The sequence below is a fragment of the Mytilus edulis genome, chromosome 12 (genome assembly GCF_963676685.1).
Source record: "Mytilus edulis chromosome 12, xbMytEdul2.2, whole genome shotgun sequence".
NCBI classification, from domain to species: Eukaryota; Metazoa; Mollusca; class Bivalvia; order Mytilida; family Mytilidae; genus Mytilus; species Mytilus edulis.
In genome coordinates this window covers 70,015,981-70,304,338 of record NC_092355.1, presented here as the reverse complement: position 1 = coordinate 70,304,338, position 288,358 = coordinate 70,015,981, and the positions used below count along the sequence as shown (strand labels likewise).

The 288,358-nt window shown below is 32.4% G+C and overlaps 8 protein-coding genes across 25 annotated transcripts; 2 read left to right on the top strand and 6 right to left on the bottom strand.

Moving 5' to 3' along the window:
• Window positions 1–19,287: 19,287 nt before the first annotated feature.
• Window positions 19,288–19,722, bottom strand: LOC139497813 (sesquipedalian-1-like). Its single transcript, XM_071286047.1, has one exon. The coding sequence runs from the start codon at window positions 19,720–19,722 to the stop codon at window positions 19,288–19,290; it is 435 nt and encodes a 144-aa protein (XP_071142148.1).
• An 8,327-nt stretch (window positions 19,723–28,049) lies between these two features.
• Window positions 28,050–67,502, bottom strand: LOC139499021 (rho GTPase-activating protein 18-like). 2 transcript variants are annotated; one of them, XM_071287686.1, is made up of 18 exons: window positions 67,364–67,502; window positions 50,091–50,238; window positions 49,297–49,362; window positions 48,341–48,510; window positions 45,630–45,780; window positions 44,940–45,088; window positions 41,963–42,010; window positions 40,530–40,692; window positions 39,744–39,835; window positions 38,304–38,381; window positions 37,537–37,696; window positions 34,701–34,783; window positions 33,911–34,123; window positions 33,194–33,268; window positions 32,613–32,684; window positions 30,215–30,348; window positions 29,481–29,593; window positions 28,050–28,713 (listed from the first exon to the last, which is right to left on the bottom strand). In XM_071287686.1, exons 2-18 carry the CDS (start codon window positions 50,200–50,202, stop codon window positions 28,619–28,621), a joined length of 1,974 nt encoding a protein of 657 aa, XP_071143787.1. In that variant the 5' UTR covers window positions 50,203–50,238; window positions 67,364–67,502; the 3' UTR covers window positions 28,050–28,618. The 2 variants fall into 2 exon arrangements, with proteins under 2 accessions (XP_071143787.1, XP_071143788.1); XM_071287687.1 differs by lacking the exon at window positions 67,364–67,502 and adding an exon at window positions 57,462–57,481.
• Window positions 67,503–76,879: 9,377 nt separating this feature from the next.
• Window positions 76,880–104,302, bottom strand: LOC139499017 (aspartyl/asparaginyl beta-hydroxylase-like). Its single transcript, XM_071287675.1, has 11 exons — window positions 104,155–104,302; window positions 101,701–101,853; window positions 98,805–100,693; window positions 96,336–96,573; window positions 95,235–95,371; window positions 93,889–94,083; window positions 92,465–92,602; window positions 91,066–91,201; window positions 85,591–85,682; window positions 82,252–82,382; window positions 76,880–81,351 (listed from the first exon to the last, which is right to left on the bottom strand). The coding sequence occupies exons 1-11, from the start codon at window positions 104,219–104,221 to the stop codon at window positions 81,201–81,203; spliced, it is 3,327 nt and encodes a 1,108-aa protein (XP_071143776.1). The 5' UTR covers window positions 104,222–104,302; the 3' UTR covers window positions 76,880–81,200.
• On the bottom strand, window positions 92,918–233,325 carry LOC139499018 (phosphatidylinositol 4-kinase beta-like). 3 transcript variants are annotated; one of them, XR_011658077.1, is made up of 16 exons: window positions 233,139–233,325; window positions 230,329–231,090; window positions 229,621–229,738; window positions 228,933–229,067; window positions 228,300–228,418; window positions 226,408–226,610; window positions 224,980–225,070; window positions 224,507–224,646; window positions 223,624–223,860; window positions 222,379–222,525; window positions 221,424–221,606; window positions 218,420–218,703; window positions 217,079–217,214; window positions 215,969–216,089; window positions 214,371–215,394; window positions 92,918–93,070 (listed from the first exon to the last, which is right to left on the bottom strand). XR_011658077.1 is itself a non-coding variant. In XM_071287676.1 (15 exons), the coding sequence occupies exons 2-15, from the start codon at window positions 230,996–230,998 to the stop codon at window positions 215,210–215,212; spliced, it is 2,769 nt and encodes a 922-aa protein (XP_071143777.1). In that variant the 5' UTR covers window positions 230,999–231,090; window positions 233,139–233,325; the 3' UTR covers window positions 213,086–215,209. The 3 variants fall into 3 exon arrangements, 2 of the variants coding, with proteins under 2 accessions (XP_071143777.1, XP_071143778.1); XM_071287676.1 differs by lacking the exon at window positions 92,918–93,070 and having other exon boundaries at window positions 213,086–215,394; XM_071287677.1 differs by lacking the exon at window positions 92,918–93,070 and having other exon boundaries at window positions 213,740–215,394; window positions 226,441–226,610; window positions 233,139–233,312.
• LOC139499019 (sodium/potassium-transporting ATPase subunit beta-1-interacting protein 3-like) lies at window positions 104,512–123,944 on the top strand. 10 transcript variants are annotated; one of them, XR_011658078.1, is made up of 8 exons: window positions 104,526–104,702; window positions 108,279–108,416; window positions 109,777–109,857; window positions 111,909–112,121; window positions 112,602–112,662; window positions 117,701–117,733; window positions 119,484–120,230; window positions 120,275–120,420. XR_011658078.1 is itself a non-coding variant. In XM_071287678.1 (8 exons), the coding sequence occupies exons 1-8, from the start codon at window positions 104,601–104,603 to the stop codon at window positions 119,870–119,872; spliced, it is 1,056 nt and encodes a 351-aa protein (XP_071143779.1). In that variant the 5' UTR covers window positions 104,528–104,600; the 3' UTR covers window positions 119,873–123,944. The 10 variants fall into 10 exon arrangements, 6 of the variants coding, with proteins under 6 accessions (XP_071143784.1, XP_071143783.1, XP_071143779.1 ...); XR_011658081.1 differs by having other exon boundaries at window positions 112,602–112,936; XM_071287678.1 differs by adding an exon at window positions 116,538–116,576 and having other exon boundaries at window positions 104,528–104,702; window positions 119,484–123,944.
• LOC139499010 (uncharacterized) lies at window positions 160,970–170,366 on the bottom strand. The gene is made up of 2 exons (XM_071287666.1): window positions 170,288–170,366; window positions 160,970–162,135 (listed from the first exon to the last, which is right to left on the bottom strand). The coding sequence occupies exon 2, from the start codon at window positions 162,116–162,118 to the stop codon at window positions 161,063–161,065; it is 1,056 nt and encodes a 351-aa protein (XP_071143767.1). The 5' UTR covers window positions 162,119–162,135; window positions 170,288–170,366; the 3' UTR covers window positions 160,970–161,062.
• Window positions 176,770–205,221, bottom strand: LOC139499020 (MICOS complex subunit MIC27-like). The gene is made up of 8 exons (XM_071287685.1): window positions 205,199–205,221; window positions 200,295–200,373; window positions 199,418–199,543; window positions 194,968–195,022; window positions 189,291–189,386; window positions 188,426–188,569; window positions 177,975–178,003; window positions 176,770–176,875 (listed from the first exon to the last, which is right to left on the bottom strand). Exons 2-7 carry the CDS (start codon window positions 200,355–200,357, stop codon window positions 177,984–177,986), a joined length of 504 nt encoding a protein of 167 aa, XP_071143786.1. The 5' UTR covers window positions 200,358–200,373; window positions 205,199–205,221; the 3' UTR covers window positions 176,770–176,875; window positions 177,975–177,983.
• Window positions 233,326–240,590: 7,265 nt separating the features above from the next.
• LOC139499016 (diacylglycerol kinase theta-like) lies at window positions 240,591–287,432 on the top strand. Of its 6 annotated transcripts, none has more exons than XR_011658076.1 (25): window positions 240,591–240,972; window positions 243,916–243,995; window positions 245,043–245,145; window positions 245,760–245,842; window positions 247,631–247,762; window positions 250,787–250,931; window positions 254,337–254,444; window positions 261,069–261,194; window positions 261,754–261,851; window positions 263,599–263,671; window positions 264,339–264,492; window positions 265,194–265,284; window positions 266,241–266,363; window positions 267,367–267,517; window positions 268,091–268,248; window positions 269,243–269,394; window positions 271,589–271,737; window positions 272,005–272,113; window positions 272,424–272,627; window positions 275,890–276,048; window positions 277,377–277,542; window positions 278,008–278,106; window positions 279,105–279,231; window positions 281,470–283,096; window positions 283,282–287,432. XR_011658076.1 is itself a non-coding variant. In XM_071287670.1 (25 exons), the coding sequence occupies exons 1-24, from the start codon at window positions 240,807–240,809 to the stop codon at window positions 279,225–279,227; spliced, it is 3,093 nt and encodes a 1,030-aa protein (XP_071143771.1). In that variant the 5' UTR covers window positions 240,591–240,806; the 3' UTR covers window positions 279,228–279,231; window positions 281,470–287,432. The 6 variants fall into 6 exon arrangements, 5 of the variants coding, with proteins under 5 accessions (XP_071143771.1, XP_071143772.1, XP_071143770.1 ...); XM_071287670.1 differs by adding an exon at window positions 256,658–256,798 and having other exon boundaries at window positions 281,470–287,432; XM_071287671.1 differs by adding an exon at window positions 256,658–256,798 and having other exon boundaries at window positions 261,066–261,194; window positions 264,354–264,492; window positions 281,470–287,432.
• Window positions 287,433–288,358: the final 926 nt, after the last annotated feature.

Here is a 288,358-nt window from a genome sequence, read left to right as displayed (position 1 = left end):
CCTCATGCACATTTAGGCTGCACTAATTTAAATACTATATATTATACGTATGCACTAAGCTAAAAGCAACATAAAAACTAAAGCACATGATTCACAAATTATAAAAAGCTAAGCAAACAATCACAAAAAGCAGCACTGTTATGTTTCAAGCTGTAACATAAAATAAATACAACTAAGCACATGCATTGCAATGGCATGAGTTGCCATTCCATGAGTTTATTAGACTCTTGAATTAGGTAAAAGATGGTTCAGTTCTAAAGTGGTTTGGCAACTCATTCCATAGTTTGGCAGCAGAATATCTGAAAGATTTCAAGCCATACCTTGTTGTTCTTACGTCAAGTATTTCATCTAAATTTTGGTATCTGAAAGAATACTTTTTTTTTAATATTCATAAGATCATGGAGGTATACTGGATTTTTATGGTTGACTGTTCTAAAGATCTCTATTGCCATGGTTCTTAGGCGTCTTACTTCAAGTGATGGCATTTTTTATTTTAAAATTAAGTCTTCATATGTGCTATTGTGATCCTGGTAAATGAAGCGAAGTGCTCTTTCTTGTATTTTTTCAATTTTTGTAGTGTTGGCCTTGCTGCAGAAATGCCAGGACAATGAGCAGAAATTAAAGTTTGACATAATAAAGGAGTGATATATTATTAGTTTTACAAGTTTGTTTAAGTATTTGCCAAGTCGTTTTAAAACATTTAGTTGTCTGGATGCTTTTTTGCGGATGTTTGATATATGCGTTTTGAAATTTAGTTCAAAGTCAATGGTGATGTCTAATAGTTTGACCTCTTTTTCACATTTTATTTTTTTTTCGGCTAGATCAAATGTAATGTTTTTGCGCATTGTTTTTTTGCCAATTGCCAAAGCTTGAAAATTTTCAGGGTTTGCCTTCATTTCATTGGAAGAAAACCATTCTAACAGAGCCAAACTGTCTTTTTCAAGTGTGGAGATAACGGTGTCTATATCTCTATTTGCATAAGATAATGTGTTGTCATCAGCGTAATTATAAAGTGAACTGTGTGTGTTGAAGTGAAATATATCATTAATGAAGATGTTAAAAAGTATAGGACCAAGAATAGAACCTCTTTGTACTCCTTTGTATATATTTTGCCAGTTGCTCAGACTATAGCCAACTCGAACACATTGTTTCCTGTTAGATAAGAAATTTTTAATGAGTTTTAATGAGGAAGTTGAAAGACCATATACTTCAAGCTTAAGCAGTAGAAGATCGTGAGGATGACAGTCGAAAGCCTTAGATATTTCCATTAGTATTGAGCCAATAAACTTATTATGATCAAGTGCAATTTTCCAGTCCTCGATGATTCTGAGTAAGCGCATTTGATACTTCCAGTAAAACCTTTAATATAATAAACGTTCAACAAATATACTATCATAAGTAAAGCAGACGAAACATCACAGAATTTGCGCTCTAGTATTCTATAGTCTGTAGTATATAGTTGAATTAATCCACATCTGCGTTGTATATAAAGAACTTAAGAAAATACTCTTTCACAAAATGTTGGTTATCGTTCAATCTCAAATTATTCATGAAAGATGCTGTTTTTGCTGTAATTTTTTGTTTGATGGATAACATAGTGTTGGTCTGCCTAAATTGCACTGACCGATTCTCATAGCTAAATCTTTCATATTTATTTATACACGTTTTTAGCTGTTGTTTTTTTTTTAACTTTCGAGGTAAAGAGTTGAATTGAAAAAGAATAATAGTTTTAATGTTCATCCTTATTACAAAAAGTTACAGGCTTCAACCAGTTGCAGGTTTATCAAATGGTAAAAGAAATACTGATTTCAGGCTGATTACTAGTATTAAGTCTGGTCACGCATTATCTTTCACGATCAAAATGATGCGTTGCCTGATCTTTCACGATCAAGTTTGATGGAAATTCAACAAATTCAAGGTTTTCATAAACAAATTAACGCTTTTAAGGGAAGAATATACTTTAATTTTATAGTACTATCAGATACACCAAAGATTAAATTTCAAATATATCATAATATACTGAAATATGACCATTATAGGTACAAAAAGCGTGTTTTTTGTAATTAATTCCATAGACATGCATTGCGCCTTTTGTGTTTTTTCATAAAGTACTACATATTTTATTATCTTATTTCACAGTTGTGTTGAGGAAGTTAAACCATTTTGACAGACATATTTTTTTGTTCTGATTTGTTCCGCGTTTTGAAAATTGAGCGATTTTTTCAAAGATTCTGAACTAGAATTTACATTAAAATTCTTTCACTATCCGGTACCAGAGCTTTCACGCTCGTCTCGCAATACTTGACCGCCGTTAGATATTCTTTCACGATCATTTCTCTCGTTAAACCGAATGACACCCGTGTATATGCAATATCCGACAAATCTAATGAACTTACAGTGTAACAGAAGCTCCATTACTGATAGTTTATTCATTTTTGAAAAGAGCTTCGAATTTATGATAGCAACTTGTTCATAGTCTATCGATTTCAATTTAGACCCTCCATCTACGTAAAGACGACATAAAATGTTCAAATAATTTTTTAACACCACAACTTATCTCCTTAATTAATTTTTTTTACGAATTTACCTATATTACTTGGGTAATTGGTGGGGATTTTTAGGGGCAAGGGACATAAATTATATGTTCTGGTATTACTGCTGTTCTTGTAATTTGACTGAACGTAGTACAGTTTTAAGTTTAAATTTAATTATATTGTAGCTTGCACAACTAATGGTCCAGGTGGGGGTAGAGAATTTGATCCGGAAACAATAAACACAACAGAAATCACTTCACCAGTATTTGTCCCAACGACAATAAGCACAATAGAAACAAGAACAAGAAGAGTTCATCCGACATCAAATAACACAACTTCAACAACTATACCAGGCTTTAGACTGACATCAATGATCATTTCAGAAACAACTACGTCAGGATTTTCTCAGGAACCAAAAAGTACAAACGCACCAACAAAAACAACAAGACCGGGATATAATCCGACAACAACTAGCACAACCGAAACTTCACCAGCATTTAATCCGACAATAATAGGATCACCAGAAACAACTACACCAGGATTTGATCCGACATCAGTAGGCACCATATTCGCAAGAGCAACAACAACATCTGGAACAACAAAAAATATTGAAACAACATCAACCAAAATGCCATGCATTTGTTCATGTAACAACTTAACCTTGACCGAGGATGAACTCAATACAAAGATTGTACTGTTAAGATCAGAGCTATCTGTTGATCCGAAACTGACGAGCAAGTACAGACGATCACTGATATCTGCAGCAGACGACAGGCCATCTTCAAAGTACATCGGCACCTTTGGTATTGTTATTTCAGTGGTTATTTGCAGCTTGATAGTTTTGATGGACTTTCAACACTGTGCTCGCGTTATATTTCAAAAAAAGAAATAATAATTCAGCAGTAGTAAAAAGTTTTATTTATGCCATTAAAGATTCATTTTCAAAACTTATTTCACTGCTTTTGACATCAATGCTAGATGATTAAGCAACAGAAAGACAACATTATATTCGATATATTTGTATTTTTGTATTTGATATACCAATTAACATGAAAAGGATCTTTGATATTTAAGTAACTTTTTGCGATTGGTTTTTATTATTTTGGAGCTCATTTTTTAATATTTTTGTGTATATTTTTGTGTTATTGAAGAATTAAAATTAGGTTTAATTGGGGTTTTTTTTTGTTGTCTGTTTTTGTGATTTGCTAGCATAGATATAAACGACAAATTTGGAATTGTATAAATGGCAATCAGAGGATAAGTAACCTTTTGTAAATAGTTCGTACATTGTCTTAACAATAATAACTATACAGTTGGTGCCTTAAATTGTGTTAGGTTAAGGGCAATTTAGCACTACTATTGGTTAGAATATTGACAGAAAATTTGCCTTACAATAGCTAGAATATAAACCTACAGTTAACCATACAATAGGTTGAGTTATGGGCAGACGATTTGTCATTCAAAAGTTATAATATGGGCAGGAAATTTGCCTTACAAAGGTTAGAATATAAACCACCAATTAACCATACAATAGATTGAGATATGGGCAGACGATTTGTCATACAACAGTTATAATATGGGCAGGCAATTTGCCTTACAATAGGTTAAAATATTAACAGACAATTTGCCTTACAATAGGCTAGAATATAAGCCTACAATTAGCCCTACAATAGGTTGAGATAAGGGCAGATAATTTGCCTTACAACTGGTTATGATATTGACAGACAATTTTCCTTACAATAGGTTTTGATATTGGAAGAAATTTGTCTTACAAAATATTATGAAATGGGCAGATACTTTGCCCTACAATTGGTTATGATATTGTCAGACAATTTGTCTCACAAAAGGTTTTGATATGGACAGACAATTTACCTTAGAAAACGTTATGATATGGACAGACAATTTGCCTTACAACAAGACGATTAGCCTTACAATTGGCCATGATATTGTCAGACAATTTCTCTTACAAAAGGTTATGATATGGGCAGACAATTCACCTTACAAAATGTTATGATATGGGCAGACCATTTGCCTTACTAAAGGTTATGATATGGACAGACAATTTGCTTCACAAAAGGTCATGATATGGACAGACAATTTCTCTTTCAAAAGGTTATGATATTGGTTACCAATTTGCCTCGCATTAGGTTATGATCTGCCCTAACGAAAAATCCAGGTAATGGACAGACAATTTAGCCTACATTTTTTCATATCACCATCCTAAAACATAAACTGTATGGTGTTACAAAATATGAAATAATATATGACACATTCATATTTGGCACAGCAAAACTGAACGTGCGCCCAATAAAATTGATAAATTTGCATCTGCATTTCTCTAAGTTGTAGTTTCCAAATCCCTTAGCCGTGCGAAGAGTACTTAGTGGTCAATTTATGTTTCTTCAGCACTTGGATCCAGTCGAATCATTTTCTATGTTCACTTGTTGGTATAAAAACGCTATTAAAATTAAAGTATCAAAAATACCGAGCGCTAACGAAAATTCATAACGGCAATCCTGTTATCAAATGGCAAGCTTAAACACATCAAACGAATGGTAAACAAGTGTCATTAATATTTCTGACTTGGTACAGATATTTTCTTATGTAGTGGTTTAAACCTGGTTTGATAGCTAGATTAACCTCTTACTTGTTTAAAAGTGGTATAGTCTTCCATTTTATCAAAAGATAGGGAAATTCGTGGATCTGCACTTTTGAGGTTGTCACCTATAAAATGTGTTTAATTATCGTTTATAGATGTCAGAATAGGTGAGGTTGATGTATCTGAAGCTAAATTTTATATTTATGATTTTCAGAGAGTTGATAATCAAATCAATTTTCGTTATTAACATGTTTTAATATAGATTAAAGGTTTACATTACAATATAGTTTTCTTTTCTTCAAATATACGATATGTTTATGTTACAGTGCGTACTATTGCTAAAATCTCTCCGAAAACACAATGCAAATTTATCAATTAATAACACTAGCGGAAACTTTTAAAACTAACATGCATCAAAACCTCATGAAGAGAACTCTTGCAGAATAATTGTTGCTTACATATATAAAGTTTAGCATCAATATGTGAATTGAAAGGAATCGAGAAAAGCTACACGGAAAAGATTTTTCAGTGAACGAATTAATGCATAAATATGCAATAACCATTAAAGGTTTATTTTGTAAATGCACCTGCTTCCGGATTCAACGCGTTTAATGACATTTATATAAGTACAAATTATTCATTCGTTAACTTTTTAGCCATATGAAATAAAATGCATTTATGGTAGTCTCATGCCGTGTTCACACCTAATGCAATGTACAGTAAACATGTTTACAATTAGTTTAATGTAATGTGCACTGGTTTGACATTGAATTTGTTCACATCTATACACCTTGTTTAATTACCTGTACATAAGATTTTTTCACACTTTTAAACTATATGTCATTTAAATGTTCTTTACGTAGAACTGAATGCAAACTATTCTGGCAGTTAGGGAACGGCCATTTGACTTTAAAAAAAAGGGGGGATGGATTTCTCCTTGAAAAATATTCTGACTCCATATTTGATAAATTAAAAATACAAAAATTATTCCGAATCCAGAGTATTCCAATTCATTATAGTGCTAAATATTGAACAAAAAAAATGTGATTGCTAGCATCGAAAAAAATGAATAAAAACATTCGTGCGAAAAAAGTTCTGACTCAGAAAAAAAATATATAACCCCCCTCCCTTTTTTAAACTTAAGTGGTTGCTCCTGTATGAAAGCAATTTTGATGATTTGCAGTAGTTTCGAAACACTAATATAAAGATGTCTCGATTACGCATTAGAAAACTTAGCCTGCAGTAGCCTGCTTAATGACGAAGTAAAAGGACTGAGATGTTAAGGATCACTACATTTCTATCTTTTCTGTTTGGTTCGAATGGTATTTCTTCTCTATGGAGTATAAAGAAAGGTAGGGGGTATTTTTGTTTTTTAATTATTATTTCTAAGTGTATTTAAATGGATCCGAGATAAACAATACAATTTACCTCACACTTTTTTAGTAATCCATTAATGAGTGAATCGTTGTTTGAGTAAAAACCAGTGGCAAATATTTCCGTGTACGTCCACTCGATTCGGGACGACCTTTTCAAATGAATTCTGTGTTCGGCAATGATGATGCTTTGAGTCTTGATAAGGGGTGAATAAAGCTACCTAAAGTTTATAATTGTTATAAATACAATTTTATTCAAAAATCGTTTCATCTTAAATATACATGGTAAAATTAATGTTCTAAATGCCTATTTCTGTGTACACTTAACCTACACAAGGCTTATATCGACTATCGACTGCATGTAGAGAAAACATGATTTACACTGCAAGTATACATTGAGATTTATGAATGGGAACGTAATTGGGTTTAGTTTGCGTGTGAGTTCCACTAACACAACACCGAGTTTAGGTCAATGTGAACAGGGCCTCATACTGATAATGGGTAATTCTTAAACAGATTTAGTGCTAAAAACGATAAGCGCCGGTGAATTACATCTCTCGACATAAAAAAAATGCTGCTCCACAATATATTTATATTCTAGCGTAGAAGATGTTTAGTCTAACAATAAAGTTCATTGTTGAACAACAAATATCTTACGATGCTGCTGTAAAATATATCGCTTGCTGTTATCAAATAGTTTCAGAGCTTAACATGTAAAGTAAAGCACTGAAGATATCATTTACAGTTCTTTATGTGAAAACACTGGCACCTGAGATTTAATATCAAGCGCTGAGAATACAGGAGTCCAGTTCCGTACATGTAAAGTCAAGTACCTGGGACAAAGCCGAGAGCTGAAAATGTCAAAATGTAATGATTGATATAAAGTTTAAAAACCCTTGTGCTAAAGATTTTATTAAGCGCCTAATATTAAAAGGCCTTCGATATAGATATAAAATGAGCGCTAAAGATGTAAACTCTACACTATTTAGGGCACTTGCTTAATACTAGTATAGCCATAAGCTGAAGACGTTAATGTCCGCATTGAAGATTTGAAAATCCAATATTGTTGATGTAAATTATATTTTGTCAACTCAAGTGTCCAATTAGCATTATCAATTCAAATTTAAATGCTAGAGATAGAAATGCAGTGTCAGGATGTAGTCCAGCACAAGACCTGTAAATTGAGGCGCTGAAGATGCAAATCAGGCGTACAAAATGTAAACTACAGCTCTGGAGATGAGGGTCATGTACTTAAGATATAAAGTAATCTGAAATTAGTAACTCTAGAGATGCTTATATAAAGGCATGCGCTAAAATCTAAATACTGTATTGGAAAAGTAAAGTCCATCAAATGAGACATAAAGCCACGCCAGTGCTACAAATACAAAGGTCAGTGACAAAGATATAGATACAAGTGCTGATTAAGTCTTCCATTGGAGATATACACTTAAGTTAAGTACTTTTTATTTCAATCAATCAGAAAAAAAATGATTAGGATTTTTTCTGTCTTAATTTTCGACTACCTAAAAGAAGAACAATTTATGTGTGCAAGGCTAATGATCTCTGCAACGAGTTTTAACAAACCGAAGAAGATGAAGTTGTTGATTATTATTATATTTTAACCATTCCTGTGACGTCAATCTATTTACCGTAGGTTTTTTTTAAGGTGATAAAAGAGATAGGGTTCCATGATTTCTTTTTAATGAATTAACTCTTATCCATTACTCCTCCTTCATTGCAAACTCGTCACGATAGGACTGCGTTTTAATCAATATACTAAATCTATATCTGCACTGGTGTTAAACTGATCATCGTAACTGCAGTTACGGTGATCACAACATGGCGGAGTCAAAATGGTAAAATTGTCTATTTGTAATTTCTCGATGTACACGCGTTGTTTTAAAGAATTACTCAACTGCTAGGTTGATATGTAAGGTATTGTTATATGCACAGTGTGGGAACGGAACTGTACGGTTTTCTAATAATTTGGTCATTCGGGAGACTGTCAAGCGGTGCTCCGACATTTGCAAAATAACAAGTTGCTTGATGGAAACTTTGACGAACTCTTATGTTCCTATATAACGTTTCTGCTTCAAGTTTTGATAGCTAAAACATTCTTTATGTAAATATGAACCAATAAAATAATAAGAAAGATAGATGCATCCAAACGTTTTCCTTAGAATGGTGGAGCTCCGTGTAAAATGATCAAAATTGTCACACAACAGCGATCAAAAATGTCAAATAAAAATCGAAAAATCAATGTTTGATACCTGAATTTTTACATATACCTTTTCGAATATATAGTCTTACCAGTCTGAAAGTTCCAAAGCAATTGTCCCAGTAGAAATCAATATATATTCATTTTCTCCATGTCGGATATTTTTATTGACTGTACAAACGCTTGCAAATTTACTGTAATATCACTCGGAGCCTTCCTGTACAATCGCTTGGAGCTTTCCTGTAGAATTGCTTGGCCAAATTTATTAAATACATTGTATAGACATTGCATTGTTTGTTTCTTGCTGTCCTATTAAATTCATCTATGGTATTTGAAGTGAAAATAAGCATAAAACCGGTCATTTTGACAATTAAGATTCTATCAAGGAACCCTTTTAAGGTGACTATATCAGAGACAAAAACAAAATGTGTACAATAGATATAAAAATGAAGGTGTGGTATGATTGCCAAAGAGACAACTCTCCACAAGAGACCAAATAACACAGAAATTACCAACTGTAGGTCACTGTACGGTCGTCAACAATGAACTAAGCCCATACCCCATAGCAGTTATAAAATGCACCGAAACAACAATGTAAAACGAGAAAACTAACGGCTTGTTTATGAACAAAAAATTAACGAAAATCAAATATGTAACACATAAACCATAAAACAAAACCACTGGATAAATATACAAAACAAAAAGAAAAGGACAGTACAAAATATGTTAAGAATCTAATCTAAAATAAAACTGAAAATAATCCTGTTACAAAATAAATATATATATATACCGAAAAGGTGACTAGATTCTCTTGAAGGGTAATTAGCATATTTTGAATTTTACTTAATATATAATTTACCAGCAATTTAAAAAAAAAATAATATATACATATTTGAACAAAACAACAAAATATTTTTCATCACAGGATCGGGATATTGTAACTTGATATGTACCATAGTTTGTCTGATTTTCCTTTGAAAAAGTGTGAGGGTATCGACACATACACCACAGTTCCATATCGACCCTTTGATTGGTTTACCAGAAGATTGAAAATGGTTATAAGTGTATGTTAGATACCTCACACTTTTAGCCAGAAACTACAATGTAACACATTTTCTTTCCTGTGATATCAGTTGTTAACTTTGACACATGTAATTTACCAAATATAAAAGTGATTGGCTATGTGTAGCTACACCATAGGATGAACTAAATTTAACTCGAAACACTTTTTAATTTGGTAACTATAACAAGGAATTTCGAATGTGGAATGGTGGTAGCTAACCACTGATCCAAGAAAAGACGCGTATATGTCAATAAACATGATATTAAAATAAGAAGATGTGATATAATTTCAAATGAGATGTCTGTTTATTACAAGCTATAGCTACTGGTAGAAAAAGCTCCAGTACAATTAAATTTTATCAAGGATGGGAGAGGACTTGTTATCTGAAAGACAGAGAAAACACAAAATCCTTCAACATGATTTTTTTTTTATATCAATGTCACGATTCAGCATCTTTTCAATATTCCCCACTATAGCAGCCGACAAACGAACGAAACAGTTGTTTTTTGGGTTTTTTTTTTAGTAAGAACAACATTTTTATAAAACAACATTTATATCTTCAATATAAACATAAGGAGATGTGATATGATTGTCAAAGTTCAAAAAATGAATGGATTTAAGCAATTATTATAGTAGGCTATAAAAGGTCCCGACACGAAAAATAAGAATCAATACCTTTCGAATTTAACTGACGGCCTAATTCATAATAAAACAATTTACGAAAAATGTATATGACAGACATGAACCAACGAAAATCAATGAACTACGAGCTGTTGACTTGAAACAGGTACATAAAGAATTTGGCAGGGTTAAAAATGTCTGTGTGCGTTCATTTCTCCCCAAAACTAGCACAAGACCAAACTATAAAAAAACAGATGAATGATCGGATCATCATACTATTATTGACGATATCAGACCAGATGCGGACCCCGCCTTTCCGCAAAAGGGGGATCCAAACCACGGAACACACTAAAACGTCCACAAAATAAAAAAAATAATCGGAAAAAATGGGGTTTCAACCACCAAAACTCCCTCTCCCCGCATACCGGATCCGCTTATGCAGGCTGCATCCATTCAATTAAAGCTTCAAACATCATAAACACTCTTAAGTGTGTAATTACGGTTTTTTAAAAATGAAGAAAAAAAACAATACCAAATAAGTAACTGTTAAATCGTATTAAAAAAAGGAGAGAAAAATCATGTCAGACATATATTGTATTGGATTGCAGTAGTTTTAATAAATATTTATATGACAAAAGTATCATGGAAAACATAAACTGATCACGAATGTGTCAGAAGAGATAGTATTAAGCATTATCTACTTAAGAGTTATAATTAGTCATATGCAACTAGAAACTATTACAGCAAAATGCAATGAGTGTGTAGGGAAAAGTAATACCTTTGACTAGCTTGCTTGCTAGCTGGACCGTGAAGTCATAACAAGGTAAAGTAGGTTACCCTCCTTTCGGAGTAGTCCTGTTGGCCAAACGATGAAAAGAAAAGCTCCAAGCGATTATACAGGAAGGCTCCGAGTGATATTACAGAAAACTTGCAAGCGATTGTACAGTCAATAAAAATATCCGACATGGAGAAAATGAATATATTTAGATTTTTACTGGGACAATGGCTTTGAAACTTTCAGATAGGTAAGACTATATATCAGAAAAGGTACATGTGAAATAATTCAGGTAGCAAACATTGATTTTTCGATGTTTATTTGACATTTTTGATCGCTGTTGTGTGCAATTTTGATAATTTTACACGGAGCTCCACCATTCTAAGGAAAACGTTTGAATGCATATATCTTTCTTATTATTTTATTGGTTCATATTTACATAAAGAATGTTTTAGCTATCAAAACTTGAAGCAGAAACGTTATATAGCAACATAAGAGTTCATCAAAGTTTCTATCAAGCAACTGGTTATTTTGCAAATGTCGGAGCACCGCTTGACAGTCTCCCGAATGACCAAATTATCAGAAAACCGTACAGTTCCGTTCCCACACTGTGGTATGTGTGTGTTCTTTATATCATATGTGACCTTGTAGCGGAAATAATACCCATTGAAAATTTACAGAAGGTCATCGTAACTCCAAAAGAAAATAGCCGTAACTTGTAAACAAATAACTTGAAAGATAATAGAAGCCGGCAATGTAGGGATATCGATGACGCGCTGCCAATTTAGCTGTTGAAAACCGAAATCATCCACACAGCACCATTACGATCCTTAAACGCCAGTCGTATTTAAAAAAGACAAATGTATCTACTAGCTAATGAGCTTCAGTTAATGTACTTGTCTGCATTCAGTCAACTTGAAACTATTGTCTAATCGGTTGTCAGGTGTAATTTTTCGAAAATTCATAAACATCTAAAAGAGATAATAATTAAATATTTCGTGGAAGGCCAGACTAAAACAAATTTCAGAGGTTGAAGACTATAAACCCTTATCATGCTTATTATCACACACAAACTTTTTTCTTGAAGATTTGCATTTTTTAAGATCCAACCTTTTAAAGTCTGTCGTCAAGTACTTTTAGTAAAAATGTGCTTTTCGAACACACCTACTCTGTTTTTGTGATTCGTTAGAAAGGTATTTCGCTTGACCCATATATTTCATTTTTTAGTACTGTGACTTTTTGATGTTATAAAGTCAATCTGTAGCCTTGTTATATAAAAAGGATAGCATCTGAAGTGATATGATTTATCAAATACTCTTGCTTTAAACGTTTTTTAGACAAAATATTCAACTCAAACACGCCCTGACATAAAAAGGTGCACTCGATTTTCTCTTTTCGAGGCTATTGTTATCCATTTTGGGGAATTATTTCTCGAGTCACATAATAGAAGGGCAAAAACGAAAATTTAGGAACAAAAAGATTAATATATTCTACGTCAGTGGTTACGTTTTTTTTGGGTTTTTTTGAAAATCGGAAGTTAAACGTTTTTTAGAACTAACTTAATAGACACCCATGTCTTCGACTTGATATTTAAGAATTCTGCTTAATTATGGAATAGATCAATTGAAAACTTATGCAAATGGTGTTTTTATGATAAAATACTTCGTAATTTGGCCGAAAACTGTCATTTTATTTGCTTCTATTAACTTTTAAAACTTTTGTTACTACCGTGAATATTACAGTAATCATGCATATAGCGGCTTCTCTAACAAAGAGCTTCGATTCTGTGTTCTATTTCAACTATGTTTCCGTCTGTATCTAATTGCATTGTATAAAATGCATAGTCATGGCGATTCTTTGAAGTGAACCATGTACAAAAGGGAACGAGATTCACAGGAAAATAAGATACCGTGCCCTAAAGCATATCTTTACTTGAAAATTAATGTAATTTAAACATTATAGTTTCATTTAATAATGTGTATACATGGAAAATGTGTGCCTCTCCTTCTCATTGTGATGAACTTTTACCGTAAATTGTGACTTGTAAATTATAAAGACTATATCTACAAAGCAAAAAGTAAATTACTAAATTATTCACTAGTTCTAGCCACATTATCAAATATTCAAACACGATTTATATATAGTCGCCCATCAGCATATAGAAAAAGTTACGATCATCACTAACACGCTTCTATGATCATGTAACAAGGTCACATGTGATATTAAGAACACGCATATACAACAATACCGTACATATCAACCTAGCGGCTGAGTAATTTTTTAAAACAAAACGTGTACATGGAGAAATTACATAATGACGATTTTATCTGTTTTTGGATCCGTTATGTTGGAATCAGTTTAACACCAGTGATCAAAGGAACATAAATAACCCATGAACTATTTTAAGGGCGCAAATTTAACTTTGATCTTCATGTAGGGTATTTAATTAAGACCTTTAATCCTCAATGTTGTTGTTATTTGTTTTGGTATTTCTCTAAGGGTTGAAAATTCAAAAAAAAGTTGATGACTATTTGTGATCAGGGAATTTGGAAATGAATATTCTGTAAAAAAACTGACGAATGCAGGATTTAAATCCGTACAGAAAGGAAAAACCTTCATAGCAACAATTGAAAATGAATATTCTGTCAGACCAAAACTTACCCGTACAGAAACCCGATTAAAAAGCAAATAGTTTGGAAAGCATAAATCCTAAAACTTTTGAATGCATGACAACCGAAGAGCCACAAACGTCGAACCTTAATTGTAGTACAGTTAAATCTTCTCTGTGATAGTTTATGAACTAGAAATAACGGCAACAGTAGTATACCGCTGTTCGAAATTCATAAATGGATTGAGAGAAAAAACAAATCCGGGTTAAAAATTTACAGACAAAATGTTTCATATTAGTCATACATTTTAGGGTGGTAATTGATGTATTTTATGCAAAATGTTTTTTCTAGATTTTGATATAGTATTACTTACGATTCACCGATGAAATCCCTACATGAACAAGGAATGAAAATTCAAAATTCAACGTCATTATATTTTAAGGTGAAAACCAGTGATAGTGCGAGGATTTTTCTACATGAGAATATTCGTAATAAAAAAATGAAATGTACCAAGTGGATCTTGAACAAGAACAGATCACCAAAAAAAAATCATCGAAATCCGACATTAGCACTGTCACCTGGTCAGCAATGCATAGCAACTGATACGTATCTTTATGGGTTTCTTGGATTAGTGGAACCATCGAAGTGGGAAAAGGTTCTGAGATTGGAACTAACACATTCATCTGTTTACCTATAACTGATAGCATTGTTGTTACTGACATTTTAATAAGGTTCCATTATACAGCATACTGGCAATTTGATTTTCTTGAAAAAGCCACTTCAGGTAAATTTATATGATCAAACTCGGTAAAACTAACGCAGGTTTAAAATACTTTATAAAAATTAAAAGATGTGGTTTTATCACCAATGGGACAACTACCCACTAACGTTCAACTGATGTGGAAGAAGCCAATTAAAGGAAACCAATGAGAAATAAAATTGAGAATTGAGAGGGAGAATGAATAAAAGAGACAACAACCCGACCATACAGCAGACAACGGCAGAAGGCCATCAATATATCTTTAATGCAGCGAAAACTCCCGTACCAGAAGGAGGCCTTCAGCTGGCCCCTAAAAAAATATGTTACTAGTTCAGTGATGATGGACGTCATACTAAACTTCGAATTATACACAAGAAACAAAAATTAAAAATCATCATACTGACTAACAAAGGACAGAGGCTCCTGACGTGGGCCAGATGCAAACTGCATTTTTTTTTAAATTCAACCCTCCCCCTTTACCTCTAGCCAATGTAGAGAAAACATACGCACAACAATACCCATACCAATACGGCTACTAGTATATAAAGGTCCCGACATAAAAGTACGAACAAAATCAATTGAGTAAACCAATAGCATTATTTATGACAAAACAATTTACGAACAACAAATAAGACAGACACGAACAACGACAACCACTGAACTACAGGCTTCTTGCTTTGGATACGAACATAAGGAATGTGGAGGGTTTACGAATGTTTGCGAGCATAGACTATGACAGTGGTGTAAACATCACACGTGACCATAAGTACTATAATTTATAATAATAAGGCACAAGCGGAAATATTTCGCCTTCTTTTCTTATCATTGATATTATGTTGATAGTCCTAAATATAGAACTTTCACATAAACTTAACATGATCCAAGAAAATGTGGTTAAGGTCATATAAACCAAATAAGTAATCCATGTTACAATCATTCAATACATTAAATATAGTTGACCTATATCTTATAGCTTATAAGTAACAAGAAAACTACACATTGACCAATGAACCATGAAAATGAGGTCAAGTTCAGCTGAACCATGCCAGGCAGACAAGTACAGCTTGCAATCATTCCATACAACAAATGTAGTTGACCTCTTGCTTATAGCTGAAGAAAAACAGACCAAAACGCACAAAACATAACACAGAGCACTGAACCGTGAAAATGCGGTCAAGGTCAAATAAAATTGGCGAGACTGATATGTACATCATAAAATATTTCCATACACCTAATATAGTTGACCTATTGCATATAGTATTTGCCAAAAGACCAAAATTAAAAACTTAAATTTGACCACTGAACAATGAAAATGAGGTCAAGGTCAGTTGACCTCTGCAAGCCAGACATGTACATCTTACAACAATTCCATACACCAAATATGATAGATCTTTTGCATACAGTATAAGAAAAACAGACCAAAACACAAAAAAATAACTATAACCCTTAACCATGAAAATGAAGTCGAATTCAGAATATATACCTGCCAGTTGCATATGTACATTTTACAGACCTTCCATACACCAAATATACTAGACCTATTGTTAAGATACTAATACTTAATGTTTCCTTTTTCATATTTTTGATTTTTTTAATACTTTAAATATTAAGGAACAGATATAAATTAATAATTCCGATAGTCCTTTTATTTATTTGTTATTCATATAGCCCACAAATGAATAATTCCTTTGTATATATTCCATCACTAACGGATTTTTACAACTTGCAAGAATGTAATAAAGAAATTAAGTTTAGACTATTATTCTTTTATAGATGGTACAAATGATCAATATGCAATACAACAACAACACAAGAGTTATGCCTGACAACAAGTCGAAATACCACAACAACACAACTAGAATTATATCTGACAACAATTAAAAATACAATAACAACACCAGGATTTGATCCGACACCAATAATAAATACCACAACAACAACAACAAAATTCGATCCGACAACAATAAATGCAACCATAATAACGACACAAGGATTAAATCCGACAACAATTAGCAATGACACAACAACTGAAACAGGTTTTCATCTGACAACAGTAACCACTAACACAACAACAACAACTACAACCAGAACAGCACAAATGGTTGAAACAACAGAACGTTCAACAACCAAAACTCCATCTACTTGTTCAAGTAACAACTACACCTTAACCGAGAATGAACTCATCAGAAAGATTGCACTGTTAAAATCCGAATTGTCTATTGATCCAAAACAAACGAGCAAATACAAGCGGTCACGTTTATCAGCAGTAGACGATAGGCCATCCTCAAAGTACATGGGCACCTTCGATATTGCTGTTTTAGTGGTTATTTGTAGCATGGTGTTTTTGATTGACATTCAAAACTATGCTCGTTTTATATTTCACAAAAAAAATCACCACTAGAGACGCTAAATATTATTTGATGCCTGTTTATGCCTTGCATATTGTTAAAGGCCATACGGTATCCCACTTCTGTGTCATTTGATCTCTAGTGGATAGTGCTAAATATTCAAGCAAAAGAAAGACAACTTTACATACTAGGCGTATGTATTTTTGTATTAACAATTACGCTATTTGATTTCACAATTGTTTGTATGAAAAGATTTTTTCTATGGAAAGGAACATTGATGTTTTGTTATTTGTGTTATTTTGAGAGGATTTTTTCACGTTCAATTACTTTTTTCCCCTATGGCTTTTTAAAAAGTTCATTAATGTATGTTTTAGTGATTTTGTTATTGTTGTCCGTTCAGGTCATGGTATTATTATAGTATTAAAAAATGAGTGTTTTTGTAATGGCCCTGTTGAATGTCCAAAGTATGTCATAGCAGTCGAGGAAGTCTGTAATGGCCCGATGTAACGCCGAGGGCCAATACAGACATCCGAGGCCATTATTACTGACCGAGGAAATATAACAGGGCCATTATAAAAACACCCATGTCTTAATACATTATTCCCCAACTGAACAAAAGTGTATGTGTTAATGCCAACTTGATATACTCTCTCCTCTTTTAATGACAGTTTAGTTTGAAAAAAAATAATTTGTAATTCACCATCCGGTATAGTCTATTTCAGAAATATTGCATTACCGTATTTTACAGAATAAAATTATGATGACTTTTTTTTTCGAGGCGATCCGTTTTGAAAATCAGCGGCCATGTTAAATTTATTGTATTTGATATTAACACTGTTTTTCTGTATAAGCCCTGTTTTTCTGTGATAGCCCTGTTTTTTCTGTAATGGTCCTGTATTAATGCCCAGTTTGTCTGTATTAAGCCCAGTTAAGGTTTTTAATAAACAGTATTTATTTTTGGCAATAATGTACTTAGTTGGTTAACAAAACAATGTTAACATGCTTCTGACTTCTGGCACATACATGATGTGCACGTGGGACTGGTGGGATTGAACATGTTAGCGAGCCTTGAACTATCCCCTAAACATGGACAATAGTGTAATAGCACAATATACCACCAGTTGAAAAAGGTTTTAGTCACTGATATTTTTCATGTATAAAAAGGTATAATATATCAAATATTTTAATTCTTCAGTATACACTTTTTTATTGAAATGTTTAAAAAATGCAAGTACTCTCATATCTGTACTTGGTGTCTTTTTGTTGTTGGAATATATAATTACCCGGCCACGTCCACTCTGTGTTTTTGTAGATGTACTTATATTTGTATACATCATGATTTTATAATTCGTTCTTATGTTGTAATGTTATACAACTTTCCCAAGTTATCATGTTTTACCCCGACACATTCTGTATGTGTGTGCCTGTCGCAAGTCTGCAGTCAAGGCACTGCAATAACATGAATAAGTAAATTTTATTTGTATTGTAATTGTATTTGTAAGGTGTTATTCTATGTGCTTCGTGTTGATCAGGCGATTCAAGAAATATGTTCTGATTTTTGCATTTTGTCTCGGATTTTGTTTTTCAATTTGTTTCTGATTTTTGCAGTTTGTTTCTGATTTTTGCAGTTTGTTTCTGTTTTTTTGCAGTTTGTTCTCATGTTGTGCTGGTACACTTCTGTCCCAGGTCAGTGGGTGAGATGTACGCTTACAGACATATCATATTGGTGGTTGCTCTCTTTAACAGTTTTGTATTAAACCAGACCGTCGTTGTTTCCTTTGAATTGTTTAACATTTATTCATGGCGAGGCCTTAAGTTTTACAGTTGCTTTAATCTGTTTCATTTGTGCATTGGTCTTTGTAGCATTCACACTTTATGGACTCGTTAGGATTCACACTTAGTGGTCTCATTATCGTTCACACTATGTGGTCTCATTATTTCACACAACGTGGTCTCATAATCATTAACAACGTGTGGTCTCAATATCATTCATATCATGTGGTCATGACCATACGTGTATTGTCCAAATACCCATATGATCTGGAACATATTTGAATAACTTCTGTTTTGTTTGTTGTAGATTCATACGCACCCAGGCATATGGTCTTAATTTTGATCTAGATTATTTATCAAATTCAAGCTTTAGCCAGAAGAGTCATTTCGAGCCAGTTCAAAAGTAAAAATTCAAAACGTATTTATTCTATTTATTAAATATATAAGATTATTGAATAAACCTATTCCTTTCGGATCATTGTAATTAGCTATTCCGTTTGGATAATTATCTTCTCCGTTCGGATCATTGTAATAAGCTTTATTTCGTTCGGGTCATTGTACCTAACGTTTCTAGTCGGATTATTGCAGTTAGCTATTCCATTCAGTTATTTAAGTTAACTGCACGGTTCATCTTTTGCATTTTTCTTCCTCTTTAATCTTTTTTCATATTCCTTTTTTAGGAAATCATATTGCTTTTTAATGACTTCATAATTTGAATGAGAGAGTGACGTGATCCATGATTTCATCTCTGATTCCGAGCTTGCTTCCAACAAGTATCGTCTGCCTTCCGTACCAGTCGATGGCGAAATTTCGAAAACTAATCCTGAATAGTCCGCAGCTCTTTTTGCAATCACACCCTCAAGAATTATAACTCCGTGCGGTTTTTTGTCATTCATTTTCTCGAAATAAAATAACATATTTCTCTTCAGCACAAACCACCGTCTTAAAAAGTTTCCATTTTCACCCTTCTTCCATAAAAATCCTTGCCTTGTGATCGGTACTGTGATAGAAGCTGCAATATATGTCAAGATACCATCGTCAATTCTCATTTTTATAGCAAGAATTTACACTAAACTTTCATTGTTTACTAAATTAAATGCTCTATTTATCTTTTGTATGTTAATTGTAAAACATCCGTGTTTAAAAAATTGTCCTATTTTGTAAATTGAGAATATTACATCCGCATACTTCTTATAAGGCAAACGTTCATGATCGGATTAACTTAAGTTGTGTTATCTTATTTTCATCTTGTGGTTAATAGATATATGGATTAAAAAAGACTAAGCACTGACGTTCGAATCGACAAAGTAAAAAACACAAATTGAGAAAAATAAATTAGAGTCTGGATGGGGTTAATAAAATAAAAAAGAAAGCCAATATAAGAAAAAAGAAAAGAAATAGGAAAAACAAATCAAGAATAGAGAATAATGAATAGACAGGTACAGTACTTTGAATCGTATGGTACCTGAAATAGATATGAATGACATCAAAACATCGCGATCACTCGTAATTCCGATAAGAATAAGAAAAAGAAGCACTTATGAGGCTTACACAATTTACATTTCTGTATAGAACCATGTCCGTGCACCGCTCTAATATCAGTGGCTGTACTGTAGAGACGTCATCTCATGTAATATTGTCCTTTTAGTGTTCAATCCACCATTTTTTTCTTAAAATGTCCTGTACCAAGTCAGGAAATTGGCAGTTGTCATCTTATAGTTTGTTTCTGTGTGTGTTACATTGTCGTTTGGTTTTTTTTTTTTTGCACTTAAGTGTTTCTGTTGTTTCGTTGTTGTCCTCTTATAGTTGAGGTGTTTCCCTCAGTTTTAGTTTGTAACCAGGATTTGTTTTCTATAAATCGATTTATGACTTTCGAACAGCGGTATACTACTGGTGCCTTTATTGCGAGTGGTTTTTGAATCCAGCAAAATTTCAAGAGACGTGAGGACGTTCCCATCTAAGACATCCCCCGCCAAATTTTGACGTCACTGGCTGTCAATAAATTACAACTCTTTCACTTAGGGTTACAACTTAATTCCATGCTATACAAGTTTGCCCGCTGTGTACATTTTTCTAGTACAGAAGAATATTGGTATTATATTATGTTATTTTGTTTTGTTCACACATCGTTGTCAATATAATAGAATGTTATGCGACTGTCATACAAATGAGAGGTTTAGCTAGCTATAACACCAGTTTAAATCCCCAATTTTCTACATAATAAAATGTCCGCATCAAATCAGAAATATGACAGTTGTTATCCATTCGTTTGGTGTGTTTGAGCTTTCAATTTTTCCATTTGATTAGAAACTTTCTGTTTTGAATTTTCCTCACCGAGTTAATATTTTTGTGATTTTACGTTTTGGTATAGAATATTTATTTCCTAAATTACAGGGCCCATAAAGGGCATAATATGTATGTGCCGTCTACCAAACCATATTGCACCATCGTTTCGTATTTAGCTAGGTCGTACTGACCATGAATAAAATTATCCAACCAAGTTTGAACAATCAATCAATTTAGCACGAAAGCATCAAACACCAGCACTCAACCATGCTCATATAACAGTTGATCTCTATATCGCTGTGTAAAGACTGACTATAAGTCTTCACCAATTTATAACAAATCATACATATCCATGTGTTGTTAGCGTTCACTGATATGTGAGAATTATCTGCTAAATAGCCCAAGATTTTGTTTTACTTTCGGTACTATTGTGCTATTTTGTGGCGGTCAGTTTTTATTGGTGTAGGAAGTCGGATTGGCCGGAAAGAACCACCGACCGACGGTAGGAAAACTGACAATGCAAGCCAATTAGATGGAGTCACTCCTGCCACATACACGATTTTGAAATCAGTGTTTATAGGTTAGTCATACAGTCGCCAAAAAAAGTAAACCAAACTGATAATTGTGTACACTGAATACGAATGAGACAATCAACAGAGCACTAACATCAAGAAAAGACAAGTAAAATTACTATAATCATCATCAAGGTTTCCATTGGAAATAATACAAAAAAAAGTAGAATCTCATTGTGGTGCCTACAGGCGATATTAATATATTGATAGCAATTTTCCCGAAGATGTCAACATATACCACTGAAACTTCAGCATCGACTGAACGATTGCTTCGAGTTAGGATGAAAAAAATGTGGACTGCCGGGTGTTATTGTCAAAAGTTGGGAGACTGATCTTACTGTAACAAAGATATGGTATGCCCATTTCCATTTTCATTTCCGTTTTTATTAATAGTTAATAGTAAATTTCATCAAATGTGTTGCTTTGATTTCGTATTATAATTTATTTATGTCCTTCTTTGACAAAAATTATTCCTCTCGTATCCACTTGAAACATGTCAACAGTTGATTCTATAAGGTGGTACTGTTCAATGCCTGTTGTAGGTGTAAGCTTAGAAGCAATCGAGAAAAGGGGTTTGCTTTTATCCTCATTTTCAAAAATTTCCAAACTTCTCTCTAATCGATTGACTGATCGTTTTGAGAAATGATGATGAGGAATAAACTTTAAATTCCCGGGCAAAATATTTATTTGGATGTTTGCTGATGACTTAAGTCCACCTTGGTCAGTAGCCACTACTCTGAATTTATGATCACTTACGGAATATGCACTTGAAGACAGTATGATATCTCCAGAGATTGGGTTAATACTGAAATCTGTTGTTCCCTCTAAATGATATGAAATTGTTCCAATATCCTTGTTGATGGCATGAACCTTTAAAACAGAACTCCCAACTGACAAACCAGCGGGTATATTTGTGGTATATTTTGTTTGATTAAATTCAGGAATCTACAGTAAATGTAATACATTGCTATTTGCCCTCAAGGTTTTATCAGGTTAACATGAGAATAAATTTGAGTTTAAAAGACAACATAAATAATAATATTTTATTACATTTAAGTGATAACAAAATTATATATAATATATATATACATATATATTTAACTTAAAATACTGAAGACATACATATTAATGAAACATTGACCTTAAACAGCTTAACTTGAAAGTACTTTTTGTTCACTAGATAAATTTTTCCCTTAAAGTTTTATGAATATTTTGTGCTTGACCACTATATAACAGCTTAGCTAAAAGCTAAAAAATTCTTCTGTATTCTATTTATAATCATCCTGGTTACATCAATTAGGTGTCTGGTCTTAACAAGGGGCTATTCCATTCAAATAAATGTGTGTGGGGGAGAGATAAAAAGGACATTTTATAACAGGCAAAATTACTCAAAATTTTAATGGTGGTGGGGGCATTTTGGAAATATTTTCCCACACTCCAACATACATTTAAACAAAGTCACCCTAACTATATGGCATATTTGATACACAGCTTTGTTAAAATTTCTCAAATAGTTCATAAGTGATTGTGACATTTAAGAAGTACCGTCCCACACTCCAACATACATTAAAATGGAATAGCCCTAAAAAATATGGCATATTTGATACATAGATTACCATATGATTGATGGCAACAGTGGCAACAAAAGAATGTGTAGGATTGATTTGCCACTTCTATTCCAATATGCTGGACTAGTTTCTGCTTATTTTGCAAAGAAATTGAATGAAAGGAAATAAATGTCACAGTTTATATCTTGATTAATCATTATACGTGTGAATACAATTCTCCAATAGATTAAACAAAAAGTACTTTTATTATATATAAAAAAAAGGAGGTAAGAAAGAGTTTCAATGGATCAGGATTTCCTTTGACTAAAATGATATAAACAAAATTCAACTGAGCAAAATAATCCTTATAAAAAGCTTACATCTACAATACTCAAACTCAATATATTTGTTTATCTCCCAACACCCCTATGTCCCCATGAAGCTGCAACTGTACAAACAAAAACATGGGGATGAATCTGAATATTATAAACAGCCACCATGTTAGATATTCAGTGTAAAATATCTAGAAACTATGAATTTTCAAACCTAAAAATGATAACAAGAATTGTTTTGATTTTAAACATCATTAGGCAGGACTAGTTACCAAAATATACAGTGAACAACCAAGTACATAAATGATATCCTTTTTTCCAGATATACTGTAAATAGTGGCAGTTAAAAAGGGAAAATCTGGAGATATTCATTATTTTCATTATCAATATAATAAAATGATAACAAAAATCCAGATATTAGTGGTTTTTTTTTATAAAAAACTTTTCATTGTATGAAACACAATTGAATTTTAGTTTGCTGATTTACATCCCTCCCCTTTTATATAATCAAAGAATTTTGAAAAAAGTATATGATATAATTCTTTTTATATTCAAAATGAATATGACCATATTCAAAATGAATATGACCCTTTATTAACAATATGACTTAGTATAATCTTCCACAAAAGGTCAAAGATTAAACACTTAAAATTTGGAACTTGTGTCTGATTTTTATTCATCTTTAAAAATTTCAAGTTAATAACATATCAAACTCAGTTTCATCCTAATGAAGTACATTTCATAAAATGATCTTATAATGAAATTAACAAATTTCATATTTCGTTCATAACTTGATTAATTGCATCTATAGTTTTAAAATTTACATTTTAAAGTATACACCAAAACGAACACATAACATAAAACAACATCTGATATGCATGTATTTTGTACAGAACTCTTGGTTTTTAAATAAACAAACATTAAATAGTATGAAATATAATTTATATATCAAAGAAAAAAATCACCATTACATAGGATAGACCTGAGTTATCTATGAATTTTCAATTTTTGACAATAAGCAATGTACAACATGGAAAAAAAAACATCTAATTTTTAAATTTCATATTTAGGACCAGCCTATATTTCAAAATGTAATTAAGTCACAACATTAAATATAATCCCTATATCAGGGTACAATTTCAGTGAATTTTCACATATTATTGTGAAATTGTTTAATATCAGGACACATTATTCAAGAATCATTCAATTACACAGGTACCAGTTTGCCAGTAAATAACAATAATCTTTTTCTGTGATTGGTCAATACCATAAAAAAAAAATCAATGTCAAATATTTTTATGGTGTATTTTTATAATTTGAGGAAAAGTAGACTTTTTTATCATTTATCCCATACAATGTTTATTCTTTGTCTTCCAATATCACCTCAGTACAACGGATTCAGAAAATATTTGTTAGATAATACTTTGCAATAAGCTTTATCTTGAGCAAATTATTTTTTTTCTCAGCAATAAACAAAGCTTGAGCACATTTTAAAGATTATTTGATATAAGCAATAACAAATTGAATACAGAATGATTATGATATTTCAATGCAAGAAATTACTTATAGAATAACTAATTGAAGAACTCAAATAGAGAAAAATATTCAACGAGTGACCGAACAACACATTAATTCACGAATGCACGTAGAGCATGAGTTAATTATCAGTGTTTTTCGGTAACAAGTTGAATATTTTTCAATATTTGAATTCTTTTTATTACATTGGCAAATGGCTTTTTTTAAAGAAATTAAAGTAAAAACATGTAAGGAACTACATCTTTTTTCTACGCATTTACAATTTGTTTTGATTCGCCGTTGTCGACCTCTTGACAACGCCCATTGTTGTATGACGTCAGAGAGTGAAATAACTACGTTTATTTCACATGTGAAATTATCGGTTTTTATTTCACTGGGAAATCAATGTAATTCATTGCGACCAATGTAATAAATTAATTAAATCACAAGTGTAGCCTTTTTTCTATCATGTTAAAAGTAACTGTTAAAGTGAACAACGTAAATAGTTTAGTGTTGACTTTTGTCACCTAAGGGACATAACTGATAAAATTCATCAACCATTCATGTCAACTTTTACCCTAGATCTATTCTACATAACATATATTTTTTCATTCTGTGTCACACAGGTGCTTTTAAAACATTGATGAAACTGCCAATTGTAAACACATTAATAATTTCAAGAGTTATCTCCCATGTAAACAACAAGAAATTAAAATTGTGGCATTCATTTAAGTTTGAAAGCAATTGTAGGAATAAAAATCAACAAAGAATAAATACAATGGAAGAAAACTAAGCTTAAACAATGTAAAGGGTATGATGGTCAAGCAATTAAAGCTCTTTATGAGGGTCTTGATTTTGTTTACAATTTTATCTATTCTACATATTTTTTTCCATCTGAATCTTTATTATTTTGCATCCAAATTTTCTCTATCTCTATTCTTTTGTTCATCATTCAGTAATCTATATAATTAATATCCTAATTTATTACATTGGTTGCAATATATTACATTTATTTCCCAGTTAAATAAAAACCGATAATTTCACATGTGAAATAAACGTGGTCATTTCACTCTCTGACGTCATACAACAATAGGCGTTGTCAAGACGTCGATAACATCGGATCATAACAAATTGTCAATGCGTAGGAAATAGATATAGTTCCTTACATTTTCTACATTAATTTCATAAAAAAAAGCCAATGTAATAAAAAGAATAACTAATCACCGTATTTGAATATAAAAAATAAGACAACTTGTGACCGAACGCCGCTATGGATTAAACTCGTGCTGCGCACTCATTTAATCCATGCGTCGTTCGGTCACGCGTTGTCTTATTTTTGATATTCAAATACGGCGATTAGTTATACTATAAATATCCATGCTTTACCTTTTAGACCCTTTTCTCTTCTTTTGTTTCTTTGCCCATTAATCACTATTCTGTAACTCGATCAAGACCCTTATTTATGTTATATATATACTACTTCCATATTGTCTACTTTACTAACTAAATCTTCATATTATTGCACAATTACAAAACATGAATGGATTTGCAACAACTAAAGATGCACTAACCGTAATTGGCAGTCTAAAGCTTAAAACTAATAAAGCTATTATTTTGTGTCTTTTATGTCCACTATGAAAGCTTTCAACTTCAACAGAACAATAAATTTAGTTATTAATTCTATAATTTGTATTCTCTTATGTTTTAGAGGAGAACAACTGGCTATTCTTTTGTCAAAATAACCAATTTTTTTTAATTACTTGCAAGATATTTTAATGTCAGAAATTTTTTTCAGGCAAAAAATGTTTAGCAACACCCATCTCAATTCATAAAGGAGTAAGTTCGGTAAGGGCCATATTTGGCCCCAATTATAAAGTTCATATTTACAAGCCAATAAAGGTTTTAAGTTGCCTTAAATACGTGTGAGAAAGTTAAACAGAACTGTTTTTGTCAAAGTTTAAGTCTAAGACGTTGATTTTTACATCCAAAAAAGGTCAAGATAAGGGATTTTGGTGAAATTTGACAAAATGAGCTGGATTTCAACCAAATTAAGGACCAGGAAACATAGAGCGCAGGCATCGACAAACTTAATATTCAAATAAGACATGTGAAATGTCTTCACAAACATTATTTTAAAAGATCTTTGTTGTCGACGTATGCGCTCTATGTTTTCTGTCCAATAATCTATTGAAATTTACCTATTTTCATTGATTTTTTAGTGAAAAATCAATACGAGTGCAACTTGTGACGTCATAATGTAATGTAGAAACGTAAAGTTTTCAACAAAATAGCTTATTTCCTATCTAGTCACTATATTAGCTTTAATTTATTGTGATATTGGTCAATACATCCGAATTTGAAATTTACGCTAAAAAAGGGGGCCATTTTAGGACCTTACTGAACATACTCCTTTTGAATAAAAAAAATTAAAATATAATTTTTTTAATGAAGTTTTAGTTTGGTAGACATGGTAGAAATAGTATGTAACTTCTCTTTTTTTTCAATATAATTAATAATAATTGTTGCTGAACTTTTTTTACTCAGTATTTAAGTTCCTTCCCAGTGTTTTAAGCGAAATGAACAGAAGCATTAATAATACAAGCTACATTATTTGAAACATTGTTAATTTTACCAAAAATATTTTAAAAATAATATTATCCAATTTTTATTCAAAAAAAGTACGCTACCAAAAGTCGTGATTTAAATTAGTCAAATGGACATAGATACTTCATCAACATTAAACTATGAAAATTAAATGTTAATTTTAAAACATGTTGTATAGTTCATAATCAATTTTCTTCCTAAACCAGGGGTGAATGAGTAAAACAAAATAAGCATTGCAATTGCTTCTCTGAAAATGCCATTTTCTAATTATGCCCTAAAATACCAAAAAAAATGGATTTCTTTATGTTCCATCAATATAATGCTCCACTATATATGTTCTTGATCTGACATGTTAAAGCTGATCTTCACATTTTTGAGAAAAAAAATAATCTTTTACAACAATTTTTCCCATTTTAATGCATTATAAATTAGTAAGAGCATCACATGTGATTTGAAGATAGACAGTGTGAAACTAATTAAGTTTTGAATTGAATTATCTAAATACATTTTATATACCAGATTTTATTTTTTGTATAAGTATCTAATTTTTGATAAAAGTTTTCAGACTTACATAAATCTCTGCAAATTTTTTTATTTCATCAATAACCAGAACTTAAAAAAATAAGATTTTTGTCCTAAATTGAAAAATAACTTAAATAAAAAATTTTCAACAAGTATTTCAAACTTCAATTGACAGAGGAGAGGTATAACTTTGCGTAATATGTAATTTCGAATTGAAAGGTCTTTCCTTAATTACATGATTTACAGGTTCATTATGTCATTGTGGATTGATATGTCTTTCTTTGTGTGGATTGAAATGTCTTTCCTCCTGTGGATTCATATATCATGTGGATTTACAGGTTCATTGTGGATTGAAATGTCTTTCGTCATGTGGATTGATATATCATGTGGATTTACAGGTCCATTGTGGATTGAAATGTCTTTCGTCGTGTGGATTGATATGCTATGTGGATTTATTCCTCCATGGAATGTTGGCTGCCTTGTATACAGTTTTCCAGATTTTAATATAAAATTAGCACTTTGTTATGCATTTGAATTAAAATTTCTGAAAAAGAAATATTTATTCTGCTACGGTTGTCCTCTGCCTTTAATAATCCATTCTGCATTAGGATTAACTTTGTATACTGTCAACATGTGTGTATTGTGGTCTAAACATCGTTCACCTGGAAAAAATAAACAAGAACAGGTTATCTAAAAGATTACTCTAGAGCCTGATAAACTTCTAAATCAATACAGATCTTATGTAAATGCAAGTTATCAGCTCAGTATAAAAGTTCTTTCAGTTGAAACAAGATAAATTGGACCTTAAAATCAATGAAATCCTATGATAAAACTAGTATATATTTGTTTAGGGGCCAGCTGAAGGACGCCTCCAGGTGTGGGAATGTCTCGCTACATTGAAGACCTGTTGGTGACCTTCTGCTGTTGTTTTTTCTATGGTCGGGTTGTTGTCTCTTTGACACATTCCCCATTTCCATTCTCAATTTTAGTTTGTTATGGAAGCTCTTACAGCAACAACAAGATGAAGAGCAGCAACCAACTGCCATATCGTTGGATACTTTTTTAGGTATATCAACAAATTTGTATTTGTACATCCATCCCATAAACATATTCAACAATTGTTTTATACTGAGAAAATTAGTTCGTAATAATAACAGATTTTAAGATTTCTCCTTCCATTTTTCTTTAATCAAGTAGATATCATTTGATAAACTATTCTCACAATATATACCGTAGTCCAACAGAAATGATACTGTAGAAAAAAACATGTTTGTGGTGTTTAAACAAAGTTAGTATTGTCTCAATAATTTATTTTTGTTGTTTTTTTATGTGGATTCCTTTAAACTTTTGATAATTTGAGAAACCTTTTACCTTATCATAAACAGATAACTCACCTATAAATATATATTATTGGGAATAAATAACTCACCTATATTGCCACCCACTTCAAACAGGTGGGTATTGTCTTGAGCAAACTGTACATTACTTGGGTCCACAACAATTTTACCACGACCAGATTTTTTACCAGCTGACAAGTGTTCCCTAGAAAGTTATACATTTTATGTTATTCAATTCAGTGATTAAAAATAAAAAAGAGACAAACTGTCAAATTGTTTTTTACCTGCTTGGTTCTAAGCCTATCAGTGACAGAATATCAAACCATGCAGAAGCTGTGATTGAACAGGAAATTGTTGGACTTTGGTGGATAGTTGTCTCATTGGCAAACAATTATATTGATTGGTTGTTGATGTTTTAACGCCACTTTTAAATGTCACTTTTAGGCTATTTTGTGGCGGTCAGTTTTTATGGGTGGAAAAAGCCAGAGTGCTGGGAGAAAACCACTGACTTTTATTAAAAATAAACTGACAAACCTAGTCAAATAAGATTGGAGTTGAGTGCACCTGCACGAGCGGGATTTGAACTCACAGCCTCAGTGTTGACTGGCTAGTGATTACAGTAGTAGAACTACTTAGACCACTTGGCCACTGAGGCCCTGAAAACAATTATAACTACATCTTCTTATCTAACTTGATGGCCTTTGTACTGTTCCTATGGGATTTTTGTGTACAGCTGTCACATTGGCAATTATACCACATCCCCAAATTCTGAATTGATAGCTTTTCTAGTGTTTTATCCTATCCCAAGTAATCTTTAAGTATATACCTATTTAAGTTTGTAGTTTTACGGAATCTGTTGACGATATCTCCCGCCCGAACACCTGGATCAAGTCTAATAGCTACACAACTCTTGGTTAAATGTGGCGCCTGCACTCTTATAACTCCATCAACGAAGTCACCCTGTATATATAGCAATTATACTTTTAGTAACAAAGTTATTCATTAAACTTGAATCAAATATCACTCCACATTGAAATTCAATTTACTCTTATAGTTTAAGTTTAGTTTTGTATGTTTACTGTAGGTTAAAGGTAAAAAATTGCATCAAAATATTTCTTTTTTATGTATTTATCTGACATTCTTCTTTGCTTCATACATAACTTATTCATAAATTGTAATATATGTTTGTTCAAGATATTTGTTCTTTAATGTGTAAAAGATATATACATATTTCATTTGATAGATCGTAATTAAATATTGTTTTTTATTAATTGAACAATTGCAGAACTTATATAATCTGTGCCATTTCTAAGTAGAGCACCAGAGATCACCACTGTTCCTGTTTATGGTGGGGTTCGTGTTGCTCTGTCTGAGCACCAGAGATCACCACTGTTCCTGTTTATAGTGGGGTTCGTGTTGTTCTGTCTGAGTACCAGAGATCACCACTGTTCCTGTTTATAGTGGGGTTCGTGTTGTTCTGTCTGAGTACCAGAGATCACCACTGTTCCTGTTTATAGTGGGGTTCGTGTTGCTCTGTCTGAGTACCAGAGATCACCACTGTTCCTGTTTATAGTGGGGTTCGTGTTGCTCTGTCTGAGCACCAGAGATCACCACTGTTCCTGTTTATAGTGGGGTTCGTGTTGCTCTGTCTGAGCACCAGAGATCACCACTGTTCCTGTTTATAGTGGGGTTCGTGTTGCTCTGTCTGAGTACCAGAGATCACCACTGTTCCTGTTTATAGTGGGGTTCGTGTTGCTCTGTCTGAGCACCAGAGATCACCACTGTTCCTGTTTATAGTGCGGTTCGTGTTGCTCTGTCTGAGTACCAGAGATCACCACTGTTCCTGTTTATAGTGGGGTTCCTGTTGCTCTGTCTGAGTACCAGAGATCACCACTGTTCCTGTTTATAGTGGGGTTCCTGTTGCTCTGTCTGAGTACCAGAGATCACCACTGTTCCTGTTTATAGTGGGGTTCGTGTTGTTCTGTCTGAGTACCAGAGATCACCACTGTTCCTGTTTATAGTGGGGTTCGTGTTGCTCTGTCTGAGTACCAGAGATCACCACTGTTCCTGTTTATAGTGGGGTTCGTGTTGCTCTGTCTGAGTACCAGAGATCACCACTGTTCCTGTTTATAGTGGGGTTCCTGTTGCTCTGTCTGAGTACCAGAGATCACCACTGTTCCTGTTTATAGTGGGGTTCGTGTTGTTCTGTCTGAGTACCAGAGATCACCACTGTTCCTGTTTATAGTGGGGTTCGTGTTGCTCTGTCTGAGTACCAGAGATCACCACTGTTCCTGTTTATAGTGGGGTTCGTGTTGCTCTGTCTGAGCACCAGAGATCACTACTGTTCCTGTTTATAGTGGGGTTCGTGTTGCTCTGTCTGAGCACCAGAGATCACCACTGTTCCTGTTTATAGTGGGGTTCGTGTTGCTCTGTCTGAGTACCAGAGATCACCACTGTTCCTGTTTATAGTGGGGTTCGTGTTGCTCTGTCTGAGTACCAGAGATCACCACTGTTCCTGTTTATAGTGGGGTTCGTGTTGCTCTGTCTGAGTACCAGAGATCACCACTGTTCCTGTTTATAGTGGGGTTCCTGTTGCTCTGTCTGAGTACCAGAGATCACCACTGTTCCTGTTTATAGTGGGGTTCGTGTTGTTCTGTCTGAGTACCAGAGATCACCACTGTTCCTGTTTATAGTGGGGTTCGTGTTGCTCTGTCTGAGTACCAGAGATCACCACTGTTCCTGTTTATAGTGGGGTTCGTGTTGCTCTGTCTGAGTACCAGAGATCACCACTGTTCCTGTTTATAGTGGGGTTCCTGTTGCTCTGTCTGAGTACCAGAGATCACCACTGTTCCTGTTTATAGTGGGGTTCGTGTTGTTCTGTCTGAGTACCAGAGATCACCACTGTTCCTGTTTATAGTGGGGTTCGTGTTGCTCTGTCTGAGTACCAGAGATCACCACTGTTCCTGTTTATAGTGGGGTTCGTGTTGCTCTGTCTAAGTCTTATATGTTGTGTACTGTTGGTCTTTTTTTCTTTTTTGGCCATGATATCTTTTGCCTCTCTTTGAGAATAATTTAAAGAAAATGGTTGATACATAATACTGATTTTTTTAACAGTTGTGTCCCTTAATCTAAATTAATTATCTGCTTAACTATGGCATACGTTATGTGTTGACCTTAGATTTTTATATCCTTATATTTGACAGTACTACAAAAAGATTACTAACCTCATGAAGAATTGGCTTTTTGTACAATTCTGATCTATCATGCTTATCTTTTTTACCAAGAAACTTCATCTTCTGAAAGATAAAATAATCCAATTAAAATTTAGACTAATTTCAATCATGAATCTTTTCGATATTACTTAAGCTTGTCGGTCACGAACATTAAGAGACTTTGTGTTAAAAGAAAATATAATTAAAATCCTGTTTCTAGCACAAAAATTCATCTAATTTTTAATGTTGCACAAGAAATTCAATATTCATTTTAATAGATTTTCAAATATTCAATTAAGTCTGACCTGCCTGAATTGGCCATGCTCATAAAAATATATAATTGTCAACTAAAATGTATGTTCCATCAATATCCTACATCCATTTGTAACTTCAATTCAGGTCACTTTAAGTACATTACCCTTAATAAAGATAATTGAGGCCACTTGAAAAATCTTGCCATGTTTCTTTTGTATCTCCTCTTACTAAATGCATCTTAAGGGGGCACAAATCCTCACACCAAAAACAGATCACTATGACCTAATTCAAATATTTTGCTAATTTCTATTTCATTTGTAAATACTGTTACTTCTTACATGTTTTTCTCTGGCTTTTCTGTGTTGTTCTAATTCATTTTTATGTCTCATCTGTTGCAGTAAGAATGATGGCACCTAAAACAAAATCAACTGAATATTAATTTGTTTTCTTTCTAATTACCAGTCTTTTTTTTACTTCTTATTTTCATACTTTTGTCAAAACTACTATAAAATAGTAAAGTCAGTGGCTGATCCAGAATTTTCATAAGTGGGGGCCCACTCCAGTATGCTTCAGTGATTCCCCATATAATCAACCAAATTCTTCCCCCCTCTAAATCCGCCTCTGAAAGTAAAGTAAATTTCACAATGAACAAATAACCAGCTCTCAACAGAAAGATGTTTGCAGTTTAAAAGATCTTCATATTATAGTCAAAAGCTTTTTTTTAAGTTTGAAAGAACTTTTAATTTCTACACTATCTCAATATCTTAATTTCTTAAATCAACAATCAAATTTTACAACATTATCTAGAAAAGCTCAGCTTTGTAGAAATGTAAAGCATTGGCAACACAAAATATTTTATTTATATCATATCTAAAATAAAACTGCTTCATAAATAACTAAAAAAAAAATCAAGTTTTAATGGCCCTTCTGTCATTACAACAAAATCTTCTATAATGTTTTTAGCACAATGGCAGTCATTATGCTTTTTTTTTTGCAACTGGTAATTCAATTTTACTACTTGTGAAGCACTATTTGTATAGAATATTTATATTTACCATCCAAATTATTTTCTGGTACTTTATAAACATCCTGACAACATTTGAAGTCCCAGCTGCCATATTGATTTCAAGGTCATTCACTGTTTTTGTTTTTGACCTTGAAATAGGTGACAAGAACAGATTTGGTGCTATTATCATAGCTACATTATTCAATCCCATCAAGTTTTGATCTCTGTGCGACACAATTTTGTTCAGAAATTTCAGAAGTACCTGAAAAGAAACATGAAGATTCACAGAATCAGCAAAACTTAATTATAAATGTGACTAAAACTCTTTTTCTTTAACCACAGTTTTAAAATACTTCAAATAGTACTAGTTTTTAACATAAAATATTAGTCCCATTTCAAAGAGACAAAATAATGACTTGGTTTGATGTCTTTTTAAGGTAATTTAAAACATCATTTTATTCCTGATCTTTTGATACAGTAAATTTGGGAAATTATCTGTCATGTTTTTCTTGTACTTGTTTTCGGATTTTTGTATTTCATATTCAACCAAGGCCAGACATATAATTTTATTAAAGTCATACTTTATTTTAAATTGTCTAGTATCCCACCAAGAACTTTGACATCTAGATGTTGTTGGATTGCTGTCTCATTAAGTTAACCCCACATCTCCTTATATTCATATCACAAAACATTTATGCTAATATCAGGGATCAGCATAAATAACAGATTAGATGAATAGAGCTAACCAATAAAAATCACTTGTAAACACCAGGTACCAGCTATTCTTATTATGAAAATCAGGTACCAGCAAATTTATTTGATATAAGTATGGAGCTTACCCATAAAGTATTTCTGTTAACATCTGGTAACAGTATAATTAAAAGGTTTAAAGCCTGAAGCTGTAGCTGCCGGTCTGGTATATCTTAAAATAGACAAAAACAAATTAAAAAAATATACTAGCTGTAAACATTCAATCGTTTCAGGTAATGCTTACACATGTATTCTAATGAAAATAAATTTAAAAAAAAACAAATACTCAATTTTTACCCATGTTGACAGTAGGAATAGTGTGTGTATTATACAAACTAGAAACTCCTGAGGATAACTGTGACCAGATTTGAATTCAATTGGCCCAGTAATCTGGGTAGTTTCATAAGAGGAGATTATTAAAAGCTTAGACAATACGTCTTTGCTAGGTGACTCATCTAAGTATCTCTGTTGAGGACGATATCCCATTTACAAATGGTAATTGATCAGGAATATTTGAAATACTGTGGATTCAGTATCATTAAATGGATACATATTGTCCTGGCATTTGTACCTACAGGTGAATCATATATATAAAATGCTCAAAAAATTAAAAAAGTTTTATAAGCTTGTATGCAAACTTTTTCAAAACCTAGGAATTCTATAAAAAAAAACACATCATTGGCGTTAGAACTTTTAGCAAAACAAGTGAAACTGCGAGCTACTGCTCACTGATGATACCCCTGTCGTAAGTTGATAATTTTAAAAGTGTAAAAATATGTGCAATAATAAGTGTTCGGTAAACAGGAAGTTGTTGAGTGATTAATCTGAAAACGCATCACACAGTATAGCTGACTTATATAAACCCTGAAACCAAATTTCAGAAATCCTTGTATTGTAGTTCCTGAGAAAAATGTGATGAAAGATATTCATGGGACGGACGGACTGACCGACTGATTGACGGACTGATGGACAGACAGAGGTAAAACAGTATACCCCCCTTTTTCAAAGCGTGGGTATAAAAATTTGTGAGTAAAAAATACAAGTCATGAACATTTCAGTAAAACATACACACAATTTAAAGATATTAAATGAATTTAAGTCACAGAATTTTAAATTATGATATCACTATTCTATCTCTGGCTGTATCACCCTGTTTCACATTGATTTGTTAAACACTAGAGAGAGTGATTTGTTAAACACTAGAGAGAGTGATTGACAATTTGATCCAATTGTATAAAATGCATTACATAATTATGTTTTGAAGCTTATCTATGATTTATATTATATATCATGCAAATAATTATTATTAAAACCGCATTCTTTTTACTAATTTTATGAATATATGCATATGAAGGCTTTTTTAGATTTAGTGAGTCTCTGTAATTGTGCAACTCCACTTACTAAAACATCATGTACATTCATAATACTGTATATATAACTAGATATATACATTTGTAACACTGATAATGATTGGCTGATGTGTTTGACCTAATGGAACGTCATTTACACTTAAAACATAGTTACCTTAGTTATGAATAATATTTTAACAAAAAAAAATCCTAAAATGTTTAATCTAAAATGAATGGCTCGTACTCTAAAATAACTAACAACCTAAAACACTTAACATACAAAAGAAGCTAAATACCTGTTTTTCCAAACTATTTCACTAGAAAACAAAATTTGTAACCATAAAATCAGTGACTGACAGCAGATAATTTTTTTTTTTCTTAATTTAAGGATAGATGAAAAATGAAGAAAACATAGGTAAAATACTAAAACAGTGGGATCCCAGATTTATTTTCTCTTGGGATGTGTTTGACCTAATGGAACGTCATTTACACTTAAAACAATTACCTTATATTAATGACAAATATTTTTAACAAAAAAATCTAAAAAGGTTTAATTAAAAAACAATGAATGACTCTTATCCTCAAGATATTTTTTCTTCTTCTTCTGAATTAAAGAATCGACAAAAAAGAAGAAAACAAAGGAAAAAACTAAAAAATGACTGCCATTGTCTAGCAGTTTCTTGATGTCAGAGAGTTCTTTAATAGGTTAAAAACAAAACACAATGAGAAAAATCGTTTTAAGGAAATTTTCGGTAATAGTGTGAACCAGAAAATGCTTTAAATCACAAAGAACTAAGATAACAAAATTTATCAATACATGTATAAGTATTATGACTGCACATGATGTGATTTAACACTACTATTCTCTAACACAAGTGTGCAACCCAAACAACCTACTATTCTCATACAAATGTTAGTACACACTTTCTTACTATGTTGAAATCTGCTTAAAATATCTTTTCTGTAGAGGCTACAATATCAAAGATGATAAAGTAAAAAATGAAATTTTAGTAACAAGTATGTCATGTTTGTCTAAAGAAAAGTTTTAAAGATTGGGAAAAATAAATTAAATTTTCAGTTAACAGGCACACTATCAACAAGTACACTTATTTTCTATAACCTTAAAAAGTGAAAGTTAAGCATATGGAGGTAATATTGGGGCTTCAAAAAGGTAGGAATGAAAGGGATGGCAAATAATTCATACAAAAGACTACTTTCATATTACTGACCTTTGACTCTGGAATATATAATTTCCCACCAGGTTATATAACCTACTCTGTGGTAAGAGCAATTTAAAGAAGTAAGTCAGGTTAGCAATTGGTTTAATTTTTAGGGAAAATTAGCTGACAAAATCATTGGAAAACAGTTATTTTTTTCCAGTAATTCAACTGATTGTAAGCTTGATTTTCTTCTTTTGGTTGCTCTTACTTGACCGAATACCAGACTCCTGCACACAGAGTAGGTTATCTGTCATAAAATTATAAACTCCTGAGTTAAAAGTATGTGATATGAAAATAGTCTATTATACAATACGGTACAGATTTAAATCTGATACATGTTATCAAACCATACTTACTTTCAACTTGAGCAAATGCTTCAATGTACTGAGGTGTCAACAAAGGGGAAGGTAACTCTCGTAGAAACTGTTTCAGTAAAGCCGCAGCATCATTAGGCATAACATCAACCCACGAAAATGTACCTTGATAAAACTTTTCTTCTATTTCTTGTCTAAGCAACTGTAAAGAAAAGAATATTACATAACAACATTAAATTATATTAGGAGAAACATGCTGAATAAAAACTGTCTTTAAAGTTACAAGTTATCTTATCATTTTTTAATATATCATATTAAAAGTTTTACTACCATTTTCTTGTGCACAAAACATGTTTCTTAAATGCATACTCTGGCATCTTTCCATAGCATACAAATATAACCCATTTGTTTTTATTTTTATTTTGTTTCCTATATTTTGTCTTTGATGATTTTGTACAGTAATTTACCTAGTCATCCACAACTTCAAGTTCTATTTCTACTTTCATTTCTATGTATATAATTGTAAAACCAATTACACTTTAAGTAACTTCAGTAAGTCAACACACACCGTACTTCAGGTATATTTTGTCATATTATAACCGCCCAGATGATTCCCCTCATATATTCAAAAATGTAGACAAATAAATCTTTAATCATGGGCTGTAACACATGTAACATGGGTGTTGTTGTCTCAATATCTTACCTTGACCCTTGAGGTTGACCCAGGAACACGAGAAGAATCCCTTCGATATCTTACCTTGACCCTAGAGGTTGACCCAGGAACACGAAGAATCCCTTCAATATCTTACCTTGACCCTAGAGGTTGACCCTGGAACACGAAGAATCCCTTCAATATCTAGGCAATGTTTTTCTAAAAACAGTATAATCTGTAAAACAGTAGAAAAAAATCATTTAATAAAGACGATAAAATAAAAATTACAATTTTTGTTAGTAGTTTTAATACAAATCATACTATTATTGTGTTGAAATGATGATGATGACAAATTGTTGTTAAACATCTACTGATAAAATTATTCAGGATGAAAACATGTCAATATGAGTTCTGCAATGTAAAAGATTGTCAAGCTGACCTTGATTTTAATGTGCTAGTTCAGTGTTACAGTCCATAGGAAGACATTTGCCCCTTCTGGGACAGTTTATTTTGACTCTAGTCCAAGCAGTCTATACTTCTAATATAACTGCTTCATGCTAAATGCAGAAGAAAATAAAGGGCTGCGCTTTAGCGCATGATACGCCTGTTGCTCTTTTAACTTGTCTTTTATGCTTTAAATGAATTTATATGATCAACTAGAAATATATATACAAATCAAAAGGGATGTTACATTAATATATTCACCAAAGTTTCATAAAATCTCCCTTTTTAAGTATAAAAATTCATTACTTAAGAAAACGGAAAATCTAAAATTTATAAAAATGGAAAGGGAGCTTATGTCAATAGATATAAACAATTTATCAAAGTTGCATAAAATTTTGTGAAAGTGTTAGTTATTGTCCCAAAATTGGAAAATCCCCCCTTTTTTAAGCATAAAAATTCATAACACGGAAATGTAAAATCTGAAATTTATAAAAATTGAAAGGGAGCTTACATCAATAGATATAAACAATTCACCAAAGTTTCATGGACATTGGTGAAAGCCTTTTTGAGTTATTGTCCGAAGTGTTGAAAATCCCCCTTTTTTTTATGAATAAAGCCCCATAAATCCAAAACTTAAAATCTGAAATTTATAAAAATTGAAAGGGAGCGTACATCAATAGATATAAACAATTCACCAAAGTTTCATGGACATTGGTGAAAGCCTTTTTGAGTTATTGTCCGAAGTGTTGAAAATCCCCCTCTTTTTATGAATAAAGCCCCATAAATCCAAAACTTAAAATCTGAAATCTATAAAAATTGAAAGGGAGCTTACATCAATAGATATAAACAATTCACCAAAGTTTCATGGACATTGGTGAAAGTGTATTTGAGTTATTGTCCGAAGTGTGGACGACGGACGGACAGACGGACGGACGGACAACGGTATACCATAATACGTCCCGTCTAAAAGACGACGGGCGTATAAAAACAACAAATTTTTAATTCTTGACATGACCTGACTTAGAATTGAACCCACAACATCTTGTATTCCAGGCAAGCATGCTACCATGAAACTACAGAGCCATGCATATGGACATGGCATCAAATCACCTTATCGGTTTGTAGTGTATAACTTGTTTCTAATATTACTTACATCAAGAAAGACTAAAGGAATATTACACTTAGAATCTATCTGTTTATCATTCTCTAATAATGTCTCCAGAGGAACTCCAAATAAACCATGATCTGAAAGTATAGCAAAAAACACTCATTAATTTAAACGTTATCATAATACAGTGTAAATTTGACAACTGCATCTACAATGTCTTTTGGTTATGTGTTGTTAGTTGTTGTCTCATTTAAGGAATGACTAATATTTTTTCTGTTTATGAAGAAATAATTTAATTTTGGATGTAACGCATCTTTTGATTGGCTGACGTTATTTTGTTATCAGACCATAGACATAATTTAGTCATGTGACCGTGATGTCATCAACGTTTTTTCATGGTTTTCTACGGTTTAAAATGGAATTTAGAATTAAATTACAAGAAATGACTGTAATATTTTTTCTGTCTATTTGAAATAACATAAAAAATGTGGTGCACACTGTTAAATAACCCACTACGAGTGTTATTCAGTGTGCATCAAATTTTTTATGTTATTTCGAATAGACAGAAAAAATATTACAGTCATTCCTTAAATATCTTACCTTGATGAATTCCCCATTTCCATTCTCAATTTTATCTAAATATAAAAAGAAATTTGGCAAATGATCTGAAAAATCTCCCTTACGACGTGAATTTACTAAAATCATAGTCAAATTGTGTTATCAAGGCTTGACCAAATTACCAATGCTTACGTTTTCTGGAATGTTATCTTCTGATCCTTAAAATTAGATAAGTAGTCAAAGAATAGAAACAGTATTTCGTTTTATTTTTACCTTTCAATTTCTTCTTGGTTTTTCGCCGAGACCATAGTATGTTGTTATTATCAAATAAGGCAGTTAATTCTATTAATGTTAAAGACCTGAGGTGATCTAGATCAACCTGACTCAGATCTCTTATGTGCGTATTCCCCATTGGGTCTGGCTGAATATCAAAGTCCTGTAAAAATATGAAATTCAAATAGTAATGAAATTAAAATACAACAGTAAAATATAAGGCCAAAAAAAAATATATGTCTGTTTCCTGCTGCCATTGCAAAAAAAACAGGGTCGGTAGGTCGGGATTTTTTATTTTTTTTTTGAATTTTTTTGAATTTTTTTGGCACTCCCTGTCAGAATTGCAGATGGTTAAATGTCATGTTTGGTTAGGGTCCTGTACCCTAAAATCATTTAATCTCTTTAAAGAAGCTTTAATTGAATAATCCTCCCAGTGCCGACATTTTTCACATTTGTGCTGGGAGCAGCCATTTTGATTGTTTGGGTATAGTAAAATACGGATCTGGATCGGACCTGAAACGATTTTTTCCCGGAATTGAATAAAAAGATCTAGGGTCGGGGGCTTTGAGTCAGGGTCGGTCGGGAAACAGGAAACAGACATATATTTTTTTTTGGCCTAAACTGTAAATTCAGGAATTATTGCACGGTTTTTATCAATGCCAATAGGTGGTTACAGCAATAATAACAACTCACATTCTGTTATCGGATACACTTATTATTAGGCGGATTTCAACTTTGTCCATTCTTCAAAATTCAAATTAAAAAGGGAGTCAATAATTTTTGAATTTACAGTATAAATCAACATAATGACAAAATTTTCTATTAATAAGGAGATGTGGTATGATTACCAATAATTAAGACATCTATCAACCAAAGACTACATATTAGTTTGCTATACAAAAAGGTTTTCGACATATGATTTCGCTTTTTACAATTCTTTATTTAATAAGTTTTAAATAGATGAATTATATCTTTTTATTAAAAATAAAATTGTGTTTAGATTATTGTAAATTCCAATTAGATTTTCTTTATCTATCAAGGTTTTAAAGATATAAGACAATAAATGCATTTCACCTGTATGTTCTATTTTTAGCCATGGTGGCCATATACAGGAATCAGTTACAGCTAAACGTTAATTCAAGCTTTGTAATTAGCATTGACATTTTCAAACAATATTTATAGGCATATTTTAACCTGTATATAATATATTTTAATTTGTTTGGACATTATCCCTATTACAATTGTACAATATACAAACAAAGTAAGCAAGCTAACCAAAGTCTTGCTTTACATGCATTAGGAAATTAGCTGTAAAGTTTGGTTGAAATAAGTCCAATGGTTTCAGACAATTTTTTTGTAAAAGTTTACAATGAAAGCAACAGGTTTTACAATAACTTACTGGTAGATTAACAACAGGTTTTACAATAACTTACTGGTAGATTATCCCTGAGTTCCTTTCTCTCCATTATATGAACTGGTGCCTGAAATTATATCAGAAAAAAAATCTATAAACATGTGGCATTTGATCACAATGTGCAGAATATATTTCTACACTACAAAACCCTACTATTTCCAATGATCATTTGATCACTTTACAAAGTATGAATCAATTGAAATTTTTTGAGAAATGATTAAGTATTGTAGTAAAAAAAACATTCAAGAGACATTTCACTTCCTGTCACTGACCTTAGTTTCTCTGTGATCTTCTAAACTACATCATGTACATAACAGATAGGTTACTTTCTGATGTGCATTTAGATGTTATGAATTTAGACCCTTGGTAATGTTGTGACGTCACAATTAGACACAATGACGTCACAATAGCAACTATGACGTCATAATAATTTGACGTCATAATAGCCACAAAAATTCTGGTCTTCCATGCTCCATAATAGAATTTTGAATACATTTTGCGTAAAAAATTTATTTTATATAATTATTTTGTGCGCAGATATATTTATATATATTTTCTACCCAATAATCTACATATATATAGTATAATAGTGACGTCACACTTAGACAAAATGACGTCACAATAGCAACTATGACGTCATAATATTTTGACGTCACAATAGCCACACAAATTCCAGCTTTCAATGCTCAATAATACAATTTTGAATAAAATTTGCAATAAAAAAAAAATAATTTAATAATCATTATGCGCTCAGATATATTTATATATATTTTCTACCCAATTATCTACATATATATATGGTATAATAAAGAAAAAGCTTTTAGTGGACTTTGCTCATTGTTAAAGGTAGCTGTTAATTTCTGTGTCATTTGGTCTCTTGTGTAGAGTTGTCCCATTAGCAATCATACCACATCTTGTTTTTTTTATATTTCTTACTAATTATGTTAAGTTGTCTTGATTAATTAAAAGTGCCCTTTCAATCAGAAGAGTGAAGAATTGAAAAATAAATATTAAAAATATAAATTCCATTTCTACCCAATGCAATAATCTACATTTAGTATGATAAAAAACACATGGGAAATGTACTTTATTACTAATTACATTGAGTTCTCTTGATAATATTAAGTAAACTGACTTTTTCATTCAAAATTTAATTAAGATATAGAAATTGATCTTGAAGAAATTCATCCTTTCTCAGATTTATATATTTTCTACCCAATATTCTATATGTAGTATAAAAAGGTAAAAAAAAACTTTTTTCTACAAGAAGTAGAATTAATTTTGTAAATAAGTTATTAAGGTGGTACCCAACACTTTCACTAAAATTAATTTGGCTCGTTTAATTTTCATAAAATTTTGTCAAAATATTTACTTTGACCCTTTAACAAAACTATAAAAATTTAAAAAATTTTGAACCAACCATTTTGTCAGAAAAATTACACTGGTTATATAGCAGTTTGACACAAACCAATTTTGATCATCGAGAAGCTTAATATTCCCTTTACAACACAACGTAAATAAAATGTTAAGCTGACTTTACAGAGTTATCTCCCTGTAGTGTTAGGTACCACCTTAAATTATAAGTTTCAGCTCAAGAAAACTACCTAAATGCTGTTAGTATTTGCATTTGTATAAAGAACATAACTCTAAATTATTTCCCCTTAATATTATCAGTTTAATTGAAATATTTTAAAAACCTTATTTAAGATTGTAAAAGGGAAAATAAATAGAGATTTTGTTCAAAACTGGAAATAATCAATTAAAGTCATGGCTATTATTTATGTTAATTTTAACTTCAATACTAATATCTATAAAACTGCCTTTTTCATTCAAAAAAGGAAGAAATGAAAAAAAAATATTTAAAAAATCCATACTATATGACAACAGTGTTGCATTAAAGTATTCATCAGGTTTAAATCATAATGATTAGGGCTTGTGCTATGTTATTCTAATGCGACACTGTTTCATTGTTTGTAATTTTAATTTTGATTGGAAAAGGTCACCTATTTTCCTGGCATCAATTCACATTTGATATTATGAAAATGTACATGCAAGCTTACATGCAAGAGCAGACAATGTATAACAGATTTAAAATGTATGTTTTGAGGTTGTTTTCAGCAAGTTTAATCAGACAGGTGTCAATGACAGTGCATTATCCTATTTGTTAGTTTTATATCAAAATCATCAGGGCTTGCCCTACGCTATATTATAATAGCAGTGCACGATCGTATCTGTTTGGTTTAAATCAAAATGATAGTGGTCTGAAGTATGGTGTGATGGTATAAATGTTTTTATAAACATGATAAATATGCAGCCAAATAGAAAATGCATTATGTATAATCAGCATAAAAAGTATTTGTTCTGTAGCTGTGAATATGATTACCTGGTGCATATACCTTCCTCTTAGATAAAACAGCTGTCATAAAACAAACAATTTTACTAGAATACCATAACAGCTGAATTAATATTTGATTAGCATGGTTGCAACTTTTTACAATCTGATCAATTTCTTTATTCTAGTAGCATCTTGTCTTTTATTTTTTCAAAAATTGAGATTTTCTTTAAAAATGTGTATTTTTATTTCTTTTTCATATTTACTAAGCTGAATTTCACTTTTATTTTATTATTTTCTAATAACAGAACAGAATTTGACAATGTTTTTTATTTATGTGGAAAACCCACTTGTAATTTGAATTGAGCAAAATTTCCCACATGATGTTGTCCCACAAAAAGAGAGGCCAGTATATTATTTTGTCAAAACAAATAGCCTTTGTCTGCAGTGTCAGTCTTTTATCATGTTTATATAATGAAATTATTACCGGTTATACATTATTAACAAAATTTAGTCCTGGTATCTATGATGAGTTTATTTATTACCCGGGTGGGGGGAGGGGAAACAAACATATTTTTAATTTTGGCCTGATGTTTTAGGCTTCTACTTGTGGTAAGCCAGAGACACAGATGTAACCCTATCAGACAACAGAAGTAAGTTTTACCCTTTCTTTTGGTACTGTAGGTTCACTAATCTTGATATCCAATGATACATCCTCATCTGATATGCTGGGCATGGGATGGCTCAGGCTCGTCTTCGTAAAACTTGTCTGACGGAATGTACCTCTCGGTTGCATGCTTAATACTTCTACACCTATCAACAAAAGTCCATGATGATTCATTTTGACGTAATTACATTATCAATTTTGAGTGCGGGAGTGTCTCACTGCATTGAAGACCCATTTGTGGCCTTCAGTTTTTATCTACTCTGACCTATTCCCCATTTCCATTCTCAATTTCTTAACAGACTTTTGGAAGCATTAATACAAAATTGAAAGAAAGCTCTTTATTAAAACAAAATGAAGCAAAATGGATGAAAACCTGTCATGCCTATCTTGCATAGGACAAATAATACTCTAGAAATGAGTAAAAGAACCTTAAATTAATTAAGAAAAAAGAACCTTCTAAAATTGAGTAAAATAAACTAAACAGTTCGAATAAAAAAATAAAAAAATTTAGTAAAACAATTTGGGTATTATTGAAGAACCTATGTACTTATACACAGATATTTAATTGGTATCTTGAATTTGCAATCCTGAACTTCCTGGATTGAAACATATCCACTACTGTCTAATTTGTTGTAAAATTTTGTTTAATACCTGCATAGGTATAAAGCTTTTTAAAAGTAATCTAACCTGTGGCCATCTTGTCTGCAACATTCTCAGTTTTACGTCCGGACATAGAATAACCTCCCTTGTTTTTTGTAAAGCTGTATCTTTCAGCATTTTTACCCCGAATACCATCCACTTCATCAGTGCCATGTCTTGGTGATGCACCATAACCTTCCTGATATAAAATTCAGTGTCATAAATTAGAAATCTACAGCTTTTCTTTTATGACAAGACTTCAGGTTAAGGATGTTCGCTTGTCATGTTTTGGAAATGTTGTAAGATTTTCGGAATCCTCTGGTTTTATCCATTTGATTGGCTTAAAAAAATTTGCCCATTGACCCCCAAATGTTTTGCATGTATAATCATAAACTATTTGTTCAAGTCTTATAAAATCTTATTTATTTTTTAATAGTTTTTGAGAACTCTAACTTGTCAATGATAAAGCTATGAAAAGTCAAGGGAGAACATTTTCCTGCCAAAATTTCAAAGGCTAATAGCTTGAAAACAAGCAAATTGACCTCTATACATGTTTTGGCTTCCTTAATTAATCCCCCATCGATATATACAAGTTTTATGAAAAGCTATTTATTTTGAAACTGAGCAGCAAACTTCCTTAATGGAGTGCAACTGAATGAACTGTTGCTGGCTGCACTGCTTTTTTTTTTACATTTTTATGCCTTAATTTTCTTATTCAATTATAAGGAGGTGCACTTGTTATCATTTCCTAAAACAATTAATTCCAGCATTTAAAAACACATCAATCAAAAAATAAACTGACAATGCCATGGCTAATCAAAGTGATGGAAATCACTCATGGAAAGATTAGAAGAGTAGTTTGAATTATTTCATATTAAGGTATGGTGGGGAAAAATGAACATTTATAAAGCACTATTGCTGAAAATTGCATTTACAGCAGGTCTTTAGAAGGAAACTTGCTTTTTCAGTATGAGGATAAAATGAGCTCAAATTATATAATATGGGTCTCTTAATTTGCACAATTTTATTTAAACTGCAGTTTATATCTTATCGAAATTATGTTGCCGGTTCTGAACATGTTTCAAAAATACAAAAAAATGCAAAAATTCTTCTAGTAAACGTTACCAACTATCCTTGTAAGACATAAATCTGGACCAACAGCTTAAAACTATAAAGTGTCAACAAAAAAAATTGAAAAATCATGTTTTGGGGCATTTTGAAAGTTGAAACAGAGGTTATATGGCATTGAAGATTAAAAGTTTTAGAGCGCCTTTTGATCAATTTTTAAAGTATTTTTCAACACACCTGGGCATTGAAAATGTACTTTTTCAACGTAAACCAATTAAAAAACTTATCTTATTGAAATGTGGATTCTTTCTTGATTGCAAAAATATATATTAACTTTTAATAAAAATTCAAATGACTAAAATAGACATAATGATTGATGGGAAATAAACTAATAAACAATGGTTTTTTATAATTAAAAGTTTTAAAATTTTTAAACTGTTTCAAGCCAATTCCTGATAAAAAAAAAAGTGTACTAATTTAATTGTTGATTAATTACAGATGATTATTGGAAATTTATCAAGTAAATTATAGGCCTTACTTGAATACCTTTTATTTATTCATATTTCATTTTTTTAAGATCTTGTTAATCCATTAATCATTTATCTTTTAGATATAATTTACAGAATCACTTTATGTAATGTAGATCAAAAGTAGTTGGCAATAAATAAATCTATCATCCTTATAAATATCAAACATCTAATATCATGAATATACACATTTGTGTATTCAATTATGAGGTCAAATAGTTGTGTATTAAGAATTATATTGAGTGGTCTGTATAATTATGTAAGACTGAGGTTGATAGGTAATGTGGTCAATTTGATTGGCAGTTTAGGAGGTTGGGCATTGTAATCAAAGGTCCACCTTGTCTCTGATTGTTTAGTGATAATGACAGTAGTCAATCATACCAATTGAATCAATACCCAGTTACCTAATCAAAATGTTTTTTAAAAAGCCTGCACATCAACACACCTTAATGACATAAATTCTTGAATGAACTGCTCCAATAAAATACCCAGTTTTGTTCAGTTAATATGTGTATTATGTGCACATACATCAGAACCATAGGGAACTATATTTCAGTGTGAATACATTTAGTAACAGTAGCTAACCTGTTGTTAGGGAGGCCAGTGCCTAAGTAAAGATTTAGAACAAGTTCTAATCTTTCCAAAAATGAAAAAGACAAACAGACAAACAATAGTACACATGACACAACATAGAAAACTAAAGAATTAGCAACACAAAGCCCACCAAAACTAGAGATGATCTCAGATGCTCTGGAAGGGTAAGCAGATCCTGCTCCACATGTAGCACCCGTCGCGTTGCTTCTGTTATAACAAATCTGGTAAAGAGTATAATTCTGTTGGTCACATTCATGAAAGGGAAGGGGATTGTAGTTACGACGTAAGAAACATATCCGCTATCATCTGTGAAAAGGTAATTCAATAACGGTCAACCACTTGCCCCATCAGTATCTTCTTCTAAGCAGGATCTGCTTATTCTTCCAGAACACTTGAGATCACCACAGTTTTTTTGGAGGGTTTCATGTATCTCAGTATCAAGATTTCTATGTTGTGTTATGTGTACTATTGTTCAACTTTTTGTCTTTTTGGACTATTAAATCATTGGTAATCATATAAAATTTCTTATTCTCATTCAGGCACAGAACCTTTTTTTCACAATTTTCTTACCCAAGACTTAGTTTTAAAAATATCTCTGACATCAGTCTTATTACTCTGTTTCTGTTTCTTCCTAATCGTTGCATTTAAGGTATCTACCCTCCTTTTCACAACAGCAGCCTGATGGGAGGTCAAGGTCGCAGTGAGGGCCTCAATGTCATCTTCAGACAAATCCTTCCCATCTGTAAACAAAACATTGATATAGAATTACTTTATGTTTAGTACATGTAATCGAAATGATTAAATACGAATAAATAAGATCTGATATGATTGCCAATGAGACAAATCTTCACAGGAGACCAGATGACACAGAAATGAACAACTATTGCACACTGTCAAGATTTTTTTAATATGATATTTAATAAGTGTATTAAAGGATACCCATAAAAATGCGCTGCAGAGTCCCAAATGTAATAACTGAAGATACTAGGGATTGTGAGTGATTCACGGTGAAATATCTTTCTGTATAATCAACAGGTAATACAATGTAATTGACAGGGTAAATAACTAACACCAACAAGAGTAGTTTTTGTGCGATCAGGTTATGGGTTCTGTTCCAGACGTACATTTAATGTTCTAAGTAGATATAAGAAGATGTGGTATGAGTGCCAATGAGAAAACTCCCCATCCAAGTCACAAATCAATTTGTAAAAGTAAACCATTATAGGTCAAAGGTCTAATTGAAATTTATCTACAAGCTGTGGTTCTTTAACTCAATCAGCCAAAGCTGACCTTTATATTAAACTTTAGAATATTCTAAATAAGCTTAAGGTTCTTTCTGGCAGATGGTTTTTTATTTTAAATGTGTAAATACGATTATTCCCTTTTTTAACCTCAGGCAATCATTTTCATAAAAGCTTAATTTGAATTTTGTGGCTTTTATCAAATTTTCTCTACAAATACTGTAATTTTTTTGTCATATTCATCCATAAGTTAAATCATCAAAAGTATCCATTATAGGTACTGACCATGCAAGGCATTAACAACAAAACCATAACCAGCTTCATTCAGCCATGCTGCCTCCTGTTCACCTTCTGAAAAAATAACAAATACATTGTACATTTATTATACTAGAAAAGTTGTCTTCTTTAAATAAACAAATTATACAATGTGGACTTATTTAATTCAAAAGTTGCCTTCTGTAAAAAAAATAAAAAATGCAGACTTATTTACCTTAAAAGTTGCATTGCAATTGATATTTTGAAATAATATTAAAACAGCTGATATATTCGTTTAGCCAATACCTGATTAGTTGGAGTCTACAGAATGTCTAATATTGCAACCAGATACTTATTTAACAAGAATGTGTCCCCAGTACACGGATGCTGCATCCGCACTATCATTTTCTATGTTCAGTGGACCGTAAAATGGGGAAAATCTCTAATTTGGCATTCAAATAGAAAGATCATATCATATGGAACATGTGTATTAAGTTTCAAGTTGATTGGACTTCAACTTCATCAAAAACTACCTCAACCAAAAACTTGACCCTGAAGCAGGACGAACAAACGCACATACCAGAAACAAAATGCCCATAAATGGGGCATAACGTAAAAATCAAAGCCAACCAAACTTTCATCCTACCTGTTTAGCAGATAATGAGCAAATACTTAATTTAAAATCATTCAGCTGACCAAATAAGAGATGACCTTGACCTTCCCAATTTGAAGCCAACACATTTTTCTAGGAATTTTGGGACCTCATATATTGCTCCTTTTTACTAACTCCTCCATTTTAAACTCGGTAAACATGGTGAACTTACCGTCAGGTGTTTTTGAGTGGAGATCTTCTTCACCATCATCGTCCTGATTGTTCTCTATATCATGGAACTCCTTCCAATAATCATCGTAAAGATTACTACTCGGTCTTGCCATGGTAACACATCATGTCAACAGTTACTCCATGGTAACCTAAAAATAAATAGAAATTATACTACTTGGCTTAAATAATATGGCAATGGTAACACCTTAGATCAACAATTACTCTGTGGTTACCTGAAAAATAAACATAATTTAAAGATTAAAACTTGGCTAACTGCCATGGTGACACATCATGTCAACAGAAACCAGTTACTCCATAGCAACCTGAAAAATAAATGTGAACCAGGTGCTCCGCAGGGCGCAGCTTTATACGACTGCAGAGGTCGAACCCTGAACAGTTGGGGCAAGTATGGACAAAACATTCAAGCGTGATACAGCTCTGAATTTGGATTGTGATCAAATTTTTGACATTACATGGGTTTTTTTACACAAAACAAAGGTCAAGATTTTACAAATCAATTAAAGATTTCTTCTTCAAACTTTTTAAATCTAAAATTAAATAGTTGACACAGCATAGGTTTCTGACACAGAATGAATGTGGTCTAATGAACTTAAAATATTTTTTTTGCCTTTGAGCAATTCACTATGCTGTTGAATATTAATCCTCTCAAAAAAATGTTTGAAGAAATTTTCTTTTTATTTATGAAATCTGAAATGAGAAAAATTTAACCCCCCCCCCCCCCCTTTTTTTTTCACATCCCCGTTTCCCTTTTTCCAAAACTGATATCAATTCAAATTTCTAATGGAGTTTGCAACAATAACTACTCTTTTAAATACATCATAAAATATTAAAATAAAGTGCTTGTTATCACTGAATGGTAAAGATTGGTTGGTAGTAAAAGTGAATATACATTGTTTATTGTATAAAACAATAAAAAAAAACTTCATCAGCAACATTTTATATTGGCAAATTTCCAATGAAGTTATTTACATAAAGTTATTGGCAAATAAAAATAGAAAATGACATCATAGTCATGTCTGGCAAATGTCCAACATACATTATCTAAAAACATTTTAGATAAGATAAGGAAAAAAAGCTTCATCAGCAACATTTTATATTGGCAAATTTCCAATGAAGTTATTTACATAAAGTTATTGGCAAATAAAAATAGAAAATGACATCATAGTCATGTCTGGCAAATTTCCAACATATATTATCAACTTCTATTCTATACAAAGAAAGATAACTCCAATTGAAAATTAATTGCTATTGCACAATATTGTGCAATTAGATATTTCTTGCTATTGTGCAATACTGTGCAATTAAAAATTTCTTGCTATTGCACAATACTTGATATGGAATCCTGATTTGGACCAACTTGAAAACTGGGCCCATAATCAAAAATCAAAGTACATATTTAGATAAAGCATATCAAATAAGCCCAAGAATTTAATTTTTGTTAAAATCAAATTTAGTTTAATTTTGGACCCTTTGGACCTTAATGTAGACCATTTGAAAACTGGACCAAAAATTAAGAATCTACATACACAGTTAGATTTGGCATATCAAAGAACCCATTTATTCAATTTTTTATGAACAAAGTTTAATTTTGGACCCCAATTTGGACCAACTTGAAAACTAGGCCAATAATTAAAAATCTAAGTACATTTCTAAATTCAGCATATCAAACAACCCCCAGGATTCAATTTTTGTTAAAATCAAACTAAGTTTAATTTTGGACCCTTTGGACCTTAATGTAGACCAATTTGAAAACAGGACCAAAAATTAAGAATCTGCATACACAGTTAGATTCGGCATACCAAAGAACCCCAATTATTCAATTTTTGATGAAATCAAACAAAGTTTAATTTGGACCCTTTGGGCCCTTTATTCCTAAACTGTTGGGACCAAAACTCCCAAAATCAATACCAACCTTCCTTTTATGGTCATAAACCTTGTGTTTAAATTTCATAGATTTCTATTTACTTAAACTAAAGTTATTGTGCGAAAACCAAGAATAATGCTTATTTGGGCCCTTTTTTTGCCCCTAATTCCTAAACTGTTGGAACCAAAACTCCCAAAATCAATCCCAACCTTTCTTTTGTGGTCATAAACCTTGTGTCAAAATTTCATAGATTTCTATTAACTTAAACTAAAGTTATAGTGCGAAAACCAAGAAAATGCTTATTTGGGCCCTTTTTGGCCCCTTATTCCTAAAATGTTGGGACCAAAACTCCCAAAATCAATCCCAATCTTCCTTTTGTGGTCATAAACCTTATGTTAAAATTTCATAGATTTCTATTCACTTTTACTAAAGTTAGAGTGCGAAAACTAAAAGTATTCGGACGACGACGACGACGCCAACGTGGTAGCAATATACGACGAAAAATTTTTCAAATTTTGCGGTCGTATAAAAATACTACATGTACTTGGTTTTAATACTACATGTTCTTGGCTTTAATACTATTGGCAATGTAAAACATCCTGTCAACAGTAACTCCATGATTAAACCATCGTTATCTGAATACTACATGTACTTGTAGTTCCCCTTTACATTTGCTATAATCAGAATACATTTTGATACACTGTTCCAAAATATGGAATGGAAAAGAAAGAATATGGGTTATCCATCCGTGACACAAAATCAGTATATACACAGAAAAAAAAATACAAAAAGCAAAGGAACAGTGCATGTATTGTTGTTCTACATCTCAAAGTCACAGTGAGACCTACAATATTGAGCGAAATCTTTTATCTCTCTGCAATTTTTTAAAATAGACCCTTAGTCATATTATATGCACTGGTTGAATAATTTTTATAGTAAAACTGACACCACAACCTTTTCTACATGTATATATATATTTGATTCCCATAAAAGAATAATTTGTCACTATGTCTACAACTTAAAGAGCCCCACACTTCACATCAACAAAAGCTCCATTAACTATCCGAAAACAAAAGCAAATTTATGAGAATAATAACATTAATACATGTATTCTGTACAATGTACAAGACTACTGCTCTATTCTAGACTGTAATAATCATAATAGCAATATATATATAATTCTCATCTATAATTTCAAATATTCATAAAATGATGCTATAGGCTAATACTTGTTTGATACAATGTTTAAATTAACAATATAGAACTAATAACAAAAGCTATTTAATATAATAGACCATCTGCAAATTACATTTTCTGGTCTAATAATAGAATTATTCCTGTAATCATAACATGAGAGGTATAATATTGACTTAGTTCAGCTTAGGGTATCAACATGAAAATGAATCGCAGAGCATTGAACTAACTAAAACAAAATAGGGCTAGACGCCTAAAAAATATTCAAGAAAATAAGTTGCTTTAATGTTAACTCTACATCTCATGATCTGCTTTAATTTTCTGATGAAATCAATGAAATTATGTCATATTGAACATGTTGAAAATTCTCCATCAATCTCTGCAAATATAAATATGAATCCAGTTAATTCCATCCAAAGGGGGTGTAAAATCCCCTTTCTGCTCTTACTATATATATAGCTAGTGCCAATGAAAATGACTGTGTCAGACAGTGTGTCATACATTAATTGCAAAAGCAGATATTTTCAACTGTTGTAACAATGTCCTACATTTGTCTATACTAAAAGATGGGGATGGCATTGACACCCGATGCATAATTCCCAAATCCTACTTTTTGTAATTTTCCCCTTCTATTTTTTCAGATTCCACTTTTTTATCCCCAAAAACCCATATCCCCACTTTTCCCCAGAGGCATATCCTATGCTCTTCAACTTCGTACTTTATTTGGCCTTTCTAACTTTTTTGGATTTGAGCGTCACTGATGAGTCTTTTGTAGACGAAATGCACTTCTGGAGTATATACTAAATTTAGTCCTGGTATCTATGAAGAGTTTATCTACATACCTACATAAACATTAGCATATCGTCCAATTAATACATGATATATTTTATCTACTTTCCTTTACCACCCTAAATGTTTATTTTAATTACTCATTTGAGATAAAAGCTTCGGTGTTTAAAATGAATTAAAATTCCTAAAATATTGAAAATATAACATAATTGCCTGGCAACAGCAGAATCCCTAATATAATAAAAGTTTATATTTAACTATACTGTGGAACAACACTTCCTAATTTTTGGATGTCTTGGTTTAACAAATATTTTGGGATACCGGTAGTAAAGAGTTACATCTTTTTTTAGATGTCAGAAGAGAAAATAGTAGAAGCAATTTACATGACATTTATCTCTATAATACAATGTACATGCATGCATGCTCATGGCAGTACACGTGACCTTGAGTTTATAATTTCTGCATCATTTTGTTGGTCTCTTGTCATGCTTGTGGAGAGTGACTTATTGACAATCATACCATATCTTGTTTTTTATTGAAATTGTAGATGGAAGTTAAAGGCAATTTAGATATATTTCATTTAAGGATGTACTTAGGTGAGGTTTTGGAATTTGTGTCAAATGTTCGGACTCCTTGGTGTTTTTCCATACAATACAATGTAAAATATTTTGCCCCATAACACCCATTTATTTTTTCATATAAGACTTAATAGCTCATGAAAACTCATTTACCAAAATTTTAGAAGATTCTTAATTTTCTTTCTTTTGTTTTGAGACCCAATAATACCAATGCAAATATAAGGTAAAAGTCTGAGTCAGTCTTTTCCCGCCATATTTTAATTCTCAAATATCTCGAAAAGGAGGTCCATGACCTATCAATATTTTTAGCTTATGTTTATCCTTAATTGATGCTCTACCAGCTTATAGTACGTATCAATTTTAACTTCTTAATTTATTAATTTTTACCTAACCTCACCTAAGTACATCCTTAAGTAATAATAACAAACTTTATTACATTCCATGCTACACGATAAAAAGATGGCTCTTTGAAACTTAGAATTATAGTCATTTTGTACCATAATAAATTTCCAGTGTTCCCCCTTAGGGCCCTTTAAGCATAATGGTAACGTGATGCTCTGTTACTTGAATTTGATATGATATCAGAAATGATTTTCTCATAGATTATGTTACGGATGAAATACCATAAAATCTGAAGCAAGATGGTATTCTATATGAGATTTGTTGGTAACTACTGAAAAACCATTTTTTACCATGCGGACAACTGATGCTTGCATGTCATTTTCAATCATGTGTAAAATTAAATGTATTCCATATGTCATATTAATATAGAAGACTAACTACATTACAATGTTAATGTACAAATTGTTTGCTCTTTCATACCATTCTAATAACGGATAAATAGAATTTTGCAAACAAAACTGAAAATTCAATCTGTTCATTGCTTTTTTGTTCTCTGGTGAAAAATAGCTTAAGTCCCTGTTCCCTACATTTTTTGACAGAAAGATCTTTCAAGGCCTTCTATTGCTAACTGACTAATCTATGCATTATGGGATTTGTTTATCGTTGAAGGCTGTAAGTCATTTGCTCTCCGGCTGAGAGTTTTCTCAATCATACCATTTTTTTTTCATTTCTAATTACTGTGGATTCATTCATATTCGTTGGATACCAATTAACGTGGATTTCATGGGTACAGATGAACCATGTAATTCAAATGTTCAACAAATAGCATATTTGCAATAGGATTTGTATATATACAGAGATAGCTGCAAAACCACAAAATCAAATAATCCACCAATATGCAAGTTTTCAGCATTCCACAAAAATTGATACCCACGAAAATAAATGAATCCACATGGACTATATATATATCCAGATTTAAACAATGATCCTTTTTTTCAACCTTTCAGTAATTAAACTCTAGCTATTATTAGCAAAATCAACACATTAGGAGCTGAAAATGAAGAATAAACCTGTCAGCAATTGGCCGTTTTAGAAACTAAAGGACTATGGGTAATTTTATTGTTCGTACCCCAAAATGAAAATAACGTCACGTCATTGGTTGAATTTCCATTGTTTAGGACATTTTTAACCAATCACGATGCTTTGGTGTACACTTTTGGAAATATTACCCAGAATGCATTATATTCTGAAACGGCGAATTTAAGCTTTATCAAACTTATCAAATTGTCTTTGAACTGCTGATTTTATATGCAGATTTAGTATGGCTGTCCCTTTTATAGATTTGTAGGTTAATATCTTATTGCTTTCATGCTATTAAAAATATTTATACTATATTCTCATGAATGTTAGTCATCTTAAAATATTAAACAAAATTCTTTTCCTAAACATGTAAAAATAAATATAAACCATTTTAAAAATTTATCTGAGCAAAATGTTCTATCCTTATTTCAAAATTAAATCGGTTTTCAATCGGCAAAACTTATGTTGGTACATGTATACATTTTCAAATATTTATTCCCTTATACAAAGTATCTGTAAAAATCACACAAAAAAGAAACAGTCATACCAGACTATATTAGATTTACAAGACACTGACCCAGATTACATTTTAAACTTCATGGACATAAACGATAAAGTTAAGTTTTGCACATGTCATTTAAAATTCTGTACAAATGTATGCTGAATAATCTCCCACATATTTGTAAATCTTTTAGTGAACATTTATACACTACTAACAATGACTAATTCATATTAAGAAGCTAGATCCTTAAATTTGTAGTAATCCTATAATCATATACAAAAGTCAACTTTTCTTACCGTACCTTAAAATCAGCTTTTAATTTTTGTAATGAATCCACATTTGTAACTTAAATTAGCTGTCTAAAAATTAGTACAAAATATACCAGCTTGCCCTAAATTTATTATATTAGCTTTAATTAAACATGTTAAAGAATAAAACTTTTTAAAATGTACTTTGATCATGTAATTGTATCTCATGAGAAAATAAGTTTTACTGTGGATACGTTATAATTCTTTAGATACTAATTTTCGTGGATTTGGTGGTTACAGATGAACAACGAAATTAAGTATTCAACAAATTACATATTTTCTATAAGGTAATATGCAGGTTTTGTCAAAACCACAAATCAAATATCCAAGAAGTGTTCCTCATTCCAAGAAAATTGGTACCCACGAAAATAAATGGATCCACAGTATCACACGTTGAACTCTATATGACGGATTCAGAAAGAAGATAACGGAAGCCCAGTCTAAAGCTCTCATAAACATTTTTTAGCACTATACTCAGACTAAGAAATCAACCAATTAGAGAAAAGGTATTTTGAGCCCCAATTTTGTACTTCAGATTGAGTGATAAAGTTTTAAGACAGAGAGCTGTAATGTTAATGCTGTGCATTATTTATGATTTACTCTTAAATTACATTCTAAAAAAATCTATTTTCATAACAATATCATTAAAACTTGAATTTACCTAAAAAACTTATTAGTATATAAATTGCTTTACCATTTCAAAGAATACATAATTCTGAGTCCGACACTGTAAACTCCAAAATGATGTGAATATTTCTTAACGTGAATCAATATCTACATGTATGAACTATAAAATAAATGTTTACATTTTTTCGTTGATAAATAGTCTGACTTACATATATACTATTAATAGATCTAGATATATGATAATCTACTTTTAAATAATCAGATTGTAATCAAATGTAAATCAAATAAGGCCAAATAAAAAAGTATCTGTGGATCCAGTTACATCTGAAAAAAAGTTAGGGTAGATAGGTAGGGATTTTATTTTTATTATTTTATGGTTTTCTTTACATTGAGTCTATGGGAGCAACATTCTGACTTTAACAGTGCTAAATGAACTAGAGGCTCTAAAGAGCCTGTGTCGCTCACCTTGGTCTATGTGAATATTAAACAAAGGAAGCAGATTGAAAATTGACTACAAAGGTCAATAACTCCTACAGGGGTCAATTGACCATTTCGTTCATGTTGACTTATTTGTAGATCTTACTTTGCTGAACATTATTGCTGTTTACAGTTTACCTATATTTATAATAATATTCAATATAATAACCAAAAACAGCAAAATTTCCCTAAAATTACCAATTCAGGGGCCGCAACCCAAAAACAGGTTGTCCAATTCATCTGAAAATTTAAGGGCAGATAGATCTTCACCTGATTAACAATTTTACTTCATGTCAGATTTTCTCTAAATTATTTGGTTTTTGAGTTATAAGCCAAAAACTGCATTTTACCCCTATGTTCTATTTTTAGCCGTGGCAGCCATCTTGGTTTGATGGCCAGGTCACCGGACACATTTTTTAAAATAGAAACCCCAAAGATGATTGTGGCATAGTTTGAATCAATTTGGCACAGCAGTTTCAGAGAAGAAGATTTTAGTAAAAGATATATAAAATTTACGAAAAATGGTTAAAAATTGACTTTAAAGGGCAATAACTCCTAAAGAGGTCAACTGACCATTTTGGTCATGCTGACTTATTTGTAAATCTGACCTTGCTGAACATTATTGCTGTTTACAGTTTACCTATATCTATAATAATATTCAATATAATAACCAAAAACAGCAAAATTTCCTTAAAATTACCAATTCAGGGGCCGCAACCCAAAAACAGGTTGTCCAATTCATCTGAAAATTTCAGGGCAGATAGATCTTCACCTGATTAACAATTTTACCCATGTCAGATTTGCTCTAAATGCTTTGGTTTTTGAGTTATAAGCCAAAAACTGCATTTTACCCCTATGTTCTATTTATAGCCATGGCGGTCATCTCGGTTAGTTGGCGGGGTCACCGGACACAATTTTTAAACTAGATACCCCAATGATGATTGTGGCCAAGTTTCAAATAATTTGGCCCAGCAGTTTCAGAGGAGAAGATTTTTCTAAAAGATTACTAAGATTTACGAAAAATGGTTAAAAATTGACTATAAAGGGCAATAACTCCTAAAGTGGTCAACTGATCATTTTGGTCATGTTGACTTATTTGTAGATCTTACTTTGCTGAACATTATTGCCTTTTACAGTTTATCTCTATCTGAAATAATATTCAAGATAATAACCAAAAACAACAAAATTTCCTTAAAATTACCAATTCAGGGGCAGCAACCTAACAACGGAATGTCAGATTCATCTGAAAATTTCAGGGCAGATAGATCTTAACCTGATTAACAATATTACCCCATGTCAGATTTGCCCTAAATGCTTTGGTTTTTGAGTTATAAGCCAAAAACTGCATTTTACCCCTATGTTCTATTTATAGCCATGGCGGCCATCTTGGTTAGTTGGCGGGGTCACCGGACACAATTTTTAAACTAGATACCCCAATGATGATTGTGGCCAAGTTTGGTTAAATTTGGCCTAGTAGTTTCAGAGGAGAAGATTTTTGTAAAAGTTAACGCCGGACGCAGGACGACGACGACGACGACGGACGCCGGACGCCAAGTGATGAGAAAAGCTCACTTGGCCCTTTGGGCCAGGTGAGCTAAAAATTAGTAAGGGTTCCGCGGAACCCAGTGTCTCGCCTACTTTTGCTGTTAATCGCAGACTCAACAAAAATGAGGGAAAACATCAATAAAAATTTCCATCTCGATTCTGTCTTTTGATTGAAAGAAGCTTCCAAGTTTGGTAAAAATCCAGGATAGTTTATGAATCTAATAAATGTTTTATAAACTTTAACTGCAGACTGTATGTAATGTTAACTGGAAGAAAAACTAAGTCCATTTATAAGTAAAATACAGAAAAAGTGGATTTTTTTTTTACAAAATTTACTTCTGAATAATATCTTATGATCAGAAACAAGCTTTTGTCCAAGTTCGGTAGAAATCCAGGATAGTTTACAGGGTTTAAAAAATCCACTAACCCGACGCCCGGGACTAGAGCATTTACGCCTCAGGCAATCTAAACTTTTAACCCAATATGCCCGACGGACTAGTAACAAAAAATTCTTGGCTTTTCCAAAATAGATAGTGGAAAATCCCTTCATCCCTATTCTATCTTAGCAAATCAGATTCAATTACGTCATCCCGGATTTGGGTTTGTACAGGTCCAGGGTTGCGTTCAATATCGTAGTGGCTACTTAGGGATATGCAGATTTATGACTATTGAACGTGTAGCTAGCCTAGCTGCAACATAGATATTGATAGCAGCTAGGCTAGCTACTCGTTCAGTAGACAAAAATCTATGTAGCACTACGTAGCCGCTACAATATTGAATGCAACCCTGTTGTACAGTTACATGTTTTAAAAATAGAACAAATAACTCAGGGTGGCCAGGAATCATCTATTGATCGCAATATCTCATACTTCCAATATCATTTTCTCAGTACAGGGGGTATTGTACATAATTGCCTTTGTCGAGATTTCAATTAAAGGTACTGGTTATTATGTATTGGTCTTGTCGGACAACTGTTGAACACGAAACAATACAACAAAATATATATTTCAAAACATTTTAGAACGGGGGGCACCTGATTTACTTCGTCAGTTTCAAAGCAAAAATCAGTAGATGAAAGGGATACTTAATGAGGCTGAAAATTCATCCCAAAAAAATGTAAAAACGATAGGGAAAAGCGGAAAAGAACATATCTAGTGACATGGACAGAAAGATTCCTCTAGGTAAGGTCGGCTGTGGCGCTGGGATGAAAATCCGAGACCATGTTCTGCGAATATTGCCAGTGTTTCCCCGAGCACGTCAATAAAAGGTCTCCCTTGTATGTGTGGACAACAAATATAATAATTAAACCACTTATTTCACACGATAAAACCAATGAACATGTTTTCTCTGCCAGAAAATATTTAATGACCCATAGTACTACAACGGATAAAAATGAACTAGTTTAATACAGTGTATAATGTCCCCTTCAAAACATGACACCCACCCTGTATTATGCAGCAAACTCTGATTTGTAAGGCACACATGGGCTAGCAGGTCGGTTTTGATGGGCTAGCAGTTCTTCAAACAGGGCTAGTAAAATCCTGCTGCCAATAAGTCCTGTGCTAGTTAGCTGTAACAACATTTTTTAACCCCTGGTTTAGGAACGTTATAAAAAATTTTAAAACTTAAACCACAGAGTAAATGTTTTGTTTCTGGCAAAAAGTCCATTTATAGTAAAATACGGAAAAGTGGAAATTTATTTTTACAAAATTTTCTTCTTGATACTTTCTTGATCATAAACAAGCTTCTGTCCAAGTTTGGTACAAATCATGGATATTTTATGAAACTTATTAAAATTCTAAAAACTTTAACCACAGAGTGAATGTAATGTTTCCTTGCAGAAAAACTAAGTCCATTCATAAGTAAAATACGGAAAAAATAGAATTTTATTTTTACAAATTTACTTCTGGATACTTTCTTATGATCATAAACAAGCTTCTGTCCAAGTTTGGTAGAAATCCAGTATAGTTTAAGAAAGTTATTAAAATTTCAAAAACTTTAACCACAGAGTGAATATTTGTGGACGCCGCCGACGACGACGCCGACGGAATGTAGGATCGCTTAGTCTCGCTTTTTCGACTAAAGTCGAAGGCTCGACAAAAATGACAATAAAATGTTAAGGGTAGGCTATTTTTAAGACGAAAAAGTAGGGACGGTAGGGTTACTGTAACCACACATATATTTTCATTTGGCCTAATCAGATTGTTGACAAACGTATATCAAATAACAATTGTTATTCAAAACATCCTTGTAAAACCTGATACATTGGTCTATATACACATGATACAATATCATAATGAATTTAACACTCCATCATGATTCTTTAAGCTCACCCACCCACCCACAACTTTACCTACATTGACTCTCTTTTGACACAAGCTTTTTAATACGTCAATTAACAAATCAGCTTTTAAAGAATGTAAATATTATTTATAAATTTAACATGGACAAATTGTTGGACACCAAGACTTATGATTTTAAAAAACAATCATGTAAAATAATGATTCACTATTGAACACGGGCCTTCACAATTTGCACATCAATGTGGAATGTGTATTTTTACGAACTTATCTATCTCTTTTGACTTGAGGATGCTAAATCTTCTAATAAATACCTCAATGAATTCCAAAATCACAGCCCAGCAGATGCTATAAAAGAATGTGTTATTGTAAATCAAAATATTGTCTTATGAAATATTGTACCACAAGACAATTGCATGTATCATGAAATATTGTCCTCGTCTGTGGAAAAATGTCCAGAGAAGGACAAATTATCATAGCGAAATTTTGTCTGTATAAAGACAATACATGTATTTCACAGATGAATGCTATGGAATTTTGTCTTGTTAAAGGGAGGTTTTATTTTGTGTGAATTAAGACAATATTTCACAGATAAATACTATGAAATTATGACCTGTTAAAAGGAGGTTATATTTTCAAACATTTTTGTCTGATTGATTGATAAGTGTTAAATGCCACTTTCAGCAATATTTTGTTATTTTGTGAATGTCAGCTATTATATGTGGAAGAAGCCTGAATCTCTAGAGAGAGCCCCTAAACTTCGACAGAAAAATGTGAAAATATGATATATTACATGCATTAGCTGACACAATTTACGACTATAAATTTTAGCACTTTGTCACGATGATACTGGCATTTACATATATTCAAACTTACATGATATACATTGATAAACATTCAATACATATTTGACTTTAAACTTAAGCCGTCAATTAACAAATCTGTTGTTAACATCGTAAAAGAATCTTACTGATCTAGAAATTTGACGTGGACAATGTATGGACACAATAATATTGAAAAATCTTTTAAATGCCACTGTTTACAATACTATAAGATTTCTTTATTCATTATTTATTTTGTTTCTGCGTGTGTACACAGTTGTTGTATACAAACATTTGCCCTGTTGTAATTTAACCTCTAACTCTGAAGTGATATGAAATTTGCAGTCAAGATATTATATATTAAAACTTATTTAGTCATTTGGATTCAAACATGATTAATTTGAATGAAAATTATAATGAAATCATAATTATTAATAAAATGTTTAAAACATTAGCAGACCCAAATGTACATGTACAAAGTAGCAAGCCTAGTATTTGCTAACTATTCCATAATTCAGGTTTACATGGTCTAGTAAAAATCTGAGATTTTTTAATACATTGTACATTGTGTACATGGAGATTTTTTTGCTGTGTTGAATACCCATTGGTGGCCTGGCTGCCTGAGCTGTTTTCTACTCTTTGATCTAGTTGTTATCTCTTATTTTATTTACATTTCATCATTATAAAACATACATTTCAAGTTATAAACATGTATATATAAGGAAACCTTATATCTCAAACATCTTAAAATTGTATGCAAATTAGAGCTAATTTCCTAATGCATGAATAGTCCAACTTTCATAGGCTTGCTTGCTTTGTTTGTCATGTTTGTATGAAGGTTTGCTCAAGTTTTGCCATTAATATTGCCATTTCAAACAGTATATAAGGCATATTTGTATATGTTATATTTAAATTTGATTGTATGTTATCCCAATTACATTTGACAATGATTTGTACATTATATACAATCAAAGCAAGTAAGCTAACCAAAGTTGGACTATACAAGCATTAGAAAATTAGCTGTAATAGATTTTTATTCACCAGTTCTAGGATAAATAACATTTGACACTGTAAAAGTATACGTTTTAAGATGATTAAAAAAAAAAATGACGTGAAGTTTGTTTATAATCATCTTCTTAAATTTCATGATCACATGAATCACACGAACAAATTATAAATATGATAATTAAATGGTCATCATCTAAATCTTTGACAAACCACAAGACAATGAACTTGAAATCAATGACCAATGACTAGTTAACTGTTTAAATGAGCTGGTGTTGACAGACTAATTTAAGGTGTAAGCATGAAACATGATACATTTGTATAAATTATCGTACCATAAGTTGAGATTTCTGTGGTAAAGTACTAAACCCACTTTTGCAAATGTAAAGCATCTTCATACAGGTATTAAACATGGTAGAAGTCCCTAATTAGCATGATTAGTTTTATTATGAAATAACTTAAAATGTATATACATGTCCATGTACATATTACAATGTGTTACATACATGTCCATGTACATATTACAATGTGTTACATACATGTCTTGCAAATTGTCAATGAAAAAAACCCAACATTTTAACAAACTTGACGTTACGTTACAATCTTTTTATGTGACAATTCAATTGGATAACTGAGTGAGAGTCAAAATACAAAATATTCCACATCTTAATCTTTATCTACAATATCTAGACATAACTACAGACAAAAACAAGTACAATGTATGTGTCCTTAGTACACAGATGCCCCACTTTGCACTATCATTTCCTATGTTCAGTGGACTGTGAAATTGGGGTCAATATTAGAAAGATCATATCATAGGTGATATGTGTACTACGATTGGACTTCATTAAAAACTACCTTGACAAAAAACGTTAACCTGAAGCGTACACTGTCGATTATAAGTTTCCAGGGGAGATAACCTAAAACATTATTCTTTTGAGTAATGACTTTTTGAATAAAAAAATTATTATATCTCTCCATGGAAACTTCCTACAAACATATTGCAATTTCACACACATTTTACTGAATATGAAATGTTTTAATTCACATCATGTCTGATTCTTATGAATATAGCTACTTTTCGAAAGAAAAACTATATGAAAGCTTGCATGTACAAACTGATAGACTGATTCTGTCACAACATCATTAAAGTGGAGTTAAAGTCTTATAGGATTGTAAGTATGTTTTATTATATCACTTTGCACTTTCATGACTTGACTGTGGTTTTCTACAGCAGTAAGTTCAAATTTCTGACCAGTTGAACAGTTTGATTTTGTAAAACAAATTGCAATTTGGTCAGAATTTTGAATTAGTTGCAATTGGTGTAGAGCAACACTAACAGTCAAGTCACAGGAATTAAAAAGTTTACTTGATGTAATTAAAATAAGGAAAGGTCCAAGTTTTAACATGAATTACAGTACAGGTCAAATGCAAAGATGTTTAATTTTATCTTATCTAGTTGCACAATTATACATGCATAATGTATAAGTCATCTTGTCAAAAAATTATTTACCCCAAGAACCAGTTTGGCCACAACATAACAATTTCAAGTTTATTTACAATTTACACAGTGTGAATACGTGTATGTTGAGTATGTTTAAATGAAGATACATTATGTTACCATAATCTTGATAATTGAGGACTTTATTCAAAAAAAATACAGGCAAAGTTTATATTAGATGTTTATGAAATGTCAATCACGATAATGATATATTGATGAATCACAATAAAATTTTAACCAATTTGATGGTAACTGAAAATTACCGTTTGACACCTTACAGAAACTAACAGACTAGCATTGATATCCTAAGAACCACAGGAGCGTGTATTATAGATGTTTTGGGGCATAAATATTTGACAGTCAAGGCTTAAATTAAAATATTGTTTGTTTGCCCTTTACCGACCGACCCTATAAATTTGTTCCGCCTGAAAATCTTTTATTTGTATTTACCAGCAAGATTATATTTTATTTTAATTTTTCGTTCCTACTAAAAATCTTATATTTGTATTTCCCGCTCAAAACTTTTTTATCGGAATCCTCGGGTTTTATCTTTTTAACGTATAAGGTCCAGTCCATTTGGTATCACGTGAGCATTTGACATGAACACTTGCATTTGAACAGTTGAAGTTTCAAAGCATTTGTTTGAAATCAATGTTGAACGCTTTCTGAAATCATGAAATGACGTACGTTACTCTGTACCTTCATATGACATATCTAAAGAGCAGGGTTCATTTAAAAAAAGTTCGTTTGATACAAAATTATCAACATGTGTACTAACTATTTTGTAAACGGACGTTGTATTCTATGTAGAGATGGCCTTTTGTGATCAGCAGATCAGGATGATTATGTTAACGATGCCGCTATATTATTTTTATCCGACATGAACCAAAGGTGACAAAAGCCTGTAAAGTGGAGAATATTTGGCAGTAAAATTGCCAATTTTTCCATACAGATTATTTATAAATGCGATGTAAAATACGTGACAATTGAGTTTTAAGTCTTGTAGCATTTTTATTGGAAACAAAGGCACACACGAAATTTTAAACACTCTAGGGACTTTTTCTACTAGTAATGTATGTCTGCCCAGACATATCTTACCCTTTAGGTATATACTGTCAACGTATATTTTTTCCACCTAACAGAAGTTCCAATGGAAACTTTGTTATAAACAATGCCATATCATCTGTTCCTGTTGGAACAAATAGTCTATATCATTTATTCCGTTAGCAGGTTAGGAAAATTTTCTGTAATATTTATTCCAGTGGAAATAATATTCCAGAATATTGTTTCCATTTGGGACTTATATTATGAAGGATCTTCTATTCCGTGACAGTACAATGTACGTAGTACAGAATATAAGTGCAAGTTCAAACTCTTCAAAAGTTCCAGGCATATAAACGTTGAAAATATGCGACACGGCTCTATATTTTGATATTTGAAAACAAAATAGTAGTGCATATGAATTAGCTACACATTCTAGGCGAATTTTTTTTTCAAAACTAATAGTCCCAGAAAACTTATTTGCAAAAGCGAAACAGACAAAAATGACATTATGCAGATTTTGTATCTATTAAATAAAATATTATACCTACCTGCCTACCCATGACAAAAAATATACCGAGTCAAAATATTTTTTTTGGGAAAAAAATAAAATATTTTACCTACCTACCTACCCTGTTTCAAAATATAGGGTCGGAAAAGGGCAAACAAACAATATTTTAATTTAGGCCCAACTGGTATATGCGTTATACATTGTGCAAATCGTCTGTTATTAACTGCATACCAGTTGACTGACTTATATGTGGGTAGTAATGGCCTTTACCGTCAGGCGTCAAACTGCCATTTTCGGCTACCGTTAGCATCAAATTGATTAAAAATATACCGTGATTAGTCAAAATATCCTTATCGTGATTCTTCAGAGGTCTCAAATAATTATCGTTACGTTATTTTTTGAAAAGATTCGTCAAAATCCTTCAATTTTTTTTTATCGTCTAAAAGAATGTGCATATTTTATCGTCATGCACCAAAAATTACCGTTAACATCATTTGGCAAGAATTTTTAACCTTATTTGTCATGAAGGTACACCCATTACCACCCTCCTATATTTACAACCCAAAACATAGATCTATGAAATCTGCAGCTTTGTTTGCCATACACTAAATAAGTGTGTAGCAAAGCCTTTACTACATGTATGTTTAGTACAACCAGGATGAAAAAGAACTGTAATGACAGTATTGTAAATAGTACCTGTCAAACCTAGCTTGTCGTATGAACCTTGCATAATTTCCTTGATTATATTATTACTGAAGACGTGCTTACCGTTTGTGTTTTTATTTCTTTCTTTTTCTGTATGAAACGTTATTCCAATTCAATGTTAATTATTTATAAACATCTGATCTTTTCCATCACCTGTGAGTTTGAGATTGTAAAAAAAGCACCTGTTTATTTCCGGTTCTGTATTGCGCATGTGGAGGCAAAAAAGGGGGGTGCATTTAATATATAAAAATATTATTTGGCTTAACCGTCGGGCAGGTCCGATTAAAATATAGACGATAAGAATTAAAAAAATACAGTTGCTTTCGCTAGACGAGTGTCAATCATATTTACTCATTATTATATTATAATAATGTTTAAGAAAATATTCATTTATTTTATAAAGAATAGACAGCTACATGGTATTATAAAACAGCCGCTAACAAAAGGTTACTGTCTGAAATGCATCTACTTACTTTTTGTTGATATAAAAAATACATTTGTTTTTTGTTTGTTTGTATTCATTGAAATGAAGTGACTGCTAAAATTCCAAAACATCGGATTCAGAGTGAAAAATTACTCACTAATAGACTATTTGAGGTAAACGGAAAATAGTAATAAATTTTATTCGCTGGAAAAAGGTAACACGAAAAAAAAACTCATTTGATAAATAGAAGGAAAACGGTCATACATATGACAGGAGAAGATGTTTAATAGTATTTCCTTTCCTTTCTCTTTTTTAAATGAAACTTTCGATAGTATTAAAACATAATATGTTATTAGAAAAAATATTTTAACGTGATATATAAATCCGCCACGAGACTGGCCTGGGACACGTGACAGGAAATGTACCAAGTAAATTGGAGCCAAATAATTAATGACCATCTGTGAAATTGTTTTACACTGAACATTTCCATGTACTTTTGTTTGTTTATAATTTGGAAATATCTATTAAATCACAATCCAATCAACACAACCATTGAACGTCTCCCCCCCCCCCCCTCTATAGCTAGTTTAACCAGATATTTTTACAGTTTGTATCTGTCGTTGGATGTGATCAAATAGACAACAGTATTGTCTGCATGCAAAAAGTCTCACTACAGTCAAACCCATCCCACATATATTGTCATATAAAAAGTATTTTGACATTTTCATTTTGTGTAAAACAATAGTCAAGTGCAAAGTCGACGTTGGTCACGTTAAGTTCTATAGAAAAAAATATTCTGAGTCAAGTGCCTGTTTTTTATAATCGTTCTTGAAACCAAATTTGAAGTCATCCTTTTCAATCATAAAACAAAAGTTAACAGCATTTTCATATCGATCAGGACATTAGTAAATGAAAACCTGATGTTGGTCTGGTAAAGTTTTTAAATTAAAATTATTTTTTTCGTAGATTCCTTAACTCAATATATCAATCTTTCTGTACATCAAAATTGAAATCAATCTTCTAAAACGAAAATAAGAAAAAAAATTGAGCTAAGATATTGGTCAGGATTTAGCCTCTTTTACTCCTGAAGACATCTTTAAGCGTGATAAGGTATACAATGTAAATCACATCTGCTTTTTTTCTGGCGAATTTTTTTTTTTATTATCTTGCATTGATACATTTTAGAAATTTTGGCCTGTAGTTTGCAGTTGCATGTATGTATTTCTGAACAATATATATGCTGGTGTAAAAATTGCAATTCGCGTCGGACAATCGTCGAGCATCTTTCCTTTCAACATTGAAAAATTGTAAAATAATGTATAAGCAAAATACCGAAATGCTCGGTAAATTCAAAACGTGGAAGTCAATAATAACTGACTAAATCTAAAGTTTCTGAAGAAAATGATGGGTTAACTTGGTTTAATATCTAACTTAGCCTCCAACTTGTATGACAATTGTTTATAGTAATAGCTAAATGAGACGATATTTGTATCCAGGTGCCAAAATTTGGTACACGGACATCACAACTGACTAAAAACTCAAGCAAACAGAAATAAATAAATCTGAAAGGGGGGGGGGGGGGGGCAAAAAAAATGTTGGCATTAAAACGATCCAAAAATGTATGGAAATGTACAAAAAAAAATGCATTTTACAACTTTTACTGTAGTCGAACTTTACAATGTCAGACATTCCAAAATTAATCTTTAGATGATTGTTCACATCATGGTTGATCGTTATACACCAAAGAATCAGTACTTTGTGCGCAGCCCCCATTCAAACGGATAACCGCATCTTAACGTCTTCTGATTCCTGCCATAATCGACTACTCTGTTGCTAAGGTAGCAGCAACCATTCCTGGCGAAGGGTATTGTTTATTTCATGACGTGTTTGAACCGGGGTGTCCTTTCGTGCACTTAACGCCCAATAGTGTCCCATATATGCTCGATATGGTTCAAACTCGGGCTACGATCGGGCCAAGGAAGATAAACCGAATGCCATTGGAACAATGGATCTTCCTCCACGATGCTAACTTCCAACTTTGGCGAGCTCTGCACTATATTGGATACGGGCAACTGTGTGTCTGTTCGTAGGCAAAGGTCCCCGAAATGGTCTTAACCAGTGGTCGATAACCAGTAGCGATGAGCCGATCTCGAACAGTTCTTGTTTAAAAACTCCAGTATGGTCATTAATCTCTCTTTTAGGATTGTATTGCTTGCAATGGGTTTCCTTCTGAACATCCTTCATTATGCTTGATTTTCCCTAGCAGATGTTATAGGGGGTATTCTTGGTCTCGGAAGGTCTTTAACATCGTTTGTTGCCTGATTTTTACTCCCAAAACGACTTATAGTGGAATGGTGATGACCAACAATACGTGCAGCGACATACCTGCTTCTCTCATGCAGATTATCTGCCATCTTGCTGCAGTTATGAGTTGTGGATGACTAATTACAAAGTGTCAATCACATAACTGTATAAACTTGGTTATTTAAAGTGTTGAAAACAATGAGGATAAAAACATCTGTTTTATTGTTTACTAGTACAGTAGCTGCATGTGCAGAACTTATAGAGTCGATATTTATTGATTAAACTCAGGTGATATTTAAATAATGTTTAACCAGTTCTATTTCAACAAATTATATCACAAAAAATTAAGAGTTTTTTAAATTTGAATTTCAATTTGTTGTTGCAATATCTTTTTCCATGTGTATAGATCTATCATGTGTTATTTCTTGTCAAATTCCCATTTACTGAGTGATATGATCTGTAGTCGTCAAGATATCGATAATTTAGTATACACTAAATTTAGTATACATTTTATTTGCCTTATTAATTGAATCAGATTCTAATTTCCCATTTCTTCTAAGTGGTGCCACTCTATATTTTAACACTTTTCTTGTATTTGATTCAAGTCCAGAACTGTTTTGACGGTATTGGTAAGTGGAGTGATACATATGCATCCATGGCGCAAGTTTGTTTGCTGGTTAAATTTTGCTGACAGTGATTGTAAAAATGTCAGGGAAATAAAAGACGTAGAAATACATTGTGTGGACCATGTACACTGCAGCTGATGCATGGAAGCAATTTTTCTCCTCTAGAAAGGACTTACCTGGAAAAAGACCAAAAGGTGCGGAAGAAATTTTACTTCGAGCAATAGGGATCCTTTGAATCATTAAAACGTTTCGGGAAATAAAATTCAGCTAAACAATCGGAAAAAACATGTGAAAAGAACATTTGATGGAACTAACCAAGATGTTTGGTCTGACTTTGTGCGGTATAACGAGAATATTGCTAGACTAACCAGCTGTACAGACGAAAGAAAATGGATGGTTTTTCTTACAACATTAAGAGGTCAATCAGGAGCTTATGTGCATGGATTTCTTGATAGTGATATGACGAACTGGAACTATCTTTTGCAGAAAATAGAACTTCGCTTTGGGTACTCTGATATGAAGGAATCTTATCTAGTAGAAGAAAAAATAAACGTAAAACTGGAGTGACATTTAGGCACCAAGGACAATCCATTGAAGACCTGTACATACGAGCTTATCCTGCTCATCCAGACACAGTTTAGGAAAATAGTATAAAGACTTTCATTGACCATCTTGCTAAAAGAGAGACTACTTGTATCAGGTAGACGCTCTCTAACCAAAACTTTACAAGATGCCGCGACGAGTGGCATAGAGGAATAATGCATCAGTCTAAGTGAAAGGCACAATAATTCGGTGAAAGAGACTGTATATTCCGTTGAAACAAATATTAAGGATCAATATTCAAGGAGAAAAATCGAAAACTCAGCACAGTGGACGACGCGTTTGAAATACCGCAAATTACTACAAAGCAAAGGGTGAAGATGTAGCATGTTATAAATGTGGTGAAATTGGACAATACAGAAGCCAGTGAGGACGATTTAAGACGAGAACTATTCGGAGAAGAGACAGTATCACAATTAAACGGAGCATGGTCGGAGCAGTAGGCCATGCTCCGACCGCAGTTTATATGAGGCCTAGCACAAGTGTAAATATTGATGTTTCCAGTAAGGAAAGTTTGTCTAGAGGGGATATATGCAGGATATTCACTAGACGATTCTAAAAGGTATAAAGCCATTCAAGAATCCCATGACAGCCAGCCTGAATAGGAAAATATGAACATTTAAATACGAATGACAGGCAAGATAATGTAGCCGTAATAGCCATTGAGAAAGGATCCAGGAGAACATTTATCAAAGAACAGAGCTACACAGTAAAATGCCGGAGTGTAGACTAGTGTAGATACACAATTTGAAACTGCAGATGGAAGTACACTGAATATTTTAGGTACGGTTGTAATGAACATTAGTTTTTGTGAATTTTCTGCTGCATTTCCAATTCATGTAATTGGTGTGAAACTTAAGTTATTAGGTGAAGATTTTATTTCAAAATATCGATGTCAATGAAATTTCGACTCGGGATCACTAGATATTAACGGATTTACAGCTCCTCTTGAGCAAGAGAGTGTTAATGTGCGATCTAGTCGTGCTATAGCAATGTGTTTCCATAGACATTCATGATAGACATGAATCAATTGTAAAAGCTAAGCTCACTACAAAAGTTTATGCAGACGATAATTCAGAAGTGTATGTAATTTTGTGCCCTGATAGTAATTTCATGGGGAAGTACGGAGATTAGCAATTGGAAGAGATTGAAGAAGCGAGGTTTAAGTATAGAGCTACTCTCTATGATCCGAAAGGAGAACCATGAAAAACCACAATTGATATGCATAGTATCAAATTGAAAAAAGAAATTTCAGTACGGAAACCTCCAAGACGAATACCTCTTTATAACTTAAATGTCAGGTGATTGAAGATGAAATTAAGAAATTTGAGGATAAGAAACTTATTTAAAAGTCCAATAGCCCCTGGTCTTCAGGCTTAGTATTAGTGCAAACGAAAGATCTTTCGAGGCGGCTGTGTGTAGATTACAAGAAATTGAACGATAAGACGATCAAAGATTCCTATCCAATCCCTAGAATAGAGGATAACATAGACGCACTCAGTGGAGCCAAGTGGATGTCAGTCTTAGACTTAAGAATGGCTTATCATCAGGTGCCCATGAATCTAGCAGATAAAGAAAAGACTGCATTTTCTATACCCAGAGGTGGTTTATACCAATATGTTACGATGCCATTTGGATTGTGCAACGCCGGAGCAAATTTTCAAAGAATTATTGAGACAGCAATGCGAGGATTCCAGTGGTATGTTCTAGTTTTGAACCTAGATGATATAATAGTGCTTTCAGAGGTTATCAGATGCTGGATTACTGATCAAAGCTGCAAAGTGAAGTTTTTTTTTAAATACGAGGTAGAGTATCTCGGACATATTGTGTCAACAGAATGGCTGCGGACAGAATCTTGTAAGGTACTGACAAATAATCAAGATGGAGTCCCCGCTAAAAGTTTCCGAATTAAGATCTTTCATTTGACTAGTTTCTTATAACAGAAAATTTATTTAAGATTTTTCGAAAATTAATAAGTGTCATTTTAGTTTATTGCAGACAAAAAACTCCCTGGGAATGGACAAGTGGTGTGAACAAACTTTCCGGTTACTTAAAGAAAGAAAACACTTTCAAGCTCTCCTGTAGGTTCATATCAAGAAATCGACAGAGAAGAGTTTATATTCGATACAGATGTGAGTCATTTTGAAATCGGGACAGTGTGTACTTGGCGTTGAGGTTTTGACATATTCGGATGTGTCTATTTTTTGTGTTGCATTTTGTCGGGTTATGTAATGTATTTCGGTTGTTTCCTGTAATTAGTTAATACTTCAGTTTTATCATGTATATCTTTTGTATAGTTATTCTATAAAATTTACTGTTTGCAAAAGTATAAATTTTTTTAAATAATTCTCAGATCCGGACATCCTGGCATTTAATTTTTTCAAGGGGTGATGCAGATAGGATTCCTCTAGATTTTCCATGTATTTGAAGGGGATAACTGATTATTTATATTGCTGATTTTTTTTAACCAGAGGATATAGTATGATAAAAATAAAAATGGAGATTTTATATAGTGTCGTTAACAATATTAAGTGGGTAAAATTACTAGATTCAACTGGTGTCAATATATATCAATTAAATTGATTTGCATTGAAGTCTATGGAAAATCTAGAGGTTTCTTCTCCGCATCACCTCTCAACATTGTTTACATAACACAAATGCTAATCATTGATTGGTCAGTTACATGTTGTGATGTCACTGCAGATCTAAGAATAGGGATGTTCTGGTACCTAACAGAAAACCCTGGCCGTTTTTGGCACAACTTTTTTGAACTTTTGGTCCTCGATGCTGTTCAACTTTGTACTTGTTTCGGCTTTCAAACTTTTGTATCTGGGCGTCACTAGTAAGTCTTGTGTGGACAAAGTGCACTTCTGGTGTATTAAAATTTTAAACTTGTTGCCTTTTGTTAGCTATTATTCGTGTGTTTCTTTGTCAATTATGTTCTCCTATTTATTTATATTGTAGTCCTGTAATGTTGTGTTGTCATTTTAATGTTATATTTCACATGGCCATAAAAGAGGGAGGTTTGGCATGCCACAAAACCAGGTTCAATCCACCATTTTTTCCTTTAAAAATATCCTGTACCAAGTCAGGAATATGGCCATTGTTATATTATAGTTCGTTTCTGTGTGTGTTACATTTTAATGTTGTGTCGTTGTTCTCTTATATTTAATGCGTTTCCCTCAGTTTTAGTTTGTTACCCCGATTTTGTTTTTTGTCCATGGATTTTTAAGTTTTGAACAGCGGTATACTACTGTTGCCTTTATTTGTCTCAAGTTCAAGAAGGACACAAGAAAGAGTGATAAGAGACGCCAGTAGAACTTTGAAAACCTGAACAGAATTATTGTGCAACACAACTGTTAGCAGTAGTTAACTGTCATTGGATAGAACAACTGTGTATAATTTTAGTTTATTCGTTATGTTTTTATGGAATAGCAATTCCACAGTTCGGGAAAGGGGGAGTTGTAGCATATTTTCATTGTTGTACATTCAGTGAACCAGCTGTCTAGACCAGTTTGTTATCATGTCTACATTATTGTTTCGGTGACACTGATCATTTCAATATGTATGCCAGGAAACAAAAAACTGTGTTCATTAATAGATTCCCTTGATAAGGATGTAAATTATCTGATCACATGATACCAAGATTAAAGATGGTTAAAAAAGCCAAATAAATTACGATGTTGGAGAGCATTGGGTATCCACAATTCCAAAAACGTTTCGTCAAATACAACTTCAACAAATCAACAAAAGATATTGGTTAAATAAACAATTTTAATATCGTTAACATTAGCATGTGTAAAATCTAACAATAAGTGTCACATAATATAATAATTGCACTTACTCCATTCATTCATGTGAAAATATATCTAACAAACATACTCATGTAATTCAATACTCTTGTAATTCTGTTGCATAAGTGTCAATTTTGTATTGATTATCTGATGGAGGACGTTTTAGTTTTGTGAAATGTCAGTAAATTAGATTTGACAGACAATTAATTTAGGGGAAAAGTGTTTCTTAGATGTCCCCTTTAAAAAAAGATGTTCTAAGTGACTTGAGACTTCATCTAAGCAAAAAGTTATAATTTCTATTAACATCAAAATAAAAAGTTGGAGTCGCAGAATAGTCACCAAATAATATTTGTGTTGCTAATATCTTTTTAAGAATTGAATGAACATCAAAATAAGTAAAAGATCAATGAATGTGGCCTCCGATTGACATCAACATTAACCTATTCATTGTAATGAGGAGAAATTTGGTGCAAATAATTCTATTGCACTATACCCTAATGGTCAATACTAGCTTAGGTAATAAAATATGTAGTAATGAATGAAAGAATACTCTTTTTTATGTTTCCAGAATTGAAACTATTTGTTAACAATTCAGAAGAATTTTACTAACTATTTAAGCACCACACCATTTCAGAAAATCGCAGTTGACAAAATGTTGAATTAAGTATCAAATACATGTAGTTTGAATTTGGTCAGACCAACTACCAAACACTGAGCATAGAAGATTATCAATCATTCGGTGACATCATAAGCAAGATTTTCAACAAATAGACTGAATATTTTTTTGGTTAATCTCTATATTATTTTAAGCATGTAAAAGTCATATAGAAATAAAGCTTTTACAGAATATTGTTATTATTTTTTCATTCCTGTATACCCATGAAAAGGGTTTAATTTAACCTGAAACTTCAATGTTTTCTTAAAATACATAGATTCAAATTTGTTCTAAACATCAGAGATAAATTGTAAATAGCCAGTTTAGTACCTTCTACTTTAATTCTTTTACTAGATATATCAAAAGAGCTTTAATTTTGAACTCTAGGGGTTTTAGGAACAAAAAAAACATTCGAATTCTGACAAAATAGTCTTTTCATTTTAAATATGTTGCAATTGTCTATGATGCTTTTCAAAAATAAATGAAATTGTGTTTTTTTTGTACTTATTTTTTTTTAAATTTATTTGCCTTTTGTGTTCACAATATTGGGAACCTAGACTCATAAAACAAGATTACTGTGACCTGGTTATATATATTTATGCATATTCACACATACACTTATACCTTTCATTTGTTCATTATAAATTCTATTTCATCTAATGTTTGTGTTAACATGTTTACATCATTTCTTTTGCATATTCAAGGAATTTCTAAATATAATTTATTGGAAGCAAGTAATCATCTTAAAATGCTTTGACTAGACATTTTTCTTAATTTATTTTCTAACTCTATTCACTTTAAAAACTGTAATTAAAAAACGCTATATTCAATTACATTGTACTTTCTCTCTAAAGTTTTATTTTTTTCAAACTATACACTTCATATTCTGTATTTCACATTTCACTACTGTTTATATTCTAGTGGACTCTAGTGAATTTAAACATGTTAAATGCTTAAAACTAAGACTATGAACTATACATGTCACATTGTCATACAATGAAAACATTTAAACATGAGACAAACTGATTATTTTTCTCACTAACTAGTGTAATATGAATGCAATAATTTATAATCTGAGACAGAGTTGATTTTTTTAACATTAATTTAAGAGATTTAAGAAGCCTTAAAATGAGATTTGGCTGTGAAAAAAATCACAAAGTCATTTTTTTTTTTAAATTGTTTGATTTTGTTTTCCTTCTCCCCTAAAACAACAGTCTACCCTAAAATAAATTATGTGAGACACAACTGTTTCAAATTTTTGTTTTTAAGATTATTCCCTACTCTAAAAACTTTTTCTTGCCAAAAACATTTAACTTATGGTTTTGGCTACATCAAAAATCCTATCTACCTAAATCAACCATACATGGCAAAGGTAACATCAAACACAAAAAGATAGTCCTTGCAAAAAAGTTTCTCTTCCTGACTAGATTTTCCAATTCTTTCATAGTGTGCGCACTATCTTATTAAATACCTAGACTATAAATTGTTCTATACTACTAATAATAAATATGTATTTATCACAGTAAAATATGTTTGTCATGATTGGTTATATACTTAATATCAGTCACAATTAAATACCATATGAATCAAGTCAGGTTTTAGATACAAAAGAAATATATATACATATTATATCCACGAAATTAATATTGAAATTAAATTTTAAGACTTTTGTCAATCATTGGTTTTTTTTTTATCATACTGTAACAAACTGCTCAATTTTAAACAAAAAAGTAGTTTTTATCATTAAACAGAGTTTTATCCCTTGAAAGCTCTATTCCACCAAGTTTAGGAGCTACACATAAACATATTATATTAAAAAAATAACTGAATTCTTTTTATTACATTACTGTTTTACTGAATTTCAAGTTCAGGATATCACTCGGACTACCCTAAAAATAGTTTTGTGTATATTCTTCACATGAAATTGCAAATCAATCACTTTGGATGTGTTGTGAAATATTTTCCTTTGTGACACTAAAAAATTAAGGGAAACATTTCATATCCTTGGAAGATTGACAAACTTGACATTGCTGTATAAATTATAAATCATTACTAATCAGTATAAATACTACAGACTACTATTTCAAACTACATTTGGGCTATTTCATTTGAATGGACATGGGAGGGTTTAAAGGGATTTCCAAAATCTACTCGTCACAAAAATACGTTATTTCCCTTCCTACACTCCCAACATTCATAATAATAGAATAGTCCATAGCATCACATGTTTAGGGTGGGATAATCACATGCACTTGAATTTACAACCAATCAGAATTAACCTTTTAATTTTTCAACCTATAAAATATTCTACTCTTATATGCAGAGTTTTTTTGTTACATGTGATCTGTTTTTACAATTTACACATGCAACTGTGACACAGTCTTGGAATCATGGTGGAATGATAAAATGACATTATTATAATTCATAATCATTCAATCCACATATTCACTCAAGAAATACCTTTTAAGTTTTGTATATTAGTCCAAAAATTTTACACACTGTTATCATATTATCATATTTGTGACTACATTTATTAAGGATAAGTTTTACATTTGCCATAACTGTTATATTAAACATTCACTCATCTACTCTTCCCATATATCTTTCAACCAAGAAAATATCTTACAAATGAACAAATGATAAAAATCAAACGTTTCATGATGTCTAATTAATAATAATAAACCAGAAAATGTAATTAGCCCTCTTTGATGTAAAAAATCAGAAGTTCCAATATAAGATATATTCTAGTAGATTGGACGTGGACATGGGTGCACAACCATTTATGATGAAAGCAATTTTAACGTTTTTTCTAAACTTTTATACTTTATTAAAAATGACACAATATCTTTTAAACACATTAACAATGATTCGGTTATTAATGAAGATGATTTATTTAATTTTTTTTATTTCTTAACTTAAATATTTAAAACCCTAAAATCTGCACATGAAAACAATGCAAAAACAATGTTCAGAAAACTGACCAAGCAATAAGCTGACAAAAAAAGAAGCTCCAAAAAAGACCTTCACCTTAAGTATATGAAGTAAATGTTCCAGAAGTAAAACTTTGTGCCAACTATAATTTTGTAAAAACACAAAAAGCAGAGACCGCGAATATTTACAACAAATTGACTATTATGAATGTACAAATTTAGTTTCACCATAGCAATAGAATCTAAATAAATATGTTTTCTGACACACAAAAAAACCCTGAATTGCAGCAATCAATTCTTTGATTTATGTTTGCAATCAGTTATAAAAAAAAATTTTGGTTCATTTATCTCAGCAAGATGTATCTATAATTCATAATTGCATTCAACCATCAATTATAATAAACTCTCTCATTTTTTTTTATACATAACAGAAATAAAAATCTTAATTGGAAAAGAACAATATATTTTTTATATACTATAATATATTTTAAACACAAAATTAGTTTCACATCATGATAAGATTAGTATCTTACAACAAATATCACTCAACTTTATCAGATTTTCATCACCTAAAACACGAATGACAGCTTGTTCAGAATTTAAGTATAAATCGCTGGATTAGACAAAGATCAGAAATGGTCAGGTTTTTCATTTGAGTGGACACAAGTGGGCTGCCCTGAATGTTTATTAAGCAAACTATACTGTAAAATTGGCAGGGGGGAAGGATATTTTCCAATTTTTGGATGAAAAAAAATCGTGAAAATATAAACTTTTCATATTTTAGGACAAGAAGAATCAAGGTACCAAAATATCAAACTTTTAATTTCTGTAGTTTACAAAATAATCTCATATATCCTTATAAACAGAAAATGCAATCACCCTTTGTATAAAAATAAATGTTTTTTGAATGTGATCTAAATATATTTCAAAATATTACCCCATTTCTTTATAAAAAGTTTTCATTAAAAATATGATTTTCAAATTAAACTATGAAAAGTATCATGAAATATAAATGTTCAGTTATGTTAGTAAATGAAGGAATTTATTGAAAATTATATGATAAAAGGCACTATACTATGCAGGAAATTTATACATACTTTTTACTTATAGTGATGAACATGTGCTTTAGGATTTAAACATGTTGCTTTTGCTTCCAAATAAAACTATTTTTTGACTCGCCCTCAATAAACTATTACATTATGACATAAAGTTTCAACACGAAATAAATTTTCCAGCAACCATTCACCAAACAACTAATATTAGAACATCCAAAAGCCTTCTCCCTCTTATTTTTCTATTTTTTTATATAGATACATAAATCTACTAAAATAAAAAATCTAATGATTTATACTGTAATAATATATAAAATAAATATGTGGGATAAACAAATGATACATGTAGAAAAACAAATTGAAATCAAATTTCTAGGAAAAATCAACAAGAAAAACTCAGAAAAAAATATTAAGCACTTTACACTGCTTAGTTACACAGCACTATTTGTTCTTAAGAAATTATGCTATCTTATAAATGTAAAGGATTTAATATTTTCAGATGAAAAAATATTTTCTAATCTAAAAAATCATGACTGAATACTTTGGTTTGCAATTTTCTTAATAATTAAAAAATAAACAAATCTTATCAAAATCCGATGTTGTTGAACACTATGGTCGCTCTTAGTTATGATGGAGAGTACCAAAGCAAAAACTAACAGCGGATTTTAATGAGATTGAAAATAAACATAACATTAACTAGTACAAAATACTGCAAAAAATAAAATATAAATTTACAACCAAAAAATAACATTTTGTAGATATGAACAAAAAGCACCAAAGATGATATTCACAAAACTCACATGATTTTTCTTTCTGACAATAAATGATTAAATCATTTCATTGAAAAATGACTATGGTATCTTAAATATATGTTTATTTCATTTGCCAAATCTTTATTTTTCTGATAACATTTCAATATCGCCATTTTTTTGTATTTTTCGTTTCTTTTATTTTTGTGATAACTATTTCACGCCATGATACTTTCTCTCTTGAGATAGTAAATTATCATCAGAAAATAAAAACAAATGTGACATCAATGCCATCATAGGCTAAATAAGGATAAACATATTATCAATGATCTTTCAAATTTAAGGACGTTTCTCAGCCACATCTCAACACAGGGCTGTCGCCCTTTGATAAAATTGAGGGGAGAAACAACCTCTCATTTGAAAAATCATGGATAATCTATTGAAACTTTAAAAAAAAAAAATGAGTCTCACTTTAATAATACTTTGCCCATTAAATGATATCCAGATATATATATATTATTACAATTTTGGCCCCTCCAAACAATGCAAAAACTCTTAACTTTATCATTTTGGTAAAGTTATTGTGATGATTAAGTATAGGAAATATACAATAATTACAATTTTGGTCCCCGTTTATCAATGCAAAAAACTTATTTAGAAATTAATTCCAAACAATATTTTTCGACACAGATCTTTTCCTCCCTTACTGAAAGTTTTATTTTTAGATATGGCTGCCATTTTGAATATTATTCCTGATCTCCTTCAGTTAAATAGGTGACAATGTCTTTTTTTGTTCCTCTGTCAAGTCAGGATGCCAAAAGTCAACTATTAACACCAATCTTAACTCGTTTCCATTATGCCAAACTTCATGTTCAAATGAATCATCAAATATGATAAACTTTCCTTCTTTCCAGGTTCTGAAATGTAAAATAGAAAACTTTTAAGTTTATGAATTCCCAATTTGTTATTAAATACCAATTCTCTTCATTTAAAAATTGATCCTGCCACACAGTTGTTTCCATGCTTATTATTCTCTGTCCATTTTATTGTTATTGCAGAGATTAACATGACAATCATTTTTTTTTTCTTAATTTTAAGGTCTATATTTCTCTATACTCTATATTTTGTTGCTTCAATTACAAGAGAATAAGAGCTCAATTCACACAAATGTATTTGCTTCTTTGCCACTATGGTGATATCTTTCAATTATTTTCAAAATATGGGGTTTAAATTAACTTTAAATAATTCATTTTGACTTCAGCCATTGTTCTCGGTGAATATCAGTTTTTCCAAAGTCAATCAAACGAAATATGTACATCATCAAAAAGACAGTAATAGTATAATATTACTTTGTGATGAATTAATTTCAATAGATATTTTTCACACTTTTGTATATTCAGAAATTATTGTGATTTTGTCATTTAACACTAAAATGCGATTTTAATATTTGCAATATTGAGAAAAATCCTATTTAATTAATATAAATAATTTCAAAAGTTTAACTTATTGTGATTATAATCCTGTTGCATTTTTTGCAATAATAAAAACACAAACATGTCAATAATTTCTGAATTAACAGTAAGAAGTATTTCAGAGTACTGTAAATTCAGAAATTATTGCTTGCATTTATTATTGCAATTTGTCATTTTAGACTTAAATGTGATTTTAATTTTTACGATTTTGGGAAAAAATCCTGCTTAATACATATAAAATATTTTAAAATGTGTTTAAATTTTGCGTTTACAACTCAATTTTCACAATAATAAAAAACCTCGCAATAAGTTCTGAAATTACAGTATTTCAGAGTTACTACTGACCTTTTCTCCTGGCCAACCCTGATGTTAATTCCGGTAGGGACTTTCAGTCCTAGATGTGCCCTCAATCTACAATTTGTTGGACCACAATGAGGCCATATATGTGTTCCTGGATGGATAACAGAAAATTTTACCTGAAAAAAAATAACAAACTTTTGACACAGAGATATGTTTCGCCTAACAGTCGAAAACCCGGTTGAAATAGAACAAAAGAATCGAAGCTCTTTGTTAGAGAAGGCGATAAATGCTTACTGTAATGTTTACTTTAGTGACAAAAACTTTAAAAGTTAATAGAAACAAACAAAATTACAATTTTTTTCTCAATTATGAAGTGTTTTATTTTAGAAACACCATTTGCATAAGTTTTCAATTTATCTAGTACATAGTTAAGCAGAACAATTAGATATCCAGTCGATGACATGGATATCTTTCAAGTTGGATGTAGAAAATGCATGAAAAAATTCCAAAAATGGGTAACAATTGTATCGAAAAGAGAAAATCGAGTGCACCTTTTAATGTAAGGGCGTGTTTGAGTTGAATATTTTGTCTTGATATCGTACAAAGCAAGAATATTTTATACATCGTCTCGCTTCAGATTCTATCATTTTTATATATCAAAGCTACAGGTTGACTTTATAACATAAAAAAATCACAGTACTAAAAGATGAAATATATGGGTCAAGTGAAATACCTATCTAATGAATCACAAAAACAGAGAAGGTGTGTTCGAATAGTTTTTCTTTACTGAAAGTACTTGACGACAGTCTTTCAAGTTGGATGATGAAAATGCATATCTTCGAAAAATTATAATTTTTTGTGTGTGATAACTAGGGTTTATAGTCTTTAACCACTAAAAAAATCTAGTCCGCCCTTTCACGAAATATTTAATGTTTATGAATTTTCGAAAATTCCACCTGACAACCAATTAGACAATAGTTTTAAGTTGAATCAATACAAACAAGATCATTAACTGATGCTCATTAGCTAGTTGATACATGTGTCTTTAAAATACAACTGACAAAATTGGCAGCGCGTCATCCCTATAATGGCTTCCATTTCTACGATTGTGAAAATGAACTGGCGTAATGGGGAGATAATTTTGACGAAGTAGAATCCTGACTGTAACAGCACAAAATTCAGAAAAAAAATAACAAACTGTTGACACAGAGATATGTCTCGCCTAACAGCATAAAATTCAGAAAAAAAACAATAACACTTTTGACCCAGAGAATTGTCTCGCCTAACAGCATAAAATTCAGAAAAAAACAATAACACTGTTGACCCAGAGAATTGTCTCGCCTAACAGCATAAAATTCAGAAAAAAAAATAACACTGTTGACCCAGAGAATTGTCTCGCCTAACAGCATAAAATTCAGAAAAACACAATATGAAGGCCAGAGACATTGCTATTTAATGCAGTCTTTACACCATATCTAGTGAACAGGCATGAGTTTAGTATGACCTCCATTATCACTGAACTAGTACAAATATTTGTTTAGGGGCCAGCTGAAGGACGCCTCTTAGTGTGGGAGTTTCTAGCTGCATTGTAGACCCATTGGTGGCCTTCGGTTGTTGTCTACTCTTTGGTCAGGTTGTTGTCTCTTTGACATTCCCCATTTCCATTCTCAATTTTTTGAAAATGGTCAACAAACTTATATTGTGCAGACAGTCATTTAACTTTAACAAGAAACTATGGTTGTTTATTGTAAGTTCATTTAGTTCCTATCAATATAACTAAAGCAGACAAACTTTACATTAAATTGCTTATTAATTCAAAGACACTGGACCATGACTAATTAATCAAGGCCTTGAAATAGTCAACCAACTTCTATGAACTGATAGTAATAAATTTAAAACAAATTATCATTGATGATGATATATCACAGTAGATCCTTTACACTTACTTAAGCAGAAAACTTAACATTGGAAATTGCTTATTAATTTGACTGGAGCATGACCTATTAGGTCCAAGGACACAGTTATCATCCTGATATTCAATGCATGAAATATTAAGTAGAGGGATGAAATTACATGTTAAAAAAATTTGGGTGCTAAATCTTTATGTTTAGAAGTGATTTGGTCCAGTTGAAAAAGGTCAAAAATTAGTATGTTCTAAGCTGTCAAACTGAATTTTAGACTCCATTAACACAGAATTGTCAATATTTTGAGTTAGAGCTAGCAGAAATTTCTTAAATTATGATATAATTTGTCCCAATAGTAGTACACTACACTGTAAAGTCTTTTTGAGATAGAGTGTGATTTTTTCTAATTTGAATTTATTGTCTAAAAGAAATGCACTACCAAATAACTGTTTTCTCAGGCCATTGGACAGAGCCTTGAAATAGTCATCGAACTGATAGTAATAAACTTGTTATCAAAATATCATTGATTTATAACAAGTAGATCCTTTCAAACTAACGGAAGCATTGATTGAAACTAACTTTTCATGACAATTTAGGTTTTTTCAAAGATTTAATGAATAAAATCCTGTCTGAAGTTCATATTGGGTGTTCTTATATTTGATATACAGTGAAACCTGTTTAAACCGAAACCTCCTACGGACTTAAGATTTTTTGCTGTTTTGGTTTTCTCAGGTTCAAATAACATACAATTTGAAATGACGGTGCTTAAGAACATGTTTGGTTTATACAGGATTTGGTTTAGCCAGGTTTCACTGTACTAAAGATATGCTGGTATCAATGTAGTCAAACTAAAACCTTTGTACATGAAGATCTTTCTATGTCTTAACAGTTGGTTATATTTCATTCTCTAATTTTTGTGTTATTTTCACATTTCTTGATCAGTGTGAGAAAAATATTTCTCCTCACTAGTGGAAATCTGTTCTCGGGAAATGATTGGTCGAAATTTAATAGTGACGTTCAATTTTCTAGCTTTCTTCTGAATTTTTTCTATTGTGACGTCATGTAAAAAGGAGACCACACCTGATGACATCACATAAAAAGTACACAACTTTCATCAAATATTTGAAAAGGAAGAATAAAAATCATTAGAGAAACAGATTCCACTACTATAACTAGTGTATTACGATATTTCTCCATTCTCAATAGTTAAATTTTAATTATTTAAAAAGCTTGGCAAGCCTTGCGCTTTAAATATTAAAATTAAACTGTCATGAGTGGAGAAATATTGTAATACACTTGTTGCAGTTGTGGAATCCATATTTGAACATTTTATTTTGTGGATTAAACAATCCAGGAAAACCACAAAACAATTGGTACCCCACAAATAAAAGTACTTTCACAATACTGCTCTATATATGTCCCCCCTTTTGAAATAAACATATTCTCTGTACCTTGTCTCAATTATATCCCTAATTCCTACCTGCCCTCGCTTATTTGTCTTTACTGCTTCCATTCTATCTATCAACTCACAAGTCTTTGGTGCTTTTTCACAATTTTTCTTATTTTTCTGTCCTGGAGGAAAAAAACATTATTTTTTTTAATTACCGGTAAGCCACTTTTAATTGTTAAACCATCTTTAACCAGGTGCTCCGCAGGGTGCAGCTTTATACGACCGCAGAGGTCGAACCCTGAACAGTTGGGGCAAGTATGGACAAAACATTCAAGCGTGATACAGCTCTGAATTTGGATTGTGATCAAATTTTTGACATTATATGTTTTTTTTTTACACAAAACAAATGTCAAGATTTTACAAATCAATTAAAGATTTCTTCAAACTTTTTAAATCTAAAATTAAATAGTTGACACAGCATAGGTTTCTGACACAGAATGAATGTGGTCTAATGAACTTAAAAGTTTTTTTTTTGCCTTTGAGCAATTCACTATGCTGTTGAATATTAATCCTCTCAAAAAAATGTTTGAAGAAATTTTCTTTTTATTTATGAAATCTGAAATGAGAAAAATTTAAACCCCCCCCCTTTTTTTTCACATCCCTGTTTCCCTTTTTCCAAAACTGATATCAATTCAAATTTCTAATGGAGTTTGCAACAATAACTACTCTTTTAAATACATCATAAGATATTAAAATGTAAAATAAAGTGCTTGTTATCACTGAATGGTAAAGATTGGTTGGTAGTAAAAGTGAATATACATTGTTTATTGTATAAAACAATAAAAAAAACTTCATCAGCAACATTTTATATTGGCAAATTTCCAATGAAGTTATTCACATAAAGTTATTGGCAAATAAAAATAGAAAATGACATCATAGTCATGTCTGGCAAATGTCCAACATACATTATCTAAAAACATTTTAGATAAGATAAGGAAAAAAAGCTTCATCAGCAACATTTTATATTGGCAAATTTCCAATGAAGTTATTTACATAAAGTTATTGGCAAATAAAAATAGAAAATGACATCATAGTCATGTCTGGTAAATTTCCAACATATATTATCAACTACTATTCTATACAAAGAAAGATAACTCCAATTGAAAATTAATTGCTATTGCACAATATTGTGCAATTAGATATTTCTTGCTATTGTGCAATACTGTGCAATTGAAAATTTCTTGCTATTGCACAATACTTGATATGGAATCCTGATTTGGACCAACTTGAAAACTGGGCCCATAATAAAAAATCAAAGTACATATTTAGATAAAGCATATCAAATAAGCCCAAGAAATTAATTTTTGTTAAAATCAAACTTAGTTTAATTTTGGACCCTTTGGACGTTAATGTAAACCAATTTGAAAACGGGACCAAAAATTAAGAATCTACATACACAGTTAGATTTGGCATATCAAAGAACCCCAATTATTCAATTTTTGATGAAATCAAACAAAGTTTAATTTTGTACCCCGATTTGGACCAACTTGAAAACTGGGCCAATAATCAACCAGGTGCTCCGCAGGGCGCAGCTTTATACGACCGCAGAGGTCGAACCCTGAACAGTTGGGGCAAGTATGGACAAAACATTCAAGCATGATACAGCTCTGAATTTGGATTGTGATCAAATTTTTGACATTACATGGTTTTTTTTTACACAAAACAAATGCCAAGATTTTGCAAATCAATTAAAGATTTCTTCTTCAAACTTTTTAAATCTAAAATTAAATAGTTGACACAGCATAGGTTTCTGACACAGAATGAATGTGGTCTAATGAACTTAAAAGGTTTTTTTTGCCTTTGAGCAAATCACTATGCTGTTGAATATTAATCCTCTCAAAAAAATGTTTGAAGAAATTTTCTTTTTATTTATGAAATCTGAAATGAGAAAAATTTAACCCCCCCCCCCCTTTTTTTCACATCCCCGTTTCCCTTTTTCAAAACTGATATCAATTCAAATTTCTAATGGAGTTTGCAACAATAACTACTCATTTAAATACATCATAAAATATTAAGATGTAAAAAAACTGCTTGTTATCACTGAATGGTAAAGATTATTTAAATTTATCAGTTGGTAGTAAAAAGTGTATATACATTGTATATTGTATATAACAAAGATTTAAGTTGATTCTGGACAAAGAAAGATAACTCCAATTAAAAAAAAATCTTGCTATTGCACAAATAGGATATTTCTTGCTTACTATTCTGGACAAAGAAAGATAACTCTAATTAAAAAAAAAATTGCTATTTCACAATATTGTGCAATTAGATATTTCTTGCCATTGCACAATACTGTGCAATTGAAAAGACTTGCTATTGCACAATACTTAATATAATAATTTTAGATCCTGATTTGGACCAACTTGAAAACTGGGCCCATAATCAAAAATCTAAGTACATGTTTAGATTCAGCATATCAAAGAGGCCCAAGAATTCAATTTTTGTTAAAATCAAACTTAGTTTAATTTTGGACCCTTTGGACTTTAATGTAGAATTTGAAATTTGAAAACAGGACCAAAAATGAAGAATCTACATACACAGTTAGATTTGGCATATCAAAGAACCCCAAGGATTCAATTTTTGATGAAATAAAACAAAGTTTAATTTTGGACCCTTTGGACCTTAATGAAGACCAATTTGAAAACTGGACCAAAAAAACTTCAATAATCAAGAATCTAAGTACATTTTTAGATTCAACATATCAAAGAACCCAACCGATTCATTTTTTGTCAAAATCAAACTAAGTTTAATTTTGGACCCTTTGGACCTTAATGTAGACCAATTTGAAAACGGGACCAAAAGTTGAGAATCTACATATACAGTTAGATTCGGCATATCAAAGAACCCCAATTATTCAATTTTGATGAAATCAAACAAAGTTTAATTTTGGACCCTTTGGGCCCCTTTTTCCTAAACTGTTGGGACCAAAACTCCCAAAATCAATACCAACCTTCCTTTTATGGTCATAAGCCTTGTGTTTAAATTTCATAGATTTGTATTTACTTATACTAACATTATAGTGCGAAAACCAAGAAAAATGCTTATTTGGGTCCCTTTTTGGCCCCTAATTCCTAATCTGTTGGGTCCTAAACTCCCAAAATAAATACCAACCTTCCTTTTGTGGTCATAAACATTGTGTTTAAATTTCATAGATTTCCATTTACTTAACCTAAGGTTATTGTGCAAAAACCAAGAAAAATGCTTATTTGGGCCCTTTATTGGCCCCTTATTCCTAAACTATTGAAACCAAAACTCCCAAAATCAATCCCAATCTTTCTTTTGTGGTCATAAACCTTGTGTCAAAATTTCATAGATTTCTATTAACTTAAACTAAAGTTATGGTGCGAAAACCAAGAAAATGCTTATTTGGGCCCTTTTTGGCCCCTTATTCCTAAAATGTTGGGACCAAAACTCCCAAAATCAATACCAACCTTCCTTTTATGGTCATAAACCTTGTGTTAAAATTTCATAGATTTCTATTCACTTTTACTAAAGTTAGAGTGCGAAAACTAAAAGTATTCGGACGCCGGACGACGACGACGACGACGACGACGACGACGACGCAGACGCCAACGTGATAGCAATATACGACGAAAATTTTTTCAAAATTTGCGGTCGTATAAAAATCTAAGTACATTTTTAGATTCAGCATATCAAAGAACCCCAAGGATTCAATTTTTGTTAAAATCAAACTAAGTTTAATTTTGGACCCTTTGGACCTTAATGTAGACCAAATTGAAAACGGGACCAAAAATTAAGAATCTACATACACAGTTAGATTCGGCATATCAAAGAACCCCAATTATTCAATTTTTGATAAAATCAAACAAAGTTTAAATCTGGACCCTTTGGGCCCTTTATTCCTAAACTGATGGGACCAAAACTCCCAAAATCAATACCAACTTCCTTTTATGGTCATAAACCTTGTGTTTAAATTTCATAGATTTCTATTTACTTATACTAAAGTTATGGTGCGAAAACCAAAAAAAATGCTTATTTGGGTCGCTTTTTGGCCCCTAATTCCTAAACTGTTGGGACCTAAACTCCCAAAATCAATACCAACCTTCCTTTTGTGGTCATTAACATTGTGTTTAAATTTCATTGATTTCTATTTACTTAAACTAAAGTTATTGTGCGAAAACCAAGAATAATGCTTATTTGGGCCCTTTTTTGGCCCCTAATTCCTAAACTGTTGGAACCAAAACTCCCAAAATCAATCACAACCTTTCTTTTGTGGTCATAAACCTTATGTCAAAATTTCATAGATTTCTATTTACTTAAACTAAAGTTATAGTGCGAAAACCAAGAAAATGCTTATTTGGGCCCTTTTTGGCCCCTAATTCCTAAAATGTTGGGACCAAAACTCCCAAAATCAATCCCAACCTTCCTTTTGTGTTCATAAACCTTGTGTTAAAATTTCATAGATTTCCATTCACTTTTACTAAAGTTAGAGTGCGAAAACTAAAAGTATTCGGACGACGACGACGACGCCGACGACGCCAACGTGATAGCAATATACGACGAAAAATTTTTCAAATTTTGCGGTCGTATAAAAATGCCATCCCCCCTTACAACTCTTCATTGCACCATTATTTTCTTTGTAACTGACCGTCTTATCCCTGGATTCAAACCTACTGTTTGGTAACATTTCTGTTCTAATATGTTTAAGCTGTCTAATCAAATTCTCCATATTTCGTATGCAAAAAATTTACCGTGTGTTGTTATCATTCTTTAATCTGAGGGGGGTAGGAGGGTTCCTGATCCCAAAATCCGGGGCTTTAAAACATGAAATCCTGAGGTCCAGAATTTAAATAAATTTGATTCCCGACATCTCGAAATTGTAAATAAGAATTTCCGGATCCCAAAGGGTCAATTCCAAAATCCAGAGCTAAAAAACACCCAATCCCGATGTCCTGATAAAGGTCCTATCCCCCCTCTTAATCTGTATGAACAAGGATGCTCTTTTTATTCATATTGTTAAAGCTGTTTAAATCAGAAACATAAAAAATAAAGTGATAACATCATCATTAAAAAAATAAAAAGTGGGACATGTGTCCATAATAAGCATAATGCATAAGTTTCATAGTTTGGGCAAACTAAACTAAGAGAACAGAAACTAATTTTGGGACATACTTGCGTACAGACGGACACAAGTACAGATGGCCAAGGCTACAATTTAATACCCCCTCCCATACTGCAGGGAATAAATATCTTTATGGTATGCACTAACAGTTAAGGTAAGTTGGGTTAGTCAGAACACGTACAGTTTTTAAACCTTATGTCTAATCCCTTCTTGGATCATTCAATAATTAAAACTAACCTCTCTGATGAATAACGGGTTAGTCGGAACACATAATAGTTTTTAAGCCTTATGTCTAATCCCTTCTTGGATCATTCAATAATTAAAACTAACCTCTCTGATGAATAACGGGTTTGTCGGAACACATAATATTTTTAAGCCTTATGTCTAATCCCTTCTTGGATCATTCAATAACTAAAACTAACCTCTCTGATAAAGAACAAACTGTTTCCATTCTCCTTTTTCTCTAAGATTTTCGGATTCTGGTGTAAATCCTCCAGTTTTTGCATCAAGCTGGGCCATTCCTTCATCTCTTATGACTTTCCAACTTTCTTCAAAAAGCTAAAAAATAACTGGTTTGCTAAAACTGGTAATTTTTTAATAGTATCTTTAAAAAAAAATCTCTGTGGATTTTTTTTAATGACAGACTGTTCTTTAATAGCATGTTCAACAATATAAGTTTAAATGTAAACAAACTGCTAATAAAAAATAAATAGGGGATGTGTCCATAGGACCCAGATGATGCCCCTGCTTGTAAATCATATCAAGTTACAAAGGGACATAAATGAAGAATGGTGAAACCTATCTAAAGGAGTAGGTTCAGTAAGACCCCTTTTTGGCCCCAAATTATAGCAGTTTTACAAAATTGTGAAAATATAATCTTTAAGCAATATTTTGGAAAGTAAAATGCTTCTGCTACATAAATGTGGGCTGTTTTTGACAATACAATGCACAAATATCGCGTACCAGCATCATTAAGTCATGCTAAAGTACTGAAATAATCAAAATTTTAGCATTTTGGTTAATTTTTAGACGTTTTCCGTCTAAAATGAAAGTGTCTGCCTTCGTGTTCATTCATAATATTGAAATGTAAGTTGTATTGGATGATAATACAAAACATATATAAAGGTTGAGGATGAACACGGGTGCGGCCTCTTTCATTTTTGACAAAAACCATCTGAAAAGTGATGTTTTGGGGCATATTTGATAGATTTTTCATATTTAAGTTTGAATCAGAATGTTTTTAATAACTAAATCAGTTAAAATCTTTCACATAAACTAATAGAATCAATTGAAATAGACACTTAAAAGTGTTTAAAAAGTGTTCAAAACCTTTCGTTAGATGAACCTGAAATTTGAGGCCAAAATCTGCCCTTACCGGACCTACTCCTTTGTTCTTGATCTGAGTTTCATGGTAATAAGTATTGTGTCTCATAACATTTGGTTGAGGATAACTTAAATTGTAGAACATAAACACAAATTCAGCAATGTTTTCCATTTGTAAACAGGCATAATTCAAGAACAGTAAAAGTGACAACTCCAAAATCAAAATTAACCTGTGTTTAGTGTTAATAAGCATTGTGTATAAGTTTCATAATATTTAGTTCAGGCAAACTAAAGTTAGAGAACAGAAAAAAATCAGCATTTTTTCTCTTTATAAGCCTATTTATAGAAACATTCATTTAGGCTATTTTTTGGTCCCTCTAGTAAATGACATGTGCCAGTAGATTGAACCTGTATTAAAAGACCACCTGTCTAAAGAGACTGCTGTTTTGTATTTCATCAAGTAGTCTCCTAAAACAGGTTTCACATGTTTCACTGTACCTTTAAATCCTCTGTGTATCCTGTTTCTTCAGCAGTCCACCAGGGTCTACCAGTAAGTGTGTTTACATTATACAGTGACCTCTGTATAGAGGACAGGAACAACCCATTCTCAGCTCCTGTTTTGTATACTTTATAAGCCTACAAATTTACCGTCATAATTTAAAACAATGTCTCCCATAAAAAAATAATAAAAATTAATTTTAACAATTACATCATTGATATTTTTAGAACAGATATTAGATTCCTATTTTTCCAAAATTCAAACTTGATCTGCATTGTGTATAAGTGTAATATATTTGGTTGAGGCAAACTAAAGTTTGAGAACAGAAACAAAATATTCAGCATTTTTGTCATTTGTAAAGGGGCATAACTCAACAACGTTAAATGTGACCCTACCAAAATTCAAACTTGTTCTGTGTTTGTGGTACATGTAATACAGTGTAACCATTGACACCCCCCTTTTTTTGGCCGATCAATGCATTTGAATGGGGACGTATAGTTGGAACCCCCCCACCCTTTTGTCCTGGGTTGGGAACCCCCTTTTTTAAATGGCTGGATCTGCCCCTGGTAACCTATCTAATCCGACACCTGTCAAACAGGAAGTGACTGCTGAACATATTTCAAAATATTAACTTTGAACAGACAAATGGACAGAATAGGACATCAGTGTATATGACCCACTCCGTTAGTTGTGGCATAATTACTGTAAATTCATAAATAAATGTGTGCATTATTACAAATCCTTGACAATTTGCAAAATGTGAAATTTAAATAATGTGATCACTAAACTATTACTCCAGAAAATATAAATGTGAGTTTTTTTTTATATCCTAAGGTATTGCAATTTTGGCATTTAGCATATTTAATAAAACTTAGCACTAGTTCATGAATTTTTCAGCATTTTATTTAGAGCTAATTTCCTACTGCTTCTAAAGTAAGAATTTGGTTTGCTTGCATGCTTTGTTTGTATAAATGTTTACTCAAGCTTTGTAAATAAGATTGACATCTTCAACTGATATTTATACATTGTTATAGGGATAGTTAATTATATTCAAACTTGATTGGACATTATCCCAATCACAATTGCACAATATGTAAACAAAGAAAGCAACTAACCAAAGTCTTACTCTACATGCATCAGGAAGTTAGCTCTATACATCCTTAAATATTTCCTATTCTTAGTTACTGTGGATTCATTAATATTCATTGGATACCAGTTTTCATGGATTTCGTGGGAACAGGGAAACCACAAATAAAAATGTTCAACGATATAAAACTTTTCTAAAGAAATGTATGCAGACTTTGCCAAAACCACCAATTTAAATATCCACAAATATGCCAGTTTTCTTCTTTCCACGAAAATTGATACCCACGAAAAATAAATGAATCCACAGTATAATAAAATGTAATTTTGCTTAAATTACTTCTTTGAGTAGATTCAGTCTTTGGAATGCATCCCCTAGATGAAAATAGAATCTTCCATCTTTTGTGCCTTCAGCTTCACTTGCCACCCCTTCAATCAAAAATGGTAGAGCCTTCTCAGGATCATTGTCAATTGTTTTGATAATAAATCCAAGATGAACTTTGGCCAAACCATCTCCATGGTCCATCTCTAAAACCTGTAATAGATGATTTAATTTAGATGTGTCTGGTGGAGGTTTTCATTATCATATATATTACTAAACTGTTGGTTTAATGTCTCATTAACATAATCAAACCACTCTATTTATTCATTTCTGTACGCTCAAATAAAATTATCTTGGTGATTTTTCATTAATATTATATATAGAACATAACTCTATGTCAAATATCTATGTATCCTGAAGTCTGGAAAGTTGTCCATGGTTGTCTTATGAAGTTATAATATATTTGATTTGTTTCGTTGTAGGAGAATTTGGTGTTTATTGCAGTTCTGCGTTTAATCATTCAATACTTTTTCAAAAGGTTTATACCTTGATATATGCATATATATTGTATTATAGAGTTCTATCTATTGCTGAAAACTGTACAGTTTGTCGACCTCAAGAAGTCCTTTGATTTAATCTTTGTCATTGGGTTGCTGTCTAATCAAGGCATTGTTACATCACAATTTTATCAATCCTTATATTTTTCATTATAAATTGTTAAATTCTTCACAGAAAGTATAGGTATATTAACAAAGGGTGGTAAAGGGTTATTATCATGCAACAGGTTTTGACATTTTTATTTCATGTACAGTCATTAAAAAGGTTCCTATTCATCATGTTTCTTGAAATCAGTAAAAAGATCAACGTGCAAGAAATTTTTAATTCTTTGTTCATCAAGGAAATGGCAATTTTATATCACATTCTTCCAGGCAGATACTCTCCCTTTACACTTGTATGGAAATGTGTTCGTCATTACTTGAGTCCAAAAACTTACCTTTAAATTTTGCATCACAATTTATAACATTTGTCATTATAATTAAACATGATTGTTGCGTGATGCCAGAAGTTTATTCAGAGACAGATCTAGGATGAATCAGCAAAGATTCAGCTAAATACCCAAAAGTGTAAAAAAAAATTATTTACAGCTACAGTAAACATGTAAAGTTGAATGCAATTTGCAGTTTCAGAATCTAATGCATCCTGGGTAATATTTCCAAAATTGTAACCCAAAACGCTGTGATTGGTTTAAAACGTTCTAAACAATGGAAATTCAACCAATGACGTAACATTATTTTTATTTTGGTGTACGAACAATGAGATTACCCATAGTCCTTTAGATTCTGAAAGGACGAATTCCCACTTACCTTTTCAAAAGTTTTTCTAGCTTCTTCATTCTGATTAGCCATTAAATAGCTGACACCTAACTTATTCTTCAATTTAACATCATTTGGATATTTGTCTGATAAAAATCTCCAGGTCTTTGTTGCCTTTCCATTCCAACCTTAAAACATTAAATTGTAACAAGAATATCTATGAGCTATGCAGTAGCATATATATCCCAGTTCCCTCACCTTTTTTGTTTTGATATAAAAATTGCCCATTTTTGGCTTTTGGAAACCCTAAATCCATTTGGATCTAAAGATGAAAGTGTACAACACAGTGGCAGATCCAGGGGTTGGGGGGTTGGAACCCCCCCTTTTTTTGGTTATCAATTGTCAAAACAGATGGTGCTCCCTACTGTGCAAGACCATCATGGGTATTACAAGGTCATTAAAAACACCCATCATCATCATGGGTATTACAAGGTCATTAAAAACACCCATCATCATCATGGGTTTTACAAGGTCATTAGTAACACCCATCATCATACTTGTGCTTATTAGATTCAAAACTAAAGTTTGGAATGACAATTACTATTCATTCCTAAATTATTGAACTAGAGATATTTTTTTTCTGTATGTAATTTTGATAGTTTTATGCAAATGTGGCAATTAAAATGGCAGTTTTATGCAAATGTGGCAATTAAAATGGCAATGTTTCAATTTTTGCAAAACATTTAAAGTCAATGAACCATGACTGAAGGTGCTGGCCCAAACAATATCAATGAAATAAAATATGCCAGTGCTAACATAACTGCATTATTATCAAAAGGAAATCACTGACTAGCCCTTATATGTACTTTGGTGGTTCATTTTTAACTAACCAAAAACAAACTTTAACATGTAAATTTTGCAAAAAAATCAAAATACAAATACATATGTACCGATACTAAAAGGAACGGGTCATACTGTTTCAATGGTTATTAGATGTGCCAATGTTATAACACAACCGCATACCAAATATTTTTTACTAATAATTTGCCTTAATCTGACTTAATCACAAATTTAATCTTTTACAAATTGTCAGAACCTAATGCATCCTGGGTAATAAGTCTTCAAGGGAGATTACTCTATTTCAAATCTTACCTCTAAAAATTTGTTTTTCAGCAAGCTTTGTCCCAGCATCTACCAACAAAGCATAGGGAACATCTGGAAGGTCCAAGACTTTTTGGTATTGTGTTATACCTTGCTCTAAGATTGAATTACTCTGCTTCTCTTCTGCCATTTTAATAAGTATCTCAGCCTTCAAGAAGTTTGCTCGCGGACTCTTTGGATACTTTTTCAGAATCTCCTCACACATTTTTAGAACTTCTTCATCACTTAACTAGAATTAAATATTTTGTATCATTTTAACATTTTCCAATCTTATGATCATGTAATTTTGACTTATCCATACTCAAAAAATTAAAATACCATTGCAAATCAGTTTAATTTTTAGAACATTTTGATAGCCAATCATAAATTTTTGGTATATCATAGCTTTTGAAAATACTACCTAGAGTGAATTTATGTGGATTAATTATTATTTGTCACATATACCAATTCTCATCGATTTCTTTGGTACACGTTAACCACGAAATTTAAATGTTAAACAAAGTATAAATTTTCTATAAGCTGGTATACAGACTTCTGTTAAACAAAGAAATGAAATACCCAAGAGAGTACAATTTTTCATGAATCCACAGTAAATTCTAGAACAAGATGTCTATCTTGTTTTATATATAATGTCATGAGGCCTTTTTATGTATTCCAACCACTTATATCATAAGAATTTCATTTAACCAAAAGCCCTAGTTACATGTAGCCTAGACTTGCTACAATTCCCTTTCTTTTATTTCTTTCTTACTAATTTATATGTTTACTGATAACTGCCAGTCTACTGATTGCCATTAGAGAAAGGCCTTACTCCTGCAGATGTCAGTATAATGATATTCTCCTAGTTATAGCAGTAAAATTGTTAAAGGGTTAAAACTAAAGAAAACCAGATGTCAGTATCATGATATTCTCCTAGTTATAGCAGTAAAATTGTTAAAGGGGCAAAACTGAAGAAAACCAGATGTCAGTATAATGATATTCTCCTAGTTATAGCAGTAAAATTGTTAAAGGGTTAAAACTAAAGAAAACCAGATGTCAGTATAATGATATTCTCCTAGTTATAGCAGTAAAATTGTTAAAGGGTTAAAACTAAAGAAAACCAAATGTCAGTATCATGATATTCTCCTAGTTATAGCAGTAAAATTGTTAAAGGGGCAAAACTGAAGAAAAAAAAAACATAATTAGGATGGGACATGTAGCAAGTTTATCGTTAGCCGAGTTGTCCAAGTAGTTTAACTACTGTATCACAAGCCTATAAACACTGAAGTTGTGAATTTGAATCCAGGCTCATGCACCGGCAAGGTACATTTGAGTCCAGTCTAAATTGACTAGGATTGTGAGTTTTCCATCCAATGGTCTCTGGTGCATTCTGGGTACTATTGCATCATCAAACCAATAAAAACTAGAAGCCATAAAATATCACAATACTGGTAGACAGATAGTATTGAAAGTGGCATTTAACAAAAGTCAATGAATCATTTTACTTACAATTCTTAAATGAGGGGGGATAGGAGGGTCCTGATCCCGAAATCCCTGGGCCTAAAAACACGAAAATCGTGAGGTCCAGAATTAAAATAAAGTAAATCCTGACATCCCAAAATCCGTAAAAAAGAATTCCTGGATCCAGAAAGAGTCAATCCCGAAATCCTGAGCTTAAAAACACCCAATCCCGGAGTCCCAATAAAGGTTCTATCCCCCCTCTTAAATACTTCTAACAAAAATTTAACCACCCCAGAGTTTATTTTATTTCATAGTATCTTTATCATCCAAACCATTTAAATCTTAAACGTTAATTGATTGATTTATTGGTTATTAATGGCAATTTCAACACTCTTGTGCTTTATCATGGTGGTCAATTTTATTGGTGGAGGAAACCGGAGAGCCCAGAGAGAACCACAACTTTTGGTAGGAAAAAGAACAATCTGAGTCAATTAAGATTGGAGTTGAGTGCACCTGCCCGTGCCAGATTAAACTCACAGCCTCAGTGTTGACTGGCTAGTGATGCAGTAGTGTACTCAAATGGCCCCTCAATAAAATCTTGAACAGCCCTTCAACTAACTTGTTAGTTTAGAATTGAATACTTATTTTTGTGATCATTGGGGTGTAAAAGTGTTGACCGAACTACATTTTGTATGAAGCCCGGAAGCGCTTCATTCTAAAAATGTGTGCATGGTCATCGCTTTTACAACCCTTTGAAGTTACAAAAAGAAGCATTCAATACTTATAATTACATTTTTTAGCTAGGATCATGAAAACACGATTTTTATCAAGTTTTTATTTAATTTACCTGTGCACTTTACTGTGTGACCTCGTGTCATCATGAATGATAAATTTTATTGTGTAATGAAATTGCTTAAGGAATAACGTAAGATTGCAGAATAGCCAATCAGAATCATGAATGCATTATAATGAAACATACATCTAATTTTATTAGTTTTGTTTTAAATAAATACTACTTACTATGTATAAGGAGTTTTCTGCATTATCCAGAAGATTTCTAATGGCAAAATCAGCAGGGTTTGTTAAAGAGTTGAATTCATATGATGTATTTTCTTTTTCCTTTTTGAGTTTCTTTTCTTCTTCCTTCTGTTGCTGTTTTTGTACCTCTTGGTTGATTCTTTCATTTTCCTGTTCCTTCATTCTTAGTAATTCCTTTGATTTGTTCTCTTCTTCTTTCATCCTCTTTTCGTCCTCATTTTTTCTTTTTCTTTCCTCTGCTTGCTTTCTCTTTTCCTCTTCAATTCTTCCTCTTTCTTCTTCTAATTTCTTTTTGTTTGCTTCTTCTTTCTTATTCTTTTCATCCTCCAGTCTTCTTTTTTCTTCTTCCATTCTTCTTTTTTCCTCCTCCTTTCTTTTTCTTTCCTCTTCATTTTTCCTCTTTTCCTCCTCTAATCTTTTCTTTTCTTGTTCCTTTCTTATTTTATCCTCTTCTTGTTTTCTGATTTCATCTTCTTTCTTTTTCCTTTCTTCTTCCTTTCTCTTTTGTTCTTCCTCCTGTTTTCTCTTTTGTTCTTCTTGTTTTATCTTCTCTTCCTCTCTTTTCCTATCTGCCTCCAGTTTTCTATTTAACTCTTCAATTCTTTTCTTTTCCTCCTTATGTTTTTTCTTTTCCTCATCCTGTTTCCTCTTTCTTTCTTCTTCATTTTTCTGCTCTTCCTGTTGTCTTTTTTCTTCCTCCTCTCTTTTCCTATCTGCTTCTAGTTTTCTATTTAACTCTTCAATTCTTTTCTTTTCTATTTCATGTTTTTTCTTTTCCTCATCCTGTTTCCTTTTTCTTTCTTCTTCATTTTTCTGCTCTTCCTCCTTTCTTTTTTTCTCTGCTTCCTGTTGTCTTTTTTCTTCTTCCTCTCTTTTCCTATCTGCCTCCAGTTTGCTATTTAGTTCTTCAATTCTTTTCTTTTCCTCGTCCTGTTTCCTCTTTCTTTCTTCTTCCTTTTTCTGCTCTTCCTCCTTTCTTTTTTTCTCTGCTTCCTGTTGTCTTTTTTCTTCTTCCTCTCTTTTCCTATCTGCCTCCAGTTTTCTATTTAGTTCTTCAATTCTTTTCTTTTCCTCATCCTGTTTCCTCTTTCTTTCTTCTTCTTTTTTCTGCTCTTCCTCCTTTCTTTTTTTCTCCGCTTCCTGTTGTCTTTTTTCTTCTTCCTCTCTTTTCCTATCTGCCTCCAATTTTCTATTGAGTTCTTCAATTCTTTTCTTTTCCTTTTCATGTTTTTTCTTTTCCTCATCCTGTTTCTTTTTTGTTTCTTCTTCTCTTTTCCTATCTGCCTCCAGTTTTCTATTTAACTCTTCAATTCTTTTCTTTTCTGCTGCATGTTTTTTCTTTTCCTCTTCCTGTTTCCTCAGTTCTTCCTTCCTTTTCTTTTCTTCCTCCTTTTTCTGCTCTTCCTCCTTTCTTTTTTTCTCCGCTTGCTGTTGTCTTTTTTCTTCTTCCTCTCTTTTCCTATCTGCCTCCAGTTTTCTATTTAACTCTTCAATTCTTTTCTTTTCTGCTGCATGTTTTTTCTTTTCCTCTTCCTGTTTCCTCAGTTCTTCCTTCCTTTTCTTTTCTTCCTCCTGTTTCTTTTTTTCTTGTTCTTTCCTTTTACTTTCTTCCTCCTTTTTTTTCCTATCTGCCTCCAGTTTTCTATTTAATTCTTCAATTCTTTTTTTTTCCTCTACATGTTTTTTCTTTTCCTCATCCTTTTTCTTTTTCTCTAACTCCAACTCTTTTTCATTTTCGCCAAATGCCTCTTTCCCTCCGCCTCGTGAACCCTTTTCATTTTGTTTTTGTTGTTCAGGTGACATTTGGCTATCAATCAAAGGTTTAATGTGCTGTTCATACTGTTCTAACACACTTCTCTTTACAACCTCAACTGAAACAAAGATCAAACTCAAAAATATATAACAAGAATGTGTCCCCAGTACACAGATGCCCCATCCGCACTATCATTTTCTATGTTCAGCGGACTGTGAAAATGTGGTAAAATCTCTAATTTGGCATTCAAATTAGAAAGATCATGTCATGTGTACTAAGTTTTAAGTTCATTGGACTTCAACTTTATCAAAAACTACCTTGACCAAAAACTTTAACCTGAAGCGGGACATGGACGGACGTATGGATGGACGCACAAATCAGAAAACATAATACCCATAAATGGGGCATAATAAGGAGGTGTGGTATATATGATTGCCAATGAGATAACTATTCTTCATCTAAATGCTGGAATAAAGTCAAGGATAACAAAAGAGCTCCAAACCTTGGGTAAGGTTCATGTCATATTTTTTTTTAGTTCTGTATACATGTATTTACAGGACTACCATGACTATTGCTGGTCTTTATTTTTCTTTTGGCTACTGTGTAGACTTTTGTTCTACAACTTATAGCAATTACTATCTTCTTTTTTATTGGCTAAAGTGTCAGATAAACTTTGGCTGCCTAATTAGCTTGCTCACATATTCAGATAGCTGTTATTATTAGTGTCGGCTATACTTATTTTTGTTTAAACCATAAATCAATATATTCTTCTTAAAAGCTTAAGATGCAGAACGAGTGTTGCTCATGATACTTTCTCATGATTGACATGTTTGATATTAAATATTATAAATTCATTTATTTTTGTGGATGCCATATTAAGTGGAGGAAAAAACGTATTTTCATTATTTCATGAACTATAATATATGCCAGTCTGCATACAAGCCTATCATGCCTATAGAATATGTGTACTTTTGTTGAAAAATTAGATTGCCGCTCACATTTACTGACAAAATCCACAAAATTGGTATCGCACAATGAACAATAAATTCACACTTATTTATGAATCTCGTTGACAATCATACCACATCTAGTTATTTCTATGATGCCATTATCCTATATTCTTACCAAACTGTAAGCTTTTGTCTCTGTATTCATCATTGCTATACAAGACGGCAACACCAGCAACCATCACGGCAAAAAACAGGAATGTAAACATTTTACAGCATACCCCACTTTTTTTTGGTTTCTGTGCATTTTTTCCATCAGGCTTTGTGCTTCCTATAAACATGATAAAATATAGAAAAGAAATTTCCTGGTGTCAATTTATTATAGTGGACACACTCTGAATAATATATCTCATAGTATTTCCACAACAAGGTTGAAAATAAGACTTATCACTCTATAATACCAAGCGTGGATACATTTACATAATAGAAAAAGCGGGTGTTTTAACAAGATACTGGATTTGCCAATAATCACCAACAATCAGCAAATTGGTAGAGTTCAATGACTGAAAAAAAGAAGATTCAATCTTCTTTTTTCAGTCATTAAACGCTAGCAACTTGTCAACTGATCAAAAAGGAAGTAATTAAAAATGTTTATGTAAATTTTATGTAAGAAGTGAAATAAAATTATTACTTAACACCAGCAAGATTGATTTGTTGTACCACCATGTGTGTATTAAATTGTTGTATACATACATTAAATATGTTGATATTGCAAACATTAAACATGTTAATATTGCATATATGGTCATGATGAAATACAAGTAAAAGTTATTTTAAAAATTGATAATGCTATAACAATAAAATTTCACTAAAAACACCTTCATAGTCTACTTATAAAAAACTTAAACATTCATTGCTCATCTCCTTTTTTTCCTGACATCGCAATAATCAATCGTGCATTTTTGTCTATTTTTCAAAAATCACAATAATAAATTAACGCAATAATTTCTGAATTTACAGTAAATGCTGCAATCAAATACTAAAGATTTTTTATATAAGTTGTGGGATATCAATTTTAATTAATTTTACATGATAATTAGTTCACCTAGAACAATCTGCTAATGACCTTATTATAGAACTCTATGGGACGGGGCTCAGCAGGACTTTTCTTTTATACTTCATCTAACAATGCATTGTAGAAAGTCTGAGTTGACTTTAAAGACTGTTCATGTTGACTTAATTAGGGATTTAAATTGCCAGTGGAAATTGTAACATGATTAGGCAGACCATCAACAGACCTGAATTCTAGAAAAAAAAACAATCTTATGTGGAACCAAAAAAGAAAGAAGCAGGTACCTACAGTATCCCTAATAAAGATTTACAAATTCATTGTTTCTGAATACAATTTTGCATCTTTCCCTAACCATGCTAACTGATTTACAAGTAGATATTTCTGTATACATATATAATTTTGCACCTTTCCCTAACGATGCTAACTGATTTACAAGAGATCTAGACTAGAGACAGTATTGAATCACTGAATCACTTGAGAAATCAATACTCATCGCTTGTGTAACCGGAGAGCATGATTCTTTTTACAAAATCCTCTTGTCTCCACCTGGACTCAAACGCAGGACCTCTGTGTTAAAAGGCAGCATGTTTACAGACTGAGCTAAAGGAGAACCTCCCTGGCTCAACCACTTACGGTTGACTAATTATCTACAACATTTTTTAGGGAAGCAATCCTGTCACACTTCCTACACCTCAGAGACTCAGAGAGTCATCATAACGGGAGTGAAGTTTTCTCTTGATTCGTTGACTTCCAGTTGTCTACCCAAATTTTATATTTGAGATAACAAGTTTAACACTTGATGATTTATTTATTTTCAAGGCATGGATTGTTAAAGACAATAGAATTTTCCTCGGCTCTAGTGGTTGACCTTCTATAACTTTTACCAAGTCTGTGTAAAACATAAATTGTCAGATTCCGTCTCATGTCGTCATTTACTGACGTCAGTATCCAGTCTGCCTGGCAACCAGGCAACCACTGTAATTACACTTATAGCACAACAGGAGTACAACATAAAAGAGCTGAGTTATGGGGGTACCTTCATGACGTATAACGATAAAATTTCTTGCCAAATGATGTTAACGGTAATTTTTGGTGCATGACCATAAAATGTACACTTTCTTTTAGACTTTAAAAAAAATCAGCTGAATTTGACGAATCACGCTATTTTTTTCAAAAAATAACGGTAACGATAATTATTTGACGAATCACAATAAGGATACTTTGATGATCAATCTCTGTAAAATTTTAACCAGTTTGACATTAACCGTAGCCGAAAAAATAACTGTTTGACCCCTGACAGTAAAGGGCATTACCACCCTCATAAAACAACGGACTTCAACACAAATCAGTGAAAACATAGTATGTGGGGTCTGAACATCTGACACTACACTTGAAAGGGTAAAAAAAATATCCCATGAAAGTATTGAGACAATGCAATTCACTGCACAGGCACTTGTTTCTCAAAGTTCTGTCTCAAGACGTGTTTTTTAACTTGTCTTGCAGCTTTTATGTCACTGTCAGTGTGCAATTACAATCTATTTATAGTCTGAAGGGTATTACCGTTTTTAACTTGACTGTGTTTCTTTGAACTATTTGTATACACAGACTTCTTTCCAGTTTTTGACATTTTTATACGGGTCCACTTTCTGTTTACAACGTGGAATAGTGTGACCCCCGGAAGTGATATTTGTAATGCATTTCCAGGTCAACATCAAAAAGTTTGATTATGTTATATTGCTCCGCAATACTTTTCCCCCATTAAAAAAAAAGTTTATAAAATTCATCATTCAACAATTAATGAAATGATATCTTATATTGAAATTAGATGATTGTTTGTTGTTATATATTTACATAGACTTACATTGAAATCTGATGAAATATTGAACATATAAGAACGAATTATTTTTTAACGTAAACATATCCTCTGATTTGAGTAATCCTGTTATTGTTTAGCCAAAATAATGTGTCACCAACAGAAAATGTCTATAAAAAAGTGAAATATCTTGATGAAATACAAACAATTAAGCATAGTAGCCATGGCGTTTCAAGGGAAATGTGCCAATACGGCTATGTATACGGCCATGATGGTCGTAATTCTCTTGCAATTTGTAAGTTAATAATATTCTGTTAAGCAGAGCCAAGCCCATTTTTTTTTATGAAAGAACCGTTTTATTCCTCAAAATGTTGTTAAGTTTGCTTGCAATTTCATCCTTAATGACAAATGATCGCAGAAGATCAATATAAACGAATTTAAATACATTTGTGATTAAAAGGAACGACATGATCATTGATGGCGTTAAAAGAAAATTGTATCAAATGATATTTTTTTTATGTCGTATTTACATACACAGGCATTTGTTTTTATCCATTGGATAGAAACAAGTGCCTGTGTTTACATATTATTAATTATAATATCCTACCGTAGTCTAAAATCAGTCATCTTGTTGGTTAGTTAGGTATTTGTGTTTGAACTTAACACACAGGGAAACTATGTATTGACCTTACTACGCTACTTCCAGCGTAGAAAATTAGTGCAGAAAACGTTTTTTCTACTTTTTTGAATAAAAAAATATGTTTAAAGGTAGGTTTTTGTTGTTGTTCTCAAGTATTGCTAAAAAATGTCAATTTTGTAATGACCGTCTTAATCCCGACTTTCGAATTTCTAAAAACATTCCAGAACTTCTCAAAATCTCACTTCCAGCCGCCATTGCTTTGTGTACAATTACCAAAATGAAGGGAAAACTAATGAAAAAACGATGTCCATGCCATAATTTTGTACAGGAATATAGAGTAGGTTAATAAAAAACAATTATCATTTATTTTTCTTAGAATTTTTTTTTATTCATTATGAAAAGATTGATATTCTGACCATCATGACTGAAGGTAAATATTCATACAAAATTCCATTGATGTTGAAAGGGATGGCAAAAAATGAGGTTTCCTGTTGAATAAAACCCCAAATTAGTGCAAACTATTATAAAGCAACATCCAAAAACAAATATCGTAATTGCCGTAGACTGAAAAATCACCTAATTGACAATAGAGCAATTTGATTGGATAGAACGATTTTACATTACTTGATTTTGACGCCATTGGAATTTGAATGTAAACAAAACAAGGTCAGAAGGTTCAGCATGGGACAGTATTGTACATTAAGTTACTGAGAAACAATTATGAGTTACCAAGCTTGACAATGCATGGTAATAAAAAATCTAAGCTACATGTAAGTCTACAGAAAAAATAAGAAAAAAATGTCCTTACATGTAGGTGAACGACTTATCATCATAGCTGGATACCATTAAGAGGGTAGTAATGCCCATAACTGCAGTCGTCAAACGGTCATTTTCAGCTACTGTTGGCATCAAATATGTAAAAATTTTATCTTGAATCTTCAAAATATCCTCATCATGATTTGTTTGAGGTCTCAAATCATTATCGTTTCTGTCATTTTTGGGGAAAATTTTAACGTGATTTGTCAAAATCAGTTGATTTTTTTATTGTCTAAAAGAAAGTGTACATTTTATCTTCATGCACCAAAAATTACCATTAACGTTATTTGGCAAGGACATTTACCATTATTTGTCATGAAGTTGCCCCCATTACTACCCTCTATTAATACACCTTATCGCTATTTGGAAATCTGCGCCTCTTGAACTATTGAAATCATGAAACAATAATTTAATTTTGGATGTAACGCACCTTCTGATTGGCTGATGTTATTTTGTTATCGGGCCATAGACATAATTTAGTGATGTGACCGTGACGTCATCAACGTTTTTTCATGGTTTTCTACGGTTTAAAATGGAATTTAGAATTAAATTACAAGAAATGACTGTAATATTTTTTCTATCTATTCTAGATAACATAAAAAATGTGGTGCACACTGTTAAATAACCCGCTACAAGTTTTATTCACTGTGCACCAAATTTTTTATGTTATTTTTTCATAGACAGAAAAAATATAACAGTCATTCCTTAAATAACTTATTTACTCAATTTCACTGTAGATATTGTAGCTAGCCTAATATTCTTTATTGTGACGTCAAAATTTTATGGGAACCTTTATTTTTGTCAAATACCAATAAGGTTTTTAATTTTAGAATAAAGGAGTTTCCCTAATTCTGTTTCATGAATGAAATGTCCAGTATACATACATATGTAGAGTCATATGGTAGGAATTTGTGACTTAGCATTCAAATGTACTTTTTTTGACTTTTTCAAGAAAATGTACTACATTTTGTAACAATGTTTTTGAGAGATACATATGCATATGTACATGTACTGTTTGGTACAGGTCTTTTAAATACTAGTGATAAAACCTAACTTAAAGTATAATAAAAATTTGATTTCACAGCCTTTTTTATGCACCATTTATGGGGATTATGTTTTCTGGTCTGTGCGTCAGTTCGTCCCGCTTCAGGTTAAAGTTTTTGGTCAAGGTAGTTTTTGATGAAGTTGAAGTCCAATCAACTTGAAACTTAATACACATGTTCCCTATGATATGATCTTTCTAATTTTAATGCCAAATTAGAGATTTTCCCCCATTTTCAAGGTCCACTGAATATAGGAAATGAAAGTGTGGATGGGACATCCGTGCACTGGAGACACATTCTTGTTTAACCATATATACATGATGTATTCAGGGTGTTAAAGGCACAAATTGAGCTAGAGAAAATGTAGTAAAAAACTATTTCCGGAATGGTGTTTTTAATTTTAGTTTCTTTTATATATTTCCGAGTTTAGTATGACGTCCATTATTACTGAACTAGTATACATTTTGTTTAGGGGCCAGCTGAAGCAAGCCCCCTGGTGCTGGAGTTTCTTTTTGCATTGAAAATCTGTTAGTGGCCTTTGGCTATTGTCTGCTCTAAATAAAATATTTATACAGAAATTAAGAAATCTGATAACTTAAATTACACATCTACGCAGCAGAAAGAAGGGAGCGTGGCTGGCTCATCACCCTTGTAAAAATAATACTCACAGTACTATGTACATGTATAACACAAACACTTCACTTAAGGTAGATCATAAGTAAATGTTTTTTGAGACAGATTTTTTTTATAATTTGCCAAAATGAAGATCTTGCTACGCTTTTTTCAAAAATATAACAAAAAGTATGGGTCACCGTGCTATTTTTCGAGCTATGAGTCGTTGGAAAATGCCTAAATTTGGTTAGTTTGTTCATGAAAAAACACATAAGAGTGCATAAAAAAAATTCTATGAGATAGAATTTTGAAATAAATTGTGAGAGTATAGCTTTCATAATATATTTTAAGAAAATAAAAAGAAAACATGGTGTCACCGAACTTGTTTTCTTGCCACAAGTAAAAATAAAAAAATTCCCTATTAGTCTAGTATAAATTTTGTACTAAAAGAGTTATCTCCCCTTAAATAGCTCATTTGAAAAAAATGATTTTAAAAACCAAAAAGCTTGATATTTGTCAAAATATTTTGAATGATACAATACATTTACAAGTTTTCTTGATATAGATAAACAGTCTTACCATTAAATTCCAAATCTGTTTCCAAATTTGTTGATTTGGGCAAATTACTAGACCGATTTTGTACTGTAATTGTACAATCCAAGATGGCAGTATACCATGAATCTATCTTAAAAAATATGAAAGAGTTCTAGCTGAATATTTACTTTGATTTAATGATATATTTTCTTTCTCTTAATTTCAGTTAAGTACATTGGAAAGACAAGTATTTGATTTCTTGGGATACATGTGGGCACCCATCATTGCCAACTTCTTTCAACTTATCTGTGTTATCATTGGTGGATTTGGTACTTACCAGTTCAGGTCAAAGTTCATCACATTGGTAAGTTAACTAATTAAGCTGATGAAAATATGCATTTTAAAATAAAGATTTGCTTCCGCAACTGTAATTAAATCTCTACAGATCTTAACTCGATTCAAACATTAATATATTTCAATCATTTGGATAAAAAAAAATTAAAGAATAATAATTATATAAGAATAACCTCATCTTATTGTTGGGAACCTCATCAGTGGTGTGTAGTTATAGCTAATGGGAGTAAGAGGCCCATCCCAACTGATTTACAAGAGATCTAGAGACAGTATATTGAATCAGTGAATCACTTGAGAAATCAATACTAATCACTTATGTAACCAGAGAGCATGATTCTTCTTACAAAATCGTCTTTTCTCCACCTGGACTCGAACCCAGGACCTCTGTGGTAAAAGGCAGCATATCAACAGGCTGAGCTAAAGAAGAACCTCCTTAGCTCAACCACTTACGGTTGACTAATTATCAGATTATTATCTACAACATACATGTATTTTAGGGAAGCAATCCCGTCACACTTCCTACACCCCAAAGAGTCATCAGGAACCTCATCTCATCAGTGGTGTGTAGTTATACATGTAGCTAATGAGAGTTGGAGGCCCATCTATCATGTGCATCAGCTTGGGCAATGTGTAGCAAAAAACAGAATTGGAAATTTTTCTATCACAGATATATATATAAATTCTTTTAACATCCTAATGTCATAAATGAATTGACCTATTTTATACAATTCTATCATATTGAAAAAATGTACATGTGTGATCAAAACAAACAGATACATGTATAATCATGCTAATTTGTAAAAATGTCCAAAAAACAGTGGTACAGCTGTCAACTGAACAGCTTCAATGACTAAAAATATAAAACTTTATTTGTGTCAAGTTACATATGTGTATTTACAGTCGAGGCCTTGTGGCCGAGTTGTCTGAGTAGTTACTACATTTTACTGTATTCACTAGCCAGTCAACACTGAGGTTGCGAGTTCAAATGCTGCTCTTTCAGGTGCATTTGACTCTAATCTTAATTGACAAGGATTGTCAGTTTTCCTATCAAAGGTCAGTGGTTTTCTCTGGGCACTCTGGCTTCCATCACCAATAAAAACTGGCTGCCACGAAAAAGCCTAAAAGTGGTGTTAAAACCCCCCAAAAAATCAATAAATCAATGTATTTACAGTCAATGTATAACAAATTTAGAAGCACAGTATTGAGTAAAGAATCAGTTAATTGTGCCGGGTTAATAAAGGGATTGAACTATTGAAAGATGGCAAGCACTAATTAAGCATGTCAGAATGAAGTATTGACTTATGTGCATGCACTAGCCTCGGTACATTGTACATGTATGTAAACTTTTATTTATTTGTTTTATGTTTCAGTACTCCACATGGTCATTGATATGGCTGGGATGGAACGTTTTTGTCATATGTCTATATTTAGAAGTTGGGGTTCTTAGTCGAGTAAGTAAAAAAATTGTATATATACTTGCACATATACTGCATGTACTGTATACATACATACACATGATTATACATTGTACTTCATACGTACAAATATATATAAACTTAAATAAAGTCTTTAACTATAAAAAAAATACTAGATGTTTGTGTTCAAGTCAGACTGTTTAGAGACATATGAATGCCTATAATAAAAATTTGTGCTATTAGATGAGTTAGTGTACATGCATATATCATGCATATAGGAAATTTACGAGGTGATTTATATATATGCATGTATTTATTAACTTGTGTGTGCAAATTATTTAACAATATATTTTAGTTTCAATTAAAGTACAAATTTATCATATTCAGCTATTGGTATCATATTCTATAATTAATTTGCACAAAACCTATTATCGTGATAAAATATTACATGGATTATGAAGAGAGTTAATTATAATCAATAGATTATTTTATTCTGTATGCTCAATTTACTGTATAATTAATTTTTTAGTTCTAAAAAGAGTAACAGTGATTGATTTTATTTTGTTTACACTTTGTGTGTGTATATATTTTGTTTATCAGCTGAGTGTAGAATTAATTGAATATTTTCCGACCTGTCCTGATCATAATTAGATAGTAAGATGTGAAAAAATATAGAACTAAGTCGTTCACCCTTTATTTATAATCATGAGGCTGTGAATACATGTAGTTAAGATGAAAATATAATAATATATATACTCTATAAAATACAGATAAGGTCTAGACATGGTAGAAGTTTATCTCGGTAAATACATGTAATATGAGATACATGTACTTTTTATCTTAACGTGAAATTTAAAGATCATGTGGTTTATTTTATCAAATAAAAACCCTGCTTTCAGAATTATTAATTTCATAATATAAATGATGTACTATGTGTCTCACTTTCTTTAGAGATGATTTGATTTTGTTGTCTGGCTTATTATACCCCTGCTTTGAAAAAAAGGGGGGTATACTGTTTTACCTCTGTCAGTCCGTCCGCCCCATGAATATTTTTCGTCACATTTTTCTCAGGAACTACACAATACAAGGATTTCTGAAATTTGGTTTCAGGCTTGATATAAGACAGCTATACCGTGTGATGCGTTTTCAGATTCATCACTCAACACCTTCCTGTTTACCGAACACTTGTTTGATTTTACACATGATAGCCAAGTTGAAAATTTTTCGTCTCATTTTTCTCAGGAACTACAATACAAGGATTTCTGAAATTTGGTTTAAGGGTTAATATAAGTCAGCTATACCGTGTGATGCGTTTTCAGATTCATCACTCGACAACTTCCTGTTTACGAACACTTATTTTACACAATTAATATTATCCACTTGTGGCGGGGGTATCATCAGTGAGCAGTAGCTCGCAGTTTCACTTGTTCTAGATGGAAGGCATAATGTTAACTAGTCTGTCTGTATACATGTAGGTCCATCTATTTATTCTCCAGTCCTTTACATGTATCAGTTTATAGTTTATCATTAAGTTATATACATGATCAATGTGAACGTTACTACATATCATCGCTGTGCTTCTAAAATGTTGTAAATAACAAATTTTTCAAGAAAAAAATATCTCACAAACAGGCTTTGAAAATTTTGGCAAAATGCATGCTTCCAAAATGTTGTATGTGAACTTGAACATTTTTGTAAATAGCAGTGAAATAAAAACTTTGACATTTCTGGATTATCCAAAAACTTAAATTATTTTCACAGAAATAAAGAAATGTACAATTATTTTTTTCCCAAAGCCATTCTACAACGATTTTCAAGTTTTCATACAACATTTTGGAAGCAAACTTTATAAAGAACTGACATTGGCAATTTTGTAATATGTCTTATTTCACACATTTTGATTGGTCTAACTGTATGCTATTTTGTAATATCAAAGATTTCCTCCCGCCCAGACCATTGGTGTCAAAAAGTATTTTTAGCCAAAAAAGTCATATACGACATTTTAGAAGCCCAGCGACGATATGTTAATTATGATGTGAACATCTTAAAATTTACATTGTTTGTAATTGTCCGACTTTTATTTTCAGAACAAAGATCTGTACATACTAAACATTGGCACTAAGAACAAAAGCTGGTGGCTAGAACATGGTATTGGTTGTCGCATAACTAACACATCCTGGTTGGATAGTTCACCGACAGATTCCAGCCGACCAATTCCACCAGAAGATGTGGTTGAAGGGTGTCTGTTGGATTATTACTATGTAGAAGTCATACATGCAGGTGTACAGGTTTTGTTAGCTGTAAGTTCATTATCTAGAGCTATTATTAGGTTAAATAGGATTCATGATTGGTTAGTGAGTCTCAAACTTCCGCTTAAATTTTCTAATTGAAATAAATTTCACATTTGTCAATTCCAAAACTAGCAGTTACATTAATATTGATCTTTTTTGGAGGGTCATAATCCTTAAATTCATGATAAAATCATTAAAAACTACCCTTTGGGTAAATTAGATCTTTTTTAATAGGAGGTTCTGGTAAAACTTTTAAGAGGAGAGCAAGAATATTTGAATTTGAACTAATGAAGTACTAGTTCTAAGATCAAACAAAAAAATAAAATTATTAACAAGTCAGTTAAAGGATAAATCAGCTAAGATTTAGAAAAAATGTTTTGCATGTTCTTTTTTCCATTTAAATTATTTTGAAATTTATTTATGGGTTCATTATACTTCTTGTTTGTATTTTTTAACCATTAATTAATTATATATATTTTTGTTTTACAGTTAATTGGTTTTGTGATTTCGTGTGTGAATGCGTACATATTTGTAGAAGAGGAGGAAAGTTGTAAGTACTTGTCACGTAGCACTTATTATCGTCCAGCTATGACATATACACCTGTCCCAAACATAGACAGTCCAGATATACCTGTACAAGTCATAGACAACTTGGACACCCGTAAACTTGTAAATCATCCAGACACCTGGTGTCTCCCGACCTACGTCTCTTATGCTGAAAGTCAGGAGTGGTCAACTGTAACACGTACACGGTCACTACAAGGCTTTACTAACACGCAGGACGTCATTCTCTCACTTGTCTAACTCATTAACATAATCTACAGGTGTGTGATATATATGTTAGTTTCTGTGTAGTTTTCTCTCTCTATGATACACTGTTTGTTGTATATGGCTTCTTTTAGTGAAAACAGCGAAAAACTTACCCAAGTGAAATACTATCAAATTCAAACTGCAAAATTTGTAAATTCAGCTTTCATTCATAGAAAAAAACAACTTTACGTCTAATTCTGTATTTTTATTTTGTAAACTTTTACGTTTTCGGATATGATATTATATTGCTAAAGTGACATATAGGTCCAATGGGCCGGGTGTAAATATCAAATTGCTATGTATATAATTGTATAAATGTATGTTCTGAAACACATGTCACTATAATAAATAATTACTTATTTACTTACTTTTAAGTAGGATTGTGCATGTGTGTTCCATAAGTTTGCATTACCATTTTTATGTTGTTTAAAATTTTGCTTGTGATTTGTAATCTCTAGAATTAAAGCATAGCAAAATTTTCTTCAGTATTAAATAACTAAAGTCAAGTAAAAAAATTCTGCAGTCTTTTATAAGAATTAGCTCCCTATTGAAGGCTGTTCATCGTGTTCATGAAAATACTATGTTCTCCTAGGGATGGCACTTTTTTTAACCCCCACCTACAATGTACCACAGAATTAAAAACAAATTAGAACAACACTCCCTTTGCATTTTGGTATTTCAAAATCAACCTCCCACATAGTTTGTTTTTTTAAATTGCCTTCCATTGGGGGGAACATAGTATATTCTGGAATAGTCTTAAGTAGGATATTATGAAAAGAAGCCATAACATTAACTAAAGTGTATCAATTGTTTCTTTCTTGGCAGAAAGAAAAGGCTGTTTATGCATGCATTTGATAATGAAATCTGTTCTTACATTTTGTAGTACAATGTGTTTTTCATACATTCAAATTTTATAATTGGCAATATTTTTAGGTTTCATTTCTAAATCAGTCATAAAAAATGACTCTTTTACAAACAATAGTTACGTTGCAAGTCAGTGATATGCAATAATTGCATGAACAGTCTTCTTCATTATTCTATAATCTATTCTAATATTTTTCTTGTTATGCTTAAATTCATTCTCTTCATAAGTTCTGTAAACTTTATCTTTGTTATCTCCCTTTAACTAACACATGTATTATAATTAGTGGCAGTAGTTCAGGGCAATTTTGTAATTTCCACCCATCACAGAGTAGGCAAAAGTAAAAGATACATGTACTCAGGGCTTCCAAAAAATATTTGAGCCAGCCAAACATTTTATATCTGATCCCGATTTTAATCTCTTAAGACTAAGTTACAAAAGGCAATAATGGTAATCAGATGGCCACCCCAGTGATTGACATTAGATTAAAAAAAAACCGATATTAAACTTTACTTTGATATGAATTTGATGTTCTGACGTAACTGTTAATAAACTGATAAATTGGCAGTGCATCATTTGAAGTCACATCAGCGTGCTCATATCTGCCTTAGACTCTTTATTTGTGCAAATTGACATTGTCAAAAACTTTACTTTCGTTTTTAAAATCACATTTTTGCTAAACCCTATATGTTGACTTGACAATGGTAAACATGGACCAAAAACGGATATGTAAAATTTGTGTACGTTTACATAGCACAGCTAAGTAAAGAAGCTCTTTCCCTGTTATTTCTTCAACAAAATACTTGAAATGAACGTAATAGATACAGGTACATGTATCAATGATAATTTTAGCATTTTTGAAGAAATGTAGGTTGCATAATTAAATATCCCACCTGTGCACATGGGCACACGTGTTCTTGTTCATACAACATAGTTCTGACGATTTTTCATTTAAAACCTTTTAAAAAATTTCATCAAATCGTTTATAAACGTATTTCTTATAATTTTAATCTGTTGGACTAAATCAATTAGATAGAAACCGCTGAAATGTAAGAAAATAACTTTTAATAGACCAATCAATTTATACGATGTCTGGTACATGTGGTACTGAAAATAGATTACCTGTCACCTGAACAGGTAGATTTCAGCTGTCCAACAACTAATTAGCCTTGATTAAAATTAGAAAGTATTGAAGTAGGGGTTATTTTGATAGTAATTAATGATCATGTCACTTTTATGAATGGAAATGTGTGGCTGTTAAAGGCAAAATGTTGGGTTAAAAGATCGCCAATTATGTCTTTTTAGAAAGCCTTGATAACGAAAAAGTAGATGACAGTTTCATGCTTTGCCCAGCCGGACTTTTAATGGACATTATACAAATGTCTGGAATATATGACCGTTTTGGAAGCCTTGCATGTACTCCCATATAATGAAACAAGAACACTTACTAACAAACCCTCAAACCTACTTACACATGTTACAACAGCTTACGTAGCAAAAAACACTAACACATACTAACAGACATTTATAAACAAATACTCACAAACAATAACACCATATAAAAATCAAACCAATAAATCTTCTACACTCAAAGTACAAGGGTATTTTGAATCAAACAGATGTTAAGATACATGTATTTTGTTTTCAGTTAGTTACATAGGAGATTATGAGTCATGGTCTTTATCGTCTTACGATGACGATTCAGTCCGACACTCTCGTTATCGAATGCAGCCTGTATTTATGTATGTAAAACTGTTTGTTCAAGTTACTGTTCTTATTATTCTTTTACCAATATTTGTTTGTGTTTCTGTTATTCAAATTTCAAGTTTCTTTGGGCATATATTTAAATTTGAGACTCTTTTCTAATTAAAACCAATGGCTTTATGCAGTTTGCAATTAGACTTAGATATTCGTTTGTTAATGTTTTATATATTGATATTTCATAATTCATTAAAAGCTTATTGGATCTGGTTCATTATTTTATATTTGAAAATAATTTATGATATGCTTGATTATCAGGGTTCTCACTCATGAAAAACCAAAAATTTATCAAGATTGTAAAATGTTGTATCGACTAAGTACATATATCATTATTTTATAGCAAAATTTGAAAAATCCTTTGCGAGAACTTTAATTTTAGCAAATAGTATGTCATGTTAATAACCTTTTAATACTGTTATATGAAATATTTCATCTAGGTGAAACTTCACACAGGAAAAAATGTAAATATTTTGTGATAAGGTTGATTGACTAATCTCACTCTAGAGAAGGGGTGACTAGTTGGGGGTGGGAGGGGAGTATTGACATCATAAAAGAGAAACATGGGAAATAGATACAGGACCTGCGAAAAATTGTTTGAAGTTGTGTTGGATATTGGAAAATAGTAATTTATACCCTTGTGTCACCCTGTTATTGTGTTTGAAGTGATATTAGCACACTACCACGTTTACTACCACTGAGATTTGTTGTGACATTTTATTTGGTTTGTTTGGTACAATGTAAACGCTTGATTCAAAACACTGCTAACGGATCACTACATCATTAATAGATAGAATTTTATCTACATTTTGTACAAAAGAGAATTTTCTCCCGAGGTTATAATAGACCATAGATTATCTGTATATTGTTATTTTCCTATGCAACATCCATGAAGTTAGCTTATGACTTGGCTTGGAAAGTTTTGAAAAATAGCACAAATACAGTTATTGTTTCAAAAAATGAAGTAAAGATTTCTATAAAAATTGTTTTATTAGATAAAATGATGAAGATGGTTAGCCTGCCTGTTTATAGAAGTAAGAGGTTCTCTGTTTTCAGTTAATTGTTACGTTACAGTTCACAGTTGGCTTATTTTATTACTCTGTTATTGGCATTGTTAACCCATTTTAGCTGAATACCCAAGGATTGATAAAATCATACATGTTATGAACAAATGTTATAAGAAAAAAACAAAGATTAAATGTAAGGGATATAACAGATAATATTTTCTGGTTCACTTATCTTTTATTAGCATTGTTAAAATTTATGTTAACAGGTATTAAGACATACATGTACATACATGTTTATGTACATCATTTACATGGTGACTCTTAAATATATTTTAATGTGGATGTAATGTATTTAACAATATTTCAGACATATAATTTATATTAATTGAAATACTAAAATGGAACAACTAAGGAAATATTTCTTTTTTACAAATAAAACTTCAAAAAGAAAATAAGAAACTTTTACCAAAGCTTATCATCTACTGGTTAATAAATAAGTATCAACTTTTGAATTTTACACAATTTCTGAATTCTCATTTTGCAACATGTAGAGTTAATGGCTGGAATCAATTTATGAAAATTTGCTACCTTTGAATATTTGCCTTTTATGCATCAACCTCTTTGCCGCACATAAAAATGTGCAAGCAGGGTTCTAACGAGTCTAAATAATTACGACGTCTTGCAAGGCTATTTTAAGTTTTGGATTTGACTCAGTTTCCTGCATCTTCTATGCACATCAGCTAAAAGTATCACATGTTACAATTTAACTGAACTAATTGATAAAATTACCATGATTTCTCTGCTAAATTTAAATAGTGCACACAAACATGACAAAACTCATTTACTTGAAAATTTGAATGGAGTATATCAGGCGTCAAAGCAAAAAATGAAAATGGCCATCCAAGATGTTATAATTATTTTGATAGGTCCTAAATGACAAGTCAGTTGTCAAGTTATCAAAGGAAATCAAATGTTTCCTTAGTTACGGTGAATTGAATTTTACACAATTTCTGAATTCTTTTTTTGCATGCAGTTTTCTATATTGACAACACAAGTTCCAAATGTTGACATCACATTTGTAATTCTGTTTTGTATTAATATATACCGACCCCATATCCATACCTATTCAATTGGTCTTTCATTTATTTCAGCATTTATTTTTGGCACACGGTTTTCTTTTCAAGGTACTATTATATTGTCTGTTTATCAGTAAACAGTACTAGCATGTTTGTACTATTGAGAATGCATATGTTGTATATAACTATGACAGCTTTTTCAAAACTGAAAAGAATGGATGTAGTTTTGTCCAGCTTATAATAATAAAAATTATACAAAATTAATGTCAGAACTTATATATGTGTACGCACCATTGTTAGTCACTCAACAGTAATGTCCCAGTTTTCCCATGCTACCTTTTTGCAAATCATTTTATTTAAATGTATTCATAACATCTTGCAAAACAAAAAATCGCAATTGATTTTGAAGTCCTTCTAGAGAGGTAAATTCAAAGTTATTATTTTTGCAAATTCTTTTAAGTTTCATGCTTCATGGATTTTTTCCTTGTGTGCAAAATTTACTCCAAATGACTTTTTAAAAGGGAAATCCATAAAATCCATTCAGTTTTATCCTGTCTGTACATCTAAAAATTAGTCTCCATTCTCTAACTTTCTTTTGCCTCAACCAAATTTTATGAATCTTATACATAATTATGCTTATTACTTCAAAACACAGATAAAAAAATAAGTTTGGTTGAGTCACCTTTGCCATTCCTAAGTTCTGTCCTTCTTTGCCTCTTAACGTGAAAGTTTGGTAAGGGAGATAACTTTTCAAATGATAGAATGATTTGCAAGAAGGATTAATTATAAACAGATGTTTGTGAAATGAAACATTATAAGTCTGTGTATATACCCCATATCCTGTCTTTTCTATTACATTTGTATATTGTTACCAGAAGCTATTGTCTCCCTCTTGTGAATTTCACATTTACATTTGTAAGCTCTGGAAAAAAAAGATATTTTAAGATTGAATTGAAAAGTGAAGATTTTATTTATCTTAGAGTGCAAAATTGACCATTAAAAACATTTTAAGAAATAATTGTTTATGTAATATTAATATAGTTTATATCATTTGCCAGGATTTAAGTGAAATTCATAAATGTACATATCAAATGAATAGCATTATGTCTGTGTCCATGAAATGCTTTATGTACACAACTCCCTGCATTATTATTGCTTCAACATTTATATTGAGTATATAAATTTCTTTGGCATATCATGTTCAAAAGTTATTGTTATTGTTTTTGTTATGTTTATTGTCTTTTGAAAGTAAATTAATGGCATGTATATATATGTTTATGTTTGTCAATACTTGTAATTATAAACACATTACATGCATTATGTGATGATGATTTATATATGTTTTTCTACTTATGAAAAAAAAATCAGTGTATTGAACCAGGTTTAAAAACCAGTTATTGTTAGTGTAGAAGTATTTGGGATATCATTATTATTGCTGTAATAAAGCCTAAAGATTGAGATGGAAAGACTTAGCGAATATTAATAAAAACTATTGCAATTATCAATACATGCAAGGAAAAAAGACTGAATTTGCAATTTGCATAACTTGTGTATTCCAAAAAATGTATGCAATATTCTGCATCCAAAATGTTCCTTGTATAAATGTTAAATTGACAATAATTCAGAAAATAAAACATTAAAATTAACATTCTGGAGCATTGCGATATACTATCTAGAACTACTTCATAAATATTTTTAATCCTTTCAGAAAGATTTACCCACCATCTTCTGCATTCTATTTGAAAAATCACAATAAATGAAATTTACAGCAGACTCGAATATTTAAAAAGTGTAATTTAGATAATACAAAAGTTGATTAACTGTTATATTTAAATAATAATTTAATTTTCTTTTCCAGCTTCAAATGCTAATGACGAATTGGAATTTGTGAAAATGTATCAGACCCCCTCACGTCCGGGATATGAGATTGAAAATCAGACATTTCAAACTGAACAAGAGACAAATGATTATCCGACTCTTGATCGGCCACCGAGCTATGAAACCAGCATGCGTAATCAAGCTAATCGTAATGCTGTCAGCAATGACTATACTTATGGTGCAGACAGACAGAGTGTTCGTAGTGTCCGTAGTGTACGAAGTACGCGCAGCACACGAAGTAAAGCAAGTAATAAATCTAAAAATACAAATCGGCAATCATCCGCTACAGAAAGAAGAGAGGAGTTGCCATGGGTTCAGATCACGCCGTCTCCAAGCAGTTATGAATCTCCATTTCGTCATTACCCTTAAAGTGCCTCACAGAACCTTCATATCATTTGTATTTTATCCGTGGACATTTGTGATTAGAATAAGAATTTTCAAATGATTGAAGATAATAATATTAGTGTTCATAAACACAGATTATTGAGAGAAACTAGTGATATTACTTGAGGAAGTGATGTTGAGAACTGAAAATGGATAGGTTTATATCTGATTTTCATTGTATCATTTCTATTCATTGACAAATTTAAATCTTTCACTATTTGTGACTAACTGATAGATATAAAACACAATAGTAGAGTTTTATTGCTTTATTTCTGTAAACAAGGAACATGCTTTACTTCTTTTAGGGGTAAAGATTGCATTAAATACAATCAAAACTCTGTCAGTGGGTTGATATCTACATCATTGGAGCCTCATCACTACCACAAGAGTTCAAACAAAATAGTGCTCAGAGTTGAACATTTTTTTAGATTCTATCCATGTCCATGTCAAGCAATATACCAAAATGCATACTCTAGATCAGATATTCTGAACTTACAAAATGAAGAAAATTATGTCATCAAAAATAACTTAAATTGGGACAAATATTTTGTAAAATTAAATTTTGAACTCCAATTCTATTATTAGATAATGGAAAATAACTTCAAATTCAAAATTGTAACATTTAATTATCGTGATTATGGAAGCAATCTTTATCCTTCAGCGCTCACAAGTACTTTGATTTTCAAAAAATAGTGTATCTTCTGTAAAAAAATTTCCTTGTTTACAGTCATGACAGTGTGGGTAAAAAAAAAGATCACAAGTTTAACTCATTCACAGCTGGTAGAAGATTATTTAACATGTTGAAGGAGGCTTAAGTGTTAAATAATTGAACTTTTTCTATCATTCATCTTGTTTGATGAATTATGCTTTCCTTGTTTTAAATTGTTGACTTTATAAATATAGTCCCAGTGGTATGTTAACATTGACATACATAAATAGATATTTTGAAATGGGACCATTATTTTTGTTTTTAGTGGAATGTGAGATGCATTTGTTATCAGTATATATAGATAGTATTTTTAACTGACAGTTTATAGAAATTTTGAGAGAAAGTGTTTTTCGAATGGTTGTAGTTCTTTTATTTTCATGTCTATGATAAGAAACATGAGACATAATTTTGTCTATAAGGGTTTGATTTATTTAAGAGGGTGTCCATGGAAAAACCAGGCAGTGTATGGCACATAACATATTTTGTTTTCCAAATTTTTTCATCTATTTCATATCACAAATTCATTCTTTCTTAAAGTTAAATTTTGTTTTTTATTTACTGCAACAAATAAAGAAAAAAAATACAAAGAAAGCACTGAAAATTCATTGAAAAGGGGAGATAACTCTTCATTTTGTACAAAATTTTGTTGCATTGTTAGTGAACTTTAAAATCATTTTCTGAGCCATCCACTGTTGATTCAAAAATATCTTTGACATATATATCCTTTGTATGATATAAACATTGCATTGGAACAAAAAATTCAGTGGGAAAAAAAATTATGTTGTGCCACCCATATCATAGGATTTGCCTGATATTAATTACTTGGACAGCCTCTTAAGTAAAAATACAAATGTAATGAAATCTCTTATTTTAAACCTGTAAAATTTGTATTGAATGCACCTTGTTCATAGTAAATTGTATCTGGTCTTCAATACATGTAGATTAAAAAAAAAATGTCTTATTTTTGAAGTATATACCTGTAAGCTCCTTTAAGTTTTCTGTTTAAGATTTTAATTCCTTAATGCATAATAAATATCTTAATTTTAGTAATAACTGATGTTCCTGTACCCAAGAATAAGAAAGTATATTTTACATAGTAAAGTGGCATGAATGGTTTTTTTTAAATATGAATTATTCAAACAAATTTCTGTTACCCTGTATTGAAAAATCAGTTTTTGTTTGATTATGAGAGATAATATTTAGCAATGCAATGATAAGTTTTTTTTGGGTAAAAATGTATAAATGTCTCAATAAAATCCAAATGAAAGTGATTTTTGTGTCACAGGACATCTAGGGGTCACTTCTGTCGACTTCATTCATCATCATCATCCACATCATACTTTTTTATCTACAACTCTGAAACAGATTTTATCCAACTTTATGTAGATTTTTCTATAGGACATGAAATTGTGCACCTGCTTATATAATTTTTGATCTTTGGTGAATTTGTAATTTTGCAATGCCATTTTGTAGTTATTAGTTTGTGTGACAAAATTCTTGGAAGACTCACAGATTTTTATTTTATTATAAAAGGAAACAGGACCGAATTATGATCTAAAAAAAAGAGAACTGGAATTTTATATCTGCCGTTTATTTTCTCTCACAACAAGATAAGCACTAACGTCTGTAATCATGCATATCATGATTAGCACAAACTACATTAATCATGCTTATCATGATTTATATCACTAACTTAAGTAATCTTGCCTAACTTTTAAATAAAGATTCACAACAATAAGTGCTTGCATAATTGTTAATTCGTAATATATAATTACATTTCAAAGAATATTGCATTAAAGATTTGACCACTAATCATACTATTCAGTGATCTCAAACTGCAATATTATCTAACTTCATGAAACTGCCTTTCATTGAGTAACAAATTCAATATCAGTTTTGAAATGATGGGGGTCTCATTGGGGGGTTCCGATCCCGGATCCCGCTTACTGTTTCGTCAGATTCCCGTATCCCGCTTACACTATGTACGTAAGCAATTCTCATTTTTTTGTCATTTCCCGGGTCCCGCTAGACCTCATTTCCCGTTTTCACGACACAATAATTTGACTTTCAAGTGTCACGCTTACAAAAAATCGGCAATCCCGCGTCGCGCTTAGACCCCAATGACACCCACATTGATGTGTCTGGTAACTGTGCTTGGTGCATCTTATCATCTTATATGAATGAGAGAACTATGTCTTAACTTTTTAAATAGAAAGCATTTAAATTTTGTGAAATGTCATAATATGTTATTTAGCTTTATTTTTGAATATTTGTAGTGCTGACCCGGTATATTTTTTTAATCAAACAATGATTGGGTTAATAGTCACATGTAACAGAAATTTATATAAAAATGATACTTAATAAAAACGATGTGATTTGAAATAAAACATCATTTGTTGGGTTTTTTTTTTTAACAATTCTGAAAATTTAGTTATGGGCAACCATTTGTGGGATTTTACAGAAAGTAAAAAATACATTATTTCAAAGGGAGGTAATTCATTTTTTTTTAGTAGAAAACATTTTAATTTATCAAGATAAGTACAAGCAGAAGATCAACACCGTTAAAGAGTTAACAAAATTTTAAATGATATAAACAATTACACATAATACATTATCAATGTGTATTTTTTAAAGATCTAAATGTGTTTTGCTCTCTTTTGCTATATGCATTTGTTTCTGTTGTAAATGGCAGAAAAGACTATAGCGCTGTTTCATTTAAACATACATTGAACTCAGAGAAGACAATTTGAAAATAGAGACCTGCATACATTTAAAAGTATGTTGTCACACCCATCCAAAGTGGCAACTTCCAAATTGCCTCCCCTTGATCCCATGTACGATTTTATAGATCGGCCAATATTACTAGACTAAATTTAACAGCTAATTTCTTAATGCATGTAGAGCAATACTTTGGTTAGCTTGCTTGCTTGGTATGTATATTGTACAATAGTAATTTAGATAACGTTCAATTGAATATAACTATAATATTTACAGGTTTAAGTTTGCCTATATTTATTATTTGAAGATGTCAATCTTGAGTACAAAGCTTGAGTAAAAGTTTGTATGAACAAAGCAAGCAAGCCAACCAAAGTTTTACTCTACATGCTTTAGGAAATTAGCTGTAATGTAAGTGATGAATTAAGGTTCTTTATATAGTGATATGTAGAACAAAGACTTGCCGTCAAACTTATTGAACAATTGTACATTAATTGAATGTTCTGTATTTATTTTTAATTTTATGTTCACAGCTGATTATTATCAGCCATAATCAAGTTACGATTTTATTATAGAAATTTTAATTATTGTACATTATTTTGTAATGTCAAGAATAAATTGGTGATAAATCAATGCTTGTGTTCATATTTAATGGTTGGCATCTGTGCTGAATGGTCTGTGTATCACTCACTAGCCTGTCAACACTGAGGTGAGTTTGAACCCCTTTGTAATAATATAAGCAACACAACAGGTGCCACATGTTGAGCAGGATCTGCTACCCTTCCAGAGCACCTGAGATCACCCCAAGATTTTGGTGGAGTTTGTGTTGCTTAGATTTTAGTTTTCTTTGTTGAGTCTTGAGTACTTTTATTTGTCTGTTTTGTCTTTTTCTTTTTTTCGCCATGGTGTCAGTTTATTTTTAATCATTGCATTTGAATGTCCCTCTGATATCTTTTTCTCCTCTTCCAGAAGGCATGTGTTCTATTTTACATTCAATTGACTAGGATTGCTAGTTTTTGTGCCAAAGGTGAGATGGTCTTTCCAGGAACTTCAACCACCTCCACCAATAAAAACTTGTTGCAAATAGTGTTAAACGCCAACAATCAATCATACTTAATGACAATGAATAAATATCAAAAATTGTATTCCATTTTAAAACTCTTTTACATTTGCTAAAAAATAAGGAGACATTGTATGATTGCCAAATGAAACAACTGTCTATCAAAGTTTACGTGAAGTAGATACATGAATTTATAGGCCTTCAATAATAAGAAAGATCCCATTTTGTATAATTATGCAAATAATTCAATTGAGAAAAGGAACAACCTAATTTATCACAAAACAATAATGACACATGAACTGAGGACAACAACTGAACTACAGGATCGTGACTTGGGACAGGCACATAAAGAATAAACATGTTAGGGAGCTACCATCTGATTTTTATGGGGGGGCTAGGATGAAATTTGAAAAAAATAGGCAGGACAGGAGTTTTGAGTAAAAAAAAAAGGCAGGATGAGACACTTGCAAAAAAAAAAGTCAGGACGACAATTTAGGTAAAAAAAAGTCAGGATAAACTAAAAAAAAAAAGACAGGACCGAACAAAGTGAAAAATAAAAAGGCAGGACAGAGATTACAGCTAAAAAAAAAAAATGCAGGACAAAATTTTTCATCCTAGCCCCCCCATAAATCAAATGGTAGCTCCCTTAGAATGATTGTTCAAGTGCCTTCTGAAAACCACAAGACCAAGTGATGGTTATCAAGCAGCAGCAGCATGTATATATCAGAATTTAGTAGATCTGGAAATATCTTATTTGTATACAAATGACTCATGTTCATAAATTCATGGTATGGCATATGTTGATGCCCCTGACATTTCCTGGTTCAGCAACTGAATCAAAAACTTGTCAAATCTTACCTGGCCAATTCGTACTTGATTTGTTAATTCCAAATTATTGAGTTTTATGGAAAATTTCAAAAAAAGCTTTTTTGTCAAAAACATTTTAATAAAGGGAATTCATTATTTAGATATAAGAAGATGTGGTATGAGTGCCAAAGAGACAACTCTCCATCTAAGTTACAATTTATAAAAGTTAACCATTATAAGTCAAAATTTGTATTCAAAATTGTATATTTATTGGGATTTTTTTTGGACCATTTTATACATTTATCAAGTGGAAACTTCGTGGAAAGCATTATAATTTATAGTTAAATCGCATTAAGTAAAAAAAAAAGAGAATTTGGTGAAAATTAAACCAAGAGTTTTGTAGAAAATCCAGAGACTTTATTACAGAGATTTGTGTTATAAAATTTTAATCATATACTACTCGCTTGTGTTTCTGTAATCAGCTAGCGTTTATTGATTACAAAAAGCCCTAAACAACCTTAAAATTCCAAAACACCTCGTGCTGAGTCACTAAAGTCGAGCGCATCCTAAATGGTGTACTTGAATTGGTCCATATATTTATTTATTTTAACCAATATCTAAATTTGTAAACTTGTTTGAAGGAAATCATTGCTAGCACTACATGCAATAATCTTCTATCTATCAAGCATCGAATTGCCAAATGAGAGTACAAGGGAAAAGGCTGTTGATTTTCTATAAAATGTCCATATATTTAGCATTGAATCAACACAAGGGTACATAATCCATAATCAACCTTTATGTTTTCATTCACAGGCCTGTTTCTCAGGCACTAAAAGCATGTTGCCTGGACGACTAATGTAATTATATACAGGAAATATTTAGGAATAAAGCGTTTATATGTGAAAAAAAGGCAGTTCAACTATATTTGGTGTATGGTATGATTGAAAGTAGTACATGTCAGTCTTGTAGGTTTCATCTTACCTTTACCTCACGTTCATGGTTCATTGGTAAGTACCTTTTCATGGTATTATTATCATTTTCTCGAATATTGAAAGTCATACAAATATAATTGATGTACGAAATGATTGTAAGGCAGCAACCATTTGATTTTCTGGGGGGGGGGGGGGGGGGGGGGGGCTATGGTTTTTTTTTCTGGACAAATTTTTTATTTCGCCGGTGGCGAAAAACAATCTATTTTTTTCGCGACAAGTCGAAAACATTTTTTTTCTTTCAATTTTAGCATTACATATAGTGGCAGCTGAGGGTGAAACAAACAATTTTTTTTTCTCAGAATCAAAAACAAATTATTTTTTTCTCCAAAAACTGGAAACAAACTTTTTTTTCCAAAAAAAACCATAGCCCCCCCCAGAAAATCAAATGGTTGCTGCCTAAGGCTTATATTATAGCTAATTTTCAGGGTTAGTCTGACCTTGACCGATGAAATACATATCCATTTTTCTACAAATTTCCTTCTGCTTCTTGATTGTAAAAATAAGATTTATAGTTGCCAATGATACAACGTACTCTCCACCAGTGTGTTTTTATAAAGCCATCTCGCTAGCCAAGGGTTAAGATCCACTTCCCCTCCTCTGCACCCTTGGCAGAGTAAGCCAACATTTGTGAAAACAATGTTGCGCCATCTATCGGTTGACTAAGGTCACGCCAATTCCGAATACATTATCCTTGATCAATATTAGCACTTGAACTCTCTTCATTGAGGAGGTAAAAAAAGGGTAGCATCCAGATTCTACAAACTGGTTGATTGAGGAAACGAAAGTATACGTTGACATTACAACATCTGTGAAGAAACATGCACATGAACTTCTATTATTTGATTAAAACATTTAAATTGTCCCTAATTATCGTCGTATGTTTTCTGGAGTTAAGACTTGTTCCACAATCAGCACGTGGCAATTGTTAACCTACATTTTTTAAATTTACACGTGATCAAGTTATAGGCACGTTTTGATTGGACGCAGTCAGTTACCATTGCAACCATTGAAAATCATTACATCATGGATCCGAAACTATGTCTTAATCCGCCATGGATGGGGAGGATTGGAGTGGATAACCGTTGACTAGCGAAGATGTCATAAAGCAGAGACCTTTATTCATTGGCATTGCCCCGACCTTTATTTTGTCAAAATGCAAATATTTTTTTCTGGAGTAATGTAAACATTGTTTGCAAGGATTTGTACAAATATACAAATCCTTGATTGTTTGTTAACAAAATGCATACATTGTTTGATGTCATAATAGTATGATGATAATACATACATTATTTGATGTTATAATGCATACATTGTTTGATGTCATAAAGAATACATTGTTTGATGTCGTAATGCACACATTGTTTGATGTCATAATGAATACATTATTTGATGTTATAATACATATATTGTTAGATGTCATAATGCATACATTGTTTGATGTCATAATGCATTCATTGTTAGTTGTTGAAATAAAGCATGCATTGATTGTTGTAATAATGCATGCCTGGTTTGATGGCATTATGCAAATCTTTTTTGTAAATAATGCAGACATTTTTTTCTAAATAATGCATACATTTTTTGGGGGAATAATGCATTCATTGGATGTTGTTTATAAGCATTCTTTGCTTGTGGTCATAACGCAAGGTATGAATGCTTTGATTGTTTTCATAATGTTTACATTGTTTGATGTCATAATGCTTTGTAGGTTGTCATAATGTTTATATTGTTTGTTGTCATAATTTATACATTGTTTGTTCTCATAATGAATGCTTTATTTGTTGTCATAATGCTTTGTAGGTTGTCATAATGTTTACATTGTTTGTTGTCATAATGTTTACATTGTTTGTTGTCATAATGCTTTGTAGGTTGTCATAATGTTTATATTATTTGTTGTCATAATTTATACATTGTTTGTTGTCATAATGAATGCTTTGTATATAAACTCATCATAGATACCAGGACTAAATTTAGTATATACGCCACACGCGCGTTTCGTCTTCAAAAGACTCATCAGTGACGCTCGAATCCAAAAAAGTTAAAAAGGCCAAATAAAGTACGAAGTTGAAGAGCATTGAGGAGCAAAATTCCTAAAAGTTTTGCCAAATACAGCTAAGATATCTATGCCGGAGGTAGAAAAGCCTTTGTTGTCTTTAATAATGAATGGTTTGTTGGGTGTCATAATGAATGCTTTGTAGGTTGTCATAAAGTTTATATTGTTTGTTGACATAATTTATACATTGTTTGTTTTCATAATGAATGCTTTGTATGTTGTCTTAATGAATGGTTTGTTGGTTGTGATAATGAATGCTTTGTAGGTTGTCATAATATTTATATTGTTTGTTGTCATAATGTTTACATTATTTGTTGTCGTGTTTACATAAAGTTTACTTTACTTGTAGTCATAAAGTATACAATATCTTCATTGTCATAACATATACATTGATTGTTGTCTTATTGCATACTTTGCTTGTTGTCATAAGGTAACAAAAATTGTTGTCATAGTTCATACCATGTTTGTAGCTTGATTATATACTTTGTGTGTGTCATAGTTTATACCTTGTTTGTAGCTTTATTGTATACTTTGGTTGTTGTCATAAACCATACATTGTTGTAATAATGTATACCTTGGCAGTTATCATAATCGAAATAGCCCATACATCATGGTAGTTATTTTGTCATTATGCTCACCCCTTTTGTTTTTTGTTGTCATAATGCATACCTTATGGGTTGCTTTATACCTTGATTGTTGAAAATGTGCAAATCATTTAAAGAAGTTATTCGCTCTGAACAGTAAATGGTATCACAAAGAAGCTTGTAAAAAAAGACTTCAAATAATCGTTTCTGATGTGAATTAACGTTTACATTGTTGGTATTTTTAAAGTGTTCATACTTGTGAGGACCAAATGGGACAAAGTATGCATATCTATAACAGATAAGTTTCCACTGCAGGCAACTAGATTTTGATCAGAAATTTAAACAGATGTAAAAGGGATTATAAAAACTGAACAAACAATTATAACAACATTTTCCTTTTTGAAGGTTAAGTTCAGCATTCGGCAATTCTCGGTAGAATCCGCTACTCTCCTTTTATCTTAGATGAGGGTACGGAATCGGCCGAGTTGAGACGAATGTTAAGTTCAGGTTATTTAAACTACGGTAAAGTGTAAGACTCTGTTCACCTTTTCACTCAATCGTGTTAAATTTCTTGCCTTTTCTGCCAATGAACTTACCGAACGAAGATGGTGAAAGAACTCCGTACTACCTTTAATTCTGATTAAAATACTGCTGAAAGAAAGGCATTTATATATATGCCACTATGTTGGATTGCAAATGACGGCACTGCAATAGTTTGTCCGTAGTTTTACTGAAAATAGTTGAATAAGAAATCTAACTGTTTAATTTTTGAAAATTTAGGTTTGGGTGGAAATGAACAATACATTTATTTCTTCAGGCTTGGTAAAATGCATTATCTACTATATAAAATGAAGGTGGTAGAGTTTTGTAAAAATAAACGAACGAAGGAACGAATGAATGGAAGGAAAGAATGAAAAAAATGAACGAATGAATTAATGAATGTCTTTGCAACAGTTGAAAACATCTGTTAAAAATTGCCCAAGGCGAAAATCAAATTTTAATTTTCGCCCCCTCAACAACTTTTAGTTATGTTGGCATCAACTCTGTCACAGTTGTATTTTACAAATGCTTGTTTTATTCTTGCATTCTTGAAAAAAGTAAAATCACAAAAATACTGAACTCCGATAAAAATTCAAAAAGGAAAATCCCTAATCAAATGACAATACCAAAAGCTTAAATGTTAACACATCAATCGAATGGATAGCAACTGTCATATTCCTGAAATATATGCATTTTCTTATGTAGAAAATGTGGATTAAACCTGGTTTAATAGCTAGCTAAACTTCTCACTTGTATGACTGTCGCATCATCAAATTCCATTATATTGACAACGATGTGTGAACGAAACAAACAGACATACATGTATGTAATAGGTAAAAATGTCAAAAATAGGGGTATAGCCGCCAACATTGTGTTATAATCTTTATCACTATAAACACAAACAAATATGTAACAAAGAAGAAAAATGCATATTGATCATGAATTACCTTTTTCATTTTTATTTTTGTTGTTGTTATCAATCGTTGGCTTTGTTTTTATTTTTATCGTTTTCTGTGCATTTTATGTGCATGTCTGTCTTTCTGTCTTTTATTTTAATCGTCATATTTTTACTCCTCTTTGTGTAAAATGGAGCACACATTGTTGAACCTCGTCTTTTATACCATTTCTTTGATTCAAGCAATTTGACATTATATGATGTGTCTTGTTTAGAATGTCCTTCTCTAACGCCTTTCTTTCCAGGTAGTGTTACCTGGTGAACAGCAATTGATGTCTTGCTGATGTCGACTACGTGACTGTGAGAGGAGCTAACAGCTATCGAAACGAGGTAGGTGTCAATTTGTATTCGTCCAATGACAAGATCAGGAAAATCATGAAGTGGATAATTTTTTTTTAAGATGAAGTAATCGATTCCTTCGGGTCGATGAAGATCGCCTCTTGATTTTACTGCAGTTATAAGTTTGTAATAATTTGTTGCCTCATTTTTACTGACATTACGTGTATCATAGCGTTGACCAATCATAAGCAAGTCTCGCGCACCTCCGAGTTTTGATTTTTTCACAGCTTTTATACTTTTGATCAAACCATCAGTGAAGAGAATGTCACCATTCGCGTAGGCGTAAAATAAGGAATCTTCGGCAGCCATTGTTGCATAAAACATATCTTTTAAAATAGGCACTCCTGTTGTTCCTACCTTAGTAATTGGAAGCACTTTCCAACCCATGGACATAACTCGATAAGACAATGCAGCATCATTTGTGAATAAAATTCTTACGACATTTTCGTGTAAAAGATTCCAGTTGTTAATTGTATTATTTCGACAAATATATTTCCCCTTGTCTTCAGACCAGGAAGTAAAAAGAGTCAGCAATGGTTTCTTGGTATTATTTCTTGGATTGTAATAATAGTTTGATTCGAATTTCATTTGGATATCCGGTTTGAATTTTACATAGATAAATGTCACTTGTAACATGAAAACCACTAAACATACTGTTTTTAAAATGACATCCTTTTGCACCATTACTGCCAGTCTTTATTCTGAAAATAGTTACAATTTTTTTTTATTAGTAGTAATGGCTAGAACGAGAATATATCGACAAGTTTTTTGGTTTTTGCAAGGATTTGTATAGTAATACTTACTATACAAATCCTTGGTTTTTGTTACATGTCATTGTCAATATGAAAATAAGAAGATGTGGTATCATTGCCAGCCTGAGTGAGACAACTCTCTAAAAGAGACCATATGACATGGAAGTTAACAAATTAAGTCACTTTACGGTCTTTAACAATGAACAAAATCCATACTGCGTTCAACAGGGAACAAAACCAGCACTGCATATTCAGCTATACAACACCTCAAAATGACAACTATAAAACAATTTAAACGAGATCTATGTAAATAAAAACAATGAACAAATTCAAATTCAATATATAGAAACAGCTGAATTCTTTGTTTTCAACTTATGAATTTGAATATCCCGTTGGTATCTTTCTTAACTACCTTATTATTGTCAGTTGTGTGGCGAGGTACAACTTGATGTTCTCAATGTTGTCAGTTGTGTGGCGAGGTACAACTTGATGTTCTCAATGTTCTCAGTTGTGTGGCGAGGTACAACTTGATGTTCTCAGTTGTGTGGCGAGGTACAACTTGATGTTCTCAATGTTCTCAGTTGTGTGGCGAGGTACAACTTGATGTTCTCAATGTTGTCAGTTGTGTGGCGAGGTACAACTTGATGTTCTCAATGTTCTCAGTTGTGTGGCGAGGTACAACTTGATGTTCTCAGTTGTGTGGCGAGGTACAACTTGATGTTCTCAATGTTCTCAGTTGTGTGGCGAGGTACAACTTGATGTTCTCAATGTTGTCAGTTGTGTGGCGAGGTACAACTTGATGTTCTCAGTTGTGTGGCGAGGTACAACTTGATGTTCTCAATGTTGTCAGTTGTGTGGCGAGGTACAACTTGATGTTCTCAATGTTCTCAGTTGTGTGGCGAGGTACAACTTGATGTTCTCAATGTTGTCAGTTATGTGGCGAGGTACAACTTGATGTTCTCAATGTTCTCAGTTGTGTGGCGAGGTACAACTTAATGGTCTCAATGTTCTCAGTTGTGTGGCGAGGTACAACTTGATGTTCTCAATGTTCTCAGTTGTGTGGCGAGGTACAACTTGATGTTCTCAATGTTCTCAGTTGTGTGGCGATGTACAACTTGATGTTCTCAATGTTCTCAGTTGTGTGGCGAGGTACAACTTGATGTTCTCAATGTTGTAAGTTGTGTGGCGAGGTACAACTTGATGTTCTCAATGTTGTCAGTTGTGTGGCGAGGTACAACTTGATGTTCTCAATGTTGTCAGTTGTGTGGCGCGGTACAACTTGATGTTTTCAATGTTGTCAGTTGTGTGGCGAGGTACAACTTGATGTTCTCAATGTTGTCAGTTGTGTGGCGAGGTACAACTTGATGTTCTCAATGTTGTCAGTTGTGTGGCGAGGTACAACTTGATGTTCTCAATGTTGTCAGTTGTGGGGCGAGGTACAACTTGATGTTCTCAATGTTCTCAGTTGTGGGGCGAGGTACAACTTGATGTTCTCAATGTTCTCAGTTGTGGGGCGAGGTACAACTTGATGTTGTCAATGTTCTCAGTTGTGTGGCGAGGTACAACTTGATGTTGTCAATGTTCTCAGTTGTGTGGCTAGGTACAACTTGATTTTCTCAATGTTCTCAGTTGTGAGGTTTGAATTGTTTTACATTTTATCATTTCGGGAAACTTTTATATCCGACTATACGGTATGGTTTTAGCTCATTGTTGAAGGCCCTACAAATTTGTCATTTCGGGAAACTTTTATAACCGTCTATACGGTATGGTTTTAGCTCATTGTTGAAGGCCCTACAATTTTGTCATTTCGGGAAACTTTTATATCCGACTATACGGTATGGTTTTAGCTCATTGTTGAAGGCCCTACAATTTTTTTCATTTCGGGAAACTTTTATATCCGACTATACGGTATGGTTTTAACTCATTGTTGAAGGCCCTACAATTTTGTCATTTCGGGAAACTTTTATAACCGACTATACGGTATGGTTTTAGCTCATTGTTGAAGGCCCTACAATTTTGTCATTTCGGGAAACTTTTATATCCGGCTATACGGTATGGTTTAGCTCATTGTTGAAGGCCCTACAGTGTCTAATTATTGATTTCATTTGTTTCAATTGGACTCTGTGGGTAGTTGTTTCTTGGCAATCATACCGAATCTCCTTATTTCATATATAAGGGCAGGAATGCCATTTTCCGTCAGGCGTCAAACGGTCATTTTCGGTTACCGTTCGCATCAAATTGGTTAAAATTTTACCGTGATTCGATAGAGACCTCAAATAAAATCCTTTTTCATAGATTCAGTGTCGAATTAATTGGAATTGTCTGCGAGAAATACATCACTTTTCTGATAAAGTACTTAATTCAAAACTAATATATGTATAGCTAACATAAATGTTTATTTAACTATGTAAATTGTTTTTGGATCTAATTTGATAAGTTGTTTCTTCTTCTATAGTACATAATTTGACGTCAGTACAAATAGAACATGCATGCAGGTTCTCAGATACAATCTACCATATAAAAAAGCACATCATCAAGCTGAAATGAACTAATGTGCTCCTCACCTAGCTACAAATGTATCCAAAACTCAAAGATGTGGAACATATTTTATGATAATCATTTGGTAATCATTGTAATTAGTGTCTCCTCCATGATAGTCTTGAACATTAAAACTAAATATTAAATAAACAAAACTGTTTATGTTTAGTGTTTTGCTCAGGTTGGCTGTCAGTGTGCAACACATTTTAATATAGAACCCTATGAGGAAAAAACGCAGAGGATTCCTTTTATCAGAAAATACTGTCAAACATCCAAACATACTATCCACACTGATCTGTGTCCACACTTGTTATATACGAAACATGTTTTGTAAATAGGATAAAGACTCTTTGATATTCATTTTCAAATATATACAAGAAGATATGGTATGAGCGTCAAATGCCATTTGGTCTCTTGTAAAGAGGTGTCTCAATGACAATCACACCACATTTTCTTTTTTCATATATATGATATTTAATTCTAAAAAGTGAATATAAGTATACATACGATTTGATGAATTATGTCCAAACGTAAGTATTCTTACGTAGTTTTATTTAAACTTTATACCAATAAAAAATATACTGCCATTGGCGTTCTTTAAGCTATTGTAAAGAGAAAATGCTATGATGACAGTTTTTGAACTATTCATATTTAAATTGTATAGACAAAATATTTTGATTTCAGATTACGAACTATTCGTTTAAAGTAAAGTTTATTCTATTTAAATCTAAATTGGTTTCTTGTTCTGAATTCATATTCAAATAAGGTAAAAAAATCATAGATTTGTTTTCACATTTTATTACAATAAAACATAAACATTGAAATGGGACGGTCACGATTTTTCTTACAATTAGTATATAAATAGTCCCAACACTAAATAAAGATTTATTAAAACCCTTTATTCTCATTTCACAGATAACAATAACATCGCGAAAGGCGTTTCGATGCATTCCAAAATAAATAAAATAAAGCATTTAAATTGTTATTTGTAAAATATCTTTAAATGGAAAATTGTGTAATGTTGCTGTATGCTTTCGTTTCATCAAAAAAGTTTTTGTTTAAAATTCGATGGTTTGATACGGACAGTGTCACGCTCCAGGGGCGGATCCAGGATTTTAGAAAGTGGGGACGAGAATAGATATTTTAGGATCATTTTGGGGCTAAAAACACGATACGTGTAAAATGCACTAATTTAACGGTATCTGATGTGGGGCATGTCTATCTTATAGTTATGTTAGAGTTGGACATTTTTGATGCCGTATTCTTCCAATCAATTGTCTATTATAAACTGATTGGATGGATCTAAAGCTTTGTACCAATATATATTCCAATGGAAAAATTTTCCCTAGCTAAGTCAGTCTCTGAAATTAAGGTCACAACTAGCATTTGAAGAATACATTGCGAATTTGTTATTCGCAACCCAGATGTATCGTACAATACAAATATAATTGATGTTTCACTTAATTCATGAACTTAATAAAAAATGATTCCACCAAAAAATATTTAGTAAGAGTTTCTAGTGATGGCTTCTATACACATCTTTCTTCAAAGCCAGAGGGTTCACCATAAGCATCTTCCTCCGATTTCGTCGAGAAAATCGTGAATGATTCTGTCATAGTCAAGTTCAATGTTTTTATAAACATACAAAAATAATAGGGCATTATTAAGCGTTAAAAATTATTACGCCTGTTTTTATGGCAAGCCGTTTGACTATTTATTCTAACTTCAAGATAGCTCATATATAATATATAAGATATCTCATATAATATATAAGATATCTCATATAATATATAAGATATCTTATATAAGATATAAGATATCTTATATAAGATATAAGATATCTTATATAATCCAATTTTTATAAGATATCTTATAAACTTTATAAGATATCTTATATACTTTATAAGATATCTTATATACTTTAAAAGATATCTTATATACTGTAGAAGATATCTTATAAACTTTAGAAGATATCTTATAAACTTTAGAAGATATTTTATAAACTTAAGAAGATATCTTATAAAGAAAATTATATGAGATATCTTATAAGTTATAGAAGATATCTTATAAACTTTATAAGATATCTTATATACTTTATAAGATATCTTATATAGTTTATAAGATATCTCATATAATTTATAAGATATCTCATATAATTTTCTTTATAAGATATCTTATATACTTTATAAGATATCTTATATACTTTATAAGATATCTTATATATTATATGAGATATCTTATATGTTTTATAAGATATCTTATATAAAAATTATTTATAAGATATCTCCTAAAGATTATAAGATATCTTATATAAATAATTGCATTGAAAATCAAAGTCTCCCTTTAACATGTTTAAATCATAATTAAATGCAGTTCCTTCAACCAACATACGTAATAAATCTCAAGACTTTACACCGTATTTACATATTAGAAATAATAGTGACATCATTGAATTAGATAGACATTTAAATTTAGACAGTTGAAAGAGGATACTGTAAAAATAAAACAAAGAATGTTATTAGAAACTTTAAAAATACCACAAACAGAAAAACAACTTAATTGAAGGCTGATAGGACAAAGAATGTTCCACTCACTCTCATTACTAAATATAATCCATAGGCGGATCCAGGGGGGGGGGGGGCTGGGGGCCCGCCCCCCCCCTTTCGTGTGAAAAATTTGGTTGAATATATAGGGAATCATTGAAGCATGACTGGAGCGGCCCACCCCCCCCTTAGGTCAGTCAGCGGCCCTCCCTTAGGTCAGTCAGCGCCCCCCCCCCCCCCTTTAGGAAAAGTTCTGGATCCGCCACTGTTGAATCCAATGGTAAAAAACCTTTATAGTAAAGTTATAAGAAAACATTGGAGCAATCTGCAAAAAGACAAAAAATGCAGTGAAATCTTCACCCAGGTGCCTATCATAGCTTATAAACGTAACAAAAATATCAAAGAATATCTTGCTAAATCAAGGAAATAGTTTGGAGACTTTTGAAAAGGGACCAATGCTTTAATAGCATAAGCAAAAAATCCCGAAACACTGTTGGTTCTTATCTTAATTATAGGCAACACACTTTCATATAAATGAAATTGAATAAAACGGTGTAAAGTCTTGAGATTTATTACGTATGTTGGTTGAAGGAACCGCATTTAATTATAATTATATTACGTATGTTGGTTGAAGGAACCGCATTTAATTATAATTTTTAATTTTCTGCGGTTCTGATGTAGGGAGCCTTTGTTATTTAAAAATAATGGTTGAAATCGCGTTTATAAGATATCTTATAAAGTATATAAGATATCTCATATAATTTTCTTTATAAGATATCTTTTAAACTATATAAGATATCTCATAAAGTATATAAGATATCTTATAAAGTTTATAAGATATCTTATAAATATTTTTATATAAGATATCTGATATACTTTATAAGATATCTCATATAGTTTATAAGATATCTTATAAAGAAAATTATATGAGATATCGTATAAAGTATATAAGATATCTTATAAAGTATATAAGATATCTTATAAAGTATATAAGATATCTTATAAACTATATGAGATATCTTATAAAGTTTATTAGATATCTTGAAGGTAGAATAAATAGTAAAACGGCTTGCCATACATTTCAGGCTAAATAGTTATGTTGGATTTTTTTTCCTAATATAAAAAAAAGTTCAACCCAGGTACGGCCAGAATGATTTTAAAACAAAAATCAGGGCCAGATTTTTTTCTCTCGAAAATATATGTGACCACCACATCCTCCCGAAAATGAATGGTCCGTACCTTAGACTTTTAATCTATCTAGAGATTTAATTTACTGACTGGGGATCATTATTCAGCAATGTAAATTAAATTTAAGCTGTGGAACTTAGTAACGTTTTTTCAACGTACTGGTCAACTGCACGATATCGAATCACGTTGACTTTGACATAATCAATAATATATTACACGTAAATATGAGCAAATAATATTTTTATAAGTAACGAATTAAATAAAATATACGGGAAATGGCAAAGTCAACGAAATCTAGTATGATTAATCATTTTACAGTCTTAAAATTATAAAAAAAGTACAATTAAAAATGGTAGCCCCATCTCAACACGCCCGGCACTCTATGATATGCACGTGTAAGAACATTTTCAACAACTTTTTTTTTCATGAGGCCTAATGCTAGAGATAAAGTGTCCTCTCATCCAACTTGTCCCTCTCGGTTTTTTTTCAGGGTCAGTCCCCGCTCTTTAGCTCGAACTTTGCAGAACATCCATTTCATATTATTTTTTATGTATTCTTGTCCTGACTGTGAATGAAGTATTTGCAATTAAACGTCTAATTAACAACCACAATTGAAAATGCTTTGGTTTTTTTTTCTACTTCTGTGTTTACGTTATGATTACAAAGGCCAAACAGTGAATTTGATACAAATATTTACAATAAGAGTGCAATTATTTTTGGAGTGTTAAAAATTCTTTAGAGGTTTTAGATAAAATACATGCTTTCAATGGTCCTTACAATTCTGTTGACAGTTATGATTTTTCTACTCTGTACACTACACTTCCACACAATCTTATAAAGAAAAAGTTTTTGTATTTGATAAAATGGTCTTTCGAAAAATCTCATTGTAATTTTATTTGCTGTAACTCATTTAAGGCCTTTTTCTGTAACGAAAAAGGAAAGTATGCTAGATACATTTACTGGAAATGTGAGGATATGATTGAAGCTTTAAACTTTCTGCTTGATAACATTTATGTACGTTTCGGCGATAAAGTGTATCGTCAGGTAGTAGGTATTCCTATGGGCACCAACTGTGCCCCTTTAATAGCAGATTTATTTCTATATTGCTATGAATCTCAGTTTATGACCAAACTCAGTAAAGACCCATTATTGTTACATTTGGTTGATACATTAAAAAATACCTACCGTTATCTGGATGATATTTTTTCGTTGAATAATCCAGAGTTCTCTAAATATACTTCAGAAATTTACCCAAACGAACTTACTTTAACTAAATCTAACATAAACAGCAGCAGTTGTCCTTTTCTAGATTTAGACATTTCAATTTCAAACGGGAAACTTCACACTAAAATTTACGACAAAAGAGACGATTTTTCATTTCCTATTGTTAATTTTCCTTTTTTAGACGGCGATGTGCCTTTGGCTCCATCATACGGTGTTTATATATCGCAACTCGTTCGGTTTGCCCGTGTGTGTTCTGATGTCATAGATTTTAACGAACGTAATCAATGCATCACTGGTAAATTGTTGTGTCAGGGATTTCGATACCATAAATTACTTAAAACTTTTACTAAATTCTTTCATAGATACAAAGATTTGATTAGTAAATTTGGCTATACCTGTAGAAAGCTTATTAAAAATGGTATTTCACATCCTAAATTTTATGGTAATATTGTACTTAAAGCGAGGAAATCACTATGTGATCCTTGTAAACTCATCGAACCTTTAAACAAACTTATAAGTAAGGGTTATCGTACCAATATTGTAATAAGATCTCTGAATATAGTTCACATTGGCACTAATATTGATATTGTCATTAGCAAATTAAAACATAACTAAATTTCATTATCTTTTGAGGTGAGATGTATAGAGACACAGACACGTTAACTTTTATTTCTATAGAAGTCGCTCTTCACTATACTACTACCTGTCGATACATTTATTTTTGGCATTGCACAAGTCATGTCTTCTTTGACTATTAATGACGTTAAAATACTAAATCCCTGTGATGTGTTTTAGTCGATTTTAGTCTCTGATGCATGATTTTTTATTATTTATTGGTTTTGGCTTTTAACTAGCTGTCAGTAACTGCGAGTACTCTCAAATCGTATTTTCTTGTTAATTCGACCTGTTGATACTGTTTATAATGCTTTTTTGTTATTTTTTATTTATATGGATCTTGTCTGTACACCAGCTTTCATTATTTGTAATATCTTCAATTTTTCACTTATTCTTACAACATTTGTATAAACTTCAAGATTATAAAAAAAACAGGTTTTTTTCTAAAGTGAACATTGATTGGTTAAATATTTCTCAGTCATGTCCTGTGTTTGAATTTGTTTGTTAGCTTTTTGGTCATGAATGTTTGTCTCTAATATTTAATTAACTGTGCATTTGTATTCAGATATCGCAGATCAAATTTATTCGTTCATTGTTTAATCATACGTTTTTTGATTGAGTTAAGTCTGCCAATTGATATTTTATCGTATGTTTTTCTTTGTTGTGATGTTATGCTATTGTTTCAGAAAAAGGGAGAAGGTTTGGATCCATTAAAACGTTTAATCCCGCTGCAAATGTTTGCACCTGTCCTAAGTCAGGAATCTGATGTACAGTAGTTGTCGTTTGTTACGAAAGCCGAGAAGGATCATTCAAAATTCAAAATTCAAAATTCAAAATTCAAAACTCAAAAATCCTACATTAATCTATCGTGATTCCCCGCGCTTACGAAAGCCAAAAAAGATCGCACTTTACACTTTAATATACTACTGAAAGCTATTTAGAAAGTTTGTTAAGAACACGAACCCATTGAAACAAGACAAAGGGTCCGTTACACCTTCATAGGGATACATCCAACTTTACCATTTGAAACCCTTGGTAACACAGCGTCCTTGCAAGTAGCAACCCTCTATCAAGAAAATAGGAAAGGAAACCCGAGGCCTATGGAAAGTCGCTTCACTGAAATGGAACGTTCACAATGGAAAAATTGAAATCATCGCTTTTTCGTAAAGTTTAAATATGCATGAAATATTAACCCCTGGAGGTTAAGCAAACAACAACAAATATCTTATAACAACCTAGTTTTCCAACGGAAGAATCTAGTTATTAAAATATGTATATACAAAAGACAGATTTTGTGTATCTATCGTTCATCAAATTCTGATAATTTTATGTTGTAACAGTTATATCAACAAAATTCGTGTTAAGTTTTTGACGATTTTTCTTTATGTTATTTGGGAGTTACGGTCTATGATTGACGAAAGATGATACTTTTGGCATTTACTTATGTAATTCCATTTATTACGAAAGCTTATTAGGGTCATCCTTTTTTATTTATTTTTTTCAAATTGTCAACTTTAATCTTGGAATTATCACTTTTAATCTCGTAATTTCCAACTTTAATATTGGAATTATCAATTTTAATCTGGGTGGAGGGGTTAACTTCGATTTTTTTTTTCGAGGGGTGTGCTATGTTTGTCTAAAACAATGTACCCATTTTTATATAATATCAACTAATATATGGTACCTATATTTATATATTAAAATTGTGACCCGCCATGACATTTCCAGGTTTATGGAGGTAGAACGTCATTGTTAGAAAAATTTAAACATAATAAATATCGAGATTCAATGAAATACGTATGGCTTCTTTTTAGCGGACGCCGAACTATACATTATATATAAGTTTTGAAGAAGTTTTACTTTATTGTTTGAAGTAAAAAATATTTGAATCTACATTTTAAATTGATACACAAAAAAAATCAAAATTCTCTGCTCTATAGATTTTATTTCATAAATGGAGTCTGAGATATATCCATAACAAATGTACCGTATCAAATTCATTTATCAGAACACTTAGTTATAAACTGTTACGCGTCGCATACTATGTATAGAGATCTAAAATAAAAGAAGGAATTCTTAAAGCTTAATTTGACAAATTTTAAACTAACTTTATTTCAACAAGTTTAAATCACATGCACTAAAATAGAGCTACAAAAAAACCAAAATGCTCTGCTTTATAGATTTCTTTCTTAAATGGAGTCTGAACTATATTAATAATAAATGTACCGTATCAAATGCATATATGAGAACACCAAGACTTATAAACTGTTACGCGTCGCATACTTTGTTTAGAGACATGCATGATAAATCTAAATTAAAAGACAAATTGAAAAAAAAGGAATTCTTAAAGCTTACTTTGATAAATTTTAAACTAACTTCGTTTCAACAAGTTTAAATTACATGTTCTAAAATAGAGCTAAGAATTATTTGTATTGTAGTAAATTTGATTCTTTGAAATTTTATTCAAATACGCTATTGAACATTACTAAGAGCAAATAAATACAATAATTTTGTATTTTATAAATTAGTGCCTTCAATAAATAAAAGTCGTCATAAAACAGTCTCATTTTCAGACCGGTATTCGAAATGACTCGTTTCATTGCTATTACAAAAAATATGTCATAATAAGTGTACGTATAGAAGCCAGGGGCAAAAAGGGGACAAAACTATGCCCCCTCCCATTTTATGACAAAAATTGAAACTAAAAAATGAAAATGAAAGAGAACAATCACTAAATTTAAGATTATTACACTATTTCTTGTCAATTTCAGAAGTTTGCCTCCCCCTTTTCCACATACAAACTTTTTTCAAACTAATCCATTCCTATAAATGGCATATTTCTATACGAAGGTATACACAGACAGACGTGCCGCCGGAATAATCTCAGCTACAGCAGAGGGGGCATTAATTTTAACTTATACACAATGCTAATTACCACCAAACTGAGATCAAGTTAAAATTTGGCTGGTATCACTTTCACCGTTCAAGCCCAGAGAGGTATACAGCCGGTTAAAACATAAATTAAAGCTGATACTCCAGGAATATATTCGCATAGGAGTACATTGTATTTTCACCTAATTTGACTCAAAACTTCTTCTTTTTATCTTTATTATACACAAAGTTTCTGTAGCCTGTTGTACTCGTCGTTTAATTGCTATTTTAGGAGGGAAATGATAACTTTATTTGGAAATGTTTTTTTTTATTGCAAATCTTTTTTAGCTCACCTGGCCACAATCACCTTTGGGGTATTTAATTTAAAAAATGTGTCCGGTGACCTGGCCATCGAATCAAGATGGCCGCCACGGCTAGAAATAGAACATAAGGGTAAAATGCAGTTTTTGGCTTATAACTCAAAAACCAAAGCATTTAGAGCAAATCTGACAGGGGCAAAATTGTTTATCAGGTCAAGATCTATCTGCCCTGAAATTTTGAGATGAATCGGACAACCTGTTGTTGGGTTGCTGCCCCTGAATTGGTAATTTTAAGGAAATTTTGCTGTTTTTGGTTATTATCTTGAATATTATTATAGATAGTGATAAACTGTAAACAGCAATAATGTTCAGGAAAGTAAGATCTACAAATAAGTCAACATGATCAAAATTGTCAGTTGACCCCTTAAGTGTTATTGCCCTTTATAGTCAATTTTTAACCATTTTCAAAAATTTTAGTATTCTTTTAAAAAAATCTTCTCCTCTGAAACTACAAGGCCAAATTTAACCAAACTTGTCCACAATCATCATTTGGGTATCTGGTTTAAAAAATGTGTGATGTGACCCGTCCAACCAACCAAGATGGCCACTATGGCTAAAATAGTACATAGGGATGAAATGTAGATTTTGGCTTATATCTCTGAAACCAAAGCATTTAGAGCAAATCTGACATGGGGTAAAATTGTCTATTAGGTCAAATTCTATCTACCCTAAAATTTTCAGACAAATTGGACAACCAGTTGTTGGGTTGCTGCCCCCGAATTAGTAATTTTAAGGAAATTTAGCAGATTTTGGTTAGTATCTTGAATGCTTTTTTATAGAGATAAAGTATAAACAGCAATGATGTTCAGCAAAATAAGATCTACAACTAAGTCTCATGACCGAAACTGTCAATTGACTCCTTAAGGAGTTATTGCCCTTTATAGTCAATTTTTAACAATTTTCATAAATTTTTGTAAATTTTTAGAAAATATTTTCAACTGTAATTACTGGGCCAAGTTCATTATAGATAGAGATAATTGTAGCAACAAGAATGTCCAGTAAAGAAAGATCTACAAACACATCATCATCACCAAAACACAATTTTGTCATGAATTTATCTGTGTTAATTGTTTAGTATGCACATAGACCAAGGTGAGCGACACAGGCTCTTGTTATTGTTACTACCAGAAAGTTTTCTTGTGAATTTTTAACTTATAGTGTCTTTGCTAAAACAGAACCAACATTGAAAGATCAAGTTTTCAGTCTTTACTGAGAAGTGTAATATTTTGACACTAGATTTCCCAATGACAGCAATGAAAAAATCCGAAAACCCTTGGTAAAATTGATATCCAGGAACATCGCAAAACATTTTCACCAGTTTCAAAGGCGGTTTCGGGTTAAAGAAATAACAGAAATAAATCAATAAATCATTTAAAAAAAACCAGTTGAAATTTTATATAACAATCAAATATAGTATGTCAAAACTATGTAAGCATCCTCTACAATGAAAGAAAATTTGTCTTTTCAGACACAATGCGAAATCGGCTTAATTTCTTACAGCATAAAACTCTCAATGTGTTCCCTGTGTGGATAAAAAAAAACCCGCTACGATCTCCATTCTTCGCCTGCCTATTCTCTAATTTTACACCTGACAATAATTCTCATTCACTACACCGAAAAGTGGACAACATATTTTTTGTGTTGTATAAATGAGGTTGGTGCACATCCTGTTCCAAGTCAGGAGCCTGTAATTCGGTGGTTGTCGTTTTTTGCTGTATATCAAATTTGTTTTTTCGTCTGAATTGTTTTACATTTGTCATTTCGGGCCCTTTTATAGCTGACTACTATAGTATGTGATATGGGTTTTACTCATCGATGAAGGCCGTACGTTGACCTATAGTTGTTAATTTCTGAGTCATTTTTTGGCACAACTTTTTGGAATTTTGGATCCTCAATGCTCTTCAACTTTGTACTTATTTGGCTTTATAAATATTTTGATATGAACGTCACTGATAAGTCTTATGCCTGTCCCAAGTCAGGAGCCTGTAATTCGGTGGTTGTCGTTTTTTTGCTGTATATCAAATTTGTTTTTCCGTCTGAATTGTTTTACATTTGTCATTTCGGGGCCTTTTATAGCTGACTATGTGATATGGGTTTTACTCATCGATGAAGGCCGTACGTTGACCTATAGTTGTTAATTTCTGAGTCATTTTTTGGCACAACTTTTTGGAATTTTGGATCCTCAATGCTCTTCAACTTTGTACTTGTTTGGCTTTATAAATATTTTGAAATGAGCGTCACTGATGAGTCTTATGTAGACGAAACACGCGTCTGGCGTACTAAATTATAATCCTGGTACCTCTGATAACAAATTAGTCTCTTGCGGAGAGTTGTCTCATTGGCAATCATACCACATCTTCTTATTTTTATATTATGAAAGATTCTCAAGTCATGAAAAGAAGAAGAAAAAAAATCGAAAAAGGATTGAAGTGACACTCGATATCTCTCTCTCCCGGAGTAAAAGTGATAACAAGAAATGTTTCACTTGTCAGACATAATGTCGGCACATGTCCTTTGAAAAGTGTTATAATGTTTGTCTGTGCACTATTATATTATTAATCTACGGTATATTTTATCAGATTAGTTGATCAGATTAAGATAATATTTATTGTGTTGGGATTGCAACTGCAATAAAACAGGATTATCTTTCTTGATTTGCGAGTTTTGAATTCTGAATTATGAATGATCCTTCTCGGCTTTCGTAGTTTGTTTATGCAATATATACGTGTTTCTCGTTTCTCGTTTTGTTTATATAGATTAGACCGTTGGTTTTCCCGTTTGAATAGTTTTACACTAGTAATTTTGGGGCCCTTTATAGCTTGTTGTTCGGTGTGAGCCAAGGCTCCGTGTTGAAGGCCGTACTTTAACCTATAATGGTTTACTTTTTAAATAGTTATTTGTATGAAGAGTTGTCTCATTGGCACTCACACCACATCTTCCTATATCTATGTAATTAAACAGCCATAATTTTAATGTGCGTATTGTTATGCGTTTACTTTTCTACATTAGTTAGAGGTATAGGGGGAGGGTTGAGATCTCACAAACATGTTTAACCCCGCCGCATTTTTGCGCCGGTCCCAAGTCAGGAGCCTCTGGCCTTTGTTAGTCTTGTATTATTTTAATTTTAGTTTCTTGTGTACAATTTGGAAATTAGTATGGCGTTCATTATCACTGGACTAGTATATATTTGTTTAGGGGCCAGCTGAAGGACGCCTCCGGGTGCGGGAATTTCTCGCTACATTGAAGACCTGTTGGTGACCCTCTGCTGTTGTTTTTTATTAGGTCGGGTTGTTGTCTCTTTGACACATTCCCCATTTCCATTCTCAATTTTATATCTTCTCTTTTCCTTGACTTTTACTTGATGTAAGCTTATAATTATTCACTTTAGTTCACAATTATGTCTTGCATTGTGCTAGGTAAAATACTTATTTTCATTCAATTTTGGGCCCAGTTATTTATATATTCCCTACCAGGTAAGAATATTTATTTTTAAAAACCTATAACCCCCACCCAATCTTATAAAAATATCAAATGGTCATCCCCTTTTGTATTATTGAGAATACTGAACCAGATTGATTTTAGTATACTAGTAATTACTTTTAAGGTTAATGCGTGACCCCTTCTGTAGCCATTACGAAATTTGCAATATCAACAGCTGACAACAGCCACAAGGATGGCACCACAATTTATTCTTTAATGCAAGTTTTTCGTAATCCACGAGAATTGGTACCCAAGAAAAGTAATGAATCCACAGTACTATCAACAGCTGACAACAGCCACAAGGATGGTGGCAAAAGTGATCTTTTTATTGGTCACTATCAACAGCTGACAACAGCGACAAGGATGGTGGCAAAAGTGATCTTTTCACTTGTAACTATCAACAGCGATGAGGCTGAAGACAAAATGATCCTTTAATGTGTCGGTTATAAACACGGACAAAAATGGTGGCATAAGTGATCCTTTAATGTGTCACTATCAACAGCTGACAACAGCCACAAGGATGGTGGCAAAAGTGATCTTTTCACTTGTAACTATCAACAGCGATGAGGCTGAAGACAAAATGATCCTTTAATGTGTCAGTTATAAACACGGACAAAAATGGTGGCATAAGTGATCCTTTAATGTGTCACTATCAACAGCTGACAACAGCCACAAGGATGGTGGCAAAAGTGATCTTTTCACTTGTAACTATCAACAGCGATGAGGCTGAAGACAAAATGATCCTTTAATGTGTCAGTTATAAACACGGACAAAAATGGTGGCATAAGTGATCCTTTAATGTGTCACTATCAACAGCTGACAACAGCCACAAGGATGGTGGCAAAAGTGATCTTTTCACTTGTAACTATCAACAGCGATGAGGCTGAAGACAAAATGATCCTTTGATGTGTCAGTTATAAACACGGACAAAAATGGTGGCATAAGTGATCCTTTAATGTGTCACTATCAACAGCTGACAACAGCCACAAGGATGGTGGCAAAAGTGATCTTTTCACTTGTAACTATCAACAGCGATGAGGCGCTGAAGACAAAATGATCCTTTAATGTGTCAGTTATAAACACGGACAAAAATGGTGGCATAAGTGATCCTTTAATGTGTCACTATCAACAGCTGACAACAGCCACAAGGATGGTGGCAAAAGTGATCTTTTCACTTGTAACTATCAACAGCGATGAGGCTGAAGACAAAATGATCCTTTAATGTGTCAGTTATAAACACGGACAAAAATGGTGGCATAAGTGATCCTTTAATGTGTCACTATCAACAGCTGACAACAGCCACAAGGATGGTTACAAAATTTATCCTTTTATGTATCACTATCTACAACTGACAATAGTGACAAGGATGGTGACAAAAGTGGTCCTTTTAATGTCACTATCAACAGCCTCTACACTGGTGACAAAAGTTATCCTGCAATGTGTCAGTTATAAACAGGGACACGAATGGTTGCATAAGGGATCCTTTAATGTGTCACTATCAACAGCTGACAACAGCCACAAGGATGGTTACAAAATTTATCCTTTTACGTTGTTGCATTAGAATGTTTGTTGTCATGTTTACATTCATTGTTGTCATAATGTTTACTTTACTTCTTGTCATAAGGTATACAATTTTTATGTTGTCATTATATATATATGTTCCAGACCGTATGAGTATTTGGACCGTACGCGTACGGTCTGGACCGTATTCGTACTTTTTTTAAATACGCATACGGTCTGACTAAATATAGAAGTTGGTCAAGTTTATTAGATACAAATGTATGTAATATATCAACATAACTCATATGTCAAATAGATTTAAAAAGTTCAATAGTTATTAAAATAAAAACTTAATATTTCAACTATTTAAAGTAATCACGCTTATTTGATCTGACAATCTCCAGTATTTAGCATGTCAGTAATTCATTAAATGCAGCCCAGTACGCGCATTGAAATTAAAGTTAACGGAAGTATTTTTTTTAACTAAACATAATGTGGGAGGACAATTGTTTTAGAAAATAAAGGAATTTTACCAAAAAAAATGCATATTCAAAGGAACATGCATAAACAAAACAAAAAAATGACGTTCCTTGTGAAAGCAAGTGTCACCTTGAGCGAGAGTACCAAAATAGATTTCAAGGATATACAATTATATATATATTTAATTTCATTTGCTCGCTTATTCACTTTCAGTGGCGGATCCAGAGGGGGGGGGTTCCGGGGGTCCGCACCCCCCCTTTATTTTGGCCGATCAATGCATTTGAATCGGGACATATGTTTTGCACCCCCCTGCACCCCCCTTTGCCCTGGGCTAGCACCCCCCCTTTCGAAAATTCCTGCATCCGCCACTGACTTTACACATCTAATTGTAATAATAACAATTTGTTTAACTAAAACTAAAGATTTTGATAAATGTTTGTTTAAATTTAACCCATATGATCCCTAATTAATAAACATGTATGTGAAGCTGGACCGTACGCGTATACTCATACGGTCCGACCGTACGCGTATGGTCGGACCGTACGAGTATACGTATACGGTCCGGACCGTACGCGTACGGTCCAAATACTCATATGGTCTGGAACATATACATTGATTGTTGTCATAATGTAAACATTCTTGTCATAGTTTATACCTTGTTTGTAGCTTGATTTCATACTTTGGTTGTTGTCATAAACGAGATAAACCATACATTGTTAGCTTTAAGGTGGTACCCAACATTTTAACTAAAATTAATTTGGCTCGTTTAATTTTCTTACAATTTTGACAAAGTATTTACTTTGACCCTTTTACAAAAATATAAAAAATTCAAAAAATTTGAACCAACAGTTTTATCAGAAAAATTACACTGGTTATATAGCAGTTTGACAAACATTTATTTTGATCATTGAGAAGCTTAATATTCCCTTAACAACACAACGTAATTAAAACGTTGAGCTGATTTTACAGAGTTATCTCCCTGTAGTGTTAGGTACCATTCCTCTTTTGTTGTCATAATATACACCTTATATGTTGCTAGATACCTTGTTTGTGCAAAAAGTGCAAATACTTTTAAATTAATGGAACAGGAAAACAAATTATTCGCTCTGAACAGTAAATGGTATCACAAAGGAACTTGTAAAAAAAGACTTCAAATAATAGTTCCTGTAGTAAATTAACGTTTACATTGTTGGTATTTTTATAGTGTTCATACTTTAGTACCAAATGGGACAATGTATTCATATCTATAATAGATAAGTTTCCACTGCAAGCAAATAGATTTTGATCAGAAATTTAAACAGATATAAAAGGGATTATAAAAACTGAACAAACAATTATAACAACATTTTTCTTTTTGAAGGTTAAGTTCAGGTTATCTAAACTACGGTAGTGTGTAAGACTCTGTTCACTCAATCGTTTTAAATTTCTTGCGTTTTCTGCTTATGAACTTATCGAACGAAGATGGTGAAAAAACTCCGCACTACCTTTAATTCTGCTTTAAATACTGCTGCTAGAAAGGCATTTATATATATGCCACTATCTTGAATTGCAGATGACGGCAAATAGTTAGTCCACAGTTTTACTGTAAATATCAAATTCCAATAAAGAAATCAATCTGTTTGACTTTTGAATAGTTTAGACTTGGTTGGAACAGAACATGGAAAAGTATTTTCGTAAGACATGGTTAAAAACATAATCTACCACATAGAATAAAGGAAGTAGAGTTTTGTAAAAATAAAGGAACGAAGGATCGACTAAATAGTAGCAATGAAAAGAAAGAATGAACGAATGAATTAATGAATGGCCTTGCAACAGTTGAAAAATTCTGTTAAAAATATCCTGTCAAGGCGAAATTAAATATTCGTCCCCTAAACAACTTTTAGTTATGTTGGAATCAACTCTTTCACTGTTGTATTTTATAAATTCTTGTTTTATTCTTGCATACTTGCAAAAAGTAAAATCACAAAAATACTGAACTCCAATAAAAATTCAAAAAGGAAAGTCCCTAATCAAATGACACTATCCCAAACTTAAATTTTACCACTCAAATGAATGGATAACAACTGTCATATTCCTGACTTAGTACATGCATTTTCTTATGTAGAAAATATGGATTAAACCTGGTTTTATAGCTAGCTAAATCTCTCACTTGTATGAAAGAGGGACGAAAGATACCAAAGGGACAGTTAAACTCATGAATCGAAAACAAACTGACAACGCCATGGCTAAAAATGAAAAAGACAAAATAGACAACAATAGTACACATGACACAACATAGAAAACTAAAGAATAAGCAACAAGAACCCCACCAAAAATTAGGGGTGATCTCAGGTGCTCCGAAAGGGTAAGCTGCTCCAGATGTGGCAATCGTCGTGTTGCTTATGTGATAACAAATCCGGTAAATAGTCTAATTCGGTAGGTCACATTCACGAAAGGGAAGGGGATTGTAGTTACGCCGTAAGAAACATATCCGATATTATTTTGAAACGGTTATTCCATAACGGTCAACCAACTCGTGATGACGTCCGTATAATTTACGAAGGGATTATTTCAACTTCACAATTTGGAACTCTTGGTTTAATAGCTTCCTTGTGAGCAGCAACCCTCTATCAAGAAAATCCTGATAGGAAATGCAAGCACGGGAATATCGTATCAATTGGGAGATATATACCCCGTATGCAGGTGCTGCTGGGATGTTGCTACTTAGAAATGGAACGTTCACAATCGGATAGCTGAAATCATCTCTTTTGCCGACTTAACTGTATCTGTAGTATCCTTTATCTCTAGTTCGATGGGATAGATGTGTTCCACATAGTCACCAAATTTTAAATTATTTAGTGAAAGAACATCATCTATATAGCGGAAAGTAGAGTTAAAGGATATCGCTAACTTCTTATCTTTCTTCCTAAGAAGTTCCTGCATGAAGTCAGTCTCATAATAATAAAGAAACAAGTCGGCAAGTGGAGGGGCACAATTTGTTCCCATTGGAATGCCGACAGTCTGTTGAAAAACACGTCCTCCGAACGTAACAAATATGTTGTCAATCAAGAAATCAAGCATCTTGATAATGTCAGTTTCAGAGAATTTTTTGTTTGAATCAGACTGATCCTTTACAAAGTAGGATTTACCCCTCCCCAAGACAAGGTACATGTATCTATGTTGGCCATTCTTTTTTATGAAGCAAAGCAATACCAATTCTTTCAATTTGTCTTTTAGTTTGGAATGTGGAATACTTATGTAAAGAGTAGAAAAGTCAAATGTTTTAATACTATTACAAGATAAAAAAAAAGAGTTAGATTGTATGTACTCTTTGAAATTTTTAAGCATCCACATCAGATTCACGCCACCTCTAGAATAGGCAGTTTTACAATAACTTTGAAGCCCGTCTTTGATTGCTAATCAAATGGATGTTAATAATTTAGAAAGAGGTTTAGTGGAGCACTTGGAAGACCCAGCCATATACGGTTGTTTGTAAGGACACTTATGTAGTTTAGGTATCCAATACAGTGATGGAAGATCCAGTTCTTCATCTTTGGTTGAAATTCCAAAGGAACATAGAACAGACCTATGATTAGCTAGGATTTCCTCTTTGGTAAGTGTCGTGGGGGTATATGTTGAGTTTTCAAGTGAATTGTCAATACCTTATTCGTTTATCAAGCAGTTAATGTAATGAGTTTTACACACAAAAACGATGTTGTTTGGGGCTTTATCTGCGGGGACAACAACATATTTGTCATGGAGGTAGGATAAGTGTTTTGCAACAATTGGGTCTTTAAAGATTGACGTAGCATGGGTATTGATAGACCCATTCAGTTTCTTAATTCTGATTTGTATCAGCGACCTCACTGCCTTAATCCATTCTGAAAGAGTGTCTATGTCTTCTTTCTCGCGCTTAGCCCACTGCCTGGCATAATCCTAGACTGAATCCATCAAAAACTTAAAGTTGTATTTCCAATTGATGGATTTAGGATCACGATGTTTCGGACCTTTTGCTAACACATTTCGTAGGGAAGTGTTATTAACAATGTTGAGATCACCGGTAATAACGTGGCCAGCCGGATTGAACAAGTGCAATCAGGAGGTTTAGACTTGAAGTCGTCAATATTGAGATCCTGCAAAACCTGTTTGTAATTGAAAATTTTAGTTGCAATAGGTTTGGTATAGGTATAAGAAATGATTGGTACAGACTGATCTTTGAAATAAGGAGGCATTTTCGATTGAGCTAATTTATGATGAAGGATATTACCGCTATCGAGACCTTTGTTGGCAAAGGAAAGATTAAGGAAATATCTTTTCTCTTTTTCATCTTTTCCAATGCGGACTGGCTTGAAAAGTCTGTGACTTGCAATATCCGAAATTATAGCTGTAATTTTGTATTGGTTTGAATGAGGGTTTGTAACAGTGGTTTCCAAACATAAATTGAACAGAGAATAAAAGTTTTGAAAGGGGTAATGAATAAAGTTTCGTGCAAATGTGATGAATACCTATCGGCTTTTGTATAAATGGCAGCAAGTCATTAATAGTGACAACATGCAGAGTAGGTGATGTATAATGACGATGACCATGACTGCGTCTACGTCGAGGAGTAGAGTTGAAAATATTCATCACATTCACCGAGCTTCACGAAGGACTAGATATAATACCTTTACCATTAATGTTGTCATTGCAACCATATGGTGTCGCAGTTCCCAATTGTCTAATTCAGAAGTCCTCTTTTTGTCTACGGAGAGGTCATGTATGACTGTCGCATCATCAATTTCCATTTTATAGAAAACGATGTGTGAACGAAGCAAACAGACATACATATAATAGGTAAAAATTTCAAAAATAGAGGTATAGCAGTCAACATTGTGTTGTGGCAATATTGGAATTAAGAGTTATTTGTTAGCTCCCTTGTTAGCTTTCACCTGTGTTTATGTACACAATAAACTGACTCCTTTTCTAAACCGGTTATTCATAGTTAAAGGTAAGATGGTGTTGGAAATTGGTTAAATTGCAAATCTTATTTTAAGAAAGTACCATTTGTTAAGTCCTTTTGTTATTAATTATATACTGAATTCACCTTTTATACATATTCCAGCATTCATACTTTTTTCGAAGGTAAATAAATTTCTTTTCGTTATAAGGCTTAACGAATACCGTTATGCGTAGTAATTTGCACGAGTGGATTCACCCGTGCATACCTAAGCGGGAATTAATTCATTCGACAGTTTGCATTCAATCAGTCTACACGTTTAATTCAATTGCTGTTAAGGTCTGTTTGACTTTTTTCTACTTCATGTCTGATGAGGAAGTCCAAAGTTCTCCTGAATGTGCACCTACAAGAAGTCATTATAGGAGTGAAGATGACAATCCTACTAGCATCCCTACAGCTGATGCTTTCTCGTTGTTTTCCACAGGACATTGGTCGTCTAATTGTCCAGAAATAAACGGTCTAACAACACCAGCAGTTCCAAATGAGGTATTATCTTTGATTGACTTTAATTTATGTTTAGACACATATGAGTATGACAATGAGTTAGTACAAGTTTATAATGTAAAAGGTCGATTGTATATTAGCCTACAATTTTGGAAAGAAAAACTTTTATTGGCCGAGTTAAAAAAAAATAGTTTTACCTATAGAATAGAATAGAATAGAATAGAATATACTTGAATCTGGCTTTTTTTGGAAAATTACCGATGCACCTACTTCTGTATTTTTGGTATTTACGGGAGTCGCTAAGGAAGTTAGCACTCCCCCTTTTGTTGTTAATCCTTTATCGGTGTTGATTCTTGACCTCAAACACGTACATCAATACGAAATGTTATTTAAATTTAAATACGAGGTTGTAAAATAGGCCAAAACGTATGCAGCAAATACAAATTTTGCATTTAAGTTTGATTCAAGACATCATCGGGGTACCTTCATATAGATATGCATGTTGAATCACAAAAGTTTCTTGTGTTTTCATAGAAAAGTGACACTTATAAATCCTTATTATACGACTGCAAGGAAATTTGCAGCGGATATTGGTAAAATCATTGCATTATCACCCGCATTAGGTAATATATGTAGAATTTTGACAAGACACTTACACCATTTAGTAAATGATCGATCCTCTTGGGACTCTATAGAGTTAAGTTAGATATTGTGTCTATTAAAGAGTTAGAATTTTGGCATTCTTCACTAAAATCTCAAGGTCAACTTGGCGAGAATTAAAGGCAGTGATTTTGACTTGGAAAGCTTTCCTGATCATTTTAAAATAAATTCAAACTACTCACCGATTACCAAAACGTAGATAAAATATTCGAAGTTGGCAGTATGAAACTGGATTTGCCCAATCTAGCTATGGAGATTTTTTATTTTTGTACAGAAAATTCGATGTGTTTGAAAATTAAGTGGATACCAAGAACTTTGAATACTACCGCGGATCAGTATAAGAAAATATTTGATTTTGACGATTGGTCGTTGTCGGACAGAATTTTACATTATTTTAATAAAATATTGGGACCTTTTAGCTTAGATCGGTTTGCTAATAGTGACAATGCTTAACTTCCAAGGTATAATTCAAAGCTTTTTGATCCTTTTACAAACGGTATATTTTTATAATTGATGCATTCACGTTTGACTGGTCAATCGATAATTTGCTCTTGTCACATGTATCTTTAATAGCTTACACTGTAAAACATATTCAATTAGGCTTAAATTAAAATATTGTTTGTTTGCCCTTTACCGACCGACCCTATAAATTTGTTCCGCCTGAAAATCTTTTATTTATGTTTACCAGCAAGATTTTATTTTATTTTATTTTTTGTTCCTACCAAAAATCTTATATTTGTATTTCCTGCTCAAAACTTTTTTACCGGAATTCTCAGGTTTTATCTTTCCTGTATAAGGTCTAGTCCGTTTGGTATCACATGAGCGTTTGACATGAATGAACACTTGCATTTGGAGTTTCAAAGCATTTGTTTGAAATCGATGGTGAAAGCTTTGAAAACGTTACTCTGTGTCTTTATACATGAAGAGCAGGGTTCATTCAAAAAAAAAGTTCGTCCAATACTAAATTATCAACGTGTGTACAAAATATTTTGTAAACAGACTTTGTATCCTATGTAGGGATGGCCTTTGGTGGTCCGTAGATTAGGATGATTATGTTAATGATGCCTTCGACCAGCATTGATATATTCTGATTTGTATCTGACATGAACCAAAGGTCTGTAAAGGGGAGAATATTTGGCAGTAAAATCGCCAAGTTTTTCCATACAGATCATTTATAAATGCGGTGTAAAATACGTGACAATTGAGTTTCAAGTCTTGTAGCATTTTTATTGGAAACACAGGCACACACAAAAATTTAAACACTCTAGGGACTTTTTCTACTGGTAATGTACAATGTATTTATGCCCGGACATATTTTACCAGAACAAAGTTATTTCTTACCTGCTTACAGAAAAACTTTAGGTTTGAACCTTGAAGTAAGCGTTCAAGGTACAGAGTACTATTAGTGCAAGTTAAAATTCTTAAAAATTCCAGGTATGTAAACGTTTAAAATATGCCGCACAGCCCTATATTTTGAAATTTGAAAAAAAGTTGTAGTGCATATGAATTAACTTCACATTCTACATGATATTTTTTTTCAAAACTTGGGACTATTATACTAATAGTCCTAGAAACTTATTAGCAAAAGCATACTTAAACAAAAGCAATACAGACAAAAATGACATCATGCAGATTTTGTATCTATAAAATAAAATATTATACCTACCTGCCTACCCATGACAAAAAATGGACCGAGCTAAGTTATTTTTTGGGAAAGAAAAATAAAATATTTTACCTACCTACCTACCCTGTTTCAAAACATAGGGTCGGAAAAGGGCAAACAAACAATATTTTAATTTAGGCCTTATGTAAAGCTAACGGTATCCACATTGGGTATCCCTTACTTGAAATCGACAGTTTTCTGGCCGATACTGGAGTCTGTTGACACCGGCAAGTTTTTTAGTTTGTTAGTTTAGTGCAAGACTTTGTTGAGTATAAAACCCCTTCTAATTTTTTTTTCAACAGGGGATGTGCTGAGAATTCGGTTTCAACGATTATAGGTTTATTTCAAATGTGCTTGTATTGAAACTTGATGCTAAAGTGAATGAATGTTTGAATTTCGAGAAAATATTCTTTATGCGGACCTTGCCGCTTTTTGATTTTTGATATTGTAACTGTAGATTGTACAATGTACATATATATGTTTAATATGCGGACCTGGCCGCTTGTATCACGGACCTGGCCGTGGTGTTCTGTCCTTGAAGGATAGGATTTTGCATATCTTTCCATGTCTTGTATTGAAACTTGATGCTTAAATGAATGAATGAATTTTTAATAAAAAAATCTTTGTGCAGACCTTGCTGCTTTTTTTTTTTTTTTTTTTTTTTTATATTGTAACTGTAGATTGTACAGTGTACATATGTTTTATATGCGGACCTTGCCGCTTTTATCACGGACCTGGCCGTGATTTTCTGTCCTTGAAGGATAGGACATTGCATATCTTTCCATGTCTTGTATTGAAACTTGATGCTAAAATGAATGAATGAATTTTGAGTAAAACTTTCTTTATGCGTACCTTGCCACTTTTTTGTTTTTTTTCATGTTGTAACTTTAGATTGTACAGTGTACATATGTTAAATATGCGAACCTGGCCGCTTGTATTTCGGACCTGGCCGTGATTTTCTGTCCTTGAAGGATAGGATATTGCATATCTTTCCATGTTTCTATTGAAACTTGATGCTAAAATGAATTAATTTTGAGAAAAAATTTCTTTATGTGGACCTTGCCGATTTTTGTTTTTTGGTATTGTAACAGTAGATTGTACATTGTAAATGTGTTTAATATGCGGACCTGGCCGCTTGTATCACGGACCTGGTCGTGATTTTCTGTACTTGAAGGATAGGCGAAAACCATACAAAAGAAAGAATTTAACTTCCTATTTAACCTGTATCATGATAATTCTAACCTGTCCTATTGTATGTTACTTTGTATGTTATAATTGGCTTATGCATGCTTGATTTTTTAGATACAAAGAACTCTCGCTTATAATAATGAGTGATATCAATTTTCATAAAACACACGTTGAAATTATAGTTCACAATGGCAAGACCGATATTTATAGACAAGGTAGTATAGTTATGATAGCAAATACGGATATACCAACTTATCCTGTTAATTTTTTTTTTAAATATTATTGTGACTTAATTAGCAATCTTAAGATTAATTCTTCGGAGTACATTTTTATTCTTTGCAGCCCCCAAAAGATACCTTAGTATTGAGTAAAATATATAAGCCTTCATCTTATACTAGAGCCAGAGAAGCTTCAAATGCAATAGGGTTAGACAAAAACAATTTAGTTTGTATAGTTTACGAAGAGGAGGCGCTTCCCAAGCCGCAAACAACGGTGTTTCAGGTATGCTTTTCGAGGCCGGTTGGCGAGCCGAAAATTCTAAAGACAGATAGGTGAAAGACAGTCTGTTTCTTATATCTTGGCATCTAATATACACTCTTTCGCCTTTTGTCTCGACTGGATGCTGCAAACCTACATCCCATAGTATATTTGTGTTTTGTGTTATTAAGCCTTGTATAGAAAAGAAATGCTTTATGTTCGGTTGAACCCGTGAAAAAGAACATAACTATCATTATTCATTACAGCCATGCTGTTTACTCTTACTGTTCTGGACCAATTCGCCTCTTAAATCAGGGGCGTAGCTAGGTATTCAGTCAACTGTAGGCACCAACCGGCAGGGGGTCTGGGGCCGCTTAAGGTCCCTATCAGGTCCAGGGTAGAGCCCTGGTAGGGGGGTCAGGGGTTTGCCCCCCGACGGAAAACGGTTTTCATCGTTTTAGCTGCAAAATTTTATGTACAAACATATTAATAAAATTAACGGTACCAATTTTCTTGCACCAGATGCGCATTTCGACAATACATGTCTCTTCAGTGATGCTCGTGGCCAAAATATTTGAAATCTAAAGCTTATATAAAAGATGAAGAGCTATAATCCAAAAGGTCCAAAAAGTATAGCCAAATCCGTAAAAGAAATCAGAGCTTTGCATGAGGGAGATACATTCCTTAATTTATAATACTTTCTGTCATTTTGTAACAGTAAATTTTAATAACACAAAAAATCCGTATTTTCATGCCAGTACCGAAGTACTGGCTACTGGGGTGGTGATACCCTCGGGGACTAATAGTCCACCAGCAGAGGCATCGACCCAGTGGTAGTAATAAAATTAACGGTACCAATTTTCTTGCACCAGATGCGCATTTCGACAATACATGTCTCTTCAGTGATACTCGTGGCCAAAATATTTGAAATCCAAAGCTTATATAAAAGATGAAGAGCTATAATCCAAAAGGTCCAAAAAGTATATTAAATTTACTGGTTATTTAATCATGATAATTATAATATACATGATGAAAAGTTCGTAGAATTATGAATAATGTACCAAAACATCAATAACGTTGTACAATCCGTAATATAAAAAAAAAATATTAACAATATGCATTGCCCAGCGTAGATCAGCGTATCCTTTTGATTAAGCAGTATACATCCTGTTTGGTATTTTCATATCTATTCCGTTCTGATTAATATATACGTATAACTTAATTAATAGTACATATTGACGATCCTACACTGATACTACTATAAAATAGAAGTATCCTTTTGGCTAGACATCAACCATCAATCTTTTGAATCTTAAACCTTCACCCTAGCCACACAAACACATACAGATACAGTCGATGCCTAACAAAATTCAAGAAATACGTATTTCTTTATATCCTCTACTGTAAAATCCCTACCGGCTTAGGAATTTTGAATAATTGTGGCCATTACACGCAGATTTGAGAGTACTCAAAATTACTGGAAGCCAGTTGATTGATTGATTTTTTAACATCCAGTGTCAAATATGTATGCTTAAGGACCGTTGAAAAAAATAAATTTTACAATAAATACAACTTGGAGCTAGGTCCTGTAATAGGTGTCGTCCAGGACGAAGGTCTGGAAATTTAAAAATGCCATGCATTGGAAAATGAAGGATTATTGGATAGGAGCAGAAATTTGGCCTTTCAGTAGACTAACTACGAACTCCTCAAAGAGTTGCATTCTCTTTATAACTAGGCATCGGATCTAATGTCCCCATTCTGACCAGACGTGACTGCGTATTTATACATCCTACACAGCCAAATGGACGACCAACATTGACAAGTCGGGTGAAGACAAAGTGGAAAGCTAGTTGAAAACTAACAACTAATTAAAAAACTCATGTGTCTAAGTTGAGGTTCATTCAAGTTTTTGTTGATAGAAGTGAAATGATCTGAACCAATGTTCTAGTTGCTAGTTTCTATATAAGGTGAAATCGTAAAAACAGTCAATTCTATCCAATATTGCATTCACTAAGGACGAGAGACTAGTGTACACATGACATTCGATAATTAAACAGTTTTGACAACTTCACCGGCATTCATCTACAGATGGGTTTATTGCATTTAAAAACTTCATTTGCGCCATTTTACAGGTGATGCAGGTAATATATAACGGAAAAGTTAGATATCCATATTATATGGAAACAAACAAATTTGAGATTTTTTTATTGATAGACAATGTTCAAAGTTTAATTATCATTTTTTACAGTATAGCTAATCTTGAATGTCTTTCTTATAATACGCAAGATGTATTTGTGGATATTATGGAAACTATGCGCCAATATTATACGAACTGCTTCAAGGAAAAAGGAAAATTTGCTACACAAACAGGTGAAACTTTATTTTAAAGCTTTATGACTAGAGAGCGTCACAATCTATGCATATATATACTGTGAATAAGCTATGCATATTGTGATTTTGCGAATGATGCCGGGATCGAAGATCGATTTTTGTAGACTTCGTCTTGGGACATAATTGTCAGATGCATAAAGTATGCTGACTATGTTTTGGAAACATATAACCCCTGAAATAAGATATCAACCAGATTGTAACGTTGATTTAAAATTATAACAGAATTGTCAAGATTTTACATTACTTGTTTTTTTTTTAATGCTGACTGGTTTCTGAGGAAGATGTTTCATAATGCATTTGCAAAAACTGTATAATTATCAAAAGTCTTATACCTTTTACTTGTATTTACCTGCAAATTGGCGCAAATGAAAGGTTTTATATTTGGCGCAAATGAAATGCCAATTGGCGCAAAAGCAAAGCACCGCTACAGATAACATTGTTTATTTGTGAAAAAAATTATGTGTCTAAAGTGCCTAACGGCAGCTACGTCCCTGTAAATGTTTTGGCATTATATAGGGTTAAAACGCTAGGACTTGGGTTTAAAATGGTTTAGATGATACAGTTTAAAAGCTCTACTTTAAGTAAGACATTTCCCCACTTTATTTTACTTCTGTATTGTTGTACAACTAACTTTCATAATCTTAGAATATTTATTGTGTATTTTGGAATGAAATAAATATGATAATTTAGGTTTTATTTCTTTAAGACTTCCCTTCCTAGAATGCTGGCTTATACTTGTCCAAATCATTATCTGGTCAAGTATTAGCTTTGTCCTCCCAGAGAATTGTCCGTTATGTCGGCTGTTGTAGACACTTGTCCCCTAGTGTGACAAGGTGTCCAGGGAAGAGCTGGTCTTAGTTTATGTAAAGAACCTGGGTTAATTTGGTTATTTCGTGGCTGCGCTAGCATTATTAAGTAAAAAGGTATCTGGAAAACGTTACTTTTACTTGAATGTTAGATCAGTACGTGCACAGTGTTTTAATCTTAATCACTATAAACACAAACAAATATGAAACAAGAGAAGCACAAAAAGGCAAAAGAGAAATGCATATTGATCATGAATTACCTTTTTCATTTTTTTTTTTGTTGTTATCAATCGTTTGCTTTGTTTTTATTTTTACCGTTTCTGTGCATCTTATGTGCATGTCTGTCTTTCTGTCTTTTATACTAATCGTCATATTTTTACTCCTCTTTGTGTAAAATGGAGCACACATTGTTGAACCACGTCTTAAATAAAATTTAATAAAATTCTTTGATTCAAGCAATTTGACATTATATGATGCGTCATGCTTAGAACGTCCTTCATCAACGCCTGTCTTTCCAGGTAGTGTTACCTGGTGAACGGCAATTGATGTCTTGCTGATGTCGACCACGTGACTGTGGGAGGAGCTAACAGCTACCGAAACGAGGTAGGTGTCAATTCGTATTCGTCCAATCACAAGATCAGGAAAATCTTGAAGTGGATAAGTTTTTTTTAAGATGAAGTAATCGATTCCTTCGGGACGATGAAGATCTCCTCTTGATTTTACTGCAGTTATAAGTTTGTAATAATTTGTTGCTTCATTTTTACTGACATTACGTACATCATAGCGTCGACCAATCATAAGCAAGTCTCGCGCACCTCCGAGTTTTGATTTCTTCACAGCTTTTATACTTTTGATCAAACCATCAGTGAAAAGAATGTCACCATTCGCGTAAGCGTAAAATAAGGAATCTTCGGCAGCCATTGTTGCATAAAACATATATTTTAAAATAGGCACTCCTGTTGTTCCTACCTTTGTAATTGGAAGCACTTTCCAACCCATGGACTTAACTCGATCAGACAACGCAGCATCATTTGTGAATAAAATTCTTACGACATTTTCGTGTAAAAGATTCCAGTTGTTGATTGTATTATTTCGACAAATATATTTCCCCTTGTCTTCAGACCAGGAAGTAAAAAGAGTCAGCAATGATTTCTTGGTAATATTTCTTGAATTGTAATAATAGTTTGATTTGAATTTCATTTGGACATCAGGTTTGAATTTTACATATACATGATATATAAATATCACATGAAACATGAAAACCACTAAACATCCTGTTTTTAAAATGACATACTTTTGCACCATTACTACCAGTCTTTATTCTGAAAAATAGTAACTGTTACAATTTTTTTTTATAAGTAGTAATGGCTAGAACGAGGAATATATCGACAAGTTTTTTGGTTTTTGTTACATGACATTGTCAATATGAAAATGAGAAGATGTGGTATAATTGCCTGCATGAGTGAGACAAATCTCCAAAAGAGACCAAATGACATAGAAGTTAACAAATTTAGTCCCCGTACAGCCTTCAATAATGAACAAAACCATTACCTCATTCAACACTGAACAAAACCCATACCGCATAGTCAGCTATACAACACCTCGAAATGACAACTGTAAAACAATTCAAACGAGATATATGTAAAAAAAAAACAATGAACAAATTCAAATTTAATATGTAGAAACAACTGAATTCTTTGTTTTCGACATATGAATTTGAATATCCCGTTGGTATCTTTCCTTTTCTATTAAGAAGGTAGACCTAGGTTAAGGGAAATAACTCTTAAAATCATCAGTACGTTTGTGTCAACCATTTCCAAAAACATATTCTAAGCTTCTAGGTTACATAGATTATTTTAATCTGTTTCAGGTAAATGCTTAAAATACATTGATGATCTTGACTTTTACAAACGCTTAACTGATTTAAAGAGTTATCTCCCAGAACCAAGGTCTACTCCCTTAAACTACCTTATTATTGTCAGTTGTGTGGCGAGGTACAACTTGATTTTCTCAATTTTCTCCGTTGTGTGGTTTGAATTGTTTTACAATTTATCATTTCGGGAAACTTTTATAACCGACTATACGGTATTGTTTTAGCTCATTGTTGAAGGCCCTACAGTGTCTAATTATTGATTACATTTGTTTCAATGGGACTCTGTTGAGTAGTTGTTTCTTGGCAATCATACCAAATCTCCTTATTTCATATATAAGGGCAGGAATGCCATTTACCGTCAGGCGTCAAACGGTCATTTTCGGTTACCGTTCGCGTCAAAATGGTTAAAATTTTAACATGATTTGTTAGAGATCTCAAATAATATTCTTTTTCATGGGTTCAATGTCGAGTTAAAGTATACTACTTGGAATCGTCTGCGATAAATACATCACTTTTCTGATAAAGTACTTTTAAAATTCAAAACTAATATATATATAGTTAACATGAGGGTGACTTATTGGTCCATTGGGCCGCGGGTGTTATATATGTAATTATATTTTGTACAAATATAAATTTATGCTGATTTACACACGTCACTATAATAAACAATTTATTTACTTACTTACTTATACGTTTTATTTAACTGTGTAAATTGTTTTCGGATATAATGTGTTCATTTTTTTATATAAATAAGGCCGTTAGTTTTCTCGTTTGAATTCTTTTACATGGTCTTATCGGGGCCTTTTATAGCTGACTATGCTGTATGGGCTTTGCTCATTATTGAAGACCGTACGGTGACCTATAATTGTTAATGTCTGTGTCATTTTGGTCTCTTGTGGACAGTTGTCTCATTGGCAATCATACCATATCTTCTTTTTTATATTAGTTGTTTCTTCTTCTATAGTACATAATTTGACGTCAGTACAAATAGTACATGCATGCAGATTGTCAGATATAATCTCCCATATAAAAAATCACATCATCAAGATGAAATGAACCTTATGTGTTCCTCTCCTAGCTACAAATGTATCAAAAAATCAAAGATGTGGAACATATTTTATCATAATCATTTGGTAATCATTGTAATTGGTGTCTCCTCCATGACAGTCTTGAACATTAAAACTAAATATTAGATAAACAAAACTGCTTATGTTTACTGTTTTGCTCAGGTTGGCTGTCATTGTGCAACACAGTTTAATATAGAATCCTATGGGGGGAAAAACAGAGAAGTCCTTTTGTCAGAAAACACTGTCAAACATCCAAACATACTATCCACACTGATCTGAGTCCACACTTGTTTTATACGAAAATATTTTGTAAATAGGATAAAGACTCTTTGATATTCAATTTCAAAGATATGGTATGAGTGCCAAATGCTACATGATTTGGTCTTTTGTGAAGAGGTGTCGCAATGGCAATCAGACCACATTTTTTTCTTCATATATATATATATGATATTTAACTCTAATTTTAAATAAAAGAGACTAAAATTGAACTTACGATTTGATGAATTATGTCCAAACGTAAGTATTCTCACACAGTTTTATTTAAACTTTATAGCAATAAAAAAATATACTGCCTTTGGTGTTCTTTAAGTTATTGTAAAGAGAAAATGTTGTGATGACAGTTTCAGTGGCGGATTCAGAAATTTTCATAAGTGGGGGCCCACTGACTGACCTAGGAGGGGGCCCGCTCCAGTCACGGTTCAATGATTCCCTATATAAGCAAGCAATTTTTTTCCCAAAAAGGGGGTGGGGGCCCGGGCCCCCTGCCCCCCCCCCCCCTAAATCTGCCTCTGAGTTTTTGTATTCGTATTTAAATTGTATAGACAAAATATTTTGATTTCAGATTATGAACTTTTCGTTTAAGGTAAAGTTTATTCTATTTAAAGTTTAAATTGGGTTTCTTGTTCTGAATTCATATTCAAATAAGGTAAAAGAATCATAGATTTGTTTTCACATTTGGTTACCATTAAAAAACAAACATTGAAATGGGACGGTCACGATTTTACTTATAGTTGGCATAATAGTCCCAGCATTGAATACAAATTTAACCTTTTATTAGAATTTTACAGATAACAATATCTACACGACAGGCGTTTCGGTGCATTCCAAAATAAGCAAAATAAGGCATTTAAATTGTAAAATATCTTTGAATGAACTATTTCTTTTCTGAATTTTTTGTAATGTTTTTGCTTCACTTTTCTTCAAAAAAGTTTGTTACATTCTATGGTTTTGTACGGTCAGTGAGTGTCACACACTTTGCACTTGAAGGAAATTCCAAAACCTATTTCCAGCAGGCCTGATGCTAGAGAAAAGTGTCCTCTGATCCAACTTGTCTCTCTCTTTTTTCAGCCGGGCCAAACCACGCTCCCCTCTTAAATCCGAACTTTGCAGATCATCCATTTCAAATTAGTTTTCTACGTTTTTATCCTGACTTTGACTGAAGTATATGCAACTATGAACGAATTTAACAACCACCAGAAAATTAAATTACTACGTATTTAGAAGAAAAATATACAAAATGTATCATTCCTTCTTACAAATGCTTTTTTTTCTACACCTGGGTTCACGTTATAATTACAAAGGCCAAAAAGCCAATTTTGATACATACAAAAAAAAAACCAATAAGAATCTATACTATTAAACGAGAGGACCTCATGTTGTGTGTCGCTTCTCTTCCTTCCACAATAAATCAATTATCATGCCTCTGTGTCCTATAGGTAACATGCATAGTCGCATTTGTCATCCATTCTGATTATTCGGATTGAGTTATTTTGGGAGAAAAACGACAAAAAAAGAGTCCGGATATGATTCCGTCATCAGACTGAATTTTAGTCATAGATAAGACTTCCGGTTTGAAACATGCACAAAAATAACCAATTGTATGATAGATAACAAAAATGAAAAATAAATAAGCCAATCAGAGCGTTCTCAATATCATGGTGTTTAGAACACAAGAACCACAACTATTATACCTCCTTAGAGAGGAGAATTATTTTCGGCGATTATCTGATTATACTACTTTAATATATAGAGCCGACTCTCTGTATTCTGTCAGGGACTTTCTATGTTAGTATAGAAAGTCCCTGATTCTGTCTACTGTTTTCTTTGAAATGATTACTATTTAAGGGGTCATGTCACTTGCATATATATTAATAAGTAAAACATGCTCAACTTCATCTAAAACTACCTCGACCAAAAACTTTAACCTGAAGCGGGACAGACGGACGGACGACCGAAAGAACGCACGGATGCACAGACTAGAAAACATACTGCCCATAAATGAGGCATAAAAATTTATGGTTGAAAGGGAAAATGGTGATTTGGCAAAAATGAAAGTAAGGTAGAGATTAGAGGGAGGCAGGACCTTTTTCGGGGCGTCGGGATCGGGTGTTTTTAAACTCGGGATTTGGGGATTGATCCTTACGGAATCCGGGAATATATTTTTCGATTTCGGGATCTCGTGATATGAATTTCTTTAAATTCTGCATCTCGGGATTTCTCAGGACCCCTCCGACCACCCCTCAAATTAGCCTAAGTCGGTCTTATTCATTTATACATGATTCATATCCTACCATTGGCATGTTAATAAGGCTCTCAAAAGAAAATGGCACCGATGGATTCTCCTAGAAGCATATTTTATTAGACTAATAATGGTCTATATATTAAAGCAGTTGCATTTATTTCATGTTTGAAACGGTGCAAATTTGACAAGGAATGATTTGGTGGTTTGACTTTTACCAAAAGGAGCATTGTAGCAAAGGAGAAGAATAATTGTGGTCTGAGGCTAGAAACACGAAAATAATTGAATTTAACAGAAAGGAAACAAATATCGGACTTTGGAAAAAGGGAGAGGGCTTTTGGTACCTTTTATGAAATTCTCCATACATAATATCTTTTACAAAAAATCATCCTACAACAGTTCACAAGCTGTATATGCCCGCGATTTCGCGGGTATGTTCTAGTGCATCTAAAAAGCCATGCCATTTTTCCTTAACTTTTGATAGATGCAAGCTTATATTCATTCACTTAAGTACACAATTATATTATCCTGAATTGTGTTAGGTAATTTTTTTTATTTTCATTCTATTTTGGGCCAAGTTATTTGTATCTATAATTCCTTATAAGGCCAGAATATTTATTTTCAAAATCCTGTCACCAAACCCACTGTAAAAAATATTAAAAATGTCAAATTATCATCCTCTGTCAAATTATTGAGAATACTAAACCAGACCAACTTTATAGAATTACTTTTAAGGTTTATGACCCCTTCTGTAGCCATGTGTGTTACGAATTTTTCAATGAACCACTATCAACAGCTAACAACAGCCACAATGATGGTGAGAGAAGGGCCCTTTAATGAGCCACTATCAACAGCCACCGCAATGATGGCAAAAGTAGCCCTAAATGAGCCACTATCAACAGCTAACAACTATTGTTATCATACACTAAAATACTAAAACTTAACATTAACTTTAATCTTAAAACTTAACATTCTCTAAAAAGTCTGAATAATAAATTATCAAGTCATGTTCAGTTTTTGAGACACGTTTTCCTTCTTATACACCTACAGTGGTATATTCCAGAGGCGGATTTTGGTTTTCCTTCAGGGAGCCTGGGCCCCCCTTTTGTGGGAAAAATTTGGTTGATTATATAGGGAATCACTGAAGCATGAGTGGAGCAGGCCTCCTCTTAGGAAGTCAGTTACACCCCTCCCCTCATATGAAAATTTCTGCTTATTGCTGTGTATAGGTAAATGACAACCACTGAAGAGTCTGAACACTTCTTAATTTAATGTGAGCAAAACAGTACTGACTTTACAACAGTAGATAAACCTGAAAATTTACTTTTTCATTGTTCAGTCTTTTAAGATTTATTCAGGTCAATTGACAAGTTGTCAAAAATGTTGTATGCATACAATTGGGTTTTTGCTATATAGAATAAGACATGGTATGGTGAAAAAAAATATCCTTCATGATTGATCATTGATGATACTGCTGGTGCCACCATAATTATACTATCCAGTGAGTAAACAAGGATCGAGGATAAGTTTGATTTAAGTAATGTATTTGGTCTGTGAATTTCTAGTTTATAAAATAATATAATTACATAAACCTAAGGTTGTAAGGAAGTTACGGCCAGGCTTGGAGTTAATACATAGCCAAAGTTAACCAACATGAATAAATAGTGAACAAAATCTGTGCAAGTCTGGTAGAATTCTTTCAAGCCTTACTGAAGAAATTGTGGATTTATACACATTTTGACGCTGGTGATGGTGCTTAATTCAATGACAGAAGTAATCTTAGAGGTGGATTTAGAGAGTTCGAAAAATTTGGTTGATTATATAGGGAAATACTGAAGAATGACTGGAGCAGGCCCCCTCTTAGATAGTCAGCCCCCCCCCCTTTCCCACACACACACTTATGAAAATTTCTGGATCTGCCACTGAATCTTTTAAAATGACTCTAGCAACAGCTGATAACAATAAACAGAGATAGGTCTCGCTTTTTTGTAATTTTGATTATGCAAATGTTGACATTAAAATAAATATACTTAACATGTGATATAAGTTAGGAAAATATCAAAGTCAATTAACTACATGTATGACTGAGGTACTTCCTAAGCAATCTCTCCATGTAAATGAGATGTGTCATTGCTAATACAAATGCATACCAAATATCATCGACTTATAATAAGTCTTTCCCTTTAAACGAACCTAATCACAAACATTAACTTGTAAACTATGTAAAAGTGACAAAGTCAATGAACATGAAGAGGGGCGGAGCTATATAATCTCCATAGAAACAACCCTTACAAATGCCAATAAATTTGCAAATCAAATACCATTGACTAAACATTAGCATTTCATCTTAAACTGAACCAAGGATTTGTATAGTAAGACTGAACTCATCACAAACTAATACATATAAACTAAGCAAAAGTTTCAAAGTTAGTAGACCATGACTGAAGGGACTGATCCAGATAATCTCCATGGAAATGATATTAGCTAATGGCCTGATGCTGACACAACTGAATACCAATTAGCATTGGCCTACCACTAATGGTTTCCCCTGAACTGACCTAATCACAAACTAATACATGTTAACTAAGGAAAATGTTCTAAGCCAATAGATCATGACTAAGGGGGTGGAGACAAATAATCTCCATGGAAACGAGATATGCAAAAGCTTATACAACTGCAAAATATATAAACCAAATATCATTGATCTACCACTAGTTGTTCTCCATAAAATCACCTAATCACAAACTAATACATGTAAAATAAGAAAAGGTTTCAAAGTCAATAGATCATGAGGGGGTAGGGCCAAATAATCTCTGTGGCAATGAAATTTGCCAATAGTAATACACTAAATATGATTGAATCCCTGATATCTCTGCCTATAGCAAAATCGAACTATAACAAAATCGAACTATAACAAACTCGGCCTATAACATAATCGGCCTCCCAAAATCGGACTATAACAAACTCGGACTATACAAAACTCGGACTACTAGAAGAATATAAGACATATATAAGTATAATGTTGGTTGTTGTTGCTATTGGGAATTAATTTTAATTAATTTGAAATTAATTTTTATCTACAATTAATTAAATAATTTATTTTAAACATTTTTGAAGGGGATAAAAAAAAATACGTCAACATGATAGATATCTATATACAAAAAAAAAGTACAAAAAACTTCTTTTTAATATGAAAATTCACCACTGATTTGTCTTTTCAGTATAATTATTTGTAATAATGTCCCTCTCTGAAAATAATTTTTTATTATATGCATATCTTAATTGATTATGACATTATGTCACATGTATCGTTGACACCTTCTTAATCACCATAAGTTAAACAAACAACTGGCACATGCACTGATGACACAGGTGTAAGGATCTTGATAATGATCAATATCAAGCCATTATTCAAATAACCATGAACATAATCAAATTTCAATAAAACAGCTATTTCACAGGTTCATGTATTGCATTTCTTAAACACAAATAATCATTAATTGGTTAAATTTCTTCACATTTTCATTTGAATTTTAACCTTAAAACTAACTCTTATCTAAAAAAAAAATCTAGCACCTTAGAATGGAACATCCAGTGGGTGACTTAGCATGTTGTCTTTCGGGAGAGAGGAGAAAAAAAATGCTTGGACGCGGTCAATGATTCCTTTAACAAGAATATATCACCCGTATTGAACAATGATTATCGATGTCAGTTTCTAATTCTTATACCACAAAAATAATAACTGAAACAATACATATTTATTAAACAATTATCTTATATTTAATGCCAAACAAGCATTTGGGTTTACGATTGCATTTCTTGTTTTAAAGTAAGCAACTTGTTTAAACATATCAAATCAACTCATATAACATGGACTTTTTGTCTTTTTTTCTTTTTGTCATGGCCTTGTCAGTATTTCTTCACAATATGAGTTTTGAATTTCACCAACACCTTATTATGTGAAATATAACAACTTTGCTTCTCTATTCAATAAATTTCAACTACTACATACATACAGTCAACTCTCGTTATGTCGAAGTCAGCTGGACCACAGAAATATTTCGAGATACACGTAGTTCGACTCAAACGAACACAGGAAGTTCGACAATCTAAGGGACACAACTCTTGCTTAGCTTGGTTCACATGTGGTGAATTATTCATATGGCAAGGGGATCGATATTCTAGTATCAGATCGATGTATTTGTATGTCACAGTCTTTTATTATTATAATGACATTATTTTTACTTATTCAATTATTTCAATTGTTTCAATTAAAAAAAAACCTTGGCTTTTCCAAGAGAGTAATTTCCAATAGAAAGTTTCGTTATTCAGGTCGGTTTTAGGGAGCTACCATTTGATTTTTAGGGGGGGGGGCTAAGATGAAATTTTTTTAGCTGTAATCTATGTCCTGTCTTTTTATTTTTCACTCTGTCTGGTCCTGCTTTTTTTTTTTTTAGTTCATCCTGACTTTTTTTTACCTAAATTGTCGTCCTGACTTTTTTTTGGCAATTGTCTCATCCTGCCTTTTTCTTTTACTCAAAACTCCTGTCCTGCCTATTTTTTTCAAATTTCATCCTAGCCCCCCCCCCCCCATAAAAATCAAATGGTAGCTCCCTTAGCTGACAACATTGTTTATTCTCGGATACAAGAGATTTAAGAAAATTTAGATTTCTATTCATTTTGTTTTATCTCACTCTTTCTTATCAAAAGAAAATATAACAAGATCAAAGACGCCGTTTGAGTAGTTTTTAGGTGATCATCAACGGAAGCCATAATCCTCACTTTATACGGTTCATTCAACCTATGCCAACATTTTGAAATTTAGGTATAAAATTGTGTGAAAAAATGTTGGCATAGGTTGAATAATTTGTTACAGATTAAGTGTTATAAAAACATAAATTAATTAGGGGCTAATCAATCTACAACCAGTTTAAACGTAGCATTGATGTTTACTCAATATACAATTTCTTTTACAAGTACTAGTGAAAATGTAGGTAATTGTGTGTGTTGAGGATCTCTATTTCAGAAAGGAATAAGTTTAAAATGAAATAATGGGGGGGGGGGGGGGGGGGATTTTATGAATTTTTATTTAAGGAACAATCATCTAGTCATATTGAATATCTATGAGTGTCATTTTCATGAATAATAAAGAAATATATGATAAAATATTGAATTTTATGTAAAATAGATTCCTTCAAATACAATGGCATACACCACTATTGAAACTCATGAATTTCATAGATACTGACTCATGTAAAATATCTATTTTAAATGTTCACTATTAATTCCAACACATTCAGAGAATAAGACAAATTTCACTAATATGATTGCCTCAAAAGTCATACTATAGGATATGAATTGAAGCTGCATCTGCACAAGCAGCTGGTGTCATGTTGTTATCCTTTAGTTAAAAAACGAGACATAGCGATCCTACATTCTGTCGACGTCGACGTCGGCGGTGGAGGCGTCCAAAAATATTCACTCTGTGGTTAAAGTTTTTAAAATTTTAATAATAACTTTCTTAAACTATTCTGAAATTTTAATAATAACTTTCTTAAACTATTCTGGATTTCTACCAAACTTGGACAGAAGCTTTTTTATGATCATAAGATAGTATCCAGAAGTATTTTTTGTACAACAAAAAATCCATTTTTTCTGTATTTTTCTTATAAAAGGACTAAATTTTTCTGCCAGGAAACATTACATTCGCTCTGTGGTTAAAGTTTTAAAAATTTGAATAACTTTCTTCAACTATCATGGATTTGTACCAAACTTAAACAGAAGCTTGTTTATGATCATTAGATACATTGTAGTATCCAGAACTAAATTTTGTAAAACAAAAAAGCCATTTTCCCCCGTATTTTACCTATAAAAGGACTTAGTTTTTCTGCCAGAATACAATACATTCACTCTATTGTTAAAGTTTTTAAAGTTTTAATAACTTTTTTATACTATCCTGGATTTGTACCAAACTTGGACAGAAGCTCACAACTCAATATATAATGAATAAAAACAAACACAGAGTACTTGAATTTTCTAAACTACCCGTAAAACAAAGTAAATAAATAGTGTACTGTCCAACTGGAAAGTTGCTGCCTATAAATGAACCAAAAAAAAATTTTTTTTTAAATTTATTTAAAATTTTATATTGCAAAATTAATTTGATTTAGAAAAAAGTTTCTGTTGAAATATGTTATATTTGTATATTTTGTTGCTTGTGAAAGTATGTTTCATATTTAATACAACAAAATAATGAAAAAGAAATAAAAAAAATTGCACTATTGAAACATTTTTTGGTCTCTTTTTTCTCAAGTATTGTTATGTAATTAATTTTAGCGGTGCATTACGTTTGCGCGCATTACCATTACATTTGCGCGCAAAAATCATTACGTTTGCGCGCAGCTTTTTATTACAATTGCGCGCATTTTTTTGACAGGTAAACTCAGGTAAAATACAGGTAATAATACTTATTAACCATAATTTGTTCAATTATTTACACTTGAAGTACAAGTACTCATTCCCCTGCTGGAAGTGGGATTTCGAGTAAGATAAGTCCGTTTTATTATGCACAGTCAAGCACTTAATCCTAGAAATATGTACAGATAAAAAGTTAAAATTCTAAAACATAGCTAATCTAGTAAAAGTATTGATAAATTCATTTCGGTGCCAAAAGTCCATGTTTGTGCCTTGGTGTCACTTTACAAACTAACTTAAATTATTGACTAATTTTAAAAACGATCACTAATCGTTGAAACATTTTTCACTCTGAAATATTCGCAATGAAGTTACATGTATGCCTTAAGCTATACTAAGGAGTGTATAATGATCACTTTATAATTTGTTTGTTGAAGTAGGCCGTTATCATGGAGTAAACAGGTTAGATAAAAAGTGTACTCTTTGTACTTTGAATATCACTGAAGATGAATTCCATTTTGTTTTACAATGTGAATGCTACAGAGACTTAAGGAGACAGTTTATCACACCTTATTATTATAGACGTCCATCGTAGTTCAAATTAGTGCAACTTCTCAGCACTGAAAATATAAAAGATTTGCGTAATTTGTGTAAATTCTTGTTTAATGCACTTAATCGAACTGTTATTGGTCAATACTTATTTATTTGCTTCTCTGATATATTATGTCATATTGTATTATAAAAATGTATTTGTATTTATTGCACTGATAAGCATAATGTGCTTAAAGTAATAAAGAATTGAATTGAATTATTGGTTTTTGAATTCAATATGAACAATATATAATTTGAATTAAGAAATATTTTCAAAATTAATAATTGATCGTCATATTTATTATTAAAAGAAAAACAAAATATATAGTCAATTATAATTTAATTTGATTTTTATGTATATTTTTACTTGCGTTTACCTGTAAAATGAATGCGCGCAAATGTAATCAAAATCTGCGCGCAAACGTAAAACATTTTAATCCCCAAATGCGCGCAAACGTAGTGCGCCCAATTTTAGAAATTTAGTCTTATTTTATTTTTATAATAATTTAATATTTATTTCAACTCAATTTTGCTAGTATCAAGTGTTCTTTTTTACAATTTGGTCTCTTTAGAATTTGTTTATAATTCCATTTTTTACTACAACACAATTTTGCAAATACTTTATTTTTGTTTGTGAATTTTTAAAGAGTAATATTTAGTGCTTAAATATACTGACTGTATTTTACCTTTTATTAATTAATAATTGTTATAACAACACCTATTGTATTTTGTTTGTAGGCATAGGTTGAATATATTTTTATCAAATGTTGGCATAGGTTGAAGACACCCTTTATACACACCCAAGCTAATTAGTGTAAATCACAAATTAATAGACCACTTTCGAGTTCATCCGTCACTGGAAAAAAATCGTCAATTATACACGCCTTTATGACGTCATTTACCAGGTAGAGGGGGTCGCCTGTATCCCTGCACTATTTAAGTTCATCAAGCGTCTTAGTGATCGTCATTGTGCAGGATAAACTAGAAATAATAGTTGTTCTGTAGGTACTTAATGACAATTCCCTAATGACAGCAATGCTGAATGTCAATTTTGAGAATTCAATTTGCCGAATAATTCATACAATATAGAATTATAGTTTTCCTACCACTCGCTCAACATTGGAAAGGAAGTGATGACGCCCCTAAACGCACACATGACGTTCACTAAAACCAGAGTTTTTGACGGAAATGCATCAAACTCGAAAGTTTTCTATTGTTTTGTGAACATTTTAAATACTTTTTCATAAACATAAACAATATATCACTAATTATTTATCAAAATTCTATAAAAGATAATCTAGGTAAACACTCATGGAAATAGCATGTCATAAATCAAATACAGTGGTCAGTGACCGGAAATTTAATTACAGGTGTATTGTCAGATTTACACTTCAATCCAATTAAAGCCCGGAGGGCATGTTTTGACATATGTGTATTAGTTCGAGATAAAACTAGAGGCTCACCTTGGTCTATGTGAATATTAAACAAAGGAAGCAGATGGATTCATGACAAAATTGTGTTTTGGTGATGGTGATGTGTTTGTACATCTTACTTAACTAAACAGTCTTGCTGCTTACAATTATCTCTATCTATAATGAACTTGGCCTAGTAGTTTCAGTGGAAAATGCTAATAAAAATTGTTAAAAATTGACTATAAAGGACAATCATTCCTTAAGGGATCAATTGACCATTTCGGTTATGTAGACTTATTTGTAAATCTTACTTTGCTGAACATTATTGCTTTTTACAGTTTATCTCTATCTATGATAATATTCAAGATAATAACCAAAAACAGCAAAATTTCCTTAAAATTACCGATTCAGGGACAGCAACCCAACAACAGGTTGTCCGATTCATCAGAAAATATCAGGGCAGATAGATCTTGACCTGATTAACACTTGTACCTAGTCAGATTTGCTCTAAATGCTTTGGTTTTTGAGTTATAAGCCAAAAACTGCATTTTATCCCTTTGTTCTATTTTTAGCCGTGGCGGCCATCTTGATTTTATGGCCGGGTCACCAGACACATTTTTAAAACTAGATACCCCAAAGATGATTGTGGCCAAGTTTGGAATAATTTGGCCCAGTAGTTTCAGAGAAGAAGATTTTTGCATGTTTTGTAAAAGATAACTAAGATTTACGAAAAATGGTTAAAAATTGACTATAAAGGGCAATAACTCCTAAAGGGGTCAACTGACCATTTCGGTCATATTAACTTATTTGTAAATCTTACTTTGCTGAACATTATTGCTGTTTACAGTTTATCTCTATCTATAATAATATTTAAGATAATAACCAAAAACAGCAAAATTTCCTTAAAATGACCAATTCAGGGGCAGCAACCCAACAAGGGATTGTCCGATTCATCTGAATATATCAGGGCAGATAGATCTTGACCTGATAATCAATTTTACTTGGGTCAGATTTGCTCTAAATGCTTTTGTTTTTGAGTTATAAGCCAAAAACTGCATTTTACCCCTGTTCTATTTTTAGCCATGGCGGCCATCTTGATTTGATGGCCAGGTCATCAGACACATTTTTTAAACTACATACCCCAAAGATGATTGTGGCCAAGTCTGGATTAATTTGGCCCAGTAGTTTCAGAGGAGAAGATTTTTGTAAAAGATAACTAAGATTTACGAAAAATGGTTAAAAATTGACTATAAAGGGCAATAACTCCTAAAGGGGTCAACTGACCATTTCAGTCACGTTGACTAATTTGTAGATCTTACTTTGCTGAACATTATTGCTGTTTACAGTTTATCCCTATCTATAATAATATTTAAGATAATAACCAAAAACAGCAAAACTTCCTTAAAATTACCAATTCAGGGGCAGCAACCCAACATTCATCTGAAAATTTCAGGGCAGATAGATCTTGACCTTATAAACAATTTTACCTCGTCAGAATTGCTCTAAATGCTTTGGTTTTTGAGTTATAAGCCAAAAACTGCATTTTACCCCTATGTTATATTTTTAGACATGGCGGCCATCTTGGTTGGTTGGCCGGGTCACCGGACACATTTTTAAAACTAGATACCCCAATGATGAGTGTGGCCAAGTTTGGTTTTATTTGGCCCAGTAGTTTCAGAGGAGAAGATTTTTGTAAAAGTTAACGACGACGACGGACGACGGACGCAAAGTGATGGGAAAAGCTCACTTGGCCCTTCAGGCCAGGTGAGCTAAAAATGAATTTTGAATGCTTTTGTTAACCTTGGGACCGTAAACATAGTTCGACTCAACCGAAATTTCGACTCATCCAATTTTGACTCATCAGGAGTTGAATTACATACTTTTGTATGGAATAAAGTTCGGGACCATGTCACGTCATATCATTGTGGAATGGTCCTGGTAAGATTTTATAAGATTATGTGTCTCTGGCCAACATGAACATATTCACTCAATACAAAAACACAATATTTAATCTTTTTGATATGTGAACAATGTAAAACTTTTTTTATCTTTTTAATAGATATCAACCACAATAATTCATATTCTGTTTTTTCATGCTTTTTATTAAAAGCATCAACAATCTTTTTTAAATGTACATATCACAAATACACATGTCTATTTTCCACCTCTTTTAATTCACTCAGGAATCTGAAATTAATAATAAATAATAATAAAGTTATATTTTGTTATGATTAAATTACATTCACCTATCTTGAGGATTATAGGAAATCATGCCAAAAGTCTTTTTTTGTTTGTTCGACTTCTTGACATATATAAAAAAAAAAAACCAATTAGAATTTGAAATGAGTTATCTCCCTTTGTCCATAAATATTGAAAACTATTCGGCCTCGATGTCATCATAATTTAAAAAAACTCAGAAAACAACCAAGCAAGAAGGCAGAATTTGGCCTTTTCATGCATATTTTGCACTCTGATTAATTAGTAGTTTTATGAACAAGGGCTCAGGATTTCTAGGCCAAGCTTTGTTAGTTTAGTCTGTCTTTGTTTGTATACAATTACATTTACTTTCTACATTGGCTAGAGGTATAGGGGGAGGGTTGAGATCTCACAAACATGTTAACTGGCTAGAGGTATAGGGGGAGGGGGGAGATCTCATAAACATGTTTAACCCCGTCGCATTTTTGCGCCTGTCCCAAGTCAGGAGCCTCTGGCCTTTGTTAGTCTTGTATTATTTTAATTTTAGTTTCTTGTGTACAATTTGGAAATAAGTATGGCGTTCATTATCACTGAACTAGTATATATTTGTTATGGGGCCAGTTGAAGGACGCCTCCGGGTGCGGGAATTTCTCGCTACATTGAAGACTTGTTGGTGACCTCCTGCTGTTGTTTTTTTCTATGGTCGGGTTGTTGTCTCTTTGGCACATTCCCCATTTCCATTCTCAATTTTATGCTTGATATTTTTTAGATGTTAGATGCTGGTGTTCATTATTGCCAGTTGTTCCGCACTATATTTTTCGGTAATTTCTGTTGTATATTTATGTATTATAACTAGTTTTTGCAACTGTAATTCTTATCAAAATATTTAATTTTTTTGGATAAGGATTGAAATCACATATATACATCAATTTGTAAACTGAATATCTGATATAAATGGTTTTTCTTTTTTTTTAGTTTATACAAAAAGTGAAGCTTGTATGTGTATAAATATAATGGTAAGCTTCAGCATATCATAACTATAATGGTATAAACTTTATCAATTTGTAAATATTGTGAATAAAATTATTACCTCTCCTCTTTATTCTTTTTTATCTTTATCTGAAAATGACATATGATTGAATTAAAATACATCTTATTTTATTTTAATATATAACTGGCCACAATAAATTACTGTACATATAGATGTTGGTAACAAATTTTAATCTTAGAAAACATTAACTAATGATAAATTCTTGAATCATAACTGGAACACACAAATTTAAAAACCTCTAAAATGGATTCCATGACCTTCAGAAATTGAAATGTCCTCTAGTTTACCAGGAATGTCTATGCATAGAAAACCATTAAACAGTGACAGAATTAGTAAATTTTTGTAAATTTCTGTTTAGATTTTGATCCTAGTTTCCTTCCTCTTTACAGCAAAATTTGCCCTCTTTGGTAATTTTCTTTTATGAAATAGTTTTACACAGATCATTTTCAAAGTATATGTCATCTACAAAATTTAGGCATGGATGATGTTATATAATCTTACCAGGACCATTCCACAATGACATGGCATGGTCTTTAGCTTTATTATAGCCATTCTGTAATATCTTATAAAATCTTACCTGGACCGTTCCATAATGACATGGCATGGTCTTTAGCTTTATTATAGCCATTCTGTAATATCTTATAAAATCTTACCTGGACCATTCCATAATGACATGGCATGGTCTTTAGCTTTATTATAGCCATTCTGTGATATCTTATAAAATCTTACCTGGACCGTTCCATAATGATATGACATGATCTTTAGCTTTATTGTAGCCATTCTCTGATATCTTATAAAATCTTACCTGGACCGTTCCATAATGACATTGCATGGTCTTTAGCTTTATTATAGCCATTCTGTGATATCTTATAAAATCTTACCTGGACCGTTCCATAATGACATGGCATGGTCTTTAGCTTTATTGTAGCCATTCTGTAATATCTTATAAAATCTTACCTGGACCGTTCCATAATGACATGGCATAGTCTTTAGCTTTATTATAGCCATTCTGTGATATCTTATAAAATCTTACCTGGACCGTTCCATAATGACATGGCATGGTCTTTAGCTTTATTATAGCCATTCAGTGTGATATCTTATAAAATCTTACCTGGACCATTCCATAATGATATGACATGGTCTTTAGCTTTATTATAGCCATTCTGTGATATCTTATAAAATCTTACCTGGACCGTTCCATAATGACATGGCATGGTCTTTAGCTTTATTGTAGCCATTCTGTAATATCTTATAAAATCTTACCTGGACCATTCCATAATGATATGACATGGTCTTTAGCTTTATTATAGCCATTCTGTGATATCTTATAAAATCTTACCTGGACCGTTCCATAATGATATGGCATGGTGTTTAGCTTTAATGTAGCCATTCTGTAATATCTTATAAAATCTTACCTGGACCATTCCATAATGACATGGCATGGTGTTTAGCTTTAATGTAGCCATTCTGTAATATCTTATAAAATCTTACCTGGACCGTTCCATAATGACATGGCATGGTCTTTGGCTTTAATGTAGCCATTCTGTAATATCTTATAAAATCTTACCTGGACCGTTCCATAATGACATGACATAGTCTTTAGCTTTATTGTAACCATTCTGTCATATCTTATAAAATCTAACCTGGACCGTTCCATAATGACATGGCATGGTCTTTAGCTTTATTATAGCCATTCTGTGATATCTTATAAAATCTTACCTGGACCGTTCCATAATGATATGACATGGTCTTTAGCTTTATTATAGCCATTCTGTGATATCTTATAAAATCTTACCTGGACCGTTCCATAATGACACGGCATGGTCTTTAGCTTTATTATAGCCATTCTGTGATATCTTATAAAATCTTACCTGGACCGTTCCATAATGATATGGCATGGTCTTTAGCTTTATTATAGCCATTCTGTCATATCTTATAAAATCTTACCTGGACCATTCCATAATGACATGGCATGGTCTTTAGCTTTATTATAGCCATTCTGTAATATCTATAAAATCTTACCTGGACCGTTCCATAATGACATGGCATGGTCTTTAGCTTTATTGTAGCCATTCCGTCATATCTTATAAAATCTTACATGGACCGTTCCATAATGATATGACATGGTCTTTAGCTTTATTATAGCCATTCAGTGTGATATCTTATAAAATCTTACCTGGACCGTTCTATAATGACATGGCATGGTCTTTAGCTTTATTATAGCCATTCAGTGTGATATCTTATAAAATCTTACATGGACCGTTCCATAATGATATGACATGGTCTTTAGCTTTATTATAGCCATTCAGTGTGATATCTTATAAAATCTTACCTGGACCGTTCTATAATGACATGGCATGGTCTTTAGCTTTATTATAGCCATTCTGTGATATCTTATAAAATCTTACCTGGACCGTTCCATAATGACATGGCATGGTCTTTAGCTTTATTGTAGCCATTCTGTAATATCTTATAAAATCTTACCTGGACCGTTCCATAATGACATGGCATGGTCTTTAGCTTAATTATAGCCATTCTGTGATATCTTATAAAATCTTACCTGGACCGTTCCATAATGACATGGCATGGTCTTTAGCTTTATTATAGCCATTCAGTGTGATATCTTATAAAATCTTACATGGACCGTTCTATAATGACATGGCATGGTCTTTAGCTTTATTATAGCCATTCTGTGATATCTTATAAAATCTTACCTGGACCGTTCCATAATGACATGGCATGGTCTTTAGCTTTATTATAGCCATTCTGTCATATCTTATAAAATCTTACCTGGACCGTTCCATAATGATATGACATGGTCTTTAGCTTTATTATAGCCATTCTGTGATATCTTATAAAATCTTACCTGGACCGTTCCATAATGACATGGCATGGTCTTTAGCTTTATTATAGCCATTCTGTAATATCTTATAAAATCTTACCTGCACCGTTCCATAATGACATGGCATGGTCTTTAGCTTTATTATAGCCATTCTGTGATATCTTATAAAATCTTACCTGGACCATTCCATAATGACATGGCATGGTCTTTAGCTTTATGATAGCCATTCTCTCATATCTTATAAAATCTTACCTGGACCATTCCATAATGATATGGCATGGTCTTTAGCTTTATTATAGCCATTCTGTGATATCTTATAAAATCTTACCTGGACCGTTCCATAATGATATGACATGGTCTTTAGCTTTATTATAGCCATTCTGTGATATCTTATAAAATCTTACCTGGACCGTTCCATAATGATATGGCATGGTGTTTAGCTTTAATGTAGCCATTCTGTAATATCTTATAAAATCTTACCTGGACCATTCCATAATGACATGGCATGGTGTTTAGCTTTAATGTAGCCATTCTGTAATATCTTATAAAATCTTACCTGGACCGTTCCATAATGACATGGCATGGTCTTTGGCTTTAATGTAGCCATTCTGTAATATCTTATAAAATCTTACCTGGACCGTTCCATAATGACATGACATAGTCTTTAGCTTTATTGTAACCATTCTGTCATATCTTATAAAATCTAACCTGGACCGTTCCATAATGACATGGCATGGTCTTTAGCTTTATTATAGCCATTCTGTGATATCTTATAAAATCTTACCTGGACCGTTCCATAATGATATGACATGGTCTTTAGCTTTATTATAGCCATTCTGTGATATCTTATAAAATCTTACCTGGACCGTTCCATAATGACACGGCATGGTCTTTAGCTTTATTATAGCCATTCTGTGATATCTTATAAAATCTTACCTGGACCGTTCCATAATGATATGGCATGGTCTTTAGCTTTATTATAGCCATTCTGTCATATCTTATAAAATCTTACCTGGACCATTCCATAATGACATGGCATGGTCTTTAGCTTTATTATAGCCATTCTGTAATATCTATAAAATCTTACCTGGACCGTTCCATAATGACATGGCATGGTCTTTAGCTTTATTGTAGCCATTCCGTCATATCTTATAAAATCTTACATGGACCGTTCCATAATGATATGACATGGTCTTTAGCTTTATTATAGCCATTCAGTGTGATATCTTATAAAATCTTACCTGGACCGTTCTATAATGACATGGCATGGTCTTTAGCTTTATTATAGCCATTCAGTGTGATATCTTATAAAATCTTACATGGACCGTTCCATAATGATATGACATGGTCTTTAGCTTTATTATAGCCATTCAGTGTGATATCTTATAAAATCTTACCTGGACCGTTCTATAATGACATGGCATGGTCTTTAGCTTTATTATAGCCATTCTGTGATATCTTATAAAATCTTACCTGGACCGTTCCATAATGACATGGCATGGTCTTTAGCTTTATTGTAGCCATTCTGTAATATCTTATAAAATCTTACCTGGACCGTTCCATAATGACATGGCATGGTCTTTAGCTTAATTATAGCCATTCTGTGATATCTTATAAAATCTTACCTGGACCGTTCCATAATGACATGGCATGGTCTTTAGCTTTATTATAGCCATTCAGTGTGATATCTTATAAAATCTTACATGGACCGTTCTATAATGACATGGCATGGTCTTTAGCTTTATTATAGCCATTCTGTGATATCTTATAAAATCTTACCTGGACCGTTCCATAATGACATGGCATGGTCTTTAGCTTTATTATAGCCATTCTGTCATATCTTATAAAATCTTACCTGGACCGTTCCATAATGATATGACATGGTCTTTAGCTTTATTATAGCCATTCTGTGATATCTTATAAAATCTTACCTGGACCGTTCCATAATGACATGGCATGGTCTTTAGCTTTATTATAGCCATTCTGTAATATCTTATAAAATCTTACCTGCACCGTTCCATAATGACATGGCATGGTCTTTAGCTTTATTATAGCCATTCTGTGATATCTTATAAAATCTTACCTGGACCATTCCATAATGACATGGCATGGTCTTTAGCTTTATGATAGCCATTCTCTCATATCTTATAAAATCTTACCTGGACCATTCCATAATGATATGGCATGGTCTTTAGCTTTATTATAGCCATTCTGTGATATCTTATAAAATCTTACCTGGACCGTTCCATAATGATATGACATGGTCTTTAGCTTTATTATAGCCATTCTGTAATATCTTATAAAATCTTACCTGGACCATTCCATAATGACATGGCATGTTCTTTAGCTTTATTGTTTCCATTCTGTAATATCTTATAAAATCTTACCTGGACCGTTCCATAATGACATGGCATGGTCTTTAGCTTTATTATAGCCATTCTGTAATATCTTATAAAATCTTACCTGGACCGTTCCATAATGACATGGCATGGTCTTTAGCTTTATTATAGCCATTCTCTGATATCTTATAAAATCTTACCTGGACCGTTCCATAATGATATGACATGGTCTTTAGCTTAATTATAGCCATTCTCTCATATCTTATAAAATCTTACCTGGACCGTTCCATAATGACATGGCATGGTCTTTAGCTTTATCATAGCCATTCTGTGATATCTTATAAAATCTTACCTGGACCGTTCCATAATGACATGGCATGGTCTTTAGCTTTATTATAGCCATTCTGTGATATCTTATAAAATCTTACCTGGACCGTTCCATAATGACATGGCATGGTCTTTAGCTTTATTATAGCCATTCTGTAATATCTTATAAAATCTTACCTGGACCGTTCCACAATGACATGGCATGGTCTTTAGCTTTATTATAACCATTCAGTGTGATATCTTATAAAATCTTACCTGGACCGTTCCATAATGACATGACATGGTCTTTAGCTTTATTATAGCCATTCTGTGATATCTTATAAAATCTTACCTGGACCGTTCCATAATGACATGACATGATCTTTAGCTTTAATTTAGCCATTCTGTAATATCTTATAAAATCTTACCTGGACCGTTCCATAATGACATGGCATGGTCTTTAGCTTTATTATAGCCATTCTGTGATATCTTATAAAATCTTACCTGGACCGTTCCATAATGACATGGCATGGTCTTTAGCTTTATTATAGCCATTCTGTGATATCTTATAAAATCTTACCTGGACCGTTCCATAATGACATGGCATGGTCTTTAGCTTTATTATAGCCATTCTGTAATATCTTATAAAATCTTACCTGGACCGTTCCATAATGACATGGCATGGTCTTTAGCTTTATTGTAGCCATTCTCTGATATCTTATAAAATCTTACCTGGACCTTTCCATAATGACATGTCATGGTCTTTAGCTTTATTGTAACCATTCTGTAATATCTTATAAAATCTTACCTGGACCGTTCCATAATGACATGGCATGGTCTTTAGCTTTATCATAGCCATTCTGTAATATCTTATAAAATCTTACCTGGACCATTCCATAATGATATGACATGGTCTTTAGCTTTATTATAGCCATTCTTTGATATCTTATAAAATCTTACCTGGACCGTTCCATAATGATATGGCATGGTGTTTAGCTTTAATGTAGCCATTCTGTAATATCTTATAAAATCTTACCTGGACCATTCCATAATGACATGGCATGGTGTTTAGCTTTAATGTAGCCATTCTGTAATATCTTATAAAATCTTACCTGGACCGTTCCATAATGACATGGCATGGTCTTTGGCTTTAATGTAGCCATTCTGTAATATCTTATAAAATCTTACCTGGACCGTTCCATAATGACATGACATAGTCTTTAGCTTTATTGTAGCCATTCTGTCATATCTTATAAAATCTAACCTGGACCGTTCCATAATGACATGGCATGGTCTTTAGCTTTATTATAGCCATTCTGTGATATCTTATAAAATCTTACCTGGACCGTTCCATAATGATATGACATGGTCTTTAGCTTTATTATAGCCATTCTGTGATATCTTATAAAATCTTACCTGGACCGTTCCATAATGACACGGCATGGTCTTTAGCTTTATTATAGCCATTCTGTGATATCTTATAAAATCTTACCTGGACCGTTCCATAATGATATGGCATGGTCTTTAGCTTTATTATAGCCATTCTGTCATATCTTATAAAATCTTACCTGGACCATTCCATAATGACATGGCATGGTCTTTAGCTTTATTATAGCCATTCTGTAATATCTATAAAATCTTACCTGGACCGTTCCATAATGACATGGCATGGTCTTTAGCTTTATTGTAGCCATTCCGTCATATCTTATAAAATCTTACATGGACCGTTCCATAATGATATGACATGGTCTTTAGCTTTATTATAGCCATTCAGTGTGATATCTTATAAAATCTTACCTGGACCGTTCTATAATGACATGGCATGGTCTTTAGCTTTATTATAGCCATTCAGTGTGATATCTTATAAAATCTTACATGGACCGTTCCATAATGATATGACATGGTCTTTAGCTTTATTATAGCCATTCAGTGTGATATCTTATAAAATCTTACCTGGACCGTTCTATAATGACATGGCATGGTCTTTAGCTTTATTATAGCCATTCTGTGATATCTTATAAAATCTTACCTGGACCGTTCCATAATGACATGGCATGGTCTTTAGCTTTATTGTAGCCATTCTGTAATATCTTATAAAATCTTACCTGGACCGTTCCATAATGACATGGCATGGTCTTTAGCTTAATTATAGCCATTCTGTGATATCTTATAAAATCTTACCTGGACCGTTCCATAATGACATGGCATGGTCTTTAGCTTTATTATAGCCATTCAGTGTGATATCTTATAAAATCTTACATGGACCGTTCTATAATGACATGGCATGGTCTTTAGCTTTATTATAGCCATTCTGTGATATCTTATAAAATCTTACCTGGACCGTTCCATAATGACATGGCATGGTCTTTAGCTTTATTATAGCCATTCTGTCATATCTTATAAAATCTTACCTGGACCGTTCCATAATGATATGACATGGTCTTTAGCTTTATTATAGCCATTCTGTGATATCTTATAAAATCTTACCTGGACCGTTCCATAATGACATGGCATGGTCTTTAGCTTTATTATAGCCATTCTGTAATATCTTATAAAATCTTACCTGGACCGTTCCATAATGACATGGCATGGTCTTTAGCTTTATTATAGCCATTCTGTGATATCTTATAAAATCTTACCTGGACCATTCCATAATGACATGGCATGGTCTTTAGCTTTATGATAGCCATTCTCTCATATCTTATAAAATCTTACCTGGACCATTCCATAATGATATGGCATGGTCTTTAGCTTTATTATAGCCATTCTGTGATATCTTATAAAATCTTACCTGGACCGTTCCATAATGATATGACATGGTCTTTAGCTTTATTATAGCCATTCTGTAATATCTTATAAAATCTTACCTGGACCATTCCATAATGACATGGCATGTTCTTTAGCTTTATTGTTTCCATTCTGTAATATCTTATAAAATCTTACCTGGACCGTTCCATAATGACATGGCATGGTCTTTAGCTTTATTATAGCCATTCTGTAATATCTTATAAAATCTTACCTGGACCGTTCCATAATGACATGGCATGGTCTTTAGCTTTATTATAGCCATTCTCTGATATCTTATAAAATCTTACCTGGACCGTTCCATAATGATATGACATGGTCTTTAGCTTAATTATAGCCATTCTCTCATATCTTATAAAATCTTACCTGGACCGTTCCATAATGACATGGCATGGTCTTTAGCTTTATCATAGCCATTCTGTGATATCTTATAAAATCTTACCTGGACCGTTCCATAATGACATGGCATGGTCTTTAGCTTTATTATAGCCATTCTGTGATATCTTATAAAATCTTACCTGGACCGTTCCATAATGACATGGCATGGTCTTTAGCTTTATTATAGCCATTCTGTAATATCTTATAAAATCTTACCTGGACCGTTCCACAATGACATGGCATGGTCTTTAGCTTTATTATAACCATTCAGTGTGATATCTTATAAAATCTTACCTGGACCGTTCCATAATGACATGACATGGTCTTTAGCTTTATTATAGCCATTCTGTGATATCTTATAAAATCTTACCTGGACCGTTCCATAATGACATGACATGATCTTTAGCTTTAATTTAGCCATTCTGTAATATCTTATAAAATCTTACCTGGACCGTTCCATAATGACATGGCATGGTCTTTAGCTTTATTATAGCCATTCTGTGATATCTTATAAAATCTTACCTGGACCGTTCCATAATGACATGGCATGGTCTTTAGCTTTATTATAGCCATTCTGTGATATCTTATAAAATCTTACCTGGACCGTTCCATAATGACATGGCATGGTCTTTAGCTTTATTATAGCCATTCTGTAATATCTTATAAAATCTTACCTGGACCGTTCCATAATGACATGGCATGGTCTTTAGCTTTATTGTAGCCATTCTCTGATATCTTATAAAATCTTACCTGGACCTTTCCATAATGACATGTCATGGTCTTTAGCTTTATTGTAACCATTCTGTAATATCTTATAAAATCTTACCTGGACCGTTCCATAATGACATGGCATGGTCTTTAGCTTTAATTTAGCCATTCTGTAATATCTTATAAAATCTTACCTGGACCATTCCTTAATGATATGACATGGTCTTTAGCTTTATTGTAGCCATTCTGTGATAGCTTATAAAATCTTACATGGACCGTTCCATAATGACATGGCATGGTCTTTAGCTTTATTATAGCCATTCTGTGATATCTTATAAAATCTTACCTGGACCGTTCCATAATGATATGGCATGGTCTTTAGCTTTATTGTAGCCATTCTGTAATATCTTATAAAATCTTACCTGGATGGTTCCATAATGACATGGCATGGTCTTTAGCTTTATTGTAGCCATTCTGTAATATCTTATAAAATCTTACCTGGACCGTTCCATAATGACATGGCATGGTCTTTAGCTTTATTATAGCCATTCAGTGTGATATCTTATAAATTCTTACCTGGACCATTCCATAATGACATGGCATGGTCTTTAGCTTTATTGTAACCATTCTGTAATATCTTATAAAATCTTACCTGGACCGTTCCATAATGACATGGCATGGTCTTCAGCTTTATTGTAGCCATTCTGTAATATCTTATAAAATCTTACCTGGACCGTTCCATAATGACATGGCATGGTCTTTAGCTTTATTGTAACCATTCTGTAATATCTTATAAAATCTTACCTGGACCGTTCCATAATGATATGACATGATCTTTAGCTTTATTATAGCCATTCTGTAATATCTTATAAAATCTTACCTGGACCGTTCCACAATGACATGGCATGGTCTTTAGCTTTATTGTAGCCATTCAGTGTGATATCTTATATAATCTTACCTGGACTGTTCCATAATGATATGACATGATCTTTAGCTTTATTATAGCCATTCAGTGTGATATCTTATAAAATCTTACCTGGACCGTTCCACAATGATATGACATGATCTTTAGCTTTATTGTAGCCATTCTGTGATATCTTATAAAATCTTACCTGGGCCGTTCCATAATGACATGGCATGGTCTTTAGCTTTGTTATAGCCATTCTGTGATATTTCAACTGCTTGGTTTGGGTAACAAAGGGATGTAGCACCAACAACAGCAAAGGAGGAGTAAAACAGTTTCCGTAAAATTCCACCTGCAATACAAAACAAGAGCTGTGAGGGAACTCACAATAAGGATATCTCCCTCCCAGTAATACTATCTGTATATTGAAGTAAGTTTGTTTATCTCCCCTTAAACATATTGAACCAAAATAATATTCCTAAAAGCACTTCCTTAGGAAGTGTTGTACTGCTGTGTAAATTTCCATCAATACCCATCAAGATGTTTGCCAGAAGTTGGTTTACAAATGAACAAACAGGGTGATTTCTATGTACCTCTTGTCAAATCTTTTTTCTTCAAATTTTACAAACCCTCCCTAAATGATATTCTTTATGATTTAAAGGTCACAACAGTACCATGCAACACTAAACAAAATCTTACATATCATCATGATCATTGGAATCCCATGTTCCATGACAGTCAATAACACAAGTTGGAGCAGAATTCTTTTTAAAGTTTCATTGTCAGAGCAAATAATGTGAATGCTTTGCCTAAGAAAACATCAGATATATAATATTGTCAACATCTTTAGATTTCTGTTATGTTGTGTTTACTAGTCTAGACATAGTTTGTATCCCCTCTTTCAGGAAAAAATACCATCTATGGTAAAAAAAAAAAAAAAAGTATACATGTATCACCAATCATTTTTTTAGTTTTATATACATAAGCTTTTGGTAAATGTTCTTTACAAAATTTATTGAAAATTCTATCCATGTGAACTCAAATAACAACATGTTCACTTAATTAATTCTTACCTCTATGACCAAGAACAATTCCACCCAATCCAGCAACAGTGATAACTCCTGCTCTTGGCAGAATTCCTGGATCATTCTGTATATATTCGATAGTTTCTAAAACAAAACAAAATACAACAAATACTTTTATAGCATACAATAAAACTTGTCAGGGTTTTGGGTAATCATATTTCTCGCCTTCTTTTGCTGTTAATCGCAGACTCAACAAAAAAGAGGTAAAAAAAAAAATAAAAATATTCCTCTCATTACTATCTTTTGATTGTAAGAAGCTTCTGTCCAAGTTGGGTAAAAATCTAGGATAGTTTATGAATCTAAAAAATGTTTTTAAACCTTTAACTGCAGACTGTATGTAATGTTAACTGAAAATAAAAACTAAGTCCATTTATAAGTAAATACGAAAAAACAGGTATGAAATTTTAACAAAATTTCCTGCAGATACTAGATTTGGATCATAAACAAGCTTTTGTCCATGTTTGGTACAAATCCAGGATAGTTTAAGAAAGTTATTAAAATTTTAAAAACTTTAACCACAGAGTGAATGTTATGTTTCCTGGCAGAAAAACTAAGTCCATTTAGGCCAATTAAAATTAATTGATAGATTTTCATCCCCGCCCGCCCCTCTGAAATCGTCCCGCCCCGATTTTTTTTATTTTGGAAAAATTACGATTTCCGGATTTTGTTCATGTCTGTTACCGGTAAACATCGATATGTTCGTTTCATTCAAAACTTCCTGTTTCATATTTCGGTTTTGTATTTCTTCGAGTTATCTAACGAAAATGATTAAGTCAACATATTCTGCAGCTCTATGATGTCAACATCATGTACCGAGAATAGATATTGTTTACGAGAAGGGCATGAAATATTCAGGTTTATACGAGTTGAACGCTGTGTCCTAGAACGCAAATCGCGATATGTCACATTAGAAAACCGTTTTTTTTTTTTATTTAGGCCAGGATTTTTTAATTTGTTGGTTTACGGATCCGCCGACCCGATTTTGCCGATTCCTAGAATAAAAATAAAATTGACTTTTCATGCTTTTTTATTCCCGCCGACCCAAACAAATACATTATCCCTGAAAAATAATTAAATGATTCTTTTTTTATGAAATGAAATGCATGAATCACTAACAAAATTGATAACATTCTCTGTTGTGAAAAAATGAAACTTCCAGTTTACGTTTCTAAAAATAGACAAATCAATTATAACTGACCTTGAAATGTCGTTTACGCAAATAATTTTGCGGAACGAAATCTGTGTTTAAAACCCATTACACAATAAGTTTGTTTCCCTTATTTGTCATCAGTCTGTAAGATACATAATCTCATAGAAATAGACTTGTCCAAATGTGGACAGGTGGAAAGCACCTTGGAAGTAAAAGTTCTGAATATCAACAAGTCATTTAGAATTTTCTTGTTTCATGGATAATAAAAAAAAAATATCGTCCATTTGGATAAAAAACGGGAATGCATGACACTAGATTATAAACCCGATATTCTCGTTTTTTCCGTGGACGAGTCTATTACGTTTTTGACATGTGTGTTGAAACATATTTTCGTACGACGTTTTTTACATTTTTTTTCTTTATCAGTTTTCGTTTTTGAAGATCATTACTCACCAAGTTTTCTGGAATTGATTAAGAGCTACGCGAATTTGTTTTTCTTGTTTGTGAAAAGACGATTTAATTTCGTCTTTGTCTGTGAACACCCCCCTTTTTTACGGCAAATCATTAGACAATGTCATGCGATATTTATGACAGCTGAGCAAGAATATTTCATCGAACTAAAATTTGAAATGATGACAAAATAGCATAAAAAACATTTTGTTAGAATGGTGAAATGTATATTTATTTTGCATTTTTTTTTCTGTCTTGAAAGATATTTTTTTTCTTTTTTTTCCCGACCGACCGACCCGACTTTTTCATGGGGAAAATCCGTAAACCAACAAATTAAAAAACCGTGGCCTTATGATCATTTATACAATGACTTTGTGTCAGGAAATTTGGACTATGAATTCAACGATATCGAAAGCGCAAGAATCGTTGAACACATTGGTACAAAAAACATGTCGGGATTATAGAAATTATAAGGAATTGACACCAGCACGAACTTGTTAGATTGATGACCGTATATTGAGCTAAAACAAGGGTCGAAAAACATTAATATTATAGCAATTCCTTAGACTTTAATACCCATGGCTGTTGTTTTTTGTTGACAAACAGCAAACACCATCTGTCCCAATACCCTCAATATAGTCATTAAACAACAACTTCTTTTTAGTTCAGTTCATGTTTTACATCATAATTGTATTTGCATCTTGCTTTAGCACCAACCCTACTGCTTTCAACATTGTTGGAGTTTTCATTAAATTCTGTACTCATAATACTTGTATTGCATATATTTGTACAAGTTTACTTAATTTTATGGGAACTTCAAACCATCGCTTAGAAAGCAAAATAAATTTGGTGTAGGAATAGTCCAACTGAAGAGAGCATTAATTTTCTCCATGTTTTTGATGTTTACTATAGATAGGTTTTTATACGACCGCAAATTTTGAAAAAATTTTCGTCGTATATTGCTATCACGTTGGCGTCGGCGTCGTCGTCGTCGTCGTCGTCGTCGTCCGGCGTCCGAATACTTTTAGTAAAAGTGAATGGAAATCTATGAAATTTTAACACAAGGTTTATGACCACAAAAGGAAGGTTGGTATTGATTTTGGGAGTTTTGGTCCCAACATTTTAGGAATTAGGGGCCAAAAAGGGCCCAAATAAGCATTTTCTTGGTTTTCGCACTATAACTTTAGTTTAAGTTAATAGAAATCTATGAAATTTTGACACAAGGTTTATGACCACAAAAGAACGGTTGGGATTGATTTTGGGAGTTTTGGTCTCAACAGTTTAGGAATTAGGGGCCAAAAAAGGGCCCAAATAAGCATTATTCTTGGTTTTCGCACAATAACATTAGTTTAAGTAAATAGAAATCAATGAAATTTAAACACAATGTTAATGACTACAAAAGGAAGGTTGGTATTGATTTTGGGAGTTTAGGTCCCAACAGTTTAGGAATTAGGGGCCAAAAAGGGACCCAAATAAGCATTTTTCTTGGTTTTCGCACCATAACGTTAGTATAAGTAAATAGAAATCTATGAAATTTAAACACAAGGTTTATGACCATAAAAGAAAGGTTGGGTTTGATTTTGGGAGTTTTGGTCCCAACATAATAAGGGGCCGAAAGGGTCCAAAATTAAACTTTTGTTTGATTTCATCAAAATTGAATAATTGGGGTTCTTTGATATGCTGAATCTAACTGTCATGACTGTGTATGTAGATTCTTAACTTTTGGTCCCGTTTTCAAATTGGTCTACATTAAGGTCCAAAGGGTCCAAAATTTAACTTAGTTTGATTTTGACAAAAAATGAATCAGTTAGGTTCTTTGATATGCTGAATCTAAAAATGTACTTAGATTCTTGATTATTGGCCCAGTTTTCAAGTTGGTCCAAATCGGGGTCCAAAATTAAACTTTGTTTGATTTCATCAAAAATTGAATAAATGGGGTTCTTTGATATACCAAATCTAACTGTGTATGTAGATTCTTCATTTTTGGTCCTGTTTTCAAATTGGTCTACACTAAAGTCCAAAGGGTCCAAAATTAAACTTAGTCTGATTTTAACAAAAATTGAAATCTTGAAGTTCTTTGATATGCTGAATCCAAAAATGTACTTAGATTTTTTATTATGGGCCCAGTTTTCAAGTTGGTCCAAATCAGGATCTAAAATTATTATATTAAGTATTGTGCAATAGCAAGTCTTTTCAATTGCACAGTATTGCGCAATGGCAAGAAATATCTAATTGCACAATATTGTGAAATATCAAATTTTTTTTTAATTAGAGTTATCTTTCTTTGTCCAGAATAGTAAGCAAGAAATATCTAATTGCAAAATATTGTGCAATAGCAAGATTTTTTTTTAATTGGAGTTATCTTTCTTTGTCCAGAATCAACTTAAATCTTTGTTATATACAATATACAATGTATATTCACTTTTTACTACCAACTGATAAATTAAAATAATCTTTACCATTCAGTGATAACAAGCAGTTTTTTTACATCTTAATATTTTATGATGTATTTAAATGAGTAGTTATTGTTGCAAACTCCATTAGAAATTTTAATTGAGATTAGTTTTGGAATAAGGGAAAGGGGGATGTGATTAAAAAAATTGGGTTCAATTTTTCTCATTTGAAATTTCATAAATAAAAAAGAAAATTTCTTCAAACATTTTTTTGAGAGGATTAATATTCAACAGCATAGTGAATTGCTCTAAGAGAAACAAAAATTTTAAGTTCATTAGAACACATTCATTCTGTGTCAGAAACCTATGCTGTGTCAACTATTTAATCACAATCCAAATTTAGAGCTGAATCCAGCTTGAATGTTGTGTCCATACTTGCCCTAACCGTTCAGGGTTCAACCTCTGCGGTCGTATAAAGCTACGCCCTGCGGAGCATCTGGTTAAAGTAGCAATTACATGTAAAACAGTCAATTGTGGTTGCCAGTATCAGAGATATTTATTTTTAAAGAGTTTGAAAATTTATGAACGATTCCTTATATATATATATACATGTATATACAATATACATGATATATTAGCTTATGTTACACTTGTTTATACCCCTGCGGTATAAAGAACTCGTCACTAGAAGGTTTCTTATGAAATAAAATTTAAAAAATAAAATCCTCCCACCCGCCCCATTTTTTTCAAAAATTTGGATGAAAATCTACTAATTAATTTTAGTTGGCCTTATAAGTAAAAAACAGAATTTCTTTTTTACAAAATTACTTCTGGATACTATCTTATGATCATACACAAACTTCTGTACAAGTTTGGTAGAAAACCAGGTTAGTTTAAAGTCATAAGAAACCTCAAATTAAAAAAAAAATATGCATATGTTTTTTAATAACTAAATGGATAGTTTTCATTATACAACTTATGTACATATACTTTTTCTGAGGAAAATTCTTTAATTTGTCCACATTTAGAAGAATTTTACTTATTTTTAATTGCCTCCTTCCAGGAAGCTATTCGCCGACATATTTTCCGTATTCATAGTGACCTGAGTGTAACCCTCCTCGTAAAAATCCGGTGATCGCAATACGCATGGATCTGTCATTAAAATAAACAATTATATGATTGTACATGTTAAACACGTGCTCAATACCCATGCTTTTTGTTATTTGTTTACTATAAGGTGACAATCTGTAAACTTCGGCTTCAAAACATGGCATTTAATGAGCAGCCATATTTGTTAAATCATAACAGAAAAAGAGAAAAAAAATGACGATTATACGATATACTTGCGTAAAAAATGAGAAAATCGTACAGAGGACTAAGTTTATAGTTTATGATATATACATGCATTGGTTCAAGAATTGGATAAACATTATTTTTCACCACTCACTCGTTTCTTATGACTTTAAGAAAGTTATGAAAAGTTCAAAAACTTTTAATCACAGAGTGAATTTTTGTGAATGCCACCGCCGTTTTTTTTATTTGGAAATCTTACTATAGTGTTAAATGCAGTACATGTATCAAGATATCAACATGCAGTTTTTGTATATCATATACCTAAGTAACAGACATTTTGATATTGAGAAAAAATCAGATTAACAAAATAAGTACTCACGTTGTGTATGTGCTTTTCCAATTTCATATTTGTCTTTAATTGTGTCTGTCGTTTCCTAAAAATGTGATATGTATGGTTATCCAGTCGAATAACACAAAAGACTCAATAATTAACTTTCAAACCATAGATAAATCTTGGAGCATGCAGGGAAATTTGCACAGGGTCATATTTTTGAATTTCTTAGGGAGCTACCATTTAATTTTTATGGGGGGGGCTAGGATGAAATTTGAAAAAAATAGGCAGGACAGGAGTTTTGAGTAAAAAAAAAAGGCAGGATGAGACACTTGCAAAAAAAAAAAGTCAGGATAAACTTAAAAAAAAAGGCACGACCGAACAGAGTGAAAAATAAAAAGGCAGGACAGAGATTACAGCTAAAAAAAAATGCAGGACAAAATTTTTCCTCCTAGCCCCCCCCCCCCCCCCCCCCCCCCCCCCCGAAAAATCAAATGGTAGCTCCCTTAGTTGCTTAAAAAAGCGAAAATTAAACAAACGTAAAAGCGAAAATTAAACAAATAAGGCCTTTAGTTTTCTCGTTTGAATTGTTTTACATTGCCATTGGGGCCTTTTATTGCTGACTATGCGGTATGGGCTTTGCTCATTGATGAAGGTTGTACGGTGACCTATAGTTGTTAATGTCTGTGTCATTTTGGTCTCTTGTGGATAGTTGTCTCATTGGCAATCATACCACATCTTCTTTTTTATATGTAAAAACTGAAATCCTTTAAAAGATGAGTGCTCAACCTTTTTAGATTTTTAACTTCCCAAGTCCTCTTAAAAGGCTTCAAATTGTAACTAGTAGTTGATACTTTTCAATATCTACATGTACAAAAAAGGTCAGCAACCCAACAACAAAATGATCAAAGAAGACTGCTATTTACTGATCATTTGGTAAACTAAAATCTATCTTTTGCTAGAAAAAACTTAAGGATGTATCCTTCTGACGTATAAGTTTCGTTGAAATCTCGTTCTGGAATTATTTCCAAAACATGTGATAAAAGTGGAAAATAGCAATGAATTTAATAAATATCATAATCGAACATAAAACTAAGCTTTGTGAAAAAAATGGGTATTTACAATCTGTAGCTTTTGAGTAATTAAATTTTCAAATTTTATTACCAATCAAGGCAGTCTTTTTAGCCAAAAATTTGAGAAAATAGGTGAGGGGTACAAAAAATGATTTTACAAGACACATGTACATCCCATATCACTTTTGTCTTTCAAATTTCTTAGTTATGTACTGTTTCAATCACTTATAAAAAAAAACTTGAGATCATATGCATTTTTTTCCTAAAACAGAGAAAAATCACAAATTTACAAAATTGACAGCACGGGAAATTTGCCATGAAAAAGCATTTAAGGTGAGAGGTACGTAAATGAACGCCTCTAGCGGAAAACGGGAAAATAGGCGTTTGTTGCTATGGGAGTTATCTCCCGTACACCATAAAAAACATTTTCAAGATGTCGGAATATATTAATAATGGTCAATTTGGTGGAAGAGTATTGAACGCATCTCATCAAAAATAAAGCTAAAATTGAATAATGTAAAATGAAATATCTTGTAACAGTTAAACAGTGCTTTCCTCCCATGAAAATGAAAGAAACTAGGCATGTCGTGATGGCCAAAGAGCGACTGAGTTGGGTTTACTCATACTAGCTGACCAACTTAAGCTTGGATATAACTTATGTTTCTACAAAACTGTTTAAAGTACAAGGAATGGGTCTCGGAAGTATTTTGTTTATACCTTGGGGTAACTGGCCATACATGAACTTACTATACACCGGTAATCGGCAAAGATCAGAGACTTAAAAAATCGGGAATGTTGATATGTGACGTAAAAACGAAATGTAGTATATTGACAAGAATATCATAAACACGTATACATGCATTACACACGTAAACTCCCACAATAACAAATTAAAGCTTACACTATATATTGTCATTTTATTTATTGAAATTCCATAGCAAACTTTGTCACGGACTGACATTTGCATTCAAAGAAATAAATTTTCCCAAAACAACTGTCTACATGAGTGAAAACGGGTAGGACGTATTCAATCCTCGACACAAAAAAAAGAAGTTATTACTAATATTTTTAATTTGATATTCCTGTTATAACTGTTATATAACCATTTTCTCATATAAATATAAACATAAATCTTTCTTTACAGTGCTTTCTTTCACGTCCGCGATATGGTCTATAAATAGAATTTGAAAATGAAAGTACTTAGTGCTATTAAAAAAAAATAATTCATATTTAGTAAAAATAAATATTGAAAAGCAAAAGAGTTTAATTGCTTTCTGTGCGACATGAAATTTGTAAAATATAATGTCGGAAATTACTTCAGACGGGTAAGCAAGAGAAAGTGACAATAAACTTGAACGAGAATCGTAATGACAAATGGTGATCAGACCTTCCGCATGAACAAACGGGAAACCCGAAGTAAAACTGTCTTTCAAAATGAACGAAAATTCAAAAGAAATGAATACACGTTGCTTTTCAGTCAATTTTAATTGAATGGAACATTGTGAATTACAAGGGAAAAATATAGATCCGCTGTCTCATTGAAAATTACGGCTTTACCGCCACTTCAAAAATAAAATAATTAGCAAAGTATATATATATTATACTGAAGATATAGAAATTTCTGCTTGCACCAATCAATTCATTTTTAATTGCGCAAAATTTCGGAATTACAGTTATTTCGATTTCAGTTGATACTGTTTATTTACATGTGCAAATGCTGCTATAAAAATTTAGAGTTAGAGTTTTTATTTTTGCTTCAAGTATTTCTTCTCAATTTTTCGCAAAACTTGCAAAAAATTCTAAAGTACGAACAGGAATATTGTTGGCATAAATCACGAGGTCCATAATGCTGTTGGCGATTTCCAATCTCTGCAACATTTAAAACATACGTTAAAATCCCTCGAAGACGGTTCTTCAAAATCACATGCAGCTTTTCTATTCAGTATATTGTCAGCTTGATCATTACATCTCCTTTCGTGTCATATTAACACACTACTTAAGTTTGCAAATGACCAGTACTATTTGGATCGAAGTATGTGTTCATGTTTATTTTATGTTCTCGTGTCATTGAACCATAATTTTATATATTTTATATGCATGACCTCCTGCAACTATCGGAGGATTAAAAGTTAAATGTTGTGACTTTTTTATGCACACGTCGTAGCGGAGAGGGCACTACTTTTAAAACTTGTCTGTCTGTCCAAAATTGGTTTCCGTTCTCTAACTTTAGTTTGCCTCCAACAAATGTAAGAAGTCTTAAAAACAAATCACAGATCTAGTTTAAATTTTGGTGGCGTCACTTTTAAAGTTTCTTAGTAATATCACTTTATAACATCATATGCAAGCGGGCGCATCATCTTTGTCCCATAGACTCATTTCCCCATTTATTTACCATTGTTTGTCTTTTGGCCGTTTTTCGTTTTTTCACATGACATTGTCAGTATGTTTTCGACTTATAAGTTTCAATTTCCCGTTGCGCGGTATATTTCGCCTCCAATATTGTGAAGCAGCAAAATTGTGGTCGAATATGTGAACATTGAATGTATCTCGTCATTCGGAGAATCTATTTTAATGATAGATCTTTTATCGTTTCTGTTCAATAAGTTTATAAACATATGTCCTTAAACATTTTGTTTTTAATCATTCCAGAAATACGTTATAAATACTTAAGACCTCGTATAATCACTGAAAATACAATAATAGGTAATCAATCCTTTTTCCAGGTAGGATAATATGCTCTATAGCGCATTTGAATAATCAAACAAATTATAATGAGGCAGTCGTTGTCTTTACAATTCTGCTGAAATAGCCTTGACGTTGCATAATCCTTTCGGCGACGTCATGATTTTTCTCTCTTTTCCCGTCAACAACACCCTTTCAACGGCTGATATATGAAAGAGGAGTTCGGTAACCCCATAAAATTATATATCAAAAGAAAGGAAAATAATACCTTAAAAACATTTGATTTTTATAGAAAAATCGTAGGATTGGTTTAAACTGCAGAATAAATAAAGCTTGAAATTTCTTATTTTGGGTTCAAATTTGACGTTATGTCTATGTACTTTATGTTGTTTCATTTCCATTTTCAAATGCCTGGAACTCGGAAATTAGATCGGTGACCAACTTAATTTTTTTCGATTTTTCAATATCTTTTAATAAGTTCTACGTGCATACAATTTCTTTTAAAAATCGCAGGACAAGCCATTTACGTACCTGTTACCTTAAATAAGACAAAACTTTCTTATATCAACACCTACCTATAGTTTTTTTAAGTTAAATTTATTCAAATTGGTCCATTTCATCTTTATTGAAAAGATGAAAAAAGTTTAATTGTGGAACTGAGATTTTTTTCATAATAAAGTGTACATCCTTAATTAGTTGGACTTTTGAAAGGATGAGGTAAAGACATTATTCCCTCTTCTTACTTTAAATGTGTCTAGCACTGTAAACAAAGATTTTCTGAATTCTGTTACTCCATTTTTGAATGGTGTCTTTTCTTCTGGGAAAACTTGAACTTCGTATCTATCTTCAGGGTTATCATAGATTGGTAACTGTAATAGAAATATTTTCATTGTATAATGTGGATTCAATTATTTTCATGTGTACCAAATTACATGGATTGATGAAAAATTAAATTAAATATTTGTGGATATTTGTTTTCATGGGCTTGCCAAAGTCTGCATGTAATTTATAAGCAACCAGAAAATTTGTACTAAGTCAAACATTGAAAATCGTGGTTCACTTATACCCCGGTAATACACCAAAAATTGGTATCCATCAATTATCATTATAGTGAACAAACAGTATAAAAAGTTCAATATTTCATATTCACAAATTATTGCGTGCATTTATTAGCGATTTTTTAAGAATTGACAAAAATGTTAGGGCAATTACAGCAATTTCAATAAAATCTGCATACAGATAAATGTTCATGTATCAGATATAAGAATGAGTTCTAATTATTGCTATTATCAGGAAGTCATGTTTTTTGATGCATAAACAAAAACTTTGCAAAATTTTATAGTCTCTCTTGTGAAGAATTGTCTCATTGGCAATAATACCACATCTTCTTTTTTTAAAGTATACAAAATCGTAACTTCTCTGGTGCCACTGGAAAAGTGCAGTTCTAAACTGTGTTGATAGCTTCTGCATTTGACTCACAGTGAGTCCGAACTTTTCCTTTTCTTTTTGAAGTCTTGCACTCTTTGTTTTGTTTTTGTATATTTCACAACTGGAAGTTTTTAACGACCTTGACTAGCTATACAGCCCTTGCACAGTCGGTCATTGTATATTTGTTCATACCTCTGAAACTTTTACTTTCTTTGATTCTGTTTCATTCTCTGCAAAAACCATTTGGAACACCATTGTATCTATTTTTTGCCTAAAATACATAGAACTATTTGGTTAACATGGTTAAGGCAAAGTATACATAATAGTGCTATAATTTCCACTGCATCTTTAAAAAAATGAGAAAATGTAACTTACATACAAGTTTACAATCATTTAAATCTCTGTAAAAAATGTCTAGAAATGTCTAGAATGTATGTGAAGAGCAGCAAAAAATAACCATTGATTTACCTTAAAACGCATTCTTTTTTCCTGGAAAATATCTTAACAGAATTTTGATTAAAAGAGCATTAGCTACATATTTCGACAATCAAATCAAATATTTTTATTTTTATTTGTTTCAAATGGATCATCAGTCCGAGATTACTCCGACGTCCAACAGCTTTGTAACAAAGTTTGTCAGGCACAGCATCATTCATATTAGAAAATGAGATGTCTTGAAAGATTACTCTGCACAGGCTGTGAATGGTTGTTTTCCCCGACAAGCTGGCACTTGTATGTCTGGCAAAACAGCCATTGGACATGCAAGTAATCAAAGACTACCAACCAGGATGTCTGTCAGCACGTACTGTAACTGGATGAGCTACATTAAGTGGGTCTCATTGGGGTATAAGCATGACGTGGGATGGCTGATTTTTAGTAACTTACTTACTTACTTACTTACTTACTTACTGCCCGGTATGCCATCGGCATGTAGGGCAGCAACAAAGGTTCTCCATTTCTGTCTGTCTTTGGCCATCTTTTCTACTGTTCCCCATGTTTTGTTCATGGTTTTCAGTTCTCCTTCTACAGTACGCCTCCATGTGTTTTTTGGTCTTCCTCGCTTACGCCTTCCTTCTGGAGTCCAATGTAATGCTGTTCTAGTGATGGAATTACTATCTCTTCTGATGACATGTCCAATCCATTTCCAACGCCTTTTCACTAATATTGTACCCATGCTATTTTGCTGACACTGGTTTAGAAGATCTTCATTAGATATTTTGTTTGGCCAGAAAATGCGCAGGATTCTTCTTAAGCTTTTGGTATGGAAAACCGACAGTTTGTTTTGATCGACCTCTGTCATCCTCCAGCATTCTGATCCATATAACAGAGTAGATAGTACACAACTCTGGTACAGTTTTAGTTTGGTCTTCTTACTATACTGGGATGATTTCCATACATTGTTAAGTGATCTAAATATATTCCTGGCTTTGTTCAATCTGTTCATTATGTCATTTCCTGCACCTCCATCGTTTCTTATTGTACTTCCTAGGTATGTAAATGTTTCTGTGATGGGGAGATCTTTTCCATCTACTAGGATAGGAGTTGGGTTATTGATGTTAAGCGTCATGACTTCAGTTTTGGTTTGGCTGATTTTAAGTCCAACTTGACTAGCAAAAGCGTTAAGGCGGTTTGTCTTCTCTTGTAAATGGTGGTGGGTATGAGATAGAAGAGCAAGATCATCAGCAAAATCAAGATCTTCTAATGTTGCTGAAAGGTTCCATCTTATTCCTCTTGGAGAATCTTCCGTTGTTTTTCTCATTACCCAGTCAATGACGACATTGAAAAGAAGGGAAGACATCACACAGCCTTGTCTAACTCCTGTTTTTACCTCAAACCAGATGTTGCTTTGCCCTACACTGCAAGTGAAATTGTTGTAGAAACTTTTAATGAGCTCAATTATTTCTTTTGGAATTCCATATGATCTGAGTATTCGCCACAAGGTCTTTCTGTTGATACTGTCAAAAGCCTTCTGAAAATCCACAAAGTTGATGTAAAGCTGCCTTTGCCATTCTGTACATTGTTCAATGATGTTGCGTAAAGCAAAGATTTGATCTATGCATCCTCTACCTTTACGGAATCCTGCTTGTTCCTCTCTTAGCTGTTTATCAACTGCATCTATTATTCTTTGGATAATAATTTTGGCCATGATCTTACTTGGGATTGACAATAGAGTTATACCTCGCCAGTTGTTGCAATCACTTAGAGCTCCTTTCTTTGCTAACTTTATTATTATGCCTTTTGTCCAATCGTCAGGTATAATTTTTCCTTTCCATATTGAAGTAAATAGAGATTGAAGAATTTCAGCTGCAAGTTCTGGGTCGACTTTGAAAAGTTCTGCATTTAGATTGTCCTGCCCTGGTGATTTCCCATTTTTTAATGCTTTTATTGCTGTTATTATTTCCTGTCTTTCTGGTAAGTTGGTATTTATTTCCAAATCTTCAAGTGCCTCAATTATAATTGCTTCTTCATCTGGAGCTGGTCTGTTGAGTACTTCTTGAAAGTGTTCTGCCCATCTGGCTTTTTGCTCGTTTTCTGTTGTCAATAGCCTTCCATTTTTGTCTTTTATATGGACATCATTATTGCTTCGAAATTTACCACAGATTTCTCTTGTTATCTTGTAAATTTTTCCCTGTTCACCCTTTTCAGCTGCTTCTTCTGCTTGTTTAGCAAGGTCTTCCATGTAAGCTCTTTTGTCTGCTCTAGCCATTCGCTTAACATTTTTGTCTAAAACTCTATAGGCTGCTTTGTGTCTCTCTTGTAGCCTTTCTGATTTTGTGTCCAGTATTTTCTTATTCATATGGCGTCTTTCTTCTATAACCTTCCAAGTACCTGGTGTTATCCATTTCTTCATCTTTTTGCCCTGCTTAAAACCAAGACAGTCCTGGCTAGTTGTTTCATATATTGTTCTTATTTGATCCCATTTTGTGTTGACTTCTGTTGTTTCTGATGGAACTATGTCAGGATTATCTGTTAAAGCTTGAAACTTATTCTTCAATTGAAGGATGAATGCATTCTTTACTTTATGATCTTGTAGTTTTTCAATATCATAACGTGTAGGAACAAGTGTTTTACGTCCTGTACTTCTCAATTTCATTTTAATATTTGCAGTAACAAGGTGATGGTCACTGCCAACATCTGCTCCCCTCTTAACTTTGACATCTAGTAATGAACGTCTCCATGTACCATTTATCATAAGGTGGTCGATCTGGTTCTTATCCCTTCCATTTGGAGAACACCATGTTAACTTATGAATATCTTGATGTGGAAAGAGTGTTCCTCCTACAACCAGGTTGTATGCTGCACACAATTCTACTAATCTTTCTCCATTATCATTTATAGTACCACATCCATGTTCACCTATTATTCTGTCCATATCAGTGTTGTTGTTTCCCACTTTGGCATTCAAATCACCCATCACCACTAGAAGATCATGACGTGGTACTAATCTCACTTCTGCTTGAAGTTGCTCGTAAAAGGTGTCTTTTGCAGCTTCATCACTGTCATTTGTTGGTGCATAGCATTGTATAAGGGTCATGTTGGTGTGTACTCCTTTCAATTTTGCTGTTATCAGTCTACTATTAACAGGTTTCCATTCAATAAGTACCTTCTCAGTGCCTTTCTTGAGAATGATGGCTACTCCTTCAAAATGATGGTTGTCTTCTCTGCCTGAGTAAAGAACTGTTTCACCTGTGTCAGTTTTCATTTTACCAGAACCTGTCCATCTGCATTCACTGACTCCCAAAATGTGCAAGTTATATCGCCTCATTTCTGATGTGACCTGTGCGAGTTTTCCAGTTTCATACATAGTACGTACATTCCAGAATCCTATTCTGGTTTTTGCTTTAGCGCTCAGCACTTCATTCCTGCCAGTAGCTTCCTTGCGGCTTTCACCACTGGCAATCATACTATTTACTTGAAGGCCTATTCGTAAAGCGGTTGTGTTTGATTCCTTTGTTGCTGTTTCCGTAACTTTAATCTTTTTATAGGATAGGGTTGTTGGCCCTATGCCAAACCCCCTGCTTGGAGGGCCAGGGATTTTTCGTCGAGGTTTCCTTCCTTTAGATAAATTGCCTACCAAGGCTGACACGAACCATTATCTGCCCGTTTTTATTTTGGAGTTTCTTTCTCCTAGATAAATTACCTTCCTGGGTTAACGATTTTCATCTAACCGGCTATTTACCCATAGTTGGGGCAAGGTTAATGAGAGTAAGGGCGTGTCCACACGTCGGTGGGCCTACACTCTGCATCTTTAGGGCCCTTGCTGCTCCAAGATCCTCTACAGTAAAGCCTGAGATGCTAGACCCCAGTTACCATGTGCTGTCGCGGGGAGGCACTGTAGAAGTCTTGAGATTTTTAGTAAGGGAGCTACCATTTGATTTTTATGGGGGGGGGGGGGGGGGGGGCTAGGATGAAAAATTCTGTCCTGCATTTTTTTTTAGCTGTAATCTCTGTCCTGCCTTTTTATTTTTCACTCTGTTCGGTCCTGCCTTTTTTTTTTAGTTTATCCTGACTTTTTTTTCACCTAAGTTGTCGTCCTGACTTTTTTTTTTGCAAGTGTCTCATCCTGCCTTTTATTTTTTACTCAAAACTCCTGTCCTGCCTATTTTTTTCAAATTTCATCCTAGCCCCCCCCCCCCCCCCCCCCCCCCCCATAAAAATCAAATGGTAGCTCCCTAAGTGTGACATGTGAAAGTCAAATTATTGTGCTGTGAAAAAGGGATATGAAGTCTACATGTAACGAGACACGGGAAATTACATTTTTTTGAGCGGTTGCCAACTTATTACAATTGACATACTTGGGTAGGATTGCTACGGATGATTAGGACAACAAATGAAGGCGTGTTATACACCATGCAATGTAAAGATAAATCAATTTAGATTTACGATATAATGAGTTTTAGTGGGGTTGACAGGCTATAAAGCTGCATTAAACGGAATTTTATCACCGCATGACGTTTTTCTAAAATGCAAGTGAAGTACCTTGTGTTATATAAAGGTATATAGGGAAAAAATTCTGAGACAAGTGCCTGTGATACGAAGGTAGACCGGTAAAAATATAAATAGACTATCAAAATTGGAATCCTATGTAGAATTACAGAGTTTTTTGTCGTCGGCATTGACCAGGAAGACGTTTAGTAACTGTCTCTTATGTGTAATTTACTAATTACAAATGAATTACAAACGATTTCTTAAAGTTTTTGCTTGATATTTACAAATGTCACCTTGATTCATGGGCGCTGACATTTTATAAGGGAAATAACTCTTTACAGTACCGTGTTTCCTTCAATGAATTATAACGCAAAATATGCAGGATTTATAAAAATGTTATCTTCATTCAAATACTTGTTGCATAAAAAAGAAACTTACCATGTCTTCCATGCAAGAGGGTATAAAATGGGTCCTTTTGTATTTGTTTTTTTTATTTTATTTTCAGACCAATTTTCTCTATTTTAATTCTTTATACTTTTTGCCCATTTTTTTCTATTCTTTATACTATTTGCCCATTTCTTTCTATTCTTTATAAATTTTGCCCATTTTTCTCTTTTCCTTAAAGATAAGCGCCTCATCATTGGCTATTATTCATTTTTGGGGTCGATTTTCTCTTCTTAATATTTTTTGTCCATTATTCTCTATTCAGTTTGAACCCCCATCCACTCTCATGACAAGTATTAACATATAAACAAACTCCTAGTGTCTCAGATATATTTACTCACCTCAATGAAAATCTCTACAATAACAAAGGTAGAAAACCAGACTAGGCAAGACCCATCAGTGGCAAATATTACAACCACATCAAGATGTTATATATATAATATAGGGTTATTGCATGAATATTGGGGAATATCTCGAGTATAATTTTATATTGTACGAGCTTGCGAGTGCAATATATGTTCTACGAGGGACCATATTCCCCAATATTCATGCAATAACCCTTTTATTGTATATCATATATTTGAAAATAAAAATTGGTTTAAACTAAGAATTTGTCGTTGATGACGTCATGAATTTTAAAGATTTATTGCACTAGTTCAATATTAGAATTTATTGCACGCCAACTTTTGGTTACTTCCTGTGGGAAATATTATATTGCTATGCAATAAATAAAATATATTGCACTATACCTACACACTAAGACATATTTCTAACTTTCTAGTTTACAAGATAACAGTCATGTTCAGAAAGACTGTCACCATAGCTATGTACATAAGTCCAAATGAAGAAGACTAGTCTTTGTAATTACTTCAAGATGCTGAGTGATTGGGGAAAGAGGAGAAAAATCCTATACAAGTCAGTTTTACCCATGACTGTGTGCATTCAAAGCCTGCACCTCCGGATGTGGGATTTTCTCGCTGCGTTGAAGACCCATTGGGCTGTTGTGTGCTCTTTGGTGGAGTTGCTGTCCCTTGACATATTCCCCATTTCCATTTTTAATTTTATTGGTTTGTTTTCCTGTTTGAATGGTTTTAATACACTAGTCATTTTTGGGGTCCTTTATAGGTTGCTTTTCTGTTTGAGCCAAATCTCCATGCTGAAGGCTGTACTTTGACCTTTAATAGTTTAGTTTACAAATTGTGACTTGGATGGAGAGTTGTCTCATTGGCACTCATACCACATCTTATATCTATGCACTAACCGAATACTCAAATACAAAACTATCTAGGACAATCCCGGTTTTAAATTGCATTTTTAATCAAATCTTCTTTAGTCATCAGTGAACAAAAACACAAAGACATACTATTTTCATATGATTTAATTTGTTCTTTTTTGAGCATTCAATAAAATGACATATACATGTGACATGGAATGATTATGGACCATGTGACCTCTACAAACTACTGACCGTGTGACCTCTACACACTACTGACCTTGTGACCTGGTTTATTTTACAATGGGGTACCAGTCTTTCAAAAAAAAACTAGAGGCTCTAAAGAGCCTGTGTCGCTCACCTTGGTCTATGTGACTATTAAACAAAGGAAGCAGATGGATTCATGACAAAATTGTATTTTGGTGATGGTGATGTGTTTGTACATCTTACTTTACTGAACATCCTTGCAGCTTACAATTATCTCTATCTATAATGAACTTGGCCCAGTAGTTTCAGTGGAAAATTTTAGTAAAAATTTACAATTTTATAAAAATTGTTGAAAATTGACTATAAAGGACAATAACTCCTTAGGGGGTCAATTGACCATTTCGGTCATGTTGACTTATTTGTAAATCTTACTTTGCTGAACATTATTGCTGTTTACAGTTTATCTCTATCTATAATAGTATTCAAGACAATAACCAAAAACAGCAAAATTTCCTTAAAATTACCAATTCAGGGGCAGCAACCCAACAACGGGTTGTCCGATTCATTTGAAAATTTCGGGGCAGATAGATCTTGACCTGATAAACAGTTTAACCCCTGTCAGATTTGCTCTAAACGCTTTGGTTTTTGAGTTATAAGCCAAAAACTGCATTTTACCCCTATGTTCTATTTTTAGCCATGGCGGCCATCTTGGTTGGATGGCCAGGTCATCGGACACATTTTTTAAACTAGATACCCCAAAGATGATTGTGGATAAGTTTGGATTAATTTGGCCCATCAGTTTCAGAGGAGAAGATTTTTGTAAAAGATTACTAAGATTTACGAAAAATGGTTAAAAATTGACTATAAAGGGCAATAACTCCTATATGGGTCAACTGACCATTTCGGTCATGTTGACTTATTTGTAAATCTTACTTTGCTGAACATTATTGCTGTTTACAGTTTATTTCTATCTATAATAATTTTCAAGATAATAACCAAAAAACAGTAAAATTTCCTTAAAATTACCAATTCAGGGGCAGCAACCCAACAACGGGTTGTCCGATTTATCTGAAAATTTCAGGGCAGATAGATCTTGACCTGATAAACAATTTGACCCCCGTGTCAGATTTGCTCTAAAGACTTTGGTTTTTGAGTTATAAGCCAAAAGCTGCATTTTTCCCCTATGTTCTATTTTTAGCCATGGCGGCCATCTTGGTTGGATGGCCGGGTCATCAGACACATTTTTTAAACTAGATAACCAAAAGATGATTGTGGATAAGTTTGGATTAATTTGGCCCAGTAGTTTCAGAGGAGAAGATTTTTGTAAAAGATTACTAAGATTTACGAAAAATGGTTAAAAATTGACTATAAAGGGCAATAACTCCTATATTGGTCAACTGACCATTTCGGTCATGTTGACTTATTTGTAAATCTTACTTTGCTGAACATTATTGCTGTTTACAGTTTATTTCTATCTATAATAATTTTCAAGATAATAACCAAAAACAGTAAAATTTCCTTAAAATTACCAATTCAGGGGCAGCAACCCAACAACAGGTTGTCAGATTCATCTGAAAATTTCAGGGTAAATAGATCTTGACCTGATAAACAATTTTACCAATTGTCAGATTTGCTCTAAATGCTTTGGTTTTTAAGTTATAAGCCAAAAACTGCATTTTACCCCTATGTTCTATTTTTAGCCGTGGCGGCCATCTTGGTTGGTTGGCCGGGTCACCGGACACATTTTTTAAACTAGATACCCCAAAGATAATTGTGGCCAAGTTTGGATAAATTTTGCCTAGTAGTTTCAGAGGAGAAGATTTTTGTAAAAGATTACTAAGATTTACGAAAAATGGTTAAAAATTGACTATAAAGGGCAATAACTCCTATATGGGTCAACTGACCATTTCGGTCATGTTGACTTATTTGTAGATTTTATTTTGCTGAACATTATTGCTGTTTACAGTTTATCTCTATCTATAATAATATTCAAGATAATAACCATATAACGGCAAAATTTCCTTAAAATTGCCAATTCAGGGGCAGCAACCCAACAACCGGTTGTCCGATTCGTCTGAAAATTTCAGGGCAGATAGATCTTGACTTAATAAACAATTTAACCCCATGTCAGATTTGCTCTAAATGGTTCGGTTTCAGAGTTATAAGCCAAAAACTGCATTTTACCCCTATGTTCTATTTTTAGCCATGGCGGCCATCTTGGTTGGTTGGCCGGTTAACCGAACACATTTTTTAAACTAGATACCCCAATGATGATTGTGGCCAAGTTTGGTTAAATTTGGCCCAGTAGTTTCAGAGGAGAAGATTTTTGTAAAAGTTAACGACGCCAGACGACGGACGACAGACGACGGACGACGGACGCCAAGTGATGAGAAAAGCTCACTTGGCCCTTCGGGCCAGGTGAGCTAAAAATCAAAGCTTTGTTGTATTTTGGAATATTTTGGTGTCTCTGCAAAACATTTGGTGAATTTTATTAAAATTAAATGGGTATACCAATTTAAGTATTGTCAGTATTCTTGTATAGAAAGTTAAGAGAAAGAAACAGTAGAAGGACTCAGAAATATGAAGACAGTTTGGTGAGAGTGCATAAAGGTTAATGGAAAGCAGGGGAGGAAACTGGTGGAAAGGGAGATAATTTGGAATTATAGTATAACTAATCGCCGTATTTGAATATGAAAAAATAAGACAACGCGTGACCGAATGACGCATGGATTAAACGAGTGCGCAGCACGAGTTTAATCCATAGCGGCGTTCGGTCACAAGTTGTCTTATTTTTGATATTCAAATACGGCTATTAGTTATACTTTTTATTACATGGTCAAATGGCTTTTTTTTATGAAATTAATGTAGAAAATGTAAGGGACTATATGTTTTTCCTACGCATTTACAATTTGTTTTGATCCGACGTTATCGACGTCTTGACAACGCCTATTGTTGTATGACGTCAGAGAGTGAAATAACCACGTTTATTTCACATGTGAAATTATCGGTTTTTATTTAACTGGGAAATCAATGTAATTTATTGCAACCTATGTAATAATAATTGGTTATTAATTTATTGTTGGTTGCTTAATGGCAAGTGGCAAATAATTAGGATGATTGACCCCTTGTAAAAACTTGCATTACTCTGTGTGAATGAAAGAATCTTTTCAAACCTTCCATTTACACATGACACACAAGGTGCTTTTTAATAAAAATCACTTTTATGGGTTATTTTTCACACTGACACAGTGAATTTAAGAGTGCATTGGTAATTCATACTTAATATCTCTCAAATAATTTCTATATGTGGTTGTAAATAGGAGTGTTATCAATACAAATCAAAAGCAATTACCAAAGTGATTGACTTAACACAAACACAAATGATAATTTTGACTGAATCTACATGTGTGTACTTTTGAACTTTGATTTTTTTGGAAAGACTGGCAATCCCTTCTTTATTTGTGACATTAATTGAAAATACTGATACTTAATGGATATTTTTTTTATCATTTAGAAAAAATCTTTAAAACAAAAATGTTATGATTTAACTTTTCTATGTAGAGTTTACATAATAATCATATGAACAATTTTATGTAATTAATTTTACACATCTTTACAACAGTAACTTAAAGGTGTAGACCTTATTTCAGGGAGATAACTCTTTAAATCAGTAATGCGTTTGTTTAAGTCAAGTTTCATCAATATGTTATAAGCATTTACCTGAAACAGATTGGAAATAATCTATGTAACCTAGATTCTTAGAATATACTTATGAAAATGGTTGACATAAACATACTGACAATTTTAAGAGTTATTTCCCTTAACTAAGGTCTACCTCCTTAAATTTGTTAAACAATTTGTTTTGATAGAAGTTAGTACAATGCTGATTTCTGAAATGACAAAAAAACATGATAAAATATTTATATACAACAAAAATTTATAGTCGATATATTTGAGTGTGTACATAGAACAATAACGTTAAGTTTGCTCAGTAGACCGTAAAATCTTTTTCCCCTTTGTTGAAAGAGTAATGATAATATAAAATTTCAATCCTAGTATCTATGATGATTTTATTTCATTAGCCAATCAAATTGAAGGACAGGTAACACACGGGGTGGTTGATACCAGTTGACTAGTTTGTTACCTATTTTTAAAACAAAAGGTGATAAATAATTACATTCTACACAAAGCTTATGTTTTATTATTGTAAAACACACTCAAATAAATCAGTTATAATAATGGCAGCTGAAATCCATTGCATTGGTATACACTGACTCATCACAACAGATGTCAATACTCATGATGTCAAAGTCTAAATATGAGGGGCTGTAGGAGGGTTCAATACTCATGATGTCAAAGTCTAAATATGAGGGGCTGTAGGAGGGTTCAATACTCATGATGTCAAAGTCTAAATATGAGGGGCTGTAGGAGGGTTCAATACTCATGATGTCAAAGTCTACATATGAGGGGCTGTAGGAGGGTTCAATACTCATGATGTCATAGTCTAAATATGTGGGGCTGTAGGGGCTGTATTCTCCAATTGGACATTTTGTTATGTCAATTTTCTCTATTCTTTAATTTTTCATGGTATTTTTTTCCCCTTTTAATTTTTTGCGATTTCTTCTTTGTTTTTTTATATTTTATACCCACTTTTCAATAATCTATATATTTTCAGCCCATTATTCTCTATTTTGAAAACCACATCAAGACCTAATTTGGATTATAAGACAAAACAATACTACAGATTGCTTGAATATTGAACAAAACCACTGTTGTGATGATAATGATAAAATACCCTACTGTTGCATTGATAATATAATAAATTGCATTGATTTAAACTCAAATAACATATTAATACACATAAAATCGTAAACATATTCACTAACATGCAGACAAAATGAAATTAAAAAAAAGTTGTTTCTCTTTAAAAAATATATCTTTTTGTCAATACACCTTGAAAACATGCCTAATACAACCGCTACATGGCACTACAATTAAATCCTATAAAAAAGTTTTACAAGGATTATGAATATTAACAGTGGCAGATCCAGGGGGGGGGTTCTGGGGGTTGAAAACCCTTTTTTTTTGGGACGATCAATGCATTTAAATGGGGACATGTTTTTTGAACGTCCCCTTTGTCCTGGGTTGGGAACCCCCTTTTTAAAATGGCTGGATCCGCCCCTGATTAATATGACATCTTTCAGTTACAAGTGAATTAATTATATTTTGTAAAGCAAGTTGTTTTTGAATTAATATTTTGAATCATTTGAATTATCTAAGCTGCTTTGTTTAAGGAGATCTGATATTTTCACATAGGTTTTGTTGTAACTTTTTTATTTAAATCTTTCATAGTAAAGAAATATATCTCCAAAACAAACTGGTTCGATTCCAGTCTGGGATGAAAATTTCAGGGACTGAATTTTCGGCCCTCCCTTGACACCATTTGCGAGATGGTCTTGAGAAAAAGATGATAGTCCGTAGGAAGGGGACGATAAATGGCTGACCTGTGTTAAGAGAGAGCCATATCTCTTGCACGTTAAAGACACCCTTGTAGATTTCAAGGCAGCATTCGCACCCGCAAAGTGGAAAGGGATTAATATAAATTGCAAAACTTGTTTCCCAATCCACTATAAATAAAAATGTTTAAACTAACACAAACTATAAATCTTGAACATGTTGCCATATGAAGATTGGATGTTTTTCACTGTAAGTTTTCTTTAAAAATTTACAGTATGGTGAATATCTACTACAACAACTAAATTTTAACAATATGGACTGTTCCCTCAATGAATTATGACTTAGAGGCTTAGTATATTTCTAAAATATAATACTTAAATTACTAACTTAAGTTTTTGTATAACTTTTGGTATGAAAAAGTTGGCAAATTTCCATAAGCATCTGAACAGGTAAATTCAGGAAATATTAATTAGCAATATGAAAAAAGAACATGTAAGGAAAAAGCAACAGGGCAAACAAAATTAGTAAGTTAAAAAAAAAGACAGAAAACACCATTACCAAAATTAAAAAGCTGAAAATACAGACCACAAAACACTTAAAGATGGTAGAAGCCCTGGATGTGTACTCCAGTGTGCAAAAAAGAAAAAAAAGTTCTTAAATGATAATTTTAGAGTCAAATTATGGGTACAAGTTTGGGGAAATAAACATACAGTATTAATAGAATGTTTATAACTTTTATAAAGTGAACAATTTTTACAAATTTTTATTATTATAAAACATACAAGAATATTCAAAATACAAATATTATCATCAAAGCTTTTTACAGGCAAAGACAAAAAAATAAAGAAATTTAGACTTCTACTAGAAGCTTGTTGTCAGATGACTTTTAAATTTTCTTATATAGTGTACAGCCAAAAGCAAGACACCCAGCTATATAACAATATATAAAGCCAAGTGTGTTAGCCAAAGGCCAACTTCATCCTCCCCCACTTTCAAAGAACCCATACAGACTTAGCAATACTATTATTCTCTTTAACTCCTTTCTTAGTTGTTCTTTCTTAACTTTTCATAGCTTTATCATTGATAAGTAAAAAACTATTAAACAAGAATGTGTCCATAGTACACGGATGCCCCACTCGCACTATCATTTTCTATGTTCAGTGGACCATGAAATTGGGGTCAAAACTATAATTTGGCATTAAAATTAGAAAGATCATATCATGGGGAACATGTGTACTAAGTTTCAAGTTGATTGGACTTCAACTTCTTCAAAAACTACCTTGACCAAAAACTTTAACCTAAAGCGAACGGACGCACAGACGGACGAACGAACGGAGGCACAGACCAGAAAACATAATGCCCCTCTACTATCGTAGGTGGGGCATAAAAATAATTAAAATTTTATAAGACTTTTACAGATGGCTTATCACTATACATGTAAAAGATTTATAAATAGAAAAAAAGGGGGCCAATGGTCAAAATTTTTAAGGCATTTAAATGGATAAAAACAGAGGATTCCGAAAATCTGACAAAAATTCAAAAACTTGACAAGCGAGCATCCTTAAACCTAACACTTAAAATTAACCGTCCCTCAGAACAAAACAGCAAAACAGTACAGGGTCCCATATAATAAAGATCATAACTTTTTTCTGCTATTATATTGACTAATTTGTGTGAAAATTAAATACATGTACACTTCATTTGTCAAAATAAAATATTTCTATATCTAATCATTGACTAGAGCTGCATTTAAATCAAAGAGTAATATTTAAGAAAAAAATATGGAGCTGCAATAGTTTTAAATTACAGTCCAAATGTTCAATGAATAATAGATGACATACAATACACAATAAAATTTAATACAAATAAAAGGGTGAGAATATATTTACAAAATACATTCATTAAGTTATGAAAGACATCAAAATGCATATGCACAACAAAAAAGGACAGGGTACAATTAGGCCTTAGTTGGACCATATTTTTAACTAAATAATAAATGAAAATTTATATTCTTTAACAAAAAAATGAAATAATAGTTTTAGGATCCAAAAATTCAGGCTAAATATAATTATGATGTCATCGATGAGTCAATTGTTTCAAATGGTTTTTAGATCAACAAATATTTACTTGGTTCTTGCATACACAGACTCCTTCCAAATCATTTCAAATTTATATGACAAATACAGAGATGTTAATGATTGCAAATGAGACAACTAAAAAACTACAGTTCACAGTATGGCCTTCAACAATAAATAAAACCTGTGCTGCAAAGTTCTAAATCCCAAATGAAAAAATGTGCAAAAATTTTAAACTGAAAACAAACGGTCATTTAAACTAAAAAAAATATAGGAAAACCAATTGGCCGTTTCAGAATCTAAAGAATCATGGGTAATTTTATTGTTCGTACCCCATAATGAAAATAACGTCACTTGGTTTATTGGTTTATGACATTTTAACCAATCAAAACGTTTCAGTGCACACTTTTGAAAATATTACCCAGAATGCATTAGATTCTGAAACAGCAACTAATGACTACAACTGGAATACTGGCTCCCTCTGGGATAATCATATTAAAATATAGCAGAGCTGTTTGTTAGCCCATAATTCCCCTATCATAGAACAGTGTGTACTTTTGAAGATAAATTAAACTAATGCCATTTAATGACCATACAATCCTCATGAATATTCATAAAATTTGAAAGACATAATAGTTAAAACCTTTCCACATATCTATCAATTCTTTTATGCAGACATCATATGATTTTTGAAATACACCTCTCCTTTACGCTCAAAGTCAACGTAAACAATTGTAATGTAATTTCCAATAAATGTTGACATTCTTCCGCAGAAAAAAAAATCACAGAATGCCATTGGTTATATATTGAAAACTGTCATATATTTTTGTGGTTAAGGAATTGAGACTCTGCTCGACCAAATTCTCCACCAATAACTGGAGCTGTTCTTCTGTCATGTTCATGTGGAATCGTAACTTTAGAGCTTGTACCGTGCTGACACCTTTACTGAAACATGGCAGTTCTGAACCTGTTAAAAGAATAGTTCTTATATTAGTATAATGCAGAAATAAATAGACTTAATACTTCTTCAAAATAATTCATAAAGCTTTTGTTCTCTTTTCATTCTATTCAAATTTGACACTCATATTAATTTTAAAATGTACTCTCTTTTAAATCATCCCCCTCCCCCCTACATAATCAAAGACAACAATTGGTTATACATGTATACTGAAAACTGATATGACTGTTAAAAGAATAGTTCTAACTGTTTAAGTATTCGGCAAAAAAAAAGAAACAAACTCATAAAGCATTTCCCCCATTCTTTTTTCATTCTTTTCAAAATCAAACTCTAATACGTAAATTTCACATTCAGGAAAAAAACCTAAAATGTGCACATGTAAAGATGTACACTATCATGACTATCTCCAAACTTATATATTTTCTTGAAAAAAACATGCACATTTCTTTGAAATACCCTCATGCCACAATGTCCTATGACGCATTGCCATCAAGTACTCCCAGATTTACTTCAGGTGCTCATAAAAAGAAAATTGGAAACTCTCATATTTTCTAACCATTTCAATGGAAAAAATTCCACTAACCTGATTGCATAATCTCTACAATTGAGATTAGTTTATCCATATGTTTCCTTGACGTGACCAAACCTTGAAGGATCAAGATTTTGAAATATTCAAACATATCACTTCCTTGTCCTCCCATTACCTATAATTAGATTTAAGTTTCATAAATAGATATAAGTTTTATAAATAGATATAAAAAGATGTGATTTGAGTGCCAATGAGGCAACTCTCAATCCAAGACACAATTTGTAAAAGTAAATATATAAATTGGATCATTTTTTTCTCATGTCTGGTTATTGCAATGTAAGCTGTCTTTATTTAGCACAAAATTAGTCCTACACAAAAATTTCACAGTTCATTTATATGTGTGATACAAAGCTGTAAAACGCTTACAATGAAGGTGAACAGTGCAAATTTTTATTGTCCCTTTCAAACACAAAAATGCCCCCAAAAAATGTGCCAAAAATACCAATAGACTTGTATCTTATTTGTTTTTCATTCATTATTTTGTACATAAATTTGGCTGTCAGTTTTGTCGTTTTAATTGTTTTATATTTGACGTTTTGGGGCCTTTTATAGCTGTGTGGTATGGGCTTTGCTCATTGCTGAAGGCCATAGGGCGATCTGTTGATGTTAACTTCTGTGTCATTTGGTCTCTTGTGGAGAGTTGTCTCATTGACAATCCTACCACATCTTCTTATTTTTATATTATTTGCAGGAGTCTTAAACACTGCTTAATCTAGTATCAACCAGATATATAAATGAGTAGGGATATCAATATATGAATGGGATGTTTTTACCAACCCCTATCGAACATCTGTATCCAAACTTGAAGGTTGAGACCACTGTGCATTACTCTTATCTCTACAAATTCATGTGTTAATTTGATTGGTGAATTTATTTTTATTGGATACCAATTTTCGAAGGTTGATGAAAATTGCATTTTTTAGGGTACCGTATTTGATTTTGTGTTTTTGCAAAAGTCTACATATTATTATAAGCCTATTAAAAGAAAATTCAAACATCTTGGAACTTTTAAATTCTAGGTTTATCTCGTATAAAATAAAATATGAATGGGGGTGTTTTTTGTACCAAAATTTATAGGTTGAGACCGTTGTCTATTTGTCTTACCTCTACAAATTCATGTGTTAATTTGAATGGTGAGTTTTCAAATCCAAGGTTTTTGCCAGGAGACGTAGACAAAATAAACCCAAAGTCTATATGTATGATGTGTCCTTCAGAATCCAGCAATATGTTACCATTGTGTCTGAAAAAAAGATGTTCGTTTTTTAATTGAATGTTTTCGTTTTACAGAAAATGTGATATGATTGCAAAAGCTTCACAACAGCCCCTAAAAATAACTCTAGAATGGTAAAAGTGACACCACTGCTTCACAAGAGCCCCTAAAAGATAACTCTAGAATGGTAAAAGTGACACCACTGCTTCACAAGAGCCCCTAAAAAATAACTCTAGAATGGTAAAAGTGACACCACTGCTTCACAAAAGCCCCTAAAAGATAACTCTAGAATGACACCACTCACATGTAACTTTAAATTTAATCTTTGATTTTTTGTAAAATACTTTATGTCCAAGTTTCATAACATTTGGTTGGAGGGAACTAAAGTGAGAGAAAAGAAACAAATTTCAGAATTTTTCTATTTGTAAAGGGGCATAACTCTAGAATGGTAATAGTGATGCCACAAAAATTCATAATTTATCTGTGTTTTGTGTTAATAAGCATTGCGTGTAAGTTTCATAACATTTGGTTGAGGCAAACTTAAAATTGTGACAGTATTAGTTTCACTAAAATAAATATTCTCAATCTAAATTTGTAAGCATTATTTGGATTCCAATTTTCTGTTGTTGCAATAAAAAAATCTTTTATTTTTTTCTGTTGTTCAACAATTCACCATTTTAGAATCTAATGCGTTCTGGGTAATATTTTCAAAAGCGTACATAAAAATGTTGTGATTGCTTTAAAATATTAAAACAATGGAAGGTCAATCAATGATGTAACATAATTTTTCATTTTGGTGTACGAACACTGAGATTATCCATAGTCATTTAGATTCTGAAAAAGGCAATCACATTAATAAATACACTTAACCCTTTCCTCCATAATGACGCCTTTTGACGCCACCCCCTTTACTCCATAATGACGCCTTTTGACGCCACCCCCTTTACTCCATAATGACGCCTTTTGACGCCTGTGTAAAACCTCAGTTGACACACTTTGACTACAAAGTGTCTGCAATAGACTTGATAAAATTTGTATCCAATATGAAAAGGAATATCATAGGAATATCCGACTTAAATTTATTTGATGAAATAGTTGTTTTTCACAATGTCTTTATACTTTAAAGCATATTTTTAGTATTTTATTAAAAAAATCCTATGCGAATCAAGTATGCAAAAAAAAAAAATCAATGGAGGAAAGGGTTAAAAATTTCTGCATTTTTACAGTATTCTTACCTGTCTTTGATTTGAAGTAAGTAACAAACCAAACAATATCCAGCACAACTTTGTACAAAATTTTTCTGGGCAGTGAGAAACTCTTCACTATTTTGTGGTCCAAATTCATTTATAAAATATTCTAATAACTGTCCTGTATTTTTATTTGTTTTGGAGCTATGTTTCTTTATCTGGTGAAGAGACACTGCATTTAGAACGGGTTCAATCATGCCGCTGTCTTTAGCTGTCACCACTATTTGGTAAGGTCTTATCCACAATGGGCAATGCTCTTCAGCCCATATGTGCTGAAAATATATAAAATATTTGTTTAAATTAAGTTTTTAGCCTAAAGTTTGTTCTTAAGCCCACATGTGCTGAAAAGATATAAAATATTTGTTTAAATCAAGTTTTTTTGGACTAAAGTTTGCTCTTTGCCCCATATGTGCTGAAAAGATATAAAATATTTGTTTTAATCAAGTTTTTTGGTCTAAAGTTTGTTCTTTTCCCCATATGTGCTGAAAAGATATAAAATATTTGTTTAAATCAAGTTTTTTTAGACTAATGTTTGCTCTTTGCCCCATATGTGCTGAAAAGATATAAAATATTTGTTTAAATCAAGTTTTTTTTAGACTAAAGTTTGCTCTTTGCCCTATATGTGCTGAAAAGATATAAAATATTATTTAATTAAGTTTTTAGCCTAAAGTTTGCTCTTTGCCCCATATGTGCTGAAAAGATATAAAATATTTGTTTAAATCAAGTTTTTTTTAGACTAAAGTTTGCTCTTTGCCCTATATGTGCTGAAAAGATATAAAATATTATTTAATTAAGTTTTTAGCCTAAAGTTTGCTCTTTGCCCCATATGTGCTGAAAAGATATAAAATATTTGTTTTAATCAAGTTTTTTGGTCTAAAGTTTGTTCTTTTCCCCATATGTGCTGAAAAGATATAAAATATTTGTTTAAATCAAGTTTTTTTAGACTAATGTTTGCTCTTTGCCCCATATGTGCTGAAAAGATATAAAATATTTGTTTAAATCAAGTTTTTTTTAGACTAAAGTTTGCTCTTTGCCCTATATGTGCTGAAAAGATATAAAATATTATTTAATTAAGTTTTTAGCCTAAAGTTTGCTCTTTGCCCCATATGTGCTGAAAAGATATAAAATATTTGTTTAAATCAAGTTTTTTTAGACTAAAGTTTGCTCTTTGCCCCATATGTGCTGAAAAGATATAAAATATTTGTTTTAATCAAGTTTTTTAGTCTAAAGTTTGTTCTTTGCCCGATATGTGCTGAAAAGATATAAAATATTTGTTTAAATCATGTTTTTTTAGACTAATGTTTGCTCTTTGCCCCATATGTGCTGAAAAGATATAAAATATTTGTTTAAATCAAGTTTTTTTTAGACTAAAGTTTGCTCTTTGCCCTATATGTGCTGAAAAGATATAAAATATTATTTAATTAAGTTTTTAGCCTAAAGTTTGCTCTTTGCCCCATATGTGCTGAAAAGATATAAAATATTTGTTTAAATCAAGTTTTTTTAGACTAAAGTTTGCTCTTTGCCCCATATGTGCTGAAAATATATAAAATATTTGTTTAAATTAAGTTTTTTAGCCTAAAGTTTGTTCTTAAGCCCACATGTGCTGAAAAGATATAAAATATTTGTTTAAATCAAGTTTTTTTTAGACTAAAGTTTGCTCTTTGCCCCATATGTGCTGAAAAGATATAAAATATTTGTTTAAATCAAGTTTTTTTTAGACTAAAGTTTGCTCTTTGCCCCATATGTGCTGAAAAGATATAAAATATTATTTAATTAAGTTTTTAGCCTAAAGTTTGCTCTTTGCCCCATATGTGCTGAAAAGATATAAAATATTTGTTTTAATCAAGTTTTTCTGAGTCTTAAGTTGTTTGCTTTTAAACCCATATGTCATGTAAAGAAATAAAATATTTGTTAAAATCACGTTTTTCTGAGAATTAAGTTCCGAAAACTTATTTTAGACTTATAATTTGATTCATTATTATTTTTTGCATACCTATTTCCATGGATTTAATGGGTTTAGTTTTACCATATTCTCTTAAAATTTGAACCTGAATGCAGAATTTGCCAGGACCATTAAATCAAATATATACCAAAATAAAACACTATTTCCTAAATCCGAGAAAAATGGTATCCATGACAATAGATGAATCCACAGTAATGTATTTTTAGCTTTTTCAAAAAACAAACATATTCCCCCCAAAATATTGTATCTATCAAATACAAATTGTGTGGCTTTTGTCTCATATTCCCCTACTATTGCATCATAAAGTTCATGTTACCAAAAGGTGGGGTGAAAAATAAACAATAAATTTTGTTAAAGAAATATGAACTGAATGACAGAAAACCATAATGTGTACATGTATATACAGTGTGAATAGGGCATTGGAATTGGGTTATCAATTCTTTGGTAATTCAGGATTTACACTAAAAAACAGGACTCAGGAATTAATAAAAAAAAAAATCTATAGGTTGCTTTATTTAATCAGAAATTCAGTTTTTTTCTATTTTCCAAGGACCCCCCCCCCCCTTTACCAATGAATGCTATGTTTACCTTTAGCTGAGACAGTACTTGATAGACTAGAAGTTCTAGTCTTAAATCATCTCCACATTTTATGAAACTCCTCCTAACTCCCCCCTCCCCCCTTTTTTACCAATGAATGCTATGTTTACCTTTAGCTGAGACAGTACTTGCTTGTCTTAAATCATCTCCACATTTTATGAAACCCCTCCTAACTCCCCCCTCCCCCTTTTACTAATGAATGCTATGTTTACCTTTAGCTGAGACAGTACTTGCTTGTCTTAAATCATCTCCACATTTTATGAAACCCCTCCTAACACGCCCCCCCTCCCCCTTTACCAATGAATGCTATGTTTACCTTTAGCTGAGACAGTACTTGATAGACTAGAAGTTCTTGTCTTAAATCATCTCCACATTTTATGAAACCCCTCCTAACTCCCCCCCCCCTTTTTTACTAATGAATGCTATGTTTACCTTTAGCTGAGACAGTACTTGATAGACTAGAAGTTCTTGTCTTAAATCATCACCACATTTTATGATGACAGAGAACAGTTTCCAGTTAGGGTAGTGACCATACGGTGAATTGTCCTTTATTCTTTGTTCCTTGTCTTCATATGGTTCTTTTAATGCCGCTGCTGAAGGATCCTCCGGATCTCTCTTTTAAAGAAAGTTGATGTTGAATTTGGGAACACATGACATGAATTAAAGGAGATGTGGCATAAACATCATTGAGGCAGCAATCAAACAACACAAATATAATTTTTCACATTGTTGAAGGCCCAATAGTGACCTGTAATAGTCTATAGGTGTAATACCACCATTGATTATCCCCTATTATTATACATTTTTTTTCGACCCTTTCTCGTATTCAACCAGATGTGACGTACTTTGATTTAGTGGTATTACACCTGCATATATTCAGAGTCAGTGATATTGTTTGCCTTAAATTAGTGGAGATAAAGGCTTCCCTGGAGAAGAATCCCAATTTGAAAAAAAATGGCTTAAAATCATTCCCAAAAAGATAACTTTTTTCCCAAACAATGCAGTCTCAATAGTAATTGTGCTTGAATACAAACTGAAAAACACTCATTTAAACAATTTTCTTGCCTAAAATGACTATATGTGCACACTTGAGGGTCTATTTATGTATCATCACTGACAAAATGGGGTCTTATTTTAAAGCAGGGTTTGACTCTTGAAAATGGGTCTGTAAATTGAAGTTTCAGTCAAATTCATGGTTTATTTTAAATTTCCCAAGTTGATGAAAATGACGCATATTTTCCCAATAAAAAAGGGTAGAGGTAGTTTTGGAAAAAGCCAACAATATCACTGAGAGTTTCTGCTGGCGTTCACCATTTTTTCCGTTTGTGCAAAAACAAAAATTGTGGCAATTAAAATTCAAAGGAGTGTAAATGTTTCCACAACCTACCTCAAATTTTCCCTTAGGAGCTGAGATATTTTCTGACAGCCTCCGTCTGATATCTCCGGCCCCTATATAAACAGGATCTTTACTGTCACCACTGGTGGTACTGTCTACAGAGAACTGAGATATGGTGTCACTGGATCTGGAATGCATCTGAAAACAGGTCATAGTTTTTATCGTAAATAAAAGAATGTGGGGGCTCAGATGCCCCAGCTTATTAATATGTAGTAATGTTATGAGTGTGAAAATTTTTGGTGATTTTGAACAATTCTGTACAAATATTTACCAAGGCTTTGCACATTTTGATAAATTATACATGAATGTCTGCTTTAGAATGTCTTGCCTATCTTATTGATGATGATTGAATTTTAAGTCAAATTTGGAAAAAAAAATAAAAATCCAGACACCTTCCTATAATAAGGGGGCTCGCGGGTCTAAATCATTTTTTTTTTTAATATAGGAATTTGCTATATTTTTCTATAAACGAACTTTATCTTATACTTTTATGCTCACTGCTAGAAAGAAGCATACATTTGTGTAAAGGTACTTTTTTTCTGTTGAACTAATAGGAGAAATAGAGGTAATATCGAAATAAATTTTTTTTACAGAAATCACTCAAATTTTACAATAGTTTAGTTTAAGTACATCTTATTTGTATTAAAATGAAAAATATAGGTCATTGATCAGTTAATAAAAATATTTCAATTTTAGAGCCAAAAAATGGCATTTTTGCACCAAAGGGAGATAATTTGGAGCTTTTTCAATGATATATACATTTAAAAAATCATCTGGGGCCAACACTAATTTAATTTTTAAAATGATTTTTGTACCATATGATAAAGTAACAACTAATAAAGGTAATTAATCAAATTTGTAATGAAAAATAAATGTTTATTTTTTTTCTGAAATTTTTATACCCTTGAGCCTCCTTAAAAGAGTTTTAAAATATTCAGCTATTTTTCCATTTGTAATTTGTAAAGGGGCATAACTGTAGAACAGTTGAAGTGACTCCACCAAAATTCCAACTTGACCTGTGTTTTGTGGTAATAAACATTGTGTATAATTTTCAGAACATTTGTTAGAGGCATACTAAAGTTAGAGGATATATACCAACTTTTGGACATCTAGACTTACGTACGTACAGACTGACAAGGGTAAAACTTAATGCCCCTCCACTACAGCGAGGGCATAAAAATCTGCAAGTTACATACAATTCATTTTTTTTATATTGGCGTCTTTTCCTAACTTTACCTGAATGATTTCATCGTCTTCCTGTGACCAACACTCAGCATCATCAAGGTCACAGTGCACAAAGTTACCAAACACGCTGAACTCAGGATGGGGTGACCCTGTTGTCCTGGTAACCAGGGATGGCAGATCTTCTTCTGATCGTGTAAATCGTATGGTATTTTCAAGTATCTTTCCCGGAACATGACTCGTGTGGAGATGTTCTACTTCTAAGACTTCAACATACAGAAGGTATGGTGCCTGTTAATGTAAAGATTATTATGATTAAGAACCTGTAAGAGCACAATCAAAAAGCCCACACACCACAACTGTCACTGGGCAAACAACATTTCAAAAGATTCCTCAGTTCAAAGACTTATAATTCCTACAAAAAGTCAAATGATTAAAATTACTGTGGATCAAAAACATTATACCCTTTAGAACTGTGTCTCGTGGGATATATTACTTTTATTTTAGCTGTAAATTATCTCAGTTATTTTTACAATATGGTTCATGGTGTGAAAAACGATGTCTTGAAATTTATTTTAAAAATTTGCCATTATTTATGAAAGATTCACTATGGCCTTTTAATTCAATTTAACAATAGAAATCAAAAAGTCCACAAATTGCTTTTAAAATGAATCTGTTTCAAAAGCATTAATGCTAAATATAAGTAAAATATATATCTTCATAGTTTATTATGGGCTCCAATTGCAAAGTCAGCACTTTTTGTAAATGTTGTTGCAACATGATGGTTTTGAGCCTTTTTTTTTTACCTAAATCTTTAAAATAACCTTGGACACAACCTTTGATCCAGATGTTCTGTAACGAAAATGTGCCAAGGTGTTTATTAAATCACTAGGTCTAGACACAATTATTTTTTTATCCAACATGAATTATTTGTTACCTTTTCCTTAGAGTTGAGGACAATAGCCTGTGTATGAGGTATTCTGACTATATGATGGTTCATATTCTCTGCAGTAGGCAGCCACACTCTTGCTGGAAGATTTAAATTCAACATGGCTAATTCTGCTATTAATCTGGAGGCTAAAAATAAAACAAGGTTTTCTGTGAGTATATTTTTAGATACTTTCATACATAGTTATGAATTCAGCTGATAAGTGTTAATTCTTAAATTCATCCATGAGAAACCTTCTAACCAGTTTTAAAATAATGAACAATAACAGACACAACATATGAATTAAGATGAGTATTATAGTAATGATATTCCGACATAAGAGGTCTCTAAACACAGTAGCTCCAAATCAAACAATGGTATAAATTATTTGAGTCAGCAGGAAAAAATGCATATCCTATATTTATATGTAACACCTGTGAATTCAATTTAACTTTTGTTCCATAGTTATAAAGTATACTTACTTCTCAGTTCCTTGGTTGGAAGTATTTGTAATTTTTGACCAATGGCCATCAATGCATTAACAAATTCAAACTCTGGTTTTAGTCTTGGAGCCTGAAATTTAAAATGAAGTAAATACTATAAACATGGCAATTTTTCTAATGTGTTACGAAATCAGGCATTTTCTTAGGTTTTTATTTTTTTTATTTATCCATTATCACATACAGTAAAACCTGTATAAACCCGCCGGCTACGGGACTATTGAAAAGGGCCGGTTTGGACAGTTGGCCGGTGTAATCAGGTTTCTGTTTTGACCCGCAGTTGATGACTATAGTGACGTCCGATGTCTTGCATGTAAACGTTCTGTCTGATTGTAAAAATTAAAAAATTGATGAATACAAAACGTAAAAACTTTGCATGACCGTTTTTTGAATCTTCTTATTCATTTCAATAGAAATTTAATAAAGTGGTCGTTCCCCAAATTCATAAAGTTATTATTCTAACCTTTCTTTTCATTTTCTCGACTGTCAAATTCACCTTAGTAGCATCATCAGTCTCTGACTTGTCAATTTCACTTTCACTTTGTGATCATTGTTTTCATTTGCATAAGAATTCTCGCATTATTTGAATTGTGACACGGGAGTTTTGATATTGTATTTATATATTTATGTACGTGGCGGAAGAATTTTATCGTATGATAATTCTATTAATATAACAATAGAATTGTAACAGGTTTTATGAACCCGAGTGTATTTAAATACGGTGGACTCGAATTGAAATTATCGATAAGGGCGTTGACCATTCGCATGTACACACGTAGTTTTTGTTAGTTAAACTTAAGCACATATAAATTCGAAAACAGTATTAAATGTATCTTTTGTAACATTTTTTGTTTGTTTTTTGTAGATTGTTGAGACAACCTTTTTAAGTTTATTTAAACAGAGGACGTATATATATTCTGTGATGTGGACTGTATTTGCAAAATTACAAACATTTGTAATTTGTTGTTCATTTGATAAACATGTATTGTAATGATTTGGTATTAGATAAAAGAGAATGGTCATCGTGCCTGACAAGTTCTAAAACTAGTGTTTTAGTTATTTATATATGAATGAGATAAGAAAAAGATTGGGTTGAGGTATATAGAAATTATATAGTCTAGTACATAAATAATTTATGTTCGTTTGAACGAAGAGAATTTAGAAAATAAGATAATTTATACAGTTTTTCATATATTTTATGTCAATAAAAAAATGCTGTTTCTTTGTCTTTTTGTGTTTTTTTTCTGTGTATGTACTGATTTTGTGTCATGGATGGATACCACACATTCTTTGTTTTCTTCTTAAAATAACGTTAATTAATAGAGAAATTTTATGGGACTGAAAATTGTTCAGTCTAATCTGAAATTTGGTTTATCAGGATTCCGTTTCGACAGGTTTCCCAGTACTTACACCACAATTACAGAATGTTTTCACTGTACTTACACCACAATTACAAAATGTTTCTTTCCCTGTCAGGTCATTTACGATAGCTACAGAACTTTGATGACAGGTGCATCCATTGTCGAAGGCCCTGCCTGATGTCAAGTCTCCAGACAAATCCATAGCTATATCTCCAATGTTAGATGTACTCTGGGATGTCTTGATGTATATTCCTACCAAAATAACATTTACAATTTACTAACATGAGAAAATTAAAACTCTTGAGCTTTCAGTAGATATCCATAGCTATATCACCAATGTTAGAGGTAATCTGTGATGTCTTGATGTATATTACTAATAACAAGAGTGCACACGCTGAAATGTCTCGCCTTCTTTACTAATCATTGATATTATGTTGATAGTCCTAAAAATAAAGCTTTATTACAACTGTCACATAAACTTAACCAAGAAAACTAAACATTGACCAATGAACCATGAAAATGAGGTCAAGGTCAGATGAACCATGCCAGGCAGGCATGCACAGCTAACAATTCTTCCAGACAACAAATATAGTTGCCCTATAGCTTATAGTTTAAGAAAAACAGACCAAAACAAAAAAACTTAACAATGAGCAATGAATGGTGAAAATGAGGTCAAGGTCAAATAAAACCTGTGCGACTGACATAGATCATAAAATATTTCCATACACCAAATATAGTTGACCTATGGCAATTAGTATTAGATAAAAAGACCAAAACTCAAAAACTTAACTTTGACCACTGAACCATGAAAATGAGGTCAAGGTCAGATGACACATGCAGCTAGACATGTACACCTTTCAATCATTCCATACACCAAATATAACAGTCCTATTGCATACAGTATAAGAAAAACAGACCAAAACACAAAAACTTAACAAAACCACTGAACCATGAAAATGAGGTCAAGGTCAGATGACACCTACCAGTTGGACCATGTACACCTTAACAGTCCTTCCATACACCGAATATACTAAACCTAAACTATATGCTTATAGTATCTGAGATATGGACTTGACCACCAAAACTTAACCTTGTTCACTGATCCATGAAATGAGGTCGAGGTCAAGTGAAAACTGTCTGACGGGCATGAGGACCTTGCAAGGTACGCACATACCAAATATAGTTATCCTATTACTTATAATAAGAGAGAATTTAACATTACAAAAAATCTTAACTTTTTTTTCAAGTAGTCACTGAACCATAAAATGAGGTCAAGGACATTGGACATGTGACTGACGGAAACTTTGTAACATTAGGCATCCATATACAAAGTATGAAGCATCCAGGTCTTCCACCTTCTTAAATATAAAGCTTTAAAAAAGTTAGCTAACGTCGTTGACGCCGCCGCTGTAGCCGCCGCCTGATCACTATTCCTATGTCGAGCTTTCTGCACAAAAGTTGCAGGCTCAACAAAAATACATTCACAATACATAAATATTGTCAAATTTAAACTCTTGAGGGAGGTTGGAATTCTCCGGTAAAATCACATGGAAGGGAAATACATGTGGCTCCGAAATAAGATGAAGTTGAAAAACATCTTGAAGTTCAAACATTGGTTGTTTCTTGAGAACAATCACAACAAAGAGTGATAGCCCTTAGATTAGATTTAGTCATGAAATATCAACAAGTTTCAAAGACTTATAGATTTTTTATGGTTCTTAAAACAAGAGGTAGGTTCTCGGCTACAATCTCATTGAAGGTAGATAGCTTTGAGATAAGGTATGCCTATTTTTTACAGTTTTGTCCTGTATTCTGTACTTTGTGCCCATTATTCTCTATAGACAGCTGTATTAAATATGACAAACATTTTAATTTAAGGAAATGACCTTAAACTCTGTTTCATGTAATTCTTACTCTGGAATTTGCATATATAATATTTACCTGTAGCATCTGACCTTGACCTATGATGAGTTTTTGTTTTAGGAGGTGACATAGCCATCATTGGGTTGATAACAGGACTAGGAATATTTGATGAACATTTCCCAAATTGCTTTGGAGGCCTGAAATAAACCAATTACAGTAAAGGCAATCAATAACAAACAAAAACAAAAACATTTCAAATCTTTTGAATGAATTTTCAAAGCGTTATTACATGTATTACCAAATACTGTGGAAATATTCTTGTGGTAAACTGTCAAAAAATATCACAGGGTGAGGCATATTATGAGAAAGCAGTAATATTATCATGAAGTGCAAACTTACTATTGATGCATGAATACAATTCCAAACGAAATATCATTTTAATTGAGAAAATAACAACTCAGCTAAAAAATCCAAGTTTACGGTAATTTTTCCAGTTGAATATGGTACAGGTAACAAACTCATGAAATCTATTTTGATCTTAGGTGTAATGTTCAAGTTCATCTCATTCTTTTTACATTTCAGATTGAGATGTCCATAGAATCATAATGGCAAAAAGTCTTAGATTGTATTCTCGAGTGCAGCATTTGAACCACTCAAATCAACTTACTGGTAAACATGGTAAATAAAAATAAAGAGATGTTTTATTCTTACCTTAGTTCCTCTCTCATGATCATATTTTTTAATTTAATTCCTTGTGAGTTTTTCCACGATGGTTTTACAACATCCAGAGAATATGCACCAAGTAACCAAGCTGATCGAATAGAGCACTCTATACTTTGTCGACATCTACAATAGAAACAGTGTTTGCCATTTGTTATATCTTAACAATTTTGTTATTTCAAGGAATTTGATGCTGTTGTGATGGTAACAAATGATACAACTGCAGCATATATACAGTGAACAAACTAACTTTGGAGCAATTCATTTTTCAATGGTAAAATATTTACATGAATATAAATCATGTATATGTTGTGAATATTTAAAACTTGAATCTTCTCTTAAATAAATATATCAAGAAAATTAGAAAATCAGAGAAAAATATTGCTGTGACAAGACTAGAAAAAGTTAAAAGAGAAATAAAGTATCCGTCAAATTTCAGAAATGTGTACAGAATGTTCAATACATATATTATATTCGGAACAAGTATGTATTCTTCATTTTTTTTTTAAACTTTGTATGATACAATTAAGATATGTAAGCCAAGAAAATGTAGCTTTCACTAGTCTTGAATACGCCATGAGAAGATATGCATTTATAATGTCATCACTATATAAATTCAATGATAGTGCTCAGCTAGTGGCATTGTTCGTTCTAGTATTAGAACACTTTTAAATCTAACCTGTTTATAATATAAGGATGAACAGCTTCAGCTACATCATGCATGTTTATATACATATTTAACAACTGTGGCAGGTAAAAATCTACATCTTCATCTTTGAAACTGAACATTCTGTTACCTGTAAATGATATATACGAAACATAAAGTTTAAACACACCAAAAGAAATGAGATTTTGTGTGTCATAGGAATGGAACAATATGATACCTTAGCAAAATGTGTCTTTTCTTTAACATACCCCATAAACTGGACTGGCCTATTTGTGGCCTTATTCTGTTTGGTCAGGTCGTTGTCTATTTGACACATTCCCTATTTTTATTTTCAATTCTTATCTGTCTTAGATTTGATTTGAGAATACAATTACACGAGTGAGATCTCCATTGAAGGCAGGTAGAAATGACAAAATGCAGCTGTAGTGTATCATGTTTAGATGTAGAATTGAGTCTCAATTTACTAACATTTGTTTAAAAATGTTGATAAAGCAAAACTTTGTTTGCAGTAAGTTACTGAAAATTTATTTTCTTATAAAAAAAAACACCCTTTTTACAAACATTGTGCGTGTAAAATTGGTGCCATTGGAAGCAAACAACTAAATATCAATTCAGTATACCTTGAAAGGGTTTCTTTTTTGTGTATTACATGTCTATTTACGTGCGCATATATATATATATAAATATACATTTATATCATACAGTATATGACATACTCACCAAGATAACTCTGAACACCAGGCTCCTTAGAATTGAATAAATAAGAAATTGCTATTGACATATCAAACAATTTAGATTCAAATAATCTCAGTAACCAGGATTGTTTCCCTTGTATTGATGATCGATTACGTTTTCCAGGTGGGGGTTTAGTAGACATATCATATAGAGGTAGATTAGTTTTTACGTTATCATTTTGGTCAGTATTGCCTACTACGGATAACGATTCAATTTTAAGTTCCATATCAGATTTATTGTTCGATTTTGTTTTATCATGTGACCTATCTTTTTCGCAGACACAATTCGAATCAGGAGTACTTGGTTCCCCGACATAAAACGGAGATTTAGGTTGACAACTAATTGTGTGAACTCCATTGGTATTTAATGCCTTCATTTCATTTTTATCATCATCTTTGTACAAATCTTTGCTGTTTGAATGCTCTATGGCAGACGTTGATATGCTTCTCTCCATGGCACATGGTGGCACCTTATTTTTGTTTCGACATGCTTCAATATCAAGTATTCCATTTAGAACATGCTGTTCTTTGTCATTATGTTGTACATGATGATCCCCTTTGACAACTTTGTGTACTTGTATGTGGTCTGTCTGCCCAGAAACAGAAAACAAACTCCTATTTACTGGGTCTACTGTCCCATTCATAGGTTCAGCCATTTTACATCATCTAGCCTTATTCTAATGATTCTGTTTAGTGCTCATTATAAATGCTTGTATTTTGATACACAAATGTGAAGTGAAGAAATAATCTGAAAGAAGAAAGGAAAAAATATCATAGTCTAGTAATCAAGTCACATCCATCATTGTCCATAAAACAATCTGAAAGAAAACCATTTCAGATAGCATCACATTTAAGATTATAGCATCACATTGCCATGATGCTAAAGGGCCCTTGGGAGAACACCGCTCATGATTCTGCAGGGATCTCCATGGCCTGTTTAACGATGGCGCCCCGCCATTGTTCAAATGTCTGGCGCCATCGTCAAATGACTCGCCCCATCGTTAAATGTCTTGCGCCATCGTTAAATTGTCTTCCGCCATCGTTCAAAACTTCATCGTTTTTTGTAGCCCGACGCCATTTTTTTCCCAATTATAATCAAATGCATGTAATTGCATAACCCTTAGGCTTTTTATGTTATAATCCAATACAGTTCTAAGTTTAACGCCTGAGGGATATCCGGATTAAGATCGCTAATCACTTGTACCTGAGCGTGTACAGGTAGATCAACAAACCAGACAGGAGAATACTATTTGAGGATAGACGATCCATTTGTCGAATTAATCAACTAAGTTTCAGCAAATGATTATGATAATTTAGATTAAATAAATAAATTAATAATCCAGTTACAAAGAAAACAGTTTAACAAGTGGAACACGTGCTTTATTTGACTTACGGAATCAGCATCCCCCTTTTTTAAGAAGTACAAAATAAGACGCTAAACAGTATATATATATATATATATATATGTCATCACAAATAACTCGAGTACTGCTGTAACGATAATTTAGAATTACTTTAAAAGTTTAAAAGTAAAAACTTAAATATTTCCTGTAAAGAAATATCGTATCGTAATTCCGAATTCATTTCGTATATTACAATCAAATTGATACATCCGCGTTTACGGTTTCTATTCAGACTCGAAAGATGCATGTTGCACAGCATCAATTTGCCAGATAAAGTCATTAAAAACCTTTTCATTTGTCAACGTTTGCTTTACAAATCTCTTTAACCTTTTACATAACCCGTACAAATTGTTTTGTTGTTGCTGCAAATCAGCCATACCGGTAATGGGTTCTGATTTTGACAGTGTCCATGAAAAATAAGCTCCACATCGTATGATTTTTAAACCCCATAACAATTACCAAAAATACAAGAAATCTACATGGGGACCTTCATGACAGCTTTTGGTCATTCTCGACTAAGGGGGGGACCATGAAGACTTGGCATTTGAATGGTTTAAAACGGCAATAAATGAAAATATTGATACTTCTAATTCTATAATGAAAATTCAAATAAATATCATTTAATAAATAAGCAATGAATTAGCAAGTTCACCATTCCTTGTATGGAGGGATAAAATTACTTCTGATCGCGCTACACTGTACAGCGTAGACACGGTTTGTAATGGTGAAAGTTCCTCCATCGTTCAATTTTCATCCATGGAGATCCCTGATTCTGACTATGTTTTTTTTCCAGTTTCTTTTAAACAATAAATTAAAGTGACCGCCTGTCTTTTACAATGTAGGTCATGTATGTGTTGTCATTTTTAAACCTAATTTCTGTTGATTAATACTTATATTAAAACTTTATTTGTAACAGCACAACAACAAGGAATAACCAGGACACAAAGCACATGATTTCAGGTGATCACATCGTCCACACATATTTTTTTTCTTCTGTGATGCCTTCCTACAGTACAAGCAAAGGTGTCACAAAAAAAAATAAATAGCCTTTCAAAACGTCACAATTAAGACTAGTGTAAGGTGCGAATGTGTATTGGGAGCGAACAGACCCGATACCACAATCGCTAACTTAGACTTATAGGCAGTAAGTGCCCCCCCCCCTTTATATGAAAATTTCTGGATCTGAAAGTGAATTTGCGGTAAGAATTAACATGCACAGATATACACTGCAGTTAAGTTTTTAAAAAAATAATTTTTGTTGAAAGTGTCCATATTTTCTCACTTCCATCCAACAAATGTAATACATCAATCAAAATTACAAAAATTATGACAAGGGCTCGAGGTGTGATTCATTCTCCCAAGGCAACTATATTGAATTTTGGAGTATACAAACCTTTGCTATACGGTTACAGCAAAATTAAAAAAATATATTCTTTCCATTTGCAAACGTTAGTATCACACTAGATTATGTCAAAGTGAAAGTTCAACGTGTAATCTCTATTTGTCAATTCTTTATCAGCTGTCAGTCAACATTCGCCATCTTGGATGTCAATACATTCGGAACATCGAATCGAGCAAGATGAAAAAGTCCGAGAATAATTACCGTATCACTCCAAATAACAATGTTACACCTATACGAATACGGATATACGAATACGAATATACGATTATACGAAATTCGAATAAACTAATTTACGAACATACGAATAAGAATACGAACGTTTTGTTTTCATTGGATCACATATCACGATACAAACATGAGAGATTTTTTACACGAAAATCAGTAAACAACTTAGAAAAATTTGATAATTGTAAAAATTAAGCAAAACTTTATGGTACAACCAAGGACGTATATTAGATGTTAGTTATACGTCCTTGGTACAACTTAAAATTAAACCTGTTGAAAAAAATCTTACAGCTGTGTCATGTGACAATTGTCAATTATGGGTTCACATTAGTCCAGAAGATTATAACAAAATGAGTAAATGGGAGAACATAAAATGGTCATGTCCAAACTGTATATTAATTATAATTAACAGTGGCGGATCCAGAACTTTTCCTAAGGGGGGGGGGGGGGGGCGCGCTGACTGACCTACGGGGGGGGATGGGGGCCGCTCCAGTCATGCTTCAATGATTCCCTATATAATCAACCAAATTTTTCCCAGGCCCCCCCCCCCCCTGGATCCGCCTACGATTAAGAGGTACAACAAACCAAGGATTTGTTAAGTTAGACTAACTATACAAATCCTTGAATAAACCAAGCAGATACACTTTCAGTACCAATAGTAGACAGCGAAAACAACAACATGAACACCTCGATTAGATGTAGATGTAGATGTAGATTTAAAAGAACATGTAAAGGCATACTGCAATTTTAAGCAAATCAATCTTTCATTCTTTCATATGTATAAGCTTCCTATCTTATGAACACCCCTTCATGGGTAATAGGGAATATTTTCATAAAAAAGTAAATCGTAGATTTATTGGCTTTTAAAAGTAAATTAAGTTATGGTTTAAATTAAAAACAAAAATAAAATGGTCCAGTAATGCCGGGTTCAATTCGGAAAAGCACAATAACGAAAAAATAATATTTGATTAACCCGAACAGTTTATCGATGATCTACATAAAAAACCAACGACTTCTAACTGTTGATAAGAGCTTGTATAGTTTTCATACACAAACTCTTAGTACTCTTCCTTGTCCTTTTTCTATTTTAGCAGTACATTATAAATGCCGTGCCAAAGGACAGCAAATGCGGAGATTAACAACATCACAAGAAAAGCCAGCCGAAGACTTGGTTTCTTACATCGAAACCGGCTCCGCATTAGCTCAGAACCTACCAAAGAGCAAACCTTTAAAATGTTAGTAAGACAAAAAATGGAGTACGACACGACAGTATGATACCCGTACCAGCAAAACCACATTACTATTAAATAAAGGTGAAAAGTACAAGACGATCTGCATTGAATAGATCAAGTTTCAGCAACATGATAACTGAATTAGGATGAAAAAGCTAACAAACAAAACGGAAAGAAGCTCGACTCAACATGTGTTATAAGATAACAAACGCCTGTAACAATAGACAAGACACCATTCTTACCTATTACAACAAGCAACCAAAGGCTGTAGGAATGATGATTCTTCATAAACACGGCCGTCTTGGAGTGGAACACACAGTGACACCAGATATCGCCACAGCAAAGTCTCTTGAAATATTCAAGTCTCAACTGACCAACTAAATCAACAGAACAATTTTTTAACCTGTTTTAAATCATGCGCAACTTGCATGCCAGAATACAAGTATTATCTTGTTGAATGTGGGCAGTATTTTGAAGAAGAAGAAGAAAACATTGCTTCAAATAAATGTATGAAATACAATAAGCGTAATTACTTGTCTTGTTCAAATAGATTCCAAACCGTTTCATAATATTTAGTTGCTGAGAAACCTCCTGCATATGTTAATGACATGCATGTAACTGGTAGTCAATGTCCAGGCCAAGAAGTTTGAAAGTATACTCACACGCAGTAGAGGATCCAAGGGGTGGGGGGTGTAGGGGTGTAAGGGGGGTTGCGACCCCCTTTTTTTCACGATCAATGCATTTGATTGGGAGCATATAGTTGAAACCCCTTTTTTTAAATGGCTCGATCCGCCCCTGCACACGAAAGAATCGAGCAACGCTTTGAATACGTATACATATATTTTTGTCTTTTAAAGTGTCCTTTACCCAATTGCTTAAACCTGTTTATGAGTGTTTGTCTATATTTTATCAAATTTGAAACATTAAATAAGTTTAAGTCATTAAGATTGTAAGGTAGACATTAAAATAGAGTCATAATCTGGATAACAGTTATTAAGTATTGTCATCTGCATAATGATACAGAGTTCCGTTCTTAATAAATAAAAATATATTTCATTGATAAGAAAGAATTGAGCAGTACTGAGACCATGCATGATAGAACCCCAGGGAACTACCGTTTGCAGTGGCGGATCCAGAGGGGGGGTTCCGGGGGTTGGAACCCCCTTTTTTTGGCCGATCAATGCATTTGAATGGGGACATATAGTTGGAACCCCCCCCTTTTATCCTGGGTTGGGAACCCCCCCCCCCCTTTTTTAAATGGCTGGATCCGCCCCTGTTTGAATGTTAGCACAACGACTAAGAATAATATTCATTTTAATTTACTGTTTCCTGTTTAACAACTAGTAGGACTGAAGAAGTGAAATTGAATGAGAAGATAAACCAATCAAACAGAATTTCATGTGATAGGCAATAAATTCATTCGAAAGCTCCAATAGAACTGTTGCAACATAATGGTTATTATATCTAATGCTGCGCGTCAATCTTCTAGAAAGCTTAACCGTAAGGTCTGGTATCCAAGACTGAGTCCAAAAGGATATAGATAAGGATGACATATTCCCTCCCCCCCCCCCCCCCCAAATCACCAAGTTGTATTTCAAACATATTTTCATCAGATTTAGAAAAAAAGGTAGGCAGAACATACACTGACAGACAAATAGTTAGCTTAGCAAACGGCTACATGGTTGGTTTATTTTGTATGCAGTTGTGTAACTTAGACATGCTTAAGTGTTTCGGGAAACACACCAGTTTTTGCAGATAAAAGGATAAGTGTTATTAAACTGTGGCACAATTAAAGCTTAATTTACAATCATAGGTGGATCAAGGGGGTGGGGGGGGGGGGGGGGCTGGGGGGCCCGGCCCCCCTGTTGTTGGAAAAATTTGATTGATTATATAAAGAATCATTGAAGCATGACTGGAGCGGCCCCCCTTCGGTCAGTCAGCGCCCCCCCCCCCCTTTTAGGAAAAGTTCTGGATCCGCCACTGACAATATTTCACTCCTGTTGCTGTAATCTGAGGTTGGAATGCCATTTACGCCAGTAGCTTTTTTTTTTAATGTTATTTGTTTATATAGCAACCGTAACGCACAAACACAGCATAAATTACAAACTGTCAGCTGTAAATTGCTTGACTCATAAGATTGACAAAAAGCACAAAACCAACTAACATACAGACAGCATACACTATATACCGTCTTACGAGTACTAGAAGAACTTGACCGGAATCTAAAAATAACTTTTTTTTTTGTAAAAATGGTTCCACAAGGAAAATTTAAAACTATAAACAATATGAATTAACTAAGAAAACGGTATTTGTTCTCGCTTCAGCTGACATTGCACCCAACAATGTTGTGATATTGTTTAAACGTTCTCTGATGAAACAATAAATCTAAGATTTTATATACGAGAACGCTCGTTCTTACTTTTATACTCAGATGAAAGACTAGATCTTTGATAAACACGATTCTACGATTTATTAATTACATAAGCATTAGTATTTGATTTTGTAATCAGCATCCCTTAAACCAACTGTAAACATTTCTTTTCTTTTTAATGGAGCTTGTACAACATTACATGTCTTGTTATCGGATAGGTTTATAAAGTTTATGTTAAAAGTAGTAATGTTTATAGAATGTTAAAATTCGTTTGAAGTGTTTGATAAGCTATTGTCCTTTTAGAAGCAATATGAATTTTGTCCGTTGACATTCTTTTATATTCCTTCGTTAAGCTTAATGGTATTCATGTTTTTTTACTGTGTTTAAGTTTTACGACAAACGATCTAGAAAGGCTAACGCAGGGGGGGGGGGGGGGGGGGGGCTAGATTTTAGGTTTATATTAAAATTCGATTGATCAGACTAAATCATTGTACTGTGCGAAATCAGGTTGTATGTCCCATGCATGTTTTTTCGTCTTTGTGTGTTTGTTTGCCTGTGTTTTATCTGAAAGAGTTAGTTATAAATTTGTAATGCTTCTGGAAAAAAAAATCATTTTAAATTGTAACAGAAATTTAGCCATCGGCAACAGGTAACCGAGGGACCTCTCATAGAGTTTTGCACGAGGAATCCTAGTTAATGTTCTAATTCTGACCGGACATGGCTGCGTTAAACATCCCGAACATACAAACGGACAACCACTTTTACAAGAGTTCTTATGCTGATCGTAGGAAGATCAAAGCTACAATTTTTTGATCCCAGTCACCCTAAGGATTTGAGTAAATTGAAATTCAAATAGTCTGAATGGATTAATGGAAAATTGTATTTTCGTGGTTTTCCAAAGTCAGAATACAAGCATATAGAAAAATCTTACTTCGTTGAAATCAAAATTCGTGGTCACATTCACCTCACCCTCGAAATTGGTTTGCTATGATAATAATGCACACATGCATGGTTGTGTTAGAACCTTTAAACACATGTGTATGGTGAGATGTTATAGGATGTATGTGTTTACACCCAAGATATATAAGTATAAGTATTGAAGTACTGTATTATTGAGAAGAACCACTTGTAAGAACACCAGTTGAGGCTAAAATTTTGGAAGCATTAAATTGGCCCATAAAAGTAGTATAATTAACGTTTAGGCCCACAATGTATTTTTAAAGATACCGGAAGATTAGATTTTTCTCTTTTAAAATAGCGCTTGTTCTGTAAATCTAATGAATTGATTTCACTATTAAATTTATTGAATCCTTCTGTAATCAGATTTCTTAAATTTATTCTGTACATTCGATTTGTAGACAGTATTATTCTTTTTATTTACTACAATAATCATCATCTCTTTTACACACTCGTATTCTCTTTATTTCATATTTTTTGGGCATTTTTCTCTTATCATTATTTTCTTGTCTTGTAAAACCCACAGAACTACTGAACCTTTAAGTTTTTACTTTTTTGTACGGTCTCATGCAGGAGATTTCATTTTATGCTTAGTTAGCCATTTCCTAACCTTAAATAGTTTTTCCCTAAAAAGGCAATTTTAAGCTCCGTTAATTGGTCAGGCTTTTTTTTGTCTTTAGATTTATTTGTTGTCCAGAACGTCATGCATATGTCTACCATCTTCTCAAAAATTCCCAGGCGGTGGTGAGGTGTGGAGCACAAAATAACCTTTCAATTAATTCCATATATTCGTTGATTTAAATGAATATGAAAACTGTTTTGGGAATTCAGTCGATGAAATTGATGCTTTAAAATTTTGTGTCAACATCTCTCCAAGGGGATTGTCCCGTAAATTGAAAATGTTCACAGGCCAGTGTGGTTGATATGGCCTACCGTGATGGCCAGCAGTTTCGTCAAGTCAGTCCAATCTAAGTAAAAGATGGATCTCTGATTTTGTTATCCTTATTTGACGAGCACGCGAGTTGCATGAATTCTGATTTTTTAATTAGTTTGTTTTAGATCAGAATGAAATAAGTCTTTAGCTAGTTTTACTCCGATGCACGTAATAGCCGGTCGTGTGCAATAAAATGTAAATACCAATAGGACCGTAATTAAGTGTTCATAACTGCACTAGGAATACTTATTTAGTTATATTTCAATGTTGATACAAAAACAAAGACAATATTCAAAGATATGCGGTGTTGAAATGACAACCTTTCAGAAAAAAAAATCTGTTTAAAAGATCGACAAGTTTCCAATGACCGTTTCTAAATTCACGGGCTCTGTAAAAATTAAAATATAAATCTCGTTTATAACAGAGTGATGTCTCTGTTTATAATAAGAACATTCAAAAATTTCAAAACCAATTTTCGTTACATGATAAATTTATGTAAGGAAGAATTTATAGTAAAGGTTTTAAGTAGTTTGTGGTATACGGCGGAAATTGGCTTTAGATTACATATGAATGATGTAAATAAAATGTTGATACTCAGTGATTGACCTTACAGGGTGACTTTGCTTCATTTTAACTTGTTATGCATTTTTTCTATTTATTTTTTGCCAATAGTTTTCAATCCCCCCCCCCCCCCCCCCCCCCACGATAATTTCTAGTACATTTTCATTAAATTCAGAATAAAGGTTATTCTGTTTATCGCATAAAAATGATTTTACGCTTAATTCGATTTTCTATTTTCTATCAACTAAATTCTTCATTCTCTGCAATTAATTTTCATACTTTTTCTCCCTATTATTTCTCTATCCCTCCCCCCATTTTTCTCTATTCATGTTTTTTCCAAATCATTCTCTATTTGGTAAACCCAGAGACATATATACACATATGTATATGTCTCTGGTAAACCCAATCCAGATCAATTATTAAATTGTCTATTTCTTGTAGTTACACATTTTCTTAGTTTATGTAATTTGGGAAATAAAATATACAGGACAACGAAAACCTATCACCGATTACCGTAACGTCTGTTTCATATCAAATTTATGAATTCATATGGTACATGTTTTCGATGACGTCCGCGTTAATGTTGAAATATTATGAAACGTTTTCGTTGACGTCCGCGCTTGTTTTCAGATAACTATTTAAAAATATTTAAATATTATATCACAGTTTAACTGTTCTAAAATGGATTAATAACACACAAAAAAAAATCAAAATCATCATGATAAAATATATATGATATAAACATGATAAAATTAAACAGAAATTGAATTTAGGAATTGCATTTTAAACAAGGATTTGTAATAGGTATAAAATATTCTTGATTTGAACAAAATAATTTATATCAAATAAATTGATTGGACATATATTTATACATAAATATATTGATTGATAATGATTGCAACAATGTTTGTCTATAAATTGCAAAATAGTATTCTATGTGTGTGCATATAATTAGAAAATCTTTATTTAAATTTCACAAATCAATCAATCACATTCTAAGTAGCTTATAAATTCGGCATATATTTGGTTGTTTTTAAAGAAAATTCGAAGCTAATGTTCTATTTTCTTCGTATTATATTTGTAAGATCAATGGCATCGATCGATTGCTCAGCATCCCCCGGCGCAGGCTTTGAATCCGACTCTCCGCGGAATGTAGCCTCTTTTTCATGTCACATCCCTCATTTCCGTGGAAGAGTAAAAATGGTTCGATTAAGACAGTTAATACATGTTTTTCAACTCACTGGAATATATAAAACCTCAAAATGAAGTGTTTAGTACATTTTCCATGTTTTCAATCCACCTGTTCACGAATTGTTTCGCCCGGACAAAGCTGAATTGGAGATGTGTATTGTCACTGAAGGTTGATCATCTCCGTTCTAATGGATGATTCGGAAAACATGGTCCGCGGACAGGGTGGAGGAATTACCCCGGACGACCCCGGACACGGGCATTTTTTCATCAAGAAGACTTTTCACAAGCCCACTTATTGTCATCATTGTACCGATATGTTATGGGGGCTTATAGGGCAAGGATTCGTCTGTGAAGGTAAGGTCCCTCCAAGATGTCAGTATAAACAGCCGGTTGAACGCCACCTCATTAAAATACGGTGAAAAATAAAGTACACACGTTTATTAATTGGACCAGGTAATGCTATTTAGATGCATTAATGGTTTAATCAATTTTCTGCAATTAAAATCGTACATATAAATTTGATTTGTATACTAGGTGACGAGGCGAATTTATAATGTGCTTTATGTTTATTGGTTTGTAAGTCAATAATAAACAAGCTTTCCTGATAAACAATTGAACCCACTCATTCATGTCAAAATATTTCATTCATTGTCACCTGACCTAATTCATTTCCTGCATGTTTTTACCACAATTGAAACAACATCATCAATTTCATACTGTATTGACCTCATTTAAAATGCAATTTACATTTGCATATGTATGTATTTATAAAGAATGCTGAATAAAAATGTGATAGTTTGTTGATTTTCTGCCTTTTTCATCACAATAACATTGGATTATAAGTATTCTTAATGAAATTAAAGATATTTTACACATTTGTATAATGTAAAATTGTTTTATCATTACAAATTACATGAATTAATTTATATTATCAACTAGGTATGCACCTTACATAAATAATTCACATATATGAAAAGGGGGAGGCTTGTTTATATATTTGATTTGGACAAAATTGAGTTGGTTTTCTGAAACAAATACACAATGATATTATACATTTATAAGAATTATATTTATCATTTATTGTTAATTGGCCATTCAGGCAACTTATGAATATCCTGTCTAATTCATTCACACTTCATTTTTCTCACACACTGGTATAGAGTCTAGTAAATAGAAATAGGGAAGCTAAGAGGTCCCTCACATTTAGTTTCAAATTCACATAGATAAAATTTATTATTTTACTCTGCTATTTTCTTATCATACAAATGGAATAATTACTGAGGCAATTGTAATACAGCCCTGAACAGAAAAATAAAGAGACATTTCTTACCATAAACAGAGTCAGAGGTTGTCTTACATTTGTACATTCTAGGCTAGACAGTGCAACACTTTTTGTGTGATACGTCATTATGCTGTTCAGAAATATGAAACGTTTGCCACATCAAACAATTTTGAATAATGATATGGGTGTTGTACTACGTAGTGGTCATACATTTTGTTTATTAGGGTCAATTGAAAGGAAACGAATTAATTATAGAAGGATTGGAAACCAATGTATTCAAATTAAATATAGATTCCTAAGGCAAAACAAAAAAATATTTGTTTACTGTCATTTTCAGAAAAGAATATATAAATGGTAGACACTTGTACAACTTATATTAGAAATGAAACTGAAATTTTTAAATTCTCTTTTATTTGATTAGCAAACTAGTGAATGACATTTAAGACGAAGTGGTATTATGACCAATGAGGCAACTCTCTACAAGAGACCAAATGACATAGATGTTAACAACTGAAGGTCAACGTACATTGTACAACCTAACCTCCAACAATGAGAAAAACTCATAGACTGTTTCCATTTTTGAATCATATCTAGTATTATATTTACCTATGTTTCTTGCTTTAGGATGTAATAGAAACTGACAGGGAGTATTAGTTCATATCCTTTGTGAAGATCGTATAATATCCTCTAAATCATTTGAAAAACAGATCCCAGCACTGCATTTCATGCAATACCATATATATATAAATATATATATATATAGTACTCTACTCTTGACAATTACAATTGAAAATATAAGTGTTTTTAAGTGGATGAATTGATGGCTGTTCAACTTCCAGTGGCAACTTAAATGTAGATTCAGAATGAGATCATGTTACTGTGATATAAATATGAATATGATGAACCCTACTTTGTTCTAGACTAACACACTGAGCTTGATTAACAGTCCGTAATTACCACAAGGTACCAGTCTGCCTAAAGACATGTCCCCCTTACTGGACACATTGTTTTACCTCCGAGCCGACCAGTCTTTGTTCTTACTCCTTGTTTATACTAAATTCTTAGCATCATAATATGACTTGCTTCATTCGCTTTGTGAATAAACCCATGCTCTAAATCCAATAAAATTTGTAAGCACATGCGTAAATTGACTACTGCAGAATAATGAATTTTATCAAACTGGCATGCATTTAATATATTTGATTAACTTAAAAAACTTCCAACCTCTTAAATGATGCACATGTTGTTACTAATTCATTTATTATGACTATAAGTGTTGCAATTCGAAATTGACACATTTGACCTAGATACGACAACCGCTTATGCTGGCTGTTCAAAATTCCTCCCTCTGAAAAATCACATTTCATGGAAGAGCTTACTCACTATCACTCAGGCAAAAATAATCACGAATATAATGCCTATACATGTTAAAACTACAATAAAGTATAGCTTGCAACAGTTATTTCTTAATTTTAAATTTTAAATATTACAAGTCTTATTTTTAAAATTTTAAAATATAACCATGATAACTATCACCATGATTATGAGTGGAGAAGTATTGTATTCGACTGACAGAGGTAGAATATATAAATACTATCCTTTTACTAATGTCCTTCTGTCCAGCTTTACACTCTAATAGAAGTATATCTTAAGTGATCGACTTAAAGCTTCTCTAATTATTAAAAATGGTGGTCTGACAATGTCTGAGCCGGTGCCCTTTAGCATTATTTAGGGATGGGATAGTACAGGGGGCTTTTGTGGCCTAGTGGTCTAAGTAATTAAAACTACTGTATCACTAGCCTGTCAACACTAAGATTTTGAGTTTTTATGTAGCATGAGGCAGGTGCACTCAACTTGAATCTTTGATTTGAAAATCAATGTACAACATGTACAAAATAAAATTAAAAAAATGAAAATGAAAAAATTTAAAGGATTAGATATAAATTTTTAAATATATGTACATTTTAAAGAGTGAAATACAAACTAAAAATGTATATATACATATTTTTTTTCAGTTTGTAATTTTGTTGTCCATGAAAGATGTTTAAAAACAGTTGTCTCAGCTTGTTCTAGTATTGCTACTAATTTGATTAAGGTAAGTTTTTAATTGCTTATGCATGAATGTATGAAAGTTAAAATAGATAGACGATAACTGCCAACACCAAATAAAGATTAGCAGAGAATTTGAAAAAAAAATCATCATATAGGAGTTATTGCCCCTGAATGATGAATTTTCAGCAATTATGTTGAAACTTTAATAAATAGAGAATATCATATGGCTTTTTCAATATCACATCCGTATCAACCAGGGACACCCATGTAATCCCAAGAGCTCTGCTTGAGGGATTATATTGGTTGAGGGTTGATACGGTGTGTGATATTGAAAAAGCCATATCATATACACTTTATTATATACATAATACTTCACGTAGATTTTTTTATGTAACATGACGTCATACAGATAAGGAGGTTTGAAATGACGTCATACAGAGTATAAGTTTGACATGACGTCATACAGATAAGGGTTTTGATAAAGCCTTTGCAACAGTGACTGCAATCGATGACGTGACGTCATACAGATTGAAGGTGTGATAAAGCTTTGGCAATCGTGCTAATATCAATATCATCACGGGTGGCTGATAAAGCACGCTTGCCAATGATTATATTACACATACAATTTATCTGTATTTACTACTAAGTATATAATAAATATAGAGAAACTACTGAGTAAAGCAATCAGCAAATAAAGATATCCAAATCAATCAATGATCAAAACTGTCAATTTACCTTGTATAGGAGTAATTGTCCTTTATTAACATTTTTAGCTCACCTGGCTCAAAGGGTAAAGTGAGCTTTTCTTATCACTTGGCGTCCAATAGATTGTATATTGTACACAGATTTTGACGGAACCAAGAAATCGAATGTTTACAAAAATACAAATACTCTTATTTAACAAAAATTGATATCCATGAAAATAGATGAAATCAGTTATTCATGCTAAAAGCAGGAATTCTTAGTCCTCAGAAAATTTAACAAATTCTGTCCGATTACTTTAATTGATGTTTGCTTAATTAACATTCAAAGTCAACTAGTTCAAGCTGTCAGATTACCAGTCAAACTACAGTTAAAGTTCTTTTTGTAGAATCCAGTAGCCCATAGTTGGTCAGAAGCAGGCCATTTTAAAAGAAAATTTTGTAATGTTTGTCGTAGACGATTGGAGGATAGTCAAGCTATCCGATGTGAAAGTAAGTTCTATATTTAGAAATTGCTGAAACTATTTGATGTGAAATTAAGTTCTATATTTAGAAAGCAAGAGTAATTTATTTAGAAAAAGGGGTTATACTTATACAAGTTTTATTTTGTCTTCTCTCGATGAAATTGAAAAAGATAAAATGAAACATGCTGTTACTGGCAGATTTCCATTGGTTCCAGTTGTATTACAAACAATGAAATATCCCACAAAACAAAAGATTCTAAAATGGTGAATACTCCAGTTTGAAAATAGGGTAGTGAATATTATGCACATGAAGCCTGTTCCCATAACCATGACTCCTGTGTTCAGTCTTCACACACAAATTTTGAATCTACAGATGCCAGAAGCTGAATATTATGAAAATTTTAGTTAGATTCTATTAGCCTGTGTATATAATTTTTACAGGTCTAACACTAACAGCATTTTTACAAGCCCGGGCTGGTGGGCCGGTGGTTGAGTGTAAAGACTGCCATTTCGATATTCTGTTTTACTATTTTCTCTGGATAGTTTTGGAATAATAAGCACAAGATGACTGTTCCTATTTCTATGTTAATGCATATAACTGTACTTCTTTTAATATTATGTATTATTTTTTTCTCTCCACAGTTTGTGAATATTATGCACATGAAGACTGTTCCGATTTCTCTGTCAGTGATTGTAAAGAATGTGCAACTTATGGTCCACATAAGGTACAGTTATTATTGTACATGTTGTATTATATTTGTTTGAATCTGTATTTTTGTGTTCAAGTACTTATGTCAGCGTCAGCGTCGTCCAAAGACGGATGGTTTCTGGATAATAACTTTAGTATAAGTAAATAGAAATCAATTAAATTTTAACACAATGTTTATAACTACAAAAGGAAGGTTGGGATTGATTTTGGGGGTTATGGTTCCAAAAGTTTAGGAATAAAGGGCCTAAAAAGGGGCCCAAATAAGCATTTTTGTAGTTTCCAGTCAATAACTTGTGTTTAAGTATACCACAAGTTTCCATATTACAAAGGGATGGTTATGGGGGTTATGGCTCAAATCTTTTAGCAAGTAGGGACATAAAAGGTGGAAAAACAAGGGTTTTTCAAAGGACAATTTAGACAATTTAAAAGCAGTGTAAGGGAGGTAATCCAATTCCATTCAAAGACTACTGTTATATGTATGTATGATTACCTCCCTTACACTGCTTGAAAATTATGTATTAAGGGTGCTATAAACAGTTTCGTATAAAAAAACTAGGGTTATTCCCCAACTAAAAATAGACATGGAGGGAAGTCCCTTTTTATCAACATAATTGGTGAAAAAGTATCATGTTTTTTGTATTTGGTTGTAAAGATATATTAATTAACTTCAATTAAAGCAGTTTGAATGATTAAAATAATTTAAAAAATTAGATTAAATATACATGTTTTGAGGGGAGACAGCACTGTAAACAGTCTGTTTTTTGGCAGTGAAAATTGAAAACTTATTTGCAGCCACTGTAGCTCTTTTCTGAGCAGGCGAACGTACCCTGAAGCATGAATTTTTTGAAAGACCAGGTAAAAATCTATGAAATTCATACAATTTTGATTATGAAAAATGTGCAGGTATCATGTCTTCAGTGGTGTGCACATGACCTGATTTCAGGTTTTTTAAGCTTAAATTAGGCAATGTTTTTCACCATTTCTCTGGATAAAACTTTTTTACTATTAAAAGTACACTTTTTTTCTATTCCATTATAAACAAGAGAACATTCTGATTCCAGTGATATCTAGTTTTATACAAGTATCTTTATTAATCAGTCCACCACTAAGGGTCACTTATACATGGTCCCTCAAAATATGACGTCATAGAAAAAAACTGTTGATTGCATCTTAAGAAATGATGATTGTCTTGAGATGATAAGCTGTAAATATATAATTAGAAGTTACTATTAATTAATATTAATTTTAACCATGACTGTATGTCATTTTATATTTTGATATTTGATGATGTATTTGAATTAGTAGTTATTGTTGCAAACACCATTAGAAATTTAAATTGAGATTATTTTTGGATTAAGGGAAAGGGAGAGGTGAAACAAATTTGGGAGGGGGGTACATTTTTTTTCTCATTTCAGAATTCAGAAATTAAAAAGAAAATATTTTTAGGGGATTAATGTTCAACAGCATAGTGTATTGCTCAAAAGCAAAAACATTTTTTAAAGTTCATTAGACCAAATTCATTCTTTGTCAGAAACCTATGCTGTGTCAACTATTTAATCACAATTCAAATTCAGAGCTGTATCAAGCTTGAATGTTGTGTCCATACTTGCCCCAACTGTTCAGGGTTCAACCTCTGCGGTTGTATAAAGCTGCGCCCAGCGGAGCATCTGGTCTCGAATGTGACCAAAACAATCATGACCTTTCAACCCTACAATTTTTAGAAGGGCACTCTTAACAAACACTATTTGTTTATGGCATAAGTAATATACAGACATGCAGCATAACCAATAATTTCTGTCTATAGGTAAATGCTGTACAATATCACCACTGGAGAGAAGGGAACCTTCCAGCTAACTCAAAATGTCTGGCTTGTAAGAAGACTTGCTGGTCATCAGAATGTTTGTCAGGCATGCGATGTGAATGGTGTGGAGTTACGGTAAGTATGTCAATTCTAGTGAAACACTCAACTCAGTGATTCGGGAAATACTTGACTCAGTGTTTCGGGAAATACTGGACTCAGTGATTTCGGGAAACACTGGACTCAGTGATTCAAGGTTGCATTAAGTTATGTGTAATCATCTTTACAATTTAAAAATAAGGTGTTATGATAGTCAATGAGACAACTTTTACTAGTTTGTACCATTCAATGCCTTTAATTAAAAAAAAGTCAGATTCAGTACTTAGTTTGTTATTCTAGTCACATACCTATGGCAAAAGTTTAGGCCTGAAATAAAATATTTGTTTCCCCAATCCTGACCGACCCTGCAAAAACAGTACGACTTAGACAATTGTATTGTTAAAACTAAGTCAAATATTATTTTATTCGTTTCCAATTTTTAAGGCTTGCCGAATCAAATGATATTGTTCCAGCTTTTTGGGAAAATAAAATTATTTCCCTGCCTACCTACCCACACCTGGCTTGGCAGGGTTGGATTGGGGAAACAAACTATATATTAATTTAGGCCTTGGAAATTCTTAGCAAATGTACAGGAAGGTTCCAAATTAACAGATAATTTGTAAATGATTGTTCTTTATTGGAGGGTTAGATGTAAATAAATACACATTTGACAAACAGACCAATAAGATCAGCTGTTCTTACAGTTTATTACATTACCATATTTCAGGTCCATGCTAGCTGCTATAGACTTCTTCCGACAGAATGTAACTTTGGGAGTCTAAGGGAGATAAATTCACATCTCATTACTAAATTTCAGGCCCATGCTAGCTGTTATAGACTTCTGCCGACAGAATGTAACTTTGGGAGTCTAAGGGAGATGCACATCTCATTACTAAATTTCAGGCCCATACTAGCTCCTATAGACTTCTGCCGACAGAATGTAACTTTGGAAGTCTAAGGGAGATAATTTGTGACATTTTCATATTACAGGCCCATTCTAGCTGCTATAGACTTCTGCCGACAGAATGTAACTTTTGGAGTCTAAGGGAGATAATTTGTGACATTTTCATATTACAGGCCCATTCTAGCTGTTATAGACTTCTGCCGACATAATGTAACTTTTGAAGTCTAAGGGAGATAATTTGTTGCATTTTCATATTACAGGCCCATTCGAGCTGCTATAGACTTCTGCCGACAGAATGTAACTTTGGAAGTCTAAGGGAGATAATTTGTGACATTTTCATATTACAGGCCCATTCTAGCTGCTATAGACTTCTGCCGACAGAATGTAACTTTTGGAGTCTAAGGGAGATAATTTGTGACATTTTCATATTACAGGCCCATTCTAGCTGCTATAGACTTCTGCCGACAGAATGTAACTTTTGGAGTCTAAGGGAGATAATTTGTGACATTTTCATATTACAGGCCCATTCTAGCTGTTATAGACTTCTGCCGACATAATGTAACTTTTGAAGTCTAAGGGAGATAATTTGTTGCATTTTCATATTACAGGCCCATTCGAGCTGCTATAGACTTCTGCCGACAGAATGTAACTTTGGGAGTCTAAGGGAGATAGTTTATGACATTTTCATATTACAGGCCCATTCTAGCGGCTATAGACTTCTGCCGACAGAATGTAACTTTGGGAGTCTAAGGGAGATGCACATCTCATTACTAAATTTCAGGCCCATACTAGCTCCTATAGACTTCTGCCGACAGAATGTAACTTTGGAAGTCTAAGGGAGATAATTTGTGACATTTTCATATTACAGGCCCATTCTAGCTGCTATAGACTTCTGCCGACAGAATGTAACTTTTGGAGTCTAAGGGAGATAATTTGTGACATTTTCATATTACAGGCCCATTCTAGCTGTTATAGACTTCTGCCGACATAATGTAACTTTTGAAGTCTAAGGGAGATAATTTGTTGCATTTTCATATTACAGGCCCATTCGAGCTGCTATAGACTTCTGCCGACAGAATGTAACTTTGGGAGTCTAAGGGAGATAGTTTGTGACATTTTCATATTACAGGCCCATTCTAGCGGCTATAGACTTCTGCCGACAGAATGTAACTTTTGGGAGTCTAAGGGAGATGCACATCTCATTACTAAATTTCAGGCCCATACTAGCTCCTATAGACTTCTGCCGACAGAATGTAACTTTGGGAGTCTAAGGGAGATGCACATCTCATTACTAAATTTCAGGCCCATACTAGCTCCTATAGACTTCTGCCGACAGAATGTAACTTTGGAAGTCTAAGGGAGATAATTTGTGACATTTTCATATTTCAAGCCCATTCTAGCTGCTATAGACTTCTGCCGACAGAATGTAACTTTGGGAGTCTAAGGGAGATAAATTCACATCTCATTACTAAATTTCAGGCCCATTCTAGCTGTTATAGACTTCTGCCGACAGAATGTAACTTTTGGAGTCTAAGGGAGATAATTTGTGACATTTTCATATTACAGGCCCATTCTAGCGGCTATAGACTTCTGCCGACAGAATGTAACTTTGGGAGTCTAAGGGAGATAATTTATGACATTTTCATATTTCAGGCCCATGCTAGCTGCTATAGACTTCTGCCGACAGAATGTAGCTTTGGGATTCTAAGGGAGATAATGCTGCCTCCTAATTGTTCAAGGGGGTCTAAGGGAGATAATGTGTGACATTTTCATATTTCAGGCCCATGCTAGCCGATATAGACTTCTGCCTACGGAATGTAACTTTGGGAGTCTAAGGGAGATAATTCTGCCTCCTAATTGTTTAAGGGTGTCTAAGGGAGATAATGTGTGACATTTTCATATTTCAGGCCCATGCTAGCTTCTATAGACTTCTGCCAACAGAATGTAACTTTTGGAGTCTAAGGGAGATAATGCTGCCTCCTAATTGTTTAAGGGGGTCTAAGGGAGATAATTTGTGACATTTTCATATTTCAGGCCCATGTTCTGCTATAGACTTCTCCCGACAGAATGTAACTTTGGAAGTCTAAGGGAGATAATGCTGCCTCCTTATTGTTTAAGGGGATCAAAGGGAGATAATGTGTGACATTTTCATATTTCAGGCCCATGCTAGCTGCTATAGACTTCTCCCAACAGAATGTAACTTTGGGAGTCTAAGGGAGATAATGCTGCCACCGAATTGTTTAACCATTCCTCGTATGGATGTTCCCATGGAAACAGTTCTTGGAATCAAAGGAAGGGGAGACAGTAAGTTTGTTTATTACTAATTTGCTGTTTCATGATAAAATGCATTCTGGGTAATATATTCAAAAGTTTACACCAAAACATTGTGATTGGTTTAAAATATCATAAACAATCGAAATTCAACCAATGATGTTACATTATTTTGGATTTTAGATTTGAAACATGAGACTACCCATAGTTCTTTAGATTCAGAAAAGCGGTATTGAACACTGTGCTGATTTTGCATGTACATATATAGAACATTGGGTCCATTGTTTAACCATGCAAAAGAATTGTTTGTTGGACCAGTAAAATGAGATTTTCAATTGACGAAATGTCAAATAATGTGGAAATTAAGTAATAATAGTTATTGGTTAGTGAGTGAAATTATGTTCAATCTAGAGTACATTATTATAATGGTTTGAACGATTTTGCACCTTTGCCGATTCAGAAAGTCACATTTGTACTTAAAATTTACATTTTAGGCCATAAAATTGTCAAGTTAAAAATTTTATGCTACTGAAAATATTTTGCTAGCTGTGAATTTGCATTTGCATTTAAACAGAGGAATTCAAATTCATTTCCTGTCAAATTTTCATAAATTTTATGCCGATTTTTATGCTCCATTTATGGGCATTATGTTTTCTGGTCTGTTTGTCCCTTCGTCCATTCGTCTGTCTTGTCCTGCTCCAGGTTAAAGTTTTTGGTTGAGGTAGTTTTTGATGAAGTTGAAGTCCAATCAACTTTAAACTTAGTACACATGTTCCCTATGAAATGATCTTTCTTATTTTAATGCCAAATAAGAGATTTTACCCCATTTTCATGGTCCACTGAACATATTAATTGATAGTGCGGATGGGGCATCCGTGTACTATGGACACATTCTTGTTTGTATGTGAGTAGTTTGTGTGTCACAAGGAAGAACATTAGTAATTCCTTGTCCAACAATGGCAATGAGTCATTGATGAAATCCATAGGAATAAAATCACAAAAAGTCCAAAGAGCATTTTGTCTTGTAAGGATGAGAACAAATTCTGAAACAAAACAGATTAACAGTTAAGGTTTCAACTATATTCTTCTTTCATTATCAAAAACAGCTGTTCAGGGTATGTATGTGTGCATGTTTATTTATTTATGTAAAACTGCATGTTATTGTTATATTGTTCCATAATTGATGTTGTGTCACATGCATGATGTTTAAAATTACTGTGGATTCATTTTTATTGGGGGGGGGGGGGGGGGATACCAATTTTTGTTGGATTTAAAAAACAAATTGCATATTTGATTTTGTGGTTTTGTTCAAGTCTCCTTACCAGCCTTAAGAAAATTTGTATTTCTTTAAGACATTTAAATTTGTGGTTAACCTATATTTACGAAATCCACAAAAGTTGGTATTCCACTAATAATTATGAATCCACAGTAGCTTTAGCTTATCCTTTAAATAATAAGTCCTTTTTACCTTCCACGAAGATTGTGTCAAATAAAATATAAATTATTTCCATGATGTTTTCAGAATTATGCCAATCAAGAGATGCTATAATAGTTTAATAAACACTGCACTATTCCAATACTTATAAAAAAAAAAATCCTTTTTAAATTCATTAAAAGAAATAAAATGATCTTACCGTTTTTATAGAAAAATTGTGGGTATTTTTAAATTCTCAACAATTTATCACACTGGCATAAATATAAAGCCATGCATACCTACAATACAGCTTAGATATTAAGCCACTATGACCTACGCTACAACTGAGATATAAGGCTACGAAGACGGACACTATGGTTTAGATATATATCTACGAAGACCTACACTAAAAACTAGATATTTAGCTATGAAGACACTGGTTAAGATATAAATCTATGAAGACCTACACTTAAAACTAGATATTTAGCTATGAAGACACTATGGCTTAGATATAAAGCTATGAAAACCTACTTTTAGATTAGATAGTAAGCTGTGAAGACCTACACTACGGCTTAGATATCAATATAAGGCTAGAATGACTAAGTCAACAGTATGGCCTAAATATAAAGCTATGAAGACATACACATGTACACAAAAGCTGAACTATAAACATGATAAATATATTGAAACCTACAACATGTCTTTGATACAAAGCTCAGGGATTGAAGTTAAGGTTTTGGCAATGGTTGCTAACAGCTTAAATTTTGTAGCCACTATATATAGTTCTATACAAGAAAAGCAGAAACTTTAGAGGAGCCCACACTAATTTAAGGGACCATTGGCGAGTGGTCCCTTGCTAATTTCAAACCCTGAAGCTATGAAATTCTAGTCTGTGGCTTAGGTATAAAGCTATAAAGACCTTCACTAAGGATTAGATATAAAGCTCCAAAGAGACTTACAAGATGCCCTAGATGGATTAAGCACAAAATATAAAGACCTTCACTATGACTTAGGGATATAGCAATGAAGACCTACTAGGGCTCAGATATTAAGCTAATGAAGAGCTTTACTATGGCATTTATATAGAGCTATGAAATATTACACTCTGACTGGTGGATTCAGCTTTTTTCCAACAATACTGAATGGGTTTGGGCATAAGTTGGGCATAAATCGTAGCTAGCCCAACCTGCCTACCCTATGACCAGGAAATGCTGTTTTCCCTTGTGTAATCATGATGCTTACAATTACAACTTATAGATATAGCAGACTAAATTCATAAAGAATCATAACTTTTAGGGACATGGAAGGGTTGCCCACTGAGGCTAGCAAAAAGCAAAAACAACATGAACTGTAGTGTAGTTCTTTGCATCATATTTTTGTTATACAAAACTGAAGATGGCATGCTTGCTTTCAATTTTCTGAAAAGTTAGAAATTTTTGTGATGTTTTTATTATCGAGTTAAGGTAATTTACATAATTTGAATGCAATATTTCCTAAAATTTTAGCAATCTTATATTATTGTGGAAATTGCCACTGGATAGGTTTTGCCAAACATGAAAGTATTACTTATAACGAACTTAGTCCGATATGGCAACAATGTATACCACATTTTGATCTGTTGTTCAATAATCCCTATAATAGATCCACGCAAATGTGTCTGAATATACAGCTACTGTAAATTCAGAAATTATTCCGTGCAATTATTATTGCGATTTTGTCATTTTAGACTTAAATGCGATTTTATTTTTTTACGATTTTGTGAAAAATCCTGTTTAATTCATATAAAATATTTCAAAATGTGAGTTTTAATTTTTGCGTTTATAACTCTGTCGCATTTTTTGCAATAATCAAAACCTCGCAATAATTTCAGAATACTCAGTTATTGAAATGTAAAAAGTAGTGTGTGCTCTCTTCAGTTGTGATAGTTGTTGTAGAAAGTATGTAGTGATCTTATAAATTATTCCTGTTGTTTATTTTTTGTTTGTTTATGATGTAAACATTTTTATTTGTTGTATATTTTGTAGAACGTAAACGGTTGCATGCTGAAAAAATAAACAAGATATTGGAACCTTCAAATTTTGAGAAGCTATGGGAATCTGGGGCTGGTTTTTTCTCACGGTTAACAAAAAGCGGTATTTTTCAGTTTGTATTATTTAATTATATTTTTGTTTTTTTGAGTTATAGTTATTTTTACCATTGTGTTGATTTGAAGTTTAAATAATAGTCTTCATGCTAAACCTTTAGGTACAGGCAAATCATCATAGGTGGATCAAGGGGGGGGGTGGTGGCTAGGCCCCCCCCTTTCATGGGAAAAATTTGGGTGATTATATAGAGAATCACTGAAGCATGACTGGCCCAAGCCCCCCTTATGAAAAGTTCTGGATCCGCCACTGATCATCCATCATTAAAGTTTAAGTTCATTAATTAGGACTTTATTGATTAGTTGGCAAGAGCTCTATAGTAATGGTTGGGTCTGTCATACTTACCATGATAAAAGCACTTTGAAAATTTTTCAAAATTTGGATGCACACCATTGATATATATATAAAAGGAAGGTCACTTTCTCTTTGTGTGAAATGGATAAAAGTTATGGTAAAAATTTTCAAAAGTTTGTAAAAAAAATCTGAAATTTTGAGAAAGATGTCCTTTTTTCAACAATTATTGTTATAATTTCCATTCGACTGTAACCTGATATCAAAATTATAGTCCAACCTTAGATTTTGTTGTAAAAAATTATGAATTTTGCGAAACGTCTCTGTTTTTTTGGCTAAATTTTCAATAATAAATAAATGTAGGTATAACTTGGTATTTCAAAAGGATTCTCTCTGCCAAAACATATTTGGTTGTCCATGGCCACAAAATACACAATGCTGGAATTTTAACAAAACATATTGATCAAGAACACATTTTGAATGTCATGATCTTACAATATAATTGCTGGTGTCAAAAAATATTAAATTTGACCACCCATGAACAGGAATTACTTTGCCTCACACAAAAATGTGTTTTATTATTTTCCCTGGGTCTCTTGTGGCTGTTATCATACCTCCTGCTTTTACTAATTGTCCTCACATTATTCACCTCCTATATTTAACCACTGCAATTTTGAAATGCAGATTGTTTATTCATATTTTTGAAATGCTAATTGTCATGAATTATATTGTTTGCCTATTTAACAATTCAATGTGTTTAGTTTGTTGTTATATACTGCAGAATTTCAAATTTGAACTGGTATGATAGTAGTCTACTTAGTCTGAAAACTTTATGAACTTTTATTTCAGCTTGTGTTTAAGTTTAAAAAATAGCTGTTGTACAGAAGAGTAAAAAGCAAGGTGTCAATTTTTTATTATTTTGCTCCATGTTAAAATGCCAGATGATTGTTTACAGTGTTCATGGTGTTGCTTTTCAGAGTGGAAATTAAAAATGGTCAACAAAATTTCTATTCTCCTTTAAATGGATCACACTTTATTTAAAAAAAATGTAATGTCCAGAATTGGCCATTTCAGAATCTAAAGCATCATGGGTAATTTCATTGTTCGTACCCCAAAATGAAAATAACGTTACGTCATTGATCAAATTTCCATTGTTTATGACATTTATAATCAATCAGGACGTTTTGGTTCACACTTTTGAAAATATTACCCAGGATGCATTAGATTTTGAAAACAGTGAATTCTATTTTGGGGAATGTGATCAATGTAAATGAGTGCATGAAGGTCAAGCTGACAACAAATATATTTTTAAATGATGAATAAACCAGGGGAAGAGAAAAAAAAAATTTTAAACAATTTTTGACAAAAATTTTATTTTTGCAAGTTATCTCAAAAGTATAATAAAAAGGTTCTTTTTGGTGCATGTGTTCATTAAAATGCTTAGTAGAACAACATTGTACAATTGTAATGAAAATGACCGAAAGGATTGCAATTAAGGTAAAAAAAATATATCAAAATGTCATATTGTTACCAAGTGTGTTATTCAGGCTCTTAGAAGATTCTTATTTTATGTCAATATTTAAATTTGGATCAGTCGTAAGAGATTTTAATTTAAACTGAAAATTTCACAATGTGATCTATGAAAGTTTTGCAAGTAAACTTACTATTTGAATATTTTTGGCATTGTACAACTGAGACAAAACAATACAGTGATTTTCCCTCCAAAACTAGTCTTCATAGATAAAGTGCATATGAGACCATACTAAAATTATATTTTTGAGGAAGAAAACCTCATTGTATTCAGATGAAAATGACGACTACTGTCTGATTTTAAAATTCTTCAGATAAAGTGAATTCAATTGTTGTATTCATATTTTTAATCTTTGTTGAAATATATCAAAAATGGTTTTCAGAAAGCAACATATCTATGCTGCCCTCATCTAATTTGAAAATTCAAACAATTGAAGAGAGAAAGAAGAAAAGAAAACGTAGAAAACAAAAGAAAACCCAAACAACGCGTTTAGAAAAATGTTACAGTCGATGCTTCATTAGAAGTAAGCTTATTTTGTTATATATACTGGAGATTCCTCATTAGGCCAAAAAAAGAGTTCTGTTTCAGGCCTCCTTAATTTTTCTTTAAGTTTCATGCCTACCCTATTCGATTTCCATCAGAACTTTTCGCCACTAGTCTCATGACTAGAAAAGTTTTATTGGGAATAGTAAGTTTTTAACAAACTTTGTTTGGGCTTATAAGAAAATTGGTGGAAATTACTCTTCTGACTAGCAATTGGAAAAGATTTTGGTGCAGACTAGGCCTAAATTAAAATATTGTTTGTTTCCCCAATCCCGACCCTGCCAAGCCAGTGTGGGTAGGTAGGTAGGAAAATAATTTTATTTTTCCAAAAAGCTTGAACATTATCGGATGATCCTGCAAGCCTGAAAATCCAAAATGAATAAAATAATATTTGACTTAGTTTTGACAATAAAATTTTATGAGTAGCACCAATTTTGCAGGGTCGGTCGGGATTGGGGAAACAAACAATATTTTTATTTTAGGCCCTACTGCGCTTTATGCACATTTTTGTTTCACATGGTTAAGAAATTTTTGAAGTCTAGTTATCAATTTCACAAAAAAAATCTTACAACTCAATTAGATGGCAAGTATATTGAATTGTTCATGACTTCTGATCAATTCTAGTCGCAAGATTTTTGTGAAACTGGTCATAAATATTTTAAATAAAGCACTGTTAAAGTTTTAAAAAAATCCCCATATAAACTATTCTATATTAACTAACATGTTTTTTTTCTGCAAGGAGGGGAGAAACAGATTAAGTTTTTTTTTTTTTTGGCTTTATTATGAATATTCCATGGGTACTATATAATTGTAGAAGATTTTATGTGTAAAGGTGAACAACAACAAAATATTAGTGTTTAACGAAATACAAATTGTCCATAGACTTGTATAATTTGCTAAAACCATCAAATCAAGTATACATGAAACTAGAACTTTTCTCGATAAATGAAGATTAGTACCCATGAAATGAAATGAATCCACAGTATTTCAAATTGAAATAAATAAAAAAAAAAAACTAAAATTATTAAAATATATTTCTGCAGAAAATTATGACTGTTTTCCAAAACTTCTTGTGAGAAATAATACTTGTAAGTCTTGAAAATTTTAGTCAACATGGGCTTTGCTCATTGTTTAAGGCCATACAGTGACCTATAGTTGTTAATTTCTGTGTCATTTTAATCTTTTTTGGAGAGGTGTCTCATTGGCAATCATACCACATCTTCTTATCTATATTTCAAGATACTTTGTTGACTGTTGAGGTGAGTCGATGGTTGCATTATAAAACTAATTCTAAAAAAGCAATTAATAACTTTAATTATGGAGAAAAATTCAGAGCATCTCTCTTAAGAATTATGCATAAATTTATGTATGAATAGGTTTGTTCTCTAAGTTTTGTTGCATAAATGGAATTCATTGACAGATTTTTTAAGAAAATGGACAATTTCAGAAAGGATTTTATAGATACAGGAACAATTATTCTTAAAAAGTAGAGTTAGCGGGCAAAATGGATAAAGCCAGGGGTTCTGAATATTTGACAAAAGAGTTTTTAAAAAAATTTCATGCAAACATCTGTAACATTACATTGCAAACATTTTCTATTTATTTCAATTTTGTTGATCAGCTTGGCCTTGGCTGCTGGGTTGCCATGTGTTACTTAGAAAGAAGATCCTACTTGTAAATAGTGGAAAGGTGTATTTTTATGTCCAGCAACAATTTTGATGAAATACTTATACAAAACCGTCTCTGGATTTGGATGATCTTTATGGTCACTATATGATATTTTTAAGTTTGAACCTACTTTTAAAGATTTCAAGCTTGAATGTGTGAAGGAGAAACCAAAGTGTATAACTTATAGCAGCTGTATTGAATAAAGTAAAAAAAACTCATCTTGACCACTACAGCAAAAGCTATTGTAACACTGTCACATGATATGTCACTTATAACTTATAGCAGCTGTATTGACTAAAGTAAAAAAAAAAACTCATCTTGACCACTACAGCAAAAGCTATTGTAACACTGTCACATGATATGTCACTTATAACTTATAGCAGCTGTATTGACTAAAGTAAAAAAAAAAACTCATCTTGACCACTACAGCAAAAGCTATTGTAACACTGTCACATGATATGTCACTTATAACTTATAGCAGCTGTATTGACTAAAGTAAAAAAAAAAACTCATCTTGACCACTACAGCAAAAGCTATTGTAACACTGTCACATGATATGTCACTTATAACTTATAGCAGCTGTATTGACTAAAGTAAAAAAAAAAACTCATCTTGACCACTACAGCAAAAGCTATTGTAACACTGTCACATGATATGTCACTTATAACTTATAGCAGCTGTATTGACTAAAGTAAAAAAAAACTCATCTTGACCACTACAGCAAAAGCTATTGTAACACTGTCACATGATATGTCACTTATAACTTATAGCAGCTGTATTGACTAAAGTAAAAAAAAAAACTCATCTTGACCACTACAGCAAAAGCTATTGTAACACTGTCACATGATATGTCACTTATAACTTATAGCAGCTGTATTGACTAAAGTAAAAAAAAACTCATCTTGACCACTACAGCAAAAGCTATTGTAACACTGTCACATGATATGTCACTTATAACTTATAGCAGCTGTATTGACTAAAGTAAAAAAAAACTCATCTTGACCACTACAGCAAAAGCTATTGTAACACTGTCACATGATATGTCACTTATAACTTATAGCAGCTGTATTGACTAAAGTAAAAAAAAAAACTCATCTTGACCACTACAGCAAAAGCTATTGTAACACTGTCACATGATATGTCACTTATAACTTATAGCAGCTGTATTGACTAAAGTAAAAAAAAACTCATCTTGACCACTACAGCAAAAGCTATTGTAACACTGTCACATGATATGTCACTTATAACTTATAGCAGCTGTATTGACTAAAGTAAAAAAAAAAACTCATCTTGACCACTACAGCAAAAGCTATTGTAACACTGTCACATGATATGTCACTTATAACTTATAGCAGCTGTATTGACTAAAGTAAAAAAAAAACTCATCTTGACCACTACAGCAAAAGCTATTGTAACACTGTCACATGATATGTCACTTATAACTTATAGCAGCTGTATTGACTAAAGTAAAAAAAAACTCATCTTGACCACTACAGCAAAAGCTATTGTAACACTGTCACATGATATGTCACTTATAACTTATAGCAGCTGTATTGACTAAAGTAAAAAAAAACTCATCTTGACCACTACAGCAAAAGCTATTGTAACACTGTCACATGATATGTCACTTATAACTTATAGCAGCTGTATTGACTAAAGTAAAAAAAAACTCATCTTGACCACTACAGCAAAAGCTATTGTAACACTGTCACATGATATGTCACTTATAACTTATAGCAGCTGTATTGACTAAAGTAAAAAAAAACTCATCTTGACCACTACAGCAAAAGCTATTGTAACACTGTCACATGATATGTCACTTATAACTTATAGCAGCTGTATTGACTAAAGTAAAAAAAAACTCATCTTGACCACTACAGCAAAAGCTATTGTAACACTGTCACATGATATGTCACTTATAACTTATAGCAGCTGTATTGACTAAAGTAAAAAAAAACTCATCTTGACCACTACAGCAAAAGCTATTGTAACACTGTCACATGATATGTCACTTATAACTTATAGCAGCTGTATTGACTAAAGTAAAAAAAAACTCATCTTGACCACTACAGCAAAAGCTATTGTAACACTGTCACATGATATGTCACTTATAACTTATAGCAGCTGTATTGACTAAAGTAAAAAAAAACTCATCTTGACCACTACAGCAAAAGCTATTGTAACACTGTCACATGATATGTCACTTATAACTTATAGCAGCTGTATTGACTAAAGTAAAAAAAAACTCATCTTGACCACTACAGCAAAAGCTATTGTAACACTGTCACATGATATGTCACTGAACATTCATATATTAATGCATGCTTTTTATATTGCAAATTACTGACAAAAATGCTTAATGAAATTAATGTGATTGCAAAAATTTTATGCAGGAAATTCGTCACTGAAATTGTGAATGCAAGTTTTTTTTTAATCATTGCTTATATGATATTGTCACTTTTCTGTTGTATTATAGAAAATTGCACCAAATTTTATTTTCCACATTTAAATATCTGTAGTTTCTTTTTTTGGCTCTTAAAAATGTAAATAAGATATTTCTAAGCTTAATTTGTGTACAGTAGGAAGGACAATCTCCGAGGAATGGCCCTCTAGTGGTGACACAGCTACAACCGATGACGACGAGAGACAAGGTCCTACAAGATCACCAAAGGATAAAGATTCAAAAGATAAAGAAAAGGATTTAGAAAGTAAGTTAGTTAATGAACTGTTAAATATAGTGCCTGCATGCTGGTATGAAATAATGTTGTGCTAATAAATTAAAATTCAGATTTAAGATGAGCACAAAACTTGGTAAAAAGTTCAAACTGACAGATTTAGTAAAGCGTTTTGTATGGTGGTTCAATATGAAATAATTTTGTACTAATTATGAAAAAAAAATCAGAATCAGATTTAAGAAGAGCACAAAATTTGAACAAGAGCTTAAATGACCAGGTAGCAATACATGTTTTATCAAGCTTATAATTTGAAAGGCCATATAGGTGGTAGTTACAGAAGAATTTTATATGCTTTTGAGTTAATCTGTTATGATATGATCTAAAAATCAAGATGTGGATAAAGATATTGTGATACAATTGTGATTAATTGTTTCTTCACTTGACATTGATATCAAATAAAAAAGAAAACTGGACTTTACAATAATATTGGTGAAACAGCAACTCTTCAATACAAAACATCTTGAGTCAGATGTCAGATATTTTGTGTTGTATTCCATAAGTCAATGTTATATATATATTTTTTTTTTCATAGCTGAAATAATACGAGTTTTTGATGGTAATTCTTCCATGAAGAGGAAATTATACAGGACAATATCTGTACCTAAAAATGCTCCTGCTCAAGCTATTTTGGTAAGTCAAAGTCAAGGACAATATCTGTACCTAAAAATGCTCCTGCTCAATCTATTTTGGTAAGTCAAAGTCAAGGACAATATCTGTACCTAAAAATGCTCCTGCTCAAGCTATTTTGGTAAGTCAAAGTCAAGGACAATATCTGTACCTAAAAATGCTCCTGCTCAAGCTATTTTGGTAAGTCAAAGTCAAGGACAATATCTGTACCTAAAAATGCTCCAGCTCAAGCTATTTTGGTAAGTCAAAGACAAGGACAATATCTGTACCTAAAAATGCTCCTGCTCAAACTATTTTGGTAAGTCAAGGTCAAGGACAATATCTGTACCTAAAAATGCTCCTGCTCAAGCTATTTTGGTAAGTCAAAGTCAAGGACAATATCTGTATCTAAAAATGCTCCTGCTCAAACTATTTTGGTAAGTCAAAGTCAAGTACAATATCTGTACCTAAAAATGCTCCTGCTCAAGCTATTTTGGTAAGTCAAAGTCAAGGACAATATCTGTACCTAAAAATGCTCCTGCTCAAACTATTTTGGTAAGTCAAAGTCAAGGACAATATCTGTACCTAAAAATGCTCCTGCTCAAGCTATTTTGGTAAGTCAAAGTAATATTCTTGAATCAAACATCAAATATATGTTAATTGTTAGTTATGTTATTTCAGAACTATTTTTAAATTTTCAATATGCAACCAAGTCTACACTGAGGTTGTGAGTTTGAACCCTGCAGGTGCACTCGACTCCAAAATTAATTGACTAGGAATGTCAGTTTTACTATCTGAAGTTGTGGTTTTCTCCGGGCACTCTGGCTTCCTTCACCAATAAAAACTGGCCACCACAAAATAGCCCAAAAGTGGTGCTTAAAAGTTGCATTAGAACACCAACAATCAATTATTAATCAACATGCAATCATAAGCAATGTTTTGAAAATCTCAAATATAACTGTGGAAAAAATGGTTCTTGTGAGGAAAACAAAGGGAGAACTTGTTCCTCCTTTATAACTTCTGTTGCTGACTTGGTTGTTATAAATTTTCCAGATTTTGTCACTACTTTTGAAATTAAAAAAAAACATTAAGCATAACATTCTTAACGATCCTACCCATGAACATTAAAAAATTTATCAATGAATTATACAGTTATATATTCAAGTTACAAAATGATTTGTTATGTGTATAACCAACCATACTTGTCAAGAAATTACATAAATTATGCAAATATCAATGCTGTCATTGTTAAAATTGGAGTTATCTTTCTTTAATCATAGTTGAATTTGAAAAAGCAGGAAATTAGCGAAAACAGATTCCAAACACAGAATTTCATGCAATATGATATTTGCTTATCCTCCACAGTTTGATATTTTAAATATTTATGAAGCTCTGCAAGCCTTGGATATAAAATTGAAAATTTAACTCTCTTGTCTGTAGAAATTTTGTATCACACATGATGCAGCAGTAGAAACTAATATACTGTAAATTCAGGAATTATGTGTGCATTTATTATTTCGATTTTGTTATTGTAGACTAAAATGCAATTTTAATTTTTACAAGATTGAGAAAAAAACTGTTAAAATTCATATACAAAATTTCAAAATGCGAGTTTAAATTGTTGCAATTTAAACCATGTAGCATTTTTTGCAATAATAAGAACATTGCAATTATTTCTGAATTTTATATGCTATAAATGGAAAGTTAAACAATCTTGAGTGTAGAAGTATTGTATTACACATGAATCTATATATTATATTCATCATTACAGGAAGCAGCTTTGAAAACATTCCACATATCAGATGACCCAAAGAATTACTATGTATCTGAGGCTTCTGAATATGGTAAGATATTTAATTAGGTCACTGCTTCTCAATATTATCACTTTAACATCAGATGACCCAAAGAATTACTATGTATCTGAGGCTTCTGAATATGGTAAGATTTTTATTTAGGTCACTGCTACTCTATATTATCACTCTTACATCAGATATAGAAATATAAGATGATGTATGATTGCCAATGAGACAACTCCCCAACAGAGTCGGATGAACCAAATGTGGTAGAAGTTAGAAATCATAGGTCATTGTACAGCCTTCAACAATCAGTAAAACCTATATTGAATAGCAAGCTATAAAATGCTCTTGAGATTCTTTCATGACAGTTGAGCATTGTAGTTTGTAAGTTTCTTATCCTTGTTTTTTGAATGAAGGTATTATATATATATTCTATGCAACACTGTATATATTAAGCAATAAATGGTCCCTTAATGACAAAATGTGAATCAACTTAGTAAAAGACTTGATGTTGTCTTATCTACTCTATTATTTATATCTTTATCAAGTAACATTTTATGAATGCATTTGAGAAAGTGAAAATTTTGCTTGACATTTTGTTTGATAAGATCATGTAAACTTAACTCAGATCTTGTGTGTTAGAAATAATAATTTTCTTTCTCTTATATATATAATATTTATGAACTTACAAATAAATACTAACAATATTTTACAGGTGTCTATTTTGCAGGTGAAAAGGAGCTAGATAAAAACAGTCCAATCAGAGACCAACTTCTATCGCCAGACGGGAAGAGGCCTTCAATTTTCCTCCGTTACAAAGAAAGAGACCCCAATAAAGGTGTTATCAAGGTGTACCCAGGCGGTGTGAGGTGAGTTGATTCAGATAAATAATTGAAGGGATATTTTGTATTTTTTTATGGAACTTGATTGCTTCACTCACTAAAAGATCAAAATGGCCACTTGTGCAATCTGATCAGAATAAATATCCTAGAACATCCTTATCTTACAACATACCCGTAGCCATGGGGGTTCGGGTGTTTGGACAAACCCCCCCATGAAAACATATAAGCACTGTTAATGTCAACGTTTGAATTGTGACTGTTAAAGTCAAGTTTGTGGGTCCAAATAACCCCCTCTTTGAAATTCCTGGCTACGGGCCTGCTTACAATGCAGTGGTCTATTATGTTTAATTGTTTATCTGAGGCAATGAAATTTCAGCCTTTAAATTATTAAGGTGTGATTAAACCAGTGGATACTAAAAGGTTTTTATAAAGAGATTAGATAAACTAAGTTGATAATGGTAATAAGTTTATGACTTACTTGACTTAATCCTCTTCTTTCCTTGTGGAACATAGGGCTAATAATAAGTAGTAATAAGTTTATACAAATATGATATTTCTACTAATTAATCATTGTGATAAAACTTCTTATGGAAATATTTTGAGTGTACTTAACACAGACTATATTCGAAATGCGAACCTTGTGTAAGGGATCACTTATAGTATTTCCTACAATTGACTGCTTAATAGATATTTGACTGTATTTTCATCCCATACTGTTTGTCTTCCAGAGGCACATCTGGGTACAAGAACATTGAAGTAACCAAAGATACCACTACAGAGGAAGTTATACAGCTAGCACTGAGGAAATTTGGATTCAGTGTAAGTACATACACTGGCTTCAGTTTTTCCTAATTCTTATAAAAATTATCTTTTTCTTCAAATTTCTGTAAAAAGTGTAAAGGAGTAGGTCCGGTAAAGGCCGATATTGTCCTCAAATTTCAGGTTCATCTAACGAAAGATTTTGGACACTATTTAAACACTTAAGTGTCTATATTTATTGATTCAATTAGTTTATGTGAAAGATTTTAACTCATTTAGTCATTAAAAATGCTCCGATTCAAGCTGAAATATGAAAAATCTATCAAATATGCCAAAAAACATCACTTTTCAGATGGTTTTTGTCAAAAATCAAAGTGGCTGCATCTTTGTTCATCCTCAACCTTTATATATGTTATATAGTATCATCAAATACAACTTAAATTTCAATATTATGAATGAACACAAATGCAGCCACTTTCATTTAAGACGGAAACCGTCTAAAATTTAACAAAAAAATTGTGAAGTTTTCAGTAATTTAGCATGACTTAATGATGCTAGTACCCGATATATGTGCATTGTATTGTAAAAAAACAGCCCATATTTATGTAGCAGAAGAATTCTACTTTCCACTAAATAGCTAAAAGATTACATTTTCACAATTTTGTAAAACTGCTATATTTTGGGGCCAAAAAAGGGTCTTACTGAACCTACTCCTTTTAATTTATTTTGGCACAGTTTTCAATGACAACACCAGCTTAACATTTTCATCCTGGCAACAAACCAAGAAAGATAACTTGTGTTCACAATATTTTTGGAAATTTAAAAGAGGTATATATGATGATGTAATTCCTGATCAATCATCAGCTGTATAAAGTGTGAATCCAGATAGATCTGTCTTTGTTGCAAAAGGGTTAAAAAGTTGAATTTTCCACAGCAGTTTTATATCAAAAAAATATAAGTGTTTTTAGGATCATTTTCAGGTTAACTTTATTATGCATTATGTTCTCCAATTATAGGATGATATTCATGACAACCCAGAGAATTTCAGTTTAATAGAAGTATCACTAGATAAAGGAGTAACAGAAAGAATGTTAGACATGAGTGAAAAACCATGGCAACTGATGCAGGAAAGTCGAAAGGTAGGTTATCACCATGACAACTAATGCAGAAAAGTAGAAAGGTAGGTCATTACCATGGCAACATTCATGTCATTACTTAATTTTGAATTAGTTTGGTCCTAGGCAAAAAAAAAAAAAAAAATATGTGATGGACAAAAGATATCAAGGGGATATTCATAGTTTAAAATTCAAAATAATTATTGGCAATGCCATGGCAAAATTAAAAAAGGTCAAAAGGCAAACAACAATGGACAAAACACACCATAGAAAACTGAACATTAACATGCAACATGAACCCAACAAAAACGGGTGATTCCAGGTTCTTAGAAAAATATGAGCTTTACTGTTAAGGCCGAGAAAAAAAAGATCGATGTTTCCAGTAACCAGACCGACCCTGTTTTTTAGCCCGGACCCTAACTTTTTTATTGGATCTTCAAAAAAAAAAAAAAAAATTGTATCAACCGACCCCGTTTTTGACACAGGCTTCTGATAGATGACATAATATTTTTTCTCTCTTGCTTCTACTTGCATAGAAAGCCAGTAAAACATTTTATTAATGTCAAAAGGTATTCCAAATAGGTTAAAATCCAAGAAATTTGCACAGCAGGTGCTTCAAAAACATTGCAACTGGCACACTTCCGGTTTTTGAAACTAATTACGGATCCGGACTTGGAAAAACTATGATAATTTTCCGGATTTCATTTACGATGTCAAAAAAAAAAAAAGAATTCCGACCTACCGACCCTATTTTTCAAAATGATGTTACCGGAAACACATATCTTTTTTTTTTTAGGCCTAATTTGAATTAGATTACATGTCTATTGTTGAATGCTAGATTGTGTCATCTAGAACTTTATTTTGATATTTTATGTGAAAGACTTGATATAGCTATAACATTGTAGTGTAATAGTTTCTTTATCATTTTATTCCAAGCACATAATTTTGTTATAGACACTTAGACAGATAAATATATTTTATCGATGAAATTTTTTTAATGATTTTTACAATGCTTATATCTTTGTAGGAATCTTTACGGCAGAATAGAATGACTCGATTTTACCTTCAACAAAAAGAAGATCCCCATGGACCAAGGATTTCTTTGTTTGTGGGAAACTTACCTACTGGTTTAGCACAACGCCAGTATGAAAAAATATTACTGGATGTAATTGGTCCAGGTAGGGCTAATTTTATCTAAAAAGTAAAATCACAAAAATACTGAACTCAGAGGAAAATTCAATCGGAAAGTTCCTAATCACATGGCAAAACCAAATGACAAAACACATCAAACAAATGGACAACAACTTTCATATTCCTGACTTGGTACAGGCATTTTCAATTGTAGAAATTACCAAATAATCTAAATTACCAATGCAAAGGTCCTGATATTTTTTCACGATTTTGTTCTTTTGTTGAGGACTTGAAAGCAGGAATCTTTTCTCTATAACAATTAAATTCATATTGGCCAAGATGAATCTGTATCGTCAGTTTTGTTGCATGAACTTAAATTTTTGCAGAAAACTAGATTTTGCTATTAAAATGTTGAGCATATTGCAATCAGATAATCAGAGAAAAGAAAGCTAGCAAATATACTAGACACTTTGGAAAATTTATAACAAAAAGACCTAATGATAGAGCAAGTGGGGCATCCGTGTACTATGGACACATTCTTGTTTAAGTAGAAACTGGGTTAAATAGGTAACTAGTAGGTGAGAGACAAGTTTGAACAATGTCTTGATATTGTATTTTAGGAAATAAGTGGCAAGCAGTAGATGTAATATATTATGAGTATGGTGCCCTGGTATTAGTGTATACCACTTCAGAGAAAGCTAACGCAGTTTTTAATTCTTTACAAGATGCTGTGTTTGACGACAAACAGTTACTTGTTTTGTTACTTCCAAACATTCAGGTATGTCTTATTAAAAAAAGAAGATGTGGTATGATTGCCAATGAGACAACTCTCCACAAGAGACCAAAATGACACAGAAATTAACAACTATAGGATACGGTATTGCAGGTATTGTTTTTTTTCAACAAAACAAAGCCCATACCGCATAGTAAGCTATAAATGGCCCTGAAATGACAATGTAAAACAATTGACACAAATGACAATGTAAAACAATTCACATGAGAAAACTAATGGCATAATTTATGTACAAAAAATGAACGAAAAACAATATGTAACACTTAAGCTTGTTTAAAGGTGTTTACTGTTGAAACATCTTTAGTAATACATATAAAGTAGATCAGGTGTGATGGGATACCACATCTTCTTTTTATACTCTGTGAAAACTAACATGACTTTCAGAACTGACCAATCAATCAGTCGATATTGTGGAAATAAAAACAGCTGTTTTCAGATTTATGATTATAAAAACGAAGATGTGGTATGATTGCCAAAGTGCAACTCCTCAAGAAACCAAATGACATTAAAATACAAGTAATAATATAGATACCAGCATGGCCTTCAACAATGAGCAAGCATCATCATTGTTATCATCATTATAGGTGGTCTGGTATCATGTGATAATTAGGAGATAACTGTATTGAATTTTAAGCTCTGACGGCATCAATTGGTTGCAAATTAAGTTTACTGGCGATTCGTTGGCGGTGCCAATAAACAGGGATTTGCAACCATCAAATCACCAATTGATTCCGTCAGAGGTTAAAATTCAATTTTGTTATTTCAATTCTAATGAAACTTAGAGAAAACAACTTAAATCATACATTTAAAATATGTCATATGACGTCTGCGCTTGGGCGTATTTAACATAGCATCAATTGTGAATTGATGACATGAAAATTGGTGACATTATCCAATTAGAATGAAGGTACAAACGATGTTGCATTAGAATTATGATTCTTGTATTTATATATCTGAATGAATGACTTTGATATTTCAGTCACAGATGATTCCTGATAGCACCAACCCTTTGTTAGTTTTTGTAAATGTGAAAAGTGGTGGTTGCCAAGGAAGTGAGCTCATTACGTCCTTTCGCAAGCTTCTCAATCCTCATCAAGTTTTTAATTTAGAAAATGGTGGTCCTTTACCAGGGTAAGTTTATTATTTAAGGGATAAAAGATAAATTATATAAAGCTAAATATACTATGGATTCATTTATTTTCGTTGGTATCAATTTTCATGGATTGCTGAAAACTAGCATATTTGTGGCTATTTGATTTCATGGTTTAGACAATATCTGTATACAAAGTCTATTAAAATATGTATCTCATTGAACATTTGATTTCATGGTTCACATGTACCCAAGAAACCCGCGAAAATTGGTATCCAACAAATAATAGTGAATCCACAGTAATTAAAAAATTGCAAAAATAAATCGTCGCCAAGTTGGCTAGAAAGAGGTAAATATAAAATAAAGTATCCACTTAATATACAAGTGGGTTAGCATTATTACATAGCATTTAAAAATACCATTGATATATGATAAAATATCAACAAAACAGGATTAGATTCCTGACTTTTTTTGCAATTTTAACAGTGAAGCGTTTCTTTCGTCAAATGTAGAATAACCTTCATTATTTCATATGTGTCATCACAAGACAAAATGTGATAAGCAAGATGTCAGGGAAAAGAAATAGAAATGTGTTGATTAACACCTATATAATACTATGGTGTTTGGTGTAGCTGGTTCCTAGGAGTAACCAAATTTCATCAGTTCCCAAAATAACATGTCATGAATGTATGATGCAAATGACACATTTTACATGGGATATATTGAATTTGCTATAGATTTTTTAGCTCACATGGCCCGAAGGGCCAAGTGAGCTTATGCAATCACTTGGCGTCCGTCATCGTCCGTCGTCGTCTGTCGTCGTAAACTATTTCAAGAATCTTCTCCCCTGAAACTACTAGGCCAAATACTTCCAAACTTTAACTGAATGTTCCTTAGGGTATCTAGTTTATAAATTGTATCCGAAGTTTTGATCTATCAACAAACATGGTCGCCATTGCTAAAAATAGAACATAGGGGTCAAATGCAGTTTTTGGCTTATATCTCAAAAACTAAAACATTAAGAGCAAATCTGACATGGGGGTAAAAATGTTCATTAGGTCAAGATCTATCTGCCCTGAAATTTTCAGATGAATCAAACAACCCATTGTTGGGTTGCTGCCACTTAATTGGTAATTTTAAGGAAATTTTGCAGTTTTTGGTCATTATCTTGAATATTATTATAGATAAAGATAAACTGTAAACAGCAAAAATGGTCAGCAAAGTAAGATCTACAAATAAGCTAATATGACAAAATTGTCAATTGACCCCTTAACCCTTTCACCGATTGCTGCCCAGACAGAAGCTACTCTGAGACGATGGCTTCCCTGGCTACTTTTACTCAAGTGGGAGATCTTCATAATAAATGTCAATAAAAACTTGTTTGTAGTTATTTGTTTATTTATTTCATTCACTAACACCTAGTTCACAGGTTTTTTTATGTTTTGATAATTTTTTCCTCATAAAATATTCAAATTTTCAATTTTTCGGCATTATTTCAGTGAAATTCTCAAAATTCTGCTTATTGACCCCAAATCGTAATTTTTTTTAACCCAAAATGGCAAAATTTTGAAAAAAATTATGAGGCTGTACAAATTCCTCACACTGAACGATGGATGTCCATTCCAAGTGTTTTGAACATAAAACGACATTTTATGTCAAAAAAGTATACTAGTTTGGCTTCAATTCTTCCATATTCTTTCCAAAAAATTGTTCCCTCATTTCAAATTCTCGTAAATTCCGTAAATTTCCTCTGATTTTGACACGGTTTTCAACAAACTGAAGCGTCATGTTTACACTTTCATCCGGGTTATTCATCAAAGAAAGATAACTCATGTTTGCACTGTTTGAGCGGGAAATATAAAAGATGTATTCCGATCCCGGTAAAACGGGACTCGTCGTCAGCAGTCTGAAGCGTGAATCCCGGTAAACCGGGACTCATCGGCGAAAGGGTTAAGGGGTTATTGTCCTTTAATGACAATTTTTCACAATTTGTTCATCATATTTGCTAACTTTAAAAAATCTTCTCTAAAACTACTCAACCAAAATTCAACAAAACTTCATTTGAATGATCAGTAGGGTGTATAAAATAAAGTTTGTGTTTTATTTTCTATTCCGTCAAAAAACATGGCCGAAGGCATTGTTTACCATGTGAGCGATTCAGGCTCTTGAGAGCCTCTTGTTTTGTAGCTGAATAAGAAGAATAATTTTGGTAATATTGTGATGATATTTTTTTAGGTTGTATGTCTTTCGAAATATTCCTTATTACAAGATTTTAGCATGTGGTGGTGATGGGACAGTTGGCTGGGTTTTATCCTGTTTAGATAATGTTGGACAGGATGCAGTTTGCCAGTCGCCTCCCTTAGCTATTGTTCCACTGGGGACAGGTAAGATAAACAATAGTTGTAATTAGATAATCATATGAAATTATTTATAAAGATAACACAAAAATAGGGGGGGGGGGGGGTACATTTCTTCGAAAAATCATGAAAATGCTCAGATACTTTTGATAATTTAAAGAAAACATCTCATGAAAAAAAGAGAATTTACAGTAATTTGTACAATTGAAGAATTTTGATCAAAGGTTGTTAAGATTAAATGAATAAAATGATTTACTTTTGAGAAAAAATAAAAAATGTTTCTTTTGCTTACAGGTAATGATCTGGCACGTGTACTGAGATGGGGACCAGGTTATGGTGGTGGAGAAGATCCATTAAATGTGTTACGTGATGTGATAGATGCTGATGAAATCAAATTAGATCGGTTAGTAACCCTTAAGTTCAAGAAAAATAAGCTGAAGGCTTCCAAAATTCAAATAATGTTCTAATTGTCGTGTGAAATAGGTCATTCCACAACCCAAATTCTTTCTTAGTAACATACTTTTTGGACTTTAAAGTCTTTAGGGAGGATAGACCAAGGTTCTTTTATTTTACCAAAATCTGGAGAAAATTTATTAAAATGGCTGAATCAATGAATAAGGGACCGAAGAAGGATCATTTGACAAGAAATAAAATTGTCACTTTCTGATTCATAAAAATTATATGGTTTAACTGAATTCACTGAATGTTTCCAGGTGGACTGTGATTTTCCATCCAAATGAGAAAGAGCAAGACGAGACAAAAATAGCTATAGATCATGACACGAACTGTCCTAACACTAATGAGGACACCACAACCATATTTGTAATGAATAATTATTTTGGAATCGGCATTGACGCTGAAGTTTGTTTGGACTTCCATAATGCAAGGGAAGGGAAACCAGATAAATTTAATAGTAGGTGAGTACAGTAAAGCAAGCAGACATTTAGATACAGGTGAGTAGAATACTAATGTTGAGGGAAATAGTCGGTGTATTCATTATTTGAGCACTCAAACAAAAAAGGGAGAAGGGGTACTGGAAGTTGCCATTATCAAAAAAAATATGCGAGTGAGGTTATAAAAGTTGTAAGTCCATGCAGGACATCGACGAGGACAAAAAGTTGAAAAAACTGATTGAAAATAAGACTGAAAGTTGTAAGATTGAAAAACAACACCAATCCCACTAAAAACCAGAAGTGAACTGAAATGTTTCATCCATGGTTCCTGGTGATGTTTGTCTGACACATCCATGGTTCCTGGTGATGTTTGTCTGACACATCCATGGTTCCTGGTGATGTTTGTCCGACACGTCCATGGTTCCTGGTGATGTTTGTCCGACACGTCCATGGTTCCTGGTGATGTTTGTCCGACACGTCCATGGTTCCTGGTGATGTTTGTCTGACACATCCATGGTTCCTGGTGATGTTTGTCTGACACATCCATGGTTCCTGGTGATGTTTGTCCGACACGTCCATGGTTCCTGGTGATGTTTGTCCGACACATCCATGGTTCCTGGTGATGTTTGTCCGACACATCCATGGTTCCTGGTGATGTTTGTCCGACACATCCATGGTTCCTGGTGATGTTTGTCCGACACATCCATGGTTCCTGGTGATGTTTGTCCGACACATCCATGGTTCCTGGTGATGTTTGTCCGACACATCCATGGTTCCTGGTGATGTTTGTCCGACACATCCATGGTTCCTGGTGATGTTTGTCCGACACATCCATGGTTCCGGTTGATGTTTGTCTGACACGTCCATGGTTCCTGTCTGACTCAAATTAAGAGAAATTCATAATTACTTTTGATTAATTTTTTAACAAAAATATTAAGGCACATTTTAATCATAAAATACTTTGTATTTAGTCAATATAGTTGTTACGGTTAGGGCTTTTTGAAAAACATTACTGGCTTATATTGTATTGACTTTGTCCTTCATTCTGTATGTCATTTCAGCTAAGATATATTTTGTCATGCTTTAATCACACATATTAAATATACTCTGACAGGTATTTAAGTCATTGTATCTTGAGTCTAGTAGTGGGGCTTATATTGCATTCACTCAATATGTCAGTCTGTTTCTCAATTAAGCTAACAAAAATATTAAGGCACATTTTAATCATAAAATACTTTGTATTTAGTCAATATAATGTTACGGTTAGGGCTTTTTGAAAAACATTACTTGAAAAATAACCATTGGCAACATATAGCAAAGTTACCTTCCATGTGGTTAACTGCAGTCATAGTTTCCATTACACAGATAAATTGTGTGCATGTGTCATTCAGTAAACACCACTTCAAACAACTGTTCATGAAAATAGAGTTAAATTAAGATGTAAATACCTCATATTAGTGGGATTGAGTGATTCGTGAACAGTGTTCTAGAAAATACAAATTTTCAAAATGGCCCTCAATTTTTGGTCATGGCAAGTTGAACAGTGAGAAGATGAAATTTTATTGCTACAGAATTTGTTATTTAAATCTAGATGACCAAATAGAGCACATCCATGGTTCCTGGTGATGTTTGTCCGACACGTCAATGGTTCCTGGTGATGTTTGTCCGACACGTCCATGGTTCCTGGTGATGTTTGTCCGACACATCCATGGTTCCTGGTGATGTTTGTCTGACACATCCATGGTTCCTGGTGATGTTTGTCCGACACGTCCATGGTTCCTGGTGATGTTTGTCCGACACGTCCATGGTTCCTGGTGATGTTTGTCCGACACGTCCATGGTTCCTGGTGATGTTTGTCCGACACGTCCATGGTTCCTGGTGATGTTTGTCCGACACGTCCATGGTTCCTGGTGATGTTTGTCCGACACGTCCATGGTTCCTGGTGATGTTTGTCCGACACGTCCATGGTTCCTGGTGATGTTTGTCCGACACGTCCATGGTTCCTGGTGATGTTTGTCCGACACGTCCATGGTTCCTGGTGATGTTTGTCCGACACATCCATGGTTCCTGGTGATGTTTGTCCGACACATCCATGGTTCCTGGTGATGTTTGTCTGACACGTCCATGGTTCCTGTCTGACTCAAATTAAGAGAAATTCATAATTACTTTTGATTAATTTTTTAACAAAAATATTAAGGCACATTTTAATCATAAAATACTTTGTATTTAGTCAATATAGTTGTTACGGTTAGGGCTTTTTGAAAAACATTACTGGCTTATATTGTATTGACTTTGTCCTTCATTCTGTATGTCATTTCAGCTAAGATATATTTTGTCATGCTTTAATCACACATATTAAATATACTCTGACAGGTATTTAAGTCATTGTATCTTGAGTCTAGTAGTGGGGCTTATATTGCATTCACTCAATATGTCAGTCTGTTTCTCAATTAAGCTAACAAAAATATTAAGGCACATTTTAATCATAAAATACTTTGTATTTAGTCAATATAATGTCACGGTTAGGGCTTTTTGAAAAACATTACTTGAAAAATAACCATTGGCAACATATAGCAAAGTTACCTTCCATGTGGTTAACTGCAGTCATAGTTTCCATTACACAGATAAATTGTGTGCATGTGTCATTCAGTAAACACCACTTCAAACAACTGTTCATGAAAATAGAGTTAAATTAAGATGTAAATACCTCATATTAGTGGGATTGAGTGATTCGTGAACAGTGTTCTAGAAAATACAAATTTTCAAAATGGCCCTCAATTTTTGGTCATGGCAAGTTGAACAGTGAGAAGATGAAATTTTATTGCTACAGAATTTGTTATTTAAATCTAGATGACCAAATAGAGCACATCCATGGTTCCTGGTGATGTTTGTCCAACACATCCATGGTTCCTGGTGATGTTTGTCCGACACGTCCATGGTTCCTGGTGATGTTTGTCCGACACGTCCATGGTTCCTGGTGATGTTTGTCCGACACGTCCATGGTTCCTGGTGATGTTTGTCCGACACGTCCATGGTTCCTGGTGATGTTTGTCCGACACGTCCATGGTTCCTGGTGATGTTTGTCCGACACGTCCATGGTTCCTGGTGATGTTTGTCCGACACGTCCATGGTTCCTGGTGATGTTTGTCCGACACGTCCATGGTTCCTGGTGATGTTTGTCCGACATGTCCATGGTTCCTGGTGATGTTTGTCCGACACATCCATGGTTCCTGTCTGACTCAAATTAAGAGAATCTCATAATTACTTTTGATTAATTTTTTTTCAGATTTCATAACAAAGGTGTATATGTTAAAATTGGTTTACGAAAAATGATAAATAGACGCTCCCTAGTACGAGATTTACATCGGTATATAAAGGTAGAAGTTGACGGAAAACCTATAGACCTGCCACCTGTAGAAGGACTTATTATATTAAATATACTCAGGTTAGTAATCCTTTCTCTGGGAGTGAGGCTTATAGTGTATTAACTTTGTCTGTCAGTCTGTCTGTCAATTCAGCTAAGATATATTTTGTCATGCTCTAATCACACATATTAAATATACTCAGGTATTTAAGTCATTGTATGCTTAGTGTAGGAGTGGGGCTTATATTGCATTCACTCAATATGTCAGTCTGTTTCTCAATTAAGCTAACAAAAATATTTAGGCACATTTTAATCACAAAATACTTTGTATTTAGTCAACATAGTTGTTACGGTTAGGGCTTTTTGAAAAACATTACTTGAAAAAAAACGTTGGCAACATATAGCAAAGTTACCTTCCATGTGGTTAACTGCAGTCATAGTTTCCATTACACAGATAAACTGTGTGCATGTGTCATTCAGTAAGCACCACTTTAAACAACTTTTCATGAAAATAGAGTTAAATTAAGATGTAAATACCTCATATTAGTGGGATTGAGTGATTCCTGAATAGTGTTCTAGAAAATACAAATTTTCAAAATGGCCCTCAATTTTTGGTCATGGCAAGTGAAACAGTGAGAAGATGTAATTTTATTGCTACAGAATTTGTTATTTAAATCTAGATGACCAAATATAGCAAGGAAATAACATCAGATTTTTTAAAAATCTTTTTAAAAAATGAAAAAGAGTAGGATGCTCAAATTCGCCGGGGACACAATTTCGCCGTTTTATGATTTTGAGGTTTAAAAACTTCAAAGGATGGCTGAAATGGAAGAAATATGTCGGTTTATAACATTTTTTTTAACAGATATGGTTATTTTTAAAATTTAGACAAAATTTTCTTAGTAATTCTTTGACTGATTACCCTATAAATTTCAGTTGTTTACACCTTTGAAATGTCTGCTATCCATCTATAATGAAATTGATTTGATAAATATTGTTTAAAGCTGCATTTATTTGGTTTTAAAAAGATGTGTTAAAACGGCAAATATGTGTCCCCCTTTGACAAAACATCAGGAAATTTTATACAGCCTTTGATCTAACTTTTCAGATGATTTTTTTTTTAAAACACGTTTTCAAGCTAAGAATATTTTGCTTTTGATGTTATTTTCATATAGAAATATCAGTATACTTCAAAATCATAAAGACCTAAACATAAAGTGCAGAAAACATGGAAACTTGTTGGGAAAATGAGCACCCCACTCTACATGATATATGTGCTCAGTTGATGCAACATTTTACAATCTTGATGTATTTTTAGACTGACTTTGTCTTAACCAATTTTCAAGAGTAAAGGACTCATGATCTTCCCTTTGTGAGAAGCCTGAAAAATATACTTTTCTTATTTGTAGTTGGGGATCAGGATCCAATCCATGGGGGCCAGAAAGAGAGGACCAATTTGCCAAGCCTACACATTATGATGGCATGCTTGAAATTGTTGGAGTGACAGGCGTCGTCCATATGGGTCAGATACATAGTGGTTTACGCACTGGTATACGGATAGCCCAGGGAGGCCATGTAAGTGGAGACATAGTTTTCTAGACATATTTTCTGAAAAAAAATCTAATATATTTTAGTTTAGAGTTGAAACAGTTTATTATTGAAAAAAAAAAAAAATCATTTACTTTTAGCTAAGAATAGCAAAAATGTTTTTTATTATTAGTTATGAAAAAGATTTTTTTTAATTTTAGCTAGAAATAGTAAACATTTATTATTGAAGTTATGAAAATTTGTTTATTCATTTCAGCTAAGAATAGCAAACATTTATTATTGCAGTTTTGAAATAGAAATCAATTTTTTTTAGCTTAAAATGGCAAAAATGTACTATAAAATTTAAAGTTATGAAAAGTTGTTCATTTATTTTTAGCTAAGAATAGCAAAAATTTATTATTGAAGTTAAGAAAAAAAAACACCTTTAATTTAGCTAGAAATAGCAAAAATTTATTATTTAAGTTATGATTTTTATTTTTAAATTTATTTCAGCTAAGAATAACATTATTAAGTGATCTTCCTGTACACGTAGACGGTGAACCATGGATACAACCTGCAGGTCAAGTTGTAGTTCTTAGATCAGCATTAAAGGTATGTCCTAATGATCAGTTTAGAGTTAAGCTTAAGTGATCAGTTTAAATTTAAGTTTCATTTATCAGTTTGAATTTTAGGTTTGAATGTAGGTCTTAATGATCAGTTTAAATCTAAGTGTTAGTATTGGTTTAAATTTAAGTTTTAGTATTGGTTTAAATTTAAATTTCATTGATCAGTTAGAATTTTAGGTTTGAATGTAGGTCTTAATGATCAGTTTAAATCTAAGTGTTAGTATTGGTTTAAATTTAAGTTTTAGTATTATTTAAAATTTAAGTTTTAGTGATCAGTTTAAATTTTAAGTTTTAGTGATCAGTTTAAATTATTTTAAGTGTTCAGTTTAAATATAAGTTCAAGTGATAAGTTTAAATTTAGTTATTTTTTTGGGACTGCAAGTCTTTGCCATGCACCAGGGGGAAAAAATGTACTGAGGGGAGAAACATGTAAAAAATGTGAGCAGGGCATGATGTCATGATATTCCTTATTTTATTGCTGTTCTACATTTTAACAATAGTTTAAAGATCTGAAATATTGAAATAAAGATGTCAAACGTTACAACATTAGGAAGATGGTCCCAATTGTACACTACTATATCAGTAATGTCTTAAATAAACTCATCATAGAAACAAGACTTAAAATTTTTATGCCGAATGGGCACTTTGTTTTAAAAAAAAAGAGTCATCAGTGACACTTGAATCATAAAGTTAAAAAGAGCTGAATATAGTATGAAGTTTAAGAGCATTGAGTTCTCAAAATTCAGAAAGGTTTAACCAAATACAAGTAAGGTAACCTATTCTTTGGATAGAAAAGAAATCCTTAGTATTTCGAAAAATTTTAAATTGCAGAATCAGTTAATTTGTAAATAGGACCACGTCAATGATAGTTTTTGTCAATATAGAAGTTGTGACTCCTGCAATATAAAGGGAGCCATAAATAGTTTGTATGCAATGATTATGGTGATATTTTATGTCCATGTTTTTATTCTAATTTTTTAAAAGGCAACAATGTTAAAAAAGAGTAAGAATAAAATAAAGAGACGAAACACAGAACCTAGTATATTTTTTCCTGACAATGAACCATTACAACTTCAGTCCCCTAGTGATGAAACAGAACCACTTTAACATTGTAAGTATGAACCAAGCTTTCTTAAAACAGAAAGATAAAAAGGGGGAAGGGAGAAAAAAACAACTTCAGTCCCCTAGTGATGATACAGAAGCACTTTAACATTGGAAGTATGAATCAAGCTTTCTTAAAACATAAGGAAAAAAAAGGGGGGGGGGGGAGAAAAAACAACTTCAGTCCCCTAGTGATGAAACAGAACTACTTTAACATTTTAAGTATGGACTGTCACAATATAACATTAAAACAGGAAGAAACAGGGGGGAAGAGGGAGAAAAAAAACTTCAGTTCCCTAGTAGTGAAACCGAACAATTTTAACATTGTAAGTATGAACCAAGCTTTCTTAAAACAGAGAGATAAAAGGGGGGGGGGGGGGGGGGGGAGAGAAAAAACAACTTCAGTCCCCTAGTGATGAAACAAAGCCACTGTAACATTGTTAGTATGGACTGTTAAAATATGACCTTGAAACAGGAAGAAAAAAAGGGGGAGAGGAGAAAAAAACAACTCAGTCCCCTAGTGATGAAACAAAGCCACTTTAACATTGTTAGTATGAACCAAGCTTTCTTAAAACAGAAAGATAAAAGGGGGGGGGGAGAAAAAAACAACTTCAGTCCCCTAGTGATGAAACAAAGCCACTTTAACATTGTTAGTATGAACCAAGCTTTCTTAAAACAGAAAGATAAAAGGGGGGGAGTGGGAGAAAAAAACAACTTCAGTCCCCTAGTGATGAAACAGAACCACTTTAACATTGTGAGTATGAATCAAACTCTCTTAAAACAGAAAGATAAAAAAGGGGGAGGGAGAAAAAAACAACTTCAGTGCCCTAGTGATGAAACAAAGCCACTTTAACATTGTAAGTATAGCCTGTTGAAATAGAACCTTAAAAAAAAGTAAGAAAAATTAATGGAGAGTGAGTTAAAAAAAACAATAGACAACCATTTAATTCCAAAGTGATGAAATAGAAACCACTTGGACATTGTTAATATGGCCTGTTGAAATATATCCTTAAAGCAGAAAGTAAAAGGGGAGAGGCAAAAAAATACCAATCACACAAAGTCTTGTCAAAAAATTGTTTACTGAAATCATCGTAGTGATTTAATTTTGCTTATACTTTTGTTACCATCTTGTCCTTTCTTGCCTTTTCCTGGTGATATATTTTCACAATTTTGTTGACTTGATTGATAAGTTTGACATATTATTGCCCACTTAAATTTGTTCCTTTGCATGATACTTTAAAAAGACAGGCATACTCTGATAAATATGTAATACAGGTAAATCCTGAGAGCTTTCTGTACACATGAAATTTATTAAAGAATTGAATGCTTTTTTTATGCCCCATTTATGGGCATTATGTTTTCTGGTCTGTGCGTCCGTTCGTCCGTTCGTCCGTCTGTCCCATGTCAGGTTAAAGTTTTTGGTCGAGGTAGTTTTTGATGAAGTTGAAGTCCAATCAACTTGAAACTTAGTATATATGTTCTGTATGATATGATCTTTCTAATTTTAATTCCAAATTAGAGATTGAACCCCATTTTCACGGTCCACTGAACATAGAAAATGATAGTGCGGATGGGGCATCCGTGTACTGGGGACACATTCTTGTTTGTAACTTCATTGGGGTGTAAAAGCGTTGACTGAAGTACATTTTATATTCTGCACTTCATTCTAAAAATGTGCGCACGGTCAACTCTTTTACAACCCTATGAAGTTACAAAAAGAAGCATCCAATACTTATGATTACATTTTTTAGCTAGGATCATGAAAACACGATTTTTATCAAGTTTTTATTTAATTTACCTGTGCACTTTATTGTGGGACCTCGTGTCATCATCAATCATAAATTTCATTGTGTAATGAAGTTGATTATGGAATAACGTGAGATTGCAGTTAGCCAATCAGAATAACGTATCATAATGAAACATACATCTAATGTAACTATAAAGTGTTGTTTACATATTTCATACACCTTTATGCTGCAGAGGTAAAGGATTGGGCTATATACACCTTATGGTATTGATTTAATATTAGTTATTGTTTAGATGGCTGTAAATGGACAATTTTGGTAGTTATTTACAAATTATGATTGTAATTTACTGAATTTGTATATTAAAATGCATACTGTATTAATTTCTGTATTGAGTAAAACATAAAAAAATTGTGCAAAAAACTATTTTTTGTCAAATATAAATTAGCAATTGTATGTTGGAAAATTACAAATAAAACACTTAATTTGTTGATATTTTTCAGGACATTTAGGTTGTAGTGAATTGAAATCCATTTATGAGTCGACAGGAAACCATTCAAGATGTTGGACTGGTGTCCTGGTGATGATTCCAGAGTCTACACTGGCTTGACTCATGCAGATTGAATGGCGTTTACCCTCTTATAGAAACTGACTTAGAATGTTCTTAAATTTGTGATCGAGTGATAATTAGGTTAGGGTTGTGTGTGTGTGGGTGCGTGCGTGTACTAAATGTAAGTTATGTGTGCATGTGGTTTATTTATAGAAAATCTTGTTTCTATGGAAACAAGAGACAAAGGGAGGTAATCTGTTCACGTTTATATTAGAAATAGGTAGCATTCAAGTTTACTTAATGTTATGGAAGCTCTCTATGTTTTTATTTGCACTCGTCAAGTTTTTCTTGATGATTTGAAGAATAAAAATAGAAGAAAGATCATTTATCCAATTCGCCTTTTCAGAATCTAAAGGACTATGGGTAATCTCATTGTTCGTACACCAAAATGAAAATAAATTTATGTCATTGGTTGAATTTTCATTGTTTAGAACGTTTCTAACCAATCACTGTGTATGCTTTTGAAAATATTACCCAGAATGCAGTAGATTCTGAAACAGCCAATTACAGGTAGCATTGTTGTATGTCTGTTTAAACAAGGTTATGTTTGTTAGCATGCTGTGCTTTACTTCATAAAAGATAGGAAACTCTAAATATTCTGATGTTTAAAATCTTTCTTCTTATCATTCTAGTTATTCCCCTTTATTCAGACATTGTCTTAAAAATTCTAAATATTCAGATGTTAAAGGGGATCTCTTTTTTGTCATTTATGATATTCCCCATTAGTGACCCTTTACTCAGACATTGTCTTAAAAATTCTAAATATTTAGATGTAAAAAATCTTTCTTTTTGTTATTCTAGATTATTCCCCTTTAGTCAGACATTGTCATAAAATTTAAGAATTTCCTATACAGTATGTTCTCTTTCTTTTTCATAAAATCTGAAGAATTGCGTCTTAATTGTATTTCCTTTTTTTTTCTAAAAATTTAAGCAATTAATCTACCTTTCGTTATGTCCTCTTTTCTTTTTCCTACACCAAAGAATAACTTTGTTTGTCCCATTTCTATTTCTCAAAATCCAAAGAATTACTAACTTTGAATATGTCTTCTTTCTTTTTCCTTTAATCCAAAGAATTACTTTATAGTTGTATGTTCCCTTTCTTTTTCCTAAAATCTAAAGAATTTCTATCTATTGGTAAGCTTTCTTCCTTTGCCATTTAATCTAATATATATTCATCAGTAAATAGTTGAAGAAAAAAATGTATCAGGAAAATACTTATCAGATGTTAATTTAAGTCAGGGTTGTATTTATTTATCCATCACATATCTTTTATTTACATTTTTGTTGTAGTTACAATGGACTAATTTTACACCATATCTGTTGACAGATAACTTGAGGCATTACAATTAATTTACCATATCAAGGTGTTTTGACCAAATACCATATCGGATCTTACAAATATAATTGTACAAATGTCATTGTCTTCTTTGCACTTGTATTAATTATTTCAGGTTTACATAAAAAAACAATATGCCCCTCCTAGGTGCATTAGGTTTTTTGGTCTGTGCGTCTTTTGATCTGTCAGTTCGTTCTTCTGTCCAGCTTCAGGTAAAAGTTTTTGGTCAAGGTAGTTTTTGATAAAGTTGAGGTCCAATCAACTTGAAACTTAGTACACATGTTCCCTATGATATGATCTCTCTCATTTTAATTCAAAATTAGAGTTTTAAACACAATTTCACGGTCTACTAAACATAGAAAATGATAGTGGGAGTGGGGCATCCTTGTAATATGAACACATTCTGTATAGTACTCTTATTTAAAAACTCTTATTTTAGCATGTACTGTACAGCACTCCATAGAAAGTATACTTTTGTCTCATGCAAAGGTAACTTTCATCACAAAGATTTTACGTTTTGGATCTCTGGTGACCCTTCATTATATTGATTGTTAACCTTGTAACCAGGCCATTACTGATTTCTGCCATTTGTGGCACATAATTGGAAATGACCAGTCTGTTACTACAATTGCAGTTTACTTTTTAAATAAGGGAGCTACCATTTGATTTTTATGGGGAGGCTAGGATGAAATTTGAAAAAAATAGGCAGGACAGGAGTTTTGAGTAAAAAAAAAGGGAGGATGAGCATCTTGGCAAAAAAAAAGACAGGATGACAATTTGGGTAAAAGAAGTCAGGATAAACTAGTAAAAAAAAAGGCAGGACCGAATAGAGTAAAAAATAAAAAGGCAGGACAGAGATTACAACTAAAAAAAAAGCGGGACAAAATTTATCATCCTAGCCCCCCCATAAAAATCAAATGGTAGCTCCCTAAGCAAAAGTAGCACTGGAGAATGCATGTTTTTTGTCTCCATTATTTCAATTGTAAAAAGAAATTTCCTTGACAGTGTATTTCCCCCTTAATTTGCAATTAGGATAAATGGCAAAACTATTTCATCACAAATCATTAAAGAAGATCTGAAGTCTGGATGAGGAAAACATAAAAATAAACCCTTGGGAACTGGTTTGGTCCTAGAAATTGGGAAATTTATACAGCAAGAAACTAATCTTTTGTGCACAGTATTGAATTTAAAAGAGATAATAGATACTTATAAGATCAGATATGGTAGTTGGTGATTTAATATTTTATTTATTCACACATTCATACATGATGCTCTGAAATTAAGGAAAACCCTGTAAACACTCATAGTGTATATTATGTGTTTTGTTTAAGGTTGTATTCACAATAATTTCTCTAAAGAAACGTAATTTTAGTATAGTTAATCTAAATTTTATTATTAACTCTTTTAAAAGAGTCAGATTTTCTAGCAGTGACATTTTCTGCTTAATAGATGATAAATAAAAGATAAAAATCATCTGCTGATACTCTTTAATCGGCAAGAAAGTTAGAAATGAAGAAAGGACATTTCTGTATTTTTGTTATCAAATTCAGCCAGACTGGTAGCTTGAACAATATGGCAGAGTAAGTGCAATGCATAGGTTTAAACTTTTAAAACCTCCTGACTTTTAAAGAAACAATTAACCGTGTGAACCCTATTTTTATATTAAATACATTCACATCTCTTTTCAAGTCACATTGATTGTTTCGACTATAAAAGGAAGACTGTACTGCAAGGATAAACTGACATTATTAAAATATATTTTATTAGGTCCACAAACCGCAAGTCAAATATCTGATACTCTGAAGAATATAATATATTGAAAAATAACTGGTTAAAAATTCTTAAGACCATTCTCAGTAATTGCCTTTTTTACCCAATACCAAAAAATCTGTACAAAAAATTGTATTTAGATATTTTTGAGAATTTTTATCTGTTATACCAAAAAATGATTGATAGATTTTGTAATATTGTGGAATTTTTTTTTCATTATTCAAAGGTTTGTATTATTATACACCATAAAGTGTAATTCTTATTATTCAAAGGTTGATATCATAATATGACATTGAATACATTTCTTCTACTAATTACAAGCCCAAAAAAAATAATGGACCATATATTAATGTTGACAATGTTTAAGTTTCTGAAGCAAAAAAAACAAAACAAATCCAACAGAATGGAAAATTTTGTTCAGATGAAATGGGCTGAATTGAAGTCTTAAAATTACCAAAGAAAGTGAACCATATATATATTGTAAAGTAAACAAACAAATATCTTTGCCAACAAGGGGAAACCATGGAGAAAATATATTTTACTTGCAAGATCTTACTTAATATAATGAATTTTGTTTAGAAATGGAGTACACATCTAATATTAGAATAAGGGGCTTTTATAGGGAGAAGTTATTTTTAGATTTACTCATAATAGATATAATTTTCTATGTGTATTTTGTGTATGAGTGTTTATAATGAGAAATTAATTGTATATTATTGGTGTGTGTGAGGGTGCGTGTGTGCCGTACAATTGTTTAACTTTTTTTGCCATAATGACAAGTGAATATTTTTTTGAGGAGTATCTTTTTTTTTCAAATAATGTGATTCCTCTTAAAAAATTGAAATGTATGTATGTAATAGATTTGTGAAAAGAAGTCTTTGTAAATATTAATTTAATTTGTCATATTCTTAACGTCTCCTTTCCAATTGCAGTCATGTGAGCACATGTGTAATTGGTAGGTGAAATATGTTGCAGTCAAACCTGTAAATAAAGGTTACCCTGTAGACCCCCTGGGGACCAGAGAAATTGGACCTTAGAGAAATGGTACAGTCATATTTATATATAAATGCCACCCTCTGGACCAGAGAAATAGGACCTAATAGATAAGACAACCTTTGAATTGAAATTCAAAATGTTTAGAGCTTTTACAACCTATAAATAAAGGTCACCCAGTGGACCCCTATGGGACCAGAGAAAACGGACCTAATATAAGAGAAGATCTTTTAATTGAAGTTCAAAGTGTTAAGCTTTTACAACCTATAAATAAAGGTGGACCCAGAGAAAATGAAGCTAAGAAAAGAGAAGATTTTTAATTGAAGTTCAAAATGTTTAGCTTTTACTACAGTTGGGGGAAAAAGAAAGGGGTCTGACAGGTTAATTCAAAAGGTGACTTTAATAAGTGGTTAGACTGTACTAACTAAGGTAAATATCCCTTTCCTCCTTTTATTCAGATAGATTTAGTTTTATAAGGTGAACCAATAAACTTGGATGAGAGTAAATAAGGCATCAGATTATTCATGTTTTTTAAAAACTTTACATTTGGATTATAATTTAGGATCATGCTAATAAATTTTAATGGAATAATTCCAAGTTCAATTTCTTCTAAATGTAGTATATTTTCAAAGTTGTCAAATACTGTCAGACTTTACCTAATAAAGAATATACCCATGAAGTTTGAAAATTTTGAATACAATTCACAATATTTAAAGATATGTTTTAAAAACTGCCCATTAACATGCAAACTTAGTAGTATTATTAAAGAACAAACCCTTGATCTTGGATAGAATTGAATCCCTATTTAGAAAAATGTAGAGATGAATTAAACTATCAATATTTAAATAAAAGTAGGATCTGTGGAAAGTGTTTGGTGGTGGATCCAGAATTTTTCACTGACTGCCTAAGTGGGCACTCACTATAATCATGCTTCAGATAATTCTCAAATAATCAACCACATTTTTCCCACAAAAGGGGGGGGGGGGGGGGCTTCACCTGGGTTGGTCTTCTTCACTGGCTGTCTTGATAAGTTAATTGCTTTCATATTGTTAGTGGTAGACAGCCTTTTACAAGAATATTGCTGGTAAATCTTTTTTCACCAATCTGACTTCATTCAAGGTTTATAACATTCATAAAGAGAAATCATATTAACTATCATATGATTAATAAAGGGCAGTCCTAGTATTTTAATATTTAAATAAATAATAACTTAAATGTTAGTGTCAAGACAAAAAATCAGACTCAAATGTTGTCAAGACATAAAATCAGACACAATGTTAATGTCAAAATTCTTAAATTCTAATATACCAACGCAGATAAAATAGTACTGACAAGACATTAATTCAGAATACAATGTTAATTAATGTCAAGACTGATTTTTTTTTATACTCTGGAAAAAATTCTCCAATGATAATAGTAATAAGAAAAAGCAACTAATACTGTATTAGTATTTTAGTGATTTTACTTTTTAAGAAGTTCATGCATGTTTAAGTATCCCTAATCACAGCTTTCACCTACCGTTTAAATGACCCTCTTGTATCTTTCTCCACTCTTTTTTCACCTATCATTACACTGTGCTCTATATCAACATTTGTAGTGTATTGTTTCACTCAGTCTCACTGGTTGAGGCAAATTATCAAGAAAATGTACAACAAATTACCGTTGAGACGTTGAGTATTTTGTAGGATCAGCTGTGAGATGTAATTTATCTAGAATTAAACTTGATTACTTCCATTAAAATAACAAATTGGAACTAGTGAGAAGTGTTTGTATTAATTGCCTGCACCATCAACTATTATATTTATGCATTCAATTGAAGCTGTTTAAAGTGAACCCAATACATGGTGGAAACCTGTTGGTAATTTTTTTAATTTTTGAAACAGGTAGGCTTCACCTACTCCAGCCAAAGATAGCCTTTATAGTATTTATTCTCTAATTTTTTATATGGTTTTGCACCCTGACTTTGTTTCATTTGAGCGTCTCTGATGAGTCTTGTATAGACAAAAAGCATTCCTGCATAGTAATTGATTTCCCTAGTATCTTTAAGGAGGTTTTTCCTTAAGCATACAAATGATATTTTGTAACCCCCTTAATGAAACACTTATCTAATGGAAACAAAGGAATTTTGTTAAGGCAGGTTTCACCTAATATTAATCAATATCTACAAAGAGTTCATTCAGAGCAGGCCCATACTTTGGTCTTAATGGAGCTGGGCATCTGATTTGGTTAATATCAATGTCTTAGTTGATATATATATAGCCCAGGTGGTCGTGTGGTCTAGCGGGACGGCTGCAGTGCAGGCGATTTGGTGTCACGATATCACAGTAGCATGGGTTCGAATCCCGGCGAGGGAAGAACCAAAAATTTGCGAAAGCAAATTTACAGATCTAACATTGTTGGGTTGATGTTTAGACGAGTTTATATATATATATATATATATATATGGTTTTGCACTCTGTATAAATATATATATAAAGCCTCTGGTGACTCACGAATTGAAATATGATTACTCTGTCAATCTAGCTGTGAGCAGTGTATAATAAAGGCAACAGTAGTATACCGCAGTTTAAAAGTCATAAATCGATTGAGAGAAACCAAATCCGAATTACAAACTAAAACCTAGGGAAACACACCAACTATAGGAGAAAAACAACGAAACAACAGGAACACTGAAGTGCAAAAA

Bases quoted from the DNA above. Each gene is read 5' to 3' on its own strand.
- LOC139499020 (XM_071287685.1), bottom strand. From the start codon at position 200,357: ATGGTGTTCCAAATGGTTTTTGCAGAGAATGAAACAGAATCAAAGAAA. The intron at 199,544-200,294 runs GTATGAACAAAT...TTTCTATTACAG, and splicing joins AGAAAGTAAAAGTTTCAGAG to TTACCAATCTATGATAACCC. The intron at 189,387-194,967 runs GTGAGTACTTAT...GTTTTGTTTTAG, and splicing joins TGGAAAAGCACATACACAAC to AAACTATCGAATATATACAG.
- LOC139499018 (XM_071287676.1), bottom strand. From the start codon at position 230,998: ATGGCTGAACCTATGAATGGGACAGTAGACCCAGTAAATAGGAGTTTG. The intron at 228,419-228,932 runs GTAAGAATAAAA...GGTTTATTTCAG, and splicing joins ATCATGAGAGAGGAACTAAG to GCCTCCAAAGCAATTTGGGA. The intron at 221,607-222,378 runs GTAGGTTGTGGA...TTTCTTTAAAAG, and splicing joins CTCCTAAGGGAAAATTTGAG to AGAGATCCGGAGGATCCTTC.
- LOC139499021 (XM_071287686.1), bottom strand. From the start codon at position 50,202: ATGGCAAGACCGAGTAGTAATCTTTACGATGATTATTGGAAGGAGTTC. The intron at 39,836-40,529 runs GTAAAAATAAAA...CTATACTTTCAG, and splicing joins AACCAAGAAGAAATTGAAAG to ATCATGGTTTATTTGGAGTT. The intron at 29,594-30,214 runs GTATATACTTAA...ATAACTTTCTAG, and splicing joins AAAACTACAAACTTAAATAG to GGAACACTTGTCAGCTGGTA.
- LOC139499017 (XM_071287675.1), bottom strand. From the start codon at position 104,221: ATGTCAAAAACTGGAAAGAAGTCTGTGTATACAAATAGTTCAAAGAAA. The intron at 94,084-95,234 runs GTAAGTGGGAAT...CATCTATTACAG, and splicing joins CTAGAAAAACTTTTGAAAAG to GTTTTAGAGATGGACCATGG. The intron at 91,202-92,464 runs GTACAGTGAAAC...GTTATTTTTTAG, and splicing joins GATACACAGAGGATTTAAAG to CTTTTTGAAGAAAGTTGGAA.
- LOC139499010 (XM_071287666.1), bottom strand. From the start codon at position 162,118: ATGGTGCAAAAGTATGTCATTTTAAAAACAGGATGTTTAGTGGTTTTC.
- LOC139499019 (XM_071287678.1), top strand. From the start codon at position 104,601: ATGAAATACAAACAATTAAGCATAGTAGCCATGGCGTTTCAAGGGAAA. The intron at 104,703-108,278 runs GTAAGTTAATAA...TCTTAATTTCAG, and splicing joins TCGTAATTCTCTTGCAATTT to TTAAGTACATTGGAAAGACA. The intron at 112,663-116,537 runs GTAAGTACTTGT...TTGTTTTATTAG, and splicing joins TGTAGAAGAGGAGGAAAGTT to ATAAAATGATGAAGATGGTT.
- LOC139497813 (XM_071286047.1), bottom strand. From the start codon at position 19,722: ATGAGAATTGACGATGGTATCTTGACATATATTGCAGCTTCTATCACA.
- LOC139499016 (XM_071287669.1), top strand. From the start codon at position 240,807: ATGGATGATTCGGAAAACATGGTCCGCGGACAGGGTGGAGGAATTACC. The intron at 247,763-250,786 runs GTAAGTATGTCA...TTCATATTTCAG, and splicing joins GTGAATGGTGTGGAGTTACG to GCCCATGCTAGCTGCTATAG. The intron at 261,195-261,753 runs GTAAGTTAGTTA...TTTTTTTCATAG, and splicing joins TAAAGAAAAGGATTTAGAAA to CTGAAATAATACGAGTTTTT.